The following is a 260,820-nucleotide window of genomic DNA, read 5'->3' as shown; positions in this document are numbered from 1 at the left end:
GCGGTCAGCACGGGCCTGTCTGGGACCCACGAGAGATGTGTGTCAGGGACAGAAAGGGGCAGGGGGTGCAGGCCGGAGCACAGAGGTGAATGTGCGTCTGGGACTGCGGAGGGGGGCGGGTGCAGGAGAAACCGTCATGACCTTGGACTTGTCCTAAGAACAAAGGGACATCACTGAAGGGTTTTAAGCCAGAGGGCACAGGGTCAGATCAGTACTTTGAAGAAATACTCCCATCGCAGTGAGGACGGTGGGTTTGAAAAACACAACCTGAGGGCAGACGATTTTAGTTAATAGGCTTTTAAAAGTGTTTAATTATATTTTTAGGCACTCCGGCAGAAAGAGATGGGGGCAAAGAAGATGAGGCCCCCGCAAGTGCGACCCCACAGTTCTGACCTGGGCTGGGGCTCGGGGCGGGGCGGGGTGGGGGGGCGAGCCAAACTGCTGTGGGCCTCAGCGCTCCCATCTGTAAAACTGGGGCGATATCCGTGCCCAGCTCACAGGGTTTGTGACAATTCAGTGAGACGGCTCCTACAAGGGGCTTGTCTCCGCACCTGGTACACAGTAGGCACTCACGACATGTCGGCCGTTAGTACTTCAAAGCAAAGGGGCTACAGCGGGGGTCAGTGAGAAGCCGGCAGGCTGGGGTGAGTGGATTGGAGGTGGAGCTGGGGGAGCCTTGACTTTCTCACGGGAACGCTGGACTCTCTTCTCTCAAGGCTCAAGAGGGCTGTTAGAGGGTCCAGGGAGAGACTTGAAGTTGACCCACAGGAGAGGAAGGGGTCCAGGACGTCCCCAGGGTTCATTGATCACACAGTGAAGAGTAGGAGGTGGGTAAGATGACACCTTAAAGTCAAAGGCCCTGAGCCAGAAGGGCTGAAGGGGTAGCTTCTGGAGATTTGGAAAGAGACTCAGCTGGAGATACTGCTTTGGGCATCATCAATACCAAGGGAGGAGTTGAGGCAAAGAGTGGAAGAGTGTGGAGAATGAGGGTCAAGGACAGAGATGTGGAAAACACGAATATTTAAGTGGCCAGTAGAAGAAGAGAGGTCCTGGAGAGAGGACACCGGGAGGAGGGACCAGAGAGGCGGGGATGGACCAGGAGAGAGCAGGAGCACAGAAGCCAGGAGACTGGCTCCAAAAGTAGAAATACATCAGACAACTCTGTGGCCGGTGAATGGGTGGATGGATGGCTGGGCGGATAGAAAGATGGGTGGGTAGATGGTTGGGTAGGGGGTGGGAGGAAGGAAGGAAGGAAGGAAGGGAGGGAGGAAGGGTGGGTGGAAGGACGAATGGGTAGATGGTTGGGTAGGTGGTGGAAGGAAGGAAGGAAGGAAGGAAGGAAGGAAGGAAGGGTGGAAGGATGAATGGGTAGATGGTTGGGTAGGTGGTAGAAGGAAGGAAGGAAGGGTGGGTGGAAGGACGAATGGGGAGATGGTTGGGTAGGTGGTGGAAGGAAGGAAGGAAGGGTGGGTGGAAGGACGGATGGGTAGATGGTTGGGTAGATGGTGGAAGGAAGGAAGGAAGGGTGGGTGGAAGGACGAATGGGTAGATGGTTGGGTAGGTGGTGGAAGGAAGGAAGGAAGGAAGGAAGGGAGGAAGGGTGGGTGGAAGGACGAATGGGTAGATGGTTGCGTAGGTGGTGCAAGGAAGGAAGGAAGGGTGGGTGGAAGGACGAATGGGTAGATGGTTGGGTAGGTGGTGCAAGGAAGGAAGGAAGGAAGGGTGGGTGGGTGGAAGGACGAATGGGTAGATGGTTGGGTAGGTGGTGCAAGGAAGGAAGGAAGGGTGGGTGGAAGGATGAATGGGTAGATGGTTGGGTAGGTGGTAGAAGGAAGGAAGGAAGGAAGGAAGGAAGGAAGGAAGGAAGGGTGGGTGGAAGGACGAATGGGGAGATGGTTGGGTAGGTGGTGGAAGGAAGGAAGGAAGGAAGGAAGGAAGGAAGGAAGGAAGGGTGGGTGGAAGGACGAATGGGGAGATGGTTGGGTAGGTGGTGGAAGGAAGGAAGGAAGGAAGGAAGGAAGGAAGGGTGGGTGGAAGGACGAATGGGTAGATGGTTGGGTAGGTGGTGCAAGGAAGGAAGGAAGGGTGGGTGGAAGGACGAATGGGTAGATGGTTGGGTAGGTGGTGGAAGGAAGGAAGGAAGGAAGGAAGGGAGGAAGGGTGGGTGGAAGGACGAATGGGTAGATGGTTGGGTAGGTGGTGCAAGGAAGGAAGGAAGGAAGGGTGGGTGGGTGGAAGGACGAATGGGTAGATGGTTGGGTAGGTGGTGCAAGGAAGGAAGGAAGGGTGGGTGGAAGGATGAATGGGTAGATGGTTGGGTAGGTGGTAGAAGGAAGGAAGGAAGGAAGGAAGGAAGGAAGGAAGGAAGGGTGGGTGGAAGGACGAATGGGGAGATGGTTGGGTAGGTGGTGGAAGGAAGGAAGGAAGGAAGGAAGGAAGGAAGGAAGGAAGGGTGGGTGGAAGGACGAATGGGTAGATGGTTGGGTAGGTGGTGGAAGGAAGGAAGGAAGGGTGGGTGGAAGGACGAATGGGTAGATGGTTGGGTAGGTGGTGCAAGGAAGGAAGGAAGGAAGGAAGGAAGGGTGGGTGGAAGAACGAATGGGTAGATGGTTGGGTAGGTGGTGCAAGGAAGGAAGGATGGATGGGTGGATGGACACCGAGATGGTCATTGTCAAAAACCATGTGGCAATCCCACGAAAAGGGGGCTAGCGTTGGCTATGTGGAGGTCACTGATGCCCTCAGAGCAGTGTCGGGACCCAGATGGCGGTTTTGTTGGGAAATGACTAGTGCCAGAGAGTGGAGACAGCAAGTGGAGACTGCTTGGCTATGGAGGGCAAAAAAGACAGGTGTTTAGGGGGGGCGTGTGGTGCAGGTTTTGGTTCTGCTGAAACATGGAGGAGCCTTGAGGGTGTTGATGTGCCCGTGGGGCACCTAGTAGGGAGGGGAGAGCAGAGGCCCAGGGAGAAAGGGGGGCTGCCTGATGGGGTGGGCAAGAAAGCAGGCGCAGGCTGATCTGGTAGCAAATGCACGGTGCGGGGAGGGGGGCAGGACGCCCCTAGCTGTCCCGAGGCCACTGGACGCTGACCTAGTCTCACACTCTCACGGCTCGCCATCAGCGGAGCCGTAAACCCCAAGCTTGGCGAGGCCGGGGCTGACGTCTTCGAAGAGGCGAACCCCGCTGGCTCAAAGGGGACTGGCGACACACATCACGAGTTTAAAACCCTGCCTCGGAGCCTGCAGGGGCAACATTTCCTCCCCAGAATTCACGCAGACCCCACTGTGGGATCCCCACTAAAAAGCTTCAGGGACGTTGCCAACTGCCACCTCTTTTCATGGAAAACAAGCCTGAAAAGAGGAAGGAAACGCGGAAAGAAAGCAGCATTTATGGCCCCGCAGCGCGATGGCAAAGCGAGACACTCCTGAGCTGCCCTCGGTGACGCGAGCCCCCGCGGACACCTTAGCCGGCTCTGGAGACCAGGGCAAGGGCGTTTCTGGACGGAGGCGGGTGTTTTAAGCCTGCGTCTGAAGGCGCGAACAGGGACATCCCGGGCCGGGGGGGCCTGGGTGTCAAGCCCGCGGAAGGCGTGAGGGCGCCCGCGGATGTGGGCCCCGGAAACTCACCTGAAAGTTCAAACAGCTCATCCCCCATCGAAGAACGGCTCCGCTCTGTCCCAGGGCACAGCGTGACGACAGCAACTTGGGGTGAGGGGTTGCGGAGCCCTCCCCTGGTGCCTGGGGTCTGGCCTCAGCTACCCCTGGGCCGGGAAGGACCAGCAAGGCCGGGCACGTGGGATCTTGAGAGGGGGCGTCTTCCGAGGACCCCGGGTGTCCCCGCGAAACTGAGGAAGGGCCAGGTGTGGTCACAGTCCCCGCCTGCGCGCCCTGGGCGCACGGTGTGTGGATGCCACTGGGCGGGGCCGACGCAAGGGACCGCAAGGGGCCGGGCCTCCGGAAGCGGCTCCGAGCGCCTGCCGTGTGAGGTACAGGAACTAAGTGCCAAGGGATGGGGCGGAGGAGCCGGGAGCCAGGCTGCCGGGCACTAGGGGAGGCCGCCTGCCAGCTGCTCACCGCCCGCCGGGTCCTCGCAAGGCCATCCGTGCAGGTGCGTGCCCTCGAGGGAAGTGGGTGACCCCGTGACACCGATCTAACCCCAGCCTCCAGGCGAGCCAGGGAATCCTCCCAGGTTCCCCGGGAGACGGAGAGGCACAGCGGAATCCGCCCCAGCCCCAGGTGGCCCCCAGCTCGTGGGTCAGGGTCTCCGTACCCCGAACGGCGGTTCGTCCTGCCCCGTCCCCCACCCCCCCATCTGCACATTGCTCCTCAAGCTTCCAGCATCTTCCGCCAAGAACGCCCGCTCCGTCCGGCTCTGGGATTCCAGACCCAACAGGGAAAAGCCCAGCAGCTGCATCTTGTTGGGGGCTCACCTGTGTCCCCAGCAAAATCTCCATGTCCCTGCTCCTCGTGTGACCTTGGCTGGTGTCCCTGTGAGGGGACGTGTGCAGACACACACGCGTGCAGGGGGTGTCGTGGGAGGGGACACCGCGAGTGGGCGGCCACACGGCGGCCCCGGGACAGGCCTGGAACACCATCGGCCGCAGCCTCTGGAGGACGCCCCCCCCCCAACCCCCCCCCCCCCCCGGATCCCACACCTCCCGCCTCCGCTCTGCGGGACACGAACCTCTGCCGTGCTGGCGGCTGCTCCAGAGCCCTGGCCGCCACCACGCGGAGGGGACCCCCCAAATGAGGGCCCCGAGACAGATATCGTGGGGGAGGCTGGGCCTGGAATCTGGGGGTGAATCCCGCTACGGAGCTCGCTGCCCCTGTGTCCCACCCTCTCCTGGACCAGGGGCCCTGTGTTGCTCCCCCGGGTCCCCCTCCCTGGACCAAGGCCCCTGTGTCGCTACCCCGGGTCCCCCTCCCTGGGCCAGGGCCCCCGTGTCGCTCCCCCGGGGCCCCCTCCCGCTGGAGCCCCTGCCCGGCCTCATCCTCTGGGTGCTGCAGAGGGGACGCAACGCACTGGAGGGCGGTGGCCAGGACAGAGCCCGTCTGCACGGCTGGCTCCTCACCTGCCGAGGCCCAGACCTTGGGGTCCGCACAGACCCCCGCCTCCCAGGAGCCGTGTCCGCCCTGTCCCGTGGTGACTGAGGCCACAGGGCTGACCCCGCAGGAGCCGCGGCTGCCCCCCTCACCGCCCCCAGGTGGCGCTGCAGGACCTCCGCCCGGGGAAACCAGGTTCCACAGCTTCCCTCCTGTGCCCCCAGGGCATCTCAGGTCCCGCCTGGAGGACACAGAGTGCCATCAGGTCTTGTCCGCACGGGCGCCGCCTCCAGGAGCCAAATAATGCACACGCAAGACTTGCCACACTCACTCCGTGTGCACACGCACATCCGCTGTTAACCCGGTGCCCGAGGTCGGGTTCCGCCTGCCAGCCCCCGGTCCTCAGTGGTGACCAGCGATTGTCCCCCCAAATGAGGACTGCTGGGACTCGCACAGCGATAAGTGTCGGCGACTGGGGCTCTGCCGCGGGTGGAGAGTCAAGGTGTCCGTCACCCTTGGCCGCGGGGACTCGTCCTGCACGCCCCCCCCCCCCCCACTGCACCCTGGGCAGGGACAATCTAGCTGCTACCTGATGCAGGTGGGGACAGGAGCCCTTAGAAGTCGGCTGCGGCGTGGCTGAGAAGCGCATTCCGCGTCCTCACATCCACGGGAGAGCCGCCTCTGCGACCTCCTGGAGCGCACCCCCGTGAGGCTCCTGATGCTCCCCCCCGTGGGCGGGGTGACCCGGGCGTGAGGGGCAGGGTGGCCCGGCAGCTTCTGCGGCACGGCGCCCGCCACCCTCGTGCCTCAAGTCGCCGGAGGGCGGAGGGCTGGGCTCCGTGGGCTGCACCGTCACGTGGAGGAGCAGACGTGTCCCCCCTCCCGGGGCAGGGCCTGGTGGCCCTTGATGGGGTGTACCCGGTCCCCCAAACACCCACACCTGCCCCCTGCTCGCTCCTTCTCCCGGCTCGGGGCTCGCTTGGGCCAACTTGGAGCCAAAGCGACTGCGCTGGTACCAGACCTTGAAAGAGGTTTCCACTCTGCCTGTGGGGATGCCCCCCCGACTCTGCAGCATCTGGGGACGCTGCTCCCCCCCCCCCCGCTCAGCAGCATCTGGGGACGCTGCCCCCCCTCTGCCCCAAGTGGTGAGAGTCCAGACAGAGGCCTCCACTCCACCCTTGCTGGCCACCACAACCCGGTCCCCGTCCTTGTCCCGCTGTCCCCCCGTCCCCCAGCCCGGTCCCCGTCCCACCCCACCGCAGCCGCCCAGCCCTGATGGAGAATCAGGAGCAGGGAGGGGGGCATCCAAGCGAGCTCACAGACCGGCCTTGATGGATGGAGCCCAGGCTTCCTGCCGGTCTCGTAAATACCCTGCCTGCTCCCCTCGGCCCCTTTGCCGGCACAGCTTTGCTGTGGGGCTGGCGTTTTGGGGGTCTTCCGGAGGGAGAAACGGGCATCTGGCAGCAGCCAGGGCAGCCCGATGGGGACACGACTGTGTGGGTCCCGTCGGCACAGTGAGACAGCTGCAGACATTACCTCATTTCCCCACACGGGTCTCAGGTCTCCAGTTCCGGAGAAAGTGACTCCTACCCTCCCTGTCCCCCCTGCCCCCCTCCCCCCACCGCTGCCTGTGAGGACCCGGGAGGGCAGATGGGCGCCCGTGTGCTGATGAGGGAAAGTGAGGCTCCCTGGACCCTGCCCCCTGGAGCCAGGTCCTGCTGCTGGGGAGGGGAGGTGGCCCTCAGGGCTGAGAGACTCTGGGACCCGCTTCTCCCTGCACCCTGGCCTTTGTGTTCTGCTTAGCTCTGTATCCACATGGTCCTCCCCACCCTGTGTCCCTGGTCCTTCCCGCCCTGTGTCCCTGGTCCTCCCCACCCTAGTCCTCCCTGCCCTGTGTCCCTGGTCCTCCCCACCCTAGTCCTCCCTGCCCTGTGTCCCTGGTCCTCCCCACCCTAGTCCTCCCTGCCCTGTGTCCCTGGTCCTCCCCACCCTAGTCCTCCCTGCTCTGTGTCCCTCCTCTTCCCTGCCCTGTGTCCTTGATCCTCCCCACCCTAGTCCTCCCCTCCCTGTGTCCCTGGTCCTCCCCACCCTAGTCCTCCCTGCCCTGTGTCCCTGGTCCTCCCCACCCTAGTCCTCCCTGCCCTGTGTCCCTCCTCTTCCCTGCCCTGTGTCCTTGATCCTCCCCACCCTAGTCCTCCCACCCTGTGTCCCTGGTCCTCCCCGCCCTGTGTCCCTGGTCCTCCCCACCCTAGTCCTCCCCGCCCTGTGTCCCTGGTCCTCCCCACCCTAGTCCTCCCTGCCCTGTGTCCCTGGTCCTCCCCACCCTAGTCCTCCCTGCCCTGTGTCCCTGGTCCTCCCCACCCTAGTCCTCCCTGCCCTGTGTCCCTCCTCTTCCCTGCCCTGTGTCCTTGATCCTCCCCACCCTAGTCCTCCCCGCCCTGTGTCCCTGATCCTCCCCACCCTAGTCCTCCCTGCCCTGTGTCCCTGGTCCTCCCCACCCTAGTCCTCCCTGCCCTGTGTCCCTCCTCTTCCCTGCCCTGTGTCCTTGATCCTCCCCACCCTAGTCCTCCCACCCTGTGTCCCTGGTCCTCCCCGCCCTGTGTCCCTCGTCTTCCCCGCCCTGTGTCCCTGGTCCTTCCTGCCCTACACACGTGGTCCTCCTCAGGACACAGACTCAGGGCCCCTCCCGTGGGGGAAGGTTTTGCACAATAGTAGCTCCGCAAGTGAGAAGTTAAATGAAATAAGAGTTGCTTTCGTGACGTGCAGATGTGGGGCAGGGTCTTGACCTCCGTGCCGGGCTGGAGGCCTTGTTCCCGCCAGCCCCTCGCCCGTGACCGTGGCGGGCAGACACCGCGTGAGGCCCGAGTGGGACAGAGGCCGTGAGGCGCCAGGACTGCGACCGCCCCCCGCCGGCCGCGCTGGGCGCTCGGGGTCCGTGCGTCGGTGCGAAGGGCCCGCGCCGCGACGTGGAAGGGAGGGGCTCCTGGGAGGGGGCCCGTCGGGCTGCAGCGGTGTCCACTTCCCGCCCGCGGGGGACGTGCTCCCTTTCTCGGGGGCTTTTGTGGGGCTTTCCCTCTCGTCTTCAAGAGGGCAAAGCAGCCGGGAGGCAGGAGGAGGGGGAGGGATGAGGGGAGCGCCGCCAGCCAACCGCTTCTGACAGCCGCCCGTCTCCACGTAGGGAGGCCGACTTTCCCGTTCGGACATCACATCAGGTAAGAGGAAGTGGAGACTCAAGGAACGATAATAGTCGCGCGCGCCCGGCTGTGGGCGGCTGGGGCTCCGGGAAGACTCGGCCAGGGAGGGGATCCCTCGGGGACGCCGGTGGGCCGAGGGGACCTGCAGGACTGGGGGGGGGGGGGGGGGCTCCCAGCCCCTGCCAGCTGGCGGGCCTTGGGCTCAGCGTCCTTGACGCTAAGAGGGAGAGAGCACCCAGCTCGCAGGTGCACGTGGCCCATCAGGCCCAGCCCGGAACACTCGAGTCGCTTTGAAGAGACAGAGAAGACAGTGGTTGCATCACCAAGGGACGAGGGACAGGAGAGGGGATTTCACAGGGCGATGTGCACGTGGCCCGGCTCCATCTCCTCGTGAGCTGACCCCCCCCCCCCCCCCCGGCGAAACCCTCGCCTCAGGTCTGCCTGGCACGGTGCCCGTCCTCAGGCAGCCCCGCGGCAGGCACAGCCGGACGGGTCAGCACCTGCCACCGGAACCCGGGGAGAATATGCGTGGTTCCGGGATCCGGCACGCCCGGGCCCCGCCCCGCCGCTCGGTGGGACAGAGGGACCCGTCAACGGAGGTTAGGTTGTGCGCCGGAGGGGATTCTCGCTGCACACCAGGGCCGCTTCCTGGGCGTCAGGGTCACGCACGGAGGTTTTGTGGGTGTGACTGCTGCGTCGAATTCTCTCGGGTGTTACAGCTCCAACCGCGTCTATGGAAGGGCTAACAAAGAGGGAGACTGAGGCACAGTGGCAGGAAGCGTGCGTCCCAAGCTCACACCGGGATTTTCAAATCTGGCCGGTGCCCAGTGGGTCTGGGTCCGTGTCTCCTGCCTGCCCACGGCGAGTACGTTGGTTCTGCAGGGCTGTCTTGTTTTTTCATCTGACGCTCGTTTTTATCTAACGGTGCCCGATGCCTTCACGAAAGGCCACTAAGACATCAAAACAGCGTTCACTCAACCCAACAGATCGTGAGCAAAAAATACACGCGTGTGAAGGCTAATTGTTGAACCATAAATCTTAAGAGGCTGCTGCTGCCTCTTAACGAGGATGTGCTGTGCTCACGGCAGAGGCACGAAGCGGGCACGCGCCTCCCGCTGCCAGCTGCCCGCAGACGCGCAGCACCCACACCCCGCCCCGCGGTACAGACGTGTCAGCGGGCCCTGCACGGCCCACGGCCACGTTGTCCCACGGCCACGTTGTCATTTGCTCCTTCCTGGGACTGCGGAAAACAAACTGCCTCTTTCTAAAGAAAGAAGTGACCAGCCAGAGGGTGTGGGGCCCTAGCCGCTCCTGGGGCTACGTGGTGTCCTTCCCCCCGGTCGTGGCCGCCCGGCCCCCCCCCCCCATCCGCCCACGCACACCAACCTCCCAGACCCAACGACCTCATTCAACACACCCGCGGCCCTTCCGAAGCCAGGAAGTTTGCTCTCTGTCCGCTTCTATTTCGGGAGCTTGGACTCGGCCCTGGAATTTTACAAGCCTGGGAGGAACTGGCCGGGCCTTGGCACTTTCCTCTGCCCCCCACAAGTCCCCGTCCCCTGCGTCCCCAGACTCCGCGAGGCTGGCTTTCCTGGCCAGGCTGGCCGCAGGGCAGCGCGGGGAGCCGCAGAGGCCCCGTGCAGGGAGCTAAGCCGCGGTCCCTCAACCGCAGGATCTCTTAGCTGATGTTAGGGCAAAATAAAGTGTCTGACTGTAAAGGTAAACTGCCCGTGACGCTCTGTGACCCGGCTCCCGGCGGGCGCGCGGTTTCCGAGGGCGCCAGTTCCCCCGCCGGCGTGTGGGACAGAGCCGGTGGCCCGGAGCAGGTGCTCGGGAAGGTGGAGGGAGCGAGGGAGGGAGGGGGCCACGTCGCAGCTGCCCGTCTTCAGACACAGAGGACACGGGGAGAGAATGGGTGGCTCCCAGCAAACCATCCCGTCCGCCAAGTCTTAGGGACAAAAGTCTGCCACCCGCTGACGGAGATAAGTGTGCCGTCCTCACGTTCCTCCCATTCCTGCTTTAATTCTGGAAGTCCCGACAAGGGAAAGACATGAGGGAGAACCTGTGTTCCCTCCCGGGACGCAGCTGCTGTGGGTGACCCACTCTCGTCGGGTCCCTGCAGCCAAGTCAGGGACGTCTAACGGCAGAGTCCCCGTGCACACTACACGAACAGAAACCATGCATTCGAGTGACCCCAGACTCACCTGACTGATCTGTGAATGGCAAGAATCATTGATTAGCAAAGCTCAGTAGAGTATTCTCGAATCCTTGTCTGGGTCCAGATACCCCTGGCCTGGGGGCAGATACCCCTCATCTGGGGGTCGATAACCTTCATCTGGGGCAGATACCCCTCATCTGGGGGCAGATACCCCCCGTCTGGAGGCAGATACCCCTCGTCTGGGGCAGATATCCCTCGTCTGGGGCAGATATCCTTCGTCTGGGGGCGGATACCCCTCGTCTGGGGCCGGATACCCCTCGTCTGGGGCAGATATCCCTCGTCTGGGGCAGATATCCTTCGTCTGGGGGCGGATACCCCCCGTCTGGGGCCGGATACCCCCCGTCTGGGGCAGATACCCCTCGTCTGGGGCAGATATCCCTCGTCTGGGGCAGATATCCTTCGTCTGGGGGCGGATACCCCTCGTCTGGGGCGGATACCCCTCGTCTGGGGCAGATATCCCTCGTCTGGGGCAGATACCCTTCATCTGGGGGCGGATACCCCCCGTCTGGGGGCGGATACCCCCCGTCTGGGGCAGATACCCCTCGTCTGGGGCAGATATCCCTCGTCTGGGGACAGATACCCCTCCTCTGGGGGCAGAAAGCCCTCATCTGGGGGCAGAAAGCCCTCGTCTGGGGGCAGATACCCCTTGTCTGGGGCAGATAACCGTCATCTGGAGCAGATAACCATCGTCTGGGTCAGATAACCGTCATCTGGGGGCAGATACCCCTTGTCTGGGGGCAGATACCCCTCGTCTGGGGCAGCTACCCCTCGTCTGGGGCAGATAACCGTCATCTGGGTCAGATAACCATCGTCTTGGGGCAGATACCCCCCGTCTGGAGGCAGATACCCCTCGTCTGGGGCAGATATCCCTCGTCTGGGGCAGATATCCCTCGTCTGGGGGCAGATACCCCTCGTCTGGGGCAGATACCCCTCGTCTGGGGGCAGATAACCATCATCTCAGGGCAGATACCCCTCGTCTGGGGGCAGATAACTGTCATCTGGGGCAGATAACCATTGTCTCGGGGCAGATACCCCCCATCTGGGGCAGATACCCCTCATCTGGGGCAGATATCCTTCGTCTGGGGGTGGATACCCCTCGTCTGGGGGTGGATACCCCTCGTCTGGGGCAGATACCCCTCGTCTGGGGCAGATACCCGTCGTCTGGGGCAGATAACCGTCGTCTGGGGCAGATACCCCTCGTCTGGGGGCAGATACCCCTCGTCTGGGGGCAGAAAACCCTCGTCTGGGGGCAGAAAACCCTCGTCTGGGGGCAGATACCCGTCGTCTGGGGCAGATACCCGTCATCTGGGGCAGGTACCCCTCGTCTGGGGCAGATACCCCTCGTCTGGGGCAGATAACCGTCGTCTGGGGCAGATAACCGTCGTCTGGGTCAGATAACCGTCGTCTGGGGGCAGATACCCCTCGTCTGGGGCAGATACCCCTCGTCTGGGGCAGATATCCCTCGTCTGGGGACAGATACCCCTCGTCTGGGGGCAGAAAGCCCTCGTCTGGGGGCAGATACCCCTCGTCTGGGGCAGATAACTGTCATCTGGGGCAGATACCCCTCATCTGGGGCAGATAACCATCATCTCGGGGCAGATACCTCCCATCTGGGGCAGATACCCCTCGTCTGGGGCAGATACCCCTCGTCTGGGGGCAGTTACCCCTCGTCTGGGGCAGATAACTGTCATCTGGGGCAGATACCCCTCATCTGGGGCAGATACCCCTCATCCGGGGCTTCTGTGTGTTGCAGGACACCGTCTCATCTTTGGCTTCTACTGACCAGAGGCCAGTAAAACGACCAAAACTGTCCAGACATTGCCAAACACCCCCTCGGGGGACAAAAGTGCCCCCAGCTAGAGACCACTGAGCTGGGGGCACCTGGGTGGCTCAGTCATTTGGGCGTCAGACTCTTGATCTCGGCTCAGGTCATGATCTCACAGTTCCTGAGTTCAAGCCCCGCATCAGGCTCTGTGCTGACAGTGTGATTCTCTCTGTCTCTCTTAGGATAAATCGACTCAAACCCACTGAGCTAGAGGGATTTACGGAAGAACTTTCACTGATGGGAAGGCAGGGCTTGGAGGGGCTGCTGTAGCACGAGGCCCCGGGCCAGAGTGCAGGAATCCAGAAGCATCTTTCCTGAAGGCGACAGTCCCTTCAGCAGATGCTGAAGAATGAGCGCTCACCAAATGCAGCGGTGCTCAGCAGCCCGCACGCCTTGTCCTCGGGGAGAAGAGGGGCACTTCTACTGCACGGGCCGCTGGCAACACGAACATCAGCTGTGTGTCAGAGCACCGAGCGTCAGCTGTATGTGGCTACAACCCCTGCATCGCTAGGCCCTCGGACAACACCGCCAGGGGGATCCAGGTGGTCTCGATGGGCCCAGAAGCCATCGGGCCACCGGTGAGGTGGCTGCGGGGCCTGGCGTGGAGCTTCCGCAGCTCCCGAGGCGGCTTCAGGTCCCACCTGGAGCGTGTGACCCTGAGCAGGACGCTTGCAGAGAAGGCGCTTACCGGTGCTGACAACCTCACCTTCAACCCGGACTCGCTTCTCCCAATTTACCCCTTCTTCCGGCGACCCTCGAGCCTCCGACCTTTTCAGTGTAAAATCCTCCCGTGGAGACGGAGAGCCTTTTGTCAGTGAACAGAAGCCACCGTCCAGGCCGCCGGGCTCGGCCTCGTTCATGTCACCCGTGCTTGTCCCCAGGGCAAGGAAGAGGCGCTCGAGACTCACACGCTGGTGTGACGCTGACCACAGCCAGGAATCGGTCACCCGGCCTCACCCTTCGGAGCCAGATACAGACCTTTTGTTTAAACTCTTCTTAACAAATTTTAAAGATGTTTTTTATTTATTTTAGAGAGAGAGAGAGCAAGCAGGGGAGGGGCAGTGAGAGACGGAGACACAGAGTCGGAAGCAGCTCCAGGCTCCGAGCTGTCCGCACAGAGCCCCACGCGGGGCTCGAACTCACAGACCGCGAGACCGAGACCTGAGCCGAAGTCGGACGCTTACCCGCCTGAGCCTCCCAGGCGCCCCGGGTGAAGACAATTTTAACGATTCTTAGGATACGCCTCTTTGCCTCTGCTTTCGAGGGCTCGGAAAACTGAGGCTCAATCTCAGAGCACCCAGCTGCTTGCTGAGGAAGACCTTCTAAGGGTCAGGAAGGACACATTCGCCTCTGAAAGCGTCACCTGCAGGAAGACGGGAGGCCCTCGCCTCTACTGGATGTGGTAGAGCCAGATGCCTGGCGAACGGGCCCAGCGGTGCCGGCCGGCAGCCGGGGAGTCCCGGCTTCTGGGCTCTGAGCGCCACATGGCTGAGCGTCAGTGGCGTGCGGGTTACACTTGTCACCCGGTGCGGGGCCGGCCCTGCCCACCTCGGCCACACCGCCCCCTTTCCAGCCATCTGGGTTGGGGGCAACCAGCCTTCTGTACCCCAACCACCAGCCCTCGTGATTCTACCATTTTCGGGGGCCACACGTACGGATGCTGAATGGCCCGGCCGGCCTACACGTCTCGCTCCAAGCTGTCCAGGGCTAATTTTCATGACCGCTCGAGACCTCTTCCTTACTGCCCTCCCTCTGTCTACACGCCCTTCCCCCACTTTGTCTATACGGCCCTCCCTAATCACTGCCAGGCCAGCGGTCCAGATCTGCATCGCCCTCTTGGGACATATTTGTTGATTCAACAAGAGTTTCTTGAGCGCCCACTGTGGGCTAAGCGCTAAGATGAAAAACAAATCAAGTGGCCCTACCTTCTTGGGGAGCCACCAAGCAGTACTCATAATCCAAGCTTTCCCTTCCTTCTGACCTAGCGTGATGCCATGAAACCTTCAAGGGCACATCCCTTGACTCTGCTTCCAAACTTAAAGACCACCTTACAATGATGATCACTTACCTTCCCACGTGGCCTAGCTACAGGGAGAGAACTCAGCAGACCCCTCCGTAGTTAAGGATTTAACTCTGGTCTGTACATCAGCCTCTGTGAGTTTGGTTAATATGAGTCTGCTCCAAGAAACAGAGCCATTCTGGCTGTGCCGACAGCACATTTCTGGGCTTATGAGACTGGGAGCCAGACGAGGGAACTGTCACAGTCATTGAGAGGAGTCCCCTGGGGGCCTTTCCTAAGCTCATTGCTCTTTGTCACTTGGTATCTCCATAAACTGGTCACAGTGGTGTCCTGACCGCGAGGAAAGAGGACACACGCCTACTGTGGGTAATACTCATGTGCGCAAACCCCGGGGCCTTCACCCTCTGATGGACTGGACCCGGTCAGACACCATCTGGCATCTACCCCGCGGGGACTCAGGCGGTTTTTGTTTATGAGCAAAGCCTCATAAATCCCGGCTTAGAGCTTTGAAAAAGCCCAGAAGGTTAATTAAAAGAGAAGCTTTCATTGACTTAAAAGCAGGGAAGACAAGACAATCAGGTTAATCGGTGTCACCGTTCGAGTCTCAATAAAAGTGTCTTAATTCAATTACTTCCAAACTCCATTAACTCAACAGAGAGAGGTTTCTACAACAAGTAACTTGCTCTGAGACATAAAATTTCAGCCGAAAGCCTGAGCCACAAACAGGTGAATCTGCGGACAGGCCGTGTGGCCCCGTTTCCCCCAAGTCCACCCGATCCGGCGAGTGTGGATTTCAGCTGGTGCCTGAGCCTTGGCCAGAATCTAGGGGTAAACGGTCTCTTAAGAAAACATCAGCACGGAGACTCCACCCCCTGCCTCCCCGGGACCCCATCCCCCTGCCTCCCTGGGACTCCATCCCCATCTCCCTGGAGCCCCATCCCCCACATCTCCAGAACACCTCCCCCCACCCCCAGAATCCCTCCCCAGGACCCTACCCCCTGCCTCCCTGGAACCCCACCCCCCTGCCTCCCTGGGACTCCATCCCCATCTCTCTGGAGCCCCATCCCCCACATCTCCAGAACACCTCCCCCCACCCCCAGAATCCTTCCCCGGGACCCCATCCCCCTGCCTCCCCGGGACCCCACCCCCCTCTCCCTGGAGCCCCACCCCCTGCCGACTGAGCCCACACTGCAGATGCTCATCTAGCAAGAGGTGAGTGGGGGGTCCTGCTTCTTTCCTCAGACGCTGGGCCCAGACAGGGCAGGACTGGAACGAGGCCGAGGGGCTCCTGCATCCACAGCTTGTCCCCAGCCTCAGAGGCCCCCAAGGAGGTGGCCCGGAAACCGGGAAGACGTGTCCCGTCCGCCGGGAGCACCGCACCGTGTGCCCCAGGACTGGGCCGTGCCCGTCCCGGACAAGCAGGTGCCTCTGCTGCCGGAACGGAGGTTCAGGTGGGGCGCGGGTGACCTTCGGTAGTGACTCGGAGAGCAGGAGTTTCGGTGCAGCACCCGAGAACTGACTCCTGTTCATTTCAGTGTTGAGAGTTGTAGGCAAGGGGTGACGGTCTGACCCTGGCAGCCAGCTGTGGAGACGAGCCGCAGGCAGTGGGTGGGGGCCGGGCAGGAGTCAGGACAAACCAGGCCCATTCGGGGCACTCGGTGGGACACGGGGCAGGAGGGGCACCGGCCTCGCCCACTGACTCACTGTCCAGGTCACAAGTGGCCCCAGGCCTGGGCCCCCGAGGACAAGCCAGGCCACAGTCCACACCTACGGCTGCTGGGGCGGCGGGGAGGGGAGAGCCACCCACCCTCCGGAGGCCCGAGGGTGTGTTCCCATCGTACTGGGAAGGTCGCTGCTCGCGCTCCTTACCTGTCGGGATTCTGAGCCTCGGAACCTCGGAGAACAGATATATTCATGCTGCCGTCACTCGGGACACGTTTATCGGGCACAGTAACGACACCAGCAGTAAAGGGATGAACGGCCTCCCAGGATTGGGCCGTCGGCCCGGTGTCCACACTGCAGAGTGTCTGCAAGGCTTAGGAATCCACATCTCCACTCAAAGGGGAGAAAATGGAGGGTCAAGGAGGCTCCAGGAAGCGGCCGGGCTCTCTGGGGGCGAGCGGAGACTGGCTTCAAACCAAACACGTTCGGCACTGAGACTCCACAAAGGAAGCCTCTGTCCAAGTCTGGGTGAAAGGCTGACGGGGGGCGGCTCTCCCAGGAGCGGGAGGGCAGATAGAGGGGCTGTGGCGTCTGAGGAGGCAGACGTCCCCCGGCCACTGGCCGCCCAGCCACCCGGCCCTTCGGGACAAAGCCAGGGGGCCGTGGCTGGTGCTGCCCTCTGCGGCGAGTCTAACCGGCCCGCCCAGGCGGGAGCCCCCCGGGCATCACCCCTTCTCCTCCTGTGTCCTGCACACAGTCCGCCCACATTCCGCAGCCCTGCCCCGACCGTGCCTGTCCCCGCTCGTGCATTCAGAGCTCAGGCCAGACTGCAGAGCTGCCGGGGACCTGCCACAGGGGCCACGTCGACCCCCCGTGGACTCTCGTCTGCTTCTACGTCTGCTTACGGGCGGGCGGCCCGAAAGACCGGTACCGCCTGGGAAACACCAACTGATCATTCAGTCCATCATTTACTCCCTCGGGGAAGATTTCTGGAGTGTGGTCTCCGTGGCAGGCCCTGAAGTCAGTGCTGAGGTGACAAAGGTGAGTGAGACACGACGACCTGTGATAAGGAGCCGAAGCCACAGCTATGACAAGACGCCGGGGCTTCCTCCCCCAGCGGAGCCGCGGTCTGCTGACCTTCCCGGGGTCTCGGGGCTCGGCTCTGCCTTCCCCCAGGACACCTGCCACCTCCTGTGTCCCCACCCAGGGCAGGACTGGGAACCGCCGGGGCCCGGACATCCCCACGACTGCCGGTCTGCTCATCGACACGTACGTCTCGGGCACCTGCCTTATGCCCTGCGCTGGACACAGAGTCCCAACCAGCAGGCGGGTCCCTGACCTCAAGGAGCGTGACGTCCGACGATCTACACAACAGACAAATACGAGCCCTGTGATGCGAGGGGCCGAACGGGGTGGTTCGAGGGGCCGCTTCAGCAAGGTGGTGGCTGATGTGATGTGGCGGGGGCTCTGGAGAAGGAGGAGGACCTGTTGGTGCCGGAGGCAGCACTCCAGGCAGGGGTGCGTGCTGGGGCGAGCAGGGCCAGCAGGGGCGCGGAGGTCAGCGCGGCAGGCGGCCCTGGGAGGGGAGGGCAGGCGGCACGCGGTCCTGGCAGAGTTACGGGGACAGGGAAGGTGGAGCCGGCGTTGGCAAGGCGAATGCTTGACCCTCTCTCCGTTTTCCAGAAAGGGACAAAAGTCACGCGCACAGGCCCAGCTTCCCTCAGGTCAGCAGCAGCCGTCATCACGAACGGGGCTGCTGGAGACGCTTGGGAACGACACCAACGATGCGATGTCTGATTTTTATCAAATCTCGTAAGCCAACTGTTAAAGAGTGCGCGCTATTCCAGCAGGAATGAGTTTCCTCCGTGCCCAGCCCAGGACCACCCAGAAGCCCTCAGCGGATCTGAGAAAATCACCGTGAACGCCCGGCCCCGACCTGAGGGCTCCAGCCTGCGACGGGGGTCCCGATCCTCCTGGGGCCACAGGAGAATCTCAAGTGTCACAAAACAGGACCGTTTCAACTCGGAAGTTCTGGTCACAAAACTGAACTTTTAGGCCCAAAGCCAAGCATAACGCCAGCCCCGTCCCGCCCACGTGGGGTCTCAGGGCAGCCTGGCCCAGGGGGCTGCACAGAGGGTGTCAGTTCTGGTCCCGGTTCCGTCGTCTCCCCATTTCTGCCGGGGTCATGGTGTCTGTCCTTTCCTTCCCGCCGGGAGCCCAAGGCCAACGCCGTGGAGACACCACTGCGGTGTTTGTAAGACCAATGTGGGCTCCGTGCTGGGGAGCTGGGCTGTGTGCACCCGGGAAGTACCCTCGTGGTCAAAGCACCTCTGGCCATTGCTGATGAAAACGAGGCAGGGATGCCAACTGTCACCGCTTCTATTTAACTTTGTCCCTGAAGAAGGAAGGGAGGGAGGGAGGGAGGGGGGAGAGATTGGACACAGAGTAAAGCTGTCGCCGTCAGTGGACGGTGTGACTGCGCATGCAGAAAGTCCGAAATACTCTATAAACAATTTGGATTAATAAGGTCATGGACGAAGGTCAACATACAAAAATTAAGTGTATTTCTACACGCGAGCAAAAGAGAATTAGGGAGAATCTCTCAGCGTCATTTACAACGACATCAGCAAGGATCGGGTGTCCAGGAAGCAGCCGGACGAAGGATGGGAGAGAGTCTGTGCTGAGTGTTCACGTGGCGGACAGACAGACGTACACGGTTCGTGAACAAGACTCGGCATTTAGAACTCGGATGCTCCCTAGAGAGATCTATCATCATTCTCAGAACCCCCACAGGTTTTTTGTTTTTTGTTTGAGAACAGTTTTTTGTTTGTGTGGAATCCCACTGGGCCTGGATTGATCAGACAAGTCTTGAAGGAGAGCCATGTGGGAGAGCGAGCGGAAGGACAGACACGGAGACCCAGGGCTCAGAGTGGCGTCGACTGCACGCGGTCCCAGGGCGGCGACTTGGGCAGGGAGAAGGTCTGGTCAGCTGGCCCCGCGTCCATGAGGAAACTCTGCACAAAAGTTAACTCCAGACCAACCCTAGACCTCATGTCAGGAAAAAAACAAAAAAGAATAACACGGCCAGAAAAAACCACGGCGGAATATCTCCGTGACCTTGGAGCAAGCAGAGATCTCTTGAATTAGACACAGACAGTTCAACCACAAAGGAAAGTTGGAGAAACGAGGCTTCGCTGAAGTCAAGAAATTCTGTTCCTCAAAAGACCCCACAAGAGCGTGAACAGACAAGCCTCCTTCCCCTCCCTCCCGTGGCAACAGGGTGGGGGTCTGGGCCAGCGCCCCCTTGTCCTAGGACGGAGAACGATGACCCCGTGACCCGAGGGGAAGCAGACTCCGTCTGACGCCTCGCAGGCGTTTGGCAGAAATCTGGCAGGAAAGGCTGGCCGGAGGTGGGACCTGGGGTGGCCTCTCCCTCCGGGGCCCCCGCTCCGTGCCGAGGAGCCTCATCTGTGATGCCCACCCTCGTCCTGGCCCCGTGCTCACGGTCGGCTGGACCCCCGGCCTGTGCGTCTCTGTGGGGTTAGCCACCGACGCCCCCAGGGCCTCCTGGGGTCAAAGCCCACACCCACCGCCGTAATAACTAGGTGGTAAGAGAGCCGGGGACAAGGGAGTCCCACGGGCAGGGCGGGACGGTGGCGGGTGCCTCCGCTGGCACTGACGTGTCGGGCCCTGAGCTGCGGGGAGGGCCAGACGGGGAGGCCGGCGGGTCAGCGACACGGGAGCCAGGGCGCCTGGGCTGCCCGCGGGAAGGGAGGGCGGGGAGACTGACTGGGGCCTTCTCGGGCGTCGGGCTCAGGAGCTGTGTTTGTGTTGACGCGGTCATAGATCAGCCCCACACGTAGGTGTTCCCAAGCGCCAACCCAGGAAAAACACTTGCATTTTCCCGGATGGAGTCAGTGTCCTGGAGGTTCCAGGCCCCGGGAGCCCTCCCTGTGCCACGCAGCCCCGCTGCCCGGAGCTGCCAGGCCCTGGACGGGATGGGCTGCGGCGGGAGTGCCTGTAAGCAGAGGGAGTGGGACCAGCCCCCCAGCCGGCAGGTCCCCCAGGCCACAGGCCCCCAGCCGGCAGGCCCCCAAGCCTGACAGGCCCCCCAGGCCACAGGCCCCCAGCCGGCAGGCCCCCAAGCCTGACAGGCCCCCCCAGGCCACAGGCCCCCAGCCGGCAGCCCCCCCCAAGCCTGACAGGACCCCAGGCCACAGGCCCCCAGCCTGCAGCCCCCCCCCGAGCCTGACAGGCCCCCCCAGACCACAGGCCCCCAGCCGGCAGGATCCCCAGCCAACAGGCCCCCAGCCGGCAGGCCCCCAAGCCTGACAGGCCCCCCAGGCCACAGGCCCCCCAGGCCACAGGCCCCCAGCCCGCAGCCCCCCCAAGCCTGACAGGCCCCCCCCAGGCCACAGGCCCCCAGCCCGCAGCCCCCCCCAATCCTGACAGGCCCCCCCCAGGCCACAGGCCCCCAGCCGGCAGGTCCCCCAGCCTGACAGACCCCCCAGCCCACAGCCCCCACCCCCAAGCCTGACAAGCCCCCCCCAGGCCGCAGCCCCCCTGCTGCGTCCCCTGCCTGTGCCCCCCGCCCTGCGTCCCACTGGACTCCACCGTGATCCCGTGTCCACTATCTCCAAACAGGGTCTGGTTCCGGGGGAGGGGGCGGGGAAGGACTTCAATTCCCTTCCGAGGGGACACAGTCTGTCCTGAAACGCTCCACGTCCATGGCGCGCCCACCCCTTCTCACAGGCCAAGAGGCTCACACCCCCCTTTAGCTTCTGGGAAACTGGCGACCCCAGCAGCAGGCGTGAGGTGTCCAAGGTGACCACAAACGACAGACACCTGCACCCCCACGTGCCACGCTCTGCTCCTGGCCAGAAACACCGGGAAACCCACCGGAGTCAGCCCCCCATCCCGCCCTGGCCCCGGATTCTGACCGGCCGTCCCTCTCCCGGCCCCACCGCCCGGGCACCTGCGTGGCCTCGGTTTAGCCCCGAGGACGGGAGGCGGGAGAGTCACCGCGTAAGCAGTGTGGCTTCGTGGCGTGAACACGAGATCACGTGTCTGTAAAGCGGGCATTTCTTCCCATTGTGTGTTTGCTTAAACATGGAAGCTCCGGGGACAAAAGAGAAAATCCAGCCAGCGGAACCTGGAGGGTGCCTGGAGCCTTCCCCACAGAACACCTGTCACCTACACGACTCGGTGACTGGTCTCCCCGCAGGCGCCGAAGGCCGAGCGAGGGCAGACTCTGTCCCAGGGCCGGCCCCGACGCCAGGCACGGATGTCCACCTGCCTCTCCCAGCAGCCTGTGTCCCCTCCGGCCTGGGCGCCTGGGCTGTTCCTTCCGGGGCGGCCGTGCGGCCATGGAGAGCTCTCCACACGTTGTAAGTTTCCGTGTGGATGTGGCGCAGTGCCTGCCTCCAGGACCAGGCTGACCCCGACCTCGTCCAGCTCTGTCAGATGCCAGGAAAGACTCTGGGAACCAGCGGCAAGAAGGCACCACCTCTGGGCCCAAAGCAGACGTGAGCCCTCCCCTGGGGAAGGGGTGTGTGGGGGGACCAAACCGCAGGTTATCTCAGGAAGGTCGCTCAGGAAAACCGCTAAGGAAACTTAAAAATCGTCATTTCGTGTGCAGATTCTCCAGTCCAGGTATTAGTGGCACTTGGATCTTCTCGAGGTCAGAGCTCTGTGTCCATGGACACAGGACAGGCACCTCTGTCCTGCCTGCTGCGTCCGACCCCTGCAGGGCTCTGCGTCCCCGGCCGTGCCATCCGCCCCTCCCGGCCTCGGTTCTCAGGTCCCCAGTGGCATCGATGTCCCACCGACAGCCGACAGTCTGCGACTGTCCCTCCCCAGACCCTCTGAGAGCTCCCCACAGACGCTCAGCCCCAAACCCAACTCGGCAGACCTTCCCCCGCCCCCCACCCCCTAAAAGCACGGCCGGTGCTCAGGAGTGGGGCAGCATTGGTGCACGAGCGTTTTCCAGGACGGGGACTCAGAGCCACCGTGGCCTCTCGCTGCCACGTCAGGACTGGGGTCTGCGCTGGTCTGGGCCGAGGCTCATCGGGGCTAGTGGCCTCACCCACCGTCCAGGCCACTTTTACCGAGAGGCCGCTCACTGGAGGGGAATCGTGTGCAGACCTCGTCACCTCCACCCGTGTTGAAGTCCCATGGCCACGTCTGAGCTTCACGGGGAGGAAATGAGAGACCGTCCTGCTGTCGGGAGAATCTTGTGAAGCCGTCCCCGCAGAGACTGGACAGGACACCCTGGTGGGGGGACATGGCCACAGGCCCGGGGTGTGGAAAGGCCTCCCTGCTGGGCTGCAGACAAGTGGTCAGTCAGGGACTGAGAAGGGTTCCGGTGGATTCCTGCCTGGTCTTTACTTGGTCACCTGGACAGGCCACCGCCCACCGACGCGGCCTCGCTGCTCCTGGGGCCTCCGCCGGGATCACGGGCCAACGAAGGTCATTCTGTGGGCGTCTGGTTGTCCAGCCAACTCTGGACAAAAAAGGACAGCGTCCTTTCTGTGGCTCCGAGATGATCATGCGCTGTTGGTTCAGAAGACCTAACCCTCTTCCTCCTGTGACCCAGACCTGCAGAGCCCAGACTGAGGGGCCTGTCCCCTCTGGGACGGGGACACTTCCCCCCCAACATCAAACTGCTGGTCTCTGTCTTTTTTTTGGTTTAATGAAAGAAAGTTTGCTCACCACATAAGGAAACACAACGCCGCCTCTAACTCCAAAGGGGGCGCAGATCCAGAGCAGCGTCTGCCCACGAGCTGGCCCCCCGGCGTGTTCAGGTCACCCCACCCCAGGCCCAGCCCTAACCTCCCAGCAGCCTGGCTGGGCGCTCCCTCCCGCCTCCTCCCTGCTGGACGGGAGTCTGTCTCCCTTCATGCACAACACCTGGAATGTTCTCTCCACGTCAGACCTCCGAGTCCACGCCATTACCCACGTGGACAGAGAGCCATCGAGGTCCGGCGACTTCTGCCCGATGGTGCTATTCCCCAGCTCTTGGGTTATCGGATCACCTTCCCTTAAGGAAATCGAAGGACTCGACACGTTTTCTGGTTCCTCCACGTGCCCTTGGGTCCGTGGCCCTCTTCTCCAGGTGGGCTGGCTCCCAGGGAAGCCACTGGGGGGTTGGGCACAGCCCCTGTCCACCCTGTCCAGTGCGCATTTTGGTGGAGCTGTTTGCACCGTTAGCTGGGAAAGTGGAAGTTTCAGAGGCTGTGAGGCCCAGACATGGTTACTAGAACATTTTAGAACAGTAGTTATAAATTGCGACTTCTGGGTAGAACCCCAAACCCCAGGGAAAATCCTAAACGTGGCAGGAAGTCGTGAAGACGAGGTCTTAGCCGAGGCACTGGTGTGCCTGCCTGTCCCTTGCTGCTTTCTCCATCCCTTCCCTGAGGCGGAGACTGTGACATTATAACGTCCCCGTCCCCGCAGGGTCCTCGTGTTGTGTTGAGCAAGGCTCTGAGCTGCAGAGGACAGAATCTATCGTAGTGGTGTTCACAGCACAGGATTCCTAGTGGGACATCAGGAAACTCACTGAAATGCCACTGGAGACTCGGGCTCTGAGCTTCCAGAACAACTCGGGCGCCTCACTGGAGTCACTCTGGTACAGGAGCTCCTGGCGTCCTCACACCCAGGAGCAGCTGCGTGGGCCCGTCCCTGCTGGCATGATCACCTTCACCCCGAGTCGGACGTGGGTCCACGGGGCTGGCAGAGCCGGTGCCGGCGGCCTCAAGGTAAGCAGGGCTTCTGGATGTGATGGCGGGAAAGCAGGTTCACCACGGTGAGAAGCTTTCCAACTAAGCTAACAGGCTGTTAAGTTTGGACAAAGCCCGGCTCACACAGATTCCCCTTTCTAGGCTCACGTCTGCATTTCCTGGTTCTGCAGAAGCCCCTGTTCAACCTTTCAGTTTAGGGCATCCGAAGAAGTCTGTAGAACAAAGGATTTTGATTTTGTTGTGACTTGTTGGTTCTGCCCCTTTTTTGCAGCCTTTCTGTATCGAGTAACGATTCTCAGCTGTTAACGGCCCCGAACTCTTGCTTTTGTTTTCCCCAGCTGCTGCCCCCAACACCTACCCAGATAGGTGCACTGGATCTGGGACCCCGAGGGACGCCCCGGCTCTGCTGCTGCATTTCCCAATCTTTCTTGCCCTCAGTTTGCACATTACAAAGTCAGGTCACGCTGCCGACTTCAACAGTTGTTAAGGGTTGGATGACTGGTGGGTGAAACAGGGCCACATGGGCGGACATCAACACTTAGGATTCCTCACCCCTTCCCTTCCTCTCTTCCACCTCGAGTAGAGCCTTTCTGCTGAACTGTGCTAAACGATTTAGTTTCTGCTAAACTGCTAAATTATTATTTAAATAATTTAAACAATATTTAAAACAAATAAAGTAAAAACCACCTATATTCCAGGCACATTGGGCAACTATGTAAGTAATGTAAAATCACTCCCTTGTTTGGTAGTCAGTCCCTCGCTGGACTCCACTACCCACAGGGAGCCTCTGCTACAAGTTTCATGTGTATCACTGTAAATATTTTATTCGAAACTCTTTTTTTCCCCCCCACTTAACAGGAAACCATGGGTATCTTCCCAGGTCAGCTTATAAATACTTGCATCACTATGTTAAGGGTGACACACAGTATCCCATAGTGTAACTGAACCATGGGTCCACTGGCAAACATCAGGTTGTTTTCAAGTTCTTGTCGCCACATCCCCACACATGTGTCCGACTCTCTCTCACTGGCATTTCCAGAGGAATGGGTCCTAAAACGGGACTCTTGTATCACAGACTATAAACGTTCACCGTGTTGTTAAAACTGCCATCTTGACATATTGTATTGATTTTCACTCATCCAAAACAACGCCTCTTTCCCTCATTGTCCCCAGTCTTCAGTTCTGGCCCATCTGTTAGGTTAAGATGGCATGTCACCTAGTGGGTAGATTGCCCTGTACTCCTTCTGCAAAGTGCCTGTTCATGTCATTTGCCCATTTTCTGACTGGGTGACCTTTTCTTTTAGCTTTGTATGGTAGAGGTACTAATCCCTTGTCTGTTGTAGGTGTAAAACTGGTTTTCTTGCAGGTAGTCATTTGTCCTTTGTGATGATCTAACTACTCTGGGCTCTTGGGAGGCAAGGCACCTCCACCTGCAGATGGTTCAGGGCCAAGCTCAGCAGTGTCTGCTGCATAAATAAGTGAATCTACACGTGGATGGCAGATCAATCAAGGGACAGTCAGTCTGCATTAGTGAAAACTCTACATTAGGAGACTAAAAAATGTTTAATGTTTATTTATTTTTGAGAGAGAGAGAGAGAGAGAGAGAGAGAGAGAGAGCATGAGCAGGGGAGGGGCAGAGAGAGAGGGAGACACAGAATCGGAAGCAGGCTCCAGGCTCTGAGCTGTCAGCACAGCGTCTGATGTGGGGCTTGAACTCACAAACAGCAAGATCATCACCTGAGCCAGAGTGGGACACTCAACCGACTGAGCCACCCGGGTGCCCCATGGAGATTTAAAAAATAAAATGTGTATTCTGGAAATCGTGTCCATTTTCTGAAAGATTCATCTTCAGTTCAGATCATTGCAGAAAAACCACTGTGGGCCATGGATGTTACTTTTCAATCCCTGGGCCTCCTGAGGCCCTCAGAATGAATACGACACACATACATCATGCAGCAATGCCCATATATGTAAATAGCACATAGGAAACTAGAAAACTGTGCATCTACCTTGACTAAGAACTAAACAAAGATTAACACGCTAATATGCAATTGTGTCATGAGGCATCCTACAGACTGCTGAACTCCACACAATATCAAGGGATCATTAACCATGTTTCTAACGACTTTATTTTGGGGGGTTTATGTCATAGAAAAAACTCTGGGCTCCTAGCTTGGCACCGGTCAACTGAGTGACCAGGTTAAGTCCCTCAACCTTGATTTCATCATCTGTGAACAGAGATTTCCGCCCAGCTTACGTCCACCACTCATCACCCAATCTGCACCTGGCAGACCTCTCACGGTACAGGTCATGTAATTTAAGCGAGGAGCACAGGGGCGCCTGGGGGGCTCAGTCAGTTGTGTCCGACTTGATTTCGGCTCGGGGCATGATCCTAGGGTCATGGGGTTGAGCCCCGTGTCGGGCTCCGTGCTGACAGTGTGGAGCCTGCTTGGGATTCTCTCTCTCTTTTCCTCTGCCCCCCTCCCTTGCTCACTCTGTCTCCAAAATGAAAGAAATAAAAATTTTTTAAAAATTAAATGAGGATCACGTACAGGTGACCCCAAGAGTATAGTGGATGGAACCATTGATGCAACTTCTAGAACATAAGCAAATGCAGCTTACTGAAAACACAGGGAGACTGACTGGAGAGGGATAAAGTCTTTGTTACTTTGAAGTGTTTGCTGAGATACCCACACCGGAGACACCGTGTGCGCACGTTCTCCACACCACGCGCACCTGCTACCACACCGGCACGTGCACAGACGGCGTCCGTGACACAGAGCCAGCTGACAGCCCGCAGACCGTGCTCCCGAGACGACAGAGTGACCACGGCTGGGGCGGCACCTGTGCAGGGAGTGTGCCTCGTCGAGTCCCTGCCGCCCTGAGGGGGGAGGGCGTCGCCGGCTTTAGTTTATAGATTCCGAAGGTGAATCTTCCCTCCATCTTTGGTTAAGGCCTTGCTCCTTCATCCCAGGCAATCCTAACATTCACGAGGCACTTGGACCCTCGTCCCAACCCCTTCGCGTCTCCACTTGAACAGGTGTCTTCTTGTTCAGTTATCTGCTTTGCAAATTTCTTTTTCTTGGGGGCGTCAGCTCTGCTCCTTACGGACTGAAGCTTTCCTAAAGGCAGGGCTCCCCCTCCTCGGACTCCCTCCCCGTGCCCTGCGCGCATGGCTTTCAGTGAGGCTCTTTTCCCGTGAGCTGCCGTAGGGGCTCCATCTCTCAAGGACTCGGTCTAGTGAGGGAGACAGAGCATCAGGCGGTTGTTAGCACCGGTGCCAGAGGGACCCGACGCCAACGACCAGGGCGGTTTCCTGTGGTCGCTCAGGACGCCACACTGTGTAAAGGACCATCGCCTGATTCTCCCAGGCCCAAATACGGCAGCACAACACAAAGAATTGGTCTTCCCTCCTGCCCCAAGGGGCTCCAGATTCAGGATGAGCTCTGCAGCCCGCGGGGTTTGTAGCTATCAACCCACAGATGAGAAAAATCAGTTTTTGTTTCCAGAGCAAGATCTGTCCCTACATGTTTTCTAAGTCACAGTGATTTAGAGGAGGGGCTGCATTCGGTCTCAAAGTTTGCTTCTCTAGCCTCCGCTTACCCTGGGACAGACAAGCAAGCGCTGTGTGGTCTGTCAGTCTGGCGGGGAAGGTCCCCTGCCTGACATTCGCCGCCTGGACCGTGTGATAGATCTGCAACCACACGAGAATGTTCCATAGTTTGCCCCCCACCCCCTCGGTACGAACCACTGAGAACACATCGCAGCTTAGCTGTTCTGCTTGATCTGAGCACAGGAAGCGCGGCCCCCACGTCACCGAAGTCACAGGGTGGGGCCGCTCACCACTGACAGAGCTCCTGCCACCACTTACCTTCTTACTCAGGTTAAAAGTTGACGGCTCTCAAGGTTACCAAAATCAAAGCCCTTGGAGAAAGTCCAGGCCGGAAGGGAAGAGCCCTTCTGAACGAAAGAGGTCACGGCTTTGCTGTCCGCCCTGCCCGAACCGTAAACCGCCCCAGGTCTCAGGAGGGCCAAGCTGATGTGCCATGGACGCCCGTCCCTGACAGCAAGCCACCGCCACTGCCTTCACGTGGATGGACCCGTGCTGCCCCCGGTCATTTGCTCGGCTGCTCCCGTGTGCACGTGCCCACGCTGTGCTCTCCAAACCTTATGAGAACACAAGTTACTCTCTTGGTTTTGTTTTTCTTCATGAAAACCCCAAAATTTGGGCAGTTAAAACACTGTTAAGGACAAAAGGCACAAGATTCTACTAATCAACCATGGATACTCATTCCTTTTTTTTCATATATTTAACGCAAAGATCTGAAACCTCATAGTGTACAAAACCAAACGCTAAAGAAAGTGGCTGTTTTACAAAAAGACATTGTAGATTAATATAAAATTGGAAATCAACTAAATGCCAGCGAACATTCTGGAAAGATCCATGATCCATAAAGCGTATTTGAACATTACAGTTTCTTCTGCATTAAAAAAAAAAAAAAAAAAAGATGGCCTCATGACTTCAACACATTTCTACGTTCATGGCTGTGTCTGAACCTTATGAAAAAAAATCCAATTGAATCTTCAGATGTTGTTTTTAACAGAGACTTAACTTTTTTCTTCTAAAATGACTCTCCTTGTTAAAGAGAAAAGACAATTGTGTTCGGTCATTGCTTGCTTGTCTCTCATTCAGAAAGTGTCGCAGCTGCTGGGGGGTGGGGAGGCGGTGTCCATGTGAGGCGAGTGAATCAGGACCCCTTCCTAACCTTCTGCAAGACCCCGCCTGTAACACTAGTCTTCAAATCACCCGTTGCAGTAGTTTCAAAGTTTAGAATGATTATGGCTGCAGCCCAGAGTACCACGATGAAACTTACTATCACAACAGCGAAGCGCAACTTCAGAGAATACCGTTTCGGGAGGCAGGACGTTTTATGGTGACTCACAGGAGAGAGGAACATACGCGGATGACGGGCGGCTTATTTCAATCAACGCAGCTCTTCTCTGAAAAACTTTGTGCTTTCGGCCCACTGCCCTTTCCAATCAAGTTGAGATTTAAGAAGCGAGCTCGGAGGGAAAATGTCAGGGACAAATTTGGGGACGTGGGCTCGCAGCTGAAGGTACGTGCTGTTGTGGTAACGGACGGTGTGCAAACACTTCCCAGGGAAAGGGCTCTTTTCCCCACGTGTGCTTTGACCTCTTCTCTGCACTGGACAGTGGATGAAATTTCTGTTGAGACAAAACTAGAAACAGGGGCCCTTCGCCGCCCAGTAACGACTTAAAAAAAAGCTTTCTAGTCCCAGCTAACAAATTCTTAAAGAAATTCCTTCATGAAAACATAGCTCAAAGCCCAGAGTCCGGAGGCGAACCCACCACACTCAGGGTTCAGGGCAATGAGGCGACGCGGCGGAAAGCTGGACCCGCAGCCCCGGGGCCCACGTGTGGCAGAGACTGTGCAGAGGCCACGACCGGGCAGCTGGTGTCTGGCAGGGGGCAGTGGAGGGATGTGTCCGTGGAGGACGTCTTTAGGGACACCGTGCGGCAGAAGGATCAGAGACTGTTCTCACTTCAGAGAGCAGAAGGAGGACCAGATGGGAGAAGAGCTACGGGACCAGACCTGGGGGCAGCCATGGGAGTCGGTAGTGAGCCCCTCGTCACGCAAGTGACGAAGGAGCTGGAAAGCTACTTAACGGACCCGTGCGCCGTGTACAGCGAACCATAGGTCCCTTCCGACTCCCGACGGCGTTTTTCAGGCCCTGGAATACCGTTCAGAGCCGATCTGGACAACCGTTCCCAGAAAGTGAGTGATACAGCTTCGGGAAAGAACGCGGTATTTAAGGCACCTCCCCGGGCTCTCTTCAGAGGACCCAGCTGGAGGCAGATGGGAGGGGGGCACTTCACGGGAGAAGCCCCCTCACCCTGAAAGCTTCGAGGGGCCGTGGTCCGTCTTACCCGCGTCAGTCAAATGCGCCCTGTCGTGTGCTCTCCGGGCCGGACACGTGGCCTGATGCGGACGCAGCCCCCACCCCCGGGTTATCAGGTGTAATAAGGGAACGATCGTACACTGTGGCTAGTGTGAAGTCCCCCATTTGGATGTAAACAAGCTATTGGCCTCGTGGAAAGTCTACTCGTGCAGACGGGCAGAATGCACCATTAATACGCCGGGCACATGATCTTTAAGTGAGGCCTCACTGTCGTGTAGTCCCTGGACCCCAGCCAAGGTGGCTCTAATAAAGTCTGGATTTACGCGGGGCAACCAAACGCCCAGATCAGGGTATCGGGGGGAACCTTGCTGCCGGGAGACCCGCGTTTCCGGGCACCTCAGACCCTCGCTCTGTGGCTCGCGGCTACGGGGCGGCAGAGACTCGGACGGGCGCTCGTCAGGCCGGGTATAAAGGTAAAAAACTTTATGAACTTTGTACTGTTTGAAAACATAAAATCCAATAATCAGACAACGCTCCTTAGAAATGTGAGTTTGTTGTTTCTCATAAAAAATATAAAAATATTCCATGACTTTTGACAAAGTGCAACTTGTTCCTGCCATTTTGGGGCTCCCTTTCCACACTTACGGGCTTTACCTCCATTTCAAAGGAACAACTGAAAGGCATCAGTTCTGAATTTAGCACTGTATTTATTAGAGTGTTTTTATCAACAAACTTTCACCAGAGAGCTCCGAGTGCGTGAACGCAGGGGGCTCACTGGCCTCACTGTCTGCAGAGTCGCCCTCTGGGCAGGACCCGGGCTGCGCGTCCCCCGTTAGACGGTTAAACACAAAGTGTGGCTCATTCTGACCGGGCTGTTCCAGATCCTGTGACAAGCACAGCCCTGCGTTCCCGTCTGTCTGGTCCGTCTGGCCCCCTGGACCCGAGCCCCGGTTCCTGGCCCCTCCGCCGCCCTCCGCGTGCCCGACGTCTCTGTTCCTAGCAAGCCCCCTTTGGCTGTTCTCAGGATCCCAACGCGCTTTTCGTGGGGACCCAGGGCTTCTGCAGACACAGGCCGACGGCCCCACCGTCGGGGGAACGTGCCCCACGCTCGGGAGACCGTGAGCGCGGGTCTTCTCCGGGGCCTGAATGTGCTGCACGGGGTGCAGGACCAAGCTCGTGGGCAGAGGATTCTGCGGTCCCGGTGGCCTCGCTCCGCCCTGCAGGCAGGGACAGTGATGGACGTGCGGGATGGTGCACATGAAGCCTTCGGGGGCCTGGTGTGCGCCCTTCTGCACGTGCACGAGGCTGCCGGCGGGGGCAGCGCACTGGGGACACAGGCCGTCGCCCGCCTGCTGGCCGGCATGCGGGCCAGGCGTCAGGTGTCTGTAGGCATCCGGACAAGTGCATGTCTGACTCAGAGAGAAGAAGTGACACACGGCGTGCTGCTCGAGAGGGGGCGGGAACGGGGCACCGCCGCCATCGCCCCCGGGGCCTCTGCCGTACGCGGCACGCACCGGCATCCCGAAGCTCCTCGCGGGGCCGTCGGAAAACTCGGAGCAGATGTGGGTCTCCTCGGAGGCGCTGCCGCTGCGGGACGCCAGGGGCTCTAACTCATAAAACTCACGCTCCATTTCGGATTTGGGGGCCCTGGGATCTAAATGGTACGCATTCACGGTGTGTGTTTTGCTTTGTCCCTTGTCCCCGGGGCTCGTGGACACGGCGTGGGAGAAGGCGCCACACTGGAGTCTCCCAGGTAAAGGAATCTGACCGCAGGCGCCCTGGGGCCCGAGGCAGCGGCACAGGCACTGGAAGAAGAAGGTGGCGAAAGCCCAGCTGACACACATGATGAGCATCATGAAGGTGCCCAGCTGGGTGTATGCCAGAACCGTGGACGGCATCATCATGGCCCCGGCCACAAAGGTGGTCAGGGCGGCCATGGCCATCGCGGAGCCCATGCGACTCAGGGAGAAGATCACCTTCCCCTCCCGGTCGGCATCCGGGGCCAGGCGGTAAGCGACCCCGTAGTGGACGGCGAAGTCCACAGACAGGCCGACCGCCACGGAGATGGTCACCGACTCCAGGACGTTCAGCTCCCAGCCCAGCAGGACGAGAGAGCCCACGGTGACAAATATGGTTCCCGTGATGGAGACGATGGCGAAGAGGCTGATGAAGACGTTCAAGGTGGTGAGCAGCATCACGCTGAACGCCACGGCCACGGAGAGCCCCATGGCGATGAGGGTGCCGTCCGAGAGGCTGTCCTGCAGGTCGTAGAACTCCAGGTTGCTGACGAACCAGCCGTTGCTGAGGCCCTCGGGAGCCGAGCTCAGCTCCCTGGAGATCCACGCGTCCACCTCCTGGTAAAACTGGTGCATCTTCTCGTAAGCCAGCGTGAACAGGTAGGTGCTCGGGAACTCGAGCACGACGGCCCTGATGGTGTCGTTGATGTCAAACCTCGGCCCCGGCGTCTTGCTGTCCAGGTGGTACCCCGTGCTCCGTTCCAGCTCCATGATGGCCCTCTTGATGCACAGCTCAAAAATCTCCTGCTTGTAGGGGAAACTCCAGCGCCTGCAGCAGAGGTACAGGGCCGGCTCGTCACAGTCCTGGTTTTCCATCCACTGCTTGAACGTCTCGATGAAGCAGCTCGTGAAATCCTGCTCATCCGTCTGGTGGAAGAAAGTCTGGTTTCTCAGCTTTTGACAGAAGTGCAAGATCCAGACCTGGGAAGCAGGGCTCGCGATGTTAAAGCTGCCATCCAGGGCCAGCTTCCCTTTGCTCTTGGGGTTCAGGGGGTCGCCGTTGTCCTCCGGGGACACGCCCCAGACCACCGTGATGGGCATGTGCAGCTCCTCCCCGCGGTGCACGCGCTCAAACATGAAGAGCTTTTTGTACTCGGCGTCGTAGCGCTCGAAGGGGTGCGAGGCCCTGAAGAGCTGGAACTCATTCAGCTCCAGGGAGGGGAGCTTCATCTTGGGGTTCACGCACACGACGTAGGCCCCGCCCACGGTCAGGGCCACGAACCAGAACAGCCAGACGTAGCGAAACTTGATGACCACGCACGGCAACACCTTCTCGAAGAAAACTCGCGAGGCTTCGGAGGCGGCGAACAGCAGCCGGCGGCACTTCCGGCGAGCCGCCGCCCAGCAGCTCTTGCCGACGGACTGCTGCTGCGGCTGTCGGAAGCCGCTGAAGAGGTGGACGAGGTACCGCTCGTGCAGGACGACGACGGCCGGAAGCCACGTGACCATCAGCACGTAGTTCACCAGCACCGCCGTGCCCGCGTACACGCCGAAGCAGCGGATGGCGGTGATGTTGCTCACGTAGTTGGCGTAGAAGGCCGCGGCCGTGGTGAAGCTGGTGACGAACATGGACAGCGCTGCGTGCTGCAGGGTGACGCCCACCGTCTCCGCCGTCCCCGCGTGGGGCCTGTCGCCCTTGGCGTGGCTCCAGACGTCACACAGGACGAACGCGTCGTCTGCGCCAATCCCGACCAAGATGACGAGCGCGGTGAGGTTCATGAACGGGAAGAACTCGAAGCTGAACACCACGCGGTAGAGGAAGTAGGAGACGATCAGGGAGCTGATGACGGCAAACACGGTCATGAGGGTGACGAACAGGGACCGCGTGTAGGCGCACATGACCAGCAGCACCAGCAGGACGGCGACGGCCGGGTACGCCGTGTCCGTCAGGAGGTGGTCCTGGAACAGGCTGTGCTTGAGGCCGAACTCGATGCCGGCCACGCTGGTGACGCCGTCGGAGCCGTTCCAGGCCACGAAGTTGTCCAGGTAGATGTCCATCATGCTCTCCCCTTTCTCCGTGGGGGAGAAGAGCATGCTGTACCTCAGCGCGGGCGCGGTGGGGTCGGCGGCCTTCGGGGCCGCGAAGTCCTTGTCCACCAGGTAGTGCAGGATCTGGTACACGGCGTTGTACTTGGTGCACTTGCGCGGCACGCCCGTGCACTTGAGCTGGCCCTTCCTCCTGGCCGCCGCGTCCCAGCAGTCGGGCCCGAGCGTGCCGTTGTGGTAGTGCCTGGCGCAGGCCCGCAGCAGCTTCAGGGTGTGAGCGACGTCTCGCTCCGCGATGTTCTGGCAGGACGACCGGTTGTTGAGGATGGCGACGTAGTTCCCCAGCGTCCAGCTGGGGCAGCAGGACGCGGCCGTGGTCCTCTGGCACAGGTCCCCGAACTGCGGGTGGGCTCTGATCTGCAGAGAGAGACGCGGAGACCGGCGTTTAAAACCGCTTCCCTCAAAGGTCCGAGTTAAGGCGGCCCGGAGGGGCGGGGGCGTCGTACGGGCTAGTTAACCTCCTCCTAGGACGAGGTGGGCGTCCCCCGGGCCTGCGCTGCGGTCGGAGGTGGGGGGGGGGGGGGGGGGGGGGGGGCAGCAAACTGCTCGGCGCACTGACACGCGAGCGCGAAACCACCAGCGGTTTGGTTTTAAGGAGACAAAGTCAGCGCCTTTTCAGGACGCAGGCCTTCGGAGTCTCTTTAGAAAGCAACAAAAAGGACGGGCCACGCGGCTTACGTATACACACCTGCAGGATTAATTCAGAGAACAGACAACAGCCGTCCAATTGACAGAGGGACAAATGGGTGGCTTTGCCTAAAGCTTCCGGTCGTCGGCATGAAACCTCTGGTGACAGGGAGCTAGATCTCAGCCAGCTTAGCTGGAAGCCAAGACGATATTCCCCAGAAAACCGTCCGCGAGCCCGGAAGTGACCCTGGTGACGTCAGGAGCAATGGTCCTCAGTTAAAATATCCCACGTTTCTGATTTTTTAAAATTATATGTGTACACTTAATGAGACAAATAAGCAGGCGTTGATTTCTTCCGCATCCTTAAAGGCTTATTCAAGTTGGATAAAACTCCTTTTGGGGTTTGGGGAAAGCACGGCAGTTCTGGATTTAGTGTGGACAGCGCCTCATTTAGAACACTGTCCCACCACCGCCCAAACCTGCAAATTACATGAGTGGCCCCCTCCCGAGAGCCAGTTTAGGAAATATCCCCCTTCTCTTGGGCCTGCCAGAGACTTCTCTTCGGAAGGTGGCCCACTCATCTCGGTTTATCAAAGGCTGTTCCAGGGAGGAAACTCCAAAGTTCAAGGAGGGTGTGACTGTTTCTTCTACTGGGATTAAATGACTCCACCTTTACGCTTAATCAATCATATGCTGAAGTATCTTTGCAAAGCAAAGGGAACGCGGGGACAGAGCGCGTCTTTGGTACTTAGACTCATCCAAGAACCGGCTTCCCACGCCCCTGGCTGTCGAGACCCCTGAGCGGGACCAGTCCTGGCAGGCGGGTGTAGAGGAAACACTGCACGTGTATCCCAAGCATCAGAGCCACGTGACCCACCATGGGGATTCATTGTCTGCTTCTGTATACATTTGAAATTTTCCATAATTAAAAAATTTTAAAGACTACTCTATTGAAGGTGAAGAAAAATGAGCCCAAAGGGTTATGATTCAGGCATACTAAAATGGTTATTTTAACAAAGGCTTAATTTTTAAGCTCATTTCCAGAGAGCAATAATTATCTGACATTTTATAAACCGGTATGATTAGTATTTAATTCTTTGTATGCCAACACAGGGGAAGCCCTGGGATCACGTCTCTCTGGTTTTCATGGCAGATAACCAGTTTTGCCCCACAGAGAAGTATCACACCAGCCCCTGGAGTCGGCCTGGTGACTCAGGAGAAAGGTAACGTAGCCCCGACGTCTGAGTTTCAGATGGAGGAAAATGCATCCGTTATGAAGCCCGCCGTCAGCTGAGAGGAACAGACGTGTAGTTGTTGAAATAACCGCACGCCAGAGAGAAAGGAAATAGAGTTGGCAGCTAAAACTAGGCAAAAAATAACCTTCAATAACCTTTTCAAGTAACAGCAGGGTTTGTGTGTGTGTGCCTGACCAGAGATTACAAAGTTAGACAACATAAATGCAGACTAAAGACAGTCGTATTTTGATGGCTGTTATCAAAAACACATGCCAGTGGGGCCCCTGGAGACCAGCCCTCAAATCCAAAGGTGGTGCTGGCTGATGTCCAACCTTCCACACAGTTTTCGAGGACCCTGACAGGGTTAGAAGGGACAGAGGAAAGATGTTGTGACTGATACTCTTTACCCCAAGTTGGATGCCAGCACCCTGAATCTAAAGGGTTGGAGTCCAAGAGAATGTTTAGGCTTTCGGGGAGTAAAGCCCTATGTTCCCCTCCATCTGTCCATCCACCTGTCTGTATGTCCATCCATCTACCCATCCACCCACCCGTCCGTCCACCCATCCGCCCACCCACCCATCTGTCCACCCATCTACCTACCCACCCATTTGTCCATCCACTCACCACCCATCCATCCGTCCATCCACCCACCCGCCCATCCATCCACCCATCTACCTACCCACCCATCCATCTGTCCATCCACCAAGCCACCCGTCCATCCACCCATCCACTCAAAAGAAAAACAACACTTATTGAGAACCCACACATGAAGAGTAAGGTACAGCGATCCTTGCCCTTGAGTTACGCACAGTGAGGCAGAGAAATAAAAAGCTCAAGTCGCTATAATTCAACAGGGGAAGCAGCAGGGATGTGTAAGGGTCTGTGTGAACCTGCAGAGGGGGCACCCACGTCTGAAGGGCTTGGTTGTTCATGACGGGGATGGCGAGACCCACAGGCGTTTGTCGTGCTGTGGGGCTTAAAGAGATCACAAGCAGGCGATCTTCACGCAGAAAGCAGGTTTTCAGAAAGAGATTCGCGGGAATGATTGCAAAATCTTTTAAGTCCTCAAACTGGGAACTTTCAGTGAAAGTAATTTCTTGTAATTTAAGAGCAGGTGGCCTTTCTGTTCTCGTCAGTCACAGACGGGACGTTTTAGGGAGTCATTTTGCTTCTACGGCTATAACAGGTCTGCGCACACACCCATTTCCAGAGAGCAGCAGGGGTGAGGCTGACTTAGAATGGGAGGAAGCAAGAGAAGAGAGAAAAAGAAGACACTGGCAGAGTTTTCAATGGTGCCTTAACTTGTAAAGCTATTGGCTAGGCCGGAGGCACTTTAAGAGGCTGAGAGAAGAAGGACGATCAGCACGGGGTCTCATCCACTCTTCTCCCACGTGACACCCCTCTTGTACTAAAAGCTCAGGGGACCCAGGGAGACGAGGCACAGCAGGGCCCCGCTGTCCTCTGTAACACAAGTACCACACATTTCTGGAGTCCACTCAGCTGCAGGGGGGCTCACGTGTCCACAAAACTTACCCGGTAAACAGGGTGTTAGGCGCTAAATCTCACATCTCTTTGACAAGCTGGTTGCTTGAGTGCTAAGTTCCATGATGGGCAAAGACTAAGAATCAGGGTAAAGGGTTTCCAGCAGAGTCAGGACCCGGGAAACACCCCGCCGGGTCTAATGGCCGTCCGCCAGCGCGTCCCTTGGGATGTCAAGGCAGAAAAGGGTAATGAAGATCCGGGGAGTCCGCTGAGCAAACCAGCATTGTGTCAGGCGGTACACGGCAGCATCAGAAACAGGAGCCACTCGCTTTGGAAACCAAAGCCCATCGGAATCCTGAGCACCAGGGGCACATAACTTCAAGGGAATCTGGGGTTTGAGCTCAGTGCGCTGCAAACACAAGCAGGTGACAAGGGACACGTGTGGCCTCGCTGAGCCTTCACCCCGATTACCAGCTATTTTCCGGTCATCGCACCCGCCGTTAAGCCCTCTTGCTCAGTACCCCTTGGTGTGGGTCCCATCCAGCTTGATGGCTGCTTGAGCGCAAGGGCGGGGGTGGGGGATGAGGGGAGGAGGAGGAGGGAGAGGCTGACACGCGGCGTGTGCACAGTTTGCGTGAATCACGACCAGGACAAATAACGCTCTGCAAAGGGTCTCGACCCGGGAGACCCGGAAAGGGTACGGTAGTCACCTGCAGACTGAGCTGCTAGGCGGCAGTTATTACGTCGGGTGTCAGGGAATGCACGATCTCTGCGAGGAAGGTTTACCGTTCCGTACTCACTGCAGAGGCTGTGTGTGCCACTGTTGAAAACAGCATTTAACAAGGAAAATTACAACCTGCTCTATGAGGTGGGAATTCTGGGGCCTCGACCCCCTATTTATGCATTTGTCGTTGTGATCTGTAACTGGCTTGACCATTCCTGCAGACGCACATCTTGGGCCTGCTCCTCAGATTTTCAGGAGACTGGATGCTTGCCACATTCTCGCAGGAATTGCAAACTCGAACTCACGGCCATCCGGTCCTGATAACCAGAGCACGCTGGGAAACAGACAAGAGGGCACACCGCTCCTTCAACAGTCTAAATGTTGCACATGCATCAGGCCAAACCACTGGGAAGCCACGTATTTAGATTTTACTGCTTTAATCCCCTGCAGAAATTGCTTTTGCCAGAACATTCTCCCGCTGCCAGCCTGAGGCACGGTTTAGAAATCCGCTCCAATTGAATACTGTGCGTCCCGTAAGCACGGTGGTACTTAACTTAAGGACTCTGATGGACGCCACACTTCTTCCACGGAGGCCACGGGGATGGTGCTCCCCGTATTAGTATGAGGGGAAGGGGAGCGTCTTCTAAAACACATTTGCTGCCCTGTTTACCTGACTTTTGTCACCAATTGCGAGTTCTGTTTTGCTCTGGCTGCCAGGGAGGGAGGAGGGAGGAGTGCGGCTCACGGCCGTGCCACCGCGTACTGATCGCACCGTTGCTGTCCCTTCAGTTCTGTTACCTTAGCCTTTTTGTGAGCTGCCTAGCCCTGCTGGCGTTCATCGTCTGAGAGAGTCTGACACACACCCACACGTACACGAGATAGCGTCCACTCCCGTGGTGCCACAGCACTGCGTACGGGCCTCGGGCCTCTGGGTCCGTTCAGAGCCCAGCAGTGCTCACAGGATCGGCTGTTGCTCTTGTAAAAAAAAAAACGTACTTTCTAGGCCACGAGGGCTCTGTGAGGATCGTTTCGGTGGGAGAGGGCGTGTGTGATAACACAAGACAAAACAGAAGAGGGGTGGTTGTCTTCTGCAGCGTGACGCATGGCGGGAAACAGACTAACGTCAGGCTGGGTTCAAATCCCACACCTGCCGCCGACCACCTGCACGGACTTTCCCCATCCACAAGACAGGCCAACAGTAGGATTTAATTCACGACATTATCACAAGGACTTAAGGAAACAGTCCAGTGTCTGGAACACATCCTGACAAATCCAACAAAACCCAGCAAACACCAGCTATGAATCAGCTGCGGGAATTCGGTCTCTTCAGAGTCTTTGGGGAGGGAAGGTTAAAAGGTCAACAGCAAAGGCGGGAAAGGAAGGACCGGAAGCCGTGGAGTCGCGGCACCGCTCTCCCGTGAGCGTGGTTACCACACAGCCATGTGTGAACAGGAGCCACGGGCGCCACGGTGGCGGGGCTGCTGGGGGTGGGGGGGCGATGTGTCGCACATGCTGAACAGGGCTGTGCGCGTTTACTCCTTGAGAGTTAACTTTCCATACGAGACGGGCTGTGACTCGTCCACAGTTTCCGAATAATGAACTGAGAGCTGTAGAAGAGAAGAAAATAAGGCAAACAAAGGCTGACCGCTGATTAAGACGCTTCGGTTTGTTTGTAGGTGGCCAGTGACTTTGGTCTGTTGGAGCCGGGCAGACAGAAGATGGCCCTCACAGAAAACCCTGGTGGCCCGACCAGCAGGAGATGCACAGTCTTTCAGGATGAGGAGAGTCATGAGGCCCAGAGGTGACCTGGGCGAGCCGCTCAGTTCGCAGAAGGTACGTGAGTCAGCGTGGTGGGCGCTGGCCCTGTGGCCCCCAAGAGCCCTGTCTGCTTCCCTGAGAAGCCCCGTGGGCGGGGTGCTGGGGCGTCAGGCTCGCTCTTAGGAGACACGTGATCAGGTTTCCAGCAAAGCAGGGACTTCGGGCTAAGTTAAGAGTTACGCTAGGAGACCGGTGAGCGCCTTCCCTGCTGCTGGGACGGGTGCACGAGTGGCCCCGAAGGCAGTCTTGACTCGGAGAATCTGCCTCTGAGCACACGGAGCTGACAGCCCTTCCAGAGCCCGGAGGCCGACCCCACGTTTTCTGGGGCTGACCTCTTTCGGCTCCAGAGACCCAAGAGCAGAGGGCTTCTTGTGTTGTATCCTCTGTCCTCGAGGGGTTTAGAGTTCAGGGCACCCTGGACTGGAGCGCTCGCCATCTACACACCCACAGGCCTCGATGTCCCCTTCCCTAGCCTGTGCCCTGAATCTGCCCCAAAGACCTGCTGGTTGACTGCCTGGTTAGGCCGCGGACAGCCGCCTCAGTAGGCAACAACAGAAGTGGCTCAGGAAAGACAGAGCACGACCACAGAAAGGAAACATGCTGTGAAATTAAGATAAAAGACTGGACAGAGAACAGGGGTAGGAAAGAAAGAGTTCTTTATTGAAGAACATGGGGGCGCAGAGGCACCTGCATCCGAGGAGGTAGGAGTGTGGGGCGCCGGCCTCTGGAGGGTGGTCCCCGGGACTCAGGCACCAGGAACACTTACGTTCCAGCGGTTACCACGTCAGCAGGGAAAGGACTTTCAAAAATCTAATCTTATTTGCTGCAAATGAATTTCAGTTTTGCTTTACATACCCTTGCATTGTCTATACTGCACATGGATTTAATCGCAGGTAAACTCCACAGGGTCTCCCCTCCAGCTGCTGTGAACACCACTCTGGAGTACCGGTCGCCTGGTGACATGAAAAAAGGAAAGAGAAAGGTTATAACTGCCCATCAGACTCCGCTTTCAGGAATAGCTCGAACGGGAAAACACAAGTCAGTAACAGCAGGGGATCCTTTCCCCATTTTCCAGGAGAAAAATGTAAAAAAAGAAAGCAAACAATGCCATAATCTTATTTTGGTTCAAAGCCTTTGTCTACTCACTACGTCTTAAAAATCGTAGGAGTCATAGAACAAACCTATTTCTGATCAGACTATGATTCGGATGAGCAATCTGTAAGAACCCTCCGCACGAAATTAATTGCACGCCTCCCTCTTAATTTCGAAACACGTCACCACAATGGCGTACAAATCCCAGGAAGGCTGTGCTGAACATCAAGCGTGGGTGTTCTCCAGGGCTTCGAACCAGGGATGACAGATGCCAGGCGATCAACTTAAGAGTGCTAAAAACAACTCAAGAGTGCAATCGGGTACCACGGGCTGCCCAGGATCGCCAACTACGCTGCGTTCCAGCTGGGTCCGCAGTCTCCCTGCTACACCAGAGTTGAGAATGAACACTGGGAACATCTCACGAACGCAGAGTGTGTTTCTGAATAGTCCGGCTGCGGGACGGACTGGACGGAGCACGGCCCTGGCAGCAGACCTGGTGTGACCAGGTCCCAGCTCTCCGGATGAGCAGCTTCTCTGAGCCTGGGCTCCTGATCTGTAAGCACGTCTCTCCCAGTTGCGAGAATTAAAGGAAAAACAGCACTCGGTAAGGGCTGTTCCTGCCTCCTCAGTCATTAGAACTTCATTCAGTAAAACAGAGTGGATTCACTACGTTATCTGAAATGTGTAACTGTGCTAAAAAAGAACACCAATCTGCAAATTTGTAAATAAAGCTTTACTACGTGAGCTTTTATTCATGATTATGAAGTTTTCTTTAGTAAACTCTTCATCAGATGGCCATTATCTTATGTTGATTGGTTTTGAAGAGCAAAATGAGCCCCTGGAAACAAACACCTCCTCCAGGGAGCCGGCCGGCTTTCCTCCAGGCGGGGCCGTACCGGGGGCACAAGTGTAGTGTGTGGGCTGCTGACACAGAGGGGCCACATCTCGTGAGTCTGCTGATGTCTGTCCTGATTAGTCAGAAACACATAGCACCACCTGACCTAGAGGAACCAGCCAGGACAGTCGACTGACCAGACTTCGGCTTTTCTAACAAGATGCAGAAAACGACACACGAGTTCCTCCCTGGGACCAGGACAGAAGCCTCCCTGGTCTCCTTCTTTCCATCTCTCGGTTACTGTGCTGTGAAACAGCTTCCAAAGTACAGACCCTCAGGCTGGACAAGATCAGCGAGGTCCTCTAGTTCTCTAACGAGACAGGAAAATACACGCTTTAGGGGGAGTGTCAACAGGGAAAAAAAGCCGAATTCGGAAGGGCTTTGGGGCCCGTGTTCACTGAAGGAGAGAGCGGAGCTCTGTGCTCACGCCCGCTCTCCAGGGCTGACCGGGCTCCTCCGGGCAGGCCCCTCGCTCTCGGGGAGAAGCTGTCAGTGAATCTGCTGCCTGCGTTCGAACACCTGGCGGTTCTACACGAACGTGTGGGTTCCTGACCTCAGGGAAGCTCTCACGTTTCTTCCAGGCCACGGTCTGTGCAGCCAAGTGGCTACGACCCGGACACGTCCCGTGCACACGTTATGGGTCGGCCCCGTGGGACGGTATTCCGCGCATCCTTCTATCTCTAGTGCCTAACAAGTCACAGAGAAGCTGTCGATAGACGCTTTCTCATGACGTAGAGCATTTCAGGGTTCAATCCAAAGATATGTACTTATTACTTGACTGAAAGTATTTTTTCAATAATATAAGAAATTTAAGAGGACTTGAAATTTGGGGCAACCAGGTCAAGAATTTTACTAGATGTTTTATCTTCCGTAAAACGGAATGGAATTATGCAATAATCTCTCATTGATTTTTACTGTAGGTGAATACGTTCAGGTTAGTGGTTGGCCGGCCCAGAGCAGGAAAACGGCTTCAGCTCCCCCACATCCTCCTCCCCGACTCGGTCTAACCACACTCATCTCGAACACCGGGAGGCCCGAGGGGCTGTTCACCTGCGAGGCCACTCACTCGGAACGTCGCAGAAAAAGCTGTCCCTGTGGAAGTCCCAGTCGACCTCTCTTTTCTCTCGTTCATAGTGATCATCGGACCACCTGTCGTCCCGGTGGCTGAAAGGGAAGGACAACGTGAGAGGCAGGGACGTGCTGGTGACCGTGCGGGGAAGGCGGTCGACCACGCTGGCACAACGCCGTGTGACGGCCAATGGAGGACTTGCGGTAATAAGAATGTGCAGGGGTGCCTGGGGGGCTCAGTTGGTTAGGCGGCCGACTTCGGCTCAGGTCGTGATCTTATGCTTTGTGGGTTCGACCCCCGTGTCGGGATCTGTGCTGACAGCTCAGAGGCCTGGAGCTGCTTCAGATTCTGTGTCTCCCTCTCTCTCTGCCCCTCCCCCACTCATGCTCTGTCTCTCCCTGTCTCAAAAATGAATAAATGTTAAAAAAAAAAAGAATTTACAAATAAAGGACTATTTCGAGGCCAGTAAGTGTACCGGTAACGGTGTATCCTGAGTCACAGCCTATGTAGCACTTGAAATTTAGCATTAATGTAAGCAAGCAACATTCACTTCCTCACTCCTGTAAAAGAAAAAACCCAAACCCTCACTTTCCACTCGAATGCAACAACATCTTAAAAGACAGTGAGAATGCCGACAAATCCAGTGGCAAAGATTTTGAGCCACACGTTTGCATCTAATCATTTTGCTCAGATACTGCTTAAAAGTGGAATTCGTTAAGCAATGTTCTGTGTAAAAGTTAACGAATAATTACCTCTTGGCTTGTTCATCTGCATACTTAAAAGGGTAGTTTGCTAATGTCGCTTTGTATCCTGTGTTTTTCACCATGTTATTCCACGTGACCAGTCTCTGGCCTATCGTAGTCCCTCTTGGTTCAAAGCCCTGAGACAAAATATCACAAACTCTCATTAGTGTACGTGACGTAGGCTCGGTGTAGTTCTAGGAGCGGGAGAGCCACGTCCACAGACGTGCAGGCCCTCCCCAGGCCCTCCCCACCGCTGCCCCGTGGCCGATGGCACCGAAAGGGTGGCCCGACGTGACGGCAGCCACTGCTCGCCACGACGAGGCAGTGGGGTTGGTTCTCTGCTGCGTTAGCCGTCTCGGCAACAAGGAAAACCCGTATCTGAAGGTTCTCTTTCCAGTTCATACCTAAGCATCCAGCAAACACTTTGATGTTATGAAAACTTACGGTCGCATCAGATTATGTCATGCACGTTAGTGTTTTACAGGAACGTTTACTTAAAAACAGACCCTGCTCTCTCTTAGTAATACTGAAGTTCCTCTAACTCCTTCTGGGTGGAAAGAAGAGACATTCAGTCCTAACGACTTCACAAAAACACTTTTATAGAATGCAGATTCTCCATTTTATTGATTTTTGGCTTAAATGTGGGAGCCAAGGAGTAAAATTTCCAGATTTGTAATGGTGAGTGGGTTCCTTGACCTTTTAAGAGCCTGTAACCACGATGGCACAAGTTTACTCTTCGGAAGGAGAGCTGCACCCCTACCGACAGCTCGAGAAGGTTTTAAAACGGGTCATAATTACATAATGTGACATGCATTAAAATACTGAATTTTCTGAGGTCATTTTGGGCAAAAGAGGTTCGAGTGGCCATTTTCCTTACCAGCAGTGGGTCGGAGAAGTCGGGCAGCTCGGGCACTAACACCCCGACCAGGGCACAGACGACGATGAACGCGGTACACATGCCCAGGACCACGACGGGCCAGTCGGCGATCAGGGACGCATAACTGCGGAGCAGAGAGGACACAGGAGGCCGCTTAGGAGCGGCAAGAGGGCTCCCTGCCGAAGATAGCGTCTGTGAAATCCTCCTGGTTCAGACCTGGTCCGGGAGTGTGTCAGGGACAGATGCAGTGGGAGAAGACACACGGCACTTCAGACGTCCATCTGCTCCTCGGGAGACCAGCTACGGTCCACACGCCTGCGTGGAAGGAGGTGGGGGGGGGGGGCAGAGGACCCAGCCCCCATCTCCTCAGACCCGTTTCTCTCTGTCCTGTGCTCTGTCAGCTCTTAGAAAAGAGCTCAGCCCACAAACAGGCTCACGTACCCATGTCTCAAGAATAACCAAGCCAGGGGCGCCTGGGGGGCTCAGTCGGTTGAGCATCCGACTTCGGCTCAGGTCATGATCTCATGGTCTGTGGGTTCGAGCCCCGCGTCGGGCTCTGTGCCGACAGCTCGGAGCCTGGAGCCTGGAGCCTAATTCGGATTCCATGTCTCCCTCTCTCTCTGCCCCTCCCCTGCTCATGCTCTGTGTCTCTCTGTCTCTCAAAAATAAATAAACGTTAAAAAAATAATAACCAACCCCAGACCTCCCCACACACCTGCTGCTGTCCTTCCGGCGAAAACTATAATGAGTGTGTCAGACTGAGCCCCACGAGGGCGAGATGTGCATTTTCTTCACTCAGTTAGTGTAGCATCAGTGCCCTCTCTTCACCGTGCAGCCGTGGCAGCCTGGCCTCCGTCTCCCCTCCTGTCACCAAACTGCCGCCAGAGCCATGTCCTCCAGGCGCCCCTCCCTTCCGTAGGACCCTGGACCTCCCTGACCTGACATCTGCAGGTCTCGTGTGAACTCTGTGCTCAACAGAAGTTGACTGAATGGCATTTTCTAAAATTCAAGACGTATCTTGCCAACTTGAGGTTGAACTTGAGGTTGGCAAGAGAGAAAAAAGAAGCATTTCACTTATGGACAGTTACCCTCAAATCCTCAACAATGTTAGCTCCCTTGGCCGTGCCGATGGCTATTTCTGGCTTCTTACTCAGGTATTTGTGGGATATTTCCTCAAAACCAGGCCAGTGGTTTCACGAAGCTGGCGGCTGCAAACGTCACTCTGAAGGAAGACGCCGTTGGCTCATGTTCACATTCCCATCACTCGACCCCATGGGTCTGGCCTTCTGGGGGGACTGACTTCAAATTACATTTTAACAAGGAAATCAAAATACAACATAATTACGCTTCAAGGGAGCACCGCCCCGGGCGATTCTCAGCCCTGCGGTCCTCAAGGTCACCACCTCCTTACGAGGAGCACCAGCTGTTCTCAGGCTCTACCTGTAGCACCTCACTTAAGTCTTCAGCTTTACGAGACGCAGTGAGGCACGAGCAACTTACACAACGGTCCAGAGTCACGACACCAGCCCAGCTACAAAGTACGTCAGCCCCGGGGGTGTGTCGCAGCACAGTGACCACGGTCAGTGACGCTGTGTGCGCAACTGGGAGCCGCTGTCAGAGCAGATCTTAAGAGACCTCATCACAAGAAAAGAAAGTCCTATAAGTCCGTGTGGTGGCGGATACCAGCCAGACCGACTACTGTCATCACCTCACAGTATCTACAAGTACTGGGTCATTACGTTGTGCACCTGACGCTAATATAATGTCATGTGTCACTTATAGTTCACAAAAAGATCACAAATGGGAGCCCCGGAGTCTGGTTTGAGTCGGGCCTCCTAACCACCATGGTGTCACCTCTCGCCCTGAGCACAAGGGAATAAGTCTACTTGGCAGAGTAGAATGTGGCTCCCCCAAATTCACATTTTAAATTAAATTCCCGAGTCACACGAACAGTTAATTTCATGATGCAAAACCACACAGGTCCACAGGCCTCTGATTCTGAACGCTGTTCTCGAGCCTCCAAATTCTGGATTTAAAAACTCACTGAAGTAAAATTAATGCGAGGTACCACGGAACGGGCTTGTGAACGTAATTCTGGATGTGATGAAGCCACCGAGTCACAGACGCGGACTGCGGCTGTCCGAGCGCGAACGCCGTTTCGAGAACACACCGGTGCTGAGGACCTGCACGTTTAACTCCAGCTCCACCAGATGCAAACTGAGATCTCCGGAACTGGGCCCTTTGTCAACAGCACATTTGAGACTTTCTGTTCATGGATTCAGACTTAAAAAGGGTCCTTTACATTTAGACCCTGGAAGTACCAGCCCTGGGAAGTGGGAAGAGCCCAGACTTGACTTGAAGTGGCTCATTCTTCTCTCAAATCACCAGCAGTTGTTCGCTGCCACCTACAAACACGCTGTCGACGCGGGTGGTGGGCGCCCCAAGTGCTTGGCGTCCACACTGTGGGCTAATTTACCCGTGGGCTGACTTTTTGTTTTGTGTTCTTGAAAACCCTGCACACACAGGCACCGCAGTCTTAAAACCCTCCTCAGCAACGGTTTCCCTTCCCCGTGACAACATCTGGTTCAGACCCCTCCCTATGAGAACATCTGGCTCAGACCCTTGCCCGCGACCACGTCTGGACTCTTCCCGTGAGAACATGTGGTCTGGACCCTTCCCGGTGGCGACGTCTGGTTCGGATCCCGCAGCACCGTCCCACACCAGGTATCGCGCTGACTGCGCGTGGACGCCACACGGCACCCGTGACTCCCACCTGCGCCCTCCCGGCGTCCCGGAGAGCTCCCCGCCGACACGGCACACGCTTCACGTGCCCACCCTGCCCAGGGACCACTGCTCATGTGCCGCGAGCTCCGTGGGGAGAAGACCCGACTCTTCTGGGGAAATTACACCCCGAAGAGCGTTTCTCCTTTATCCCACGTTGGTGTCAGGGTCTGTGCTGGAGTCCGAGGGGCTGTGGACACCACACGGGAAACAGAAGCTTCACGTACAGTAGGAAGCACAGACGGTGGTTGTAATGTTAAGATAAAAGCCTAACAAAGCAGGATAATTTCAGCAGGAAAGGAAATTAAATATGGCCCAGAAGTGTCACTGCTACATTTTCCACTAACTGCAGTCCTGGTGAGTCTGGGTTCAAGGTCTATGTTCTAACTACATTACAAGAACAAAGCACCCGCACGTTACGTTTCTGAAGGGTGAACCGCGTGCTCAGGAGAAGACCCGTCAAAGGACCCCTGGTGCCACTACAGTGCGTCCTCCTGCGTGGCACGGGATAGCGTCTCACGTCTGCCCGGATTCTGGGGCTCTGCATATGACACCCGCGTCTGTCCCCTGCCCAGCAGGCCCCGCGTGAGGCCGCGGCGATGCCCGGGTGCCGTGCGCAAGAGCTCACGGCACCTTCCCAGGAGGGCTGAGAGTCAGAGGGCACGCGCCCCTGCTACAGGACGGGAGGGGGATGCCGCAGGGCAGGGCCACCCACACGTGTCTGTGGCTGAACTGTGCCCTGGACAGACAGGCCTCCCTGCAGTCTTCACAAGCGACCCTCACCACACTCCCAGACATCAGCCACTGTGTTAGTGGGCTTCTCCGGGGAAGAGCAGGTATTTCCCATCGGTCCGAACAAATGAGCAAAAGCCTCACAGGGTAACTTATGCTGGTGACACCGTGGGGCCCGTCCTCCCATAATGGGGCCTCCGCTGCTCGGCAACACCACGGGGCCTGTCCTCCCCCAACAGGGCCTCGGATGCTGGCGACACCGTGGGGCCCGTCCTCCCACAACAGGGCCTCCAATGCTCGGCGACACCACGGGGCCTGTCCTCCCACAACAGGGCCTCCACAGGGCACTTTCCTCTCTCAGCTCACAAAGATGCCTTCCTCTGCCTGCCCCCCCACCGCCGGCTCTCTGGGAACAGTCTCTCCTTTCTCCCCTTACCCTGAGCAGAGAACATGAGCGCCCTGGACACAGGCCTCCCCCCGACGGAACACCCAACCCGAGTCCCTCAGCCTGGCTTTGTTCCCGTGACTCTTCTGAACCTGCCGAAACTGCGAACTAGTCCGGGTCCTTGGCCTCCCTGAACTGAGCAGTTACCCTTTCTTCCGGAAAATCTCTTTCTCCTTGGTTTCTCCCCTTCCGGTTCCCTTAGTAACTGCTCCGTATCCCTCTTGTCCTTGGGGTTAGGATCAAAATGTTATTAATCATAATTTTTCCCACGGCGTCAGCTATCAGTTTAGTGGGAAGAAAGACAGAAGCTTGAGAAACTTCCCCAAAGCAAAGAGGACACAGAACTCTTTCTTTGTTGGGAAGAAATAAATACAGTGCACAGGTAGCATCACAGATCAAGGGCACGGGCATCTGGGAATACACACGGCAGACACGAATCTCACCCTTAAGGAACTTGGAACCTGATACCGAACATCAGACAACTTGACAAATACAAAACCAGGTAGAGAAATACGTGTTTTTAGAGGGATACAGATGAACGTTTTGTGAATTCAGCAGAGATGACTTCCACCTACAGTGGGGAAGGGAATCAGGAAAGGCTTTTCTGAAAAAGTTGTATTTGTATGCGTATATGCTGAAAAGAAGAAATTAGGAGTTTTCAAAATACCAATCTAGTAACAGGAAAAATATGTATGAATCTTTTCAAAATGCAAAAATCCTTAGAAAGGGCTTTCTTATTTGTGGAAAACTGGAAATTCATTCTCCTGACCTGTCATATTTACTTGTATAACTTCTTTCCTTTATCTTCTGCCACAATTCTGTCTGCAAAGGGGAATAAACAAAAAGTGTATACGCATACAACGGAATATCACTCGGCCTTAGAAAGGAGGGAAATTCTGACACCTGTTCGCATCGGACAAACCTGGAGGGCAGCACCTTGAGCGAGGTCAGCCAGTCTCGGCAGGACGAACTCTGCGTGATTCCACTCACAGGAGGGGTCGGCTGGCCCGGTTCGCAGAGATGGAGACTAGAGCACTGGGGGAGGGCGGACGGGGAGCCACTGTTTCTGCCTCGCAGGACGGAAGAAGCTCTGGACGTGGCGGTGGCCACGGTGGCGCAATAACGCGGACTTTAATGCAACGAAGCCGTGCACTTAAACGTGGTTAAAATGGTAGATTTTATGCCGTGTATATTTTACCGCAATTTCAAAAAATAAATAATTTTTAAATGGAAAGGGAATTTGCTAATTAAAATTTATGTAGTAATTGCACTTGGAAGAGAGGATCAGGCCCCCTGACCAGGCTTCGGTTATCAGGGCCTCGGTTCCTCTCGCGGGTGCACTGCAGAGATCACTTGGTTTCCCACGATGCACCAGTCTGCCACGTGGGACCACCACGGCAAGCACGCCACTGAGGAGACAAGGCTTTGGCTTTTTTGCAGAAACAACGTTCCACCTAAAATTTTGCTTTTCTACTGAAAAGACAAACCTTCAGAGTTTCCTCAAATACCACCTCCATTTGAACACGGTGACATTTTTAGCAGGAAACACAGACAATCCGCCTGAACTCAAGCGCCACGAGCCCAGGGCCCGGCAGAACAGTCTTTCTCCAAGACAAGGAAGACCACGAAGGAATGAGAGGCACCTCGGCCAATATAAACGATTCACCACAAACGGAATCTAAACCTTGAGATCAACACCAGTTCTGGAGAGGGAGGATCGCTCCGGCAGCCAGCTCAGGGGAAATTTACTTTTCCTTCAGAAAAATATGAATGAGGGAGGCCGAAGCAGCGTGAAGAAAACACTGCAGGGAAGGGCATGCAATCACTTTACTACTTAATAAGATGATCAGATTACTTTACCTTTTTGGTAACTTGAAAGGTCTGCACGGTCTGAAAAAAAGCAAAGGAAAACCAATCAGAAACGTGGCATCGTAACAAAGGTGTGCTCGCGGCATCTCGACCGTTCGGGCTGCTGTGGGGGTGGCGGAGGTGGGGCGAGGGGAGGGTGACCCAGTGGCTGCCGGGGCCGGGGCCGGGATGGTCCGCACCCCGCGGGGGTCAGGGTCATGGCGCCCGTGCCCAGGGGTCCGAGCCTGCGCCCACACTGCCGCCCGGCTCTTCCAGGCCCCGGCACCTTCTCGTACCAGCAGCCCTCTACTCCCCCAGGACGGGAGCGGCTCCTCCGTCCGTCAGTTTCCCTGCATCCGCTTAGCACCTGTCGGCTCCTCCCTCTCAGCCTCTGCCACCCACTCCCTGCCCCGATGCGTGTGGACCAGGCGTCTGGAGAGCCCCAAACTGGACGTGGTCTCAACCCCCGCGCACTCTATTCCTCCCACACTGTTTCCACGGTAAGCGCTCAGTCAACATTCGGTGAGCCAACAAAATTCACCAGTGCTGTCGCACTCCCGCGCACAGCGGTTCTCACGGTGGGGGTTCCTGAGACCCTCCCCGGGCCCGAGGGGAGGCCCTGTTCCGACTGGATGAGGGAGGGCACACGGCCAGGTCTCTTGACTTCGCGGGTCTCACCAAACAGCACAGCGCACAGACTGCAGAGGCAGACGTGAGGGTCCCGTGTCTTCAGTTAGAAGACACCAGACAGATTTACTCGCCTCGTTAAATTGTTCTTTGGTTTGGAAACTGGAATGATTTTTCATAACAAATGTTGTATTAACATGTAAAGAGCTTATTACCGGTATTTTTAAATGAGCTAACAATATTTTATTATTTTAATGTTTATTTATTGAGAGTGGGGGGCGGGGCAGAGAGAGAGGGAGAGAGGGAGAGAGAGAGAGAGAGAGAGAGAGAGAGAGAGAGAATCCCAAGCAGGCTCCAAGCTGTCAGCACAGAGCCCGACGTGGGGCTCGAACCCACAAACTGTGAGCTCATGATCGGAGCCAAAATCAAGAGTTGGATCCTTAACCAACTGAGCCCCCAGGTGCCCCATCGATTAACATTTTAAAAGTTTTAATTCCAGTGTGGTCGTACCGGATATAACCTGAATAAATAAAAGCTCTTTGGGACCCTTGATGATTTCTGAAAGCATAAAGGGGTCATGACATCAGGACGTTCGATACCCGATATGCTAACTTAAGGTACGTACCTGTCTGTTGGATAAATGAGTGAATTTCCTGGCTGGGCACCCTCTCCTAGACCAAAATCTTTTGCGAGCTTCCTGTGCTTTGAGGAAACACAAACTCTGTCTCCCACCCTCTGGGCTCCTCCGGTCTGGGGATTCTGGCTTGTACGCACACACCTAAATTCTGATGATTTCCTCCCAAATCTTCTACAATTGTTTCTCTCATGCCCAGGTATTACATGCCCAAAACTACAAAAGGTAAATTTTGTAACAATTTACCTTTATCTGATCTTTTCCCATTTGCATTTCACAAAAACAAGCCTTTCTTTTTAGAACCTATATGTAAATGGATTCTTTAAAAATTGAATTAGAGGACACAAGGACAAAGACAGGCACAGCTCGGGTTTGGTCGGCGCACTCGTCAGCCGCGAGGCACAGAGGCGCGCGGACACTGTGGAGCATGGCCTCGGACCCCCTGCACACACGGCCGGGGGCCAGGAGCCACGCCACTGAGCTGGTAACTACTCGGGGCACCCGGGGGGCTCGATCAGTTAGGTGTCTGACTCCTGAGCTCAGCTCAGGTCTCCACGTCGGCATTGGGCCCCATGCTGGGCATGAAGCCTGCTTTAAAAAAAGTAAAATGGTTACTACCTAAGGAGGAATGAAGAACATTTAATTTTGGGGGTAAATCTACCCCAAACCCAAAATACTATATATTCAATATAATTATATATATTTTTTCTTTAAAAAAAATTTTTTTTAACGTTTATTTATTTTTGAGACAAAGAGAGACAGAGTGTGAGCGGGGGAGGGGCAGAGAGAGAGGGAGACACAGAATCTGAAGCAGGCTCCAGGCCCTGAGCTGTCAGCACAGAGCCCGACGCGGGGCTCGAACCCACGGACAGTGAGATCATGACCTGAGCCCAAGTCAGATGCCTAACCAACTGGGCCACCGAGACACCCCCTTATATATATATTTCAATGTAAGTTTTATTGAGATATAATCCCCAAACCATACATATGATCCATTTAAAGTGTACAAGTCAGGATTTCTCGTGCCTCCACAGACCGTCTTTAAAGAACGTGCTGCCTGAACACCAGCGATGAAGCTACTCATGACTCATGAGCTTGGAGAGAAAACCTAGAGACAGAGCGGGAGAGCAAGGTGCCAAACAAAGGAGCAAATCACATAACCTGTACTCAAAACCTTAACGTTTCACCCCGTTTTTAGGTCCTACACTGTCAAAACCACCTCCTGAATTTCCATGAGAACCAACTAGACTTCGTGTCTTTAGGTCTGAAGTGACCTCGGGGCCACAACCTGGCATTTTCTTAGGTATGTTTTGGGTTGTAACAAACGTAAATATTCTCTTTCCTCCTACTCACCCCACTAACTTTCTTTTAAACAGATAAATTCATGGGTCTGTGACTAGTTTATTCCTTAGGGGCTGAAACAACCAGACTCATCACTGTCTTTCTGCTTGCATAAAGACTTCATTTTATGTTAAATTTGGGAAAATAAGTGGAGACTGTCACATCTGTTGAAAAAGAAAACTTGGGGTTGCTACCAAGTGACCTCCTGGGAAGCCACAAAATCCCTCTGAACCTTTTATCTTAGGGGACACGACAGTCAGACGTCAGAAACGCCCGAAATACACCTACAGGTGGAGCCGGGACCCGTCGGAGCTGCACTGTGTGGTCGCGGAAGCGCCCGTGACACTTCATCCACCGGGGGCGATCTTACCCCCCTGGCGACATCTTCCCGATTTGCTGCTTTTAATCTCCAATAGAGCCTGCAGGACGATTTTTCACCTAAACTCGGCCTTGGGTTGATAAATAACAACTGCTAAAAACAAATCTAGTCTCTTTTACAGAGTGAAAGTCTTTTTCCAGAGTTCATTCACCTGCTAATACCACGTGGTCAAATGCACGCCCCAAACCAAACATAGTACCTCTGCCTGTTCTTTGGTTAGGTTTTCAGCCTTTTTCAACTGAGTAAAACCCCAAGGCAGGTGGCATTTGCTCGGTGACACGGTCACAAGGATGCACTGGGGGCCGGGCACAATTCCCAGCGGGCTAGCTGGGGTCCCTCCCTCTCCCGCGGGAGAAAGTGTTTCTGCACACAAGTGGGGGACAGTGACATTGCTACGGGACGAGGCTCCCATCTGCTTAAGAAGCACTTACAACTCGGGTCGGGTACCGGTAACGAGCCGTAAGCCGTCCCCGCACCTGACCCCTGAGAACAGGCACAGCCGCGAGAGCCTGGTCTCCAGGATCCCGGGGCCAGCGAATGGTGCTGTGTGCACAGCCCTCGGTCGAGGGCACAACGTTCCCACAAGGGAGGCCAAGGGGTGCAGAGCATGGTGATCACCACAATGGGGTTGAGGCGGAGAGGCAAGGGAAGTTTTTAAAAAAGGTAACAGAAAAAAAAGTATGAGAGAAAAGTTAACAAGAAACAGAAGAAACGGAAACAGAACAGAAACAGTTAACAGAAACAGAAGAAACAGAAGAAAATGTGGAGAGGCTACACATGGTGTTTCCTTGTTTCCCTCACCTTTTAGCTCTCTTAGTAATGTCTGAGGAGAGAGTGGGAGGCCGTAGGGAGGGGGAAACGAGCAGGAACCGTGAACGGTAGAACCTGCAGTGTGCACGTGATGCTGTGGTCACACGAGCGGAGCCGCCGTCGTCACCACTCGTCACTGCGACGGCACCGCTGGCCGTGCTCCCCGTGCTGTGACTGTCCTCCCCGGACCCCCTCTCCCTGCACCCCTCCCCTCCAGCAACCACGTGTGTTCTCCGGGTCGATGGATCGGTTTCTGCCCTGTTTCTGCCTTTGTTTGTTGTGTTTTAGAGTCCACAAAACCATACGGTATTTGTCTTTCTCTGATTTATTTCACTGAGCATAATACCCTCTGGTCCATCCACGTTGTTATAAATGGCAGGCTCTCACCCTTATTATGGCCGAGTGATATTCTAGTGTGCACGTGCACGTTTCTACATACCACATCTTTCTTTCTTTTTTTTTTAAACTGCAGTATCTTCTTTATTTAAATAATCTCCACGCCCAATGTGGGGCCTGAATACACGACCCCGCGATCAAGAGTCGCATGTTTGGGGCACCCGGCGAGGCTCGGTTGGAAGAACGTGTTGACTCTTGATCTCGGGGTTGTGACTTCAAGCCCCACGTTCACTGTAGAGACTACTTAAAAATTAAAAAAATCTTTAAAAAAAAAAAAAAAAAAGGCACGTGCTCTACTGACTGAGCCAGCCAGATGCCCCATTACCACTTCTTCATCCACTCGTCTGTCAGCGGTCACTCGGGCTGCTTCCAGACCCTGGCTACTGTAGATGACGCTGCCATAAACACAGGGGTCCACACATCCCTTCAAATGAGTGTTTTCATTTGCTCTGGGTAAATACCCAGTAGTGTGATTACTACTAGGGTAGTTCTATTTTTAACTTTTTGAGGAACCTCCACACTGTTTTCCACAGTGGCTGCACCAGTCTGCATTCCCACCAACCGTGCACGAGGGTTCCTTTCTCCCTGCATCCTTGCCAACACCTGTGGTTTCTTGTGTTGTTTCTGGCCATCCTGACAGGTGTGAGGTGGTATCTCATGGCGGTTTTGATCTGTGTTTCCCTGATGATCAGTGACATTGAGCATCTTTTCATGTGTCTGTTGGCCCTCTGGATGTGCTTCATGTATTTTGGACACTAACCCTTTATCAGAGGCCACATTTGTGAATATCTTCTCCCATTCAGTAAGTTGCCTTGTCATTCTGTTGACAGTTTCCTTCACTGTGCAAATGCTTTTTTATGGGGAGGGGCAGCAAAAAAAAAAAAAAAAAAGGCTTGTTATTTTGGTGTAATCCTAATAGTTTATTTTTGCTTTTGTATCCCTTGCCTCGGGGGGACGTATCTAAAAAAGTGTTGCTAAGGCAGATGTCAGAGAGTATACTGCTAATGTGTTCTTTCTGGATGTTTATGGTTTCAGGTCTCACTTTTAGGTCTTTAATTCATTTTGAGTCTATTTTTGCATACTGTGTGAGACAGTGGTTTCATTCTCATGTCGCTGACCAGTTTTCCCAACACGATCTGTCGAAGAGACTCTTCCCCGTTGTATACTCTCGCCGCCTCCTCTGTTGGAAATAGACCCTACAAGCCTGGGTTTATTTCTGGGCTTTCCATTCTGTTCCACTCCTTTTTTTTTTTTTTTTTTTTTAACTGAGGTAAAACTGACATAATATTATGTTAATTTCAGGAGCGCAACCTAATGATTCCATATTTGTATACATCAAAAATGACCACCAGAAATCTGGTTAACATTTATATAGCTTTGCACATTTCTGAACAATTAAAACCCTTGACGGAAATATACTTTCTGCTTCATGACAATAACCAAATGTCAGTAAGAAAGTGCCCTTTAAAGTAGCACATTTTGTCTCAATAGTCCCACTGGATTGTGCCTTTTTGTAAAAGGGCAGCGTGCAAATAACAACTTTTCAGTTCAGCGCTGAACTTTCATGCACCAGAGCTGATGTGTAAGGTCTGTGCCACGGGGTAACACCCACAGCTGCCTGGGTGATGGATCTCCTGAAGGCTCAGTGGACGTGACCAAGTGCACGTCCGTCCCACGCACCCTGGACTACACACAAGTACAAAATACACCAGGCGGGCGGCGAAAGGGCCGGCAGAGGAGGACTGACATTACAGAGCATCTAACAAACAGCAAGCACTTTGTACATGTTAAAGAGGATATATAGCATATTTTTCCCTTTTTTAAAAAAAAATATAATTTATTCTCATATTGGCTGACATACAGTGTGCTCTTGGTTTTGGGGTAGATTCCCATGGTTCATTGCCGCCATACAACACCCAGTGTTCACCCCAACAGGTGCCCTCCTCAATGCCCATCACCCACTTTCCCCTCCCCCACCCCCATCCACCCTCAGTTTGTTCTCAGTATTTAAGAGTCTCTTGTGGTTTGCCTCCCTCCCTCTCTGTTTGTAACTATTTTTTCCCCTTCCCCTCCCCCATGGTCTACTGTTACTCAAGTTCCACATGAGTGAAATCATATGATTATCTGTCCTTCTCTGCCTTATTTCACTCAGCATAATACCCTCCAGTTCTATCCATGTTGCTGCAAATGGCAAGATTTCATTCTTCCTCGTTGCCAAGTAGTATTCCATTGTATATATAAACCACATCTTCTTTATCCATTCGTCAGGTGATGGACATTTAGGCTCTTTCTATAGTTTGGCTGTTGTTGAAAGTGCCGCTATAAACATTGGGGTACAAGTGCCCCTATGCATCAGCACTTCTGGTATCCCTTGGGCAAATTCCTAGCAGTGCTGTTGCTGGGTCGTAGGGTAGTTCTATTTTTAATTTTTTGAGGAACCTCCACACTTTTCCGGGGCGTATTTTATTTTATTTATTTAAAAAAATTTTTTTTAATGTTTATTCATTTTTGAGACAGAGAGAGACAGAGCATGAACAGGGGAGGGTCAGAGAGAGGGAGACACAGAATCTGAAACAGGCTCCAGGCTCTGAGCTGTCAGCACAGAGCCCAACGCGGGGCTCGAACTCACAGACCACGAGATCATGACCTGAGCCGAAGTCGGCCACTCAACCGACTGAGCCACCCAGGCGCCCCTTCCGGGGCGTATTTTAAATAAATACTTGAGGATGAGGAAATTGTCTACAGCAAAGTAGGAAACCTGGTGGTAGAAAGATGTGAGGGAAATCTGGGACTGGAGATCGTCGGCTGGTGACCCTGGACGAGACCTTGCATTTCCCAGCATTTGTGAGAAACGAGAAAGAGCCACAGATGAGCTGGCAGGGTGGCAGGTTTCTGCAAACCGGGGAGCACTTGCCCAAAACAAGAACGGCACCCCCACCACTCACTCCCCGTTCATCTGCAGATGCTGTCAAACCTCATTTAAGAAGGCTGTCAGGAGACAAGGGCCCCATAATTCACAAGCGCTGCAAACCTTTCCGGGTCCCTTCAGAAGAGGCAAATGGCACTACCAGCTGAATATAATAAAAATAAATGGCATCACGCACGTAGGCCTAGGTAGAATGAGAGACTGTTAGGAACCCTGAACGTTATCTCATTTAATCTTTGTTTTCACGAGACAGAGAGGAAGGTCCAGGACCACAGAGCAAGTCAATGGAGAGGTCTCAAAGGCACATTTCCCGACTCAATCCTGCGTTTTCTGGCCACAATCGGGAGGGGTGGGTGTTGGTGCCACGAGATCCTGCTTGTAAACAGAAAGGAGGTGGAGTGGGAAGGCCTCATTTCAGAGCAAGAGAGCACAGGCCAGGATGCTTACGGAGGGATGGACTGAAGCCAGCTGACGGCAGCTGACGTGCGCACCTGCTAACAGAAGGTTGGGTAGACGCTGGTGCCCCATAGATGCAACCCCGTGCAGGGAGTGCACACACATGCGCACACACTGATACAGGAAGAACACCCAGGCAAACCAAGTGAGGACTTTCACAACAATTCACACTGTACTTACAGGAAAAACTAAATGCAAAATGTGTAAATGTGTTTTAAAAATGTGGAGGGGAACATGGCAAATCGATAGCCCTGTTTACTGCGGGGGAAAGAATCAAAGATGCGTTTTACTTTGCATTTTTGAATTCGTGAGAACGTATTCATGAATTAGCTGTATAATTAAAAAGAAGTGAAAGAATTTTTATAAAGGGAAATTGCATATGTACTCATGTAGGTATGTGTGACTCAAGTCAAGAAATTAAAAATTTCTCTCACTGATACAGAATCCTATCAACTAGATAAAAAGAAGTAACACTATCCACAGATCACCATTTTTATTCTATTTATTGAAAAAAAATTTTCTTTGCAGTTATTTATTTCTGAGAGAGAGGGACAAAGCACAAGTGGGGGAGGGGCAGAGAGAGAGAGAGAGAGAGGGAGACCCAGAATCCGAAGCAGGCTCCAGGCTCCAAGCCGTCAGCACAGAGCCCGACATGGGGCTCAAACCCAAACCATGAGATCGTGACCTGAGCCGAAGTGGGATGCTTAACCGACCGAGCCACCCAGGTGCCACTCTTTTTAAAGAACAAAATCCATTTCATCCAAAATCTATAGTTAATTCTGCTTGATTCAAATATTTACTGCACAGTTTAAGTGACTACAAGCAATTTCACCATCATTTTTGGAGTTGCTAGCTCTGGGCTCCTGACCAGGGATCAGGTTCAGGAGGCCTCAGAGCAGGACCTGTGGAGTCAGAGCCAGGGCCACTGCTCTGGGCAGTGTGCCAGGAAACTGTGACCCCCCCCCTCCCTGCCAGACAAAAATAATTAGAGAATAATACAAGAAAATAATCAGAACTTCAAGGCGTAGTGCAAACATTAAGTTGTCAGGGGACAGGGAGCGGATGTGAGGAGATAGCAGGCAGGGTTCAGACAGGCAGAGGCAGAGGGAGAGGAAACACACATCATACAAGACACCTTCCCGAGCAGACTAAGCAATGTCCCCAGGACAGGGGCTGCAGCATGGGGAAGCAGGATGTGGTAAAATGCAACCTCTATCCCAGGACATGGGATGTGGTAGGTGCAAACTGTATCCTAGGACATGGGACATGGTAGATGCAAATTCTATCCCAGGACACAGGCCGCAGTAGAGTGCAAACTCTATCCCAGGACACGGGACGTGGTAGGTGCAATCTCTATCCCGGGACACGGGATGAGTAGGGTGCAACCTCTATCCCAGGACACGGGACATGGTAGGTGCAATCTCTATCCTGGGACATGGGACGCAGTAGGGTGCAAACTGTATCCCAGGACACGGGACATGGTAGGTGCAACCTCTATCCCAGGGCATGGGACGCGGTAGGGTGCAAACTCTATCCCAGGACACGGGACGTGGTAGATGCAACCTCTATCCTGGGACACGGGACGCAGTAGGGTGCAAACTCTATCCCGGGACACGGGACGTGGTAGGTGCAACCTCTATCCCGGGACACGGGATGTGGTAGGGTGCAAACTCTATCCCAGGACACAGGACGCGGTAGGTGCAACCTCTATCCCGGGACATGGGACGCGGTAGGGTGCAAACTCTATCCCAGGACGTGGGACGTGGTAGGTGCAACTCCATCCCAGGACATGGGACGTAGCAGGGTGCAAACTCTATCCCAGGACAAGGGATGTGGTAGGGTGCAACCTCTATCCCAGGACACAGGACGTGGTAGTTGCAACCTCTATCCTAGGACAGGGGATGTGGTAGATACAAACTCTACCCCAGGACACGGGACGTGAAGATATAAACTCTATCCCAGGACATGGGACGTGGTAGGTGCAACCTCTATCCCAGGACACGGGACGTGGTAGGTGCAACCTCTATCCTAGGACAGGGGACGTGGTAGATACAAACTCTATCCCAGGACACGGGACGTGATAGATACAAACTCTATCCCAGGACACGGGACGTGATGATATAAACTCTATCCCAGGACATGGGACGTGGTAGGTGCAACCTCTATCCCAGGACACGGGACGTGGTAGGTGCAACCTCTATCCCAGGACACAGGACGTGGTAGATATAAACTCTATCCGAGGACGAATGGTCTGGTGGCAGGAGCAGGTGAGTGGATGGCAGCCCAGGTTGGGAGCCAGTGCAGGGGGCTTACACAAATGACGCTGAGGGGAAAACAGAATGACTTCGATGTTCCTTTAATGATTCAGAAAACCTCTGAGAATCTTATGAATATGGGAGCAAAAATTATTAGTATGTACTTTATAAATATATAGGGTATGACCAGAAAAATGGTCAAATACTGAATAAACCAGGTTGATATATCCTACGTACCTTATAACACATTTCCACACTCACTGTTGTTCAATATTTACGTATAGTGATGTACTCTAGGTACAATTAGAAACCCCTAAAACTACATTTCACGTATCTTTATATAATGATACCTTCAGCTGAGTGAAGTCAGTGATAATTTGGATGATATCACAGAGAGGCTGTCCAAAAGATCGGTCTGGAGGTTGGGGGCATAGCTTTAGAAGCACATTTTTGAGACTTACATTAAGACTGATTCAACAAATATATATTTCGTTACTGTCATTTAGATAAGAAAGACGTATAAACACTTCTCACTTTTTAAAAAATTTTTTTCCACTTCATTCACCTCTAAGTTAGTTAACATATAGTGTAATATGGCTTCAGGAGTAGAAGTCAGTGACTCATCTCCTACGTATAACACCCAGAGCTCGTCCCAACAAGCACCCTCCTCAATGCCCACCCCCACCCCCATCAACCCTCAGTTTGTTCGCTGTATTTAAGAGTCTCTTGCGGTCTGTCCCCCTCCCTGTGTTTATCTAATTTTTCCCTTTCGAAATTTTATAGATCTTATCTAAAAAAAAAAGGAAAAGCGTCTTGCATTTTTGCTACCGAGTATACAGATGATAGAAACAAGGGTATGTGTGTCCGCTGTAACCTCAGTGAAGCCACCCCTGCCGGGGTTACTGCTCGGGCGAGGCCCCCCTCGCACCAGAGAGCGAAGCAAACTCCTCCCTCACAGACGGGCTGGTCTCCTTCTCCTCCAAGCTCTTCCGCTTCCAGTGTTTAGTGACGTCCACATTCGGTTCAATGTCAAAACTGTTGTTTGAGCTCGAATGACAAGAAACCTCATGCACCTTTCTTAGATTCATTTCCCACCCATTTTCAATTATTTTGCCCTACAAAATTACTCAGTAGGGCACAAGTGTGAGGGTGTTACAGAAAAGCCCAAACCTTTGAGGGGAGTTCCAAAAACAGTAAAAGTCCCCAGTATCAAAAGGAATCACAACAGTGTAACCAACATCGTGCGGCTGCTGTCCAGGACAGGCTAGTCCCTCGACATCCACGGAAAGTCTTTAGTTCTGCTCTCAAGAACAACGTAGAGTGGGGGCGCCTGGGTGCCTCAGCTGGTGGGGCGGCCGACTTCGGCTCAGGTCATGGTCTCGCAGTTCGTGGGTTCGGGCCCCGCGTCGGGCTCTTTGCTGACAGCTCGGAGCCCGGAGCCTGCTTCGGATTCGGCGTCTCCCCCTCTCTCTGTCCCTCCCCTGCTCACGCTCTGTGTCTCTCTGTCTCTCAATAATGAATAAATGTTAAAAAATTTTAAAAAAATGCAGAGTGAACCTGAGTTTTCTTCCTTAACTAAATTTGCTCATAGTTATCCTTTAGCTGCTTAAAAATTAAGTTGATGTGGGGCACTTGGGTGGCTCAGTCGGTTGAGTCTCCGACTTCGGCTCAGGTCATGATCTCACGGTTCGTGGGTTCGAGCCCCAGGTTGGGCTCTGTGTTGACAGCTCAGAGCCTGGAGCCTGTTTCGGATTCTGTGTCTCCCTCTCTCTCTGCCCCTCCCCTGTTCATGCTCTGTCTCTGTCTCAAGAATAAACAAACATTAAAAAAAATTTTTTTTTTAATTAAATTGATGTAACTCAACTGCCAAAGACCTAATAAATAAAGATCAAAAGCAAAACTTGAACAAGCTCGGTTTTTATAACGATAATACTGACGAAAAGAGTCTTCTTCTCAGCCAAAAGTCCAAGGTTAAAAGAATCAACTAAGCTTAAAAGAATTCAACTGAGAACAAATGAGAAAAATTTTCTGAGGAAAAATGAGGAAAGCCCCAGCAAGGCGGGACCCACCTGCTCTCAGGCGGCAGCGAGGGCCACCAGCTCTGGCACCAGTGCCGCTACGTGGGTTCACGGTGATGTAGACTCTATGCCAAAGACACCCAAACACCACGGAACAGCTTATCCTGAGGACAATGTACCAAGACACCCAGGGCTAGAGGTTGAGAGAGCCTGCCAACAGCGTCAACCTTGGGCCCCGACACCTCGGCTGTAATGTCTTCATCTGTACAATAAAGAGAGTTGGGTTAAATGATTTCTTAGGTCCTTTCCAGCTGTGAAATTATACTGCACTCTGTGGAGTCTCAGATAATTCAAATCGCCACCTGCATGTTATGACGCCACGCCACGGCGACAGCCGAAAAGCCAGGCTCCCCTAATCAATACTCTGGGTGGAAATACATCATGCGAATCATCAATACAAATGAGCCTCCAAAGTGCGGGTAAGAACCAACGTTTTAAGACAATTTGGGGGCACCTGGGCGGCTCAGTCAGTTGAGTGCCCAAATCTTGATTTTGGCTCAGGTCACGATCTCACGAGTTCAAGCCCCGCGTCAGGCTCTGTGGGATTCTCTCTCTCTCTCTCTCTCTCTCTCTCTCTGCCCCCTGCACTCATTCTTTCTCTCTCTGCCCCCCCCTCATTCTCTCTGCCCCCCCACTCATTCTCTCTCTCTCTGCCCCCTGCACTCATTTTCTGTCTCTCTCTCTGCCCCCCACTCATTCTCTCTCTCTGCCCCCCACTCGTTCTCTCTCTCTGCCCCTCCCCACTCATTCTCTCTCTGCCCCCCCCACTCATTCTCTCTCTCTGCCCCCTGCACTCATTCTTTCTCTCTGCCCCCCTCATTCTCTCTCTCTCTGCCCCCTGCACTCATTCTCTGTCTCTCTCTCAGCCCCCCCCTCATTCTCTCTGCCCCCCACTCGTTCTCGTTCTCTCTCTGCCCCCCTCATTCTCTCTGCCCCCCCACTCATTCTCTCTCTGCCCCCTGCACTCATTCTCTGTCTCTCTCTGCCCCCCACTCATTCTCTCTCTCTGCCCCCCACTCATTCTCTCTCTCTGCCCCTCCCTACTCATTCTCTCTCTCTGCCCCTCCCCACTCATTCTCTCTCTCTGCCCCCCACTCGTTCTCTCTCTCTCTGCCCCTCCCTACTCATTCTCTCTCTCTGCCCCTCCCCACTCATTCTCTCTCTCTCTGCCCCCTGCACTCATTCTCTGTCTCTCAGCCTCCCACTCCTTCTCTCTCTCTGCCCCCCACTCGTTCTCTCTCTCTGCCCCTCCCCACTCATTCTCTTTCTCTGCTCCTCCCCGCTCATTCTCTCTGCTCCCCCCCACTCATTCTCTCTCTCTGCCCCCCCACTCATTCTCTCTCTCTGCCCCCCCACTCATTCTCTCTCTGCCCCCCCACTCTTTCTCTCTCTCTCTGCCCCTCCCCACTCATTCTCTCTGCCCCTCCCCACTCACTCTCTCTCTGCCCCCCCACTCATTCTCTCTCTCTGCCCCTCCCCACTCATTCTCTCTCTCTGCCCCCCACTCACTCTCTCTCTCTCTGCCCCTCCCCACTCATTCTCTCTCTCTGCCCCCCACTCATTCTCTCTCTCTCTGCCCCTCCCCACTCATTCTCTCTCTCTGCCCCCCACTCGTTCTCTCTCTCTGCCCCTCCCTACTCTCTCTCTCTCTGCCCCTCCCCACTCATTCTCTCTCTCTCTGCCCCCTGCACTCATTCTCTGTCTCTGCCCCCCACTCGTTCTCTCTCTCTGCCCCTCCCCACTCGTTCTCTTTCTCTGCTCCTCCCCGCTCATTCTCTCTGCTCCCCCCCACTCATTCTCTCTCTCTGCCCCCCCAATCATTCTCTCTCTCTCTGCCCCCCCACTCATTCTCTCTCTGCCCCCCCACTCTTTCTCTCTCTCTCTGCCCCTCCCCACTCATTCTCTCTGCCCCTCCCCACTCATTCTCTCTCTCTCTGCCCCCCCACTCATTCTCTCTCTCTCTGCCCCTCCCCACTCATTCTCTCTCTCTGCCCCCCACTCATTCTCTCTCTCTGCCCCTCCCCACTCATTCTCTCTCTCTGCCCCCCCAATCATTCTCTCTCTCTCTGCCCCTCCCCACTCATTCTCTGTCTGCCCCTCCCCACTCATTCTCTCTCTCTCTGCCCCCCCCACTCATTCTCTCTCTCTCTCTGCCCCTCCCCACTCATTCTCTCTCTCTGCCCCCCACTCATTCTCTCTCTCTCTCTGCCCCTCCCCACTCATTCTCTCTCTCTGCCCCCCCACTCATTCTCTCTCTCTCTGCCCCTCTCCACTCATTCTCTGTCTGCCCCTCCCCACTCATTCTCTCTCTGCCCCCCACTCATTCTCTCTCTCTCTGCCCCCCACTCATTCTCTCTCTCTCTGTCCCCCCAATCATTCTCTCTCCATCTCCCCCAATAATAGATAAACTTTAAAAATGCTTTGAACAATAATGCCAACCCTTCATGTTAATAGTGACAGAGACTTTTCTAATGGCTTAATAAATGGCTTAATGATAAAACTGCTACAGGGCTTGGGAGGAGTCTCCCCGCGTTGGCTTCGGAGGGGCGTGGAGACATGGCCCGTGTCACAGGGTGACTGCAGGCCACCAGCCTCACGGTGTCGCCAGAGCAGACACGCCGGACTGCTGCCCACCACCTCCCACCCACAGCCACGAGAGCTGCCTAAAACCTTCTTTTTTTTACCTAAAACATATAGCTTTGATGGGCTTTTTCACTTACTAAGTTTTGTCCAGTCCTACATAGGAACTTTAACTTTTGGAGGAGGAGCAAAGCTTTGAGGAGGAGACAGATTTTCTGTTTTCACGTCGTTTTTGTTTCCCGATGATAAAATGAACACGTCCGTCGGTTTCGAGCCTGAAAACGCAGAAAACTGTGCAGGACACACAATCATCCGCAGTCTCACCACGAAGATCTACCCTCCATATTCTTTTTGATCTGTTTCCTTCCAGTATTTTTCCCCTTTGTGTCTAAATCTGCACACTGGACGCATAAAGTGTCATCAGCGCGGGCCATGAGTTCGCTCCACATAACTCGAATCTTCTGAAAACGTGACTTTTAGCAGCCGTGTAAGGTACCGCCACATTCGTTCTAATTTAGTACACGCGCTCGTAATCGCACAACACACGGCTTTGTCTCTCGTGCGTTTGCGTGTGCTCACACTCCCTTATGAGAACCTGACTCCAGCTTTAAACGTCACATATTTCCCCGATTTGTGGTGTGGTTTTAACATGATTTTTCTGGACACACACCTTAGAACTTCTGTATTGTAACTTTCCTCTGTAATTTCTGTAACTACTTGTACCAACGACCCCGAGGTCGGTTTTCTTCCCGACTCCTCTGAGTGACCGAGGCCGGCCCTGTTACTTCGCGGCATCGTCTGCTGCAAAGCCGTTTTCAGGGGGAAACTCTGGTCTAAACGTTCACTTTCATAAAACGTGGCACCTGGCACCGTGGGGACGGCTGACGCGCCCGACCCCGTCCCGGAACAGGCTGTGACGGGCACCGTCAGCACAGCTGCTCACGTGGGTTGTCCGGGTGACACGCGTGGGCTCTGAGACCGGTCTTTCTAGGCCCAGGCAGGACAGCGGTGACGGAGCCTGGGCGAGCCGCGCCCACGCCGTTAGCCACGCACGGATGCTGGGCTGGGAGCACCTCCCAGTCCCTCTGGGTTTTTGTCAGAAGAAGCAGACATTTGGGCCCGTTTGAGAATGGGAGCCAGGTGGAGGTCAGGAGCCCACCGAATTATCAGCAGGTTCTAAGCTCTTAGTAAGCTCGGTTTCCTTTGTCCTGGTGGCTCCAGGATCCAATTCTTCCCACAGAATCACACTGTTTTGGTTGACTGGCCTTCAGGACAGACCAGTCCCGGGACGGAACGCACTTGGCAAATCCTATTACCTTTAAAGGACGAGGGGGCTCGCGGTGTTATTTCTGCACCGGCACCGAAAACAACCGCAACTTGGTGAAAGACAGGATATGAGAACCCGACACGAGGACCCCTCCCGATATGAGAACCTCAGCTCTGCAGGGACGTGCACGTCCTGGGTGACAAAGTTCCCGAGGGAGGTTGCAAAAGCTCTCCGGCTCATTCAGAGCAACTTCCCGACAGGACAGGAGCATGAGCCCCAAAGCCGGTGTCTCAGCAAGACTCCCACAGGCTTTCCTCGCGTGGGGGTGTTTCTTACAAAGCCAGCTCACGTTCCGTCCGAGTCAGCTGAGCACAGCATGTGGCCCAGAACCTGACCTCTGCCATCAGAGGAGGTATTCTGGGAGAAAAGGCTTACATATGCAGACTCTCTTGTGTCAGAAATGTCAAAAACACCCTCTCGGTTCCTTCTTCCTGGCCCCTGAATCCCGGCTCTTCCATACGGAAAACTTAAACCTTTTTATAATCTTGGCTTGCTTCTATCACGAGACCTTTGGCAGGCGGACAGACAAGGTGCACAGGACTGTCGGCCCAGGGACGGCCCTTCATTTCCTCAGCCTTAGTAAATCGTCTTTCGCCTTCTCCTCTCCACCCTAAAACCTCCAATTCACCACGTACTTGTTCAGCAGTAGGAAGCGGGAGGCCTGGCTTCTGCTCCCAAGCACCGAAGCAGGGGGACGGGAGGCTGACAGAGACGCCGGGGGGCAGAGCAGAAGTGGCAAGAAGGCGATCCCGTCACCAAAGCCTGTACGTTCCGGGCTCCAGGTTCCAAAGTGAAAATGCAGCGGCTGAGTAAGCGCTTTGGAAAACGCGGTTCTGCGCACACACAGCAAGGTGGTGCCTCAGGGAGGGGCGGACAGTTGACAAACTCTCCCGGCCCAGGAGCCCGCCGGCCCCACGCCGTCCTCCCGGCGCACAGCCCGGATCATAAAAACTCCTGAGTGGCGTCCCTGCCTTCCGGACGTACGTGGTCGAGCCACAGCCAGGGAAGGAGATTTCAGCTTCCCAAGTCCACGGCGTCATTCACGGACAGCACTGCGGTGCCAGCGGCATCTCCGTGAGAGGCACGCAGAGTAAGCTCTCCACCCGATGGGCTCTCACACGTGCGCGCAGTCAGGACACAGCGTGCTTCCGGCACCCCAGAGGGCTCGCCCGAGCCCGTCCCCATCAGTGACCGTATCCTGCCCCCGGAGGTAAACCACGATCGGGCTCTGTCGCCACAGGTTAAGTTGTGCCCAAGGGGCCGTCTTTTTCAAGACGGCCAAAGAGAGAAGTTAAAGGAGGAACTTAGAATAAGATTCAGATTGGCTCAAATTGAGGAAAACAGTGTAACATTTAAATGGCTGGCTCACAGATGAGCCTTCACTGGTCTTTTCTCCCAAAGTTTTAGAAGCATCTGTCCCAATGACTTACAGAGAGAGATCCTGTATTACCTATAAAAGGCCTCTGACGACCAACACAATCTCACTGACGAGGGTTATTCTTGGTTAGGTTTTCTGTCATCACGTCACTTTTGAGCAGGTCATTCAAAAAAATCCATACTGAGGGGCACCTGGGTGGCTCAGTCGGGAAAGCGTCCGACTTCGGCTCGGGTCATGATCTCCTGGTTTGTGAGTTCGAGCCCCACGTCGAGCTCTGTGCTGATGCCTTGGAGCCTGGAGCCTGCTTCGGATTCTGGGTCTCCCTCTCTCTCTGTCCATCCCGTGCTCGTGCTCTGTCTGTCTCTGTCTCTCAATAACAAATAAATGGTAAAAGAAAATTTTAAGTCCATATTGTTCTGCTTCCTCATGTTCGACCTCCTTCTAAAATTCACGATCTTGCCGGAGTCAGCAGTGTCTCGCTACTCAACAGCCATGTTTACTCGGGTACCGTGAACACAGGTGCACGGGCTCTGCTGAAGGCTTCAAAGTGCTCTCCTCTGATACTCTGTTTGGCACAATATTTACAGGCAGGTGTCCTGCTGCCGTGAACACAGGGACACCCATTACATGGGAAATACGGGCAGGAAGTGGGGATCTGAAGTTCTAAACAGTTGGGAGGGGTACGGAAAAAACAAGGTCTGGAGAGACAACGGTGCTGGGAAGGAGTGAAGACGGGCTGTCAACAGTGCGGGGGCAGAGCGGTCACAGGATACGGGGGGAAGGAAAGCAGAGGGCTGTGGACGCAGAAAGGACAAGGCCGGGTGGTGAACGGGGACCGTGAGCCACAGAGCTTAGGAGAAGAAATGAGACGAGCTTGTCAAGGAGGTCAGGGACCTGTGTGTCGCCAGGAAAGCGGGGGAGGGTAAGAGACTGCAGGTTGTGCAGACTGAAGGCATGAAGTGTGGATTAAAAATACTGCAAACAGCCGGGGCGCCCGGGGGGCTCAGTCGGTGAGCGTCCGACTTCGGCCCAGGTCACAATCTCACGGCTTGTGAGTTCGAGCCCCGCGTCGGCTCCGTCCTGACAGCCGGGAGTCTGGGTCCTGCTTCAGATTCTGTGTCTCCCTCTCTCTGTGTTCCTCCCCTGCTTATGCTCTGTCTCTCTGTGTCCCAAAAATAACTATTTAAAAAATAAAAAAAATACTACTAACAGTCAACATTTACTGTCCTAAGCACCTGCGATGTTAGCACATTTGCAATTCCGATGACCGTCCTGAGAGGCTCAGAAAGGCTAAGCGACCCTCTCCACGTGCCAGGTCACCGGGGGCAGCGGCCGGATTCAGATGCGGCCTCTGCACTGCAGGCGCCCAAAGCAGCAGGTGAGCCGCCCGCGTCCCGGGGGTGGAGCGAAGTCGCCTCTCGAGAACCGGAGAGCGAGGCGCACGTGCGGGAAGCGTGGGGAAGGCCCGCATCCCCCCGGGTCACGGCAGAGCCGGGCGCGGCCTGACCCCCGAAGCAGAAGATCCCATCAGGACGTTGCCCTGAAAACACGCGAGATCTCCTTCGCGGCACCGGCGCCTCCGGCCACACCGTAAATGCAGCGAGGACACGCGCAGACGGCGGGGCGATCGGGCGGGAACCCCTCAGGGTCCACGCTGCAGGCGTGAGGAGGCCGCCCGCAGCCCCATCGTCTGTGCGTCTCGGACCCCGGGTGTGACGTGTGCTGTCCAGGCTACGAGCCAGCTGCTGACACCAAGAGCGTCCTCTGAGGTCGGGGAAGCAGGGGCGTGAGGGGAAGCTCTGCTCCGGGACCAGCACCCAACCCCAGGCCCACCACTTGTAACCACCTGCTCTCGTAAAATCCGTGGTTTTCTCCACCTGTAAGTGGAGACAGGTGACAGCTCTGGATTCCCTGGGCTGTTTTCAAGATCAAATCAGAGAGCGCGTGTGAAATACAGCAGCACAACGTCTGGTACGTAGGAAGGGTTCGATAAAACCACTAATACTGCTGCTATAAACTTGAGACTTCACACCATTAAAACCCGTTTTCTTCACCAAAGACACAGGTACAGTGTGCAGCCGAGCCCCACTGTGTAGCTGTGAAGGAATCTGAATCATGCATTCATTTGTTACTATTCATTATTTTGGAATACCTGAGAATACTGTAGCAGTGATAAAACTTCCTATTAAAATTCTTAGAAAGGTCATTTTGTTACGAAATTACATAAAGGAGATATTCACGGGACAGCAGAGTGAAAAGTAACTTACACGTTATATAACCTAAACTGCGATGCTGACGGAACACCAAATATTCTTAACTGTGCTCACGAGCAGACATAGTCAAGTGCATCATGAACACGGAAGCCGTTAGCAGCTGATCCTATTTCTACTCAGAGCCCACATCTGCGAGCGAGACAGGGGCAGACACGTCACCCCTCTCCGTGTGCACACCTTGGGCCACACCCGTAAGTACACGAGTGTGCCCTACACTTCAGAGAATTAATTCACAACAATAAAGAAGTACTTTCCTTTTATATCGTGATTTTTAAACAGAAGGTCTTAGGCTAGTTATTTTAACTGATGAAAAATAAAATACTTAGCTTGCAAACTATGCGACACTAAAATCTTATTTAAAACCATGTTGAATTTACGTCTGGATGTATGTGGACACTGGATTATGACCAGCTCTACCCTCAGTTAGGAATGCCTCTGCTTTGAGCATACAAGTTTGTATTCCCTTTACAGCGGCAGGAAACGTCAGAAATAAAGCACGAAAACAAAGAGAAAATAAAGGATGCTTTTCGAAATGGACAGACTGCAGAACGTCTGTGGATTCTGGCAATTCTCTTGCTGAATCTCCTTTGCGGTCTTTCATTCCTGCCCACTTTTAAGCCCAGGGGAGCATCTGGTGGCGACTGATCAGCTGGGAAAATCCCTGCGCTGTTACGTATTTGCAGCTTTCCCCTGGAGATACTAAGAATTTTGCAGACATGGGGCGCCCGGGTGGCTCAGTCGGTTGAGCGTCCGACTTCGGCTCTTGTCATGATCTTGCAGTTCGTGAGTTCAAGCTCCGCGTCGGGCTCTGTGCTGACAGCTCAGAGCCTGGAGCTGCTTTGGATTCTGTCTCCCTCTCTCTCTGCCCCTCCCCTATTCATTCTCATTCCGTCTCTCTCTCTCTGTCTCTGTCTCTCTCTCAAAAGATGAATAAACACTAAAAAAATAAAGAATTTTGCAGAGATGGGAGTAAACGATGCAGGACACTAGGACAGAAATGTGCATTTTGAACGTATTTAAAAATCCTGACACCAACTTAACCAAAACTTGCTGGCGAAAGAAAAACACGACACCAGGACGTCTGTCGAGCGGGATGAGGAAGAGTGAAAACGGTGACCTCCATCAGCAAGCGAGCCTGGGGACCCAGGGAGGCATTTCTATGTGATGTTCCCAGAGAGATGTGTGTTTTGTGCACGATACTCGGGATTCTCTCTGTTCCACTCAGACTCAAAGCCCCGTAAAGCTGGAGCCAACCAGACTTTCACGTAACAGCTCATGTTCCAATTTAAACTAAAAAGAAGTTTCTCTTTTATTAGAAGAGCCTGGGCCTGAGAAGCAAGCAAGAAATGATGCTGTTTTCTCCCCAGTCATTTCAGTAAACAAGAAAGGAGCTGTGTTCTAAAAGCTGGGAGGGGCGCGTGGGTGGCTCGGTCAGTTAAGCGTCCGACCCCGGGTCAGGTCACGATCTCACGGTCCGTGAGTTCGAGCCCCGTGTCGGGCTCTGCGCAGACAGCTCAGAGCCTGGAGCCTGCTTCGGATTCCGTGTCTCCCTCTCTGCCCCTCCCCTGCTCATGCCCTGTCTCTCTCTCTGTCAAAAATAAATCAAAACAGGGGCGCCTGGGTGGCGCAGTCGGTTAAGCGTCCGACTTCAGCCAGGTCACGATCTCGCGGTCCGTGAGTTCGAGCCCCGCGTCGGGCTCTGGGCTGACGGCTCAGAGCCTGGAGCCTGTTTCCGATTCTGTGTCTCCCTCTCTCTCTGCCCCTCCCCCATTCGTGCTCTGTCTCTCTCTGTCCCAAAAATAAATAATAAACGTTGAAAAAAAAAATTAAAAAAAATAAATCAAAACATAAAAAAAAAAAATTAAAAACTGGGTGACGATGAAGAGGTGTGCTTCCTCTTCTGTTACGGATTGTCTCCTAAGGTGCTGCTAGTCACATAGTGAGAAGGGGGCTGCTCACCAAAAGGTAAGGGAAGCAGGGCGTGGGAAATTTCCTTTTCAAATCCATTTTCTCCCTGCCACTTGTACGGGGGAAGGGGAGGGGCAGTGACTAAGGTCACAGTACCACTCGCCTCTGGTCCCATGCAATGCACACCCCGAGAGAGGAATGCAGGAATGCTTTCTGTTTTCAAAGAGGACCTGACACCAGGCCACTGAAAAGGACAATCAGTTAATTAAAACTAGTTGGAAACAGCTGTTGGTTCAAAGAAAACAGTGTTCCTCAGCCCGTGAAGCTACATCTGCACGATTCAGTTGGAGGTTAGGAAGCAAACGGCCCCGCGTGTTACGTTTCAAGTCACACTAAATTATAAAGCACTTACCCTAAAACTCAAGCCTTTCCATGCAGACCATTGCCGGAAGCCCTGCCCCGAAGACCCTAAAGAGGAGGGTAGAATATTCTTTTCTTAGTAAGATGTGAATCAAAATCACTAATAAGAGATCCAAGGAAAGCTCACCGAAAGCCAGAAAACTATTAAACTTAACTAACTTAAGAGCATGGAATGCTGGAATGAGGTCTGAAATCCTCAAGCCAAAATACTCTTCAGGCACTAAAGCCGCTCACATAGAATGTGCCTTGGGAGCAGACAGAGAGGACAAGAAGTAAAACCAGAAAAAAGCCCCTTACAACGTGGAGCTCCATGTAGGGTTTAACGCTGTGTGAGAGGGGACGTTTTAACATCAAATAATACATTTGAATGCCTCTCTCCTAGGGGCTGCTTTGCAACAAAGCAGTTTTATTTTCTGGTGGTCATTTGGTGGCCAATGGCTGCAACTAAAATGTCCCAGGCAAATTCCTAAAAAAATAAAGACCCAGAATACTTAGCTGGGACCACAAAGATTATCTAAGTCTCAATTACACATAAGCGGAAACAAAGACACAGTCCATCATTAATCAGATGTCTATTGCAACTGCTGAACTGAACAACCCGTTACAGTAATCTCACTCAATGAGCTCTGTCACCCCATTCCTGTCGGGGCTGGGAGATTCTTCTTCCCTGAACTACCCTTCCTTCCCCCCAAAACACACTCCCTCCCTCACCGGGACCCCAACGCCAGGTCAAGGAGGGTGGGGACGGTGCACAGGAGCCCTGAGGCGGAGCGGAGGGGCATAACGAAAGCGGTGTCTCAAGGGGGGGGGGGGGGGGGTGGGCGGGGCCCAGGAGACCACAGACACACAAACAGGGTCTGAAGGAATGAATGTGCTAACTGTCCCCCCTTGCTTCTTACCAGACACACAACACAGCACTCAGAAACAGCAGACTGCTTGCAGCTCTGCAGCATCATGCCTGAAATCTCAAACTACTTGGCAGTGACCGAAGCCCTGTGCCATTCAAATGGACAAAGAAACTGACCTAGCGGAACCACCTAAGTCAACAAATCCACACAGAATAAGGTATCAAACCTGGCCTGGATTCGATTCTGCTTTCCAAACTCATGAAATGCACGTGAACAAAGAAAAGCCCCAACTCTTTTCCAGGATTTATGGTTCGCCCACCAGTTTTATAATCTGCTGATTGCTTATAAAGTCACTCTTACTAGGCGTGCAAATATCCTGGAGGTGGCCGGGGCTGAGCAAACAGGTTATTCCTGGCTGTCTCCCTGCCCCCCCACCCCCCTCAAGTAGGAAAGCAGCCTGGGCTCTACGGGAGGGGCTGGCCCTCTACAATCCCTGCCTTTGCTCTTCATGAAGGAGTCTGTGATTCGTTTTTTAAAGTCAGAAACCAATGCATTTGGGGGGAGATTTAAAGAACAGAAGGCAGTATCCCCCCAAATCACAGTAATAAGAGTGTTTTTAGGGAAATAAAACTTCCTGAGTCTTCTCCCACCATTTGGGAAATATCTTTACTGCATCAGACCAATGGCTCCTGGTTTTCATTATCAAATTATCACATCACAAAATTATGCTCTGCACGGAAGGACTTGGTGGGTCTCAATTACTTATTAGCTCATTGAACAATTAATTTCTGAGCATTTACTAAGGGCCAGGCACCTCGCTAGGCCCTGGAGATACACAGTCATGCCAAAAAATGGTTCAACAAGCCCATGGAAAGATCGATAGGTCAAAGGTGTGAGAAGAATGTAACTGCTGTGTATGCACCCCTGGATAGTAAGTTCTTTTGTGGTTACACAATGTTGGGCATCCAGCGCTTAACAACCACAGCGCGCAGGGTTCCAGAGCCCGTGAGACGCACGCACTGGACACAACGTGCTGTCACGCCTCCTCAGGGGCCTTTTCCAGACAAAGGAGGCTGCGTGCCGCCCCCACGCGCCCCCACTCCTACCTCCCCCAGGCCTCCCGCTCTCACATCCCCGGCCGCGAGCCCTGTGCGTCTGTGTCCCTCTCTGGGATTCGCGTGGCCCTCTAAACTCTGACCCTGCGCTCAGAGAGTGCGTGTTTTGGCACTCATCATCTCTATCCCATGACAAGGTGCAGTCGACAAACGATGGCGGTCTCCCTGAAAATGAGACAGAACTGATCTGTAACGACGCCTCTCGTCAGGGTCTGCTGTTGGCCGAATGACTTACCTTTCTTTATACGCTTTCTTTAGCCAAAAGGAAAAGGAGAAAATGTGATCTGTTTCTTTCCTGTTCTGCACTCTCTAGCATCTGCCAAGCAACTCATAGCGATATGGAAAGGAGGTGGGGAAGGAACATACTTGCTTCATTCCAAATGCCGTGCTGGGTCTACGGAACACAGAGAGAGCTTTGTTTGCTGACATTTACTGCGAAAGTAAAAGACGACCGAGGTCCAAATTCTGAAGTGTGCATTCCAGAGCACACAGCGCCCTGTGAGATCAGTTCATTTGTAAGACACACAAGTCCCCAAGGAAGTCTTGCTGGAAAGTAGGCCTTCACGCCACCTGACTGCCAAACTGACGGACGCTGGCAGCCGAGCTCGGAACATTTTAGACCTTACAAACGCTACCCTGTTTTAAAAGTTACTTCTGACTACTTTAAGGAACGCAAAAATAAACCTTGGTTTCGGTGAGGTCGAGATTAAATCGAACCAGACTTCTCAAGTTAACCAGGACTCCGATTCCACGCAAGTCAGGGGAGCGGCCCCGGGTCTCTGGGGCAGGACGGACCACCTATTCTCAACATCGTACCCTCGTCCAGACAGCAACTCAGTGACCATCTGCTGTTCTCGGGGTGGGGGTGGGGTCGGCGGGATGAAATGCTCGATTTACATACACCAGAGTGAAAAGGAACACAGCATGCATTTATTTCAACCCAGATTCACCCACAGCTTGATTTCTGAAATGATACTGACAGAGTGAACAACAACAGCTATACTGGGGAGAAAATAAAAGGAATGAACCAGAACAGGAAGACTGACTCCAGGTGCTGTGCGAAGGGCCACAGTTATTCCCACGTCTGCAGAGACGACGGAAACTACGGCTAAGGTCGATTTACCAGGGACACAAAGCCAGTATGTGGTGGCACCAGGACTTGGACGGGTGAGGACAGTGAGGACGGGTGTGGGGGGGTGAGGAGGGGTGAGGACGAGTGAGGAAGGGTGAGGAGGGGTGAGGAGGGGTGAGGACGGGTGTGGAGGGGTGAGGAGGGGTGAGGATGAGTGAGGAAGGGTGAAGAGGGGTGAGGACGGGTGTGAAGGAGTATGAAGGGGTGAGGACAGGTGTGGAGGGGTGAGGAGGGGTGAGGATGAGTGAGGAGGGGTGAGGAGGGGTGAGGACGAGGAGGGGTGAGGAGGGGTGAGGACGGGTGTGGAGGGGTGAGGACGAGTGAGGAGGGGTGAGGAAGGGTGAGGACGGGTGTGGAGGGGTGAGGAGGGGTGAGGACAGGTGTGGAGGAGTGTGAAGGGGTGAGGACAGGTGTGGAGGGGTGAGGACAGTGAGGACGGGTGTGGAAGGGTGAGGAGGGGTGAGGACGGGTGTGGAGGGGTGTGGAGGGGTGAGGACGGGTGTGGACGGGTGTGGACGGGTGAGGAAGTGTGAAGTGGGGTGAGGACAGTGAGGACGCGTGTGGCGGGGTGAGGAGGGGTGAGGAGGGGTGTGGAGGGGTGAGGAGGGGTGAGGAGGGTGTGGAGGGGTGAGGACGAGTGAGGAGGGGTGAGGAGGGGTGAGGACGGGTGTGGACAGGTGTGGAAGGGTGAGGACAGGTGTGGAGGGGTAAGGATGAGTGAGGAGGGGTGGGGACGGGTGTGGAGGGGTGAGGACGGGTGTGGAGGGGTGTGGAGGGGTGAGGACAGGTATGGAGGGGTGAGGATGAGTGAGGAGGGGTGGGGACGGGTGTGGAGGGGTGAGGACGAGTGAGGAGGGTGAGTACGGGTGTGGAGGGGGGTAGAGGGGTGAGGACAGGTGTGGAGGGGTGAGGAGGGGTGAGGAAGAGTGAGGAGGGGTGAGGACGGGTGTGGAGGGGTGTGGAGGGGTGAGGACAGGTGTGGAGGGGTGGGGATGAGTGAGGAGGGGTGGGGACGGGTGAGGAGGGGTCAGGACGAGTGAGGAGGGGTGAGGATGAATGAGGAGAGGTGAGGACGAGTGTGGAGGGCTGAGGATGGGTGTGGACGGGTGTGGAGGGGTGAGGACAGGTGTGGAGGGGTGAGGACGAGTGAGGACGGGTTTGGAGGGGTGTGGAGGGGTGAGGACAGGTGTGGACAGGTGAGGAGGGGTGAGGACCGGTGAGCACAGACAAGTGCAGTCCTAGGAAGCCGTGCTCGCCGTCGCAGACCTGCGCCGCACGAGACGGAGGCGGCAGGAAAATGCAGTCGTGAGGTCGAGTCAGTGGCACCTCCACAGGCCGCGTCCCCACGGCCGAGGGATACTCGGTGGCCGAGGGATACTCGGTGTTCGAGTCATTAGCTCTGCTAAGAAGAGAGCAGCAGCTACAGAGCAAATCCGCTGTCCACAGGTGTCCACAACGTGGCCGAGGCTTCTGCGGGACATAACGGGGGCCCCTGGAAGATACTGACCTGCCACGGGTCTTTACGGCTTTCGACCCTCAGGTCACCTTCTGACGTTTCTCTGCCACACAAGATACAAGCAGTCGGACCCCCCTGAGCTGGGATTACGTGGACAGAATGTCAACCACCGCCGTTCCTCTCGTCCCTGGAGCTCCAATTTGCTGCCGCGAAGAGACAGCCTTGTCAGGAAGTCTTGCTGCCAGGACGGACGTGGCCAGGGTGGGGGCCACTGGCACCCGTGGGTCCCGAGCCGTGAACGGTGCCCAGTGGACTGAAGAACCGTGCACAGCACACGCCTGAAGGATGCAGCGTGACCGCTCCTTCCTGCTGCCCGGCAGCCCCACAGTCTACATCCGTAAAGGTGGATATTCGTAAGCATCTGTAACTGTGAATATCCGTAAATCAAGACTATGCGACTGTTTGTAACGTTTGGTCGGCGAGAGAGAACAGGAGGGCACAACTTACAAACCTATAGTCTGGTTCCCCTTCTGTACTAACTCGTGAACAGATACATGATGTTTAACTTCCGTGCCTCAGAGAACACGGTGGACGACCCACCCAGAGTCTGCCCAGGGTCTCACCCTGTCCACACCTGTACAGCTTTTACCGTGTTCGGCACTTAACCCTGAGCACTCACAAATCCTTGCTGAATGCTAACTTCTCCACTCACTGCTCCAACATCTTAGAAGAGCCACGGGTTTGAGTCTAGTGATTTGAGCAAATCACAGACCCTGGGGTGTGTCAGTGCCAGATTCATGCCACATTGGACGAAGCGTTCCGGTGGTTTCTGTCCCAAATTTCCCAGCTGAGTCGAAATCACTCAATTGCCGGGGCTCAGGAAAGCAGAAAGGGTGGGTCACTGCTGGGCGCGCGCATCAAAGGAAGACAGTGGGGTGACAACGCTCACAGCTGTAATCCGACCCCCGGACGCCAAAATACACCGACACAAAGCAAGACTTCAGGTGGTGGAACCTCTTAACGTAACACGAGTTCTCGTTTCTTGCTTTTTGGAGAAAAAAGACTTGAAAAGAAGCAGTGGCTGAGGGGTCCATCTGAGAGGGACCAGAAGAGTCACGGGGGCTGCAGGAAGAGACACAGGTACAAACGTCACAGGGCACGTACAGGCAGGGACGGTCTCCTCCACGCTGAGACCCCTCTCCTGCCTCCGGGCCCGGGGGGCCCTCAGAGTCACCATCCGCCCACGAAACCAGGGAGGTGAGGCTGCATCTGGCCACGAACCTGAGTCTGTGGCAGGCCAGGCATCCGCACAGCCCTCCGCCACAGCAACGAACAGGCCTGTGCGAGGACCGAACCACAAGGCAAGCGTAGTTTGGACTAAGGATCTGTCTGCTCTTTGCGGGTGCGCAACTCGTTAATCGTGTCCTAACACCACCACCCTTCCAAGCGGCAAGAAGATCCCACACTTCCTTCAGGCCACGCAGTGTGACAGGCTCCCGAGAGGCAGGCATTTTCCAGACACCAGAGGAGGAAGAACAGACCGCCGGGCCGTGCTCAGAACGTCCCATCAGGAGCCGCCCTCACGTCACCATGCACACGACCCCTTTTCTCCTTCTCAAACACGCTTTCAGGTGTGCACGCACTCCCCTCGCCCCTTCCCTCCAGTCCCGACACCGCGGCCTGGATGGTCACCCTTCGAGGGCCGTGCAAGCCCTTGGCCCATCAACCCACAGGTCCCCTGCCCTCCTCTGATGGCCCAGAGTTCTGTAGTTTTCCCTAGTGCAAAGGGGACATCCTTATTATCTCATTTATTGTGATTCTGATGGCCAGCTGGGTGGAGGCCTTGTCTCTTGGTAGGAAGACCTTACTTCCTGCCTTGCTGAATTCCTGGGTGTTCCCCATCAGACACGAATTAATGGCCAGACCGTGGGTACGCCGGTGGGAACCCGCAAGTGAACTGGAAGCTTTCAAGTGAGTTCTATGTAAGCTACTTGACATCTGGTGATAAACGGGATTAAAATAGGGTACACTGTGATCCTGGCAGCGATTTTATCAATCAAGACGGTAACAGATAACGTCACAAAGCAACAAAGTTCATGCAGGTGACTGATACAATCGAATCTTCAGAAAGACGTGTTGGAGCCTAAAGCGCCAAGAAGGGAGAAAACCGAACCTACCTTTTTCCAGAAGGTAAGGAAAGGGACAGACGCCAACAGGGGGGCCAGGATAAAATTACAGTTTCTCCCTGACTGCGTGTTGAGAACGTTCTCTATGGCTTACATGTTTTATAAACAAATAAAACCTACAACACAGAACACACACCCACAGGCGGGCCCATCTGTGGCCTGGGTGCAGACAGCACGTGACTTCCCATCCGCACACGTGGCTACTGCAGGCCCGGCAGCCTCGAGGACCCCCTTCGAAGGCCTGTGGGCACGTCTGCCCTTACCAACTCACGGATACATGCACAACCCTAGCTGAGAACTCCGGAGTATTTGAGACAATCAATAAAAAAGCAACATGCATAAACCACAAAAGGAAACCGAAGAGATTCCGAGTGCAAGTTCACGGTACAGACTGGCGGCCAGAACCGCCGCTCCCACGGCTTTCCCACGCCGGGCAGGTTGTACCCTGCGGGCACAGAGCACCACGCGGCAGCCTCATTTTCAGAATTTCTCAGCGAGGACGTCCTGCGCACTGTCGCCGACACAGGAGCTACTGCCACGCCTCCGCTCGCTTCTGGGAGTCTCCCTGGTTTGAGAGACACGACGCCTCGCCTGGAGCACAGCTAGGCAAGTCAGGACGTGCCGGGCCCAGGCCAAGGGCTTCAGTCCTCCTCTGAAGACGACCCCCAGCAGTGCTGCTGCCTCATGGGGCAGGGAGGTCACACCCTGCGCCACGGCCAACGCCGCTCATCTCTGCTTCCTTCCAGCTGTTCCCGCTGGAGCGAATGGTCTCACCGCCCACCCACGCAGCTGCTCTGGCCATGAAACTGAACACCAGCCATGATTCTTCTTCCCTTCCTGCCTCCGTATCCAATCGTTCACCAAATCCTGTAGATTCTCCCTCGTAAACCCTTTTAGCATGAAACTTTCTCTAAATTCCACTTTTACCGGAAATACCGCAACAGGTATTCTGGTGGTCCTTCTGCCAACGACAGTGCCGACCCACGTCAGTCCATGCCGGTGGTGTCCCCATCCATGCCGGTGGTGTTCCCATCCACGACAGTGCTGACCCATGTCAGTCCATGCGGGTGGCGTTCCCGCGTCCATGACAGTGCTGACCCATATCAGTCCATGCCGGGGGTGTTCCCATCCATGCCGGTGATGTTCCCATCTATGCTGGTGGTGTTCCCATCCACAACAGTGCCGGCCCACATCAGTCCATGCCGGTGGTGTTCCCGTCCACAACAGTGCCGGCCTGAATCAGTCCATGCCGGTGGTGTTCCCATCTATGCTGGTGGTGTTCCCGTCCACAACAGTGCTGGCCCACATCAGTCCATGCCAGTGGTGTTCCCATCCACAACAGTGCCGGCCTGCATCAGTCCATGCCGGTGGTGTTCCCATCTATGCTGGTGGTGTTCCCGTCCACAACAGTGCCGGCCCATGTCAGTCCATACCTGTGGTGTCCCCATCCATGCCGGTGGTGTTCCCGTCCACGACAGTGCCGGCCCACGTCAGTCCACGCCGGTGGTGTTCCCGTCCACGACAGTGCCGGCCCACGTCAGTCCATGCCGGTGGTGTTCCCGTCCACGTCAGTCCACCCCCCACAATGCAGGCCATGGGCTTCTCTAAAATGCAAATGTGACTGTGTATCTTTTATGCTTAAGACCCCATAATATCACACCCGTTAGGATGGCTATTGTAAAATAACGTGTCGTCAAGAGTGTGCGCTGCTGGGGGGAACAGAACAGCACAGCAGCTGAGGGAGCAGTTTGGTGGTTCCTCGAAGTGTTAAGTACAGAATTACCACCTGATTCAGCAGCTCCACTTCTGGGAATGTGCCCCCGGGGAATTAAAAGCAGTAATTCAAATAGGTGTTTGTCCACCCAGGTTCACGGCAGCATCATCCGCAGGAGAAAAAAGGGGGAAGCAGGCCACGTGGCCGTCACCAGATGCGTGGGCACGCACAACGTGCGTGCATGCCGTGGGATGTCACCCAGCTCTGCAAAGGGAACTGTGACACCCGCTCCAACCTGGATGAACCCTGGGGGCACCACGTGGACTGAAAGCAGTCACGGAAGGACAAACAAATACCGTGTGACCGCATACAAGGTGCCAGCGGCTGCGTCCACGTCCAGGACGGGGAGCAGGACGGCGGCTGCCAGGCGCTGGGGGGGCGACCAGGGGAGCCAGCGTTCTGTGGGTACAGATTTTCAGTTTGGAAGATGAAGAATGTTCCGGAGGCGGATGGTGGTGGTGATTTCACAGCGGTGCGGGTGTACATGCTGCTACTGAGCGGTGCCCATTAAAGCGGCTACGGTGATCGACTGCACGCCGGGTATACTTTCTGCAACAGAAAGGTCTACACACACACACGAATCTATGATGCCCGCCCACGGGCCGCAGACGAAATCCAGAGATCGCCTTCCTGTGCCCTGCGAGGCCCCGGGGGTGGGGCTCAGGGCCCCGCCCCTCTCACTGCCGCGCTCCCCTCCTCCCGGCCCCAGGCACACCGAGCGGGGCGGCAGCTGGGCTCCCAGCTTTGGGCAAGTCGCCGGACAAACCGTGCCCGTGTCCACACGGCCGCCCACGCCTCGCAACGCCACGGCTGCCAGTTTGCTCTCCCGTGTCCCTTCCCACCGTCCTACGGCTCTGTGAGTTCTCGCCTTGTTCAGAACGACATCCTTGAGGCCCCGCACGGGGGAGCACTCCGGAAAAACTGCCAATGATACGTATTAGCAAGCGTACGGACGGAATAAGGAAGGAGCTCTGTCTGGCCGCACGGGTTTTACGATAAAGTATGTCACAGACAGACCTGGAAACAGACCCACCTTTACACGCATCTTTGAAGATGGTACGTCTGTTACAAACAGTTCACCAGGACGCTCAAACTCTCGAGAAGAAAATCCCAACTATGAGGTTTCTCCCGAAACAGTCCACGCTTTTTTCTGTAACTTGTCTCGATGGACAAATACCGCATCTTGATCTTTTTTTTTTTTTAGCGCCATTCTGCTTCAAGCTCCCTGCACACCGGAGTCTCTCTTTAAAAGTAAGTTTTTGAGGAATGTTCGGTCCTGACCATACTGGCACACCTGCCACAGGAAGAGAATCGGTTCCCTGCTCGTGGCTTTGACGTTCCCTGAAGTTTTTTAAAGGAGGGAGCAGCCTCAAAACGTACAACTGTGTCCCCTCACGCCTTGCAACCGCGTAACTGCTGATTCTAAAGCGTCAGTATCGACGGCCACAGGACTTGGAAGTCAACTACTTACACCGTTTAACTCAAAGCGGACAGCTGGTCACACCACGGGACGCTGGGAGGACACGCCCGGGACGTGGCTTCCGCGAGCCCCTCCCACCCCGGGCTCTGGCGAGCGCCAAAATGAATTAATTTGATATCTGTACACTCTGTGAAACCAGCACCCCAAAGAGTCTAGTTATCATCTGTCACCACATAGAGCCGTGGAAGTTTTTTCTTGCCGTGAGAATTTTTAAGATCTACTCTGCTAGCAACCGTCAAACAGGCAGTTCATGGGTGCCCGGCTGGTTCAGTCTGGGGAGCATGTGACTCTTGATCTTGGGGTTGTGAGTTTGAGCCCCACGGTGGGGGTAGAGATTACTTAAAAATAAAAACCTTAAAAAAACACACAAAAGTCAAACACACGATACGGTACCACCAGCTACAGTCTCCGTGCTGGGACTTGTAACTACAAGTCTGTACAGACTCTTTAAGCAAGAGCGAATGTGTCGCATTCAGACAGGGGGCAGCTGCTTCACAGCAAAAAGGGAAACCGGTGCACTTGGCCACTCGAGGAGCCTTAACAACACCGAGCGGGGCTCGAACTGCCCGATGTGAAGTCACACACCCTGCAGGGCTCCAGTCCCAAGAGCCCCCTGAGCCGGCAGAACCAACGCAGAGCGGGAGCCAGACGGCGGCAGGAGGGGCCTTCCCCGGTCGCCCCAGAAAGAAACGTTCCAAGCGGGCCGAGGTGTGGACCGCACGCGCGTCCGCGCTGGTCAAACTGCGCGCCAGACGGATGGTCCCCCCGCAGGTAAACGAGACGCGCGTCAGCCAAGGAGGGCGCTCTCCTGCTCCTGTAAAACTCATCACCTAAAACCGGGGCGGATACCTGGTCTCTGCACCCACTGGACATTCACCCAATACACTGACGTCGCTCGCCTGCGGTGCCCGCGCGACAAACCCGGCCGGGACTGGGGGAGCCGGCAAGGACACCAACGTGCCTGCGGCTTTCCAGTCCGCCGGACCCCGAATGCTTCCCAACGCGTAGCTTTCCAACTTCTGTGCTGCACACGTGTGGGTCCCACCCGCACGTGCGGGGAGGTCGGCTCTGCACACACCCCAAGCACACGAACGCAGGGAGCAGGAGGAAGCCGTTTCCTGCTTCTCTGTCATAAAGACTGGTCACCTTTGGGCAGCCACATCACAAACGTGTCCCCCACAAGGAGGCAGAAATGTCGAACAACACAAACTCGACTGACCTCTGGAGGCCAGGGCCACGGGGAATGGGGAACGGGGAACCGCCCGGCAGGCAGGAAGTAAGGGAGGGTCTGGGTGGGAACTGGGCAGACGGGATCGGTACAGCGTATCTCGGCTGCACTGGTCCCCCTTCTCTGACACACGTGTCCCCGCTTCTGGGGAGCCGGACACTCACCTGACGCTGGCCGTGTGCTGTGGCCCGGGCTGGTGTGGGAAGTGGCCGGGCCACGGGCGGTGCGGGCAGAAGCAGGCCGGCTGCAGGCGGCAGGCAGGCTGGTAGGCGGGCGTGCGGTGTGGACAGGGGGTTGCCGGGAAGTCAGAGTGCGGCCGTGGGCAGCAGGGGCCCAGGCCAGGGTCAGGCTGGGGCTCTGGGGTGGCCGGCGGGGGGCAGGGCGGGTGCGCGGGGCAGCGGCACATGGCAGGCGCTCGCTGCGGGACGTCGGCGGCCAGACGGGATGACTTCGCCGAGCCGTTGACCCGTGGGCATCCGTTCACGCACGCTTTTGTTCCGGGCGCTTCTGCGGAGAGCTGGTGGGCGGCGAGGTCCCCGTTGCAGGTCGTGAGGGCGCCGGGGCCACCACTGCTCAGGAGCATGACATCGCGGTTCCCGCTGCTCACGGCCATGCTCCAGCTTCTCCGCCCTATGACAGAAACGACACGACAATGTCCAGTGACGGCCGGGCGGGAGGCTATCTACAGGGTGGAGAGCGTGGGGGCAACGCGGTGGCAGCTGCGTGGGGACCGGGATGCTCCGTGTGTCCCGCCTGCACCTCCCACTTCCGTTTTTAGACCCGCTGCTCCCCCAGTCCTGTCCCCGTCCCCATCCAGTCCCCATCCCACCCAGTCCCCGTCCAGTCACTGTCCCCATCCCGTCCCTGTCCCATCCCCATCCCGGTCCAGTCCCCGTCCCCATTGCCGTCCCGTCCCAGTACCATCCCCGTCCCCAAGGGAAGTATGGGGGAGCAGTCAGAACCGTGCAGGAGGGGAGGGAGGGGCACCCACATCGCCCCTGAACCCTCCACCAGGCATCGGTGCGAGGATGCAGGTGTCACGGACAAAATGAAGGGCCACCCTGAGGGCAGCAAGTGGTGCAAGTTAGAATAATTTGAATAATCCTAAGAACACCTTATGTCAGGGTGCCCGGGAGGCTCAGCTGGTTAAGCTTTTGGCTCAATTCATGATCACAGGGCCTCACCCCAAGGCCACCTGGAGGCGGGGTCAAACCCCAAGGCCACCTGGAGGCGGGGTCTCACCCCGAGGCCACCACAGGGAGGTTCTGTCACCTCAGCTTCCTTTTGCTGAAGAACGTATCCCCCCTTTTGCTATAACAACAACCAAAAAGCTGACGCAGATATTCCAGAATCAGTAAGACCTACATCAGAGGACGTCGAAGGGGCGCTAGACTTTTTTCAAAGCCAACTGAACCCTCCGATGCTTGTGGGTCTGCCGGAGCGCACAGCGGCCTGGCTGTGTGAGATCCGTGCTCCCGGCACTGGACACTCTTGGGACAAACTCCACACGCAGTCACGGCCGCTCACCCTCCACCCAGGACGCTCACGTTCTCTACAGGACCCAGCACAGCAGCCCCCGTTCCTGGGGACCCAAGACCTCCCTCCCCTCCAGCCAGGGGATCAAAGGGGACACCTTCTCTGGTTTTTTGGGTTGTTTTTTTCCATCAGGTGTGTTACTATCCTCAGAGTCTATTTTTCCATCAATCCCACAGATGGTAATAATCACAGCTGGTGGGGGAAGTCATGCCACATCAACTATCTAACAACAACCCAAATCCTCGGTTCAACAAGAACCTGGGCTTCAGACAGAACGTCACGGCCTGTGACAGCCCTCCCTGTGGCCTGACGCCCCCGCGGACTCTCCGATTCCACCTGTTTCCCCATCTTCTAATCGGATGCTTCTCCCAAGACGGAGAACTTTGTGACCAGAATCACAATGATCATTTTCTCTTATTTTTGCTGCAAATGCTTCATGTGCTCCTTACATAAGAGCTAAAGAGATCTCTGAAGGGCAGCGGGGGCCTCATCGCCCTTGGAACACGTCCCCCACTTTGGTAAAATGCAGTCCAGTGCCAAATACCCGACTTACAAATGAAGTTTTGGAACATAACCTGTTCCTTAACTTGGAGACGTCTTCTGATGGTGGAAATAAAGAATAATTTGAACTCTGACTGGCTTGTATTTGAAGTAAGTCATGTGAACGTTCTATGATTCAGTCTCTTTAATCATAAAACAGGAACAATCAAATTGACCTTATAAATAAGTTGTGAATTTCAAGTAAAAAATAATTATGAGCAAAAACAGAAAAGAAATTATTCTAAGAAATGTCTATGAATTAAGTTTGGTAGATGCATTCGTATAGGAATTCAGGTGGTCGGGAAGACAGCAAAGTTTTGATCTTAAGTCAAAGCATGAACCTATGTCCACAGAGGGAAAGATCTTTCTTTAACACTGAGACAGATGTGGGGCGCCTGGGTGGCACAGTCGGTTAAGCGTCTGACTTCAGCCAGGTCACGATCTCGCGGTCCGTGAGTTCGAGCCCCGCGTCAGGCTCTGGGCGGATGGCTCAGAGCCTGGAGCCTGTTTCAGATTCTGTGTCTCCCTTTCTCTCTGCCCCTCCCCTGTTCATGCTCTGTCTCTCTCTGTCCCAAAAATAAATAAACGTTGAAAAAAAAATTTTTTTAAACAAAAAAACACTGAGACAGATGAGAAAAAAACTTGGTCTGAGCCGAAGACCAAGAGAGCTAACAGGAAAGCTGATGGGACAGAGGAAGAGCCAACATGGTAAGATGACACTATGGTGACAAATGTACACGCGATCGTAAAAGCATGAAGCAGTACTTCCGGTGAAGTTTAAAGCCAGTTTGGGGTCAAATACGGTGGGCGCCTGTGAACAACCACCCCGCGGTCACGGCCCATTCTCCTCGGGGCCACGGCACGCGGACCCAGCCAAGAGGAAGCCTGAGGCACTGGCGTGGGGTGCGATGGGGCCGCACGGCCAGAAGCTTCAGTGTATTTTCCTGTTGTTCATGAACATAACACGCCAGTTTCAATACATTCAAAGCCACCAGTCCCAAGCCCTCGGTTCACTTGTCTACCAGCATCGTTGTCTTGCGTGCGCTGGCACTTGGGGGGCCACGCGGCCTTTGGCCAAGGACTGTCTTCTGATTACTTTTTAAATTTAAATTTCTCTTTTCTTTGAGCCTCGGGTCTTCACATGTATTAATCAGGATAACAACCGATGCCCGTGTCTGTCCTAGGACCACGACGAGCAAATAAAAATGTTTTGAAAATCATTAAGGGCTAGAGGAGGAAGGACACGTCCACAGCCGTCTTACGAGGCCAGTGTTCTCCCGACAGCAAAACCAGACCAGGCACCGCAAGGAAAGAGAACTACAGGCCAACGTCCCTGACGAACGTGGATGCAAAAATCCTCAGTAAAATATTAGCAGACTGAATTCGACAACACGTTAAAAGGATCACACGTCGTGATCAAGTGGGATTTATTCCAGGGATACAAGAGGGTCCAACACTCACAAGTCAGACAACATGACCCACCACCACCACCTGCTGAAAGGTAAGAATCATACAGTCATCCCAGCAGGTGTAGAAAAGGCTTTTGACAAAATCCAACATCCACCTGGATAAAAACTCTCAAGAAAGCAGGTACAGAGGGAACACATCTCAACATAGAAGGCACATACGACAAGCCCACAGCCAACACCACACTCCGTGGTGAAAGGCTGAAAGCTTTTCCTTTATCAGGAACAAAAGGGGGGGGTCTAATGTCACCCCTTCTAACACAGTCTTGGAAGTCCCGGCCACAGCAGTTAGGCAAGAAAAAGAAAGAAAGGCGTCCAAATCAGAACGGAAGTAAAACTATCACTATGTACAGGTGACATGCCATATATAGGAAACTGAAAGATTCTACCAAAAAAAAAAAAATAGTAAGTTAGAATAAATGAATTCAGTATAGTTGCAGGATATAAAATCAATACACAAAACCATAAAGGGCTGTGTATAATGGAAGAATTATCATAATTGCTGGATTGAGCGTTAAGAATATAAAAAGATAAGGAATAACGCTTCCTGGCTTTAAAGCCAAAATTATGCTTTAAAACAACAGCTGAAGACATCTATGTAGCTTAGAAGAAACGGTGTGAGTGGATCTAAGTTTGAAAGCTGACCCTACCAGTTTCTACCCTGGAGAACCTGGGTCAAATGATTTACACTCTTACAGTCTATAAGCCTTGGTTCTTAGGGTTAAATTTGAAACGCTAAGAGAATTTTAAACACCCTCACCCTCTGACCCACAACAGTAGTAGGAAGTCCTCTTTTGGATACACTTGAACAATGTGTAAAGACAGACGTACAGGTAAGGTTGTCACAGACCGCACCACCGTCTGCCAGGAAAACTGGAAACACTCTAAAATATCCTCAGTAACAGACTCAGATTCTGTCGTGTCTATACCTTGGGCATTCTGCACGATTAAGAAAGAACGAGTTAGATCAGGGTATACGATGGAAAGAAGTCCAAAGTACATCTTGACACATAAATAAAGCCTACCCACAGAACAGCCTATACGTATGACTCTACCCATTTCGTTAAAAAAGGGGGGGGGGGGGGATACACATATGATTAGGATACACAGATAGTTTCCAGAAGGACCTAAGAAAAGGTCTTCCCGCTGGAGAGCTGGACTGCGAATTCTGAAAGGGTGGAGAAGACTTCATATCTCACTTTCTGTACCATGTACAACTTTTACTGTCAGCCTGTCTTCTTTATGGTGGTAAAATCCTAATAAAACAGCATATAAAGTCTCTAGCACAGTCACTAATAATGAACAAAAGATAGTTATCATTAAAATGTAAAAACAGAAGCAAAGTTATTTTACCTTAAATTTTTTTTTTCAACATTTATTTATTTTTTTTGAGACAGAGAGAGACAGAGCATGAACGGGGGAGGGGCAGAGAGAGAGGGAGACACAGAATCGGAAACAGGCTCCAGGCTCTGAGCCATCAGCCCAGAGCCCGACGCGGGGCTCGAACTCACGGACCGCGAGATCGTGACCTGGCTGAAGTCGGACGCTTAACCGACTGCGCCACCCAGGCGCCCCAAAGTTATTTTACCTTAAAAGACAACTAAACATCGATACACTGGATGCATTTTACCCATTTGATCTCATTTTACTTTTTTATCTAGAGGGAGGTAGTGCACGCGAGCAGGGGAGGGGCAGAAGGAGAGGGAGAGAGAGCCCCAAGCAGGCTCCATGCTGAGCGCAGAGCCCAACACGGGGCTCGAGGCGGGGCTGGGTCCCAGAACCCTGGGATCACGCACGACCTGAGCCGAAACCAAGAGTCGGGTGTGCCACCGGCTGAGCCGCCCAGGCATTTTCAATTGTTTACCTTCTGATGCGTACCTGCTGTCTCATGATAATACCCTGCACAATGCATTGAATAACTGGATGAAGAAATGAAAACGAGGCTAAGGAGTAAGAACAGGTGAGTACAAAGTATTGAGAGAAAGGTTTCAACGTATCTCATCATACCTCCCCCATTTCTGGAAACATACACACTTGTTGGGCCAAAGCCACCTAGGAACCAAGAGCGCGGTGCCCCAGGCAGACCCTTCTTCAGTCTGTGTTTCAACGCAGGGAGGAGAGGCATCGGAGTTTATGTGATTACAGGGATCACACAATTACCTCCTTAACCTGGTCTGGGACTCAGGAAACGTACACCTTTAAGTAACGTAAGACACAATCACACGACATGTATCATTAATGTAACTAAATACGATACATGCTTTACGTATTTTTATAGTAGGTATAAATGACCACGTTAAAAGACAAAACAGCAGCTCAGTGGATATACTACTGTGTAATCACAGTGATGCCAACAGATTAAACATCACGGCCATAAAGGATGCCATCGAGCTATCAGGTGGCCACCGGAGCACAAACGCACGGGAAGGGCCATTGTGAAAACCTCGCAGCAGCCACTCGCACCCGGGGGTGTGCTCCGTGGTCCCAAAGCTGCAAGCTAGAATCCGAACGTCATGCCAGGCACCCTGCACACCCCACCCCAATCACCGCAGGGACCACGTGGCCACTAACCAGGCGGGGCTGCCGCAGCTTTCCCCGAACTGTCACACACACGATCCCACTTGACTCGACGCTCAGAACGGCGTGGCAGGCGTCACCCCTCCGTTTTGCTCCAGCCACAACGGCACACACAGAGTCTGGGGGTTCGGCTAGGAAGCCCGACGTCAGGGGTTTGAGGGCTCTCTGTAAACGACACCCCACCAGCTCCCACAATGTGCTCTAGGACAACCCTTTGCTTCGTCAGGTTCAGGAGAGCAAACGTCCCAGCGGGTGGCGAGACGCGAACGCGAGCACGATCCCATGCTGTCCGCGGCCGGCTGTTTGGGAAGGGTGGTGCTCCCCAGAGCAGCCTCGCTAAGTGAAACACAAAACTCTACCCCAGTGCTTCTCACACAGAAGGATCACGGGCGGGACGTTGCTGACATGCGGACTCTGAACGCGCCCACCTGGAGTGAGGCCGCAGGTCTCCAACTCGTGCCCACACGCCGGCCGCTGGGACACCGTGCGTGCGGCAAACCAGGCGCGGAGGCTGCCGGAGAGCCAGGCCGCGGCTGGGGCAGCATACGCACAATTAAAGCAGCACGGAGCCAGCAAGCGGGGGAACGACAGCAGAGACGGAGAAAGGAAGGCCTGCCGTTCCGACTAAGGCGGAGGAAAGCGACACAGTTAACACGAGAGGCTCGAGCTGGTGACCAAGCATGGCTTGTCTCACAACCCGTAAACCGTTACGTGCACACAAATAGCCAATCAGCTTTTAACCGTTCTGGTGCGACTCCTGAATGTGGATTGAAGTCCTGGGCCCAGTTCAATGCGGGAGACGATCTTCTTCTCTCACGTGCTGGCAGGGTTAGCAGATGGGCGACAGACACGCCGGGGGCCCCTCTGCACACCAGGCCTTAGGCATCCAGTCTGGGGAGCACTTGTATCCGTTACTCATCAAATTTGCGTTCACACGAAACGGTTCCTCTCACGCTGCTCGATGCTTCCCCCAAATGATGGCCTCGTCCCTGAGCAGGGGCAGCAAGTCGACCCCTCAACCCTTAGAGCCGTGGCCAGGGAGCAAACAGTCACTGACGAGGAACGACTGCAGAGCTCGTCTGCAGCGGGTCCGTTTGGAAGGGTGTCGGCCAGGTTTTGTCTCCAGGGATATGTCCCCCCAAAGGGCTATTGTTAAAGCTGGTTTCCTCATCTCACTGTGTCAAGCACTTTCCTCACGATACCTGAGCAGATATCACAGAGAAAACTGAGGGCCAAAGTACTGAAGTACTAACTCACGTAAATCACACGACTGGGATCCAGCCTCAGACCAGACTGCCTTTGAAAGTGAGGTTCTCCCGCTACCTCAAGATGCCTCCGGGCCAGCGCCAAGTTCAACGAGCTGCTCCGGGACCGCCAGAGGCTGCTGGTACAAAATCCAGTGTGAAGGTCTGCGTGAAAACCAGCCTCTGAATTCACTATTTCCCAAGACGGTTTTGAAAGGTACAGTTCAGCATCCAAGAGCGTCAGAGGCCCCTTCCACTGAATTCAGAAGTGCCTTCCACTCGTGCATCACGTTATGCAAACCTGAGAAGCCAGCCAGGGGCCAATCTTTGTTGACATGGAGGGTTTGGACGATGAAAACAGAATTGTGACCTGACAGCAAAATCTGTATCTTTAATCAAAGAACCAGTGTTAAGGAACTGAAAAGAATGGTCTTACATAAGGGAATACGATCTTCTCTTCTTCTGAGACAAATTAAACTGTCTTATTTTTGTTTGAGTTCATGAACTTTCTACCGATAAACTCTCCTTCAATAAGACGGCTTAGCAGTGTCTGTACTTACTCCCCTGTGGGGACTTCACGAGTTACAAAGAATTCTCGGTATTGCTATCATTCCCCTTCCTCATAAACGGCAATACATTAGCAGTCATGTCCCGGACAATCCGGGGCAAACATCTGGGCACCTGTCTGCGTGCCCTGCCTCCACACACCATGAGGAAGCCAACAGACTGAGTCCCGGCAAATCTGAGAGTCGCAGATCACTATTCTTTTACCACGAAAGCTCAACTGTTGGTCTGTTAAATGTATATTATGAAGAAGGTGGTTTTGACTTATGTTAACAAACACCACCTCTGAAAATGAAATCTTTTTTATATGACCCCTTTCAATACACACAATCGACACTGATAAAGACACCAACGAACCGTAAATGTTAAGTGTTCCAGTTTTACAGAAGCCGTTCACGGTATTTACAAACAGCTTAACGATACGGGGGGAAAAAACGGCCTCATAATTTTCCCTCCCAGATTTACAACAAAGAGTATAAAAGTTAAATAACTCAAGGAAGATCTTAACAGTGCCCCAGCAAATCAGAAAACCCCGAATGTGGAAAGCAGTCCTGTTGTCAGATGCGAGCCCCGCACAGGTGGGCAGGTGACAGTCTTTCTAATCTCACTGTGCTCCTTTGTTCTGTGTGGAGTGTGCCTTTGGTAACAGACCTACCTGGGAGGAGAAGCGTAAAATGAAGCTTCTCTTTATAGTCTGGGATACGTGAGAGCTAAGAACACCTTATCACCATGAACACTTATGTTCCTAAATCTGTATGCCAAGAACACTACTGCTGTGCTGAAGTTATTAGGACACTCTTCAGACATCTGTCTTCCACATTCATCCACAAAAATTATCAGCCCACACAACACCCGCCACGTCTCCCCACACTCCCCATACAGCGCCGGCCCCACAAGCACTTACGGCCTGAAGAAAGAAAGGCTTCTTGTATCTTTGAGTTTCAATGTCAGATGAACCCACTGGTGTAACTAAGAACATGGAAAATAAACCCAGAGGGGTTTTCCATAATTATTAGTATCAGTCAATCGTCTTTCAAAAAAATTCTGGAAAGCCCTCCAATAAGCGGCCATCATAACCCAGGAGCCAGCCACGACATTCAGTTCACCTAGACTAAGCTACAAATCGTGAAGCGACTGTAATAAATACAACAAATGTTCACGAAGTTACGAGTCTATTCCAATGGTCTCCACCTCTTCTGTACATTAGAACCATTTCAGTAATATAAAACCCTTCAGACCCAGGGCCCTGGCCCAAAGGTTCTCTGATTTAATTCATGTTGTAATGGACTGCGGTCATCAGCGTTTTTTAAAAGCTCCTCAGATGATCCCAGTGTGTGGCTAGGACTGAGACCCACAGATTGAGAATTTGTACAACTGATGCCCATCAAGTTATAACAGCAGGCGACCGCCACTAAAGGGATCCATCTTTCAGAAAATACTGCTTAAGTATTTCTTAAGCAAAATGTTGCCGCATCGCAAACAGCATGCAGAACGGGTCCTTCACATGGGACGAGCTTCGGAGCGTTCTGATGGTCTTTATTTCTCTCTGTAACGATGAAAAGGGTATTTTTGAAGTTATAAGCGTGGGGGCAACAGTGCGGTAGGGAGAGAGCCTCGGTGAGACAGTCACATGGGCAGCGTTCACATGCCTCCAGGTGAGAAAGTGGAACCAGGCATCACAGTTACTTCCGGATCCCGTGACTGAGGTCAGGATCCAGCCAATCTGACTAATGAGTTTATTTAACCCAAAAGAAAAATTATGTCCCCTGACCCCTTGTCAATCTTTGAAATGAGGTCCCAAACCCCTGTATTAAAAGAGCATGTTCTCTGAAGTTCTGTGCCAGAAAGAAAGAAAGAAAGAAAGAAAGGAAGAAAGAAAGAAAGAAAGGAAGACAGAAAGGAAAAGATTTCTGATTGCATGTTAAGCCCTTTAATGCTCCAATCTGTGGCTCAGACACCCACAGACCCCGGGCCCGCATCTCCCCTCACTCCGGCCCAGTGAGAATTCCACAACGCTCTGGTGACAAGCAGGACCCTCCCCATGAGACAGGGCCGTGTTCAGGCCGTAAGATTTCCTCTGAAACCACTGCCTCAGGTAAGATCGCAAAACGGGCAACCTCACACCGGAGCAACCTGTCTGTGCCCCTGGCTCTTCCCAGGCAGAACAGGAGTCTGTCCCCGAGCCTTCCAGATGTGCCCAGCACATCACAAGGAAGCCTGAAGACACCAGGAGTGTTTAAACACCTCACACGTCTCAGAAACTCAAAACTCGGCAACCAGCCTCCAGGGGAAACACGTCTCTGAGATAAATCAAACCAAGAGAATTCTACTCCCACATCCCGGGAGGCGAAAGAATGTGAGGGGATGTGAAATGTCTTCCGTAACGTCAAAAACCGAGCTCGATCACCATCAAGGACTCGAGCTTGTTTGGTTTTGAAGGTGGCGTGTATGTTTTTTTCACGGAGCTCTTACCCTGACCCGCGCCTTCCCCACAAATCCCACACACCCAAGGGTCTGAGAGCGGGCTCCAGCCCCGCTGTTTTGTGAAGTTTGAGAAGCAGCAGATCTAACTTCCCAAGCCGCCCCCCAAACAGCTCTGCCTCATTGTCCAGCAAACAGCGTCTCCAGGGTACCCGTCAGTCTACGCAGCAACCCCTCCGCGTATCTGCACAAACACAACTGAAGACACCCTTTTGCTTAAAGGGCCCTGAGATCTACCTCGAGCTTAGGAAAACATCAACTTCACAAGCACTTTCTTCTTCCTTACACTGGACCCGCAGGTTCAGTCTTGGTGACAGCCTGGGTGCGAGTCTCATAAACCCTTTCTGTCTCTGCTCCCACCGTCACTGCGGATGCTCGTGACCCCTACCTGCCCACCCACATGTAGCAGACGACCTGAAACCACACCGACCGGCGGTGCGGGACCCTTGTCTGCCCGCAGAGGTCATCGAATTGTGTCTTCCAGTTGAACAGGCGAACGTCGTCCTTATTTAGCAAGCATGTATTAAGCGCCTCCTGTGTTCACCGTGACCGTTTTTCTCGGAGTCTGCATAGGTGCACCTGGACTGAGCCTGCTTACTGGGGATTAGAACAACAAAGGACAGAAGTAAGGCGCCCCTCTTCCGAGTCCTGCATCTCTAAGTCCTGCTTCAGATGCTTTGTTCTGTGTTTTTCCCAAGACGGCCGGCAGGCCAGGCAGCTCGTCCGTCCCGCCCTCGACGCCCACGTTTATTTCCCAGCTGGGATGTGATCGGGCCTTTCCATCTTGAACAACAGGCAGCATTCACAGAGCCTGTGTGCCAAGGCCGCAGGCCGCACTCGGGGTGACGGGCGAGCTGCCCCTCCCCACCCCCACCCCTGGGCCGGCCAACACGCTCACACACAGGACGGGTGTGCAAGGCCCTGGCACGCGGCTGCACGCGGTCGCCCACAGGGGTTGGTCGGCTCAGCATCAAGTCTGGACGTGGGATCAGGTTAAAACACTCGCAACATCAGTGCTGTGACACACAGCCTCTTCCGGGAGAGGCGAAGGTAACAAGTGTTCCCTAAGCTGCGCTGTGTGTCAGTCACGTCAGACACAAGCATTTTTCACCATCGGTGCAAACTTCATGCTCACGATCCTGTAATTCACATCTAAGATGTCAGCTACCACAGAAAATACACAAAAATACCCTGCCTATGTTTGTACGCTAAAACAAAAGTTACAGATAAAGTGTAATCTAATAAAATACTCCAATATGCAAGAGTAGCAACAAAAGCATTTAGTCTGTTAGAGACACAAAGTTCAAAAATAAATGACACGATGATAAAAGACTCTTTGCTGTAACACTTTAAGAAGCAGAAATGTGTCAGCAGACAGAAAGCCACAGACAGTAGTCAATGCACCAGCCACAACTGGAGATGATTTACATAGTCAGTGACTTCTGAGGCTTCAAAGAGAACTATAGCTTTCTTAATTATAAATACTATGAGCTACGGGGAGCCTGGGTGGCTCAGTCGGTTAAGTGTCGGACTTGGGTTCTGGTCATGATCTCGCGGTTTGTGAATTCGAGCCCCGCGTCGGGCTCTGTGCTGACGGCTCGGAACCTGGAGCTGCTTCAGATTCTGTGTCTCCCTTGCTTTCTGCCCCTCCCTGCTCATGCTCTCTCTCTCTCTGCTTCAAAAATAAATAAACAAGAAAGAAAGAAAGAAAGAAAGAAAGAGAGAGAGAGAGAGAGAGAGAGAGAGAGAAAGAAAGAAAGAAAGAAAGAAAGAAAGAAAGAAAGAAAGAAAGAAAGAGTGTTTGTTTGGTAAGGTCTGTGAGTTCGAGCCCCATGTCAGGCTCTGTGCTGAGCGCTCGGAGCCTGGAACCTGCTTCGAATTCTGTGTCTCCCTCACTTTCTGCCCCTCCCCTGCTCATGCTCTCTCTCTCTGAAAAATAAATAAACACTAAGAAGAAGAAGAAGAAGAAGAAGAAGAAGAAGAAGAAGAAGAAGAAAGAAGAAAGAAGACAAAAAAAGAAAGGTGTTTGGTAAGGTCTGTGAGTTCGAGCCCCACATCGGGCTCTGTGCTGACAGCTCAGAGCCTGGAGCCTGCTTGGGATTCTGTGTCTCCCTCTCTCTGCCCCTCCCCAGCTCACACTCTCTCTCAAAAATAAATAAACACTAAAAGAAGAAGAAGGAGGAGGAGGAGGAGGAGGAGAAGAAAGAAAGGTGTTTGTTTGGTAAGGTCTGTGAGTCCGAGCCCCGTGTCGGGCTCTGTGCTGACAGCTTGGAGCCTGGAACCTGCTTCGGATTCTGTGTCTCCCTCTCTCTCTGCCCCTCCCCTGCTCATGCTCTGTCTCTGTCTCAAAAATAAATAAATGTTAAAAAAAAAATTAAATACTATGACCTAAAAGACCCCTCTTGTGGGTAAAAAGGACGTATTTCATTCTCTTCCTTTCAACAAGAATACCTGTTAGAGGAAACGTTACCAAACTGTAAAAAGAGACCCCACTTTCTTGCATGATCACTGAGAGGCTCGTTTACAGTCAATGATTTACATGAAATACCTCAGTTTTCACAAAACTTTTCTGTGCCTAGTTTCTTCAAAATTTACCCTTTCCCACCAGACATACAACTATGTCACAGACTAAAACAGCCTGAATATTCCTGCCAGTGGCATATAAACTCTCCACCCTCATTTTAAGCAAAGGGGAAGGCCGCTGTTGATTCAGGGCACAAACCCGCCGGGGGCAAGACACCAGCCAGAGATCTAATGCCGTGTGACGCACGCAGTCCTCGAACCTGCTGAGTCACAAAGATCTAAGCACCCAACACTGAAAAGAAAGGGTAAGTATGTACTGTGATGGAAGCACTCAACACCAGGACGGTGTTCACGGCCGCAGCATATAAATGTGCCAAACTAACACACAGTGTTGTAGGTCAACTACATTCAACAGAAAAGGAAAAAAAGGTAAATTTGGCCAACACATGACGATTCCCACTTTGACCAGTAAGTCCAGTTACGACGTAGTGGCCACTGCCCCAATTAAAATGCATACAATGCAAAAAAAAAAATGTAATCGACTCAAAACAACTTGAAGGTGTACCCAGCCTGTGTATTTCAGATGAACACTGCTAAGAATTAATCTTGCTGTGGAAGCTTCGATCCCAAGTAGGTATGTTCACCAAACTTCTATTTTTATAGGCTGGAAGATGCTAAAACATTACCGTCTTTTTACACTACTCAATTCACAAAAGTGATTCAGGTAATTCCCAGGGTTCTATTTTCATACCAGCTAATAATGAGAGAAGCACGTATTTTCAAAATTCTCTCCTTTAGACGGAGCCTACGAAGACTCCCAAAGTATGAAAGCACACAAACTACTTTAAGTCCGAGGCTCCCTCCCCCCACACTTACTAAAGAAAGCACATTTTAATAAACCCAAGAAACGGCTAACCTTACCTTACAGCGCTAGACTCCAGTTCAAATAAACCTCCTAAGATTTTAATGCCTTAACGTGCCATTCAGGGTTTACACTGAAAAACAAACCTATGAGCCGAAGTTTTAATCCAATCCTAGAAGCACAGACCAAAAGTTCAGTTTTTAAATAAACTCTCAAAACAACAAATTCCCAGGAACGGAAGCAGGAGCAAATGCATTACCTTCACGGAAAGAAGAAACGTTCCCGGCTGAGCGTGGTCGCGGGCGGGTGAGCGCAGCAGCCGGCTCTGAACCCGGCTCTGAACCCGGCTCTGAACCCGGCTCTGGGCTCTGGACCCGGGGCGGCGCTGTGTCAGGGGTGCACTTGCAGCCCTGGCTTCCTACAGGGCCAGGGCGGGAGAGTTTTCTCGTCCTCGGCCCCTAGGGGCAGGGTCCCAGCACTGCTGACGGCTGGAGCACGGGGTCAGCGGGCCAGGATATGAGGTGACGTGTGATTTCTAGCCTTTTCCTGCTTCTACCGGGAAACTGTTAACAAGGGCTGTTTTTGGTTGTAACTTCCTTTGATCTTTCCGACTGAACGTTACTTAGTGGATTAAAGCCATGCTAGCTATACTATTTGCTTGCTGAGGCTGACTTCAGCTGCTACAGATTCAGTTTTCTGACTCCGAGGGCCGGCTACTTCATCTAAACTAACACAAATAAACACCAACAGTGTTTATTTCCAAGTTCTGGGATTCTTGCGTTCTTTCACAAATAGTTCTTGAGACCCAGCTTTTAGGGCGGAAAGTCCGTGGTTTTTAAAAGAGGCAGAATCTTCTTTAATAAATAGAGAAAGTCATGTTTCAAGCAGTGGTGTGTTTCCCTTCAATTTTCCTAAACAAAACAGCAGTTTGTTAAATGAATCGGACACTACTTTTTATAAATTTGTGGCCCTGACGATGCCATTATTTTAAATTCCACAACCACAATGTAAAAACCTTTTAAATATCTGGTATCTGCAAACAAATACTTTACATCCACTGGCAAACAAGTGATAACCCTACTGAAACGTGAACTCCAACTCTTCTTCAGACTTCTCCAATTAAAAATGTGTAAACGACGCTCTCAACAGGCTGTAGTGATTAATTATATAAATACGGCACTTTCAAAATTAAAGAAATTAACACCAAAAGCACAAGTAATCAAAGAAAAAAAGATAAAATTGGACTTCATTAAAATGATGAAACTTTAATGCCTCAAAGAACATTATCAAGAAAATGAAAAGACAACCCACAGAGGAGGGGAAAATACGTGCAAATCACGTATCTGAGAGGCTAGTAACCACAATGTAGAAAAACTTAGTAACAACAATAAAAAGGCAAGTAATATAATCTAGAAGTAGTCGCAATTTTGGAATAGGCATTTTCCAAAGAAAACGTATGAGTGGTTAACATGCACATGGGAAGTTGCTCCACATCACTAATAATTATGGAAGTGTGAAATAAAAGCATGACACACCATTTCGCATCCATTAAGATGGCTTAATGGGAAAGAAGGGAGGAGGGAAGGGAGGGAGGGAGGAAGGAAAGGAGGGGGAAGGAAGGGAGGAGGAAGGAGGGGAGGGGGAGGGAGGGAGGGAGGGAGGGGGAAGGGAGGGAGGAAGGAACGGAGGGGGAAGGAAGGGAGGGAGAAGGAGGAAGGGAAGAAGGGGGGAGGCAGGGGGGAAGGGAGGAAGGAACGGAGGGGGAAGGAAGGGAGGGAGAAGGAGGAAGGGAAGAAGGGGGGAGGCAGGGGGGAAGGGAGGAAGGAACGGAGGGGGAAGGAAGGGAGGGAGAAGGAGGAAGGGAAGAGGGGGGAGGCAGGGGGGAAGGAAGGAGGGAGGGAGGAGGAAGGGAAGAAGGGGGGAGGCAGGGGGGAAGGAAGGAGGGAGGGAGGAGGAAGGGAAGAAGGGGGGAGGCAGGGGGGAAGGAAGGAGGGAGGGAGGAGGGGGAAGGGGGAAGGGAGGGAGGATGGAGGGGGGAAGGAAGGAAGGGGACAGGAGGACGGGAGAAGGGGGAAGGCAGGGGGGAAGGCAGGGGGAGGGAGGAAGGGGGGAGGGAGGAAGGAAGGAAAGGGTCCCGCCATGGGCGCACAAACTAAGCAGAGTCACCACTGACAGCAGCAGCGTGCCAAGCACAGCGGGTCGTCCGTGTCCCTGGTCCCACATTTGCAAATTCGCCTCCTCTCTCAAGCTGACTTGTAACCGCATACGGTCCTGGCGGTGCTTTCACGGTACTTCCAACGACGCACAGAGTCCTGCAACATGCGTGTCCCCAGGTGAACCAAACAGGGGACGCCCGCCTTGCGTACTGTCACAAGCGTTCTTTTCTCTACTTAGCGCCACGCTGTTCACGTTTCTGTGCTTTTTGTTAGCAATGTCACCATTTAAAATTTTTTTTACGTTTATTTATTTTGAGAGATAAGAGCAGAGAAGGGGCAGAGAGAGGGAGAGAAAGAATCCCAGGCAGGCTCTGTGCTCTGCGTGGAGCCCGATGCGGGGCTTGAACTCACGGAGAGTCGGACGCTTAGCCGACGGAACCCCCGGGGGCCCCAGCAGTGCCACCGTCTAAAGCGGCCCCGGAGAGCAGCGCGCTGTGCTTTTCGGAGAAACGCAGACACGGGGCCGCTGCGTGTGAGCCCGACGTCAGTGAGTCAACGGTGTGGGTTAGATGAGGGGTCTTTCAACAGAAACACGCCCCACACAGCTCATGGACCGACTCGTTGCCCAAAACAGGGCCAAGGCTCAGAGGCGCCTGACCCCGCACTTCCCTGACTTGGTGTTTGTGTGGCCCTATGGAGCACAGGCACCTTTACAAGCAAGGGAACGAAACCCGCTTGGGGTCGTCCGCAGCAGCATCATTCACAACAGCGAGGGACAGACAGCTCAGGGGCCCGTCGAGTGGCGCACGGACGGGACGCACGCACGCGAGGGAGCGTCGCTCGGCTGTAAAAAGACGCAGCGCTAAGTGACGGCCCGACACGAAAGGTCACGCGCCATGTGGCTCCATGTCTGTGAAACGTCCCGGGCTCTCGATCTACAGGGACAGAAAGTGCGCGAGTGGCCGGGGCGACGACCACCGGGCAGAGTTTCTTCTTGGTGATAAACACGTCCTGGAGTTCAAGAGAGGTGATGGCGCACGGCCTTTCCCGTACTCCACAAACTGCTGACTCGTACACTTGAAATGGTGAATTTTATGGAATATGGATTTTATCTCAATAAAAGGAATTTCAGGGGAAGTAGGAAGCCGTGGCCATGAGACCAGCAGTCCTCAAAGTCGCCTGTGTCAGAGCCAGGAAGACTGGCGAGAGGGCGGCCGCTGCTTCCCCACCGTGGGTCTGGTCTGAGCTGGGGGCTGGAGCCTGAGAACCTACCCCAAGGGGTGTCCACGCTGCTGGTCTGAGACCCAGGTGCTGAGCCACCACAGCACAGACACTGGGCGACTGTCACTGCGTTGTACCTGTGAAACTCATACTGTATGTCAACGACACTTCAAAAATAAAATCATTGTAAACGCGGGAAAAAAATAAGACAGCGTATGAGCTCCTCAAGGTAGGAAGGTAACTTCTATGCTCATCTCTTCTAAATTTACACAGAAAACAACCCATCTTGGGGAGAAACAGGGAGAGAAGCATTAACTCAAGAAAACATGTTAAAACACTCATCTCGAAATCACAGGCCGGTGGGCTTCATGTCATAGGCAGGCCGAACACTGTAGTACCGAAAAATCTCCAAAAAAGAAATATAGAATTAAAAAGAAAATAAAGGTATTTTAAATTCCTGGATCATCTGAACAGGACCTCGATTTAGTTTATTAAAGCGGCCAATCCCACCTCATTGAGGTCGTGGCTGCAAGAAACACAAACAAAGGTTCTAGAGTTGTTGATCCCATAAATTACCCCGAGAAACCCATCCCTGCCCCTCCTTGGCGGGACGTCTGCGCCCTCCTTGGAGGGACGTCTGCCCCCTCCTTGGCGGGACGTCTGCCCCCTCCTTGGCAGGGACGTCTGCCCCCTCCTTGGCGGGACGTCTGCCCCCTCCTTGGCGGGACGTCTGCCCCCTCCTTGGCGGGACGTCTGCCCCCTCCTTGGCGGGACGTCTGCGCCCTCCTTGGCGGGACGTCTGCGCCCTCCTTGCCGGGCCACCCTTCTTGCTCCTTCTCAGGCTTACCCACCATCTAAAGAAACCGCTCCCTCAGAAATGGAAGCCGATAGTCCTACGTCAGTCAATATTCACTTTCTTCACCTTCTAAAGTCCCTGCAAGCCTCTTCTCTTGGCTCTGTCTCCGCTACTCTAATGTCCTCTGCCTTCTGGGGCCCCCGAGTCCATTTTTCTCGGGGCACCCTCGTAATTCTCTTATTCTAAAATTTGGCAACACCCCGGCTCCCGTCAGCCCTGTGTTCTGCCAGCAGCTCTGACTCAAGAAACTCAATACACTGGTCCCCCCCCGTCGGCGGGGGGCGCAGTTGAGACCCCCAGTGGCGTGGGAATCAGCAGACAGGAGGAACCCCAGTACTGTTCTTCCCGCACAGACACGCCCCCGAAGAGGCTCCTTTACGAAGGGGCACGAGGCGGGGGTGAACGGCAGGAACCAGGATGAGGCGGAGCGGAGGCCACAACCCCCAGTAACAAGCCCTCACACAGCCCCCTCTCCAAACGCCTCGCGGTCCCGCCTCCCTCCTCCCTGTACGGATGGGTGAGGGGGACAGGTGCCTGAGGACAGGGGCCAGGCTCCAGGGGACACGCCCACGCAGGGACAGGTGCCATGGGCCACGTGCCAGGGGACAGGCACCAGGTGCCCGGGGACAGGGGCCAGGCCGTGTGACCCTCCGGCCGCCCGTCAGTAGGAGCATCGCCTGCGACTGAGCGCGGGTAACTGAAACCGCAGAGAGCGAGGCGCAGGGGCGGGGCCTGCTGTACAATCATGTCTCAACCCCAAGCGACGTCTCGTTTCCCGTGTGTTTACCCTCTCAGTCACGTGAGCCCCAAAGTGCCCCGCATCTCCCCGGAAGCCCGCCACGCCGTCCACCCTCGGTCACCTGTCCTGGGGCCGCAGCCGCACCTTCCTCTCCCGCTGCGCCGTCTCAGCTCCATCGCCTCGTCCGCGGCCCCGCACGCGCCCTTGCGTCTCAGTGACCACCCTTCCTTCCCCGCAGCAGCCTCTGCCCAGCTTTCCGATGGCCTCGTCCCACCTATTCTCGACATCACATGACGACATCACATCACGTGACTCCGCCTCCACGGAGCCTTCCTGGATTACCCAGGCCAGAAGCCCCGGCCTCCTCCGCCAAGTCTCTCACAGCACTTAGCTCGTGTTGGGTTCTTATCTCAGTCGTTTCTGCACCTCTTTTACCCCCTTAACCTACACTTGACCCCACAGACTCTATTATCATCATTTTTATGCCCCTCAGGAAGGTCCAGTACCTAGCAAGCACCTGACAAATATCTGTTGGAAAAAAACTGGTGTTTTACAATTTGTCACTGTCGCATCATTACTTTGTTACATCACTATTTATTAAGTTGAATAAATGTGGTTTCAGTAAACACATCCTACTTTGTTGCTGATTTCCACGGGCCCCAAGGCCCACTTCCTCTGTGGTCGTGGGAAAGAAACCACGGCCAACACCCAGCACATTTTAAGTAGAACTGTGTGTGTGGACCTACTGTCCGCTTGTCAATTCTGGGTAGTAAACTCCTGAACAACGGGAAGTATCAGGACTGGCTTTTCACACTTTTATCCAAACCAGCAGAGGTCACTCCAGTAACGATACGCACGCAAGCTTATCTTCGGAGGTTCTTTAAAAGTTTATTTTTGTTTGGCTTCTGAGGGTAGGCTTTTCCTTGGCATTGGCACAAATATTCTTAAACAACGAACATAAATAAAAGTTTTCTCTCACGGTGAGCCATTAAATTTAATAGACAACAGACCTTCTGCCTAACTGCCGCCTTATGCTAGCATAGTAATAGAGTCCTGGAAAGGAGTGGATCTGGGAAATCTTAGATTTTATTCATTACATCCTTTGCTTGATTTGATTAAAAACTAGTAAACTATATCCACTTTACCAATAATCCAGAAAGCAATTTGGTCATCAGGAATAAAATTTACTTATTAATCTAAACACTTCTAAAAATTTTACTGAAGATCAGAAGCTGTATTTTTAAGTTCGTTTATTCATTTTGAGAGATGGGGGGAGGGGGCGCAGAAAGAGAGAGAGAGAGAATACTAAGCAGGCTCCACACAGAGCCCAACACGGGACTCGAACTCACAAACCGTGAGATCATGACCTGAGCGGAAATCAAGAGTCGGATGCTTAACCGATGAGCCACCCAGGCGCCCCAGAAGCTATTTTAAAGCAAAACACACAGAGATTAGCAACTTGCAGAGAAAAGGTAGCCTCCTATTTTCCTGTGGACAAAAAAAAAAAAAAAAAAAAGAAAGAAAAGAAAAGAAAATCTGACAACACAATACTCAACATAGACAAAAATTTGAGCCTTCCTTAACCTAACCAAAAGTTACAGCGCCTTCTTCAATGTAAAACCCAAGTCCAGGAGGTTAGTCTGTTACGGGCTTCGGGTGGGAACCCTGGCAAACATTCTGTCTGGTCGCGAGCCGCAGGAGAGCCCTCGACCGCTCAGAGCAGGGAGAATGCGTTATGTCAGAGCAGGACAGGAGGCCCAGATGTGCTAGTTTTCTATCTAAAGAAGCTGGAACATTTCAGCCGTGACACAATAACTAGGCTGTAGATCATGTAAGAATACAGTCTCGTCCCACGTGATGATTTAAAGGAAAGCGTAATGCGGCCCTGGGCTCTGGAGAGCAAATGTTTCTGATTTGCAACACAGGATTTCACAATAAGAGATTTTATTTTACAGGAGATGCTCCCGTTACGAGATGGGCTCCTAGAACGAAGACCCCCACTCTGAACCTCATCAGAGTAAGACTGGGGCACTGGTACCAAACCTTAAACGCATCTAAACGGATGCGCCGTGCATACGCTAAGAGCGGGATTATGACTAATAAGCTGAAATCTTCTCGAAGTCAGACCTCTGATATTTATGGAGAAAGTTACACGTACTTTCCTTATGTCATGAAATAAAATACACGCAAGTTAATTTTCCAAAAGTCAGACTTTGTGGGAAAATACACGTGTCACCTGCATACAAACACCTGTCACCACTGCTCCAGGCTTCGATGGAGTGACGTGATGACACATCGCTGTCTCTGATGTAAAATGAAGTTCCACGGAAGACAGTAAGCAAACATTCCAGTCCTATTTATTTACACTTTTTGTAATATGTGCTAATGTTATTTTTGGCAAGAAAAGACTCTTACGCTACCCAAACCCTAAGAAGGAAGACATCGTTAGCGTTTGGTATTTCACGAATGTAGTGGGAGTAGTTTTCTATGTGGAAAACACGCTCATTAGTTATTTAGAAGTTCAAAGAGTCCCAAATCGTGAAACTCCTACCACGTCTGGCCTCAGAACGTAGTAATTGTGAAACAGAGATGTGAGATGGCCCTAGATTTGAGAAACGAGGTGATAACAAGTGAAAAAGCAAGGATATTTATTCGTGTCAGAATGCAAGATATGCGATACACCGGAATATTTTACTCAGGCTTCTCTTAAAATGCTGTGTTGTCAGACTCCAAACAGAGGTCTGGCTGGAAGAACGCATCTGTAACTGGGATACATCAGAAACCAGGGCCAGCGGAAGGCAGAGGGTATCTTAACACAGCAAATACCGCATGTCCCTAAGCTCGGCAATGGCCAGCCACCCCAAAAACACCGAAACGTCACCCGTCGCGGCTGGGGGGCTCCACCACGAGGGTCCCGAAGAACAAGCCATCCTTCGTTGCAAGCCTCACAGGTGGAGTGGAAGCAGGCTCCAGTGGCCATTACTGTCCCTGAAGGGGGACCCATCTGAGCTGTCACCCAGAACGGACCTCCTGCGTATGGGCTGTAAGAGCGAGGCCCTGGGGCTGAGGAGGTGCGGGCGCCACAAGGCAGGTGTCTCGATGCCCACCTCAAGCCGCCACGTGCATGCCGTGACGGAGGCATCCACGCGAGGCTCGGAGTGCGGTGACTGGGGGACAGAGGAACCTCGCAGCGGCCTGAACCTGAAGCCTCTTTACAGAAGCGAGACCCACCACCCTCTAAACCTGTCCCAGGCTCTCAGGCCACAAAACTTTTGACAAAAATGTGGTGGGGAAAATACTTAAAGCGGATATAAGCATTTCTATTCCTTGACAACAAAAGTCACGAGCTAATGGTATAAGGAAAATTACCAGGACAGACATGTGACAAGCCTGGGTTCAAATACCGTATCTGCAAAGAAACACCAGAGACAGGCAGTCGGTCACTTTGATTGCAAAGCAGCCACAACGGAGTAAGGGACACGCTTTATTTACTGTACCAGAGTTGTGACTTATGTTAACAACCGGCTACCACAACAGGATCTCGGCCTTAAAAGGAAACAGAAAAGAAGTACCCTCACGAAGTCATTAGTAATACCCAGTATTCAGATTTGCAAACAGCTGTCAGAGGAGAATGAAAAGAAAAAGAAAAAATTCGGGAACTGGGGAAATGAAACCAGGGGTGATTTCCTTCGCTCCTGAGTTAGGCGTCTGCCTTGTTCGGTCCCTGAACAGTCCTCACCTCCCCGGATAGCTTGTCACGACCAGGAATTCCTCAGTACCCCCCACCATATCCCCAAGCCACATTCCCATACACAGCCGTCACAGAGCCCCTCCCCGTCGCCACCCCTGTGGGATACGAGGCCGAGCAGGGGCTCTGTCCTTCCTGGGCCGGTGGAATGTCTGAGTAACAGCATCCACACCCTGCCGGCCTGGCAAGGAGTCCAACCCAGCACCAAGGATCAAGCTCAGAACCCCCCACAGAAACAAGTGGAAATGTGTCGCAGCTCTGTACAACAACCCCTCATTTTGCTTAAAGCTAAAACGTACTTTTCAGTTGGGTCAGAGAGGACTAACTTTTGAGAGTAACTGCTTTTCCTAATCTCTGGCTATATTTGCAACGATGGCTACCGCGGGCACTGACATTTGGTGACCGGGGCTCCGAGACAGTGGCCAGGTGGGCTCAGATCCTACGAAGCCAGGAGGACACGGACAACGCTCGGTCTTGAGGTGCGTGCGACTCTTGATCTAGAGGTCATGAGTTCGAGCCCCATGCTGGGTGTAGAGATTGCTTAAAAAAAAAAAAAAAAAAGAAAAAGATGCTGAGCCTTTGCTATTACGATCTTAAGTTCCTCGCATTTTTGACATTGTCCAAGACTAAATTTCACAAGCTCTCTCAGCATTCTCTCTTGGGGGAGGTGGCATTTACAGAGCTTATTATTCTCCGTGACAAGCATGTGTCCTTCTCAAGACAGCAAGGGAGGACGAAGCAGAGGGGAGAAAACAGAACCAGGAGGTCCTGGCACTCACGCCTTGTCTCTGCAGCAAAGCCCCTCAAGCTGGTCTGACGACACCTGGATCTGAAATAATAATAATGCACGGACTTCACGGGGACACAAGAAAACTTTTCTTCTGATCCCAGCTTCAAAGAATGAAACTAATACGCCGTTGGTGTAGCAGATTTCAAAAGGCAAGTAAATCTGTACCTAGCAGCAGCACACCTGCATTTTGGGGTCCCGGCACTGTATTTGAGAAGCTCAACGTGCACGTGCACAAGTCTCCCTCAACAGCTTCTATTTTTTAAAAAGTTCCTGTTAAAAACCCAAGTCCTAGTGCCTTTGATCGAGACTAACTTCAAACACGGCAAAGCCTGAAGATTTTAACGACTTTCTTTGGGTCTCTGGCCTGGCTGAGGGGAGCACGAGGTGGCATCGGTGATACAAGCAGACCTTGACCTGACCAGCATGTTGCTTAGCTCACTCTTTTTAAAAATGAAGCACAAAGGTAGGAACAAGACACGTTCTCCCCACTTGGCTCAGCAGCGGACAGCAGTGTATGTATAAATCTCAAGTTTATGAAAGTTATCTCAAGGACAAGTGCTCGTAACAGATTCCTATTTTATTCCTCATGTACCCTTTCGCTGTTTAATGCTAGTATCTGTGACTTCTTTTTTAAGACAAAAGGTTAAATAACAAAAGCAAAGGAAAAGAGAAAAAAAAGCCTCCAGGGTAAAATCATATTGCTGAGCAGATAAAAAATATACTTGGAAGGACCCCTGCCTGGGTGGCTCAGTCGGTCGAGCGTCTGACTTCGGCTCAAGGTCATGATCTTGCCGTCTGTGAGTTCGAGCCCCGCCTTGGGTTCTGCACTGACAGCTCGGAGCCCGGAACCTGCTTCGGATTCTGTGTCTCCCTCTCTCTCTGCCCCTTCCCCGCTCATGCTCTGTCTCCGTCTCTCAAAAATGAATAAACATTAAAAAAAAATTTTTTTAAATATACTTGGAGTAGTTTCAATATTTTGTGAACGAGCTACCTTTTCCAATAAGCTAACTTAGAAGTTCACACTGGACGCTAGGGGTCTGACAGTAACACCTCCAGTTGAAATTTCATATATCAGAAATTTCACATATCAGAAATTTCATATATCAGAGCTTTCATGATATATGAAAGCTCATTGTTTTATTCATGAAAAATAAACTTAATCCGTTACCTGTTTAGTTCTTTAACATTTTATAAAATGATCTAGGCTCAATTTTATATTTTAGTTCTGACCTTTTCTTAGGTAACCCTTCTAAGAGAATACCGGTTTCTACCAAGGAGATGGGGGGGGGGGGGGGAGGGGCAGCACTTTTCACAGCATGGAAATAAATCTCTGCGATGCACTAAGTAAGTTCCAATCACCACTTTCTACTTTATTCCGCAACTTTAAAGTACAGTTGCAAGTCTGAAGCACAGTACTTTTCAGCATTCCTGCTTTAAACATCCAGTCGCGCGGGCTGAGTCCTGCAGACGTCAGAGTCCAAGGTCACGGCTGCATCCGGCTTGTCCCCGTCCCGGCACACGTCAGTCCTCGCGAACCCGCGTCCCCGTGCCTCGGCTGTCTTTCTGGCTCACACGCTCGGGCGAACCCTCAAGTTACCAGGCAGGTGCGACAAGAGTGTACTGGACTTTAGGCACCTGGCTTTGCTCCCCTGCGGTCTCTTGAGCCTGGGGACACAGTTCAGAAGAAAGGCTGGGCCAACACGGCAGGCCGCCCTAGACGGTACCAGGAACGTGGGGGGCGCCAGCGGCCACGGTACGAAGGCAGGAAGTCTGGGCCGGGCAGAGAGGCCGCAGGCCGGAGCTCAGGCTTCGGGGGGCAGCAGGAGCGCAAGTGGGGGGACGGCACAGGGAGGCAGAAGGGACTCTGCGGTTTCCACGCCGTAATCTGACGGAGCGGTCAGCTCGGCTTCCACAACTTACTGGACAAGAAACGCGAGTGGGAAACTCCGTGACACTGGGCGGACCTAAGAGTCCCCGCAGAGGTGCGACAAAGGGCCCTCGGCACCGTGGTCTCGAGATTCCCACCAGGTTGTTTCCTCACAGCCCCATCAGGTCTGCTATAATCCGGGACCCACGGGGGCTGCGGGAGGTCCCGCCCCTGCCGTCCTCAGGGGACAGTGCCTTCCACCTGCAGGAGAGACACCCCCTCGGCCCTTGCTCTACCGGTGCCGCGTCTGCACGGACTGCCCGCAAACCACCTCCCTCCCTTTGCTCCTTGGTGCAGACACACCTTCTGGACAACCCCAGGAGAAACGGCAGCAGCCTTGGGTTTGGGGAAGACGCCCGTGCCCTTCGGTTATACTAATCCCTAGGCAGTCCAAGGTCACCTGATGGGCAACGGGGAAACTGGTTCTACCCCTAAGTTAAGATAACACAGAGAGACGGAGGCTTTCAAACTACCCGATCACGAGGAAAGAAGAAAACACAACTTGGGAACACGGAATTAAAGAAAAGCCAGAAACAAGCTCCTGAGCCAGTCACTCTTGACTTTTAAAGAAAGGTATATACCGCGCTCATTTACAGCAGACAAATCGCTAGGATCCGCCTGGAAAAAAGTCCGCTAAGAAGGTGCCATCGCACTTCTCTTGGTACAGAGGCTCTCGCACGCCGTGAGAAGGGCTCCAAACAACCCCAAGAGCCCCCACGGCCGAACCACCCTCAGCGCGAGTCCCGAGTTTCACCACTGCCGTGGAGCGGAGCGGGACGCCAGCGGAGCTGGGCGCGGCCGAATCTCCTCCCCTCTCTCCCCAGGCGACCGACTCGCAGCCTCGTCCCCTTTCTCCGCCCAGCGCCGAGCATCCACACCTGCTCTGGCCAAGCGCCATGCTGCGAGAGCTGGGGCTTTTATGCTGGAGCGATTCGACTCACGCCTCCTGTCCACACGCTTCGGAGACCAGGAGGGAGTCCCGCGCTCTGACCGACTTCATCCACCCCGGTATTACTTCCTAATCCGCCCACGTAATCCTCTGCGGGATAACCTTTCTTCTTGTTGATTCCATTTTTTACTATCTCCTCTGGGGGGTTGTGGGCACGGTGAACACTCTTATTTCACAGGCTGTAAATTTTCTTAATTTTGTTCTCACCCTGGAGTAACAGCTCAGGAGGGCACAAACTCTACGCACCGTTCTTCCTCCTCAGTGCCGCCCGGTTATCACTTCCCCGTCTCCTGGCATCCGTGCTGCCGATGACCAGTCCGTTCACGGCCTCCCCTCTCAGCGAGGGCTCTTCCCCCCCGGGTCGCCGTAAGATCTGCCCCTCAGGTCTGGCGCAGTCCTACAGAGTTCCAAGACGCGAGTGCGCCTGTATTTACCACTTGCACCTGGAATGCACCGCTGACCCGCTGGCTCCCGTCTTGCATCAGTTCTGGAAGACACGCGGGGGGTGCTATCCCAGACTTTCTCTTGCAATCTCGAGAGCGCGGCTGGGGGACATGCTCCTTAATGCGAGCTTTGGCCATCAGCTTTGCAGGGCCACTTTCATGGGAGGGACTGTTGTTTTGGCCTGGCTTCCTTCCTTCCTTCCTCCCCCCTGCGTGTGCTCACATGGTTGTCCTTGTTTCCTTCCTTCCTTCCTCCCCCTACGTGTGCTCACACGGTCGCCTGCACGTATCTCCTCTGCCAGCCTGATACCGCTCACGTATTTGCCCTGCAGCAGATAACAGCACGGGTAAGGCTCCAGTTCTGTGGGGGCGTCAGGCACAGTGCAGCCAGCGGACCATGGGCCTCGTCTCTGGTCACTCAACTCTGTGTTCACCCCCACGTTCTTCCCCTGGTTCGCAACTTCCAACACCATGTGCCCAACACATGGGCAGAACCACTCAGCGTCCGGGGGGGGGGGGGGAGTGGGGGCGGGGGAGGACTCTTGCTTCCACTCGTTCCTGCGAGCAGTGAGCCCGGCCCAGCCTGGCCCCCGTGCAGCAGCCAAGGAGCAGTCTAGCACCTTCCTGCTTCTGGCCGGGAGACTGGCGAGCTCACAGTTCCAGTCCCACTCACGACTTCCCATCGCTGATCACCTTACGGTCTTTGAGGTGTCTGTCTTGATTTTGAGGCTGGCCGGGTCATTTCGGTTTTCTCTTTTGCGCTCTGTCATTGGCACGTGGAGGACGGTGCCCAAAACAAGGCCTATTGTGCCTGCTGGTCTGAGCTCTCCGGTCCACCGGCACGGGGCCTACTACAGAATGGGGTTTCGATAAATAGCTTTCACAAGGTAAGCACAAGTAAATGTGCTTGTGTCCAAATATGTCCATGGAATCTCGAATCCTAATAGGAGAGCATTAACACAATCCTGTGGCATACACTTTTTACTCGCTTGATTAAAACCAGCCATGTCTATGCCAGCCGAACGAACAGAACAACACCCTGTATAATTCATAGTGAGCTTGAAACAGTTACAAGTTCTAAGAACAGGAGCAAACTGACGGGTGTAAAACACTAAGCACAGTTCCTGACCCGTCTCCTCCTGACTTCTTCCTTCTCTACACGTAAGGGGTCACTGGAGACACAGTCCTAAGGAAAATCCATCTTGGATTGGAAACTGAAATTAACAGGAATCGACTCAAACTGGTTTAGCCCACATCATTCTCAGATGTAACGCAGCCCAAGAACCTTTTTGCAGGAGGGGAATACTATGAGGGAAAACAGGGTTTCCAACCAATGTGAGGCCATCGAGACGCAGTGTATCTGCAACGTGTGGTATATTAACACCACAAAAAGAAGAGTAATAATCCCCGGGAATCCTCAAAAAAAAAAAAAAAAAAAAAAAAAAAGGAAAAAGAAAGAAAAGAGAGAAAGAAAAAAGGTCAAAGAATAAAAACTCTTCAGAGGTCTTTAGCACCGAGAAAACGGTCTTTGATTTTGGAAAAGGCTTCCATTTATTTTACATTGAAATATTTTTGGTATCGAGAAATTAATTTATTAGATTACTGATTTCAAAATAAATAATGCTTTAGGATATCCCACTGGCATCCATTTAACTCTCTGGGCATCACACAACACTTCTGATGTGGAGATGTTTGGGTTTGGAGCAAACAGTCAAGAAAGAATTCTTGAGAAGGGCGCCTGGTGGCTCAGTCAGTTAAGCGTCCAAATCTCGGTTTCAGCTCAGGTCATGATCTCACAGTTCGTGAGTTTGAGCCCTGCGTTGGGCTCTGAGCTGACAGCGTGGAGCCTGCTTGGGATTCTCTCTCCCTCACTTTCCATCTTGCCCCTCCCCTCCTTGGGCTGTCTCTCTCTCTGTCTCTCAAAATAAATAAATAAACAAACAAACTTAAAAAAAAAAAAAAGAATTCCTGATCCTCGGCTGTTCCCTAATGAGCCTACCGATCCCATAATCCCTGGATGACCCGTTTGGAACACAGGCTTCTACTCCTCACCAGGAGAGTGTGATTTAGGGATGTGTGTTTCTAACAGGCTTCTGGTTAGCTTCTGGTCATCTGTTCCAAACTCCTCTCTTTCCCAACCAGGCAAACCCTTTTACACTCTGGCCACCTCGGCTCTCACTCTGCTAGAAGGTTCCCTGATGTGCCAATGAATAGTCAATATTTTATCAACCCTTATTTATTCACTAAGTCAATAAATATTTAGAGGTACCTGGGATATGTTAGTCACCATGCTTAGTGCTGTGAAAAATACTGAGGTCAAAACCTTCCATAACTAACCTCACGCCATCCATCTTAGAAGTTAAATTGTTTACACAAGCAAGAAATAAGTTCTCCCAAAGCATTCTGAATGGGTTTTCCAGGAGTGGAAATAGATACATAGTGTATCTGCTAGAGTCTCTTTCCTGGCCTTCTTATAACTTAGTATCCATTTTAAAGAGTTTTTGAAAGAGTTGAGGGAATAATAAAGATTCCACCATGTACAGGCTAAACAGATCTGTAGTCTCACTAGCAGGCTTCAGTAATTACAAATGGATGCTGGGTTTTCTCTCCAGATAGAAGGAAACGAAAATATTCGAGCACGGAAAATAAGCCTCCCATCTTGGTATTTCTGGAGTTTCACGGCACAAAACAGCTCAAAAGTTAGACAAAAGGATGAAACCACTCACTGCCTGTTAAATTCTCCAGATGATGTATTTTTACAGATAATAACACAGCGATACATATTCAGTGGGAACAATTTACTCTTTTGAATTCACAAAGTCCTATGAGCACATTTTTAAATTTGCTTTTACTCGTGCTTAATTTTTAAATAATATTCATATTCTAGGGCAAATCTTAATGAAGTCATTCAAGTTATCCAAAACTAATAAGTCCGTGGAATAAATGGAATTATTAACGATAAAGGAAGCTTTCACAGAGACCCAAGTAAGTCAATTTTGTAATTTTATTAAAGCATGACAGAAGAGCCCATGTGAATGCAATAAAGTTTAATGGAAACTCAGTCTGGTCCTAAGAGCAGGCACAGTATGCAATGAAAGCATAAAGTGTAAATAAATAGTCTTACAGAAGGTCTCTATTTCCTCAGGAGTCAGCCAACATCTACTCATGACCAAATTTATGTAGTCAGAGCTTGTGGATAGCTAAAGTGACGCTGTATGTTGTTTATATAGTCTGCATTTGAAACATGAAGTTATTCTTTAATTAGCATTGCTACGCCAGAGTTAACGGCTGCATGAAAATGAGGCTCATTACATGATTCTGTAAGTGTGCCCCGTAATAAGTGACATTACCACACAGCTGTGTAAACATATTTACCATGCCGTGTTCTTTTACCACAGGTGTAGACTTTCTACTCCGAGCATCAGGAATACGTATCCCAGACTAGCCTGGTTTAGCATTACCAGCGAAGGGAAAAAATATTTCTTAGACGATTTAACTATCTGTACAATATAAAATATTGACCCAACAGAACATTTCATGTCGTAATACAACTTTTTTTTAATTAAAAAATTTTTTAATATTTATTTTTGACAGGGAGAGACAGAGCATGAGCGAGGGAGGGGCAGAGAGAAAGGGAGACACAGAATCGGAAGCAGGCTCCAAGGCTCCGAGCTGTCAGCACAGAGCCCGACAGGGGGCTCGAATTCATGAACCGTGAGATCACTACCTGAGCCGAAGTCTGATCTTAACCGATGAGTCACCCAGGTGCCCCAATACAACTTATTTTTGTATTTTTATGCCCCAACTTATCCCTAAAAGGGTTTATGGTAGCTACTTAATTCCTTTATTTTAGATATATTAACAATTAAATCTTCATCTAAACAGTCAGTAACATGAGTCTTAAATAATCTGATTTGCATTACCAGCACGCATCACTCGCAACATGAGTATATTTTGTTTTGCTAGTAAAATATCATTATAAAGAGGTGAAATGTTCCAATAATATAATCAACTAGGAATCACTGTATTAGGTACAACTAAGTCCCTGAATAACCAAAAATAAACGACCCTTTCTAAATGCAATACGAAGTGTCTAAGAAGGAAACTTGTAGCCTTTTGCACATCAAGAAGGGTAACGCATCACCTGATAAACTCTACAAGCTAGGGTACACACAGCGTGCTCGGTACGTTCAGAACAAAACGGCTCGGTGAGGCACGACTTCTTACAAAGATCTCTCAAAAGCACGGCTTTTGGGGAGCTCCAAAAAAACTGTAGTTTCTACCTAAAAATTCAGCAACTTCCGTCTTGGAGATTATTTTTCACTTTCGGATTGCAACCCTCCCCCCCCCCCCCCCCCACTGTACCTTCTACGTTTCACGTGATTTCTACAGATGTGCAACCCTCAATAAAGGGCATGAGAGCCCTTTCCAGCTGGGGCCCAACACCCGTCGGCCTCACCCTTCCTGACCAGGGGAAGAAAAGAGGCAGACCTTCCGTTTCCGTGGAAGGACCTGAACCATACACATAGCAGTGCGCATGCCAGGTTGTGCTTGATCTGAACACACACAGCGGAGGGGACAAGGCCAACGAGAGCTGCATTCAAGCACAAACTCGATGTTTATTCACACTGCGGTCTGGCCCGCGGGGCGCCCGGACACGGGTTTTCCGAGGCGCGGGAGCGGCTCCCTCCCCAGCCTCTGAGCAAACGTCCCAGCCTGGGAACGTCTCTGGCACCTGATGAGTCTAACATTTAGAGGATTAATGTTGAGAATACTGGGAAGGTAATGCCAAATGTCTCTGGCGCCTTCTAACTTCACACAGTGCAGCTAAGGTCACACCACACCTAAGATGTCCCCACACTGACCAACCGCCAAGGCCGCCGAAGGGACAGGAGCTCACCGGGCTTGCGTGCCCTCGCTCGTCCCGGAAGGACCGCGCCGGAACTTAAGCAGCTTGTTCTGTTAACACACGTGCTCCAAATTCTTCCCTTATTAGTAGATACGCTTAAGGGCACAATGTTACATTTCCATATTTACTTGTTACAACGAACGCTAATTTAAATAGACCAAGATATTCGCCCATTTCTTGGCCCGTGTTGACGCTCACCTCTGGTATTTGCATCCGGGCTCACTTCCCTGCCCGCGGAAGCGAATGGTTCTGGGGCTCTTTTGGCACAAATCTCGGGACAGCACACGTGCTCGGCGTCTGCAGGTCTCCGAAGGTCTCACGTCTGCTGTTCAGTGATCTCGCTCCGTGCTCTGGAGGAACGGTTCTCCCACAGCCCTCGGCGTCTGTTGGCAAGTGTCTGCTGTCGGTCTCAGGAAGGACACCTACTTTGTCTCTCGTCATTGTTGGCATCTCCTTCTTTTCTTCCGGAGCCCGGGCTCTTCAAACCTCGCACAAACCCTCCCCCACCCTCACGGTGGGTCCCCAGCCTCGGTTTCTAGTTTACTGGGAATAACGAGCAATCGGCAGCGACATCGCGGCCCCCGCCCCCCGCCCCCCCCCCCCGGCGCCTGTGTGCAGGTCAGCTCTCTGACGTCCCCCCTGCTTCTACAGATAAACTGTCCTCATGCCTAAAACTAACCGGACGCTTGCGTGCGAGCTACCTTCCTCTCACCAGCACGGAGCGCTGCCGAAGACCCTCGGGAACTTCTCCCTCTCTGCTGGGTCGTTCCCACTCGTTCACAAATACGCTGTTACTTTCTCCATTTTAAACATAACAAGACAAATATAAAACCTCCCTTGAGCGAATGCTCTGATTCCCAGACAAAACCCCCAACTTCAGCTTGGCTCGGATCACAGGTGAGATCCCACTTGAGACCATGGCTCACTACTTCCATACCGATCTAACTCTTCAAGTGAGTTATTACCCTGCCTTAAAAGCCTCTTCTGGAAGGAACCAAGATGTGTTTCAGTAGATGGATGGATTGATGACATGCGTGCGGCCCCTGCAGACAAGGGGACGTTGTTCGGCACTAAAAAGAAACGACCTTTCGGGCCACGAAAAGGCATGGAAGGCGCTGCGTCGAAGCAGCCAGGCTGAAAAGCTACACACTGTAGACTTCCAACCGTAGGACGTTTGGAAAAGGAAACACGATGGAGACAGTAAAAAGATCAGCGGTCGAGGAGGCAGGGGGTGAAGCACAGAGGTCTTGGGGGGCAGTGAGAACACTCTGTGACACTCTAATGACGGACATGCGCGTGTCCAACTCCAAGAACGGGCCCCAGCGTACACGACCGTGGCCTCTAGGTGATGATGTGTCAGTGCGGGTGCGTCCACTGTCCCATCTGGGGAGGAGTGTCCACAGTCAGGGAGGCTGTGCCCGGTCGGGGTGGGGGCACACGGGAGGTCTCTGTACCTCCCTCTCAAGTTTGCTAGGAAACTAAAACTGCTAGAACAAACTGTATTTTTTTTACATGAAGTTCTGGGTCATTTGGGTCATTGTTTTCATCTGAAGTGTAACTACAGTCAAGTTTCAGTTTTCCACACAGACTACGCAGTTACCTGCCATCCAGTTTGCAAACCTGGTGAAGGACACCACTTTCCATGTTCCGGTTAGTTCATTACTCAGTAGGGTCTCCAACAGAAGAAAGAAAACAGAAACCAAGAAAGACAACACATGAAGGGTCTGGCGGAAGTGAAGACAACTCTCCAACCAGACTTTCTCTTTATGTCTCATCTACTCACGTGCACAGCCAAACGACCCGCGTCATGTGACCGTGTATGGATGACGTCAGTAACGGTTCAATAAATAGGGCCTTGTTTACTCCTCACGCTTCCCGGAAGAAGTCCCATGATTACCTTCATGTCACGAACGCGAGAAGAAGTTTACAAAACTCATCCCCCAGGTGCACAATGACAACGCAGCAGAATTGACTTTTTTTTAATTTATTTTTTATTTTTATTTTTTTTAGAATCGACTTTTAAACGCAGGCACGTGAGCCCAGAGTCCAGACCCAACCACTGTGGAGTCTGTGTCCACCCTGCGGGTTAGCGTTTGCAAGGTGACGTACGCTATCTAACACGTGGGCCCTGTTGGGGTCTTAGGAACCACACTGCCTAAATTTTACTTGCTTTAGTCTTACTAATTTACCTAACGAGACAGCATATATTGTACTTGTTATGAAACTTCATAGTAAAATTATCCGAACTCTTCAAGTCAGAAACCTTTCAGGTATGAAAAATTGAACTAAGGCAACAGACAAGCTCTATGTAGTACCTACATTAAATGTATTCTCGGGGCGCCTGGGTGGCGCAGTCGGTTAAGCGTCCGACTTCAGCCAGGTCACGATCTCGCGGTCCGTGAGTTTGAGCCCCGCGTCGGGCTCTGGGCTGATGGCTCAGAACCTGGAGCCTGTTTCCGATTCTGTGTCTCCCTCTCTTTCTGCCCCTCCCCCGTTCATGCTCTGTCTCTCTCTGTCCCAAAAATAAATAAACGTTGAAAAAAAAAAATTAAAAAAAAAATGTATTCTTGCTCTAGTTAAATAATCTTACTCCTTTAAACCAGATAATATAAAATAAGGCCCTCACCCTTTGTGATGAGGACATAAGTAAAATGGAGATTTTATCACTGAAAATTTGATCAACATAGAAATTGGATTGAATGCCCACAATGCAGAAATCACAGATGATAATTCATCAGCTAAGAAGACACGGTCTGATTTTCTCAGGCAGATACTGAAAGAAAACAAGTAACTTTTAAAACGGTTTTAAATATCCTCTGGCCGTTAGAATCTGAGACTCTGTTTTCTTGATTTTCTCCCTAAATCAACAGGTTGAAAATTTCAGGAGACAGCACAACGACGTGGAAAGACTGTATTAAACATAATTTCTGGGGCACCTGGGTGGCTCAGTCAGTTAAGCATCTGACTCTTGACTTCAGCTCAGGTCATGGTCTCACGGTTTGTGGGTTTGAGCCCCGTGTCGGGATCTGTGCCGACAGCTCGGAGCCTGGAGCCTGTTTCGGATTCTGTGTCTCCCTCTCTCTCTGCCCCTCCCCTGCTCCCCCTCAAAAATAAACATTAAAAAAAAAAAAGAACTATAAACTAGCTAATAATTGGCATTTGTTTTTCAACAAAATCACTTTTCCTCTTTCAAGAACAATCTATGCCACATAAACACAAAGTTGATACTTCAGTAATGGTGTCCCTCCCTCAACTGCCCTGTGAGCTCGGTCTTTTAAAAATAACGTCCCTCCTGGGGGGCTCAGTCTGTTGAGTGTCTGACTCTTGATTTCAGCTCAGGTCATGATCCCAGGGCTGTGGGATCGAGCCCTGCATCAGGCTCTGTGCTGAAAGCATGCAGCCTGCTTGGGATTCTCTTTCCCTCTGCCCCTCTCCCCCACTCGCCCTCTCTCTCTAAAATAATAAATAAATAAAAATAATGCCCCTTAGAACCTCCAAAAAAGACATTTTAATACCAGCTTAAACTTTTAATACGTCAACTACTGAAGACTTTCTCCATTCAAAACAATGCTGATATCCCTGCAGTTAAATTTCCTCCATGAACCCTAAGCGATAACCAACCCCCAAGAAAGTGAGCAGGACTTTACAAGAAGGACCATTTAATAAGAAAGCTTATGTTTCCTCCCCAAAGTACTAGGCTAGTGAAAATCAGATGTCAACAATCCATGTGCAAGACATCCAGACACAGAGCAGAAGAGAAACATGACAGTAACCGTGCACCGTGGAGTGAAGACACACAGGGAAGGTTTGCTCTCGGGACTCAGATGAGACAGGAAATACTTTCTGGAACATAAATCCAAAATGAGCACGTTCATGTTTTTTAAGGCATGTGCATGTAGTTTAAGACACCAAGCACTTCAGCCTCTGAAAACACAGAAAAGTAATATAAGAATAAAACTGGTCCATGTGTTAAATACAGAAACCAGTCTGCTGAAAGCGAAGGCCGCAAATGTCGGGAAGTGTTTCCCGGAGAGAACGGGGCAGCCCTCAATTTCTGTGTCTCACCAGAACTATCAGGTGCGAAGTTAAACTATTCAGTGAACTGCCTCCTTGAAGGTTTAATACAACACCCTAGAAATACAGGCCAACTCCTCATAAATTTAACCAAATTCTTCTTAACAAATACATAAAACTAGACGCTACCAATAGTTTAATTATTTAAAACACAATTTCATGTTCTTAGTTCTAAACAACTTTATTGAAGTATAATTTACACTCAATAAAATGTATAAATTTCAAGCATAAAATTCAATGGGTTCTGACAAACGGGTGGACATGTCTTCGTAACTACTATCAAGATCAAGCTACAGACTATTATTTCTTACACCCTTTATAGCCAATCCCCCGACTCTATTCCACTCCAGGCAGCCACTGATGTAATTCCTTCATTCACAGATTACTCTTCCCTGTTCTAGAACTTGGCAAATGGATCCATAGAAAACATCCTCTGTGCTGAGTCTCCTTCATTCAATGGACATCTGGAGATCTGTCCGCACTCAACTGTCACTGCTGAGGAGGGCTGTGCTGCACGACTACTCACAATGTGTTCATTCTCCTCCTGACAGACATTTCCATTGTTGCCAGCTTTTGTCTCTCACAAATAACGCTGATAGCAACATCCATGAACAAGTCTTTCTGTGGACACACGTTTTCACCTCTTTTGGGTAAATGTGTAGGGATGGAACCACGTGTGTTTACTAAGGAACTGCCTATTTGCAAGTGGTTATGCTGTGTGTACTCTCCCATCGAAAACGTCCCCCCTGTTCTGCTTTCTCTCCAGTCTTTTTAACGTCAGCCATTCTGGAGCCTATATCTTGCTGTGAATTTTATTTTATTTTTTAGATTTCATTTTTAAGTAATCTCCATACCCAACGTGGGGCTCGAACTTACAACCCCAAGATCAAGAGTCACACACTACAGGGAGCCAGGCTCCCCCTCATTGTGAACTTTAAATAACTGAAGTGTCTTTTCCAGTCTGCCCATTTTTTTTAATTGTCTTATTATTGTATTATTAACGTTCTTTAAATATTCTAGATACAAGCAGACGTTGCCTCACTTTATGCCCTGTTTTTTTCATTTTTTGAATAACTTTTGAAGGCAGAAACGTATACAGTCTTAAGTCCAAATTATCAAAACCTTTTTTTTTATCACATGAATAGTGGTTTTCTTTGTCCTAGGAAGTTGTTATGGTCTGAATGTTTGTGTCCGCTCCCCCCAAATTCATATGTTAAATCCTAATGTAATGATACCAGGAGGTGGGCCCTTAGGAGGTGATCAGGTCATGTGGACAAGGCCCTCGTGAATGGGATCAGTGCCCTTACACAAGCGAGCCCAGAGAGAACACTGGTCCCTTCTGCCACATAAGGACACAATGAAAATTTCATCACCAGAAGACAGCTCGACCCCACCTGCACCCTGACCTTGGTCTTCCAGCTTCCAGGACGGTGAGAAAATCTGTTGATAAGCCACTTCAATCTGCCCTGCTTTGTTACAGAAGCTTGAATGGACTAAGACAAAAATCTTTGCCTACTCTAAGTTCACAAAGACTATGTTTCGTTCTGTAAGTTTTGGTTTTAGGTTTTATAACATTTAGGTCTACGATCTACTTTCAAAAAACGGTATTTGCTGTGAGGCAGAGGTCAAGGGTTGTCCAACCCCCCCCCCCCCCCCAAGAGATCCACTTAGTCCAGCATCGCAAGAGGTTGAAAAGACTGATCTTTCTCCATGGAACAACTCTGGCGCTTTTGTTGAAAAATCAGCTGGCCACATATGTTTGTGGATCTATTTCTGGACTCTGTATTCTATTCTATTTATCTGTTTGTCTCCATCAGTCGTGCTCTTTTAAAGAGGCGAACTGCACATGATTTCCTCCGTCTTGGTCTAAGGAGTCAGAACGAGGGCTACTGCTGGTAGTAAGGGATAGTAACAGACTGAGAAAAATGGCAAGAGTGTGTATTTCAGTATTTAAAAATGATCACTTACTTTTAAAATAATAATATAAGCCAAGGGGACTCACTCTGTGAAGGCTCATCATTAACCCTTTCACAATTTCCCCGAAGTGCTTCCCCTGGCCTTCAACTGGACCGCGCTCCCTCAGGCTCCTCCGTGGTCGGCCGTCTCCAACCATAGCACGCCTGGCCCGTCACAATCCAGAGTGCCCGTGGGGGAGGGGCAGAGAGAGGGGAAACACAGAAGCAGAAGCAGGCTCCAGGCTTGAGCTGTCAGCTCACAAACCGTGAGATCATGACCTGAGCTTAACTGACCTCATGAGCCACCCAGGTGCCCATTTTTTCAAGTCATTTTTTTTTAATGAAAATTTCAAAATACACAAAACCGTGACGGCCTTGACCTTTGTTTCATGACAAATGATCCAGATATAGAAATATTCCCTTCATTTTGCACACATGGTGTAATCTCTAAGTCGGGCATTTGGGTACATTTTGCTTCATTTAAACCCGTTTCCTTTTTTGTTTTCTTAAAATGTCAGGTAGCTGACATACGGTGTAATACTAGGTTTGGACGTACCACACAGTGATCCAAACACGTCCACACGTCAACCCGTGCTCCTCACAACAGGTGCACGCCCTCACTCCCGTCCCCCCACCCCCTCCCCTGTGGTGACCAGCAGTGTGTTCTCTATGGTTAAGAGTCTGTTTCTGGGGCGCCTGGGTGGGTCGGTTAAGTGTCCGACTTCGGCTCAGGTCATGATCTCCTGGTCTGTGAGTTCGAGCCCGCGTCGGGCTCTGTGCTGACAGCTCGGAGTCTGGAGCCTGCTTCGGATTCTGTGTCTCCCTCTCTCCCTGCCTCTCCCCTGCTCGTGTGCTCTCTCTCAAAAATAAACAAAAGACAGTTTCTTGGATTACTTTTTGTTGTTGTTGTTGTTCACTTGTTTTGTTTCTTAAATTCCACATCCGTTTCCTTTTTTAACAGTGAAATTATTTTGTCTGCTTGCCCTGGTTGTGGCCTTGCCGGTAAGGTCGACCTTGCTTTGCTAACTGACTCTGTAGATCGGATTCCATGCCCCGTCGGAGTGTTCCACAGCCACACGCACACCTTCCTGCATCTGTTCCCCGAGAGCATTTACAGTAATCAAGTCACAGTAATCGGAGCCTGTAGCCAGTGCCAAGCCCTGGAAACCCGCAGCACGCACACTCAGGTGGTGTTCAATAACGTAACGTTTGAATCTGCTAGAGAGAGAACGGCACGTCCAGACTGTCCGCTTGCGAACGCACTTGGCTGCGAACATTTGTTCCCTCCTGGAACCCCCCTCACTGGACTCAGGCCAAGTCCACTATGCGAGCGCGCTTGTTACCCGTGTTTGCTCCGCCGACAACAGCCGCGGCTGACCACACGTGGGAACGCGCGCCCCCGCCGCACGACCGCGCGCCCCCGCCGCACGACCGCGCGCCCCCGCCGCACGACCGCGCGCCCCCGCCGCGAGCGCGCGCCGCCGCAGACCGCGCGCCCCCGCCGCACGACCGCGCGCCCCCGCCGCACGGACCGCGCGCGCCCCCGCCGCACGGATCCCGCGCGCCCCCGCGCACGACCGCGCGCCCCCGCACGCACGACTACGCGCCCCCGCTCGCTGCGCGCTCCCGTCCGCGTCCCGGGAACACGCCCCGGGCGCGCCGCCGGGGCCCACGTTTCCTGCTCCGGTTCGGGGCCTGCGGTCAGCGGGACCCGTGGCACCGGCGCCTCGGCCCGGCTGCCAACCCGCCGGCGGAGGGTGAGAGTGTTGTCCGTTCTCCCGATTTCTCCACCCGGGGAAGCGGGAAGCGACGACCGCCTCTGTTCCGCGTCTCCACCTCCCAGCACCGCCCATCTGCTCGCCTTCCCACAGCACCGTCTGGCCTCGCGGGTCCGTGCCCCTGCCCCCCCCCCCCGCAGGCCGCAATATTTCTCTGTGCAAGTGTGCAAATGTGCACTTTACACACACACTCACTTGTACTCCTTCCGCCTCGCCATCTTCTCTTCCGTCCCCAACACACAAAAGCCTGGTTTCCACTCTCACCTCCTACACGGGCGGGTCTTTGACCTCAAATCTCTTCTCAGCTGCCCGACTCGACCTCCGCCTGGCATCTGACCCCATCGGCCCGTCCCTCCTTCCCGGCACACCTCGAACTCGGTTTTCTGACCAGCGTTCCATCCAGGTATTTCTTTTTTTCTAAGTTTAAGTATTTATTTGAGAGAGAGAGAGAGAGAGAGAGAGAGAGAATCACAAGCAGGATCCGCGCTGTCGGCAGAGAGCCCGATGTGCGTCGAACCCACAAACCATGAGATCGTGACCTGAGCCAAAACCAAGCGTCAGACGCCCCTGCAACCAGGTGTTTCTACCTCATGTCGCTCTCTGCCATTTCGTGGGCTTCTTGTTCCGACACCTTCCTCACACGGGCTCTCCTCACGTGCCATCCCAGCCCTCCCGTCGGAGACACTGTTCCTGAGTGAGTTTAGCCAAGTCTGACCCCGAATGCCCTGAGCCCAGGTCCTTCTCTGGAGCCTCAGCCTCTCTCCTGGTCGACACGCACAAACTTCTGTCTACTGGATGTTGCCACCTGGAAATTTTCCTTCAGGCCATGCCCCGGGCCCACGTGGCCTCCATACCTGTCCCACCTTCAGAATGTTCTGGGGCCACCTCACTGCATGTGCTCCCCAGTCCGTCCTTAAGTGAGCCACGCTTCTTTCCAACACAAGACCCTCACGTGCTGTCCTTCCTTCCTGACAAAAAGGTTTCCCCTCCCTCTTCATTCTGCAAACTCCTGGTGCTGTGGTTTAAACCGTGTCCCCCAAATGTATATACTGAAGCCCTAACCCGCAACGCCCCAGAATGTGACTTCATTTGGAAACAGGGCCAATACAGAGTAATTTCTCAGGATGAGGTCATACGACTGGTATCCTTATAAAAGGGGAAGCTTGGACACAGAACACGCACAGGGAGAATGCCCGTGTAAGGATGAAGGTGGAGATAGGGTGACGAGTGTACAAGCCAGAAACCCTAAGGACTGCCAACAAATCACTAGAAGCTGGAGAAGAGGACCCTCATCCCAGACTTACAGTCTCCAGACTGTAAGGCAACAATTCCGTATTGTTTACGCCACCCGGTCTGTGGCCTTGATATGGCGGCCCCTGGAGACCAGCACACCCAGCCAACATTCAAATCCGAGCTCAAATGTGACCTCCCCCAGGAATCTCTCCCGTCTCCCTGGAATGGACTGGTCCCCACCTCCTCACTGACACGGTCTCACAGGACTCTACTTTTCCTGCTCGGCATTTATCATATTTATGTGTGTGATTAGTCGTACTAGCATCTTCTAGAACGCAGAGCAGCCTAAAAGATCTAACAGATTAGCCCTCCCCATCTGTGAAGCACTGATCCCTCTCTGCAATTAGCTTAAGCACCCATTATTTACTGACTGCTTCTTCCTCCACGGACCACGACCCCAGCCTGCAGAACAGCGCCAGGTGCACGGCTGGTGTTCAAGAATTATCTGTTAAATGAACAGGTGATAAACAGTAAGAGATGTGTGTTCCACTCGCTTCTGATTGTGTCTCCAGCGCAAAATGTAACAAAAAGTCGGTCACAAAGAACGAAGTGGACAATTACATAGGCTGAATAAATGAGCCTGTTTAACAATGATGGGCAGTTCCTTATAAGGAAGCTATAATCAGTTAAAAATGGCTAAAGTCTGCAGATTGTAATCTTCTACATACTAAAGGAAATCTCTCTTAGTAATAATACACTATTCATCCTTCACTTCTGTTTTCCAGCTGATATTTAATATTTAAGAAGATTTGCCAACAGGGGACCTGGGTGGTTCAGTCGGTTAAGCGCCCGACTTCGGCTCAGGTCATGATCTCGGAGTTCACGAGTCCAGCGCTGACAGCTCGGAGCCTGGAGCCTGCTTTGGATTCTGTGTCTCCCTTTCTCTCTCTCTCTCTGCCCCTCCCCTGCTTGAGCTCTCTCTCTCTCTCTCTCTCTCTCTCTCTCTCTCAAAAATAAACATTAAAAAATAAAAAAAGAGTTCTTCTCAACAAAAGAACTCAAAACGCACAGCTCTCGGTTATGACTGATTTCAAAATGAGTTAGATTCGCAGGTACGAAACTTCTCAATAGATTGTTCCTTAAGGTTTCTGCTCTGAAACAGCAAAATAGAGGTTAAGAATTTTTTTTCAAGATTGTCAACAGTGAAAACTGTCTTCCTTTGAACGTTACATATTGCTGAGGTAACGCTGGCAACATTAAGAAAAACCTTTTTAGGGGAGCCTGGGTGGCTCAGCTGGCTGACTTTGGCCCAGGTCACGATCTCACGGTTCGTGGGTTCCAGCCCCGCGTCGGGCTCTGCGCCGACAGCTCGGAGCCTGGAGCTGCTTCGGATTCGGTGTCTCCCTCTCTCTCTGCCCCTCCCCCGCTCTGTCTCTCAAGAAAGACGCCGCGTACTCTTGAGAAGACGGTGTGTTCCACACACGTGTGCATACGGTGCACGTCCACGGAGACAATGGCTCCGTCTCGCTCACACGACGTAGCGGCCGGCACGTCACGTGTGAGGCTCACCCTAAAGCAGACACTGCCGGCGGCCTCCCTCCGCGGCGCACGCGTCTCTTCTCTTCGCAGCGGGTCGCTGCCTGGGGTCAGTCCAGAAAGCTGAGCCTTTACTGGGGATGGGCTCGAATGAAACGACGGGTATGAAAGGCCGGCTTGCTGCTGACCCTCAGGCAGACCGGACCCACTCGGACCCACTTTGCTGACCCTCCCCTCCCACAGCTGTGAGTTCCATCACCGACCTTTCAAAGACCAAGCAGCCCAGCCCCCCGGAGAGTCCCTGCGGAAGCCCCAATCTGAAGAAGGGCCAGAGCAGGGTCACTCCTGCCCTACAGTGACCTCTGAGCCCCACTCCCACCTGCTAAGGTAGGAAAATGCTGTTTCCATCCTCAGAGACATCATTATTTTGAGCATGAAAACATTAAACACAAGGGCAACGTGGTGTTTTTAAGTAATAAAGCAAAGGGAACCATCCACAGAACGAAATGGCAGCCTACTGAGTGGGAGAAGATATTTGCAGACCATGCATCTGCTAAGGGCCTAATATTCAAAATATGGAAAGAACGCACACAATTCAACAGAAAAAAAAAATGTGGTTTTAAAATGGGCAGACAAGCCGAATAGGCATGTTTCCACACAGGACACGCAGATGGCAACAGACACACGAAAAGATGCTCAATGTCACTCATCACGAGGGAGACGCCAATCAGAGCCACGATGAGGGAGATACCACCTCACGCCCGCCAGGATGGCCAAGATCAACGACCCGGGAAACAACAGGTGCTGGCGAGGCTGCGGAGAAAGGGGACCCCCCGTGCACCGTTGGTGGGAATGCACACGGGCGCGGCCGCTCTGGAAAACAGTGTGGAGGGTCCTCAGAAAGTTAACAACAGAACTACCCTACGACCCAGCAATCCCACTTCTGGGTACTCATCTGAAGAAAATGAGAAGGCTAACTTGAAAAGATATCTGCCCCCCCCATGTTCACTGTAGCACTATTTACGACCGCCCACGTGTCCACTGACAGACGACTGGATAGAGATCTGGCGTGCGTGCGTGCGTGCGTGTGTGTGTGTGTGTACATGTAATAACGGAATATTACTCAGCCATAAAAAAGTATGAAACCTTGTGATCTGCAACAACATGGATGGGCTGTGAGGGCGTTATGCTAAATGAAATAAGTCAGACAGAGAAACAGAAACACCGTATGATCTCTCTTATTGTAGAATCTAAAACAGACACCCCAAGCTCAAAGGTACACAAGAATAGATTGGTAGGGGCCAGGGGTGGCGGGGTGGGGAGAGGGAGTAGAGGGTAGGAGAAACATAGTTGTTGTTTTTAGTTTAAATAAAAAAAAAAAAAAAAAGATTAAAGTTTTTTTGTTTTTGTTTTTTAAATTTTTTAAATGTTTTTATTAATTAATTAATTTATTTTTTTGAGACAGAGAGAGACAGAGCATGAACAGGGGAGGGGCAGAGACAGAGGGAGACACAGAATCCGAAGCAGGCTCCAGGCTCTGAGCTGACAGCACAGAGCCCGACACGGGGCTTGAACCCACAAGTGGTGAGATCATGACCTGAGCTGAAGTCGGACACTCAACCGACTGAGCCACCCAGGTGCCCCTAAAGTTTTTTTAAAAAAAGCAGTGTGAGGGGCGCCTGGGTGGCGCAGTCGGTTAAGCGTCCGACTTCAGCCAGGTCACGATCTCGAGGTCCGTGAGTTCGAGCCCCGCGTCGGGCTCTGGGCTGATGGCTCAGAGCCTGGAGCCTGTTTCCGACTCTGTGTCTCCCTCTCTCTCTGCCCCTCCCCCGTTCATGCTCTGTCTCTCTCTGTCCCAAAAATAAATAAACGTTGAAAAAAAAAATTAAAAAAAAAAAAAAAAAGCAGTGTGATATTTATAAATACTTAGTTTAAGAAACTATCATGCCTGAAACCAGAAAGTACCCGGGCCTGCGGACGTAAGAGCAAAGGGAGAAGAAAACACTTTGACCAGCTTCTTTTAATCCCAACTGGTTGAGAAGTGTCCAGATGCTGTGTTACCAGAACAACCATTCAGAAGGGTGACAAGCTGGCAGGAAAATAAGGCTTATAATTCAGGTATTCAAACAAGTATTTTAAAAATGTGCCTGTCCTGACAAGCAACGTTTTAAGGTGTAGGAGGGTAACACAAACCAGCTCTGGGTTTCCAATTTCCCATTAACTTGACATCAGGGAAAAGAAACCTGGTAACTCCGTATCTCTGAACTGAACCTTCAGCCTCTGTGTTTATTTTTTCCGACTCAAAACCCTTTATTTAAAACACTCCGTGTTTATGCAGTTGTGCACCCAACCCTAAACAGGCCCCTCCCAGAAATATCTGCAAGTCGGATCTGCCGGAGCCCAGAGAATTCCAAGGGACGCACCACAACCAATCGTTAACTTCCCACAAGAAATCATTCTGAACAACTAATCTCGTGCTTTTAGGGAAACTAGATTAACTCCAAATAATCTCTCTCAAAACTCTTTAAGTAAACATGATATTTCAAATAACCTGTAGCTATTTTCAACTCCCTTTCTTCGGCAAAGGCCTTTTCTTTCTAGGCTCTTCTAGGTCAACTGATTGGCCCTACGTGCGCAGAGGTCGCCTAGAATCACGGTGCTTCAAAGAAAACGCAACCTAAGATGGTCTGAAATCAGCTCTGACATCAAAGTACACCGGCTTCCTCCACCTCTGGGCTGCCGGCCGGGCCTGTGCAAGTCCAGCAGCTTCAAAGAGCAGCCTCCTGGCTACTTAATCCTCCCGGAGGAAGAAAGGCAGGTTTTATTTACCAGGGAGATGCAAACACGGTCTTCTCACAGTCGGTGCAGCTTCCTCAAAACACCAGCTTTATAGTGTGTGGATTTCTTCGACGTGATTCTAAAGCACACGGTAGGTCCGCACACATTTCCTGAACGCGCCGGGGGCCTGAATCGTCAGCCAACGAAACAAGTGCTAACGGTCAGCTGTGGCAGCTGTCCCCGCCGCTGGGCTCCCCGTCTCCCGGCACCCAATACTCAGGGTCCCTGCCCCCGCCCCGTCTGCCATCAGCATCAGGAAACCATGAAGGAGAGACACGGGAGGAGCCTGAGTGTCAGCCCCATCAGCGGGCCGGGGAGGGATCGCCGAGTCTCTGCCCCGTGTCCCCACGGCCGCGATGACGGGGGCTCCGGGTGCTACATCACACGCAGCAGCTCGGGCCTAAACAGCGCCTCCCTGGTCACCCTCTGTAGGGTTTTCAAACCTCTTCACTGGGCAGAACACCAGAACATCACGGTACTCTATGAAATACCAGGCGGACTCCACGTGACGTGGCATAAAACGGGATATATTTAATTCTGCAACATATTAGGAGTAATTTCATTGCAGAAGATATTACCATGTATATATATCTTTAACAAAACTCAACCAAGGGCCTATATATCACAACAAAAAACAAGCGTATCGGGGCGCCTGGGTGGCGCAGTCGGTTAAGCGTCCGACTTCAGCCAGGTCACGATCTCGCGGTCCGTGAGTTCGAGCCCCGCGTCAGGCTCTGGGCTGATGGCTCGGAGCCTGGAGCCTGTTTCCGATTCTGTGTCTCCCTCTCTCTCTGCCCCTCCCCCGTTCATGCTCTGTCTCTCTCTGTCCCAAAAAAAAAAAAAAAAAAAAAAAAAAAAAGTTGAAAAAAAATTAAAAAAAAAAAAGCGTATCAATTTTGTATGATCATTTCAAGGTCTTGCATTAATAATAAAACTTTCATTCGTCTTTCCAGCTAATGTTGACTAACAAAAAGAACAGATACGAATAATTTATAAGAGGAAAACTAGAAACTGAGCAAATTCTATCCATTTAATTGATTTCTCAGTGAACCTGGAATAGGTTCGTCCAGAAGAGTTTACTGGACTCAGCAGATACACACCCAGGCGGCTTGTGGGCTATCAGAGCGCCACGAAGCTTGATCTGAGACCTGTAACGGCCCGGGAGACCGAAACAGGACATGGGGCACCCAGAAGGCACCCCTAGCCAAGCCCCCGCCAACTCCCCACCGAGCCTCTCCAGAGAGGCAGACCCAGCCCCTGGCCCTGTGCTGGCCACAAACAGCCACAGCAACTCCCTCCTTAGCCCAGGATGAAGGGAAACCCTGGGTTCCCACAGGCCCCTCCAGGGTGCCAGCAAGGTCAGGTCTACGTGATGTCGGTCCCCTCTTCATGGGTCATGAGTGTCCAACAGAGTTTTCCAGAAGCTACACGATGCGCCATATTGTGACAGAGGGAGTGGAATGAGTGTAAAAGCAGAGAGAAAACTCCACTGTCTTCTAGTGAACCAGACATTAAAGAGATTTGTAAACAATGTACAATAATGCCACTCTTCTAATTTTTCTTTTGGGAAATACAGTTATTTTTCATGAAATATGTTATTTATGTTGACATGCAATAGTTTTATCTTTTTAATGAATTAATGAATATTTTAAAATTCTGTTTTAATTCCTGCTGTGGTTAACGACTGATGGCTGTAACTCATATAAACAGAAGTTCCTTGAGATCCTCCACCAATTTTAAGAGTGTCAAAGGTGCCACGGAGCGCAAAGTCTGGGCACTCGGGCTCAAAGACCGAGAAAAGCGGGGCCCCAAGCGGGCAGGCTAATCCATGTACACTCACCTATAACAACTGCTTTCTTCCGAAGACTCTTAGAACCCTCATGAACCGGGACTAGGTCAACTCCATTTAGTTAATGTAACAGACTAGCTGGTCACCTCAATTCTAGGGTCCCTCGCCCTCTGTTTCGGGGAGGGGAGGGACGCTGTGTCACCACAAACATTTACTTCCAAGTGAAGGGCCCCCAATTCCAGCTACACTACATCAAGGGAATCACAGTCTCTCCGTGTCAGATACCCTGCAAACACCCTAAGGAGAGCTTCATTTAGTCCTAGTGGCAAACCATCAACATCTGCCCTCAATGTTTTTTCAAAAGAAAGCCATTTTTTCTCTGCTCCGTAGCAGTGAAATCTAAACTTTCTTCTTCCACCCTCTATGGGTAAAGTACCCTTGAGCACATACCCTCGATTTACAATATAAATTACAGAAATGTACTTCTATATCAAAAAATTAATTAAGAAAAAACAAATCAGAAAATTTAACAGGATAATGTAAATAATACATTATTCTCTTTCATTTATTGGTAGTTCGAAAACTGTTCCACTAAAACATTTTTTATTTATTATTTATACATGAATATAGTGAGAGCAGTGTTAACATACGTATATATTTTTTAAAACTTCTGGTCCTGGGGCACCTGGCCGGCTCGGTCAGTAGAGCGGGCAATTCTTGCTGTCAGGTCGTGAGTTCAAGCCCCACGTTGGGCTTAGAGCTTACTTAAAAAAACAAAACGGGGGCGCCTGGGTGGCGCAGTCGGTTAAGCGTCCGACTTCAGCCAGGTCACGATCTCACGGTCCGTGAGTTCGAGCCCCGCGTCGGGCTCTGGGCTGACGGCTCAGAGCCTGGAGCCTGTTTCCGATTCTGTGTCTCCCTCTCTCTCTGCCCCTCCCCCGTTCATGCTCTCTCTCTGTCCCAAAAATAAATAAACGTTGAAAAAAACAAAACAAAACAAAACTCTGGTCCTAATTTTCGTTTATTTAGGTATCCGTGTCAGTGGCTGTCACAATGGGGGCGGGGGGGGGGGGGGGCTCACAGATAAAATGTAGATCAAATGGAAGAAGGACATCCTTAGCTGCAACACCAAATTATGACACTCGTCTGTCGATTCTACCAATTAGTTGTTGGAGGCTTGTCTTCACGTTGTTAATTTAAAATGTTAATTGTTACCTGTGTTGAGTTCGATAGCTAATAACATCATACAACATGCAGAGTGAAATTAACCACTCCTAACAGGCGCCTGTCTAGTAAGTACAAGAACTAGGACCGAAAGCCAGAAAATACAATTTCAAAGTTGTGCAATAACTCTCATGACTCAACGTGGGACCCACGGCCAACTACATCTGCTGGGAGCTTGGTATAAGTGCAGATTCCCAGGCCCCCGTCCACATCTACTGACTCTGATTCTGCTTTTTAACTAAATCCCCAGATGATCTGTACACATAATGAAATTGAAAAGCACTCATTAAAAAATCACTTGAATGCCTGGTATCTAAGAACGCTAAACATCGGACTACAGACACTCACTACAGAATTCAACTTCACTCAAATGGCCTGGTATCTAGACATCCTTAGAAGCCTGGAATGTCTTCTATCTGACAGAGTCTGAGACACATACTACCTGTGTCTCTAGATTGTTGTTTCTTACCACGATAGCTCACCAGACAAGTGCACACACAGTCTGCACCAGTGAGGCTTTCTAGGGACAAGCTTCCATAAAATCATGATTTATTACTATCCTAGTCTCTTATACCGCACATCAATGTAGGAAATGGCCATTGTACCTTCTGCAAAACCGCCAAGAACCTCCCTAGAAGGTGAACTACTCAAAGGCACGAACAGCGTCTTCGTTATTCGGCCTCATGAGGAAGCAGTATGGGGCCTCAGGACACAGCAGCAACACAACTTGCTTGTTAAATGGATACGTGAAAGAACGAGATCAGCTCTCACCTGGGTGCCGTGTGCAGGCATTGTGACGAGCACTGCATGTATGTTTTCATATCGTCACAACAACCCTTGGAAGTACAGGCTCAGAGGTTGAAAGGGACCTACCTGACATTACATACCTGGTAAGAGACTGGGTTTAAATTCAGGTCTGACTTCAAAGCCCATAAGCTACACCGTCGGTTCTGAACAGGTGAGTATTGGAATCATCTGGGGACCTTGTGAAAACAGATTCCCACCTTGGGAGCGGATCTTTGTGTACCGCTCTATTTTATTTTATTTTATTTTATTTTATTTTTTTATTTTATTTTATTTTATTTTATTTTATTTTATTTTATTTTATTTTATTTTATTTTATTTTATTTTATTTTTAACGTTTATTTATTTTTGAGACAGAGAGAGACAGAGCATGAACGGGGGAGGGTCAGAGAGAGAGAGGGAGACACAGAATCTGAAACAGGCTCCAGGCTCTGAGCGGTCAGCACAGAGCCCAACGCGGGGCTTGAACTCACGGACTGTGAGATCGTGACCTGAGCTGAAGTCGGCCGCTTAACCGACTGAGCCACCCAGACGCCCTGGGCTCTTTTAGAACCGTGATGTTTCACATATTCAATCAGTCAAACCCCAACTGAGTACAAACAGTAACCGTGACCCTAACTGTATCCTAAGTGAGTAACAACCATACTAAAGGAAGTGGGGGAAGGAACGAACCTTAGTAAACGCTGGATGACACTGTTTTGAATAAATGCTGTAAGACTAAAGAAAAAAATAACTACACCAATATTATATGCCACTTAGTATATTCATTTTTATGTGTTTTTTTTTTTGTTTGTTTTTTGTGTTTTTGTTTTGAGAGGGAGAGAGAAAGCATGCACATGAGCAGGGAAAGGCAGAGAGAGAGAGAGAAAGGGAGGGAGAGGGAGAGAGAGAGAGAAAGGGAGGGAGAGGGAGAGAGAGAGAATCCCAAGCAAGCTCTGCACTGTCAACACAGAGCCCCACGTGTGGCTGAACCTCACGAACCGTGAGATCATGACCTGAGCCGAAACCAACGTCAGAAAGAAGCTTAACCAACGGAGTCCCCCAGGCGCCCCAGGAAATTTATTTTTCACAGGGGTAAACGACCATTCCGAAACTACTGGACATTCAAGGTTTCTCAACATCGGCACTGCTGGCATTGTGGTCCATTTCATTCTTCGTCCTGTCCTGCGCGTACAGGCGGTCCCCTACTCACTAGACGCCATTAGACTCCCCCACCTGAGTTGTGAAGACTGAAAATGTCTCTATACATTGCCAAATGGCCCTCTGGGGACAAAACTGCCTCCAGGTAGAGTCACTGCTCTTTGTGTACACACGGTGTGAACAAGTAAAATATATTGCAGACAGTGGGAGCCAAGTTTCTCGCTGCCGGAGAAAACGGTCACAGGTAAGAGAAGGGGGAAGGTTAGGAAGAACCGTGTCCTACTGGATCCGAGTCAGAGATAAGAACTCACAAACTCACGGTTGTGTGTGTGTAAATATACACAGAGAGAGATACGTGTATCTCAACAGGTACAGAAACAGATGTGTGCACGCAGACGTGCTGGCACACGCACGTGTGCTTACTAGCCCTGTGCACGCCAAGGGCCTCCAAGCACTAACACCCCAGCAGCAAGGAGCACGTTCAGCCCCCGACCTTGGTTTCTAACACCACCTTCTGGTAAAAGAAACCCGGGACCCTTGGAACTTGAGAGCCATTGCAGGTAAAACTAAGACGAGCCTGGAGCCTGGGATATCTTGTGATGATTCAAAGCACGTACGTGCTAGAAAACAAAGGAAATGTGGAGGGGCGCCTGGGTGGCTCAGTCGGTTAAGCGGCCGACTTCGGCTCAGGTCACGATCTCACGGTTCGTGAGTTCGAGCCCCGCGTCAGGCTCTGTGCTGACGGCTCAGAGCCTGGAGCCTGCTTCGGATTCCGTGTCTCCCTCTCTCTCTCTGCCCCTCCCCCGTTCATGCTCTGTCTCTCTCTGCCTCAAAAATAAATAAATAAATGTTAAAAAAAAATTTTTTTTAAGGAAATACGGAAAGAAGACAGAAGCTAACTCAGAGGAGCTCCCGACGGCCAAGGCTGCAACGACTGCAGCAGGAAAGTGAGCAAGTGACGGTGACGGACGGAAACCCGCGCAACAAATACTCACGGGGACACAGGAATATAAACAAGTAAGTGAGGGAAAGGGGCAGTTCTTACGGTGGCTTCCCAACTACTGAAAGTAGACGGAGCAGTCAAAATAGAAAATCAAGCCAATTCCATAGTGACACTTGTTGCACGGAAGAGTCCCAACCCCGATGAGGAAAGCAGGGTATTTGAAAGCCGAATCACTGATGCTCCTGAATGCAGCAAGTGTTACTATGGTCCTTCCGCCTCGAGGTAATTTTTGTTGAGAAACAGGGTATTTGCAAAGATCTCCTCACGAGATGCTGAATAACAAAGGAAAAAAGAGTTACTTTACAGAGTAAAAACGCTGTGCAGAAACATTAACTAAGTAATCAAAGTTAGTACCATCGGTAACAAGACTTACTGACATCATACACCCCCTGATGTGATGTACTGGCACGTGCACAGCTCTCTCCTGTGGCATAAGCGCAATACAGTCATGAGAAAACACCACACGTGCCCAAATTGAGGGACACTGACCAGAAACTAAAGCTCGCTCTTCAAAACTACCAAGGTTGCGGAAGAAAGAAACTGAAGAGCTATGAGCACATGTTGCGAGAGACCCGGAGAGCAAGACCATTCAGTGCAGCGTGGGATCCTAGATCGGATCCTGGGCCACAGAAAGGATATAAATGGGAAAACTGGCAGAATTCAAACAAGGCTCACAGATCAGTTAATAGTATCTTGATAGTGTTCGTTTCCTCGTTTGAACAGTTGGGCTACAGTCTCATCGGGTTACAGGAAGAAAAGCTGGGTGAAGAGTCAAGGGGAACTCTCTGAGTTTTCTGAAGGTTTAAAATTATTTTGAAATAAAAACTTGGAGAAATAAAGGCCCACACGAAGGAATAAGAATTCCAGGGAACGGAGACCTAGGAAGTTGTTATTTAAAAAAAAAATTTTTTTTAATTTTTTAATGTTTATTTATTTTTGAGAGAGAGACAGAGCGTGACCAGGGGAGGAGCAGAGAGAGAAGGAGACACAGAATCGGAAGCAGGGTCCAGGATCCGAGCTGTCAGCACAGAGCCCGACGCGGGGCTCGAACTCACGGACCGTGAGATCGTGACCTGAGCCGAAGTCGGACGCTTAACCGACTGAGCCACCCAGGCGCCCCCACATGAGTACTTTAAAAAAAATTTTTATTTATTTTGAGAGAGAGAGAGAGAGAGAGAGAGAGCGCGCACAAGTGGGGAGGGGCAGAGAAAAGGAGAGACAGAATCCCAAGCGGGCTCCACACCATCAGCGCCTGATGCAGCGCTCCAACTTACTAACAGTGAGATCATGATCTGAGCCGAAATCAAGAGTTGGATGCTCAACCGACTGAGCCACCCAGGTGCCCCAGAATTGGGCTCGAGTGATTCTGATGCGGTCACCTAACAGGGGTTTAGAAGCCCGAATCAGCAACCAGAATTTAGAGAAAAGGGTACCAGACGAAACACTGATCATTTGCTGAGAGCAGGTCCTCGACGGCAACGCCGAGACGCGCAGGGCAGGACGGGTCCCCGCCTCCACAGAGCTCCACTCTGGAGGCTTCCCCCACGGTCAGAGTCCCCCCTCTCCACACAAAGTGGGACTGACTCCACGGCTGTGCCATTCACGTACTCTGTGTCTGCCGACTTGTAAGTGAAACCAGCAGACTGCCCAGTCTCCTCGTGTGAACACAGAACCGAAACCCTCCAGGGCGCACGTTTCCGGAGCCTTGACTGCCCCTCGCAAGCAGATGTACAACTACCCGTGCACAATTAACAGACCCGTGCACGCGTACGGCTGAGCAGCCACGGCACGGGACTCTGGTGATCGTCCGTCTCTGTGCCACGAACACAGGGTCTTTATTCTGGAAAATGTAACGTTTCTATAAAAAGCTCTGTACGTATGTACACCCTTGGTTTCTGCTGCAACTGTATTTAAGTCTTTTAAATTATTTTCTTATCATAAATGTTTATGCTTCGAACGACCGGGTCGGAGGGTAGGAATGTACTTAAGGTACGTTTACAAGTGTACTTTTAGAATTACACGATCAAGCTGCGCTCTGCACCCCTCAACCTGACAAGTACCGGGCCTTATCTTCTTCAGAAAACAACGTGAAATTACTCTCCTGTCCTATTTTAACTTGCCTTTCTTTACTTCATGGCACTATCCCACAAGTCTTTTTGCTACACGGATACACAGACCTTTCCTAAAGGCTGGTCCAATCATAATCTTACTGAAGTCTTTACACGTGACAGACCTCAACATTCTTTCTGAAAAAGTCTTGTGAAAAGTGTATCCTTTTCCTCTTCTCTAATAACATTTTTAACTTCTCCCCATGTATTAACTTCTGAATATTTACAGATACCCTACGCTGGCGTCTAACACGTTCTCAGTTGTGGCATCGTTTGTTTGCGGCAGGTGTGACCTCTCACAGCAAGGTAAGTTTATATGATTCCACAAAATGTCTTCTCTGTTGTCAAATTCCACACAAAACCAAATCAGACAAGTGGGAAACGGCCTAAAAGTGAAATATTTAGGAAGTTTTAAAACTAGAAGAAAGGAAACATACAGAGAATATTCTTCTCCATTCACAAAGTTACAAAGAGAAGACTTTAGCCCCATTACATTAACCTGCAAATCTGCAGTATTTCTTCTTCCCTCTCCGGACAAAGATACTTTTAAATGTAATGCAGGCAAGACAAAACCCCACGAAACTCAAATCTCCTCCTTCTGCCTCTGTTGCAGGGTTCTTCCAAATCCCTGCCGTTCCCAGGATACGACACTAGAGAGAGAAAAAGCTCCTTTGTGGTGCAGGCGACTGGAAGAGCCATCTAGTAGTAAAGGAAAATTCACATGCCTGCAAGGAGGAATTAAATTGAGAGGCTAAATCGTAAAAGATGAGGAAAATAACGTTGTAATATTTATTTGCAATCTTATGTGATTTGCAATGTACAACTTTTTTTTTTTTTTAATTTTTTTTTCAACGTTTATTTGTGGGACAGAGAGAGACAGAGCATGAACATGAGGGGCAGAGAGAGAGGGAGACACAGAATCGGAAACAGGCTCCAGGCTCCGAGCCATCAGCCCAGAGCCTGAGGCGGGGCTCGAACTCACGGACCGCGAGATCGTGACCTGGCTGAAGTCGGACGCCCAACCGACTGCGCCACCCAGGCGCCCCTGCAATGTACAAGTTTTTTATCTCACAACATGAACACATATGGTAAAGAGATCATAATGGAAAACATTAAGAAATCCTGAAACTTCTCCACATCAGTCTCAGAAAGAAATCAGACAGGTTCCTCGTATGTTCATGTAGCAAAGCTCCTTTAAAGATTTGCCAAGATTCTAATTCTATAGAAAAGAATGTATTTGCTGTTTTTCTAAATGCTAATTGTTAAAGTCCTCACCTCAAAATTTCTTTTTTCTTCTTTTAGGATTTTATTTTTAAGCAATCTCTATACACAATGTGGCACTTGAACTCACAGCCCCACGATCAAGAGTCCCATGCTCTGCTGACAGGACCAGCCAAGCACCTTCTTTTTTTAACTGCCTTCTTTTTTTTTTTCTTTTTTTAATGTTTATTTTATTTTTGAGAGACAGAGACAGTATGTGAGTGGGGCAGGGGCAGAGAGAGAGGGAGACACAGAATCCAAAGCAGGCTCCAGGCTCCGAGCTGTCAGCACAGAGCCCGACATGGGGCTCGAACCCACGAACCGAGTTAACTGCCTTCTTAAATGTTTTAATTTGGCCAAACATTCTCATTCCATGTGCACATGCTGAATACACAAACACACATAAGCATTTATGAAGGTGCTCACTCAAAAATCTATTCCAGGGGCACCTGGGTGGCTCAGTCAGTTACGAGTCTGACTTCGGCTCAGGTCATGATCTCGCGGTTTGTGAGTTCGAGCCCTGCGTCGGGTTCTGTGCTGACAGCTCAGAGCCCGGGGCCTGCTTCGGATGCTGTGTCTCCCTCTTTCTCTGCCCCTCCCCCACTTACACTTTGTCTCACTCTCTCTCTCAAAACAAAAAAAAAAAAAATGAATAAACATTAAAAAAAATTTTTTCAGGGGCACCTGGGTGGCTCAGTCAGTTGAGCGTCCAACTTCAGCTCAGGTCATGATCTCACACCCTGTGAGTTCGAGCCCCGCGTCGGGCTCTGTGCTGACAGCTCAGAGCCTGGAGCCTGTTTCGGATTCTGTGTCTCCTTCTCTCTCTGACCCTCCCCCATTCATGCTCTGTCTCTCTCCGTCTCAAAAACAAATAAACGTTAAAAAAAAAAAACTTAGGAAAAGGAAAAAACAAGTTTTTAAAAAGAACATTTAATTAAAGGTTTTTGCTTTCAAAAGTAAGTAAGCTTATAAGAAGTATAACCTTGTATTTCCACATGACTGTAGAGTCTACAAAAACACTTTATCTGTAACGTGCTGTAGCGCTCATTATAAACCCCATCTCTCCTCTGGGGTTTCTGTGCTGAAAAGATCGGGGCACACCATATAGCCAGCTCCTGCCCGAGACCTTCCTGTAACACCCACTGTGCCTCCTTGTGAAGCCACATGTCCATAAGTATAATGGAAGCCCAGTGCACCTTGGACCAACCAAAGCATTAAATTTAAAGACTCCTGATTAGAAATGAATAAAAAGCATTAGCCAAAAAATATGAAGTTAAAAAAAATTAATACAAATTAATTTACTCAAAACTAAATTACATTCAGATCACAGCACTCTGATGCTGCTTCAACCTTCACCTAGGCTAGCTTTAAGACTGCAACACCCCTGGGGCGCCTGGGTGGCTCAGTTGGATGAGTGTCCGACTTCGGCTCAGGTCACGATCTCACGGTTGACGAGTTCAAGCCCTGCGTCGGGCTCTGTGCTGACAGCCTGGAGCCTGCTTCAGTTTCTGTGTCTTCCTCTCGATCTGCCCCTCCCCCACTCATGCTCTGTCTCTGTCTCAAAAATAAATATAAACATTAAAAAAAAAGACAAAGAGATATTTTTATTTATATTTATATAAAAGTGTGTGGGGTGACAAGGTGGGGTGACCTTTCCAGAGGACAACACGGTGGGGTTTATTAATATCTTTACTACACCTTTAAAAATACCTTCTAACCCAGAAGTCCCATTGCCACAGTTTACCCTGTGACTAACCTAAAGTTCATCAAAATAACAGAAACAAGTACCGTCTGTGGATTCAAGGAGGAGGAGGAAGAGAAGGAGAAAACAGAAACAAATTCTCCATCAACAGGGAACCAGTTATATAAAGGTCCATTCCCATAACAGAATTTTACGGTAAACGTTTATTTAAAAATGTTGCTCTTTGTACTTCTCTGGTTGTTGTCTTGTCTTTTTTTTAACTTACACTTGAAGTCCTTGGTTCTTTCCTTTCCCCCTGGTTTTCAGACTGAGTTGGTTCCTTAGCACCCTTTAAATGGGACCGATGAGGCATGAGATTGACTTCTCTTACTAACCAGTGTCTGAAGCCCAGGCCCCCCACCTTCTCTCCTTCTGCTCTATTTCTGGCCGCCCCTTCGTTGCTGGAAGAGACCCCTGAAATGCCCCAGAAACCAAGGGGAGCAGGTCCACCGCACCAACGAAGTCATTTACTGATCACCCACCACGGGACGCACGGCGTGTAGCTTTGGGCAGACTAGTAAACCCTCAACAGGTGTCCGTTTAACTCATTAATGTGTGGAAAACACTTAAAACATTAATGTATTAAACATTTCGTCTGGCGGTGAGAACGGGTGGGCCTATCACCGGTTATTTGGGCAACGGTGGTTGTACCTAAAGGAATCCATTCAAAATACTGTCAAGTTCCTTGGTATTTTTCACCATCCATTTTAGGCTTTAACGTCGTGTCTGCAGAACAGCGTAAACTGAAGAATCTATGCGGCAAAGCACTCTTACTGGGTTCAAAGATGGTGACCTTCCAGGTGAACAGCTACTGGCAAAAAGCACTGACAGAGGACCAGAACTCTTTTCCGATCACGTGGATGATGAGAAAGACTACCCACTGGTTTGTGGATGCAGCTTCTGCCTCTCAATTCTCGTCTCGTTTGAAGCAACGACCTAAACGGACTCTTCTGGGCCACCCAGCTACCAACTTGTAGGACTTCCTAACAACGTCCCATGTTTACAGCTGCTTCCGAACCGTCCTCCCAGAGCTTCTTCTGCTCACCCTGATGTTAAGGGACTCCGGTCTACCAGTGTCCTCCACTGACTGCCCTCCTCACACCCCAAGTTACCCGGCGGAGCGTTCAGAGAGCTGCAGACCCGGCCGTGCCTGGTCTTCAGTGCTGTTGGGCACCGGCCCTTCCCCTGGGACTTCCACTCCACCCCCGGCCTCCTCGGCCTCCTCTCGGGAACTCCTACTGGCCTGGCGCCCTCCTGCAGCACTTCCGGGCTGTTCCTTCGGGCTGGACCCCTCTACCCCATCTTCTGCACTGAGCTCCTGCTTTTTCTTCAAAGCCCAGCCCTCAGGCATGTCTCAGGGAAGAAGGGAATCACAGTGCCTTGCTCTTGTCCTTAAGACACAGATTACAGGTGTCACTTACACGTGTCTGACTGATAGCTGACCCTCTGTCTCCCCCACTAGACTCTAAAGTTATGTGAGGGCACGGACAACGTCCGCTGTTGCTCAGACAGTATTTATTCCCAGCTCTTGGAACTTCTGCACCAACAGCTATAAAAGGCACTTTAGGTAAGCTCTTAATTCCTAACAAAGTGTCATAGAGATATTACTACCCCTATTTAATCTTTTTTAGTGTTTACGTATTTATTTTGAGGGGGGAGGGGCAGGGGCGGGGAGCGACAGGGAGACAGAATCCCAAGCAGGCTCTGTGCTGTCAGCACAGAGTCCGACCTGGGGCTCAAAGTCATGAACCGTGAGATCATGACCTGGGCCAAAACCAAGAGTGAGACGCTTAAGCGACGGAGTCACCGAGGCGCCCCGTCCCTATTTTAGAGATGAGGTCACGAGCTCGGAGAGGTAAAGCCACCAGCACAGAGAGGAAAAACCAGCGTCTCAGCCTCCAGAGGCCACACTCTCTCTCCCTCTCCTGCTTTTACAGGATCTCCACATACTTACCTCATTTGTGTGCATGGGAAACGTTTCAAAGCAAGGAGAGAGAGAGACTAACACGGCGAGTGGCCCTGCCCTCGCCTCCCAGCTTTATGAAAATGTCTGAATGTTGTCTTCCTGCCCGTTTTTCTTCATGAACCATTACAGGCAGTGGGTTCCCCTGCGGAACAGAACAGACTGGGACCCCATTCCCTTTCTTCGCTCCGAAGAGGTGACCGCTCTCCTGAACCAGGGTTTTCATTTCCAAGCACGTCTTACGCCAGGCCTCCACGTGCGTCCATACACAACGGGTGAGCTGTTCTGCACTCCCTCAGACCTCCTGCAAGTGCCGTCCCATCACGTCCGCCGGTCCGAAACGTCCGCGGGCTGCTGCTTCTGAGACCCAGCTCACACACAGCTCTGCTGGACAGTTAGGAGTTTTGGTGTTTTACAACTACGACCGCGCCCTAATGGACTTCCTTGCGTCTGTCTCCTCAACACGCGGAGACGATTCTCCAGCGTACAGCTGACCTTGACCGACACGGGTCTGAACTGCACGGGTCCGATACACAGGTGCCTTACGGGGCAGCACCGTGAGGATATTTCCTGTTCCTTACGATTTTCTCATAGTTTCTTCTCTCTAGCTTACTTTATTGTAAGAGTATAGTATACAACACATATACAAAATATGTGTTAATTGACAAGTTACTGGTAAGGCTTCCGGTCAACTATTAGTAGTTAAGTTTTTTGTTGTCGCAAGTTACACACAAACTTCCGACTGTGTGGGAAGTCGGCGCCCCCAACTCTTGCACTACTAAGAAGTGAGATCGCCGGCAAGAAGGGTCCGTGGGCAAAACTGCTCACCAACGTGCGGGAACCTGCTTGACTCTGACTCTATTAAAGATGAAACATCTACATCACATTATCTACTCCACTCTTGCCCCATCATCACCGATCGACCTCCCCACAGACACGGAGCAAGTGATAAAGGTTTATGAAATAAAGCAAGTATCTAAACCAGGAAATTTATTAAACGTTTGTTCTGTTTCAGACACTATCCTAAGAATTTTAAGTAAAAAATACCTTTTCATTCTCACGACAACCTAAGAGGTCATTATCCCCTTCTGCTCTCTGACAGACCACGTCAGATGGACAGGTGACTTTCCTTTTCAGAATTCTCCTGGCTATGTTCACATATTTTTTTTCTTCCAGGCAACTTCAGCATCATGAACGTATCTTAAAATGCAACATCAAGAGCCCTTCATTTTAATTCACAATAACAAGCATCTAACAACTGTTTTCTGACGCTATTTCCTGCTTAAATAGTCTTTGGCCCTTTAAGAAGCCACACGAAACTCATACTGTTTTTAGGCTCCACGGATATGGAGGGGGTGGGGGCGTCAAAAGAGACTTAGAGTAACGTATATTCTATATTTTAATATTTTCAACACAGAGACAAAAAAAACATACATCTACACAGACACCCTTAGTTGGAGATCATGCAAAAAAGGTAAATTTAAGGCCCTCCATGAGTGCAAGACCCAAAGCTAAATAAATGCCCCAGCAGCCCACCCCATAAAAAGCCCAGGATTCTCTCCCCCCCTTCTATTTCCACCGCACCCTCCACAAAACCAGGAAACCACAGTGATGGTTTCCTCTGGCCTGGTGACGGTCGAGCCCTCACTCAGAGCTGTGTTCACCGCGGGCAGCAGCGGGATGAAGGGCTCTTGTAACAACTTCATCTGAAAAGCTACTGTGTGAATTTAGTTACTTGCATCTCAAAAGGTACAAAGACCAAGGAGAAGATGAGACCTCTGTGTTTTTCTCTGTAGTAGTTCCACCCTGTGTAATTTATTTGGTTCTTTTATAGCCAAAGTCAACTAACCCTCAAAGTTATGAGCTTCTAGATCAGCCGGTCACAGTTTCCACAGGCTTTACTAGCTCCTTGGAGAGAAAGAACCCCTGTTGACATCCTTGCTTGAATCAGGTCTTGGTTACACTCTCATGGTCTTCTAAGATACTAATTTTGTGCTACTTTAATGAAAAAATGAAAGTCTGCCACGAGACCAACTGATGATAGCACACAGACCTCAGCCAAGAAAAGCATTAGTATTTTGTTTTCTCTGTCCCAAATACACTCAAATTGTTCCTGGTATTTTTCTCGGGAGTTTTAAAATTGACTAGTTTTTAAGTTTTATGTCAATAATGGCTTTGTTAGTACTACATAAAACCTATGACTAACAAACGTCCAGAAAATATTTACATTCAAAAATATTTTTCTTTTATTAGTAACTGTGATTTAAAACAAACATCTTAGGACCTGAGGCGTCCCTGGTGTTGGAAAATTACAAGGGTATCTGCACTTAGAAGAGGTGTTGAAGACTCAGGGTCTTAGAATTTAAGGAAATCTGCAAAATGCAAACAGTTTATTTTGTTCTCTTTCTAAATAAAAATTGCAATTCCATCACGCAATTCGTTTCTTGACAAAAGGAAGGTTTGAGTCTTAATTGAATCATGGGTGTTAGAATTTATTAGCCTTGGTTTCACATGGAAACAATATTCATCTTTCATTAGTAAATATACTATAGTAATCAGCTCATTGCTAAATACAACAGATTATGAAGTAAAATAAGACGAAAATGCTTAGAATCAAGAATATAAGCATTTGGAAACTTTGATCGTAGGGGAAAGCACATCTGAAAATTATCCTCACGATGTTCCTTTCTGAATATGCTGTTACTGAAGAATTTTAGTGCATTAGAAACCATCCAAGTCAGCCAGTCAGGAGTCAGGTAATCTGGGTATTTCTTCGATGGGAAAGTCCACTAGCTGACTTCGATTAAAAAAAAAAAAAAAAACAAACCAAAAACCCACTACCAACAACAACTTTGCTCCAGCAGCTCATACGCTAAACTTAGGACAACACAGAAAAGATTCCATGGCCCCTGCATACAGACAGCATACAAATTCATGAAGTATCCCATATTTTAAAGCATCATAAATATACCAATGCTATCGGCTGATTTTAATCTGTATTTGTTAGGTATTGTGAATAGCAAAAGTAATAGACGCTTCTCGTAATGAAGTAAGCAACATAACCATAAACAAAGAAACAGTTAACAATGTTTCCAAATCCCACTCCCCGAGACAATCAGTGCTCACAGCCCGACTACCCCTCCGGGCTCGTTCACATCACCTATAGAAACATCTCACACACAGCCCACTATGCGTGCCTGTAAGCCCACATTCCTCATACATAGAGACGTGTTCCATGTAACGTATAACACACATAAGCAGGGTCCTCTCTCATTTTTGGGAACATGACACATACTGCTCTGCACCGCACATACTCACTGCCGTCCCGGTGATGCCTTTCATCCGCAGACGCAGAGCTCACGCCATCTCTCTAAGGCCGGCGGAACTGCTCGGTGTGGACGCAGCCTCCTTTATGCCCCGCACTTTTCACTCGCCCTTCTCTTGATGGGTACGTCCCCCTCCTCAAGTGTCCACCAACCCCCAACCCTTTCCCCGTAGGCTCCCTCTCATCAACCCTCTGCGACAGACACACACCGTGAGCACGAGCAGGGAGAGAAAAGCTGCTTTGCTAAACCACTTTTACGTGTACGGCTGCCCCTCAACGTCTCATATTCTGACACATCCAATGCACCGCCCAGGTAAGCTGCACGTCAAGACACTAGCTTAGGTCACCTGGTAGTTAGAGGTCTAGGGTTTACAAGAAAGGCACACGGGACAGGGAACCACAGCCCCCAGGCTCTAGCTGCAGTTCCGACGTGAAGCACCTACAGGACCCTGAGAAGTTACATCACCACTTGGATGTGTTTCCTCCTCTAAATAAGGAACTGCTTGAGCTGGACAATGTCTAGTCTGTTCACACTGAATCAACGATTCTATATTGCTCAATGAATGCAGACTTTATGACAGTCCAGAGAGGATAACTTACTAAAAGGACTTTTGAATAACTTCCACAAAAGGGTTTACTAACAAATTAAACAGTGCAGAAATAGTGAAAGAAAAAATATTGTAACCACTCAAGAAAGCAAAATGTTTAAGTACTTCCATAATATCATTATAATTACCTATTTATAAATAATATGCTAATCACAACTATAATGGTCATTTTATGGAAGCAGTGTAACTAAACATCACATAGTATACATATTTGGCTCAGTTCCAATTACTACAGATCTTGAAAATAATAAAACGAATGTTTTAAAAAGTGTAGTAAGTGGCTGAGCCTGGGTGGCTCAGTTGGTTAAGCATCCAACTCTTGATTTCAGCTCAGGTCATGATCTCATGGTTCGTGAGTTCGGTCCCCACATCAGGCTCTGCACTGACAGTGTGGAGCCTGCTTGGGATTCTCTCTTTCCCTCTCTCTCTGCCCCACCCCCCTCTCAAAATAAATAAACTTTGTTTTAAAAGTATATCTCACCGTGGTTTTGACTGGTATTTCCTTGATGATGAGTGATGTTGAGCATCTTTTCATGTGTCAGAATGGCTAAAATTAACAACTCACGCAACACTAGATATTGGCGAGGATGCGGAGAAAGGGGAACCCTCGTGCGCTGCTGGTGGGAATGCAAACTGGTGCAGCTGCTCTGGAAAACAGTGTGGAGGTTCCTCAGGAAATTAAAAATAGAACTACCCTACAACCCAGCAATTGCACTACTAGGTATTTATCCAGAGCATACAAAAATGCTAATTTGAAGGGCCACATGCACCCCAATGTTTATAGCAGCATTATCGCCATAGCCAAATTATGGAAGGAGCCCAAATGTCCATCAACTAATGAATGGATAAACATGTGGGGTGTGTGTGTGTGTGTGTGTGTGTGTGTGTGTGTAATGGAATACTACTTGGCGATGAAAAAGAATGAAATTTTGTTATTTGCAACAATGTAGATGGAACTAGAGTATATGATACCAAGCGAAATAAGTTGGAGAAAGACAAATACATGACTTCACTCATGTGGAATTTGAGAAACACAACAGATGAACACAGGGGCAGGGAAAGTAAAATAAGATGAAAACAGAAAAGGAGGCAAACCATGAGACTTAAACACAGAGAACAAACTGAGGGTTGCCACAAGGGAGGTGGGTGGGGGATGGGCTGCATGGGGGATGGGCACCAAGGGGGGCATGTGTTGGGACCGGCACTGGTGTCATCTGTAAGTGATGAACCACCGGGTTCTACTCCTGAAACCAACACTACACTGTATGGTCACTAACTAGAACTTAAATTTAAAAAAAAGTGTACTAACTGTTGAAAGGCTATGGAGAAACGTGGCCCCATTTCCACCTCAGCCATTCCATTTCTAGATTAAGGTTCTTAATTTATAAAAAGGAACCCCAAAGCTTTAGGGTCACTCATTTATTAAACGATCTTTATCAAACGTGAACAGAGTGCCAGGTGGGCCCTGTGCTGTCCCTAGGTTACAGATGCAGGAGCGACGCCCCTGAGGCCCAGGCTCCCCGCCCCCCCGCAACCCAGTGCTGGGACCGGCAGCACCCCCCCCCCGCCCCCGCCACCACCCTGTGGCCACACTGCCTCGGCCTACAGTTCTGCACCCCAGATGGTTTTCTGATTCAAACCGGCCTGCCCCATAATCGGACTTAATTAAGTTACATTTTAATGTATTTGTTAAAAGATTCATGTGTCATTTTCAGGAACACCCTGCTGCGTTCTGCAAGACAGAAAAGGATACTAGTGTTTACGGAACCGCAGAAGCAGGGCCCTGCGGCTGGTCTACAGGGGAGGTGACAAGAAGTTAGTTCCTTCCCAGCCACAAGTCACCGTGCAGTCCCGTGAACATGCACAAGTCACCGTGCAGTGATGTGAACATGTACCTGCATTTTAATCTGCTTGATCTCGGGCTCCAAAACATGCACAACATAAGGAAATACAGAACGATCCCCAAATACGTGCACGGACCCCACACCTCGGGGGCCACACAACCCTATGAAAGAAAGGAGTGAAGACAGAAGCCACCACCGCTAGGATGGAAGTGCGTCTGCAGAGAGTGAGGGGAGAACACGGCCCAGTGTCCCACCCTGCAAACTGCCAACCTGGACCAAGACCGCACTGGCCCCTCTGCTCAGCCCTCCCCCCACTCCTCCGCCCCTCTGCTCAATCCTCCCTCCAATCCTCCCCACCTATGCTTAGTCCTCCCCCCCGCCCTGTCCTCTGCCTCTCTGCTCAGTCCTCCCTCCAGTCCTCACCCCCTCTGGTCAATCTTGTCAATCTTCCCCCTCAGTCCTCCGCCTCTCTGCTCGATCCCCCCTCTAGTCCTCCACCCCTCTGGTCAGTCCTCCCTCCAGTCCTCCCCCGCTCTGGTCAATCTTCCCCCCCAGTCCTCCACCCCTCTGCTCATCCCTCCCTCCAGTCTTCTGTCCCTCTGCTCATCCCCTCCCATCCTCCCCACCTCTGTTTAGTCCTCCCTCAAGTCCTCAGCCCCTCTGCTCAGCCATCCCTCCAGTCCTCAGCCCCTCTGCTCGGTCCTCCCTCCAGTCCTCCACTTTCAAGACACGGAGGAGCTGGGCAGGTGGAGCCGGACACAGATTCACTGGGGTGAGCCCAGCTCCTCCGTGTCTTGAAAGTGGAGGACTGGAGGGAGGACCGAGCAGAGGGGCTGAGGACTGGAGGGATGGCTGAGCAGAGGGGCTGAGGACTGGAGGGATGGTTGAGCAGAGGGGCTGAGGACTGGAGGGAGGATGGAACAGGGGCGGAGGACTGGCAGGGAGGACTGAGCAGAGGGACGGGGGACTGGTGGGAGGGCCGAGCAGAAGGGCTGAGGACTGGAAGGAGGACTGTATGGGGGGGGGGGGAGGACTAGAGGGAGGACTGCGCAGAGGGGCAGAGGGCTTGAGGGAGGACTTCCCTGCACTAACCCCGCCCAGGGACATGTGGCTCTGGCTCCTGGTCTGCTCCTTGGAGGAGAGAAGGCATTACCATAAATCCAGCAGGGGGCCCCCAGGTGCAAATTCAAAGAGAAAACAAAAAAGTAACTTTGGCTAAAAGTGCAAAGGCATGTTTGGAAATTCGCCAGGTGTACCTGCCTCTAATAGTGAGTAGTTCCTGTGTGCATCAGTACTGCGGGCTGATGCCTAGGTGATTTCTTTTATATATTTAATTTTTTTTTAATGTTTATTTTTGAGAGAGAGAGAGACAGACAGACAGAGCATGAGCTGGGGAAGGGCAGGGAGAAAGGGAGATACAGAATCTGAAGCAGGCTCCAGGCTCCAAGCTGTTAGCACAGAGCCTGATTCGGGGCTGGAACCCAGGAACAGTGAGATCCTGACCTGAGCCCAAGCCGGAAGCTTAACCTACTGAGCCCCCAGGCGCCCCTATGCTTTAGCAATTTCTATTTATAGAGACCAACCAGAACAGGCTCCGGAGAGCCCTCACCACCCACTAAGTATTTTCTAAGCAACAATTTTGGGATTTTGGCTTTGTATGTCTATACTTAAAAGACAGAAAACCATAAAACTTTACCTTCAAAATTTAATCTCAGAAAAGACTATGTAAACTGCGATTTCGTTTTTCTTCAAACAGGAAGGGCTTTCAAGACTGAGCTGTTTAACTGTCTCGATTTTTCTTAGTTTTAGAAGATGCAGACTCCCAGCACTCCTGATCAGCGTGGAAAACTTAAATAAATGTGTAAACATGTAACAAACAAAAAACTTAAATGTTTCTATAAAGGGTTAAAGAAAATGTTGGAAGAAAACTTTTTTTTTAATTAAAAAAAATTTTTTTTACTGTTTATTTATTTTTGAGAGAGAGAGACAGAGTGAGAGCAGGGAAGGAACAGAGAGAGAGGGAGACACAGAATCCGAAGCAGGCTCCAGGCTCTGAGCTGTCAGCACAGAGCCTGACGCGGGGCTCAAACCCACGAACCGTGTGATCATGACCTGAGCTGAAGTCGGACTCTTAACCGACTGAGCCACCCAGGTACCCCGGAAGAAAACTTCTTTAAAACAAAAAAAATAATCAACTCCCAGGCAAGTGTATGGAAGAGACTTCCTGACATAAAACTCACCCCCTTGTTTCTTTCCTACTTTCTGGTATTACGACTCATTAGAAATTCCACAGTCAATTCAATCCTAGAACTTACAATGCACATGCCACATTTAATATAGTTTGGGTAAACAGAAAACTCAAACACAGAAAAGGATGAAGCAGTTTTCAAAACAAGTTTCAAGGGATAAAATATGAACTTATGAGCAAGGAATTATTAGTTTTAATCATATGGAGAGAAAAGCAGACCATATTTCCTGAGGTTTAAGGGAAAAAAATGCACCTCAAAAGGGAACGTCATTAACGGCTGTCTGAAATTGTACATCTATAACCTTTGAGGGCATAGGTGAATGAGACTGCTTTTCCCCCCAGATTACTCACAGTTAATGTAATTTGGCAACAATCTGAAGGTTACCAGAAATCTCTAATCACTTACTCATAAGTTATCGTCAAGCATCCTTTTTTATAGCAGCTCAGTAACAAGCAGCAGTGACATGGAAATTCTTTTTGTCTGACAGCAGCGGCATAGGAAGAGAATTCAGACGAAGAACACATTTCATGTCGCCAGAGCTGACAAATGTGAAAACTGTGCCAAACTCTGAAAGCCACAATTTCTATTAATTAGACAAATGGAAACCTTTTCAATTGATGCTGCCCAAATCTCAGGTTTTTCAAACAAAAGAACTGTGTGTCTCAAAGAAAAAATTTAACAGTTATTCATTTTTGAGACAGAGAGACACGCAGAGCGTGAGCAACGGAGGGGCAGAGAGAGAGGGAGACACAGAATCCGAAGCAGGCTCCGGGCTCCGAGCTGTCAGCGCAGAGCCGGACGCGGGGCTCGAACTCACGAACCGCAAGACTGTGACCTGAGCCAAAGTCGGATGCTCAACCAACCGAGCCACCCAGGCGTCCCAAAAGAACTGTTTTTCTTCCAGAGCCATTTTATTTTTATTTATGACTTTTTCTTATTGGAAAAAGACTGCTCATATTCACTGAATAATTTATCTGGGTTCAAGCTTTAAATGGTAAAAAAACAAGAACACTTACATGGAGTCCTATTCTCACGTGGTTTGAAAATAAAACATGAAGATACTGGAGGGGAAAGAACCACTTGAACCACTTGTTCAACACAGTTTTATTGAACGTGCACCTCACGCCAAACGTTGGCCCAGCAGTGAGGACATATCTAGAGGTAACACCGTAACTATTTTATTGACTCATTCATTCATCCAAATCCTTAAAACATGGATTTACCACCTATGCCAAGGCTTTGACAAGATACTAGGGACTCAAAACATTGTCTTGAGCCATGTTTCCCACTGCTGGAGACTAGAATGAAGCCTGGGCTGCTGAATGTGAAGTGTAGGGATGTGAATCCTTCACTTACACGTAGAGCTTGAACTCAGACGGAGACGGGGGCATAGACACATACACATTATTTCCTGGCTCAGTCTGAGAGATCTGAGACCTAACAGGGTCTACAACAAACAACACATTAGTAGCAATGTGCACACCCGGATCTTGGTTTCAAAATACCATTCTCCACGAAAAGGAACCAAAGCACCCTAGGAAAGGCTGTGTCCGGGGCTGGTGCAAAGAAGTACATGAAGAACTTACAACATCTTGTTCCACCGAAAGTTAAGAAATCTTTGAAGAATTATGGAAACATATCCAAAGGACAGAGGGGCAGTTTGTAGCTGGGGCCCCCACAGCCCAAAGCTGGAATAATTCAACCATCAAAATAATTAAGGACAGTAAGGAATATAATTCCTTGAATACAGTAAGAATCTATGAGTTTGAACTAATATAAATTTTAAAAAGGAAGAAAAGGAAGCTCTTTCTTAGAGCATAATACCAACTAATAAATATGGAAGTCTAGAAGGAGGGAGTGAAAGTCTGAGGAGGAAGAAGATACTAAGAACTTCAAACTATCTCTCCACAAATTACGTATTAACTACAATAGGAAAACGGTAAGTTTACAGTGGAGAAACTTGGTGGGTAAGTCAGTAACACTCGTACCGACATTGCCCGCCTACTGACAGGATGTAGAAGGCACGACACCATCCCTTGGCTTTCCCCCCAAAATGACGACACTTCAATCTCATCATGAGAACACATTAGACAAACCCAAATCGAGGTCAATTCTACAGAATAATTGACCTCTCCTCCTCAAAATATGTAAACTAAGGTCAAGAAAGTGAAGAAAGACTCCAGAACTGTTCCAGATTTGATTCAAGGAGACAGGAAACTGCCATGCAATGTGTGACCCTGGACTGGATGTCGTACTCGAGACAGAGGGCAAATCTGGATGTGGACCGCAGATGACCAAACAGTATTATATCCAGGTTAGATTTCCAGATTTTGGTATGTGTGCTGTGTTTTATGAGAGAATGTGTCCTTAGGAACTACATATGGAAGGACACAGGGGTAAAGGGGCATGATGTTGGCAACTTATCCTCAAATGGTTCAGAAAACGTTATGCACATATAAATAAGTAAACCGTGCTAAATAATTGGTAAATCTAGAAAATAAAATATAAATAAATAAATAAATAAAAACAAAAAAAAACAAAAAGAAAGAGAAAACAAATAACTGGTAAATCTAGGTAAACAGTATATGGCATTTCCTTGTACTAATTTTGTGATTCTTCTTTTTTTTTTAAAGGTTTTTTTTTTAATTTTTTTTAACATTTATTCATTTTTGAAAGGCAGAGAGAGACAGAGCGCGAACGGGGGAGGGGCAGAGAGAGAGGGAGACACAGAAACAGAAGCAGGCTCCAGGCTCCGAGCTGTCAGCACAGAGTCCGACGTGGGGCTCGAACTCACGGACTGCGAGATCACGACCTGAGCCGAAGTCGGCCACTCAACCGACTGAGCCACCCAGGCGCCCCTGTGATTCTTCTTAAAGTTCAAAATTATATCAAAATAAAAAGTTATAAACAAAACACTACAGTTAATCCACTCAAGAATGTGATCACTCAGGTAACACTTAGGACTTTACTAAACGTCAGTGGACAAAGATACATAGAACACAGATTCCTACCTTTGAGGACATCTCAGTCTTGAAAGGGTTGCTCAACCTTTCAGAAAAACAAATTATAACATTATCTTATTACCACTCTCTTTTAATGCAGTCAAAAGACCTCATAGGGAAAATGCATTGTGAAGGACGTGAACATTTTCCCACTGTACTAGAAGTTAAATAACAAACATTCCTAAAATAAATAAATCTATCACCCAAGAAGCAGAATTTTTGCTTTAAAAATATTTCTGTTGTAACGTGATCTATATTACAATATTACTAGAGATTCAGGGCGTATGGCTTTATTAACACTGTGTATTATTCTTTTTAAGATTTTAAGTAAGCTCTATACCCGACGTGGGGCTCGAACTCACCACCCTAAGATCCTGAGCCGCACACCCCTCTGAGCGAGCCACGCGTCCCACCAGACAAATATTACTTTTAAATGCCACATTACTCATTCAGCGTGGTGAACGGACTTTGAAAGAACAGTGTGACGAAGCCCAGGAACAACAGACGGTGAGACGGAGAAACGTGTGTTAACTGGCATCGACTGGAGGCCAAGAGTGAGAACACGTCCAAAGACGGGAGCTGAAGAAGCGCACTCGAGTCGTGGGCCCACAGGGCCGACTCCTACTTCATAAGCAGGGGGGGCGGTGGAAGGACGGAGCACGGGGCCGCGGCAGCCCCACGATCAGGCAGACACGCACCGTGGACAGTCTCTGGCACGGGTCCCTGCCCCACACAGACAAGGACACCAGCTCTAGAAGGAGGCTGAGCCACCAGCCAGGAGGGCCAGGGATGGGATTCAAGCCCAGGCTGACCTAATTCAGAAGCCACGCTCTCAAACACCACGTAATCTGCTCTTCCTGACACATGCACCTGAGGGTCTACGATGGGCACGTTTGTGACAGAGCCAAACAGTAAACAAAACAACCCACCCCTGAAGTTGCAGGATTTCGAGCCTAGAATACGTAAATGGCCGGAACGACAGACCGTCTGCAGGCTTCTCTATAGTGGAAGGTGTTACCAGCAATTGGGGTAACGATAAAATAGCCATCGTTGGCTTCAAAGTCGGTGGTGACAGGGTCCCTCGGGATTAAAATGCAAAGTCACCACAAAACACACCAAGAACGTAGACGCAGAACCTTCCCAGCCACTCGGCTGTGACTTGACCAGCTGTACTAACATCTCTGAAGAAACGTGTTAATTCAGAAAACAGGACGTCAACAACGGGCCGAGAAAAAAGAGATGGGCTGTCCCACAGGGCAGGCCCATTGGCCCAGGGACAGCCACACTCTGGTGACCAATGTGGCCTTACTGCAGAAAAGGATGTAGCCGGGTTCCTTTAAATATCTGAAATTTAGGGGCGCCTGGGTGGCTCAGTCGGTTGAGCGTCCGACTTGGGCTCAGGTCGTGATCTCACGGTCTGTGAGTTCGAGCCCCTCGTTGGGCTCTGTGCTGACAGCTCGGAGCCTGAAGCCTGCTTCCGGTTCTGTGTCTCCCTCTCTCTCTGCCCCTCCCCCGCTCATGCTCTGTCTTTGTTTCTCTGTCAAAAAGAAACATTAAAAAAAAAATAAATCAAAATAAATATCTGAAATTTAATCTTTATTTTTATCAAAACAACCTATTTACAGTCTTAAAAGTAGCTCTACAAGGCACTAAATGGGGAGAAAAGTGGCCCCCGCCCCTCCTTTCTTCAGCTACACCGTCTCTGTCGCTGTTTGCAGATCACATGCTCATTACTGCTTTCTACATTTTTTTAAGTAGGCTCCACACCCATCGTGGGGCTGGAGCCCACAACCCTGAGATCAAGAGTCGCACGCTCCCCCCACTGAGCCAGCCGGGCGCCCTGTGCTTTCTACGTTTTTCTATTTCAAGCATGAACTTTCAAGTTGCACGCGACAACGCGGACGTAGGCATCCGAGGCGTCCCGCCCTGCTCGGGACACTTACATCACACCTCACTAGCACTGAGTGCCTGGTTGTTAGGACTAAATAGCCCCTAACCATCATTCCCAGGGGCATCCCTTCCAGAATGGCCATCACATTCCTTTCCTGAAACCATGTTTCCTTCTAATTTGCAGCCTCTTTTCTATGCATCTTCTCAACCCGAGGATGATTCAATGAAAACACCTCCAGGTGGTACGTGTACACGCTGGACGGTGAACAACTCCCAACCTTGTCGACTTGGAGTCTAGACATCAGTCCCCGCCCCCCCCCCCCAGCTGCCCTGGGCCCCCGCCTGCCCCGCAAATGCCAGGCCAGGTTCCTGTAGCTACACCTGCTGCTCCCGCCATTCCCATTTGATTGCCCGCCTCCCCTTGGACTGACCCCTACGTTATGTCCCACCCTGTCCCAGCCTGTCCACGGAACTGAGAATCTTTCAACACCCAAGAGCACCTGCTGTTCCCCAGGTACAGTGTCTGCTCTTATCTCTGAGGATTTTAACTACAGTTTCTTTGAAAGGGCTATTGCTCCTTTATTGTTTCTGTCCCTCTGACATGCTTTTCGTAATCCCGTCTGTTTTGGCTTCTTTCCTGGGAGAGACCCTCCTCCCCCTCCCCTGTGTCCTCTGTGTGCGTTAAGGGTGAGACAGCAGAGACCAACAACGTCCATGCGGGGACGGCAGAACTTCCTGACGAGCGGATTTCCACTGGGGACCCTGCTCTCTCTCCAGCTGCTTCTGTCCCCTAGAGAGAGAGCCCCGTTCTGCTGTGTGTCCGCCTGGTGGGTGGGGGTGGAGGGAGAGGGGTGGGAATGACCTGGCAGCCGGCTGTGGGCCGAGTACTTTAACTCAGCGTGCTCGCTCCGACCCGATTCTGTTAGAGCAAGTCAGACCCTGGTACTCAAACTCGTTCTGAGAAAAAGCAAGTCCTTAGGACAGTCGGCAAGGCCCCACGTCATCGCCACTGCCTGTCACGTGTCCCCTCGGTATGCCTGACCTCCTAGCTCACTCTCCTCCGGACGACTCACCTCCTCGCTACTTCAGCCTCCCTTCCGTCTCAGGGCCTTTGTGACGCCTGTTCCTCCGCCTGGGACAGCGCGCCCTGCCGTCCCCACAGTTGCCTGCCCCTCCCTGGTCCTCGAGGGACCCTTGTCTTGAACTACAGCCCTCCCCCCCCCCCCCCAGCACTCACGACTTCCTATTATCACTTCACTGCATTACTGTTTATTGTCCGACTCCTCCCACAGGAACAGAGATGTTCTGGTCTGTTTAGATCACTAATCCACACCCAGCACCTGTAACAGCATTCACCCCTGCCCTTAACTGTGTCCGCAACTGAAGGTTCTAGAAAACACACCTCCAGTCCTCTGCTAGCGTGGGGAACGGCAGTCACCTGGCCGCAGGAGCAGAGACGGGAGCCCAGGAACCCTACCCCTGCTCCTCCGGTTTTCAAATACTTCTGTTCTCGGCTCCCACAGCACGTCTGCGCTTCACGTCTGTGCCTTCCCAGGCTCTGCTCTTCAACTGCTTGCTTACCTGCTTCCACCCTGTTCCGTCTTCTCCGCTCTGCTGAGTCGGCCAGCGCTGGTCCCTCCGTGGTCCCGGCCTCCAAAGCCCCGCTCGAGTTTCTTCTACGGTTGTCACCTCTCCGCCCCGTTACAGTCAACTCCCTGAGATCTCAGTCCAGGCAGAAAACAGAGCACGTGGCCAGTCTACCACATTCACCTGTGTTGCTAAATATCCGATTCCCACGACTATCTCGTTTCTCACACTCCCTTGCTCACCAAGAAAAGCCCTGATGATGACGGCTTCTCAGCTCCCATGTTGGCTACTTCGAAGGCTCATCCACCACAGATCGCCGTCCACAGGCGGTGACCGTACATACACGGGTCTGTGACCTGGATAAAGTCTCCGCAGGAGAGATACCTGCTCTTAGGAGGCTGAAGCACCAGCAGGCTGAAAGTCACACTGAGATAATGTAATCTTAGAAGTCTCTTGGGAGACCACCAGCGAACCTTTTTTTGTTTCCATACATTTATCCATCATGTGGAGTATTTTCATATTTTAAATTTCAGCAAAATATGGCTGGATTAACAAAAAAGGGGAAGCCCGAAAAAGGTCTAGAAGATAAATATAAATACACAGATAGGCAAGTAGGTGGGCAAGTGGATGGGTGGGCCGTAGAGATAGAGAATCCCTAACAGACATACAACGTACCCTTTGTCGGGTACCAACATGCTCGAGGCCTACGTAGGCCCTCCATACCTACGACAGTGTTAACCCTCACACCAACTCTGTAATCTGCTCTCCTAGCTTATACGTAAGACCAAGACTCGGAGGTCATACGTCACTGGCGTAAGGGCACAGGGCCAGCTGAGATAAAGCCAGAACTGTCCACTTCCAAATTCTGTGATTTTTATCCTATACATACTGCTTTTAAGTGTTCATTAAAACAGTTTAAAATGCAAAATGAATACATTTTGACCTGCTTCTCATAGGATGTTAAGTGCTGATGACATTTTGAATGCTTCCCAAAGTACTGTTATTTTTTTTTTTTTTTTACAAGACCTATACAACAAACATTAAAACCTACTGTCCATCCAATTCAGCATCCTGTTCCCAAATGGCAAGTGGCATCAACAGATACCCTGTGTAGGAAACAGCTGCTTTCCATGACACCAACTTCAGAAACTCAGAGGCAGGTCCCTGATACAGTCCTGCTTTTCTTGAAGACCCTACCATGAGCCGGTCGCGCATGGTTTTGTGTCTAGCAGCAAGCTCACGTCCGTCAGCCCCACGACAAAGGCCAGCTACGTCCGTCTAGAAAAGCCACCACCTCCGGGGGCTGGAATTCCAGGCACATCACCGCCGCCTTCTCATGGGAAACGCAAGCCAGCAGTGCCTTTGGGTTCAGAAAAAAGAAAATTAAACACGGCAAGCAGCCATACCTGGATTAGTGATGAATGACAGCAACCCAGCCGGGAATTATCAGTTTCATCTGGGCCGGAAGGAATCTCAGTGGAGGAATTCCTGGCTGCAGCTCTGCTATTTGCCGAGAATTTTGAAAATTAAACACTGATGCACTCGGAGTGGAATGTGCCCGTGCAGATCACAGGAGCGCAGGCAGCTGCAGCCGGAGGTCTACACGCCATCGAGCGAAAGGCTACGCGTCTGAATACGGTTTTCAATTTTTCCATTTGAACCCAATAAAAAATAAATGACAGCAACGGCGCTCAAAATATTCACACCCTGCAGCTGCCCAGCTAAATAATTCAGTATCTTTCTGAACAGAAAGTCTTTTCCCCCAGGACACATTTTTCAAAATATTAAATGTTCTGCTAGCTCAGCCCTCCTGCAGCCAGCTGCATTCTGTTTTGGCAACCGGGGAACGATGGTCTCCCTGTCCCATAATTGGAGAAAAATTCCAGTCCCATTAGGTAGGAAGCATTCAAATCACACATGCTTATAGCTTATAAATTCTGCTATTCTTAATATTATGCAAAATCTGAATGAATCAAAATATCTTAAAAGTAAGGAGAAAAGCACGTTTCGAAATTTTAAAAGGAAGCGTTTCACACTGCAAAAGCAAGCTAGTCAACTCTTTGTGTCATGAGGCATGAAAAGCACTTAGCAACCTAGGAAGATGAACTGCAAAACTCTGAACGCCTGGAGTGACGAGGACTTGGCCCCTGACCGAAGGGCATGTGACCCGCGTTTCTCTGCTGGCGCCCACTAACCATTTCCATGTGCTGATCTCGTAAAGGTTAAGACTCATTACTGGCTAAAACATGCGGCTTTCCAAGTAGTTCGGCGTGTTGTGGCTTCTATCTACAATGAAGATAATGCGGTTTTTCCTTTGGTCAGAAAACTGAAGAACGTCTTTCGAACGGTAATGAGCTGCTTCAACCCAGCATTTCCAACAGGTCTTACGTCGCCCCCACCGTGTGGACCTCACGGTTCCGCTTCCTTTCCCTGCTTTCCACAGACGGGCGTGAGTGAGAAGGGCCCAGGAGCGTTGGCAGGGCAGAACGGAACACGGAAACCCGGGTGGGAAGGTCGCCCACAAGGGACTCTTGAGCTGGCACTCACGCTCTGACTCAGGAAGGGTCCGTGACAAGCGAGAATTTGCTGTTTTCAGGTTCTCTGTGTGGCTCTGCAGGCTCCCTGGTGAAGGGGTTTGCCTTTGCAAACCGACCCCCACAGGCACCCCCAGGGCCCTCCGAAGGGCCCCCAAGCCCCCCGGACCAATCTGAAAATGACTGAGACTGAACCGCCTCGGTCCCCGGGACACAGATTTGCTACTGATCTGGAGAAGCCACTCTCCTGCTCCCCAAAATCCTGTCCGGTGAAAGCAGTTCCGCATCCGTATTTACCCGCTAATGCTCAGGCTTCAAAGCACAGCCTTCTGGGTAGGCGAAGTATGAGCTGAATACAAAGAAAAGAGGAATGGGCAGGGCAGGGCAGGAAAAACAGTGAATCGGAAAACTTTGGCTGGACAACAGGAGCCCCCATTTCATCACCAGAACTCAGGCTAGACTGGCCATGTCCGCACGGTGCCAAGGGACCAGGTTCGGGGACCAGGTTCAGGCTCCGCAGGGACGGCCTCTGGGACCCCAGCCGCCGGGGCCTCAGTCAGGGAAATGGGGGCCCGAGAAGCACACGGTCACGGCCTCGCCCCTGCAGGGCGTACGCATCTGCAGATTTTCACCTCCAGGGAAAGTTTTCTGTTTCGAGGCACAAATATTGTTGGACGACTAAGACTCTTTTCCGAACAGCCACAGATCATGGCCCGCCACCAACTTTATTTTATTAAAACGCAGAAAACACATTAATCATCAAGACCAGACGAAGGACTCTACTTTTTCTGCCAAATGGCTAACTGTAGATGGCGTTTTAAGGCCAAAATTCCCCTCTCCTCAGGCCCCATTCACTTTACAGCACTGCACACTGTTTGTATACGGACACATGTAGGACACGCACACACACATACACATATACATATATGTGTGTATGTTTCTCAAGGGCAAGGACCTTCAGTGCCGTGTTCACTATCACATCCCAGAGCTAGCACGTGCCACACTCGGTTAATTTGACTTTGTTAAGCGTGAATCTCGCACTCTGTTAGCTGAGCCAGGATTGATCACCAGTATTTTCTAAAAAGGGGGGTTGGGGAGATTTGTGTTTATTAATCTGGTCTGACTACTCGCCAGCAGAATTAGGATCCTTGAAAATGGCCATTTTATTTTTGAGGTCAGAATTATCCACGCAGAGATGAAAGGAGCATTTTCCTTCTCTAGACTCTTGACGCACGGTAAGCTGTGTGAAGGCTGTGTTAGTTGGGGATCTCCTTCTCCTGAAGGAGTCCAACTTTTCCACGCTATCATTACGATTCATGTGAATGACAATTTTAGTCCAGAAGACAACTTTGGGTCTTTGGCCAACTAGAAAAGAATATACTAGAAGTCTACGTTACTGTTTTCTTATAGTTGACATGCTTGCCTTCAAAGGCTTAATTAGAAACCCAAAATGCTGTCAATCTGAATTTTTTTTCTAATGAATTTATAAGTGATTCCAAATACACTGTTCTTCCACTGCACCATTAGTTTCTAAAACAACGAATGCTTTGTTTCCGAGTTGGAAAAGATACCACTAAAATGAGAGGCATCTATTTTGTTTTAACTTGAGCTGGCCACCTGTTAGGAATATTTGAAATGGGGAAAATAACACGGAACGCATGTTGTATCCCTAAAACCACTAAAATTTTTAAAAGCAAATCTGTCGCATCAGGTATTGAAGCACACACGGGAACGTAACAGTCAACGTGCTACCAGGGAACCCTGAAGTTCCTTCTACGACTCTATGGTGCAGGTGTCCCAGCCCTCTGAGCGCAGAGAACAGAGTGGCGGGCACCGTCTGGGTCCAGAGACGTCCTCTGACGCCTGAGGGGCAGATGGAAAGGGGCCCAACAGTCAGCGGGGAAGGGAGAGCCCCTGGAGTCCTCAGAAACGCTGGGAAAGAACGGTGGAAACCCTCCCTTAAAAGACGCATCTTCACAGCATCTCGTGTGCAAGTCCAGGGTCCTCCCTCCCCCAAGGCACCAAAGAGCCGCCAGGAGCCGTGAGGCAGAGACACAGGCCCACAGAAGGAGGACCAGGGCTCGGCCCGGCGGCCACCGGACAAGGGAAGGGGAGAAAACAGAAGAGCAGGAAAGCAGGAGGCCGGAGGCGACGAACACGGAGGGAGCGCCCGAGGGAGGGGTCTGCTGACCTGCAAAGCCCACATCTCTCTCCCGTGCCCACCACCTCGGTGTCACCACCAGTGCGGGAGACCCTCTTGTACACATTGCGGCTCCACCCGCAGGGCGCGGCTCTTACTCTCTCTGTAACTCCTACTGGCTGGCAGAAGGCAACACTTCCCCCAAAACAGGCTCAAGAAACAACAGAAAATTACAGAAGTATCACTCGGGTGATCACAAAAATTATTCAAACTGGGGCGCCTGGGTCAGTCGGTTGTGTATGTGACTCTGGATTTCCGCTCAGGTCATGATCCCAGGCTCGTGGCATCGAGCCCCATGTCGGGCTCTGCACGGAGCGTGGTGCCTGCTTGGGATTCTCTCTCCCTCTGCCCCCCACCCCCACTCTCTTTCTCTCTCTGTAAAATTAAAAAAAAAAAAAAAAAGAATTACTCAAACCTATTTGGAGTTAATGACATTTTATTCTGTATGAACAACATTCTACAATGTGGATCCGGAACAAAATAATAAGCCAAAAAACAAGTTAATAAACTAAAAACTTTAATTTTATTTTTAATTGAATCCAATTGTTTCAAAATCACTATCATCAATACAAATCCCACCGTAACCGTTCCATTCTACTTCCTTGCCACATGGCGCAGTGCCACATACTTTATTTTTTGCATTCTAAAAACTCAATGTCTTACTTAGAAACAGCTTTGAAACTTGGCTCATGGCCCGTTTGTAATTGATACTTCAGCTTAAATACCTTTCCAGCAAACTTACACTAACTTCAAAATGCTCTGGGATCAACCATTAAAATGTTTTTGTTTCGGTTACAACACTAATGAGCACCAAATGTTAGAATTTGTTTTAACGACCTAATACATCAAGGATTTTCTTAAAAGGCCAGATCGGCTATCCGTTATATAACGACAGGCAGATTAGTCAGTGTGATACAGACAATACTTGAAAGACTTAATACTTAAGTGGAGAATCAAACATAAGAAAGTTAAACTCAGAAAGCCTGCTCAATCAGTGATCCTATTTTCCCTGTAAAAACACCAAACTCCCGCTCTTGAAAGCCTCCTTCCCTCACTCTTTGTGTAAGCCACTCAACCTTCACCTGGATTTCCCTCTTCATATCAAAGACATGCTTCACTATGCTTTCTTACCCTACAGAGGAAAATAAACTACCCAAGATGTAAAACGCAGTTAAAGGACATCTCAACATACCAGGTTTCTTAAAGCCTGGTAAGAACCACTGATATGACAAGATTTTAGAAACAAACGTGTAAATGCTATTTTATCCATATTCATCAGGGATACTGGCCTGTAATTCTCTTTTTTTACTGGGTCTCTGTCTGGTTTAGGGATCAAAGTAATACTGGCTTCACAGAATGAGTCTGGAAGTCTTCCTTCCCTTTCTATTTTTTGGAATAGCCTGAGAAGGATAGGTATTATGTCTGCTTTAAACGTCTGGTAGAACTCCCCTGGGAAGCCATCTGGTCCTGGACTCTTATTTGTTGGGAGATTTTTGATAACTGATTCCATTTCCTCACTGGTTATGGGTCTGTTCAAGCTTTCTGTTTCCTCCTGATTGAGTTTTGGAAGTGTGTGGGTGCTGAGGAATTTGTCCATTTCTTCCAGGTTGTCCCGTTTGTTGGCATATAATTGTTCATAGTATTCCCTGATAATTGCTTGTATTTCTGAGGGGTTGGTTGTAATAATTCCATTTTCATTCATGATTTTATCTATTTGGGTCATGTCCCTTGTCTTTTTGAGAAGCCTGGCTAGCGGTTTATCAATTTTGTTTATTTTTTCAAAAAACCAACTCTTGGTTTCATTGATCTGCTCTACCGTTTTTTTAGATTCTATATTGTTTATTTCTGCTCTGATCTTTATTATTTCTCTTCTTCTGCTGGCTTTGGGGTGTCTTTGCTGCTCTGCTTCTGTTTCCTTTAGGTGTGCTGTTAGATTTTGCATTTGGGATTTTTCTTGTTTCTGGAGATAGGCCTGGATTGCAATGTATTTTCCTCGCAGGACTGCCTTCGCTGCGTCCCAAAGCGTTTGGCTTGTTGTATTTTCATTTTCGTTTGTTTCCATACATTTTTTGATTTCTTCTCTAATTGCCTGGTTGACCCATGTAAATGCTATTTTAAAATTACAGAAACAAAGAACAGAGAACTGACTACTCTGGAATATTCCAGAGATGAACACCTTGCACTTTAGGGACGACTGCCAGTCCACACGTGTCTCCTGAAGCCTCCGCACACACTTCAACAGCGTGTGACCCACCGGCATGTGGAGTGGCCATCATGATGGTGACACACGTGTCTGCCTTGTTTCTGCTTCTGTATCTCTCGATGCTGAGTCTTCTTGGCAGGGCCCCTGCTTTCAGACCTCCTTCACATCCTACCATCATGGTTGCTACAACCTCCATAAATAATTTCAGCATCTTTTCATTTTTCTTTTTCTCGTTTTTTCGTTCTGTTGTGACTTTAATACTTCTTGCCATTCAGTCTGGACTTTTACAGAACTGGACAGATGCCTTTCTTTTTGACTTAGCAATTACTAATCATTCCTTTTAGCTGGAACAGTCAAGTCTTGGGTTCTTGTTTATTTTATTTTATTTTATTTTATTTTTTTAATGTTTAGTTTTTGGGAGAGACAGCGTGTGAGTGGGGGAGGGGCAGAGAGAGAGGGAGACACAGAATCCAAAGCGGGCTCTAGGCTCCGAGCCGTCAGCACAGAACCCGACGCGGGGCTCAAACTCACAAACCGTGAGATCATGACCTGAGCCGAAGTCAGACGCTTAATTGACTGAGCCACCCAGGTGCCCCTTTGTTATTTTTATCACTGCTCAAAATTTTCCCTTCTTCATCATTAAGTACGACCTCTCTTTTGCCTTATTTCCATGTTTCACTCTACTCTCAATTAGGATACAGCTCACTAAATAACTAAAATTTTATGAGATATGCCATATTAAGAATTTGTAACAGATCAATCTACAAAGAAAGGATTCAGCAAGCAAATAGCATACGTAAGACTCATGTAATAAAAGCTAAAGCTTTTGAAAGAAATGTGCTAAAATAATCTCAAGTATTTTGGAAGTATCTATATATTTGCACCTGAACTAATTATCAATCACTGTTATTTATGCTTTAAAGAATTTCCGGGGCACCTGGGTGGCTCAGTCGGTTAAGCATCCAATGTCGGCTCGGGTCATGATCTCGTGGTCCGTGGGTTCGAGCCCCACATCAGACTCTGTGCTGACAGCTCAGAGCCTGGAGCCTGCTTCAGATTCTGTGTCTCCCTCTCTCTCTGCCCCTCCCCTACTCGCACTGTGTGTGTGTGTGTGTGTGTGTGTGTGTGTGTGTGTGAGTGTGTCTCAAAAGTAAATAAACATTGGGGCGCCTGGGTGGCGCAGTCGGTTAAGCGTCCGACTTCAGCTCAGGTCACGATCTCGCGGTCCGGGAGCTCGAGCCCCGCGTCGGGCTCTGGGCTGATGGCTCAGAGCCTGGAGCCTGTTTCCGATTCTGTGTCTCCCTCTCTCTCTGCCCCTCCCCCGTTCATGCTCTGTCTCTCTCTGTCCCAAAAATAAATAAACGTTGGAAAAAAAAAAAAATAAATAAAAAAAAAAGTAAATAAACATTAAAAAAAAATTTTTTTTAAAGAATTTCCACCCAGAATCTTCCATTTGGGAATATCCTGTTAATATAGTTTGAGATAAAGTATTTACAGTGATAAACCACAATTACTTAAAAAACATTCTATATATTTTTTTTACATTATCTTGGATTTGCATAAATTCCCCCAATAGTTGGAATTAATGGGGTTAATCATTCTGTCACTATTAATCAAGTAGAGAGATTGTCTTTTGTAAATCACATGTCTACCAATGCAAGGAACTACAGTATATAAATTCAAAGAAAATTCATTACGTCTTAAATTTCTACAATTTCTAAGTGTTATTCTCTGAAATTGATTTATTAACTAGGGATGAAACAATAATGGCAGATTTTCGATTGGACCATTCTTCTGAAACCTCATCAAAATAACATATGGCTACACTGCTATACGGTGCCGCGTTATTTCAGTCTGTGAACCATGAGGGGCACGAGACAACCAACGGATATTTGGTGGAAAAGGGTTCTGTGTTCAAACAAATGTGGGAAATGCGGAGTCCAGAAAAGCTAAGCCATTCTCACTACAGGCCTTCTCAGCATCATTAACTTATTAATATATACCGTGGCTCCTCAAAACATGCATTGACCCATGCGTCTGTGTACATTGGCAGGGACGGCATTTACGCAACTCTTCCCCAGTTCGGGAGTACATACCACATCGCAGAAGGGCATCTCCCAAAATCAGAGTCCCTCAGAACACTCTGGCAAATACTGAGATTTACAGACAACAGTCACTCTTGGTTGCTGTTTTCAATCTCTAACATAATGCAATTTCTGCAAGGTACTGTCTTTGTAAAGGTACTGGTTATGTGGGGAAAGAGGGAAGGCATAAAGTTTAAACAAGATACACAGTGGGGCATGTGGGTGGCTCAGTCAGTTGAGCACCCAAGTCTTGCTTTTGGCCCCAGGATCGCAGGATCGAGCCCCGCTTCAGGGTCTGCACTGAGCGTGAAGCCTGCTTAAGATGCTCTCTCCCTCTGCCCCTCCCCTGCTCGTGCACGCTCTCTCTTTCAAATAAAAAAACATAGTTATGACTCTTCCCCTAAAACAGTAACACCTGAAAAGACAAACGATGCTCTGTCCACATCAAGCCTTGTGCTGTACCTACAGCTTGAACCCTTCTGCTGTACCTACAGCTACAGATGAGTCCTTCTTTTTCTTTTAATGACAGGTTGTGTTTAATAGATGCCACAGTGAATTAGACATTTCACTAAAAATTCAGGCTAATGGGGACTTTAAACAACTAAAATACTAATATCGCCAAGGGCTTTTAAGGAAGGGCTGCCTATAACCATAAACAGAAGGTGCATGGAGCGCCTTGATTTGTGTGACATCACACTCCGGCCAGACTAGAGCGCACGTCTTCAGGGGGGCTCTCCCAGACCACGGAATTGGTCGGGGGCGCACAGACAGTCCAATTCCTCAGGTCCCTGGGCTATAGCAGGCCAAGGGCGTTCCTAGGTTCAAAATTCATCAGGTAACCAGCACAGATGTCACAAGAGCAGCCAGAGGTCTACAAATCCAGTCCTTCCGATCCGACGACTGTCGTGCCTTCTGACACCTCAGACGTGCTGCGGACAGAAGGAACACCTTACCAGCAGAAAGGCAAAGCACCCCAGAAGCTGCATATACCCCTCTTCGTTTGGAAGTTATGCCCATTCACCACTATCGATACACGGCCTGTGGTGACAATAAACATAACCTTTTAAATAACAACATATTCATCACATAGCTTGACAGTAAAAGAGAGTGAATGTCACCATTAGAAAATTTCTATCTTAACAAAATTTTACCGTAAATAAGATAAGCCCCCCTAGTATGGGCGGTCTTCTGGGGAGATGGAAATGGTTTTTAGAGCTGGTATTTGTGAGAAACAGCGTGCCCCGTGTGGTGGTGAAGCACAGACTCTGGAACTCAGACTTGGTGCAAATCCTGCTGAGACACTTACTAGCTGGCAACTCTGAGCAAGTCACCTAACTTGTCTGTGCCTCAGTTTCCCCATGCGAGTGGAGGAATATCAACAGCCACCTCATAAGGTTTTCACGAGAAGAACATGACGAATGAACAAGAGTACCAGGCACACAGTAAGCACTATATAAATGTTTGTTAAGTATGGTTTTATTTATTTGTGATTGAGTCCTATTATAAGAGAATATTACTTGAAATAAAGCTTACTAATCTTTTAAAAAGAAGGAGTCGAACACCCAGGGAAAGCAAAGGAAACATTATATCCAGAACAGAAGGATTTATAGATGAAAAGACGTATACCAATCTACAGACTGGTACATACCCATTAATTTACTCGTTCATTCATTCAAACATGTATTAATAGCTTCTCATATGCCCAGCAGTGTGGGAGGTGCCAGAGTCACAAAGACAGACGGATCAAATCTTTAGCCCGAGATTCCTCGGGCACTCTGCTCACTCTCACTCTGGCTTGTATCAAAACTTTGAAGATAACAAGCTATACGTATACAGTATCTAGCTAAATGGTATAACTATACACAGATATGTGGTTTTGTTGTAACTGTCCATTAAGAACTTTCTAGACGTGTCACAAATGAAAGTTGACAGCTGGTGATCTGGATGGACAAGCACATGTAACCACTTCTCTTCACTTCTGCTCCGGACTCGGTAGTTAATTAAATAAAGCACATCGGAAACGACAGCCCGGCTTTGACAGCTAAACTGAAAGGTTCTCTTTTCTGTTATCAAACAATTTGATTGAGGGGTGCCTGGGTGGCTCAGTCGGTTAAGCAACTGACTTGGGCTCAGGTCATGATCTCACGGTTCCTGAGTTCAAGCCCCACGTCGGGCTCTGTGCTGACAGCTTGGAGCCTGGAGCCTGCTTCGGATTCTGTGCCTCCCTCTCCTGCCCCCCCCCCCACCTCGTGCTCTGTCTCTCTCTCTCTCAAAATAAATAAACATCAAAAATTTTTTAAAAAGTAATTTGCTCACACTGAGAAAAATTAGTACGGATAATTTGAAGGGTGCGACTTGCCTCTTTTCTGAGGCAGATGTACACCTCCTTACCCCCTCCCGTTTCTGCGGTGGGTCAGCTGACATGTAACATTATGATGCACGTCCATCATTCTAACTTGGCCACGTGGATCTCCCTCACCTTATAATCTCTACATTAGATTATTCAAGTATGCACCAAGCACACAAAACTTCAGCCAACACAAATAAAGGGTGAGCTGGTTTTTAAAAGAAAACTTTTATACAGAAATTTTAAAAAGCTTGACGTCCATAACCCTTTCCTGAGCAGACAGCAATTACCCAAACACTTCTCTCCCTCTGCACCTGTCTCAGCAGTTGAAATCAGCACTATGTTTACAAATATTTAGGAAATCAGATAGTACGTTCTTAGGAGAAGTCCCTCAGACTTCTAGACTTCTCCATTCCCTGCTAAACCACTCCACTGGACAAATTTAGTTGCATACGTTTACCTTTCAATGGATTTTTAAAAATTTTTAATTGTGGAAAAGTACATATATAAAATTTACATCATTAGCCATTTTAAGTGTACAGTTCAAAGCGTTAAATAAATTCACTCTGTGTACAACCAACGTTCATCTTGCAACTGAATCTCTGCACCCAGTAAACAGCACCTCCCTCCCCCCCCCCACCTCCAGCCCCTCACAGCCACCACTCACTCTACTTTCCGTGACTCTGACCACTCTAGACACCTCCTACTTCCCTGTTCGGGACTGGCTTATTTCACTTAGCGTCTCACTTAGCATTTCATGTCCTCAAGGCTCAAGGTTCATCCTTGCTGAAGCAGGCGTCAGAGTTTCCTTCCTCTTTAAAGCTGAATAATATTCCACTGTATGCTTACACATTTCGATCATCCGTCATCCTTCCATGGACACCCATGAGTAGCCCCCACCTTCTGACTACGGCAAATAATGCCGTGGTTGAACGTGAGCGTAAATTAAACGATTCGTCAAAAGTGCACACGACCAGAATCATTCAACGATGCATACGAAAGGTAAGAAAAATACAAAACGTCAAGGAAAATAAGCTTATCACTTGGCTTTCTAATAAAGTATATGCTACTTTCCACTCAGTGGAATGGCAGAAAAACAGCAAAAACCCCATTTATTGACTTGAATTATCACTAAGTTCTATTTCTTTCACAATTAGTTTTGAAAGTCAACCAGGTCAATTAAACATAACTAATTATGATATTTAAAAAATATCAAGGGGAGCTTGGGCGGCTCAGTCGGTTAGGCATCCGACTTCGGCTCAGACCATGATCTCCCGGTTTGTGAGTTCGAGCCCTGCGTTGGGCTGTGTGCTGACAGCTCGGATTCTGTGTCTCCCTCTCCCTTTGCCCCTCCCCCGCTCACACTATATCTCTCTCTCAAAAATAAACATTAAAAAAGAAGAAAAAAAAAAGTCGGTACACATCAGCATGGGAGACAGACTCAACACTGTGGTTTCAAAACTCAGTTTTTCTCTGTATATTTATAATGGTCCTGTATTTATTGCTCAGCTCCAAAAGTTTCTATTCCATTTCAAATCCCTCTAAAGACAATTTCTGTAAATAACAATCAAAGATCTAAAAGAACAAAACAAAACATTAAAAAAAAAAAGGGGGGGGCTGCCTGGGTGGCTCAGTCGGTTAAGCATCCAACTTCAGCTCAGGTCATGATCTCCCAGTTCTGAGTTCGAGCCCCACGTGGGGCTCTGTGCTGACAGCTCAGAGCCTGGAGCCTGCTTCGGATTCCATGTCTCCCTCTCTCTCTGCCCCTTCCCCGCTTGTGCTCTCTCTTTCTCTCTCTCAAAAATAAATATTTTTTAAATGTTTTAAAAATTAATACATACCAAGAATTTATCATGCAGAAATCTCCAGAAGTACTTTTCCATGGCAAATATTCTGATAATTTTATGCAAAAGCTTAAAGTAATGCCTGATTTTTTTCATAAAACATCCTTACAACTTCCTAGACTGAGGTATATTTTTTTTCAAGCTCCATATTTCAAAAATATAACATATCTGTTTTTGACACGCATTTAATCACATGATCAATGGAAGCTTCTTAAAAGTTTAAAATGCCAGGAATGAGGAACTACTGTTGAATATTAGTAAAAGTTTTTCTACCGAGACAAAGGTATTCACGAAATGAACACAGTACATGTTTACATGTCAGAGCACTGTCTTCATCTTCTAGCTAACAGTATGTTATTATGTGTCCAATAACCCTCACATCTTAAATTACATGCTGTGACATTCAGTAGCCACACCAGCCTCAGTGCCAAGCCAGACATGCCACCTTACGGCCTCCTTCTTGGACACCATCGCTAACAGGTGCGCGGGACCAGCTCCTCAGTCACCCACAATCCCTTTCTTTTTTTTTTTTTTTTCGTTTTTTTTTTTTTTTTTTTTTTTTTTTGGGACAGACAGAGACAGAGCATGAACGGGGGAGGGGCAGAGAGAGAGGGAGACACAGAATCGGAAACAGGCTCCAGGCTCCGAGCCATCAGCCCAGAGCCTGACGCGGGGCTCGAACTCACGGACCGTGAGATCGTGACCTGGCTGAAGTCGGACGCTTAACCGACTGCGCCACCCAGGCGCCCCCACAATCCCTTTCTTTAAGCGGTTTCAAGAGTGTTTACACTGCTGCCGCTGGAAAATATGAGGTATCCACCTGTATCGTATGGGCAAGATCAAAAATTCATTGTTTCATTGTGTCACTGAAACACACAAGAAAATATCAACAATAGTTTCTTAGAGTCACACTGGGAAGGAAGGTAAGAAAAAGGACTTATTTCCATTTAACATTATTCCACAGGGGATTTTTATTTTTTTTAAATTTTTTTTTCAACGTTTATTTATTTTTGGGACAGAGAGAGACAGAGCATGAACGGGGGAGGGGCAGAGAGAGAGGGAGACACAGAATCGGAAACAGGCTCCAGGCTCTGAGCCATCAGCCCAGAGCCCGACGCGGGGCTCGAACTCACGGACCGCAAGATCGTGACCTGGCTGAAGTCGGACGCTTAACCGACTGCGCCACCCAGGCGCCCCTACAGGGGATTTTTAAAGCAGCAAAACTATCTTTCACAAAGTCATGAACTGTAATGGTGGATATTTGATAATCGTGGGTACGACCTACATTTGTCACAATTGAAAACTGTACGATATAAAGAATGAGTCCTAATGTACACCTGGACATTAGTTAATAGCAACTTATCAACATTCATTAACCATAATAAACATATACACTAATGGAAGATGTTAATAAAAGGAGGACGGGGTTATATCAAAATTCTCCATGCTTTCCGCTCAATTACTCTGTAAACCTAAAACTGCTCTAAACAGTACGTCTATTAAATAGAAAGGGAAAGGGGCGCCTGGGTGGCGCAGTCGGTTAAGCGTCCGACTTCAGCCAGGTCACGATCTCGCGGTGCGTGAGTTCGAGCCCCGTGTCGGGCTCTGGGCTGACGGCTCGGAGCCTGGAGCCTGTTTCCGATTCTGTGTCTCCCTCTCTCTCTGCCCCTCCCCCGTTCATGCTCTGTCTCTCTCTGTCCCAAAAATAAATAAACGTTGAAAAAAAAAAAAATTTAAATAGAAAGGGAAAAAAATCTGTAGTGATTTTTAATTGACAAGTAGAGTAGGTATCTTATAAAACAGAAAAACAAATTTTAAGACTGTTGAGAACTAAATATTTTAATCACACAATTAATGCAGACTTAGGGGATGGAATCTATATATGCCATGCAAATTAAACTGCAGTGTTTTCCACTCAATAGCAAATATGTTGCCATGTAAAGTAGGTTCCCATCCAGAATACAAAAATGCACAGGAACTAAAAGATAATGGTTATTCCAAAGAGATGAGTCCATATATACGAGACACAACACTAGACGGGTCTGCACTCCAGATCACTGTTTCTCTACGTTTTGTTATCATCTAAGATATCTTTTTAGACATTTTTCCCTAGTCAGGCTCACTCGTTATTACCCAGTAATACACTCAGTATTCCCAGCAATACACTGGGATTCCCCGTAATCCCAGCAATACACTCAGTATCCTTTCATATTATGAATAGTCACCCTCCTATGTAGATTAAATTGTTTCTTGTTTCTGTATCTTACAGGCAAAAAAGATGTACTCAACTCTAACTAGACCTTCCAAAATTTTAACCGAAGATGCTCCAAGCTGTACATTTTTAAATCCAATGTATCTAAAACACACATGATTTATTTCGGCGGGAAAAAGGGAAGACATCAATTATAATTTTTTTAAGTTTTTGGCAAAAACATTTACTTAGCCTAGAAAAGGTTAAAAGAGGAACAGAAGTGCCTACCAGCCTTTCCAATGAAATACTTATCAGAAAATGTTCACAGGAGGGTAAAAAACAGAGGCACAGAACTGCATTCCAAAATTCCAGAGAAGGGGTTTCCTTAAGAAAATATTACTGAATATTAGAACAGCCACAAGTATGCCAGGAAACCTGCTGAACATAAGCACAAGTACGAAGGAAAAGCGTGACTTGTATTCGGGGGGGAAGAGAGGAGGGAAAGAGAAGGTCTTCATGGCACATGCACGCCAAGGGGCAATAATGCTCTGACTCTGGAAGGGACCAGTAAGAATAGGACATGTGCTCTGCACGCAACAGCCCAGGTCAGAAGCCTGCTTCTCAACGTTTATTTATTTTTGGGACAGAGAGAGACAGAGCATGAACGGGGGAGGGGCAGAGAGAGAGGGAGACACAGAATCGGAAACAGGCTCCAGGCTCCGAGCCATCAGCCCAGAGCCTGACGCGGGGCTCGAACTCACGGACCGCGAGATCGTGATCTGGCTGAAGTCGGACGCTTAACCGACTGCGCCACCCAGGCACCCCTAGAAGCCTGCTTCTCATGCAGACCTCTGCCTCCGGGTGGCTCGTCCCCAAAGAGCCACAGGTTACCTGAATTAACAAGAAACTACATTAACATGTGCTCTTTCCTGACATCATATTTAAAGGTAAACCAAGTTTTACTTTTGGTATTTCACATGTACACAGTACAGTTTTTTTTTTTAATGTTTATTTATTTATTTTTGAGAGGGAGAGAGGGAGGCAGAGCATGAGTGGGGGAGGGGCGTAGAGAGAGAGGGAGAGAGAGAGAGAGAGAGAGAGGGAGACACAGAATCGGAAGCAGGCTCCAGGCTCCGAGCTGTCAGCACAGAGCCCAACATGAGGCTTGAACCCACGAGCTGTGAGATCATGACCTGAGCCGAAGTCGGAAGCTCAACTGACTGAGCCCCCCAGGTGCCCCCACACGGTACCATTCGTAGGAAGGTACCATTCCTTCTACATATTTGCTGACATTTAAAATTTCTTGTTTTTTAAAGTTTATTTATTTATTTTTGAGAGAGAGAGTGCGAACATGAGCAGGGGAAGGGCAGAGAGAGAGGGAAAGGGACAGAATCCCAAGCAGGCTCCACGATGTAAGCACAGAGCCCAAGCGGGACTTGAACTCGCAAACCATGAGATCATGACCTGAGCCAAAACCAAGAGTTGGATGCTCAACCGAGCCCCCCCCCCCACCAGGTGCCCCTAAAATTTCTTTAGGATGGTAATTACTTTCATATGATAATTAGGGATAAAAAGCATTTAAAAATGAAAATTAAAAGTTAAAGGAAAAAACTATACTAATAGGTTTAAAGCTTTTTTCCCCTTTGCTTACAGTGAAAGTACTACTTTTGCAATGGAGAAAATTTGTAATAAACTGTTTTTCAATGGCTTAATCAAGCATTTGCTTTCAAATTTTCTTACTAAAATACAATTAATCAACTCTTATAAATGACTTGTATCAATTCATCATTCTATCAAAATTGAAAAGACAAGACCAGCGGCAAGATAAGGATCATCACTAAGCAGAAAGAGCACAAGAACGGAAGGAAAGACCAAGTTCACCAAAGACAATTAAAGATGATGACTAGGAATGCGGGAAGACAGAGAGGCAGCACAGCATTAAGAGCGCAGGTTTCAGTACCAGAATGTTAACGTATGGGTTCAAATCCCAGCTCTGTCTTTTCTCAGTTAGACACCTTAGGGTTTTTTTCTGAGGGACAGAGAGCATGCGTGCGTGAGCGGTATCTTAAGAAGGCTCCACGCTTATGTGGAGCCTGATGCCAGACTCGATCTCCCCACCACAAGATTATGAGCTGAGCCAGAATCAAGAGTCAGACACTTAACCCACCGAACCACCAAGACACCCCTAATATAGGGTATCTTAAGAGAAGCATCTTAACTTGTCAAAGCCTCAACTGTTTCATCTGAAAACGACGATACTAAAAGTTGCTATCGCACAGGTTGTTTTAAGGTTCAAATGAGATAATGCCTTCAGCGTAGAGGCTGGTACATAATAAACACCCAACAGACGTCGGCTCATAAAAAAGACAGACACGAGGCACGTGGGTGACTCAGTCGGTTAAGTGTCCAACTCTTTATCTGCGCTCAGGTCTTGATCTCGGGGCCTTGAGTTCAAGCCCCGCGCTGGGGGTCTGCGCTGGTACGAAGCTCACTTTAAAAAAAGACAGACGGACGACGCTACCACTCTGTGGCTCTTTAGGTACAATGTTAAGTAGGAACACTGCTGTGGAGCTGTAGGGCACCCAGCTACACTTCCACAGACTTTCGTGAAGATGTCATCTGAGTCACGACCAACGCATTGCACTGCTCTGTTTCCAACGTCGGGTTAGCACTAATCTTACAGGGTATAAAAGAGTACTCAGGAAGCAGCCACCTAGAACTGCACGAACACTGAGGAGCATACGTGTGAGTCTGAGTGCCACTCGGTGGTCCTGACCAGCCACTCACTGTCCGGGCTTCACTTTCCTCGTCTCTATGATGGGGTGGCAGCACTCACCTGACAGGACTGCTAGGCTGATAAGGAGTAATTCACGTTGCACGCTTAGCACGGCGCCCAACATACCGTGAGCCGTCAAAAAGCAGCACGAAGATAGTAACTATGGTGATGATGGGCATGGCACTTCTCTTACAGCCAAACAGTAGAAGACAGGGGCCACGCAATTCGATTTCTCTAAGAAAAAACACTGGGCTATTGCTTTTTAAAGTCAAAAACACCACCTGCTGGAAGCCAGTCCTTCCTGAGAGCACGGTGAGATACACGTTGTCTCATTCCCATCAGTCCACGAAGTGAATTCGAACGGATGAGTGAATGAATGAATCAGCGAATAAATTAAACAAACCACTGAAACAACTTCACCAACCTACTGAAATGCAGCGACCTCAGTGCTATACTATGGTTGCGACCGAGAACTAGAAACTCCTCACCTAGCCCCAGCTGACAGAGCCCCAGTGGCACCAAGTAGGTAGACATGGTTTTGGAAGTCTCAGCTTTGTTCTGCAGCGTTCTGAGTCTCCCTTATCGTAAGAAAGAGAATTAGTCCGAATCTTAACGTAGACTGGAATGAAAACATACTAGCTTTGACTGAAAGAAACCAGTCACAAAAGGCCTCATACTGCATGATTCCACGGATGTGAAATGTCCTGAACGGGCAAATCCACAAAGAAAGCAGGTCAGTAGTTGCCAAGTGCAGAGGCAGGAGGGAAGGGTAGGAGCAGTGACTCCTAATGGGCACGGGGTTTCTCTTGGGGGGATGTCAAAACTTTCTAACATTAGATGTGATGCTTGCACAACCATCTGTGAATATACTTAAAATCACTGAACTATATACTTACAAGATGTGCATGGCTATGGTATGTGAAATAGATCTCAATAAAACTTTAGAAAGTTAGAGATTTTTTTTTAATGTTTTTTTTTTGAGACACACACACACACACACACACACACACACACACACACACACAGTGTGAGTGGGGGAAGGGCAGAGAGAGAGGGAGACACAGAGTCAGAAGCAGGTTCCAGGCTCTGAGCTGCCAGCACAGAGCCGGATGCGGGGCTCGAACCCACGGACCGCGAGATCGTGACCTGAGCCGAACTTGGACACTTAACCAACTGAGCCACCCAGTCACCCCAAAAAATTAGAGAGATCTATTAGCTTTGAGTATGTGTTCTTTTTCATGAATGTCAGCATTTTAAGCTGCAGGACTTGGCTCTTCAAGTTTTGTTCGTTTTGTTTTGTTTTTTATGAGTTGGCAATCTGACACCCTATTATAAAACTTCCTAAAAGTAGAAATTACATCACCATCACCAAAAAGTGCATCTATCCTTTAAAGCAACAAATCCATAATGCCTAGGTTTATCTCAAAATCACCCCCCATTTCAGTGAAACGATTAATGACTTACACACTTCTTTGAAAATGAAAGTCCTGGCTAAAATGAGAACTGAATGACTTCCAGAAACCACATCCGAACGTGCCATGTATCAGGAAGGAGTCCACGTAAGAACTTCTGTCGTCCGTGCTCTAGCTGGCCTTTCTTTCTGGCCGTGCTGTGCACCAGGGCACCTGAGGCCCTTCTGCAGGGGGTGCTGTGGGTCCACTGCTGGATCCGCGGCCCCCGAGGACTAACCCCCAGCGGCCGGAAACGTCAGCCACCCTTGGCTCCCAGCCAGAAGTCGGTCCGGGAGCTGCTCTCACCCCAAGCCCCCCTTCACTAGGGGGAGATGCAGCACCATCAGCCCCACGCAGGCTGTAGGACACTTGCTAACGCTTTCACCTGCGGTGATGTGGGCCGAAAGGCCAGACGAAGGGGCGTGCAGACACATCTCCGGCCTGAGACGTCAGGAAAGCGGTCACTGCAAGGACTCTGGAATCGCACGGCTCTTGCCGGGAGCCAAGATGGCACAAGGCTGCGTGTGATGGATCACCAGCTGAGGGTGAAGCGCAAAGTCAAAGGGCCTCCTTGGCGGCACAGGCAGACCTGTCATCTCTGACAACCGACAACTGAAGCTGGGGCCAGGGACAAACCACAGAGCGGCTGAGCCGCCTCAAGTCAAGACTCTGACGAGGCAGGCATGCAACCGAGACTCGGACAAAGACATGTGGGGGCTACACTTGTCTCCAGACGCCCAGGAGCTCTCGATCCTGCAGAATTAGCACCTTGCCTGCCTGAGGATGACGCAGAGCATTTTACCTTAGCGGACAAACCGTGGCCTCCGGGACACTGTACTCCTCCTGGCCTCCAAGCCGATCGCAAAGACCAGCGCTCAGGAAGCACTGAGCCTGCCAGGAGGGAAGGCCCGCGGGCCGAAGGAGCTGCAGGGGCCAGAGGAGTATGTGCAGCACGGAGACGGACTCAGCCGTCGGGCTGAGCTCATCTAGCCGGGGGCACTGCCCCCGACACAGGAGGTAACCCCGAGGAGGACCCTGGAAACATTAGGACACTACCGACACAGTCTCGAAAGGTGGGGAAGTGGAGACCCTCAACACGTGAAGGAGAAATGCCAGAGCTGCTGTGGCAGACAGTGAATGAGGGAAGGGCAGGGCCAGGGAGCAGGTAGCAGGGGACGCTGCACAAGCTGCTGGCCACCGCAGGGCCCAGAGGGCGCCGCACTTCCCGGAGCTGCGGGGAAGGTACACACAAGAAGGGGATCGGTACAGGCGAGCAGCTCAGTGGGGGCTGACCGTCGGGAACACCGTTAGGGAGCTGGGTTCCCAGAGCTACGAAGACCTGGCCCGAACCAGCGTGCACATAATCCCTAGGTCTAGAAGCTGCCCAAGGGACCGGCTCAAGTAAGGGCTGCAGCTGCACTACGGTTAACTCCTCCCTCTCCCCATTAGCTCCTCCCTCCCCCACTAGCTCCTCCCTCTCCCCATTAGCTCCTCCCTCTCCCCACTAGCTCCTCCCCCCATTAGCTCCACCCACTCCCCATTAGCTCCTCCCTCTCCCTATTAGCTCTTCCCCCATTAGCTCTTCCATCCATCCCATCTCGCCTCACAAGCCCTCACCTCCCTACAAGCATGTTGCCAACAGAAATGTCCAAAACACCCCCTGCGTGCAAATCTCTGCCTCAAATCTCTATTCCCTGGAGAATCAGACCTAAGACGAACTTAAACATTCAAAAGTGCTGGATGAAATAAAGTCAACATTCCTCAAATGCACAGTAAGAAATTAAAACCGAGAGGCCCAAACCAGGCAGGAACGGGAAACCACAGCAGCAAGCATGAGCTCGTGGTTGGGGCAGGGGTTCACCAGTTTCAATAACCAAGAGGCTTGAATTTTAACACCTATCAAGTAGCTGGAAAGGAGCACTTAACCCTGGGAGGCAGGGAATCAGAATAAAATGCCGTCATAAAACCAATTTCCCCATCAAGGAAACTTAGCTACCTTGGCCCGGGTTCTAGGTGAACAAAAAACAAAACAAAACCCAAAATCTACACTGAGATAGCCTTCACAAAGACTTGAAGTTCAAATTTACACTACCTGCATGACCCAAGAAATCCAAGGCTCAGAAACTTCTCAAGAGTGATCTCTGACTGACCTGGCAGAGACAAATGTATAACTACTCAGGACCTGCAGAATTCCAACAATTAAAGCCTTACTGAAGATGAGCTCACAACCCAAAGTTGCAAAGCACATGAAGAAATAATCCACCATGAGGGAAAGAGCAGAAGTAAAAAATAACAATTAGACAACAAAACATTTCAGATAATAGTAGAGATAGAAATTATAAAGCATGCTTAAATTTATTAAGAACAAAAGTCATTATAAAACTTTGAGGGCCAACAAAAAGACAATACCAAAAAGGCCAGGTGAACATTAGGGCATGGAGAGGAAGAATTTCATAAGCACTGAAATATTTTTTAAATGCACACAGTGGGTTAAACTGCAGATTAGAAAAAAAAAAAATTGTAAGGAAAAGCCTGAAGGATAAAGACAATGATGGTTTGTTAACACATAAGATCAATGGAACCTGAATGAGGGGAGAACAACTTATTTTTTTTTTTTAATATTTTTTTTTTCAACGTTTATTTATTTTTGGGACAGAGAGAGACAGAGCATGAACGGGGGAGGGGCAGAGAGAGAGGGAGACACAGAATCGGAAACAGGCTCCAGGCTCTGAGCCATCAGCCCAGAGCCCGACGCGGGGCTCGAACTCCCGGACCGCGAGATCGTGACCTGGCTGAAGTCGGACGCTTAACCGACTGCGCCACCCAGGCGCCCCGAGAACAACTTATAAAAAGTGTAAGGATGTAAATATAAAGACAGTTATGTCCTTGGTGATCAAAGCAGAGATATTAAAAACAAGCACAGTAATGGATATCGTGATAGCCTTCCCAACATCCACGCCCCCTATTCTGATATTATGAGTATTACTCCTGCCTCACATAACCTGTATGTTTTGGGGGAGTATAACCACCCTCATTCTAGAAATGGGGTGTGATGCGAGATAAATTGGTATAATTCCTGCCCCCTGTCCCCACCCCGAGGTGTGGAGATGTCTTCTGGTAACTTCTGGGAAAGAACCTTTCTCTTCCTCTGCATGGTGTGTATGAAACATGACACCTGGAGCTGTCGCAGCCATTCTGTAACCATGAGGGGAGCCAGCCTAAAAGTCAACATGCAGATCAGAGCAGAGCTGAGAGAAATGCAGAGAAAGAGAGTAAGAGTCTTGACCAAGTAGCAATGAAGACTGACCTATCTCTAAACTTTCCAGTTAAGTAAACAGAATAAACCCCCTTTGGTTTTTTGTTTGTTTTTTTTTTTAAGTTTACTTATGTATTTTGAGAGAGAGTGTGTGTGCGTGTGTAAGTGGAGGAGGGGCAGAGAGAGAAAGAGAGAGAGAATCCAAGCAGGCTCTGTACCGTCACCACAGAACCCGACGTGGGGTTCAAACTCATGAACTGTGATTCACGACCCGAGCCGAAACCAAGAGTTGGACGCTTAACCCGAATGAGCCACCCAGGAGCCCCAAACTCTCCAACCCCTTCAGCTAGCTGGGCTTTCTGTTATTTGCAGCTAGAAGCATTCTGATAGACATGGTGAAAGCCAACGTTCTAGGTGATTCATTACTAAAATTCCACTGATTTAGACTGAATACAAGTTTTGAACTAGAAATTATTAGGGTATCTTTCAGAAATGGTGTAGGAAGCAAAACAAGGGTATGGCTGACATGGGAGATTTTCAGGGGTCGTAGGACTGCCATCTCCGGGAGCAGGAAAAGTGAGTGTTCCCACCATCGGAGGCCCTGTATCTGCCACAAACGGCGGAAAAGAGAGAAGACCCTGGAGGCACAGGGAGAACGGGACACTTGTAAATGAGGTCTGCCTCCGCAGATGGTCCACTGAGCATCAAACCACCTCATCTTAACGGTCCTGTTTTCATGCAAGTCTAAAGTTTACTCTTGTGAAAACTCAAAGATTTCTGGTTAAAATAGTGACTTGAATACATGCATTTATTTCCACTTACTCCCCAAACTCCACTCAAATGACAATAAAGACATTTTTTTTTTTTAAGTATGAAACACTAAGGATAAAGACTAGAAGTGGTTATAGACCAAAGACATTAAGAAAATTTTGGAAGATGGAAAGAGAGGTGAGTGAGTAGTTTCTGCCGTAGCAGAACAGCGACAGCTGAACCCTAACTGTGTAGTTAAGGGGAGGCAGCACGAAGGCGGCACTCAGAAAGGCTCAGGAACATGGGCAGCTGCGGGTGGGGCTAAAGGAGGAGGACCGCGAAGTCTGCATGAGACAGGCGCTCCATGCGGCCTCCAACTCTCCAACTGACTCTTGCTCAGGCAGGAGAAAGAGCAGTCTACTCTCTGGGGAAAAAGACGGAGCGTGCCAGACTCTGCATTGAGGCACTGCGGGCACAGGGCGTGAGGGTAAGATCGCAGTGAGAGCGAATGCAAGTGATATACTCAGACGTGAGTCTCCCTCCCCCCAGCTCTCTCCCCTACTCAACTGCCAGAAACAGGTGCACTCCCTCAGCAGGAGGCAGAGGGGTTCCTCTTTGCGAAGAAAAATCAGAAAAGACTACAGACGTTAAGAGTCAGAGCTGTGTCATCATCAGGGAAATGCAAATCAAAACCACCATGAGATAGCACCTCACACCGGTCAGAATGGCTAAAATCAGCAACTCGGGCAACAACAGATGTTGGCGAGGATGCGGAGAGAGAGGATCTCTTTTGCGCTGCTGGTGGGAATGCAAACTGGTGCAGCCACTCTGGAAAACAGTGTGGAGGTTCCTCAAAAAACTAAAAAGAGAACTACCCTACGACCCAGCAATTGCACTACTAGATATTCACACAAATAACACAAAAATACAGATTCAAAGGGGCACGTGCACCCCGACGTTTATAGTGGTGTTATCAACGACAGCCAAACTATGGAAAGAACCCAAACGTTCATCAACAGATGATGGATAAGGAAGATGCGGTATATACATACAATGGAATGCTACTTGGTGATGAAAAAGAATGAAACCTTGCCATTTGCAACTATGTGGACAGAACTAGAGTGTATTCTGCTAAGCGAAATCTGTCAGTCAGAGAAAGAGAAGTGCCGTATGACTTCATTCATATGTGGAATTTAAGAAATAGAACAGATGAACGTATGTAAAAGGAGGAAAAAGAGAGAGGGGGGAAAGAAACCATAAGAGACTCTTTTTTTTTTTTTTTTAATTTTTTTTTTCAACGTTTATTTATTTTTGGGACAGAGAGAGACAGAGCATGAACGGGGGAGGGGCAGAGAGAGAGAGGGAGACACAGAATCAGAAACAGGCTCCGAGCCATCAGCCCAGAGCCTGACGCGGGGCTCGAACTCACGGAGTGCGAGATCGTGACCTGGCTGAAGTCGGACGCTTAACCGACTGCGCCACCCAGGCGCCCCTAGAGACTCTTTACAAATAGAGAACAAACTGAGGGCTGATGGAGGGAGGTGGGTGGGGGATGGGCATTAAGGAGGGCACTTGTCGGGATGAACACTCGGTGTTATGTGTAAGTGATGAAACACTGAATTCGACTCCTGAAAACAGTATTACACTATATTTTAGCTAACTAGAATTTCAGTAAAAACTTGAAGGAAAAAAAAGTCAGAGATGTGTCAATAAAATAAATCTGGTCTTCAACTAAACAGCCCTAGAGTGAAACCCGTGCACAGAGCTTCTGCTAAGACTGTTAATATTAGCTAAGCATTTGAGGAACCAGTGAAGAATTCTTCCACATGAAATAAAGAAACCAAATGAAATGGAAAAACAAATGAAAAAGAAGTAATCACTACCCAAAGAAATTGTTGGGTTGTTATTTTTAACTGAAATCTGCATCTTCAGAGAGTTGAAAGTGTATCCATAAAACAGTAATGGGGCCTATTGAAAGGGATGTTTACTCAATAAGAAAAAGCTTTTAGAATTTTAAAATGGGAGCAGGAAATTAAATATATATACAATAGTAAGACTGGAAGATAAAGCAGAGGGAATCTCCCAGACACCAGAAAGAGAGAAAGACGGAAAAAAGAAAATTAGAAGATCAAAATCCAGGAGATCCAATATCAGACTACAGAAATTCTAGAAAAGAGAAAGGGGAGAATAAATCATTAAAAAGACAGCACAGGAAAATTAAACGCCAAGAAAAAACAAGTTATGGGGAAAAGTGAATATAATCACAATCACTTTGTGTCTCAGCTACAGATAATACGCAATTATAATAATGAAGTCACTGACCAACGAAAAATCGTGTACCTGTTACAGGGGAGCAATGTTGAGGGGAAGAGGGAAATAATTGAGAAGCGAGGTATAAAAGAGCAAATCTTCATTCACCTCATTAAAAAGTGAAGAGACAAGTAAAAAAAATAAGAAATGGCATCATAAATAATATTGAGGGGCGCCTGGGGGGCTCAGGGGGTTAAGCATCCCACTCTTGATTTCAGCTCAGGTCATGATTTCAGCTCAGGTTTGTGGGTTTGAGCCCAGAGCCTGCTTGGGATTCTCTCTTCCTCTTTCTCTGCCCCACCCCTACTTGTGCGCATACACACACGCCTGTGAACACTCTCTAGACAGACAAGAAAGAGAAGAGATAAAAAATACAGAGGTAAGTATCAGAAGAAACCGCTGAAAGAATTCAAACCAGCCACCTCTGCAGATACCAACCTAGTGGCGAGAAAGGGTAGGCGAAGACCCACATCTATTTTACAGGCTTGACTTCATTGTTTGACCTTTTAACATTAAACCTCTAAACCTTTGTGAGAAACCTTTTATAACATTAAGTAACACAAAATATCTCTCCACACATTTCTACAGTCTTTTATGTCTTAAACTGTAAGTTTTTCTCATATGGGTCCTCTTGCCCATGTCTTATTGTTTCATTCCAGATAAAGTATATTTCTGTTACGATTATGAACGTTATAAGTTTTGTTCTCTCACTAGTTGCTATTAGCTATTTTACATACATTTTTAATTGAAATAATCCTTGCTCTTAATATTCTTAAATCCACTAACAACAGAAACCATTTTTATGACCTTTGATTTAGCACTGCACCCCACCCACAACAGGTAGAAAGTAACTATTTAACAGTAGGAAACACTAACAGAGCACTTGCTATGTGTTATATACTAAACCAGGACATTTCTCATCTCTAGTTTTCACAAGTGTTTCTTCTACTGAAGTATACCTGGTATTAGTTTCAGGTGAACGACACAATGATGTGATACTTGTATATACTGCAAAATGATCACCACGGCAATTAAGTCCAGTCAACTTCCAATACCCCAGAGTGACAAAATTCTTTTTTTTTTTTTTTTAATTTTTTTTTTCAATGTTTATTTATTTTTGGGACAGCGAGAGACAGAGCATGAACGGGGGAGGGGCAGAGAGAGAGGGAGACACAGAATCGGAAACAGGCTCCAGGCTCTGAGCCATCAGCCCAGAGCCTGACGCGGGGCTCGAACTCCCGGACCGCGAGATCGTGACCTGGCTGAAGTCGGACGCTTAACCGACTGCGCCACCCAGGCGCCCCTAAAATTCTTTTTTTAAGAGGACCAACCCACTCTCCTAAGTACTTTCCAATACACAACGCAGGGATCATTAGCTATCATCACCATGCCCCACATTACATCCCATGACTTACTAATATCTGGAAATTTATATCTTTTGACCCCCTTCACCCATTTTGCCCACCCTCACCCCCGGCCTCAGACAACCACCGATGTGGTCCCTATATCCATGAGCTCAGGTTTTCATTTTTAGATTCCACATGTGAGATCATATGGTATTTGTCTTTTTCTGTCAGACTTATTCCACTTAGCACGATGCTCTCAGCATCTATTAGTGTTGTTGCAAATGGCAAGATTTCATTTCTGTGGCTGAGCAGTTTTTATACGCACACGCACACAGAATCGTATTTTCTTTACTTATGCATCGATGGACACTTAGGTTGCTTCTACATCTTGGCCACTATAAATAACGCTGCGACGAACATGGGGGTACAGATACCTTTTGAATTAGTGCTTTCATTTTCTTCAGATAAATACCCAGAAGTGGAATTGCTGGATTGTACAGCAGCTCTATTTTCAATCTTTTGAGGAACTTCCTTACTTTTTCACACTTTTCCACAGCGGCAGCACAAATTTACAGCCTCCCCCCAATAATACATTAAAAAAAAAAGTAACACTTATGTGTAGAAACATGAAAAAACCTACAGTCCCACCAACAGCGCATGAGGGTTCCCTTTTCTCCACATCCTCACCAACTTACCGCTTGTCTCCTGGAGGACGGCCATGCTAACAGGTGTGAGGTGGTACCTCACTGTGGTTTTGATTTGCATCCCTGATGATGAGTGACGTTGAGCATCTTTTCAAGCACCTGTGGGCCATCTGGATGATGTCTTCTTTGGAAAAATGTCTTTTCAGCCCCTCTGCCCATTTTTCAATCACACTGCTTTTTGCCATTGGGTTGCAGAAGTTCTTTATATATTTGGATATTAGTCCCTTATCACGCATATGATTTGCAAATATTTTCTGACATTCAGTAGGTACCCTACGACTCTTTAAGGTGGTGTTTTGTTAGGGCCACCAGGCGGAATGCAAGGACCTGTAACAAAGACATGTAGAAATGCAGGGGCTTAAATAAGACAGGTTTCTTTCTCTCTCACGTAACGGTTCAAAAGCGAAGGAGTGAGCAGCTCTGCTCCAAGGAGCCTGGGGCAGACAGCCGGTTCCGTTGTCTTCCTCCGTCGTACCTGTCGCTGGATCCAAGACTGCTGCTTCAATTCTTGCCATTTCCCAGCCAAAGAGAAACAGGAAATGAGGGCATCCAGGGCAAATAAGTCCTTAAGAGAACCCAAAAGTTGCCCACAATTCTGCCTTCCAAATCCCAATGCCCCAAACCTAGTCACAGGGCCCTATCCAGGTGCGACTCGCAGGGGAAGGCAGCTAGAGCTGGGTGCCCGTGGGCTAGCTAACACCGGACTGAGAAGTCTATTCTCAAAGGGGAGAACAACGGCTACTGAGGTTCACTTAGCAATCATGGTCACAGGTAGGGGTTATCATAGCTACGCTTTAAACGAGGGAATTGAGAGAGCTATCTGCCAAAGGCCCCACGGCTAATAAGTATGCAGCTCGGGCTCAACTGTATATTCTGTCTCTAGTTCCTAATTCTACTATATCATGCTAAGTGACAAGAGGAATACATACATACTTTAACATTTCTTGCAAAATACAGCACAACTGGATCGGATCTAACCAGTCTTGGGTGTCCGAAGTAGTGGCTTCCCCACCCACAGCAGTGTGGACCTTCCCACCTCCGTGTGACGAGATTAACTCATCGCCTAATCCCCAGAGGCAGCTGTCATGCAAGACAATGCTGATTCTCCTCGGGATTCACCATCACCACCTCTTTGTTTCTAGACCTACAACTAGACTCCAGTCCCAACAGATCCCTAAAGGTGAGGTACAAAGTATGACTCAAGAGGAAGTGTGCCACATTTTAAAACAACTACTTGGGTTTTCTCATTTATACAAACAGAAATCCAGGGAACATGTGTGAAAATGGAAATTTAAGAAACAGAGGGTTGGATCAGGCTGAATTTATTGATACGGGCTCACAAAGAAATTCTGCTTTTAATGTTGCAGCTCAGGGAGTCAGAAAGGCTCCAAGGGCTGGTTGACCTGAAAGGTGGATCAAAAGATAACCTGCTGTGAGCAGACTGGAAATGCCCAACCTCCCTTGGTTTAATGCCAAGGAAGGGATTCAAAGGCTTAAGGAGACTGGAATGTTAGAGTGGGAATGTCATTTAAGATTGGGGCGCCTGGGTGGCGCAGTCGGTTAAGCGTCCGACTTCAGCCAGGTCACGATCTCGCGGTCCGGGAGTTCGAGCCCCGCGTCAGGCCCTGGGCTGATGGCTCGGAGCCTGGAGCCTGTTTCCGATTCTGTGTCTCCCTTTCTCTCTGCCCCTCCCCCATTCATGCTCTGTCTCTCTCTGTCCCAAAAATAAATAAACGTTGAAAAAAAAAAAAAAAATTTAAAGATAGCTCACTCAGCGTGGGTGGATCCAGAAGGCATAATTTTCACCAATACTTGGAGAAATAAGTTCGTGAGGGAGGGCCCCAGCATCCTTGAAGAGCTCCATTAATTGCTCTCCTCGTCTGGCCAGTCCTTCCTTGCACCGGGAACCACAACCACCTCAACTGGAAAACCTAAACGCAATGGAAGTAATTGGATCCCGGAGAGGCAGCTGCCGTGGTAGCTCTCACTCAGCAGCCAAAGGCAAGGGGGTGTGGCTGGTGTAGGTACCACAAGGGACAGCAGCCAAACGGCCAACAGAACGGCAAGATCCACACAGACCCAGGGCACCGGCCACTTAAGTATGGGGTGCTACAAGTGAAATACATACAAATTCTACCTGATCTGTTTAAGCCAAAAAGATCTAGGTCGAGTGAACAAAAGTCTAAGTCAAAACACGAAAACAGAGCCACGGTCGATCAAACAGAATGAAATCTTGCTATTTTCAGCAACGTGGATGCAACTAGAGTATGTTGTGCTAAGTGAAGTCAGTCAGAAAGACAAATATCCTAGGACTTCACTCACATGTGGAATTTAAGACACAAGACAGATGAACATAGAGGAAGGGAAGCAAAAATAAGATAAAAACAGGGAGGGGGACAAACTGTAAGAGACTCTTAAACACAGAGAACAAACTGAGGGTTGCTGGTGGGGTGGGAAGGGCTAAATGGGGGATGGGCATTAAGGAGGACACTTGGGATGAGCACTGGGTGTTGTATGTAAGTGATGAATCACTAAATTCTATTCCTGAAACCATCATTACACCATATGTTAACTAACTTGGATTTAAATTTAAAAAAAAAAAAAAAACAGTAGAGGAGTTTTTTCACCAAAAATAAAAATAAAAAATAAAATTTGCTGACAATCATTTAAAAAAAAAAAAGGAGGTTTCTATTAGTAAAGGGAGAATGGAAAGTGGATGTTGGAGAATAAATAGCACCCTCTGACTCAGCACAGAAAAAATTTTTACAACATATTAAATAAGAAAAGCAGGAAATAAAGCAGAATCAATTTTACATGTCTCTGTGTACCCATACACACAATTCTTTTTTCCTCTATATAAACAGTGGTTATCTTTGAAAAACTAACAAACAGAGCCACGGTCCCCCAGTCGATTCCCGGACTGACGCCAGTTTACAAATCCACGCCCTCCTGGGATAAACACCCTGGATACTGACTTGCCCTCCTTAAACACAACGCTTCTGCCAAAACTACCATCTGTGGACTTATAAAATACCTTATCCATTGTCATGGTATTCCACACAGCATTGCTTTTGATCAGGGAACTCACGTCATGGCAAAAGAAATGCCACCGATGGGCCCACGTTCTTGGAATTCACAGGTCTTCCCAAGTTCCACACCACCCTGAAGGCGCTAGCTTTCCGCTACAACAGTGGAATGGCGTTTTGAAGACTTGGTTACAGGGCCAGCTAGGTACTGGCAACACCGTGCAGGGTGCTGACAAGGGTCACCAGAAGACTGTCCACATTCTGAATCAGCATCGAATAAACGGGATCCCTTCCCTGATACCAGGATTCATGGGTGCGGGGGTCCAGGAATCCACAGGTAGAAATGGACACAATACCACTATTACCCCTACTGACTTACTAGCATACATTTTGTTTCCTGTTCTCATGACTTTATGCTCTGCTGACGTAGAGGACCTAGTTCTAAAGGGAGAAATACCATGCACCCGTAGACACGGTTCTGTTGAACTGGGAATTAAGACTGCCACTTGGCCACTCTGGGTCCCTTTCCTTGGGCAAGGAAGGGAGCTGTGGTGTTGGCTGGGGTGACTGATCCACACTCTCTAGGAGAAAAGGGACTACTACCCGCAATGGAGGTAAAAGCACGTCTGGCATACAGGACATCCCCTAGGCTATCCCTAGTGCCGTAATTAAGATCAATGGAAAACTACAATGCAATCCAGGTGGCACTACTAACACTCCAGATCCTTCAGGAATGAAGGTTTGGGCCACTCCATTAGGTAAAGAACCACAACGAGCTGAGGCACTTGCTGAAGGGTACACAGAACGGGCAAGAGAAGAAGGGTATAAATATCAGCCACGTGACCAAGTACAGAAATAAGTCTGCAATGGTCATGAGTATTTCCTGATCTTGTTATAATTGTGTTTACATGTCTACATACATACATTAAGCAAATGTCCATATGAAGCGAAATTCTTTGCTCACATGTATTAATACGCACAAACACAGCAACACCAAATATCTCTGAGGAGATGTGTACAAGTGCCAAGTTGACAAGGGGTGGACTTGTGATGGCTAATTTTATGTGTCAGGTTCAGGGGACTAAGAGATGTCCAGACAGCTGGTAAAACCTTATTTCTGGGCATGTCAGTGACGGCATTTCTGGAAGAGCATTTGAATTGGTGAACTGAGTAAAACAAGACTGTGGTCTTTTCTGTTTTCTTTTTGCCAATGTGGGTGGGCATTATCCAATCCTTTGAGAGGCTGAACAGAACAGAAAGGCAGAGGAAGGGTGAATTCACCCTGTGTTTGATCTAGGTCATCCATCTGCCTGCCTTCAGACGCTGGCGCTCCCGGTCCCCAGGCCTCTGGACTCCTATGAGGACTTAACCATCAACATCCTCCCTGATCCCCAGGCCTTCAGACCTAGACTTGAGGACACTATCAACGGCCCTGGTTACGGTTTACAGACGGCAGCTTGTGGGACTTCTCAACCTGTATAACCGCGTGAGCCAATCCCTGTAATAAACATCTATCCACATCTATCTAGGTATGGAAGGCGCTCTCAGTATTTAATTCCAAATCCCTCATTTTACACTAATAATAACAAAAACTCAGAAATCAAAAGTGTTGCTTTTAAGGTCCTCCAGCCAGTTAGTGAAAACAAGGGCAAGTAGAGGTCGTACACTGGTTTCCATCCTGGGCTCTTTCCACTATGCTGTTCCATCTTCCAGGGAAGGCAAGCTTTGTCTTGTAATTAGTCATTCCCATGTGTTAAATGGTTTAAGAAATTTTTCCCTCCACATGAGAACAAAGTTCTGGTCCCAAGTGGATCTGAAAGTCTGCTCAGACATTACCACTTCAGTACATTTACTGAAAATGAAACAGATTTTTGAAGTACAGAACAAGTTTTTAAATGTTTGCAAGGCAACAACTTATTCCCACCGTCCATTTCATAGAGCGCAGTAGTGGTGATCAGAGCTGGAAAGCTCACTTCAGTTGTATTACCAATGGTGGAGGGAGGAGACGACGACTCTGGTACAGAGAGAAGACATCACGACCGGTGTATCTCATGGTCCTGATGACTCCAACTTGGTTTGAGAAGATTATTCATTACCTTGGTCAAGGATCCAAATATAACCCAAGTAAAATTAAAGAATAAGTGACCCTTTCAAAATCTGAAATCACCTTTTGTTCAGTGAAGCTGGTTCTGACAACGGGTGTACAACCCAGCAGAATGCAGTGTCTGCACTCTCAGAAATCTATCTGTGAAAGAGCATAACAGATATTCAGCCTAAAAGCAAACACTGAAACCCACAAGATGGGAATGTGGAATGCTCACACCAAAGGAACTTATTCTCAATGACACACAAATAGTTACACATGAACACTTTTACCTAGATAAAAATTAATTAGATAAAATTAACCTAGATAAAAATTAACCACCATTAACTGGTTCCTGTTAATGCTGCCACTGTACCCAGCACTTTTTTTAATTTTTTTTAATGTTTATTAATTTTTGAGAGACAGAGAGAGACAGAGCATGAGTGGAGGAGGGGAAGAGAGAGAGAGAGAGAGACAGAGAGAGAGAGAGAGAGACAGAGAGAGAGACAGAGACAGGGAAGCAGCCTCCGAGCTGTCAGCACAGAGCTCGACGCGGGGCTCAAACCCATGGACGATGAGATCATAACCTGAGCTGATGTCGGGCGCTCAACCGACTGAGCCACCCAGGCGCCCCAGTACCCAGTACTTTTAACATGATTTTTCATCTCAACAACCCCGCAACATTTTATTTTTGCCGCTGATAAAAAAACAGTGAACATTCACCAGAAGTTGAGTAACTCGGGGGCACCTGGGTGGCTCAGTCAGGGAGCGTCTGACTCTTGATTTCAGCTTGGGTCATGAGCTCACAGTTTATGAGTTCGAGCCCCTGCATCACGCTTTGCGTTGACAGCACAGAGCCTGCTTGGGATTCTCTCTCTCCCTCTTCCTGTCCCTCCCCTGCTTATGCTCTCTCTCCCAAAATAAATAAACTTAAAAAAAAGGGGGGGGGGGGAATTGAGTAACTTGCCCAGTATCAGTAACTCTTATGTAATCTTACCAAAGATTACATAAAGATTATGTAATTACAGAAGATTATAATATGTAATATGTAATATGTAATTAAAGATTATGATTACAGAAGAGTCAAATACTTTCAGAAAAATGAACTGAAGGATATATTTTGCTTATTAAAGAGAAGGATATGGGCATCATCTTCAACCATAAAGTCCTAACTACCATCTCTGCGTATATGAATGTGGACTTACGTACGCGACACAAACAGCGTAGCATCTGGAAAGCAGGCGGCCTGCAGGACACGTTAGGGGTACGCTACCTGGCTCTGATAAGACGTCTCAACGGAGAGGCCCACGCACCCCATCACGTCTACGTTATCTTTCCTCGGACCCAGACCAAACTCCTTTTCTGAATTCGCCATTCAACCGCCAAGTCTGCATTCCTGTTTGCCCAACTGCTACCCCCACATCCCTCGTTTCCGCATCTGCGTCCTCCAGATTCCCATCTATTACCTCATTCCTTTTCATTGGAGGCAGATAGAGAACTCAGAGAGCCCAGAGCGAGCCTCCGGCCTCTTCCTGCAGCGATGAGCCCCCGAGAGTGAGCCTATCCATCCCGCTACAGGGTAGGGTGCCATGCTTTGTTCACAGTCTTTTCTCAGATGGAGAAGAAATACCCCAACTTCCGAGGACAAGGGTTGAACAGCAAGAAAATGATTAAAAGTTCTTAAACTCCGAAACGAACAAAAGGAGATAAGCGCGTGTGACAAGAGGTCCCGCTCAGGACCGGCGTTAAGGGCACCGCGGCACACCGCCCACCTCCGAGCCTCGCGCCGGCCACGCACAGCTCTGTGGCTCCCTCGGCCTCGCCTTCAGGCCTCGCTGCGACAGCCACCGGCAGGAGGAATCCCTTCACTAAGACTGAGAACTATTTCTTCACTAAGATTGAGGAAGACTGAGAACTACTCGCTCAGAGGGCCACAAATCAGAGGACAGGCCAAGAGTCAGGCCCACGTCGTCCGGCTCCACTTCCACCGCACCCACGGTCGCGGAGGAAACACGAACCTGGATGCCAGCAGGTGGATTCAGAGCCCACCTGGGGCACGTGAAGTGAACTCCATGCTTCGTACCGTAGTGTGGGTCGTGGCAGAGCCGTGTCCGCCCGAGGAAAGCAGGGGGCAGCGAAAGGGGCGTCAGCTCTCCAGAACAAGGCCCAGCAAGGCCCCAGCCTGAGCCCGTCCTCCAACCCCTCCTCGGGCCAATCCTTCCCCTCCCCCCGGGCCCCGCTCACAGTTTGCAAATGTAGAAAAATGGTCCTACAACCTAGTGGGGGGGGGGGGGACACCCCACTATTCAATACTGTTAACCCAGGACCAGAGTCCGTGAAATGTCCCTCAACAAAAAGGTAGACAGTCCAGAAGGACTTACTTAATGTTCATCCTTTTGGGGTCGCCTGGGTGGCTCACTCAGTTCAACATACGATTCTTGGTTTCAGCTCAGCTCATGATCTCATGATTTCATGGGATTGAGCCCCGTGTCGGGCTCCACGCTGACAGTGTGGGGCCTGCTTAGGTTTCCCTCTCTCTCCTCTCTCTCTCTCTCTGCCCCTCCTCCCTTCAAAATAAATAAATGTTAAAAAGAAATCTGTTTTCAGACTTTTCTTTCTTCCTCAAAAGTATAGTCAAAGTGAGCCTCCAGACAGAATGCAAACTGGGGTAGCCACTCTGGAAAACAGTACGGAGGTTCCACAAAAAATTAAAAATAGAACTACCCTATGACCCAGCAACTGCACTACTAGGTATTTATCCAAGGGATACAGGGACACATGCACCCCAATGTTTATAGCAGCACTATCAACAACAGCCAAAGTATGGAAAGAGCCCAAATGTCCATCAACAGATGAATGGATAAAGACAATGTGGTACATATATACAAATGGAGTATTACTCGGCAGTCAAAAAGAATGAAATCTTGCCATTTGCAACTACGTGGATGGAACTGGAGGGTATTATGCTAAGTGAAATTAGTCAGAGAAAGACAAAAATAATATGACTTCACTCACATGAGGACTTTAAGAGACAAAACAGGTGAACATAAGGGAAGGGAAACAAAAATAATATAAAAACAGGGAGGGGGACAAAACAGAAGAGGCTCATAAATATGGAGAACAAACTGAGGGTTGCTGGAGGGGTTGTGGGGGGGGATGGGCTAAATGGGTAAGGGGCACTAAGGAATCGACTCCTGAAATCATTGTTGCACCATATGCTAACTAACTTGGATGTAAAATAAACAATAAATAAATTAAAAAAGGGCGGGGGGGGGGGGCGCCTGCGTGGCTCAGTCGGCTGAGCGTCTGACTTCGGCTCAGGTCATGATCTCGTGGCTCGTGAGTTCCAGCCCCGTGTCGGGCTCTGTGTTGACAGCTCAGAGCCTGGAGTCTGCTTCGGATTCTGTGTCCCTCTCTTTCTCTGTCCCTCCCTCGCTCATGCTCTGTCTCTCTCTCTCAAGAGTAAATAAAACATTTAAAAAAATTAAAAAAAAAAAAAAAACCTCCAGAAAGGGGAGTATTCAAAAGTTTTTTTGGAAGTCATCTGGTGGTTCTTATAGGGGAGAAAATCCATTTCCCTTCTACCTTTCTAAGTTCTCACACGGGTCTCTATAAGAAAAGACAAATTCACGAAAGAAAGCATACAAATTTACTTCATACAAACTTTACGTGATACAGGAAGCTTCATAAGGAAATGAAGACCAAAGAAATAGTTATACTAAATTCTTATACTAGGTTTGATCAAAAGTAAAGAGAAAATGAAAAAAAATGCAATAGGACAAAAAGGAATGTGAGCTGAGAGGGGTAAGTGGGGAAACAGTCTTCTCGGTGTCCCTCCTCTTTGGAGACAAGGGTACTCCTTTCCTCCGGCACAGGGAGGGCACCTCCCATTTGAGGGTCTAGACCCACTTCAGGGAAGGTCAAACAGTCCTCCCTGCACGTGCCATTTCTCGAATTCCTTCCGTTTATAAAATTCAACGTGCCAAAGGGCCATATTCTGGGGTAGCACGTCCTGAACCCTGTCATTCTCCCGTGTGAAACTTTCCCAGCAGGTTTCACGCTCCACACACCGAGCTGGTGGACTGTCCTCTAACCTAGTGACCCAGTGAACAGCGTCTCGTTTCAGGAGGTGGTAGTGGTGTGAGTAGGCACCCCCCCCCCCCATTAGGTCTCTGTATGGTGTGAACAATCAGGCCTTTAAGAAGGGACGTTTCCCTAGAAGCAGGAGGAAAACAAAGATGGTTAGAACAAACTATAAACTCAGTTTCTGAGTCCAGAAGGCAGTCAGGTAAGATTCTACCTGCTCGGCTCAAAGCATCTTTCAGACGGTGGAGTGAGGACAGGGGCGACATTGCAACAGATTCTCCGGCTTTGCAGTTCGAACGTCTGTGTGAGGCCATCGGGTGACCCCATGAACTTCCCGAGTGGCCCACACAGCTACAGGCAGGAAGGGAGCTCACACGTGACCTGCTGGGTCACATCAGGTCAGCTAGCCTCAGCTTGCACGGTTCAAGAAAAGGACAGTTTTAGTTCTGAATGGTCCCAAAGCGAAAGGGTAGGGAAAAAATTAGAAATGTTAATTTGGAGTCTTACAGCCAGGTACTGAGAAAACAGGAAGAACTCACGATCCAGCCCACTCTATAGACAGATACTTTAAGAAAGTTTACAATTTCCTAATGAAAACCTTCAACTCAATCGACTACAGTTAGCTCCTGAAATACTATTTTTCTCTCTTTAGTCACTCCCATTTCTATCAAAGATAAGAAAGTATTTGTTTGCAAAATAAGCCTAGCCTCAATAAGTGGCCTGATTATTTACACAAGTGCAGCTACAACATTTGTGTTCTGTGGCCAAAGTGACTGAAATTTTTAAGTTTGCTTTGCTGCAATTTTTTTTTTAATTTTTTTTTTTAACATTTATTTATTTTTGAGACAGAGACAGAGCATGAACGGGGGAGGGTCAGAGACAGAGGGAGACAGAGAATCTGAAACAGGCTCCAGGCTCTGAGCTGTCAGCACAGAGCCCGACGTGGGGTTCGAACTCACGGACCACGAGATCATGACCTGAGCCGAAGTCGGACGCTTAACTGACTGAGCCACGCAGGTGCCCCATGCTTTGCTGCAATTTTTAAGGACTCTCAGCTTCCAAAGTTTCTCATGGCTGGGAAGCCAAGCCAGGAAACTGCCACTATATTTTGCCTTCAGCACCTATAGATTTGGCTGAATTCCTCTCTTCCTAAGGGTCCCAAAATATTTTAAGGTTCCTGGGCCTCCCAGCAAGCGACATTCCTTACCCACTTACAAGGCTGGGAAACCTGTAAGCCAGATACCAGGCCAGTTTTTCCCCCAAGAGAGTTTCATTACCACCACTCTATAAAGACCATCTTAGTTCCTTGAAACCGTCTGGTCACATCTAATTGTATACATCATTCCCAAATATGACAGTCGAGTCAACATCGGTAATATAACCAAAGCTTTCAATGACATCCTATTACAAGGAAAAGAGATTCTTGTAGGACCTATGGAAATAACGATATTGCCATGAAAATAAAAAGGCAGTAAGAGTCTCGGGGTTCTGGAAGGACCAGGGAGGGAGAAAAAGTCATTGTTTCATCTCCGTTCACAACACTATACTTTACCAAACTGCTGTAAGTAACAGACAGTTTAAGAGAAAAACCAAACATTAAAGAATGAGCAATGTTTCAAACAACAAGTTGTCAAAAAAATTATAACTCTCCTCAGCAGTTCAGTCTCATGTAATTAATTCTTTTTCTGGCTGATCTTTGATCAGCAGTTTTAGGAACCCGCAAACTTCATCAGTTTGGAAAATTACTCAGACCACTGGCATGGTCTCAAAGTCATTCATGGGAGGGCATCACTGGGCACTGTGGCCTGTAGCTGACTGTAAACACTTTCAGACAAGGATCAGGAGTTAAACACCACCACCACCACCACCACCACCAGTCCGTACACGACACAAGACCGTAAAATGGCCCTGGTTAAAGGTCTGATGAGGTCACTCCGACGTTAACTGACAAGGCACGGTACTTCAGTGACATAATAACCAGAAGTATGACTGATAACCTGATGCTGAACACCTCATAAACATCAAAAGTGCTGATGAATTTCCATGAACTTCATACAATTCGGAAATGTTTATATTTATATTAATAGCACATATCCATACATTATAACCTAAAGAAAGCTTATCGTCACTTGATTTGACAATACTTGCAACACAGTTTAATACACCAAATAAGCCCAATTAGTTTAACATCTCTCTCTTTTACAAAGTGAGAAACAAATCCTTTGAGATTTTCCAGGGACTTTCTTTAAAAGCTCAAGTCAGTTTAAGTCACCAAGACTTTATTTAGAATTGGATTTTGGAAAACTGGTCAAAACCGTCAACAGATTTGAATGCTTGATCAAATAGCACCATAGATCATTCTAATACTTAATTATCTATTTAACCAAAATGACAAAAAGTTCCTAAAGGCAGATACAGAAGGTAACATAGTTGTGAAAAAACCCTTAGCTGTTTTAATATTGAGAAGATTTGGTTTTCTTAAGTAACCAAAGACCTGATACGCACAACATGAAGCCCAGGAAATCATTCTGATAACAAAATTTTGGTTCCCCAGGAAAATTACTTAAAAAGTCTTTTTACAATTTCTTAATGAAAGCACACCAATAAGCCAAGAAAATTCATCATTCTAGTTTTACATCAGTATACTTCTGATATTAAGGTTCATCTTTTACTTTACAAATAAAGCTATTCAATCTTGGCAGCTTGACAACACAATAAAATCCCTTTTCCTCAACCCTTCTACAAACTTTTAAAAAATGTATCTACCTAGTTTTCATTTTTCATCTACCTACTCTTTTCATTTTTCTATTCTAGAACAGCCAGCCATATCCTATATTAGGACAAATTACTTTCTCTCCTAACAAAAATATATCCTTTACACCTTATATACTTTTTCTTATCATAAACACATTTTCCTTGCATAGTTTGCATACTTTTCTTCTTTGCCTTTATTATTTCTAGTAGTTTCATTTACACAATCTATAAGAATGTTTAACCCTCAGTAACCCTAATTTTCAGTGAAAACTAGGAAGCAGGCAATTATGAGCTGTCTGCCACATGCTAACATCCTGTAGTAAACTAGCGAATCTATGAATTCATTACTTCAGTTTCTAGAGGCATATGCTTCTTCTAAGTACAACTTTTGGATGTGACAAAGGACATGTTTGCTAAATAGATGCACATAAATATCTTTTGTCTCTCTATAAAATTTAAGAAGCAAAACGTACATAAATTTATGTTCTGCAGTTAGTATTCCAGTGCTTTATCTTATATGGAAATGGTGTAGATACTCAGTGAATATCCATCATTTAACTTAGGATAGCTTTAATGTTTCAAGTTATCAAAAAATTTTTGGAAACTCTGTTTAAGTGGACAGGGGAGCCTGGGTGGTTCAGTCGGTTAAGCATCCGACTTCAGCTCAGGTCATGATCTCCCAGCTCCTGAGTTCAAGCCCCACGTCGGGCTCTGTGCTGACAGCTCAGAGCCTGGAGCCTACTTTCGATTCTGTGTCTTCCTCTCTCTCTGCCCCTTCCCCACTTGTGCTCTGCCTCTCTCTCTCTCAAAAATAAACATTAAAAAAAATTTTTTTAAAGTACACATATTATACAACAAGATTGTTTTTAAGAAGCTCATAAAGGGGCGCCTGGGTGGCGCAGTCGGTTAAGCGTCCGACTTCAGCCAGGTCACGATCTCGCGGTCCGTGAGCTCGAGCCCCGCGTCGGGCTCTGGGCTGATGGCTCAGAGCCTGGAGACTGTTTCCGATTCTGTGTCTCCCTCTCTCTCTGCCCCTCCCCCGTTCATGCTGTGTCTCTCTCTGTCCCAAAAATAAATAAAAAACCTTGAAAAAAAAAAATTTTAAAAAAGAAGCTCATAAACTTTTACCTCTCTTACATTAATTCACTTGTTCTTAACAAGTATGCCTGAATTAATCATGAAAATTTTGTGAGATATTAAAGAAAACTATCCATCATTTTAAATGATTTTTCTTGTGGACAAATCAGGCAGGCATGAAAAATACTTGATGTCTCCCGTCTTTCTTTCTTTCTTTCTTTTTTTTTTTTTTTTTTTTTACTGTTGTCCTTGACATATATCAATTTATTTTGATTGTACCTTTTGCTCTTAGGTTGGATTTACATTTCCATAACCTTATGCATTTACTAGAGATAACATAAGCTCATGTGACCAGTAAACCCAGGTAGGAAAAAACTGTATGGCTGCATTATATTTAAGGCTGACAACCTTAAAAATTTATCTGTTTTGATTTTATTAACAATCTTAAAGCTAGCTTTATTTACCAGAGGTTAACCCAGATCATGTGAACTTTAAAATAAAAGGCTTGGGTCAGTTTCTATATTCCTTAGAGTTGTAGCAGAGTTGTAGCAATACTTGAATTTATGTAAGTGCTCATTTATCTCCAAGCCAACTTGAAAAGACCTCCTTTAAGGGATTGTATAAATGAACCTGGTAATACTTTCCCGAGATAGAAAAATATCACATACACATAACCTACAGATGCATACAAACACAAAGATTTCACAGCTTCCACTCTAGAATTTTAGCGGTGGGGTACCTGGGTGGCTCAGTCAGGTAAGCATCTGACTCTTGATTTCGGCTCAGGTCATGATCCCAGGGTCATGGGATAGAGCCCTGCATCGGCTCAGCCTGGGGCCTGCTTAAGATTCTCTCTCTCTCCCGGGGCGCCTGGGTGGCTCAGTCGGTTGAACATCCGACTTCAGCTCAGGTCATGATGTCACCGTTCATGAGTTTGAGCCCTGCGTCGGGCTCTGTGCTGACAGCTCGGAGCCTGGAGCCTGCTTCTGATTCTGTGTCTCGCTCTCTCTCTGCCCCTCCCCTGCTCATGCTCTGTCTCTCTCTGTCTCAAAAATAAATTTAAAAAAAATTTTTTTTAATTAAAAAAAAAGATTCTCTCTCTCTCTCCCTCTGCCCCTCTCCCCTGCTCACATACACTCTCTCTCCAAAATTTAAAAAAATAAAATTTTAGCGATGTGTCCATAAAACATAATAAAACAAACTCACTGGTTTTTATCCACTTTATATTTTTATCTGAATTGTGTTTGTGACAAAGAGGGTAAATTGGGGGTTACCTCCTCACGATGAGGGCTAATGCTTTGACTAATATTTTTGGAGAAGGCTTAGAGGAGTTTCATTTGCCCTGACTCGTAATCTTATGAGGGTTGTAAGCTATATTTTACACAAGTGACTGAAGAGACATTTAGTGCAGTCTCCACTGCGCATCTGAGCAGATAAAATATTAAATCAGTTTCCAATTGGCCTTTTTTCTTCTCAGCCTGATAATGCTAGGAAGTCTGAAGTTCAAGTGTCTGTGGAGCTGGAGTGGAAAGAGGTCTGGCAGCATGGACAGAAGGACGGATGAGATAGGGGCTGGGGGGGGTGGTTACCTGTTGAGGGACCCAGGGGACTGAATGGAGGATCAAGGGAGCAAGAGGAAGACAGAGGAGGAGAAGCCACAGGCAGACAGATGTCTCAGAGGAGCAGTTTGCCATTCTAAGTGTCCTAAAGAAGCCAACGACATTCCAAATTATCCTCGGCAAAACCGCGCCGACACAAAGGGACATAGAGGGAGCTGGTGACACACAGTGGGCAGGAGCTGGAGAAGGGTTAGAAGCTCCCACGGGAGGAGCAGGATCAGAGAGAAGGGCCGACTTAAATAAAAAAAAAAAAAAAAAATCAGCTTCCAAGGAGGGCAACTTCTGACCATGTATTTTTTTTTAAAGACCTCCTTTAAAATATCTTACCAGGTTTCAGACAGGACAGACAACAAATACCCCTGACAGTCATGAACTGCCCCCACCCCGACTTTTTTTTTTTTTTAAACCAAAGCTGCACCTGTTTCAAGTGATTCCAAACTGATAATAAGCCTTTTATGACTTAAAACCAATGAGCCTTTTACGGCTCAGACACGGATACAACCAGCTTCCCAACGAGGGTGCAGAGGAATCCTCCCACCATCCAGAGCCAGAAACAGCCAAGAAGAGACTCTGACAACACGGCTGACAGGTGGCACCAGTTTGGGGGAGGGGTGGGATTAGCCACAAATGGGGTGCAACTCACAGTTGTGTCCAGCCACGCTCCTGGGGACCCCAGCCTGACAACTGAGCCCTACACACACAAGTGTATAACCTGCACGCCCCGTGGTGAAAAGCCACGCCAAGCTTTCAGGGAGAGAGATGAGACACACAGGAGGACCAGGACAGCAAGAGTGTGGGGGAGTCCCTGGAGGGAAAGGGTCAACAAATGGCTGCCCAAAATCAAATCCACAAGAGTCACAATTCAACCATCTAGTTTCTACAACCGTTTCCCCCCTGCTAGTCTGAATTTGGAACAGAAGGGACAAAGATAAGCGCTTACCGTTTTCTCTCTGGCGTAGACCAGGCACTACACGAAGATGTGAGACAGCTGGCCGCGGCGAGAATTCCAGCCTTTCATGGACTTTGGCCAGTTCTCCCAAGATCCCGTCTGCAGACTCTGGAGTGAGCAGGGTCCCAGCCAGCCCCTCATGGTCACCAGAAACTGCAAGGGAGGAAAAATACCTTTTCTCTCTACTCTTCTAAATTTTTGGCTGGGTCTCTGTGACAAAAGACAGATCAACAAAGAAAGGCATATTATTTGTTTTAAACGTAAGTTTATGTGACAGAGGAGCCTTTGTAAGGAAATTAAGACCAAAGAAATGGTTAAACCTAACTTTTCATACTGGGTATGACGAAAACAATCATGGGAAAACACGATAAGATAAAGGAAGATAAAAGCTAGGAATAGTAAACTGGGGAACCTTAGCAAAGACTGTTCATTCAATTCCCCGTGGCATCCCTCACCCTCAGAGAGAAGGGTGCTCCTCTCCTCTGGGCACAGGGAGGGCACCCCTCGCATGAGGGTCTGTGACCTGTTTCGGGGGAAGGTCAGAAAGTCCTGCCTGCACCTGCCATTCCTCAAATTCCTTCAGCTTAAAATATCCAACATGCCAAGGTGCCGTACTTTGGGGTAGCGCGTCCTAAACCCCATCATTCTCCTTCAAACCAGTCATTTCCGGGGTGCGTGGCTGGCTCACAAGTTATTTCCTATGATTCTCAATGAAAGAGCTTTGCTAGTTAGTAAGAATGGGTATGCAAGTCCTCCCCCGCCCCCAGGTTCGGTGCAAAACACTCCAGCCAGGCACAACGACAAGGCGGACTCCTAGTTCTGGCAGTAGAAACCTGATGGCTGGAGAGCGCCCAGAGATGCTGTCTTACAGATTTCAAAATTCTTTTTAAAACGTAGGGCAGAGCTAGCTGTAAAGCAAGAGAAATGTTCCAAGGCGGAAATGGTAAGAAAGCACAAACCTAGAGGCGAGTTAGTTCTGAAACCAGCATGTCCTATGCGCATCCGCACACAACTTGAAGAGGGGAGCTAGAACTTGAAGAGGGGAGAGGAGAAGCTAGAGGAAAAGGTCACAGGAGGCAAACCGGTGGGTGTACGCCAGGTGCAGAGCAGAAACCCTCCCACATAAAGCCCTAAAGGGGAGAAGCGTTAAAAAACAATTCATCGTACTGTTGATACACACGAAGGAATGGTCAGAAGGAAAACAAAAAAACAAAAAAAAAAAAAAAAAGAAAAAGAAAAAAAAAGATAAACGCATATGGGTAAATCTAAACACTATGTCATTTTCTGGGGTTAAAAGATCAAGTCCCAGAACTGTAATGCCAATAAAGCAGTGCGTATCAGAAAGAGGCTGATCCTACTGTCCTTAACTTCCTTAGGATAACCAGTAAAAGAAAAGAAACGGAATGAAAGCCTTCCAGCAGAGGTCAAAGCGTGAAAATGGAACGAAGAGAGAAGACAGCCCAGGACAGGACAGAGCATCCGGGCCTCGGAGTCAGAGCCCCAGGTGGGGGGCCCAGGGTGGAACCCTAGCTCTGCACCTGGCAGTTCTCTCCACAAACACAAGCCATCCGCTTCTCAAATTCCAGTTTCTTCATCTTTAAAAAGAGAAAATAATACAAAGCTTCCAGCCCAGGATCTGAGTTAACATTGGAGTACCTGATACCCGGCCCCAAGCCGGTTCCCTTCCTGCTTTTCATGACCCTCGAGTGTGTTCACCACCAAGCAGGTCACTGTTGCAGGCGGCTAGATCAGATCATTTTTATCATGAATACCACAGCTGGTACAGTCAACTGTACTCCTTCCTTATTCAGCTGAAAAGATTCCAAATAAAACTGTAGCATATACAGTAGCTCAAGCTGTTTACTGTTCCAAAAGTGTGCTTACATGTATAGGTTTTCGCAAGAAAGATGAAGTTCAAGCTGAAGCGAATGCCCCTTTCGTAGCAAAATGCAAAGGCTAATAACACTTCGTATATGATAAAGAAAACCCAGTAGCTGCTTTCTGAGATACCTACCGACCTGTCCAACCCCCACCTTTCTGGAATTTAAAAAAAAAAAAAATTTTTTTTTTTTTAATTATATCACCTCAAAGATATAAAAACTCATTTCAGCGAGTTAAAATTTGTTAAAATTCAGTATGAGCATATAATCCCAAAATACAATAACATCTTGTTGTATAAAGGTTATTTTGTGAATTTAGAAACTGTGCTCCAAAAATCAGAGTGTTCAGAAAAAGATAAGTAAGTCAAGTATTTCTCAATAATAGTGTTATAAAGGTTGACTCTAGGACAAAATAACGTGAGACTCCTTGAGTTCAACAGCCCACATATGGATTATCCCTGCTCTCTCCACACCCCCTTTTTAAACTGTCCATGGCCAATTTTATTTATTTTTTAATTTTTTAACATTTATTTTTGAGAGAGAAACAGAACACGAGCAGGGGAGGGGCAGAGAGAGAGAGACACATAGAATCGGAAGCAGGCTCCAGGCTCCAGGCTGTCAGCACAGAGCCCGATGAGGGGCTCGAGCCCGTGAACCCTGAGATCATGACCTGAGCCGAAGCTGGACACTCAACTGACTGAGACACCCAGGTGCCACCCAGGCGCCCCCTCCATGGCCAATTTTAAATTCTGAGTGGATTTTTTCTCTTCTTCACAGGATGCTTCCAGAACTTCCCCGTCTGTACATTTTAAAGAACAGAAATTAATTTCCATAACTGTCTAAGATAAACTTCAAGGCAATTCTGCCCCCCAAATTATAACATGACCCAAAATAAAGTATGAATGCTTTAAGGTTTTTGTTTCTACCAGTATAAAGGTCTGACTACCCCCGACTTTGAAGCACACATGGCAGTCAGCAAAGTGACCCAATCCTCTCACCTGAATAAAAATGCTAAGAGCTGGGGGCGCCTGGGTGGCTCCGTCAGTTAAGCGTCCAACTTCAGCTCGGGTCCAACTTCGGCTCGGGTCATGATCTCACGGTTCGTGGGTTCGAGCCCCGTGTCGGGCTCTGTGCCGACAGCTCAGCCTGGAGCCTGCTTCCGATTCTGTGTCTGCCCCTCTCTCTGTTCCTCCCCTGCTCTCACTGTCTGTCTCTCACTCTCTCAAAAATAAATAAAGATTACAAAAAAATCTTTTTTAAATGCTAAAAGCCGAAAATGTTTTGCAAGAAACCAACTGGCAACCACTAAAACTAAAGATGAAAGTTTCATTAGAACAGAAATGGAAAACCCTGCATGTATACACACGCTCCAACAGGAAATGACGTACGTGGTGGACCTCAGGAGTGAAGCCCTCAAGAGAGCTGTATGCCACACACAGCAAGGCCTCCGGGCTTGATGCGCGGCACAGCAGCCAAGGGCTATGGTCAGGGTAGCCCTCAAGCCAAGGGCTTGAGGTCAGGGTGCCCAGGTCCAAATCCCAGGTCCAGTTACTGTGCAACACGGGCAGTCTACGTCCCTTCCACAGACCTCAGTGCCCCTAACTGTGGGGCTGGCATGATAGCCCTTAACAGGCCTGCAGAAAGGGTTAAACTCGAAAGAACAGACACAAAGTCCTGAGCACGAGAATCGGCATATAATAAACATTTAATGATTCTAGCTAGCCACGGAATCCCGTTTCTCTTATTTTACAATACGGCACGACTAGAAGCATCAAAAAGCACCCTGCGCAGTCGTTAATTAAAGAAATTGTATTTTAGTTACTCACTCCCTGATAGGAGGAGGTAATCCTAATGCCCATCATACAGCATTCAGCCAACACAACCACATCCAATACCAAACAGCCACAAATGAAATCATTAATAATTATTAAAGCATACCAGTGACCACTGACCTGCTCACCTGAGCCCAGAGATCTTATTACTAACAATCAGGTTACAGTATTAAGGGACTAATGAAATTTTTCTGTAATATACTGCCGCAGTGATCTTGAGAGGCAACCATAAAAAACGGTAATAAAGTCTGGGGCGCCTGGGTGGCTCAGTCGGTTAAGCGTCCGACTTCGGCTCAGGTCATGATCTCGCGGTCTGTGAGTTCGAGCCCCGCGTCGGGCTGTGTGCTGACAGCTCGGAGCCTGGAGCCTGTTTCAGATTCTGTGTCTCCCTCTCTCTCTGACCTTCCCCCATTCACGCTCTGTCTCTCTCTGTCTCAAAAATAAATAAACGTTTGGGGTGCCTGGGTGGCGCAGTCGGTTGGGCGTCCGACTTCAGCCAGGTCACGATCTCGCGGTCCGGGAGTTCGAGCCCCGTGTCAGGCTCTGGGCTGATGGCTCAGAGCCTGGAGCCTGTTTCCGATTCTGTGTCTCCCTCTCTCTCTGCCCCTCCCCCGTCCATGCTCTGTCTCTCTCTGTCCCAAAAATAAATAAATGTTGAAAAAAAAATTTTTTTTTAAATAAATAAATAAACGTTAAAAAAAATTTAAAAAAAAACATAAAAAAGTCAAAAATAATCAAGAACCACCAATTACTCTGCAACCACAATTCAATATGCCCCCCTCACAGCCTTAGCAGCTGGGGGTGGGAATCGGAGATGCGAGCCTACTCAAAACAGTTTCGTTCGTTTGTGTAATACGTTCCAGGGGCATGAGGACCCACGGCAGATAATTCCAAAAGTCTGGTTTGCATTTGACCTTGATGGCCTAAGAAACCCTAAGCAGTCTCAGGGAAAGTAACACCTAGATCTAAAACCTACAACTCGGGGATGGAAAGAAAAGACCTTTAAGAACCCTGGAATTCTCCCATCACCCCCCACCCCCCACCCCCAGGGCAGAAACTACCTGAGACGGAATTGTGACCTGGCAGCGATGACCGATGACCACGGGCAGCACCACCTGAGGTGACGTCTGGAGCAGGAATCTGATAACCACTTACTTGGTAGCCATTAATTTACTCTTTGTTTCAAAGCGGCCTTTTTATCTCGGTTTAAAATGAGTGAAACTGTCTAAAATTTTCTTTGCAGCAAATGGAAATGCATTCATCATCGCTCCCCATCATCCTTTTCAGCTGGCAGTAGCTTGTGGTTGTAAAGCTAAACAAAAAAGAGCGTGGGTGATGTTAATCAAAGCCTGGATTCCGGCCCTGCCTTGCAGCATGCTGTAATGGGAGGAAAGTTCCTGCTTCACATTCCAAAGGAAATGAATTCTTCTGTGAATAGCCCCCCACGCTAATGCCACCTCTCGGTCTGTCACTGTTTTCATCCATGCAGCAAATATTTTGTAAGCACTTACTACTTTGTGCTAGAAGCTACGATAATGACAGCACCACCCTCGTCCATAATACACTGACTGCATCTCAGGGAAGTTTAAAGCGGAACGTGTGGATCCCAAACACTACTACGAGTGCGTGAATATTAAAAAGAGCTCTAGAACCAACATGCTGTTCACACTCTCATAGAAAGTGCTTTAGGGCAGACCCGGAATTTAAGGCGCTTTGAAAACATAGAGGAAAACTGTACAATCCAAAGCAGACAGGCTTTAGAATTCGCTTCACCGTTTCTAAGTGTTACAAACTTAAACAAATTACTTAATCTCTGCAAACTTTGGTTTCCTCATCTATACAAAGGAAATATAAGCATCTACCATAAATAAGGTTGTCGTGAGGCCTGAATACAATGTACAGTAAACGGCTGGGACAGTGCCTGGCATACAGTATACGATCAATAAATAGAAGCCAGTATTAGTAGAGACATTCTCAACAAGAGGAACGCATTTAGTGGTGACCTTCACCCCTTGATGGAAAAAGTTAACTGTGTCAACAGAACTCAGCAGCATGGTTCTAAAAAGCAAAGTGAGAGCCTACGCTCTATGGGAGAGGGTGTGAGTTGATAACATGGAAAGCAGGAGAACCCACCTCAGGGCAAGGTGAAGACAGGAACCTGCGAAACGAGATGCAGTGAGATTACAGAGGAAGCACCTGCAGAAGAAAGTCAAGGAGCAACTCCACCGATCCGTCAAGTTGGAAAAGGTCTGTCTCCCCCCATGATTCTGTCTCCTCTCCTCCACCCCTCCGGGGAACAAGTGTGTTTTCTCTGAGAAACTGGGAATCCAAAAAAAGGAAGTCTGAAGAAACAAGGTAAAGAAGCCGTCTCTATGTATTAAGCCACTTACTAACACTTTGGATTGACAGGTTTTTGTTTGGTTCTACAAATTCCAGTTTAAAACACACGGTTTGGGGCGCCTGGGTGGCGCAGTCGGTTAAGCGTCCGACTTCAGCCAGGTCACGATCTCGCGGTCCGTGAGTTCGAGCCCCGCATCAGGCTCTGGGCTGATGGCTCAGAGCCTGGAGCCTGTTTCCGATTCTGTGTCTCCCTCTCTCTCTGCCCCTCCCCCGTTCATGCTCTGTCTCTCTCTGTCCCAAAAAAAATAAATAAACGTTGAAAAAAAAAAATTAAAAAAAAAAAAATAAATAAAAAATAAAACACACGGTTTATACAATTGCATATAATAAGTAGACCGATCAGTCATTCCACACTTTCCTCTGAATTAACGTCATCAAATAATTACAGATGAGCTGCCGGTTACGAGGGAAACGGAGGTCTGGGGGAGAGGTTAAGGGACACAATTAGAGCAACGGGGTGACGCTGACACGTGCGGCGCCTGTGAGAGGGGATGCACCACAAGGGAGGGGACGACGGAGCAGGGAGAGGAGGGGACAGCAGGACAGTGCCCACCAGCGGCCCTGGAGCAAACACGATGGTCCACAAACCGCTCCGGCTTTTTAGGGCGAGAATTACCAGCGCATCTCACTGAAAATCAAGTGCCACTAGAGACTACAACACCTAACTACCCTAGGACTTTGACACCGGACACCACATAAGCTGAAACACTGGGGCCTGAAAATACAAAACTGTTCAACCTTACGATCAAACTACAGAACATCCGTCATTAAAAAATTAATGTTCATTTAATTGCGTCGTTTTTTAAAAAAGCAGTTAGAGGTTGCTAAAAAGAAACTTTTTTCAAGTTTATTCATTTATTTGGAGAGAGAGGGAGGGTATGAGCAGGGGACGGCCAGAGAGAGAGGGAGGGAGGGAGGGAGGGAGAGAGAGAGAGGGAAGGGGGGAAGAGAGACAGAAAAAAAGAAAGAGAGACAGAGAGAGAGGGAGAGGGAGAGAGAGAATCCCAAGCAGGCTCTGCACTGACAGCATGGAGTCTGATGCAGGGCTCGAACTCACAAACCATGAGATCGTGACCTGAACGGAAACCAAGAGTCAGACACTTAACCAACTGAGCCACCCAGGAGCCCCCAAAGAAACTTTTTCAACTGTACTTCCCTCCCCTAAGGATCTCTTTCAACTTTTCCAAACTTTTTTTTTTTTTAATGTTTTATGTATTTTTGAAAGAAAGAGAGACAGAGAATGAGCGGGGGAGAGGCAGACAGAGAGGGAGACACAGAATCCGAAGCAGGCTCCAGACTCCGAGCTGTCAGCACAGAGCCCAACACAGGGCTCGAACTCACGAACTGCAAGATCATGACCTGAGCCGAAGTCAGACACTTAACCGACTGAGCCACCCAGGCGCCCCCCAACTCTTTTTGCTTGTGAATGTAGACACACACAAATTTCTCAACTTAAATTTAAACCCAGCCTACAAACCTGTGCTGAGAGCTCTCTTCCAGCCCCACGGGTTGCAGAGAGAGCCCTTATCAACAGATCTTCAAATGTCACAAAGGCTGCTTGAAATTATATCTAAACACATTAAGTTACTCGGAGTCAAAAGCATATCCTACCAATGTTCTGAATACAGTGAAATGTTCCCAGGTCCAGTTCAGAAATAATTACGCAATAAAGTTGGGGCAGAAACTCTATGCCTCAGATCTAGTAATCTCATATTTGATCCCATACAATGAAAAAAATCTGTTATTTAATTACTGCTGAGTCTATATCCTGAAGTGCTTTTGTATCTTAAGAAGCAAATACCACAGAAAATGTCTTTTAAGTCCCTTCTCTTTGGAGTTGGCATCCATTGAAATATTCCATTTTGGGGCGCCTGGGTGGCTCAGTCGGTTAAGCGTCCGACTTCGGCTCAGGTCACGATCTCACGGTTCGTGAGCTTGAGCCCCGCGTCGGGCTCTGTGCTGACGGCTCAGAGCCCGGAGCCTGCTTGCGATTCTGTGTCTCCCTCTCTCTCTGCCCCTAACCCACTCACATTCTGTCTCTGTCTCTCTCAAAAATAAATAAACATTAAAAAATATACATTTTTCATTTTGTTTTTTACTTACAACCTGAAGGAAATGACCCTTTGAAGAGGAAAGGGAGAAGTTACTTCAAAATCCTGGACTTTCGTTCCCCTTTCCAACTGTTATCTTTGTAGTTATATTCCAAAGTGCAAAAAAAAAAAAAAAAAGTAAAATTAATTGGAAGTAGTGCCATATTTAAGTACATCTTTTCAATTTGATGAAATTAAATTTGCAACTGAAATACAACCCCCCCACAAAGTGCCTAAGAGTGCGGCAGCGGTAAGAAAGTACTCCACGTAGTCAGGGACGTGCACCTGCCTGAAGAAAGAACCCACACTGCACAACTGCAGGGTGGCACAGAGTAGCTAGAACAAGCGACAGGGGAATTAAAAAGAGGATCTCACTCCTGCAACACCTCCTGGTAAGACCCTCAGGCAGCTGCCATGAGGTAGTATAAAAAAGCTATCACTTTTGAGTCCTACGTGCCGGGCATTATGCTAATAAGCACTACATACATCATCTCCTTCACTCCCTCTAACGACTTAGCGCACTGGGAATCATTATGCTCATTTTGCAGGTAAGGAAGTAAACTCAGGTTATGCCTCAAACCTGGCAACCTTCTCAAGAATCCATTTACACCCTCCAACGTCTTCTCTACGCCCCGTGGAACCCTTCAAACTCCCTTCCAGGGGACTTCCAAGTCCCTGCCCTGCGCCCCTTACAGAGAGGAGCAGGGTCCCCACAGCTCCCTGTTCCTCTCTGACGGTCCTCGCGAAGGAAAGCTCCCTCACTGAGGTCTTTCAGGCCACATGTTCTCTCTACTGCAAGGTCCTCTGGAATAGCCCCTGTGAACCAACCGATGGCTAGCTTGTACTTGTAAAACCTCTCCGAGCCTCACGGGTCGCACAGTGCCCTTCGTGAATGTGGGGCCCGCCTGTACACCCCTTATGCTACACCCCCTTCTCTCCACCCACCCTCCCCCCAGGGCCCGAGAACGGCCTGAGTGTCGCCTCCGTTCTGGTAACTATCAGTTCATACTCAGTCCCTGAAGTACACACTCAAAATCACCCCCTCTTCAGAAAACCCCTTAACTAGCGTCACTTCAACTGTAATCGCTCTCAGCAGAAAGGGCACTGTATTGGAAACCAGATCTGGCTTCTAAAGATGGTTCTTTTATTCACCGTGTTACCTGGGCAAAATCACTCCATCTTCCTGGGACCAGTTTCCCAACCACAAATGACGAGAATTTGACTAAAAAGCTCAAAACCAATTCCCAACTCTAAGATTTTTTTTATACAAAAGAGTTAGCAACAACATTAACTTATTAAAAAACAAAAAAAAAAATTGCTATAACATTTTTAAATTATTCAAGGCACCCTACATTTAAATACACAACATACAAAAACCACACACACACAAAAGAGAACTTTCAAATTTCAAAGGTTGATTAAATTGTCCATTTGTTAGTCTTTATTTGACACACGAATGAAGACCGAGGTAGTCCCTTAGAGACTACTGGTCTACAAATATAGACACTTCCTTAATTAGTACTCACTATGTAATACTTTATACACCACAAATTTTAAAATACCAAAATGTGTTTGTAGTGCTGATAGCTGGTCTTATGGGTCAACTTGGTTGGGATACAGCTAAGTTAATCAAACATGAATCTAGGGTTGCAGTTCAAGTATTTTGTAGATGTGACTAATTTGACTAAATTGACTTTAAATAAAGGAGACTACCCTGGATTGTGTGGGTGGGACTCATGTAAGCAGTTGTAGGCTCTAAGAACAAAAACAGGTTTCTCAGAGAAAAAAGAATTCTGCCTCAAAACTTTAGCACCAACTCCTGCCCGACCTTCCAGCCTGTTGGTATGCCCTACAAATTTTGGATTTACTAATCCCCACAATTTCACGAGCCAATTCCTTAAAATAAATCTCTTTTAAAACACACACACACATACACCATATTGGCTGTTTCTCTGGAGAACCCTAATATATACCAACATACCAAAAGACTCAAACAGGTATTTATTTTTCTTTCTTGCTTGGTTTTTTAATGTTTATTTTTGAGAGAGAGACAGAATGTGAGCGGGGAGGGGCAGAGAGAGAGGGAGACACAGAATCAGAAGCAGGCTCCAGGCTCCGAGCTGGCAGCACAGAGCCCGACGCGGGGATCGAACCCGTGAACCACGAGATCACGACCTGAGCCATACTCGGACACTCAATCGACTAAGCCACCCAGGTGCTCTTTTTTTGTCTTTTTTAAGTTAGGATTAACAGATGTCTGTTTCTTGTAACCTCTTTAAAATATTAAAGCATTTTAATATTTTAAGTGCTCAGAAGGTTATTTCGTTAGTACCTTCTGCATGATGCCAACTTTTCTTTATTAAAATCCATAGGAGGGGAAAGAACAGTGACGTTCCCTACATGGAATTTCTAAGCTCCAGAGCTGATTTCACAAGATTGTGAGATGCAATTTTTTTCTCATTGTCCTGGCTTTGAAAGTATTTCCTAACTACCAGTTCATATATCACCATTGTGAGGAAATCAACGATCAGCCCAATCCCAAAGCTGAAGAGCCACACGAAATTGGCACAGACCTTGGACTACTTAGTGACATCTGCAAATTCAAGCCCAGAATTCTGCTCCAAGTTTTACTGTTGATCTGTCTCGTGGCTAGTCTTCAGTGCTACAGGGACACAGAAAAGACTTCAGAATCACTACACACAGAAAACTACTAAAGATCTAAGAATCACATACTTAGTAATCAATTCACACACTGGTGTCCTTCAAAAAACATTCCTGATACGTGGTATATCTAGAAACTTTTCCTGTAAAGAGGCCAGCAGTATTCGGGCTTTGCAGGCCAAAACATCACCATGGCAACTACCTGACTCTGCCACTGTAGCCCCAAAGCAGCCAATGACAATATATAAATGAATGAGCAGAACTGTGTTCTAATAAAACTTTATTTACTACAACAGGACATATTTAGCCTGAGGGGTGCAGTCTCCTGACCCCTGACTTAACTCAGGCAATCACAGAGCCAGAAAAAACCCTGAAGACCATATGGTACCATACCCCACTCAATGTCAAGATACCCATAACAATATCCCCAACAAAGAGAGATGTGGTCTCTGTTTAAGTCCCAGTGACCATCCTGCGCAGAACGGTTACCATAATCAGACTCTTCTCCAAGCTGGACAGTGTTCCTCAATGAGGACAGCAAGATTTTTGGACGGGATATTTTCCCATTGTGTACAGCTGTCCAAAGCATCCCTGGTTCCCAAATCTTAAGTGCTAACTACACACACCTACACCCATCACTATGACAACCAAAACCCTCTCCAGCATCTTTCCAAAGCCCCTGGGGGGGAGGTGTCAGGATCCACTGAACAGAGGCGGAATACACGGCAAGTCCTACCCAGACGTCCTCATTCTATCTATGGCAGGTATGACTAATAAATCACAATATTCTTTAATACTGACGCTGGACTTTGTCTTTTTTTTTTTTTTTTTTTTAAGAGAGAGCATGTGCAAGTGGGGGACAGGGACAGAGGAAGAGAGAGAGAATCCCAGCACAAAGCCCGACTCAGGATTCAATCCTATGACCCCAGGGTCATGACCTGAGCCAAAATCAAGAGTCGGACGCTCAACCGACTCAGCCACCCAGGCGTCCCTCTGCGTTTTTAATAACCCACCAGAAATACATGTGGATGGAAAGCATGTCTAAATTACCTAAGCCTCGAGTGTAACACCACGTAACATAAAAATACAAGTTATCTTGGGGTGCCTGGGTGGCTCAGTCAGTTACACGTCCGACTTCAGCTCAGGTCATGATCTCACAGTCCGTGGGTTCGAGCCCCCCATCAGACTCTGTGCTGACAGCTCAGAGCCTAGAGCCTGCTTCAGATTCTGTGTCTCCCTCTCTCCACTGCTCATGCTCTGTCTCTGTCTCAAAAATAAATGAAAACATTAAAAAAAAATACAAATTATCTTTTTCACACTTTTAATGATCACCAAATTTTCCCAAAATAAAACTGCTTTGAAGCCAAGGCAAGACCATACCTAACTATTCTCTGCATTTTACCAAATTATTCGCCATTTTGGAAAATCACTTCAATGGCAGCACATACGTTAAGTACAACCCACCTGCACAAGTGTGCATTTGTAACCGTCTCATCCACAGTAATTCCAGACACAGACACAAAACGCTGACCATCTGGAATCTATCGAACACACACATATTAAAAATATTTTAAATCATTTTTTAATGATTTTATTTTTATTCCTCCTTTATATCGTAGTTAGAAATTGTGTTCATTTCTTTGCCATCAGATTTGTAAGTAGTTACAGTATGCCTATGAATTCATTTCAGGATGGTAAAGGAGGAACTGTAAAATACCTGTTATAAAAATAGTGTTGGATCTGACAGGTTAAAAATCACTGGTCTAAAGATAACCTGTTTAGCCAAATTCCCCTAACACAGACACTACTCTTGTCCACACTCTGGACACAGATGTAATGCATTTGTTCAAAAGCAGCTGTCACTGGCCCTCCGAAGCCATTTCACAGAAACAGAGATCTCACAACAGAGGGTCAGTTCCCGTGTCCCCTGTCCTCTGTGGTATGACAGATACAAGAAAGGGCTGTGCAAACCAAGTGCGTAGGACGTCTAAACCCTCCAGCACACTGGGTCTGTCTGTGCAACTACTCGCACCTGCTGGTGAAGGCACCCGGCAGTGATTACGTGTCAATGAAAGAACCCAGCCGTCACTGAGGCAACTGCCCTTGTGCACCAGACACAGACTCTCCTAATGAGCCCATTTCCCACATTAAATTGTGCTACTGGGATCTGTCCCTGGCTTTACACAGGGCAGGCTCTAGAACAGCGTCCACCAGGACACTTACCCACACCCTCTGGTGTGATAACCACGGCCACATGTGGCATCTGGGCACGTGCAGTGAGGTTCCGTGTGGCCACCTGTGACTGGTCACGACTGGACCGGACAGCTCCAGAATATCAGAGCTAGAAAGGGGCCCGGAGGCCACAGATCACAGCCACGTCTAGCTTCAGAAAAGGACTTACCACAGTAGGAATTAAGCAACGGAGGCTGAGAGGGATGTACCTACTCCGTTACCAGAACAGGCCCCTCGCCCGGCCACAGCGCATGAGCAGCACAGCCACTTCTAGAAGCCACGCATCCTGAGCCACTCCTCTGCCGTCCTGTTGCTGACTCAATAAAAACTCAGTTATTTCATGTCTCACTCCCCATATGCCATCAAATACATACAGAATTAATCTCACAACTGACAGACTTTCCTCAAATCTAGACTGAGCTATAAGCCACCATAATGTTAAAAGTATGGAGATAAAAAACTAAGATTTGAACTAAAGCTTAAAAATGCTGTCTATGAGAGATTACTAGTTTGGGATTTAAAGGTTTCACACTGACTAAAAATGAAAATAATCTCTACATACAATCTATGTCGATCTCCACATAACCCAAAGGTATAACCGTATATCTCGATTACAATAATGGACTGAGGCCACTGGCAAGTGTAGTTTCCAAGAACATTTATTATCATTTCCCTCTATAAATCTTTTTTTTAAATCTTTTTTATAGCTCATGGCAGCTGGGTAAGAGTTCATACATAGTTGAAAGATGAACTTCGAGCAAAATCATTAACATAAGAAACGGCAGGTCCCAGAGGCTTTCTTTGAATCAAGGTTTCGACTATTCTAGGTTTAAGTGGTAACATCCAGTCTGGAGGGGTAGGTAGGAGAGAGCCAGGTGCCGAGGAACACAATTCCAGCAGTTGGTCTTCTCTATTCTTTGGAGACATGCGTGTGACAGTGAGTGGTAGGGAGCGGAAAATCCGACACAACTCTGGGTTGGCCTATAAGTAATTCTTGGGTCTTCCAGGGAATAAGGGTACCAGATCCAGAGAAGTATCACTTGTCACCCTTCTCCACGGAAAACCTGGTATAAAATTACCCGTAGGTGATCTGCCGCAAAGCCTCACAAGGAGCATTAGCTACTTAGCTATAATGAAAGCCAGCCCTGACTCAACCAAGCTTTAAGGGATAAGCATTATAAACACAAAAGCTGAAAAGGATAAGTGTGTTAGAAAACGGAACAAAAACAGATCATTACAAGCTGAAATGTTGAGCTTCTGAAACCCAGCCAGGATCAAAGTTAACAGGAATAAACGTAAAGTCTTGTAGAGGAGTTCAAAAACCAGCTGTACAGGTAGAGGGAGCAGATTAACAGATTTCCCATATAATTTTGGGAGCTGTGGTTTACCAAACGCTTAATATAAGAGCTAGATGTGTCTGCTTAAACGTTAATGTAATTTTAAACTTCAACGGTATTGAATGTGCAATAATATGACAGTAGGTGTCCACCCTACAGGAAGGAAAAGCCCCCATATTTGCTGCCTTGATCAGACATCTAAAATAGTGTGGACAGGGGCCCCTGGATGGCTCGGTCAGTTAAGTGTCTGACTCTGGGTCAGGTCATGATCTCACAGTTCGTGGGTTCGAGCCCCGCATCGAGCTCTGAGCTGGCAGTTCAGAGCATGGAGCCTGCTTCAGATTCCGTGCCTCCCTCTCTCTCTGTCCCTCCCCCACTTGTTCTCTTTCTCTCTCTCTCTCTCTCTCTCAAAACTAAGTAAACATTTTAAAAATAAAATAAAATAGTGTAGACAATTAGGGAAGCCATATCTTCAAGATACTGACAACCTAGTGGAGCCAGAATAAGACGATCGGGACAGTAGCACACGTAGGTGTTGGCATTATTTAACCTGGAGAAGAGACAGTTATCCTTAAATATATGACAAAATTTTACACTGCAAAGAGAAAACAGATTTTCAGTGTTGCTCTGGATGCTATAACTAAAACATAAAAACCACAACAGGCGGGCGCCTGGGTGGCTTGGTCGGTTAAGTTCGAGCCCCGAGTCGGGCTCTGTGCTGACGGCTCGGAGCCTGGAGCCTGTTTCGGATTCTGTGTCTCCCTCTCTCTCTGCTCCTCCCCTGTTCATGCTCTGGCTCTCTCTGTCTCAAAAAAATAAATAAACGTTAAAAAAAATTTTTTTTAATTAATTAAAACAATAAAATAAACACCACAACAGGCAATTTGGACCTGTTATACGGAAAAGAATAACCCAACAACGAACCAAGGCTGCACCAGAAAGTGAACACCTTGTCACTCTAAGTATTCCTGCAAGGGCCGTAGATACTCTGGGAAGGAAAGGGTCATGAGAGTACCCAGATCAGGCAGAAGACCGCATTACATGGCCGCTACAGGTTCACGCTAATCCCTCGACGACAGTACTGTAATTGCAGAAGAGAACAATTAAGCTGAGTCAGCAACTTATCTCCCTGGAGACAAGTTAGTTTGGTGACAAGGGAGAAGAAATGAGAAAGCCAAAGGGGCTCCAAGATACATTTAAAAATACCTGATGTATAAGGGCCCAAGAGTTGAGACGCAATTGAACAGGTGAGTCCAGATAAAGAGCTGGGATTGCACCCCAGGTCCAGCACCTCGTTCCAGAAGACATCACCGGGCTGGTCACCTAACCTTCCTGAAGCTCAGGGTTTCTGTCCCTGACATTCGATCCTGCCTAAGGACCAAATGACGATATAAGAAAAGCACTCTGTAAATATTTATACATAAATCACCAGTTATTATTCTACATTAGTCAGACTCTTCTAAGCTTTGCTCACCCCCTTAAAAAAGGGTTATGAAAAACCTAGACTCTTGAAACATCAACCAACACAAAGCTGCGTGAACAGACCAGGGAGGAAGTCCTTTTCAAGCAGGGATCCTAAACGGAAAGTACAGGGATCCTAAAAGTACAAAGACAGTCTTACCCGAGGGGTTAACAAGGCATTTATTACAGAACAGGTTAAGTGTTCCTAAAAAGGATGCTGTTCTGCTTTTTTTGATAACTAAAGACTACAGATTAAGAGTTGACTTGATAAAGGCCCTTGGAAATGCTGGCCGGATACCTTGCTTACAGAGTTCCCAGCAGTAAAGAAGGTCACTTCCTGGCAGGTGCAGGAACCTCAGGATATCTTGGGGACCTTGTGAAGAGGAATTCACCCAGTTCCACAGGTATTGCAGGCCCGTCTGATGGCAAGTGTTTGGCTTGGCTTCTGGCCTGGAGAGGCTACTAAAAGTTCAATCTGGAGATTCCTTATAAAAGGTTCCAGGAAAGCAAACTTTAACAGATCCTCAGGATCAATCGCTATTCTTGCTGAGCTTTTGTAAATAATTAGGCCAGGTTTCTTAAGACGTGACTTGTTCTACAAATGCATTGGTCTTGATTTGGCCATCTCTGGAAATGAGGGTTTTTAGAGAGAAAAACTATGTTTCAACAGCGCACAGTTATGGATGTTAAATTCTAGCTCCGACTGCCTTTAAATGTTTGTTGTGTGCCTAACCTACACAACTTGAGGTAAACTTCAGAAAAATTGTCACAGTATTTCATGTACAGACAATCTTCTGTGCTTGTTATTCTGTGGGGATAATAAGACCCCGTGGGCATATGATTATTTAAACAACTAGAAAATGGGATGGATTCCCCCCAACCATTGTATGCCAAGACTTCTCACTGTAGACCCATCAACAGATAAAGACTTTCGTGCTTTATTATGTACTTGAGGCCTGGCTAATTCATCAATCTCTAAATACGCAAACCATATCCTCCCTAAACCTGGTCTGACGGTTACCAGAAACCCACCCCTTTCCAAGACTTGGAGGTGGACTTGACAGATATAAAACCAAGCAAAGGATTCAGGTACCTCCTCGTGATAATCTGCGCGTACTGAGGATGGGTCAGGGCCTTCCCGACCAGGACGGAACGAAGTCGTGAGGTGGCCAAAGCTCTTCTACGTGAAATGATGCCTCGGTTTGGTCTGCCCTTAACCATACACAGTGACAACGGGCCTGCATATGTGGCGGACGTTATACAAACCCTGACCAGGTCCCTCAACATTACCTGGAACTGCAACACGCATCTTAGCCCTCCGAGAGTACCAACCCCTAGAGCTAAAGGATGATGCCTACTAAAAAGATGTTTTTAAAAAAGCATCCAAGGGGGGAATGTTGGGAAAATTAAGTAAAGTTCTGCACCATAAGAGGACGGGACTAACAGGACTCTAGTTCCTAGCTTAGACACTCCTCTTCCGGGCTCTTCCTTCTGCCCTGCTTGCCTTGGGCGCCAAATTACTAGTAGTGCGGAATGCGGAAGTAATGCAGGATAAACTGTCCCCCATGCTGTGCTCAGGGCTCAGATCTCTGGAGAAGGATCTCCTCTGAGCCTGCAGGTGTGAAAAGAAAACTCCGATCCACCAAGAGAAAAAAAAAAAGAAGAGGTGACTTGAATGGACGCAAGCTGACCGCTTATTCTGAGATCAAATGAAAACGTGTTAAGTCACAAGCACAGGCTGACACAGGCATTACAACCCCTGTCAGGATGATAAGAGCCTGCAGAGGCTACAGAGGTCTGGAAGTTGAAGCCCACCCATCGTGGCTGGTCAACATTCGCCACGCTCCAAGGCTCCAAGGAGTGCCGTCAGAGTATCTCCCAAGGTACTTTCCAGCTGGAGCACCGAGCAAACTGGAACCAGTAACTGTTTGTCAGGAAAGAAAGACCAAGTCAGTCAACAGTCACTGCCTAGGTCTAAATGTTCGGTGTTGACTCCGATACTTCTTATCTGTGTGGTCACTAGTTCTTGTGGGAAAGTCTAGAACCTGACAATGCATCACTTCCCGGGTCGGCCCTATCGTCTCTGCTTTAACTAAGACGAGGTCACTCGTACACGGTGCTTGGTCTTCTCGTATGCGCCGTGTTCCCGTCAATGTCCACGAAAAATACCAATGCTAAAATAAACCTCAATGTTTGTTTCTTTATTCACATTTCAATCCTTCCCTCAAGCCTCTCCACGATTCCCAATGACCACGTAAACTTTCCAACTTCAAGAGCCTTTGCCAGGTCGTCTCTCGCAGGCAGGTGGGAGCGGCAGGAGGAATTTCTCTCTCTACGCCCCGCAGGCAATAAAGGAGAGCACTGTCTGTAAGGTATTTTAAAACAATGATAAAGCCAACTACGTCTTTCTTCTTTTTATTACCACCAAGCACTGATAACTGTAAACAACGTGAGATACAACCACTGCAGAAAGCCCCCACCATCACCTCCTAACATCCCCTCCCCCCCATCTCCTACTGAACAGTTTTTCTTTTCATGAGGATCTCAAACTAAAACAAACCAACAAACAAAACTCATAACAAGAACAAAGACTAATGACGATCAGTGTATTTTCTGTAGTATTTGCAACTGTATCACTTCAATAGAATGGTTCCTGTAGAATTTAATGTGATGCCTTGCTCCAAGCAAAAGTAAGTGTAGTCCAGTTATATAATCCAATCATGATTCAGTATTTAAACTGTTTTTCAAACAATAACAACGTAAACAAATGGTTCACAGCCATAACTGCATGTCAGGAGGGCAAAAAATTTGCCAAGATTTATGGGATCAAGGTCAGCAGAACGAACTAGGCTATACTGACAGCCCTTTTGGCTGAGGCCAACGTCATCTCAGTCACTGAGAGAAAAGGTCTAACTCAGCAGCACAGAAAGGGCAGAAAGTCCTACTAAAAGAAGAGGCTGACGATGCCTCAGCTAATCTTGGTGACAGCCAGCATGCGTCACAGGCCCTGCAGCTGGACAGTAGGTCTGCAGATCAACACTGTCCTTTCATCAATACCATCAAACGACAGGGGGTGCCCTTCTAAAGGGGTATACGGGTAACAGAGAGCGGACTATGTAATTATAAGGTTGACAGTCAGGGAGCAAAGAGCCCAAAATCCCAATATAGCAAATTACTGCACATATTACAAACAGGTGACTATGGAAAGCAATGTGTAAATACGTGAATATAAAAACAGCCCGGGCCATCGCTGTCTTAGTAGTTCTCCCATCGCACAGCTACGCATTTTGCCATCGCAGAAACAAAAGTAAGTAATAAATCCGTTAAGAATAACTAGTAATTTGCCCAGCCCTATTAAAATTTCCACTATTGGTTAAAGTGTAAAATGTATCTAAATCCTACAGAACACTTGGGTTCATCTACAGAAAACTTAAAATTTTACTCAACGATTAGAACAAAGAAAAATCCCAGAGATTATCCAGAACACACAGCAATCCAATTTCAAATATATCATTCAGACATATAACTAGACAGTTGCCAGAGAGGGCGGGCTCTTGTGTTTCAAAAACAAGCACTTCCTCAGCCGCAAACTAAAGTCTAAAGATCTGCATACTTTCCCAACTGTTTTATCTCCCAAAAACCAAGCGAAAGGGGGAGGAATACATTTCTTTTTTTTTTTTGGGGGGGGGGGGAGGAATACATTTCTTAAACCAAGATTTTATGGACAATTCAGAACAAGCCTTATCAGAAAAGGAACACTGTCTAACTTAAAGAAACAGATTAAATGAAGATATATAGAGAAATCCACACAACAATCAACACAATAACTATAAAGGTCAGGCCATTTTACCATTTTCTAGTTGAGAAATTACCCACTATACTTAATTACATGTTGAAGCACTGTTTATTTCTAGACACTGCTCTCCACCTGTAAATATCAGCTATGTCCTTAAATATAAGGAGATTACACCCAGCTCAAGTACAAATTTTCAAGTCCATCAAGAGTTCATAAGCGTTACTAACACTGTGATCTGAGATCTGGACGAGGTAGATCTTAAGACGGTTAGGTACTGGTGACGTGTCATCAGCTTCATTGTGACCATCATGTCACAATGTACATCAAAATGCGTACCACACGGTGCGCCTAGAATACACACAGTTCTTGTCTGTCAATTACACCTGATAAAGCCGGGGGGCGGTGAGGGATTTACAAGTCAGCAATACACTGAGGCACCAACAAACACAGAACGTTCTAGTTCACTTAGTGCAAGTCAGACCCCCGAACCTGGTCTCTGGGCGACCTGCACCGACGCAGTCTAGCACCCAAGAGGAGGAAGGCGCTAGGCAGCTGTCCCCTCCAACAGTGACAGCACGAGGACTGCCCTGCTGGGTGCCCAGTTTGTGGCAAAACCCAATTCGCCTTTTCAGGTCGGAGTCTCTAATTACACCTAAGTGAGAGGCTGTACGATGTCCTCAGGAAGCGCAGCCAATAAAAATCACATGCAGTGTAGACAATGAGGAGAATACTCAGCATGAGCTGCAGTAATGACAAAGTAAGCCGACACGCCCCTCCCTGGCCACTAGAGAAACCACCTGTGTTTACTGTGAGTGAGACACCATGGTTCCGGGAACACTCAACACAGTCTGTGGCCTTGTGGTAGCCAACCCTAGGGACTGGGTGTAATCGGCCGCACCCACACCTAGACTGTCCTCACTGGATAAACCGAGTCACTAACCCATATCCTAGGAACTGGGTGTAATCGGCTGCACCCACACCTAGACTGTCCTCACTGGGTAAACCGAGTCACTAACCCGAACCCTAGGGTCTGGGTGAAGTCCACTCCACCCGCATCTGGAGGGTCCTCACTGGGTAAACCGAGTCACTAACCCAAACCCTAGGGACTGAGTATAACTGGCTGCACCCACACCTAGACTGTCCTCACTGGGTAAACTAAGTCACTAAACCCATATCCTAGGGACTGGGTATAATCCACTGCACGCACACCTAGACTGTCCTCACGGGGTAAACTGAGTCACTCACCCAAACCCTAGGGTCTGGGTGTAATCCACTCCACCCGCATCTGGAGGGTCCTCACTGGGTAAACTGAGTCACTAACCCGAACCCTAGGGACTGGGTATAATCCACTGCACCCACACCTAGACTGTCCTCACTGGGTAAACCGAGTCACAAACCTACATCCTAGGGACTGGGTGTAATCCACTCCACCCGCATCTGCAGGGTAAACCGAGTCACTAACCCAAACCCTAGGGACTGGGTGTAATCGGCTGCACCCACACCTAGACTGTCCTCACTGGGTAAACCGAGTCACTAACCCGTATCCTAGGGACTGGGTGTAATCGGCTGCACCCGCACCTGGAGCGTCCTCACTGAGTAAACGGAGTCACTAACCCGTATCCTAGGGAGTGGGTGTAATCCGCTGAAACCGCACCTAGACTGTCCTCACTGGGTAAACCGAGTCACTAACGCATAGGGGCTCCAGTACAAGCGCAGGCACAGCTCCCTGCGATCCTCTCCGCAGCTCCAAGCGTGCTGACGAGGTCGCTCGGGGCAGTGGAAGCAGCACAAGCTAAACTCTGGCGCCACGGAGGGTTCCAGAACGAGAACTGCGGGTCAGCCTGACAGCACTACGGTCCGCGGGCGCCTGCTGGCTCAGTCGGGGGCGTGGGCGACTGTACGTGCGGCCTGGGGTCCGAGCCCCCGACCGGAGGAAGGGCTGCTAAATTCCTGTGACAAAGAAGTGCAGCCCGAAGGGGACTCGGCTGAAGGGAGACCTCGAGTGTCCCCGGAGCGTCCGATGTCCCTCCAACCCGCACACACATCCGGAAGCCAGCACGGACCCGCGGCGAGGCTACGCGGCTGGGCGCCCCGACCCCTCCCACCCGCGCCCCCCGCCCCTCACGGCACCCCTCCCGCGGCCCCGACCATGCTCGGTCGCCCTCAGCCCGCGCGGGGCGCCCCGGTCCCCCCGGTCCCCCCGGCCCTACCCGGTCTCCCCGTCGCGCGGCGGCGGCGGCGGCGGCGGCGTGGCCAAGACGCGTCCACTGAGGAGACCGGCGTCCGGGACGCTCCGGCCCCAACGCGGACCCGGAGCCGGCTTCCGCCTGGCGCCGGAAGGCGTAGGAGCGCGGGACCGGAAGTTCCGCCCCCAGGCCGCGGGCAGGGGCGCGGGGTTCTCGGGGCGGCCGGCTGGTGGGCTGGTGGGCTGGTGGCGGCGGTGGGGCGTCGCGGGGCCCAGACGCGGAGCTCCGCTTTGCGGGGTGGAAGGTGACGCGAGCGGGCGGGGAGAGGGACCGGCGCTGCGGGACGGGAGGTGCAAGTCCCCCGCCCCCCTTCTCGGAGAGACGGTCGGGAGCGACGAGCGCGCGCTGGAGATCGGAGGAGGCGGGAGGGCCTGCGGGAGAGAGGGGCGTCGGAGAGAGCCCGGCCGCACGGGGGAGCCGGGGGGCTGCATCGGGGACGCCAAGACAGTGATCGAGGCCTTTAAGGGGGGACCAGCAGGGCTCTTACCCCTCCTATCACCGCATTGGGCGGGTCGCCCCAACCAACCGAAATGCCCGCTGGAACTACTGAGCCCTTAGAAGGGTAATGAGGCTTCGTTACCAGCCACAGGGAGGAGGACGGTTACCTCTATGGCTGTTTTGCTTGCTGCTAGTGTCTAATCAATACTTTCTTGCGCGCCAAGTCCCCCCTTTCCTCTTTAGGAAGAAAAGGTATGACAACTTTTTTCTCTCGCTCTCAGGTTATGTTGTGAGACGTACAGACAGGATTGTCAACAGCAGAGAAGGAAGAATGGACAACATGTAGACAGTCTGCCTACAGGGCACGACATCAGCCCCGCACCCAGCAGCAGGGTGCAGCTTCCCGCTTGCCCACGTTGGGGAGGTTAGCAGTCGCTTTGTGGTGGTGCGTGACATCACCAAATCATGTAGTGGAGAGGTGTGGCCTTGAGAGACTGGGAAGAGCGTGTGTGCGCGCGTGTGTTTGTGTACACACATGCGTGCACCACCCCCCCCCCCCATCAAGAAGTAGAATGTAACAGGCACTCCGCGAAATGTCATGAAATGTTTCCATATAGCTCACCACGATTGTTTGCTTGTGGTAGAAATGCCTCTAATAAATAGAGAGGTCCCCTCAAAGGACCATATACCTCGTACAAGTGACCATGTTCTTAGGTGACCAAGTGTCCTGGTTTGCCCAGGACTGAGGGGGATCCCAGGACACTAGAATTTTGGCACTTAAAACACTGGGATGGTCCTAGGAAAAGTGGGACAGGTTGGTCATGTCCCTGTAAAACAGATGAGTCCAGAAATGGACACATCCTCAACCAGGCCCTTCGTGGTCTTCCCCCACCTCCAGGAATTTAACATATGGCACAGGAAAACACAGAAGGTAACCCTTAGAACAGTCACATAAATGGCTGTGCTCGAAAGAAAAGGTCTGTTAACACCGTTTGCTGAGGACCAGGACCTGCCCTGCCTCCTTTGATTACAGGTGATAATCCCTGTGTATTTCCAAAACATTCTTTTGCTTGACGAGCCAGGGAAGGCTTCTGCTTGCAACCGAAGTAAGCTTGAGGAGTGTATGCATAGCACGTCCTTGTTCAAGGGCATCTGCTCCCAGAGCCCCTGCTGAGTGGGCACTGAGCCACATGCTCCAGACTCACTGGCATGGCAAACTGAAGTCGACCTGTCTCAAACCCAAACAGCTGAGAGTCTCTGCAGCATGGGTTTTGGTCACCAATGGAGCTGCAGTTGGTCTCTTTCGTGTTGAGATAGAAATGCCCTGTAAACCTGGGATTAGGTTCTAGGTATGAGCAGGGTGTTGGAGCTGGTGGAACAAAAGCAGGAGATACTAGAGGAAAGAGGGGAGAAGGGAAGACCGAGTTATCGGAGCGGTGTTCCATCTTTGTGCCCAGCTTTCCAGCGTTGGATTTCCAGTCCCTTGTGAGGTCCAGCTCAACTTCCTGTCCTTAAATTCTGAAAATTCTGTGTCCTTCCAGTAAAGTCCCCGTGTTACTCGGGTTAGTTGTAGTGGGTTCCTGTTCCCAGTGAAACGACACCACCCCCTAAGACACTGGTCCCCTGCTCACTCTACAGCATCCATCTCTTGTCACCAGAGCTCTGGAGTCAGCATGTCCTTCCAGGCCAAGGACAGGAGGGCCACTGCTGCCTGGTCCCATCAGGAAAACTGCCTCAGTTATCATGGGGCTGGCGGGTGGGGCAAATTGTATAATCAGCATATAAATCTGGAAGGAGACTTGGGAAATGGTCTATTCCAAATTCCTTGTTACGCACAGGAGAGGAAGAGAGTCCACCCGGATGGAGTTCAGTGGTCCCAGAGACAGGACTATTGATCTCCCTCCCAGCGGGCTCCCCAATTTTTCTGGTGTGGAGGGAGTGCGGTACCCCCCCCCAGACCCCTGTGAGACCCCCTAGTGTGCTGCTGAGCTCCCTCCCACCCGCCACCTGGCCTTCGGCATCAGCCTTTGCAAAATCATGACCGCTGCGTAGTTGTATTCAGAACTGGGAGAAAACGTTTTAAGGAAAAATATCTTTTTGTTCCCTCCTTACTCACCACCTGGCTCTGACAGATAAGTGGGTTAATTAGCAGAGCTAATAAGGTTAGTTTAAAAGTTTATTTACACTTTCCACACTCCCATTCATACCTGGGTGTTTTCTTTATCCTTATTTGTTCATAAACATAAATGGAAACAACCGGCCTCCCCAAGGGCCGCGGCAGCCGCAGGTCCACAAGTGTGCCTTCCACCGTTTGGACACACTAATGCAGTCACGTGGCACAGTGAACCGGCCTGCTTGGAGGCAGTCACGGCAGCGTGTTCCTTGGAACGCTAGCCACTTAGTGTAGAGTTATATTAATTAAAGATTATGTACTGAGTGGTAGTTAAGGTCAGCCAGGGCTCTCCAATTAATAATTCCCAACTGCTGCAAGGCCCCGTAGGCAAGGTACTTTTGTGAAGATCTCAATCTCCTATGATCCAACCGTATCACTGAACGTGAAAGAGGACTCCTAACTACGGTTAAGGTGGTGCTTTCTTCCTAAAAGGGTGGCCGCCCCAGAAATGTTTCAGGTTACCCAGAATATTTAAAAATGTAACTTTTGGTATTCTGGTCTAATTCGTTATTGTGGTAAAATATATAAAACATAAAATTTGCCATTTTGGCTACGTCCAAACGCGCACTGCGGTGGCATTGCTGCATATGCAACGTGTATACCCATCACTCCCTTCCCTCCCCAGAACTTTCTCATCTCCCCAGACTGAAACTCAACACCCGTGAAACAGCATCTCTCCATTTCCCCCACCTCCCCTAAATCCACTTTCAGGGTAGGTTTGTCCGTGTTGCATCCCATGGAAATATGTTCAACATGGGTTCATATCCTCTGCAAGTAAACACTTGCGAGTAGAAATAACATAGGGTTTGTTCACCTCTTTTCTCTTGTGGAATTCAAGTGAAATGTGATTTCCACAGGGACACGTCGTATAATAATCAGATACTTCTATTTCAGGCCCCTTTAAGGCCTACACCAGTGAAATTCCACCTGTAAAACGACAGGGAAACTTGGCGTAGTACTCATTAACTGAACAGTTTGTGTGGGTGTGTTCTTTTTTTTTTTTTAATTTTTTTTCAACGTTTATTTATTTTGGGGACAGAGAGAGACAGAGCATGAACGGGGGAGGGGCAGAGAGAGAGGGAGACACAGAATCGGAAACAGGCTCCAGGCTCTGAGCCATCAGCCCAGAGCCCGATGCGGGGCTCGAACTCACGGACCGCGAGATCGTGACCTGGCTGAAGTCGGACGCTTAACCGACTGCGCCACCCAGGCGCCCCTTTGTGTGTGGGTGTGTTCTGAAGGGCTTGTATACAAGTTCGTAACTGCAAATGCCAAACCTTGTTTGTCTTTCTGCAAAACCAGCGAGCAATCCACACACCTGATGGGTGCGCGAGCCTCCCCGTGTTTTCCTCCTAACATCACAGCTAAGCAGAAATGCTCAAGCCAGAGAAAGCTTCACCTGCCAAACCTCGACAGGGGCCGGAAAGCAAGCCTTTCCTCTTGAATACAGGTTTCACTCAAGGTTGGGTAACCGAAATAGAGACACACAGCACTGCTCCCGACTTGCAAATCTAACCACCAGGTAAACAATAAAATGAATTTTCAGCTCTGAGTCTCGGTGATACAAACTTAATTTCCTATGAAGAAATTAACTACAGGCTGGGAAGGTCAAGGCAAAACTTAACCTGTAAAAACAGTGGATATAAGCCTTAAAGAGAAGGAATACGCCTTCTCTGTACCAGGATCCTGATTAGTTAGTAAGAAGTCACTTCCTGTGCAGGTAGCCCACTCTTCAAAACATTTGAAGTCAAGCACGGTACAGGGTGGTTATATCTGCCTTGAGGAGACGTGGCAGAGCCTAGAGTTTTTTCTGATTCTTCTGTGTTTCTATCCCGCGACAGACCACGTTGCAAATACTGAGTTGCCAGATAAAACGCAGGATGCCCAGTCAACTTGGGACGTCCTATTATCTTCAGTACAAAGAAGGTAGGGAAGCTGAACAACGGGCTCCATCTGTTTCTCTGCGAGGCCCCACTCACTCATGCGCCATGTTTCACCTGGTATCCGAGTAAACCGAGAAAGCTATGTTCCCACCCCAAGGGGGGAGGGGGGAGAACTTCATCGTTCTCTGTGTTTCGTCCTAGGCCCCCGACACCTGATAACGTAAGAGACCGCCCCCAAGCCTGTTTCCAGCTCTGTGTCTGTCAAACTCGGCTGACACTGGCATCAATACCCCGCCCCCCCCCCCCCGGCTTCAGTGATTTATAACACCTGCTGTTCACCTGCCACTTGCTTTCAATTGGACCCCACCCTGGATTCCTGAAAGAACATTTACCCTGGACCCCTTTCCAGTATAAACCCCCAACCCCAAGTGGTGGGGGGACTCCCTTCCATCTGAGTCTCCCAGACGCTCTGCCCACTATACTCACACCACTTGGCGTTATTCGGTAGATTCTGCCCTCACTGCCTCCTGGCTGGCATCTGATTTCCATCCCGCATGCAGCCACGGACCCTCTTGGCTGGTTCTGTGGGGTCCCCTCTGGGTCCTGGGACCTGGCCCACCTACATCACGAGTACATCCCAAACATTGCATGGGACGTAGTTCTAGTAAGAAAGTATTTACTGTTGATCTGAAGTTCAAATTTAACTGAGCATCCTGTACTTTTATTTACTAAATCTGGCAACCCCGTTGCACATAAGCAACATTCCGTAAACATTTCTAAAAGAAAGATTCCTTAAATACAGCAATACAACTTTTTCCTCCTACAGAAGTATGCATAGAACTTTGGACTATCAATATACTGTGTCGACGCTATGCGTCTTTGTACACTTTCCTTGACGTGTTACAATGAGAAACAGAAACAGGAAGCAAGACCACAGATGTGCCAAGGGTATTGTTAAAAGTTAAATGGAGGGGCGCCTGGGGGGCTCAGCCGGTTGAGCGTCCGACTTCAGCTCAGGTCATGATCTCACCATTCATGGGTTCGAGCCCCGCGTCGGGCTCTGTGCTGACAGCTCAGAGCCCGGAGCCTGCTTCGGATTCTGTGTCTCCCTCTCTCTCTGCCCCTCCCCTGCTCACGCTCTGTCTCTGTCTCAAAAATAAATGAAAACATTTAAAAAAATTAAATGGACAGTGCGTAGGACTGAATCAGAGAGGCTGAGATGATGTCCACATGGTTGTGGGGAATAACTTACAGGTGCAGGGGTCTGGGATTTTACCTGAGAACAAAGCAGGAGATGCCGTTGAGCCACACTGCTCGCTTCACCGCAGGTACTTTCAAAGTACTTTTCTGTAGTGGGTTGTTGTTTTTTTTCTTTTCTTTTCTTTTTTTTTTTTTTTTTTTTTGAGTCGTGTTCTGTATCTTTTACTCTTTTTTCCTCGTGGCAGTCCGGTAGAATTTTCATATTAGCGGAGTGTGGCCCAAAGAATGTTGGAAGGATCTCTGGCGAACGGAACACTGGCTCTGCATTTACAAAGAGGGGCGGCCTCCGCTGAGCCCTCCCCCTTCACACCTTCTTCATCGTTCACTCCAACAAACCCAAGCGCACACGGTTTATGAGACCGTGCCGCTGGCCTGGCCAGAAACCTGTGTACCTACAATGTCCGAGGCCTCGATGTGGAGTCGCTGGCCGGTGTCCTGTCCCCAGCCCTGATCCCGCTTTGGCACCTGGGCTCACCTTGTAGATACTGTTTGCGACACACCTGCTGCATTTTCTTCCTGCAGCTGCTCCTTCCTACGTGGGAGAGCGATCAGGTATCTCGACAGACACAGCACTTTCCTTATGAGTCTTTTCTTACTAGTCTTATTAGCCTTTTGCCCCACACAACCTTCTTATTCTTCCTCAACTAAGCATCCCTCATTCCCGTGTTCGTTCTACAGCTATCCGGATGGCATCGACTGCTCTCGGCCCGTGGGGAAACAAGAGACAACAATTCCCACCCAGGAGGATTTTGTGTTCCAAAGTGGGGGGGGGGGGCAAAAAATAAACAAGAAAGCAATAAATGAATATGTGAAATTGTAACATGATGACAAACGTTTATTTGTTATAACGTGACATGTTTATTTTCCACCATGATAAATATTCTAGGGAAAAAATAAGGCAGGATAAAAGAATGGGGGCAGTGGTAGGGTTTCGATTACAATCATCAAGATGGGACTTTGGGGCAGAGGCTTAAAAAAAGTGAAAACAAAAGGGCTGGGGAAAAGTGTTCCAAGACAGAAGGAACCCCCCGGGCAAAGGCCCCAAGGCGGGTGCAAGAGAGTCAAATTCTGGGCGTTCCAACTCGGAGGCCTGCAGCTCAGGCATGTCTCGGTTCCAGCTCAGACCCAGACTGGACTCTCTTCCAGAATGACTGATTTGCTGGCCTTGCTGTCTCCCCGCCTGAGCCCTGCAGACTCTTCCCCTCTGCACACTGCCCCCCGCCCCCACTGGGGGCATCGGAGGGGTCATGAGGGAAGACTGCAGCCTGGAGGCTGACAGGACTTGCCTCCTCCTCTGTCGCATCACCTGGGGTGACCCTTCGCCTTGGGAATGGCTGTTGGGACGGGTTCCCAGGTTCGACCCTGCTCCCCGGCCTCGTGCTTCACTCGTGTTGCCTGGATTCCCAGCCATGCCTCCCTTGCCTCCCCAGATGCCCATCGCCCAGGAAACCAACCCCCTGCACAAATTCCTCTTCGTTAGGATAACTGGTGTTGCTTCTTATTCCTGGCTGGAGCTTGACTGATAAAGGGGCCAGAGAGAACTTTCCTGAACTCACCAACCACGTTTTATTTGGCTCTGATTGCAAGCACTCAGCACAATCCCAGCAGGTGACAGTGCCCAAACAAGGTTTGTTGAACGAATAAGGCAAAAATATCCTGTCTATGCACCAGCTAAGTAAATTGAGACCAGTGCCTGAAGGCGTGACATCCAACCCCAACTTGCTCATTAAGCTCTCAGAAAGCCACCTTCTTCGGCAGAGCAAATGCAAGGTCTCCTTGTGAGCAGCACCCCCTGCCTGAACCCCTATAAAAGAACATCTTTTCTTTTATATTCATTCACTAAGGAAATACCACACCCCACTTTATTTTTTTATTTTATTATTTTATTTTTTTAGAGTGTGTGCGAGCCAGGGAGTGGGGCTGCGGGGGGGGGGGGGGGGAGAGAGAGAGAGAGAGAGAGAGAGGATCTCGAGCAGGGTCCACGCTCAGCAAGGAGCCCAATTCGGGGCTCCATCCCATGACCCTGGGATCATGACCTGAGCCAAAACCAAGAGTCAATGCTCACCCAGGTTCAGTCGACATTCTTTATCAAAGCTTTAATCTATGATGAAGTCATCCTGGAAAACTCAGACTGCTTTGGATCCGGTAACAAGCAGATGAGAGACAGGATTTTGACACAGAATACTTTTTTTAAATATTTATTTATTTTTGAGAGAGAGAGAGAGAGAGCACAACAGGAGAGGGGCAGAGAGAGAGAGGGGGCAGGCTCCAGTCTTCGAGCTGTCCGCACAGAGCCTGACGTGAGGCTCCATCCATGAACCGCAAGACTATGACCTGAGCCAAAGTCGAGTGCTAACCTACTGAGCCCAAGGTGCCCCCACACAGAATACTTTTGATGCACTTTTACATCTTAGCTCTGTCTCAACACAAGATCCCTTTTTTGGATTGCTATAACATCCTCCAGACTGGATTCCTTGCCACTAGCTTGGGACACACAGCACATTACTCTCCAGTATTTGTCCAAATCTCTCTTAACTAATTCACACAGCTTCATCACTTACTAGCTGTGTGGCCCTCGTAATTTGGTTAACCTCTCTGTGCTTTCGTTTCATTATCTTAAAATGGGGACAACGATAGTACCTATCTCATAAAATTGGTATAAGGTCTAAATAAGTTAATGTAGACAAGTACTTAGGACAAAATGAAACATGTGATGGCTATCATTGCTACACTTGAAAACGCTGTTATCCTCATGTTGTGTTCCAAAGTGGGGGGGGGGGGCAAAAAATAAACAAGAAAGCAATAAATGAATATGTGAAATTGTAACATGATGACAAACGTTTGGGGATAAAATGCAATTCTGTAGCAGATATGGGTTTTCCTACTAGGAACCTCCAGCTATCTTTGTAGACTCACCCTCCACTTTTTCCCTCTCCACTTCTACCCATCATTACCTGTCTCCTCACCCCTCTGACAAAATCTACTTCCTTGCTAGAAGGTTCCGAGGGCTGGACTTTCTAGCACCACTGTCTTCCCAGTCTTTTCTTATTGAGTGTCTTCATGTGTTTTTCTCGGCACTGGAATGTTCTCCTTCTGCCTCTCCCTCCACCACACATCCCTACTCGACCCTCAAGCCCCTCCCAGATGTGACTTCATAGAGAGGAAACGACTCATGTCCTCTAGGCCAACGGGAGACTTCATACCTGATGAGTCAATAGCCCCCCTGTGCACCACCTCACACAGTTACATACTTGTCTCTCCTTACAAGAATCTTCCATCCTTGGAAGGCAGGAATATACCCCAAAAAGAGGACTCCGGTGCCTACTATGTGTTCAGTTAATGAACAAGTAAATGAAGTGATCGAGTAAGAGCAACTCAGAATGGACAGAGGCGTAGAGACCTTCACCTGCTGCCTTGTTCACCTGCCGCCTTCACCACCTGCTGCCTTCACCTGCCGCCGTTGCCTACTGCTCGCTTGACAGTAGGTGAGCCTTTGGGCCAGGTCACTTCTGATGCAAATAAACTCTAATTGGACCCCAATGTTGTCAGTTCATCCTACTACTTTTTAAAAAATTATGCTAAAAAGGTGTATAAATACACAGCACGTACTACAAGTTGGTCCTCAAGATGATTAGTTTTGTACAAGTTGACAGCAGGGAAGCTCAATACACTAGTGTTTCACACAAGGGTCGTTCCTCCAAAGGGGTCTGAAAAATGCAAATGTAACCTATTCCCCTTACTACAAAAGTCAAACGCGGAGGAAGAAGGATAAGGTGGTGGGAGAAGAGAGGCGAGTGCTCCAAGTTCAGGGCTACAAAAATGCCAGGAGAACCAGAAACAAGAGATAATCAGCAGTGAGGCGCTAGGGGGAGGTGAGTGCAGGGGGAGGTGAACAGGGGGAGGTGAATCCAGGGGGAGGTGAGTCGAAGGGGAGGTGAGTCCAGGGGGAGGTGAAACCAGGGGGAGGTGAGTCCGGGGGGAGGTGAATCTAGGGGGAGGTGAATCCAGGGGGAGGTGAGTCCAAGGGGAGGTGAGTCCAGGGGGAGGTGAAACCAGGGGGAGGTGAGTCCAGGGGGAGGGAATCTAGGGGGAGGTGAGTTCAGGGGGAGGTGAATCTAGGGAGAGGTGAGTCCAGGGGGAGGTGAATCTAGGGGGAGGTGAGTCCAGGGGGTGGTGAATCCAGGGGGAGGTGAAACCAGGGGGAGGTGAGTCCAGGGGGAGGTGAATCTAGGGGGAGGTGAGTCCAAGGGGAGGTGAGTCCAGGGGGAGGTGAAACCAGGGGGAGGTGAGTCCAGGGGGAGGGAATCTAGGGGGAGGTGAGTTCAGGGGGAGGTGAATCTAGGGGGAGGTGAGTCCAGGGGGAGGTGAAACCAGGGGGAGGTGAGTCCAGGGGGAGGTGAATCTAGGGGGAGGTGAGTCCAGGGGGTGGTGAATCCAGGGGGAGGTGAAACCAGGGGGAGGTGAGTCCAGGGGGAGGTGAATCTAGGGGGAGGTGAGTTCAGGGGGAGGTGAATCTAGGGGGAGGTGAGTCCAGGGGGTGGTGAATCTAGGGGGAGGTGAAACCAGGGGGAGGTGAGTCCAGGGGGAGGTGAATCTAGGGGGAGGTGAGTTCAGGGGGAGGTGAATCTAGGGGGAGGTGAGTCCAGGGGGAGGTGAAACCAGGGGGAGGTGAGTCCAGGGGGAGGGAATCTAGGGGGAGGTGAGTTCAGGGGGAGGTGAATCTAGGGGGAGGTGAGTCCAAGGGGAGGTGAGTCCAAGGGGAGGTGAGTCCAGGGGGAGGTGAGTCCAGGGGGAGGTGAAACCAGGGGGAGGTGAGCCCAGGGGGAGGTGAGTCCAGGGGGAGGTGAATCTAGGGGGAGGTGAGTCCAGGGGGTGGTGAATCCAGGGGGAGGTGAAACCAGGGGGAGGTGAGTCCAGGGGGAGGTGAAACCAGGGGGAGGTGAGTCCAGGGGGAGGGAATCTAGGGGGAGGTGAGTTCAGGGGGAGGTGAATCTAGGGGGAGGTGAGTCCAAGGGGAGGTGAGTCCAGGGGGAGGTGAAACCAGGGGGAGGTGAGCCCAGGGGGAGGTGAATCTAGGGGGAGGTGAGCCCAGGGGGAGGTGAGTCCAGGGGGAGGTGAAACCAGGGGGAGGTGAGTCCAGGGGGAGGTGAATCTAGGGGGAGGTGAGTTCAGGGGGAGGTGAAACCAGGGGGAGGTGAGTCCAGGGGGAGGTGAATCTAGGGGGAGGTGAGTTCAGGGGGAGGTGAATCTAGGGGGAGGGGAGTCCAGGGGTGGTGAGTCCAGGGGGAGGTGAAACCAGGGGGAGGTGAGTCCAGGGGGAGGTGAATCTAGGGGGAGGTGAGTCCAGGGGGAGGTGAAACCAGGGGGAGGTGAGTCCAGGGGGAGGTGAAACCAGGGGGAGGTGAGCCCAGGGGGAGGTGAATCTAGGGGGAGGTGAGTCCAAGGGGAGGTGAGTCCAGGGGGAGGTGAAACCAGGGGGAGGTGAGTCCAGGGGGAGGGAATCTAGGGGGAGGTGAGTTCAGGGGGAGGTGAATCTAGGGAGAGGTGAGTCCAGGGGGAGGTGAATCTAGGGGGAGGTGAGTTCAGGGGGAGGTGAATCTAGGGGGAGGTGAGTCCAGGGGGAGGTAAAACCAGGGGGAGGTGAGTCCAGGGGGAGGTGAAACCAGGGGGAGGTGAGTCCAGGGGGAGGTGAAACCAGGGGGAGGTGAGTCCAGGGGGAGGTGAATCTAGGGGGAGGTGAGTCCAGGGGGAGGTGAAACCAGGGGGAGGTGAGTCCAGGGGGAGGTGAATCTAGGGGGAGGTGAGTTCAGGGGGAGGTGAATCTAGGGGGAGGGGAGTCCAGGGGTGGTGAGTCCAGGGGGAGGTGAAACCAGGGGGAGGTGAGCCCAGGGGGAGGTGAGTCCAGGGGGAGGTGAGTCCAAGGGGAGGTGAGTCCAGGGGGAGGTGAGTCCAGGGGGAGGTGAAACCAGGGGGAGGTGAGCCCAGGGGGAGGTGAGTCCAGGGGGAGGTGAATCTAGGGGGAGGTGAGTCCAGGGGGTGGTGAATCCAGGGGGAGGTGAAACCAGGGGGAGGTGAGTCCAGGGGGAGGTGAAACCAGGGGGAGGTGAGTCCAGGGGGTGGTGAATCCAGGGGGAGGTGAGCCCAGGGGGAGGTGAATCTAGGGGAGATGAGTCCAGGGGGAGGTGAAACCAGGGGGAGGTGAGTCCAGGGGGAGGTGAATCTAGGGGGAGGTGAGTTCAGGGGGAGGTGAATCTAGGGGGAGGGGAGTCCAGGGGTGGTGAGTCCAGGGGGTGGTGAATCCAGGGGGAGGTGAGTCCAAGGGGAGGTGAGTCCAGGGGGAGGTGAAACCAGGGGGAGGTGAGCCCAGGGGGAGGTGAATCTAGGGGAGATGAGTCCGGGGGGGAGGTGAATCCAGGGCGGTGGGGGGTGAATCTAGGGGGAGGTGAGTCCAGGGGGAGGTGAGCCCAGGGGGAGGTGAATCCTTCTCCTCCCCTTCCCCCTCCAGGCTCCTGAGACCCATCCCTCAAGAAAAGGTGCCACTTGGGAAGGACGGCCTCTAGGCACACCACAAACAAACGGAAAAGGCTTGAAATGATCCGTCTAAACAATGGGTGCCCTGTCTCATGCCTCCATAAGGTTTAAGCCCAGCATTGTTCCAGGCCTCGTCCCCCCAGCAACCTTTCCCTCCTGGCTGGACTGTTTCCCCACCTGCGGTCCACGCGGGCTTTCTCCCTTTCTCCAAGGGCTTGGGAGGACAGTCTTGACCCGAATGATTTGTGAGCCTGACTCGAAAAAATCAATTCTGGCAAACCGAGCTCAGAGCATCCACAATATGCAAACCCTGTCTGGTGGGGACTGACGGCTCTCTCTGCTTCTGCACAGCTATTTGCTAGTTTAATGCTTCAGCACCTTTATTGTGTGGTCCCCTCCACCCACCCTGTGACTGTCTTTGTGTGAACTGTGGGCTTTGCTCTTAGGCTCTCCGGGTTTGTTTTGGTTTGGTTTGTCTTGTTTCTCTGAACCTCACCCGGAGGTCAGTGATTCTTAACCTTATTTCAGTTGTGGCTCCTTTTGAGAACGTGATGAAGGATATACATCCGTCCCCACAAGACAAAGCGCGCACATGCATGTACACACACGATTTTGCATACAATTTTAGTATGCTCGTGGAAATCTCTCCGTTTGGGTCTTATCATACAAAACCATAACTATATAGACAAAGTTGACCCAATATATCAGAGACAAAGTATACCCTATGTTTTTAAAGTCTTTGTGATGAATGGCTCAGGAGTTCACTGGGGTCGGGTTTTGTGAGACGGCTTCTCAGAAGCACACACTGTCGGAGCCAACCCAATGCGTCCCCTCACCCTAGCGATTTTCGTGTTTGGCGGAGTGAAAGATCGAGGCTTCCCCTATTTATCTAGAGGAACGCCAACCAGTCCGCAAGTTTTGCCTAAGCGTCCCCTTTTCTACTACCAAAACATAATTTGAATTAGTTCTTTCTTTTGAAAAAATGCGTGAATAGTTTATACTCGATCCTCTGTGCTCATGCCTTTCCTGCATCATACTTCTTTTATCTGGGGGTGAGGAAGAAGGAAACACAATCAGGGTGAGAACCTCAAATAGCATCTGTGCAACTGTGTGATGAGCCACGCTGTTGAAACCCTCATTCTCATGTAGAACAAGTCTTGAGGCGTGAAGAACTTAATGGTGCCGTTATAATTACAGAGGGTTATAATTACTTTTTCATTATGATTGTCCATTAATTTGAGAATGATAGTTTATAAGTGCAGTGGGGCACTTTATGGAGACATTTTTACATTTATATATGGAAAGATAAATCTAAAGAAAATAGTACTTTAAAAACCAGTATCAAAGCCTTCTTGATAACATCTGCTATCAACTCCCAAGCCACTCTTTAAGTCTCTTGGGATCAGAAACTTCCTGAGTAAAAGGAGAGTAGGCGGGAAAGAGCAGCAGGTAGAAACGAATGTTCCAACGTTTTGAAACAAATTCAACACTCCTGAGCATGTGTGCATTCTTCCTGGAGAACACGAAGCGAGGCTGGAGCGTGAAGGCATGGAAGACTGAGTGGGCAGATGCCTCAGGAAAATACGGGAGCAGAGGCCCAGGGCCCTTCCTGAATCTTAAGAGGGAGGGATCTGGTTGGAACAGGCTGGGGGGCGTTTCCTGGAGCTGTTTCCAAAGCAAGGATGTGGCTTTCTGAAGCTATAACAAGCGCCGGCCCTAGATTTTACTTATTCGGGGCGTGGGTGTCCCCGAAATCCCTCTCTGGAGCTTCTGCTACAAGCTTTCCTGCTCCTTCCGTCCCACTCCTCTCAGAAGTAACTTGCTACCACCCCCGTCCCACCCCTTGCCTGAGCCGTGCGATGGGTCCTGTTGTTCTCCCAACCCCTCTGCCTCCTGCCCTTCCGGGAGCCCGTTTCCCCGCTGACATCACCTCTGCCTGCAAGAGCCGAGCTCCTCAGTGAGGCTCCTGTGCGGTTCTCCCACGGGGTTACCTTCAGGCTCCTCATTGGGACCATTGAACGTGCACCGTTCATTTCAGAGGGGTTTCACTGAACGTCTCTCATTCTAACAAAAGTGGCTCACACTTATGGACTGATTTCCAGTCGTTTACTTTTCCGAGGACTTTACGTGAATCTGCTCATGTAAACCTCACCGTCACGGGAGATTCCCTTTGCCCATTCTCGAACTTGGTAACAATGAAATAGTTACCAAGGTCGGACTCTGTGAGCAGCTTCTTGCGTTCGACGTTAGGTCCGTGAGATTCGCTGACACCGTCGGTCGTAACTGTGGTTCACGTTTTCACTGTGCGGCAGAATTCCCACGAGTTGACGAGCACAGGGTCTCCCAGCTTCAGTTTACACGAAGACGACTGTGTTACGAGCACAATAGAGCAATACAGCCTCTGTTCCTATTGAACTCCAGGATTACTCATGCTTGAGTTCTCGACATTTCTGAGAGATATTTTAATTACAGTTTTAAAATAAAGGTCTAGCTAGCAGGGGAGAAGAGGAGAACGTTTACGGGTGAAACCACTTGTTTGTGATTGAGAATGAGGGGGGGAATTCTGAAGCTGTTCTCTGGGCTCCCTCGGGTTTGAAGGTGAAGGCAGACCTCGGGAAAAGGGGAAAATCACCTCCGGAAGAGAGGCCGCATTTCCAGAGGGCAGAAAATGTTAGACTTGTAGTTAGGGGTTCCCATTCAGCCCCTCCGGGTTCGCTCCTCAGTACTTAGATCCTATAGGTTTGCTCGCGGCCAGTGTGCCTGTTTCATCCAAATCTCATCTAGATCCATATAAACCACATTTGAAGACTCAGAAAGGTTGGAGTCTTCAGTCTCCTGATTATCCCCATTAAACCTAAAGCCCTACTTCTGTAAATTGAAAACCTATGGCTTTAGGGCCCCTGGGTGGCTCAGTTAGACGTCTGAGTTTTGATTTCAGCTGAGGTCATGATCCCAGGGTCGTGGGTTCAAGCCCCATGTTGGGCTCTGCACTGGGGGTGGAGTATGCTTATGATTCTCTCTCTCCTTCTCTCTCTCTCTCTCTCTGTCTCTGTCCCTCCTCAGCTCGTGCTCTCTCTCAAAAACAAACAAAATAAAAGCTCACAGCTTTGACTGCCAAGATGTGGCCAAATACTTTGTTCACAGGAGAGGAAACATTGGCAATCTGATGAAGCTGCAAAATCATGAGGGGGCTGAGTCAGGACGTCAAGAGAACAGAAAAGAACCCAGTAGCTTTTGCCTTTGTTTTACAGGAAAGAAGGAACAACCGTATTCTCCTTAAAAGTTCAGGTAAGGGGTGCCAGGGTGGCTCAGTCGGTTGAGCGTCCGACTTCGGCTCAGGTCGTGATCTCACAGCTCGTGAGTTCGAGCCCCGCGTCGGGCTCTGTGCTGACAGCTTGGAGCCTGGAGCCTGCTTCGGATTCTGTGTCTCACCCTCTCTCTGCCCCTCCCCCGCTCATGCTCGCTCGCTCTCTCTCTCTCTCTCTCTCTCTCTCTCCCCGTCAAAACTAAATAAACATTCAACAAGAATTTAAAAATGATTGGCTTCCTTTATTCTAGCAGAGTTTCCCCCTTGCTCCAGTTAGATACATATTTACTGAGCATCTTCTGTGTGTTAAGTCCCGGTAACAGGTGCCATGAGGGACATGAAGGTAAGTGAGAGACATTTCCGTACATCAAAGCATTTATAATTGGGAAGAGTTGGCCAAACTACAGAGATACAGAAATAAATATGAGGGGGATGAGGACTACAGGAAAGGCACCTGGAAAATGGTACAGGAGCAAAAAGGAGAGACAAGTGAAATCAAGTTCAGAACAGAGCAAAGACTGTGGTGACATTGTCCTTGGCCTCGACGGTGAACGCTGGCGGCAGCGGTGGAGCAGGAAGGAGACTGTACAAGGGACGAAACAGAGCAGAGCCACGGATACTGGAGAAAACTGGACATATTAGGAGAACGATGAGGAAGAATGCAGCCCTGGGCTTACAGAAGAGAGAGAGTTGACCACTCCTTGTGTGGTCCCCATATACAGGCGAGCGCCCTTCCTCCAAAGATTTTTTGTATTTACTTATTGTCTTAGTTTGCTAGGTCAGGTGTCATAAAATTCCACAGACGGGGTTGCTTAAGCAACAGACATTTATTTCAGCACAGTTCTGGAGACTCGGAAGCCTGGGGTCAAGGTGCTGGCAGGGTCAGTTCCTTCCGAGGCTGCTCTCCCTGGTGTCACCCCCTCTTCCTCGAAGGACAGCAGTCATACCGGATTAGGGCCCCCCCATATGACCTCATTTTACCTTCCTTACCTATTTAAAGACTCTTCCTGTCTGTCCCCACGCTGAAAGCCCCGGAGATGGCTTCCCCGAAGCTCACCTGCCTCTCTGTACTCACCTTGAGCACTTTCACCTTCTAAGGAACCACGGGTTAGGGCTTCAACATGTGAATTTGTGGGAGAGGGGCACGATTCAGTCTATGACAGGTATTTTATAACCTGCTTATCCTGAGAGAAGGGGTCCGGTCTTGCTCATGTCTGTAGCCCATGTGCCTCAGCCAATGCCTGGCACAGAAATATTTCTTTACCCACTTTTTGTTAATTTAGAAGTAGGATGCAGGTTATGTAGCTTGGAGTCTGGTGACAGAGAAAAGTTTTAGATGCTAGGGAGAGGTTTAAATATTCTAGAATAAAGAATCGAGGTGGGGTCACATGGTGGTGAGCACCCTTCACAAGAAGCACTCTGTCACTAGGGCAAGGCATTTGTAGGAGAGAAGAAATGGAGGCAGGAAAGCCAGTTTGGGGTCTCTCACCACGGCCCAGGCCGAGGGCACTGATGACCTGACTGTTGGTGGTTGCTTTGGGGGTGGAGATAAGGGCAAGACCCAGTGCAAAGCTCGGGTGTGGCCCCCGGTTGGCAGAGGGGAGGAAGGAGGGGGTCCGGGAAGTGCCGGTTGAGAGCTTGATGACTTGAGAGAGCTCCATTCAAGTCAAGAGCCAGTGCTCAAGGTGAATACAGAGAGGCAGGTGAACTTCAGGGAAGCCACCTCTGGGGCTTTCAGCGTGAGGACAGACAGAAAGGTTTTGTTAGTCCCCTTCCCAACAGACACTTGGAAATGGGGGCTGTTGTCTGAGGACAAGCATCAGAGCGAGCTGTGTGGCAGATGCTGCTTGGTCTGTTCTCTCTGGTGTCTGCAGTCCAGTTCCTGGCCCGTATATGATGCTCAACAAACGTTGGCTGAAGGAAGGAAATAGTGACTGGGGAGTGAACTGCACTGCAGGGAGGTGGGTGATTGTTAAAGTCAGGGGCACCGGAGGAAGGAAAACAGAAGCGAAGTCTCAGGAAATATAGTCTCCTTTACTGACTATGTATACATTATGGGAAACACAAGGTAATTCTCAAAATCAAATAGAGAAAAAACCCCGCCTCCGTATCTACAAGAAATACAGGCTTTCTGGAGTCACGGGAGAAAATTAACAATATGTTATCCCAACAAATAGCAACACCTAGTGACCAGTCCTGAAACAACATGGGGTCTTTTCGGGTGAAGTTCCTTAGGATTTTCACAGCACTCGTGGGAGGAAGGAAAGTGATGAGAACTGGCCAGTTCTGCTGGTGGCAGTGATATTTGTACAGCACTTAATAATTTTTTTATTTAAAAAATTTTTTTAATGTTCATTTATTATTGAGAGACAGAGAGACAGCATGAGCAGGGGAGGGACCGAGAGATGGAGAGACACAGAATCCGAAGCAGGCTCCAGGCCCCAAGCTGTTGGCACAGAGCCCGACGCGGGGCTCGAACTCACAGACGGCGAGATCGTGACCTGAGCCGAAGTCAGACGCTTAACCGACGGAGCCACCCAGGCGTCCCTAATAATTTACTGAACAGTCTCCTCTGCCCTATTTCACCTGGTGACTGAGACAGATATGGTTGAATAAAGTCGAGACTGACATGGCAAAGAGGGTTGGGGTCTGGGCCGCCTGCCTTTGCTCTCGGTCACACAAATGGTGTGTGACAGGAATGGGCATTCCCCTCAGCAATGTTTCTTTCTTTCGTTTAAAAAAAAATATTATTATTTGTTTGTTTGTTTGTTTGTTTGTTTTACATCCAAGTTAGTTAGCATCTAGTACAATAATGATTTCAGGAGTAACTCTAGTGGTTCATCCCCTACGTATAACACCCAGCGCTCATCCCAGCAAGTGTCCATCCCCCACTTAGCCCATCCCCCCACCCACAGCCCCTCCAGCAACCCTCAGTTTGTTCTCTGTATTTAAAAGCCTCTTCTGTTTTGTCCCCCTCCCTGTTTTTATATTATTTTTGCTTCCCTTCCCCTATGTTCATCTGTTTTGTGTCTTAAATTCCACATGTGAGTGAAGCCATAGGATAATTATCTTTCTCTGACATATCTGCATAATACACTCTAGTTCCATCCACATTGTTGCAAATGGCTCCAACTCACAAACCGCAAGATCATGATCTGAGCCAAAGTCGGATGCTCAACCAACTGAGCCACCCAGGCGCCCCAGGTCCTCTATAGATTTTGGATACTAAACCTTTATCTGATATATCTTTTGCAAACATCTTCTCCCATTCCATCAGTTGCCTTTTAGTTTTGCTGATTGTTTCCTTTGCCGTGCAGAAGCTTTTTATCCTGATGAGGTCCCAATATTTGTATTTGTTTCCCTTGCCTCTGGAGACATGTTGAGTAAGAAGTTACCGTGGCTGAGGTCAAGGAGGTTTTGGCCTGCTGTCTTCCCTAGGATTTTGATGGCTTCCTGTCTTGGTTTAGGTCTTTCATCCACTTTGAGTTTATTTTCGTGTATGGTGTCAGAGAATGGTCCAGATTCATTCTGCATGTTGCTGTCCAGTTTTCCCAACACTATTTGCTGAAGAGACTGTCTTTATTCCATTGGATATTCTTTCCTGTCTTGCCAAAGATTAATTGGCCATACATTTATGGGTCCATTTCTGGGTTCTCTCTTCTGTTCCATTGATCTATGTGTCTGTTTTTTGTGCCAGTACCGTACTGTCTTGATGATTACAGCTTTGTAATACATCTTGAAGTTCGGAATTGTGATGCCTTTAGGCTTGGTTTTCTTTTTCAGAATTGCGTTGGCTCTTTGGGGTCTTTTCTGGTTCCATACACATTTTAGGGTTGTTTGTTCTAGCTCTATGAAGAGTGCTGGTGTTATGTTGACAGGGATTGCATTGAATATGCAGATTGCTTTGAGTAGTATTGACATTTTAACAATATTTGCTCTTCCAGTCATGAGCAAGGAATATTTTTCCTTTTTTGTGTGTGTGTGTCTTCTTCAATTTCTTTCATAAGTCTTCTATAATTTTCAGTGTATAGGTTTTTCACCTCTTTGGTTAAGTTTATTCCTAGGTATTTTATGGTTTTTGGTGCAATTGTAAATGGGATCGATTCCTTGATTTCTCTTCCTGCTGCTTCATGATTGGTGTATAGAAATGCAACAGATTTCTGTGCGTTGATTTTATATTCTGTGACTTTGCTGAATTCACGGATCAGTTCTAGCAGGTTTTTGGTGGAATCTTTTGGGTTTTCCACATAGAGTATCATGTTGTCTGCAAAGAGTGAAAGTTTCACTTCCTCCTTGCCGCTTTGTATGCCTTTCATTTCTTTGTGTTGTTTGATTGCAGCCCAAACTGCTGTCTTTGTCCTGTTACTTCTATGGAGAAATGGACTGTACTGTCCTTTGTTACACATACCATTTAAGCCTGAGCTTCTCCCATGGATACATGAGACACACGTTACTGTTATTAAACTCGTGTTTTTCTCTTGCTAATCAGTCTTCATTACTGAGCCCCAGCCAAGAACCTGAGATGGGTGGAAGGAAATGTTTTCCTCTCTTACAGTATTTAAAGCAGGTCGTATTAGGGGACACAGGCTGACTGTCACTTTCATGCTTCTGAGCTGTCCCCAACCTTTGGGCAACCTCAAAAGTTAGGAGCAGCAACAGAATCCATTTACTAGAACTAAGGATAGAGTGAGGAGTAGGATTCGGGTTTCAGGAATAGGACAGAAACCTTGGTGTCAAAGGCAGAAGAATCCTGAGGCTGGGCTCTCAGGGTCTCTCCCAGACAGACTCAGCTTTCAAAAACCCTGATTGTGCAATTTCCTTGCTCAGAAACATTGTGTGGCCCATGGTGCCAGCCATGGTCTTGTCCTCAAAGCTGCACCATTGCACTCACTCGACTTGTGCTGCAGGACCCTGGACTTTGCAAACTGCTTTTCTTTGTTTGCCAGGTGGCTCTGAGCTTGGCTCTGCTGAGCGGGCAAAGCGGTGAGAGGCTGGATGGCCAGAAGAAAGAAGGGATTTCCCCTCTCCCTCTGCATCCTGTCCTGCTAGTATGGCTCTAACGGCCTTTCCTCCTCAGCTCCCAGCCCCAGAACATCCCTGTAACTCAGGGACACCAGCGCCCAGGGTCTGAGTCTCAATTCTGCCAGACTCCTCTTCCAAAACTCTGGTTTTTCTTTAACTGCTAAAATACACACAACACGGAATTTACCATTGTAACCATTTTTTGTTGTTGTTGTTGTTGTTGTTGTTTTTGTTTAAAGGTGATGCTGTTGACCTCTGGTCTAATTCTTTTTTTTTTTTTTTAATTTTTTTTAATGTTTACTTATTTTTGAGAGAGAGAGAGGGAGACACAGAATCTGAAGCAGGCTCCAGGCTCTGAGCTGCCAGCGCAGAGCCCGATATGGGGCTCGAACTCATGAACCGTGAGATCATGACCTGAGCCGAAGTCGGACGCTCAACTGACTGAGCGTTACATTAAAAATGTAACCATTTTTAAGGGTATAGTTTAATATTGTTAACAGCATTCACATTGTTGGTGCGACCAATTTCCAGAACTCTTTTCATCTTGTACAACTGGAGCTTTATCCCCATTAAACGGTAGTCCCTAACTGTTCCCCTCCCCAGCCCCTGGGGCTCCCACCATTTTACTTTGTATCTATGAGTTTGACCCCTCTGGGTACTTCCTATAAGTAGCATCGTACAGTAGTTACCCTTTTGTAACAAACTCATTTCCCTCGGTGTCATACCCTGAAGGTTCACGTGGGGTTGAAGTGTGTGCCAGAGTTTTGTTTCTTCTTAACCCTGATACATCCCATCGCGTGTACACACCATGCCTTCTTCATCCAGTCGTCCGTCAATGGACACCTGGGCTGCTTCCACCTTTGGCTCCTGCAAATAACGCTGCTGTGAGCACAGGTGTACAAATATCTCTTTGAGGCCCTGCTCTCAGTTCTTCTGGGCGCTTACCCAGAAGCTGAATTGCGGTATCATATAGTAATTCCAGTGTTAATTTTTTGAGGAACTTCTAAGTTTCAATAACTCCAAGCTTCCCCTTGTTCCCATTGTCAGAGGGGCAGTAGCTTCTCCCTTGTGTTGCTTCAGTTATTTTTAATTCCTTAACAATTCTTTCTATTAAGTCGTTGATAATTTTGGTGGAGATTAATTTTTGGAAGATAAACTTCACAACTTAATTTTTAGTTGCAGGATGCTCAGACTGGGTTGGGATTGGACCTGAGCAATTCACAGGGTCGTGACTGGGTCCTGAGACTAAGCCCACCCCACCTGGTGAAGGAAGGACAGATATATATGGGTAACATGTGTGTGACATGTGAAGGACACCCAGCACCTCATCCAAGGGTTTCTCACGCCCTGGGTTTCTCTTCCTTAGGTCCAGAACTGCTTTCCAGCCATGGTCTCCACTCATTCCGCCTTTCTTTCAAATGGGACTATTTCCCATTCTCCCCCAAAGTTCAGCTCACTCCCCTCATTTCCTCCTCCGATGCAGGTCAGCGGAATGGGTGGTGAAGGCAACCTGTTCGATGCTGGACGCTTTGCTGGGTGCTCTCATGCACATCATTTCAGCTTTTGCCCACAACAACCTTGTGCCATCATTTTCCTAATTTAATAATGAGGAAAATGAAAACTTAGGTTAGGTGGCTTACTCAAGGTCACACACGAACTGATCACAGAGCCAAGGTTCCAGTGGCCTTAATGTCTTTTCCCGCCTGTTTACCTGCCAAGTCTTTCCCATTTTTCACTGCCCAGGGTAAGTTCCACTCACTCCACTAAGTATATTCGTCTCTTTTTCTGTTAACCAAGAGCACAGTGTCTGAACCTTTATTGGAGTTGTTAGCTTATCATCTTGCTTATGTGTCATACTCTGAGATAAGTTATCTCTTTACTGTATTTTTCCTGACAGAAGGCAGGCACTGGTACTTACTCATCATTGCAGTCCACTGCCAGGGTTGAACATCGTGCCTTGTACGCCATAGGTGCCCAATAAATGCTGGTGGTCTTAAACATCTGGGGAACATGCAGGGAGCTTTGCACCCCTGGGATGCTTGTTTGGAAGTTAGTTGGTTTCCCTGTGTCTTAATCCCTCCTGGCTGCTGTGAAAAAAACACCATAGACTAATCTATAAACAGTGGGAATTGACTTACCAGTCCTGGCATCTGGGGAGTCCAAGATCGGGATGTCAGCACACTTGATATCTGGTGAGGGCTTCCTGGTTCATAGAGCCTGTCTTGTTGCTGTGTCCTCAGGTGGCGGAAGGCATGAGGGAGGTCCCCGAGGTCTCCGAGGTCTCTTTTGTACAGGCACCGATGCCATTCCTGAGGCCTCCACCTCCTAACCTGGTCACCTCCAGAAGGCCCCACTTCCTCATAGCACCGCACTGGGGTAAGGTTTCAACACATGCGTTGAGGGCGGGGGTGCAAATATTTTGCCTATGGCGCCCTGTGACTCAAGTTTGACACCTGGGACCTCACTGAAGTTCATGTCAGCCCAAATTCTTCTTTTCAGTGCCGCAGACGTGTGCTGCCCCCGAAGCTAATTGGAGGGTCTCACAGCCAGCCAGCATAGTCTCCCTCGGCTGGGTGGCCATAGCCTGGGGTTTGGCTACCTCCAAGTGGAAGGTGTAAGGCAAGTAATAGTGCTTGACTCATTTGTTTTGTGTGGTTTCCATGTGTGTTGGGATTCACTTGAAAGCCAAATGTTCTTGGGATGCTGAGATACCCTGTCATGACCTCCCATGTGCAGCAATAGAACACTTTGAAGAGATGTAAACAAGGTGCTTACATGCTATTTTCCGGTGCATCCAAACAAGGCAATGATCAATATCGAAGAGTCATGCTCTATCCTTGAATTTTTAGCCTTTGCACGTTCACACGAGAATCCCTTACCTCGCATAAATTGGAACGTGGTATGACACTGCTTGGTTCAACACCCTTCGAAGTCTTCCTCCCCAGTGCACTTAGAATAAAACCCCAGCTCTTTCGCATGGGCTGTGGGCCTGTGTAATGTGGCCCCAAATTACCAGGCACCACTCTGCTAGCTGTTTATGTGCTTCCCAGTTTTCCCCGGGACAGTCCTTACTTACAGGTACTGTCCTGGAATAACTGTCCATAGCACACACGTTCGTGCTCAGAAGCGTCCCTAGCTGGACGCTAGGTTGTGTGGTCACCCCACACACTGCCCCCAGCTCCAGCCATACTTTCCAGGTCCTGCTCTACAGCAGTTTGCAATGCTGTTCCCTCCACCTGGAAAGATGTCCTCCTCCTCCTCCTCCTCCTCCTCCTCTTCACTTCTGTAGGTAAACACCACTGCGGTATCAGATACTTACACATTGTTTTCATCAGGTAATGGTCCTGCTTAAAATCCTTCAAAGACTCCCTATTACTTGTGTTGACTTCACCCCACCTTCTCCACTCAGTGTGCACTCTGCGACGTTGCTCCTGGACTCACGGGGACCAGTTGCCACGTCAGCTTATACAGTCGTGTCCTCTGCAGGCATCCAGCCAAGCGTCAAGCGGAAGCAGGTGGGCAGCCCAGCCTCACGCCAGGCCACACACCTGGGGTGGTATCTTTCTAGGGGGTGCCTTTGTCTCACTCACATAAAGGCACCAAAGGATCTGGTGGGGAGGTCCTGTCTGTGACCACGCCATCTTAAGAAGGTTTAGCCCTTAACTGCCAGTGGATCCTAAAGGCCAGCCCATCGTCCAGCCCCTCAGAATCTCCTGGGCCACTTACATCGAGAGATCCGTGGGCCTTCTCAGCGTGGAGACCAGGAATGTGCGTTTTTAGCAAGTCCCTTTGGATGCTTCTGGTCTGGAATGCACCTGAATCAACCATTTCCTACCCAGTTTTGTTGGGTTATTGTTTGGCCTTTTGTGCATCTCAGACTTGCTTCCCTAGCTCCCTGAGGATGCAGATTTCATCTTATAGTACTTGTCACCCACTGAGCACCTGGAACGAGCCAGGGTGTGAAGGAAGGCAAACTGCAGGGGCCCTAATTCCTCGGCTAGGAGAGTTGACTCACCATGCAACGAATCTGTTCAGTAAAGACCGGCTGAGCGCTTGCTCCTGGCTGGTCCGCAGCAGGACTGAAGAGACCCAGCTCGGCCCACAGCATGTAGTTGTGAGCCCACAGCCAAGCACATCAGTGTGTGGCTCAGGGTGCCCTGAGCGGCTCAGTCAGTTAAGCATCTGACTTCTCAGGTTATGATCTCGCGGTTCGTGGGCTCAAGCCCCGTCAAGAGCTCTGTGCTGACAGCTCAGAACCTGGAGCCTGCTTCAGATTCTGTCTCTCTCTCCTCTCTCTCTCTGCCCCTTCCCTGTGTGTGTGCTCTCTCTCTCTCTCTCTCAAAAGTAATAAACATTAAAAAAGGAAAGGAGAAGGAACACCCTACAGGGGCTGAGAAGGGCAGCTTACTCAGACCTGGGGGAGCTCAGAGGAGATGGGGGGACAAAGTGGGCAGAAGGGACATATGCAATGGCCACATGGCAGGGGGAGCTTCATCTGTGGGGAGGCCGGACGGGCAGGTTGTCAGGAGGCCAGGGGATGAGGCTGGAGAGGTAAACAGAAGCCAGTTCAGGAGGGCCTTGAATGCCTTACTAGGCAGGGTGGATTACTGCCTTACTAGGATCCTTACTAGGCCAGGATTCAGATGCCAGCGCCCCTCAGGTACACTAGACCTTTAATGTTGGGAAGAAAAGCAATCCCACACCTCAGTGCCCCCACTCGTCCTCACAGGGTTTCCCCTCCAGCCCAGCACGAGTCCCTCCGCTGTGTTGACCATGTTCCTCCTGTCCCTCCATGCTGATGTGGTTGTGCTGTCGAGCATTTGTGTGTTGTGTGGGCCTGGGGGCTTGGGACCGCCCGTGGGTAAGGAAGATGCACCGTGGGTTGAAGGGCTGTGCTTTCTCTGGGACTTGGAAGCGGCACCGAATCAAGATCACCAGGGGCTGGGGCGGCTGGGCTCAGTCACAGGAGACACTATGGATTCAGTGGGAAGCACTGGGTTCTACAGGACGGTGTTCCTGCTCTTTGCAGGCAGTTGCTGAAGCATTTGGGGGGGTTGTTATGATGTCTGCAACTTACTTGGGACCTCTCTCTCTCTCTGTGTCTATTATCTATGTATATGAGAAAGAAAGTATGGCAAAATGTTAACGATTGGTGAAATAAGATACATGGAGACTATACAGATCTTTGTTGTGCTATTTTTTCAATGTTTCTATAGATTTGGTATATTTTTAAAATAAAAGTTTGGAGAAGAAGAAAAAAAAAAAGGACTATCAGGTACGTGCCCAAGTCAGTTCTCTGATGGCAGGACCTTCCACTCTCTTTACTGATGGCCTCCCCTCAGCTTCCTGGGGGTTCCAGAGTATGTAAGATCTTGACAATATGTTTGGAAGTTGCAAAAGTACTGCTCCTCAAAATCAGAAGGCACATGTCCAAAGACTAAGAAGTTGTTCTGCACATTCTGGAAGATTCTGTTGCTTCCCCGTCTTAGAAAATGATTTATATAAACAACCTGGTCAGCACTGTATTTGAAAATGCCACGTACATGGGGTGCCTGGGTGGCTCAGTCGGTTAAGCGGCCGACTTCGGCTCAGGTCATGATCTCGCGGTCCGTGAGTTCGAGCCCCGCGTCGGGCTCTGTGCTGACAGCTCAGAGCCTGGAGCCTGTTTCAGATTCTGTGTCTCCCTCTCTCTGACCCTCCCCTGTTCATCCTCTCTCTCTGTCTCAAAATAAATAAACGTTAAAAAAAGTTAAAAAAAAAAAAAGAAAATGCCACGTACAGGAATTGTCTCATTCCTTGTGTTTTATTTTTCTTGGGATTTCAGGTGTCAACTATCAACTGAATTCTCTTTTCAGGCATTTGCAATGCCTTAAATACTTCATAACCCAACTCTGGTCTCTGCTACCACTGCACTCCTCACTACAGACATTTATATATGTACTTTCAGATGATTGTATGTGGGCGTAAGAGATACAGCGACGGTGTGTTTTGAGAAGAGAGGAGGAAAATGATTTGCAACCAGTGAACATGACAAATGGCACAAGTTCGGGGCCTGATTAGTGAAGGAAAGTATGTGCTTGAACAGGGAACTCTGAGAAACGGGCACACAATGGGCACTGTCCAGGGAAGCGATCATTCTGGAAAACTCAGTCTGATCAGGGCCCCTTTGCTCAACTTATTGTCTACCATCGATGTGTTCTGGGAGCATGTTTGACAATATCCCTAAAGAAATGTAGCAAATGATCCCTTCTTTTAACAAGACTTTATCACACACAATTCACTCTTGATACGTCCACTGGGTGGAAACCATTGTATGCTTCCGTGCAATGAAATAGATCATGTTCTTCAACTTTTTAACCTTGATCCATAGGGAAAAATATATTTCCCACGGAGATCTGGTATGTACACATATCTATAAAAACTAAAAAAAAAATTTCATGAAACTACCTATCTTTCCCACCTGCTTTCTGATAATTTTTTTTTTAGTCCACTTCATTTTGTAACAAGATGTTGCTTGACATTTGTTTAATCAATCTGACAAGTTGTTGGTTCTTGACCCTGATGCTGAGAAGCTCTGACAGAGATGCCCATCCTTTCAGATGCATTTTAAATTTTAAAAAAAAATTTATTTATTTTGAGACAGAGAGAGACAGAGCATGGGCAGGGGAAGGGCAGAGAGAGAGGGAGGCACAGAACCCAAGCAGGCTCCAGGCTCTGAGCTGTCAGCACAGACCTCGACTTGGGGCTCAAACTCATGAACCTTGAGATCATGACCTGAACCAAAGTCAGATGAGTAACTGACAGAGCCACCCAGGTGCCCAAAAGATTTTTCCATTTTAATAAACACGGATAACCCTAATTTTTTCTTTTCTTTTTTTTTTATTTTAATGTTTTATTTTTGAGAGAGAGAGAGAGAGAGAGAGAGAGAGCCTGAGCAGGGGAGGGGCAGAGAGATAGAGAGAGGAGAGAGACAGAACCCAAGCAGGATCCAGGCTTCCAGCTGTCAGCACACAGCCCCAATGTGGGGCTCGAACTCACAAACCATGAGATCATGACCTGAGCTGGGTTAGGGTTAGGGTTAGGGTTAGGGTTAGGGTTAGGGTTAGGGTTAGTGTTAGTGTTAGGGTTAGGGTTAGTTTTAGGTTTAGGGTTGGGGGTTAGGGTTTGCGTTAGGGTTAGTATTATTGTTAGGCTTAACTTTAGGTTCAGTTCTCAGCAGCCTCCTGGCTGTGAACCCACAGCAGTGCAGTTGTCTCCCTGATAGACTGAGTTGAGAGTACAACGGAGCGTGACGTTCAGGATTAATCTTTGAATTTCAAGGATAGAAAATTTGTGGGCCACTGTTCAGGTAGACTTCAGGTATCCTCTTGGCAGCTGCACCCTCGCCATGGAATTGTCATGGTGATGTATCAGGTTGTATCCCGATTTCTGCACCGCTTTGGACCCCAGGCAATTGGTGCTCTCAATCTTTGGTAGTGGTCCTCACAGGGAGAGAGCTTTAGCTAGGGTTTGGGTTCAGTTCAGGGGCGAAATGACTATAGTCTCTTGATTTCCCTCTTTGACCGAAATGAGGTCCCATGTGACCGTGCGGGTGAAGTGTAGTATTCAGGTTCGAGATAGGGTTAAGATTCATTAAGGGTTCTGGTTAGGATTAATGTTAAGGTTAGGGTTAGGTCCCATGAGTCTCCAGGCACTGACCCCACAGTAGAGGAGTTGTCTCCCCCAAGGTCTCAGTGTTGTACAGTTATTGTGAAAGTTTGCCTTAGGTTTTGGTTAGGGTTAGGGTTACAGTTCTGTTTTGGGTTAAGATTAGTTTCCAGGAGTTTCTAGGTCCTGAACATATAGCAGTGCAGTTGTCTCCCTGAGTGTAGAGGGAGGGTACTTGTCAGCATTAGTCTTTGCATTCCAAGGCCAGTCATCTATATCCGCACTCTTTGGTAGGCCTCAGGATTCCTCCTGTTAATCGGAAGCCGTGATTTGGAAATGACATGGTGATGTTCCACGTTTCACACAGAATTATCTTGCATCGCCTCTCAACCCATTGTGCATGCTGTTGTCAGACTATGGTATTCGGTCCCCATGAGGTGTATGTTTCGGGATATGGTTAGAGTTACAGTTAGGGTTGGGTTAAGTCCCAGGAAGCTGCACGCACTGAACCCACAGCAGAGCAGATGTCTCCGTGAAAGACTGAGTGGAGTACATGAGGCAGTGTCCCAATCAGGAGGAGTCTTTGAGTTCCAAGTCCAGCTAAATGTGTGGGCCACCCTTCAGGTAGACCTCAGGAATCCTCTCATGCAGAGGCAGTTGCGCTTTGGAAATAACATGGTGATGTTCCAGGTTGCATGCCGAGTATCTCTGCACTGATTCTCGAACCCATGTGCATGCTGTTGTCACACCTTTGGAATTGGGTCCCACGGGGAGAGAGCCATAGCTAGGGTTAGGGTCGGTGCAGGGATGTCGCCGGGGCTGAAGCGAACCAATGTTATAAATTCCATGGAAGGCTGAAGTGAGGTCACATGTGCGGCCATGGTCTGGTGTAGACTTAGTGAAATAGATAGGTTAGGTGTAGGTTGAGGGTTATGGTTATGTTTAGGGTTAGGGTTAGGGTTAGGTCCCAGGAGGCTCTAGGCACTGACCTCACAGCAGAGCAGTTGTCTCCCCGAAGGGTTGAGTGGAGTGCAAAAGGGAGTGTGCTGGTCAGGGTTAGTCTTTGGGTTCCAAGGCCAGACAAATGTATGGGACACCCTTTGGGTAGGCCTCAGGAATCCTCTCGTGCAGCTGCCATCGCGCTTGGAAACGACATGGTTATGTTCCAGCTTCCATGCCGACTATCTCTGCACCGATTCTCGAACCCGTGTGTGTGCTCTTGTCAGACTTTGGAATTGGGTCCCCAAGGTGACAGAGCCTTAGCTAGGGTTAAGCTTCCATCCAGGGACGTCTCCAGGACCGATGCAACTCGAGTTTCGTGATCTCCCTCCAGGGCTGAATTGAGGGCCTATGGGAAGGTGCAGGTCAAATGTAGGGTTAGGTTTAGAGAGATAGTTAGGTGTACATTGTGGGTTATGGTTAGGGTTATGGCTAGGGTTAGGTTTAGGTCTCAGGAGGTTCCAGGCACTGAACCACAACAGTGCAGTTGTGTCCCCTAAGGGCTGAGTTAAGCACACAAGGGAGGGTGCCAGTTCAGATTAGTCTTTGGGTTCTACACAAGACAAATGTATGGGTCACCCTTCGTGTAGGCCTCAGGAATCTTCTCATGCAGCTGTATTCGTGTCTTGGAAATGACTGGTGATGTTCCATGTTCCAATGCCCAGTATTTCTGCACTGATTTCCAACCCATGTGCATGTTGTTGTCACACTGTGGAATTGGGTCCCCGTGGGGAGAGAGCCTAGCTAGGTTTAGGGTTCAGTCCAGGGAAGTTGCCAGGGCTGAAGTTGACACCAGTGTTGTGAATTCCATCGAGGGCTGAAGTGAGGACTCATGCGCGGCTGTGGGTCTGGTGTAGACTTAGTGAGATAGATAGGGTTAGGTGTAGGTTGAGGGTTATACTTTAGGGTTATGGAGTCCAGGAGACTCCAGGACCTGAACCCACAGCGGAGCAAGTGGTCTCCCCCAACAGCTGAGTGGAGTACACATGGGAGGGTGCCAGTCAGGATTAGTCTTTGGGTTCCAAGGCCCGACAAATATATGGGCCACTCTTCGTTTAGGCCTCAGGAATCCTCTAGTGCAGCTGCAGTCTTGCTTTGCAAGTGACATGGTGATGTTCCAGGTTCATGCTGAGTATTCTGCACCGATTCTCAAATCTATGTGCGTGCTATTGTCACACTTTGAAATTGGGTCTTAATGGGGAGAGAGTCTTCGCTAGGGTAAGGGTTTGTTCCAAAGACGTCCCATGTCTAAAGCCACACTTTGTGAATTCCATGGAGGGCTTAAGTGAGGGCATATGGGCAGCCATTGGTCTAGTGTAGACTTAGTGAGATAGATAGGGTTAGGTGTAGGTTGAGGGTATAGATAGGGTTACGGTTAGGGTTATGTCCCAGGTGGCTCCAGACACTGACCCCACAGCTGAGCAGTTGTCTTCCCGAAGGGCTGAGTGGAGTACACAAGGGAGGTTTCCAGTCAGGATTACTCTTTGCGTTCCAAGGCTAGACAAAATTTATGGGCCACACTTTGGGTAGGTCTCAGGAATCCTCTCGTGCACCTGCAGTCACGCTGTGGAAATGACATGGTGATGTTCCAGCTTCTATGCCGAATACTTCTGCACCGATTCTGGAACCTGCGTGCATGCTGTTGTCACACTTTGGAATTGGTCTTGGGGGAGAGGGCCTTACTAGTGTTAGGGATCAGTCCAGGGAAGGCTCCAGTGTTGAAATGACACCAGTGTTATAAATTCCATTAGGGCTAAAGTGAGGGCACATGCGCGGCTGTGGGTCTGGTGTAGACTTAGTGAGATAGATAGGGTTATGTGTAGGTTGAGGGTTATGGTTAGCGTTAGGGTTAGGTCCCAGGGGGCCCAGGCACTGACCCTACTTGTCTCTGCAAAGGGCTGAGTTGAGTACACAAGTGACGGTGCCGGTCAGGATTAGTCTTTGGGTTCCAAGGCAAGACAAATGTATGGGCCACCCTTCGGGTAGACCTCAGGAATCCTCTTGTGCAGCTGCAGTCGTGCTTTGGAAATGACATGGTGATGTTCCACATTCCATGCCGAGTATTTCTGCACCGATTCTCGAACCCGTGTGCGTGCTGTTGTCAGACTTTGGAATTGGGTCCCCATGGGGAGAGAGCCTTAGCTAGGGTTAAGATTCAGTTCAGGGATGTCGCCAGGGCCTAATTGACTCCAGTTTCGTGATCTCCCTCGAGGGCTGAATTGAGGGCCCATGTGAGGGGTGCATGGTCAAGTGTAGGGTTATGGTTTGAGTTATGGTTAGGTGTATGTTGAGGGTAATGGACAGGGTTAAGGTTAGGGTTAGGGTTAGGTTCAGGCTTCAGGACCTGAACTCACAACAGTTCAATTGTCTCCACAAAGGGCTGAATGGAGTGCATAAGGAAGGGTGCCATTCAGGATTAGTCCTTGGGTTCCAAGGCCAGACAACTTTATGGTATGCTCTTCAATTAGGTCTCAGAAATCCTCTCTTTTAGCTGCAGTCACACGTTCGAAATGACATGGTAATATTCCATGTTCCATGCTGATATTCTGCAAGGATTCTCGAACTCCTGTGTGTGCTGTTGTCAGACTTTGGGATTGTGTCCCCACGGGGAGAGAGCCTTAGCTAGGGCTTGGGTTCGGTCCAGGGACTTTGCCAGGGCCTATGGGACACCAGTTTTGTGAATTCCATGGAGGGCTTAAGATTGGGCACATGTGCAGCTGTGGGTCTGGTGTAGAGTTAGTGCGATAGATAGGGTTAGGTGTAGGGTGAGGGGTATGGTTAGGTTATGGGTAGGGTTAGGATTAGGTCTCAGGAGGCTCCAGGCACTGACCCCACAGAAGAGCATTTGTCTCCATGAAGGTCTCAGTGGAGTACACAAGGGAGGGTGCCAGTCAGGATTATACTCTGGGTTCCAAGGCCAGACACTCTATGGGCCACCCTTCGGGTAGACCTCAGAAATCCTCTCCTGTAGCTGCTTTCACGCTTTGGAAATGACATGGTGATGTTTCACTTTCCTTGCCGAGTAATTCTGCACTGATTCTCAAATAGGTGTTCGTGCTGTTGTCAGACTTTGGAATTGTTCCCCAACTGGAGAGAGCCTTAGCTAGGGTTTGGGTTCGGTGCAGGGAAGTCACCTAGGCTGATGTGACTCCAGTCCCATGATATCCCTCAAGGGTTCTGTTGAGGGCCCATGCGAGGGTGGGAGTCAAGTGTAGGGTTAGATTAGAGATAGGGGTTATGTGTAGGTTCAGGGTTATGGTTAGGGTTATGGTTAGGGTTAGGGTTTCTTCCCAGGAGGCTCCAGGCACTGAACTCACAACAATTCATTTGTCTCCATGAAGGGATGAGGGGAGTGCACAAGGGAGGGGTCCAGTCAGGAATGGTCTTTGGTTCCAAGGCCAGGCAAGTGTATCGTATGCTCTTTGGCTAGGCCTCAGAAATCCTCTCTTTTAGCTTCAATCGGCTTTGCAAATGACATGGTGATGTTCCAGGCTCCATTGCCAAGTATTTCTACACCAATTCTCCAACCTGTGGTCGTGCTATTGTCACAGTTGGCTTTGGGTCTTCATGGCGAGAGAGCCTTAGTAGTGTTAGGTTCGGTCCAGGGACTTCGCCAGGGCTGACGCGCCACCAGTATTGTGAATTCCATGGAGGGCTGACATGAGGGCACATGGGCGACTGTGGGTCTCATGTAGAGTTACTGTGATAGATGGGTTAGTGTAGGTTGAGGGTTATGGTTAGGGTTACAGTTAGGGTTAGGGTTAGGTCACAGGAGGCTCTATGCACGGAACACAGCAGTGCAGTTTTCTCCACAAAGGGCTGAGTGGAATGCACAAGGTAGGTTGACAGTCAGGATTAGTCTATGGGTTCCAAGGCGTCCACCATAGGGACGCTCTTTGGGTAGGCCTCAGAAATCCTCTCTTGTAGCTGCAGTCAAGTGTTGGAAATGACATGGTAATGTTCCATCTTCCATGCCGAGTATTTCTGCACCGATTTTTGAACCCGTGTGCGTGCTGTTGTCAGACGTTGGAATTGGGTCCCCATGAGGAGAGGGCCTTAGCTAGGTTTATGGTTGGGTCCAGGGACATCGCCAGGGTCAAAGCGACATCAGTGTTCCGAATTGCATGGAAGGCTGAAGTGAGGGCACATGCTCGGATGTGGATCTGTTGTAAAGTTAGTGTGATATATAGGGTTACGTGTAGGGTGAGGGTTCTGGTTAGGGTTACCGTTAGGTTTAGGGTTAGGTCCCAGGAGGCTCCAGGCAGTTACCCCAGAGCAGATCAGTTGTCTCCCCAAATGGCTGAGTGGAGTACACAAGGGTGGGTGTCAGTCAGGATTATTCTCTGGCTTCCAAGTCTAGACAAATGTATGTGCCACCCTTTGGGTAGGCCTCAGGAATCCTCTCGTGCAGCTGCAGGCGTTCTTTGGAAATGACATGGTGATATCCCACATTCCATGTCGAGTATTTCTTCACCGATTCTCGAACCCATGTGCATGCTGTTGTTAGAAAATATACAAATGTATATTTTCTGTGGAATGATATCACCATTGATGTCATTGGGGTGTTAAAGTGCCCTACTATGTTTGTATGAGTATCAATTCTTTAGGTTTTTACTGTTTTGTGTTCGATGCTCTCAGGTTAAGTGCATATTTGTTTACATTTGGTCTTTTTGTTGTATTATACCTTTTATTATTATAATGTCCTTGTCTCTTGTTACAGTTTTATTTTGAAATCTATTTGTCTGATATAGGTATGGCGACTGCAGTTTTCTTTTGATACTTTAGTTCTATAATTAGTCTCTTTTAGGTAGAAGATAGATGGGTCATATATTTTATTCATCCTATCACCCAGTGCCTTTTATTATGAGGAGAGAGAGCACAGGCACGGGAGGGGGGGGTGGGGGGAATGGGGGAAGATAGAGAGTGAGAAAGAGAGAGAATGATAATGAGGATGTATGTTAGGCAAGTTCCATGCTCAGTGCAGAGCCCAACCAGGGCTCAATACCGTGATCCTGGCATCATATCCTGAGCTGAAATCAAGAGTGGAAATCTCAAGCGATTGAGCCATCCAGGTGCCCCTATCTGTCACCCAGTGCCTTTGATTTGAGTGATATAGTGATATAGTGAATACTTTGGCTGATGTTTTACAGATATACTCATTTTCATTGCTTTTGCGTTTCTCACTTTAATACTGTCACTTTAGGTGTTTCTTTTCCACTTAAAGAGTCCCTTTAACATTCTTGCAGGGGGTGGTTTGTTGGTTTTGAGCTCACTTGGTATTTATTTGGGAACCTCTTCATCTCTCCTTCCATCTGAATGATAGTGTTCTGGATAGACTCTTTGGCTGCAGATGTTTTTCATTCATTCACTGATGAAAGAAACTGAAGGTGATGGAAAGAAAGAGAAAGACATCCGATGCTCATAGATGGGAAGAATACTTATTTTGAAAGTGTCTGCACTACCCAAAGCCATCTACAGATGTCATGCAATCCCTGTCAACATACCAACAACATTTGTCACAGAGCTAGACAAACAACCCTAAACGTTGTATAGAACCACAAAGACCTTGAATGGCCAAAGCAGTATTGCGAAAGAGGAAAACTGGAGGTATCGCAGTCTCAGATTTCAAGTTTTCTTCCAAAGCTGTAGTAATCCAAACAGGATGGTGGGTACTGGCGTACAAAATAGACTCATAGCTCTTGGAATAGAACCGAAAACCCAGACATAAATCCACCACTGTATGGGCAGTTCATCTTCCACAAACAGGAAAGACTATGCAGTGGGGAAAAGGCCGTCTCTTCACCAAATGGTGTTGGGAAGAGTGGACAAGCCACATGCAAAGAATGAACGTGGACCAATTTCTTTACCATACACACAAATAAACTCAAAATGAATTAAAGACCTAAGTGTGAGACCTGAAACCATAAAAAATCCTTGAAGAGAGCACAGGCAGTCATTTCTCTCACTGTGGCTGTAGCAACATTTTACTAGTTTTGTCTCCTGAGCCAATGGAAATAAAGCAAGAATAACTATGGGGACTACATCAAACTACAAAGATTTGTATAGTGAAGGAAACCGTAAAACTAAAAGGCAACCTCTGGGATGGGAGAACATATTTGCAAATGTTTTGCAAATCCAGTAAAGGGTTAGTATCCACAATGTATAAAAAATTGATACAAGTCAACATCCCCCCCTCCAAAAAAGCCCAGTTTAAAAATGAGCAGAAGACATAACCAGACCTTCTTCCAAAGACAACATACAGATGGTCAACAGACACATGAAAAGATGCTCCCCAAAACTACAACGAGATACCACATCACACCTGTCAGAATGGCTAAACTCCAGGACACAAGAAGCAAGTGTTTGCGAGGATGTGGAGACAAGGGAACCCTCTTGCACTGTTGGTGGAAATGCAAATGGGTGCAGCCCCTGTGGAAAACAGTATGGAGGTTCCTCAAAAAATTAAAAACAGAACTCTCCTATGATCCAGTAATTGCACTACTGGATACTACCCAAAAGAATACAAAAACACGAATTCCATGGGACACACGCACCCCTGTGTTTATTGCAGCATTATTTCCAATAGCCAGCGCAAGCGTCCATTGACAAATGAGTGAACGAAGAAGTCTTATATTTATGTTTATGTGTATATGTATATCCACACACACAAACACACTGGAATATTACTGAAGCATAAAAAATTGAAATCTTGCCATTTGCAATGACCTGGATGGAGCCTGAGAGTAGTAGGTTAAGAAAATTCAGGGAAAGAGAAATACCATATGATTTTACTCGTGTAGCACTTAAGAAACGAATGAGCAAAGGGAGAAAAAAAGGAGAGACAAACCAAGAAATAGGCTCTTAACTGCAGAGAACAAAGAGATGGTTCCCAGAGAGGAGGTGAATGGTGGGAGGGGTGAAAGAGGTGATGGGGATGAAGGAGTGTCCTTGTCATGATGAGCATGGGGTGAGTATGGAGTTGGTGAATCACTATATTGTACAACTTAAACTAATAAGACACTGGATGTTACTATTACTGGAATTAAAATAAAAAATGAAAAAACCAGAGGCCAACTTTTAATTATACCAAGAAACTTCGTTGAATAAACAGATAGCTGACCTTTCCCTTAATTTTTGAAATTTTGTTTTTAAATAAATTAACATGTTTTTGTTGTATATTTTTGCTCTAAAGACTTTCCGACCAACCTGGTCCTGATGATTCATGGCCTACATCACCTAGCCAAGGCTTAGATTTCGGTACCAAGGTAAAGTACCCTCCTGTGAAACTCACTTTCCTGCTCTGAATTTAGTTTTCTCCCTTACTTACTCTTAAAATTTAACTGTAGCCTGTGTATCATCATTTTATGTGTGTAATGGAAAGTTAGCCAGAACAAACCATTTAACAAATACAGGTCACGTTGAATTTTTTGTTTTGTTTTGTTTTGTTTTGTTTTACTTTGGTAAACCCTACAGGTGGAGGCTGATAAAAGAATGGGCTGGAAAATATATAATGACCGTCAAATTATATTGGGAAAAGCTTTCCCATAATGGAAGAAATATGACATTTGGTTAAGGATAAGGATTCTTACTGTGATACTAACATGACTGATAATACTCATGCCTAAATGAAATTTTATTGGATCCAATTATCTATTGTAGGTTGCCCCCCGCCCCGGGCAGTTTTTATTTTGGTGAGATACAGGATTTTCCTTTGTCTCTATCTTTTGTTCTACATTGAGACTAAAATAATATGAGAAAATGTAGAAATTTAGAAGTTTACATTATTTCTCAACATTTACCTTACAAAGGTGTTTCCCTGTATTTTTCAAATAACTCCATGAAGAGTAAGTTAAAATTGTGCATCTCCCTGAAGAATACGTATTTTGCTGAAAAGAATAGCCCTATGAGCAGGGGCTCTTCTTAGCCAAGTTGTCAGAAATCTGACATAGCCTAATTTCAGAAATCTTTCATATTCTAGCTTTTAAAAATATCTCCTCCTAATCCTTGTGTCAGATTCTAAAATTTAAAGTTTCAGACATCTGATATTTATTTAAATATTCATTTCAAAGCCCCTAAATCATTATAAGCTACTGGAGGTTACTTGTTTGACTTCTGGAGCTCCTAGAATAAAGTCTTGCTTGGAAGAAGCAATGTCATAGTTGTTGAATGTGAAAAAATGAGTAGGGAAATGGAATTCCATAGAATGGAATTTGAAAAGTAATGAAATAGGCATGATATATCACAATTAAATATGTGAATTTAAAAAGTAAGGCTTCAGTTTATATTCCGTTTAGTGTTTAATACGTATAAACGCAAATGAATTATATTGAGGAAATCAGGAGTTACATACGAAAGAAGGTTACCATATATTGTGAGCTTAGAATTGCAGAGAAAAACTCCTCAGCCTTTGTTTTTTCAACCCCATCTGTGTCCCATTATATGCATCCTTTGAAGGTTCACATTTCTTCCTAGAATTCTCATTCCCAATTCTTTCTCCATAGTGAAAGTTGATGTGTTAGGAACCTCTCTTTTTCTGTTCTTTTGTTAGTCTAGTAAGAATTCATAGCTTTTAGGAAGCGATCGATGCCAGTAATTGAACAATTTATTTTATAGTGAAAAAACTTAAATTCTTTATTACAGTATATATAACCAGATAACTTAGAGTGATAAAAGTCAGTATTATTAGGGATATACTGTGAATCAAAACCTCTGTTTTACGTATAGATTATATATGTACGTTTAAAAGGTTTAAAAGAGACTATTGTTCATAGTATATTCCCAATCCTACTTATGTTACCTGTTGAAAAATGTATGTTGTTTCCACTTACCTTCTTTTGCTCACATTTTTCCTTTTCTTTTTTGTCTTAAGCTCATGCTTGATTGATTGGTCATGTCTTATTTTTTTTTTTCCTTTTTTTTCTTCTCCCCCCATGCTTTTTAAGGTATTTTTTTTAAGTTTATTTATTTTGGAGAGAGAGACAGACAGACAGAGTGCAAGTGGGGTAGAGGCAGAGGCAGAGGGAGACACAGAATCCAAAGCAGGCTCCAGGCTCCGAGCTGTCAACACAGAACTCAATGAAGTTCTCAAACCCACAAACCATGAGATCATGACTCATGAGCTGAAGTTGGAGGCTGAACTGACTGAGCCACCGATGTGTATCCCCCACCCCACCATGCTCTTTTTAATGGTTTACCCCTACCCTAATTTTTCTTTGCAGAAAACATTTCTTTAGTGTCTGTTCTTTTAGTACATCACTTTCTGTCAACTCCATTGTCAACATATTTGATTATGGAATTCTACTGTCTGTGTGTGGTTTCCATCCAGGACTCATTGCCCCACAAGGTTTATTAGTGTTGTTTTTCTCTTTCTTGGAAGGAGCTGAGCTAAATGTTTTTGTAATGTTTGTATTTCTCTTGGAAAGGGAGGGAGAGAGAGAAAGAATGAGCAAGTGCTCGTTGTTGTGATCTGAAAATATGCAAGGTATGATCTCAGTCCTTTTATATTTGTGGAGGGCTGTTTTGTGACCCAGGATGTCACTTGGAGACATTGGAAAATGTTCTATGTGCACTTAAGAAGAATGTGCATTCTACTGCTGTTGGATGAAAAGATCTCAATATATCGGTATTCATATCCAGGTATATAAATGTATATATGAAGGCCAATATGTATCTATGTATATCTGAATACATCTGGTCCAATGACACATTGGATCTGTGTTTCCTTACTGATTTTCTGCCTTGACGATCTGCCTATTGCCATGCATGGAGTCTTAAAATCGTCTACAATCACGGTATTTGTATGTATACATTTATTCATGTTTGTGATTATTCGATTCATATGTGTGGGCGTTTCACTTTGGGGCCATAAACATTTGCAAGTGTTAGCTCCTCTTGATGGATAGACCCCTTAATTGTGATCCAATGCCCTTCTGAATCTGTTACTACGGTCTCTGGTTTAAAATCTAGTCTTTCTGGTGGAAATGTGGCGACTCCAGCTTTCTTTTGACTTCTAGTAGCATGATAGGTGGTTCCCCATACCTTCACTTTGAATCTGGAGGTGTCCTGGGGTCTAAAATCAGTGTCTTGTTGACAGCATATGGATAGATCTTGTTCTTTGGTTTTGCTTTGTGTTTTACCCATTCGGATTCCCTGTGTCTTTTGATTGGGGCATTGAGTCCATTCACATTCAGAGTGATTAAAGATATGGATTTAGTGTCATTGTGTTATCTGAAGGTTTCATGCTTTTGGTGAGGCCTCTGGTCCTTTGTAGTCTCTGCTGCTTTCCACTCACAGAGTCGCCCCTTAGGATCTCCTGCAGGGCTGGTTTAGTGGTCATGAACTCCATTAGGTTTGTTTGTCTGGGAAAGCCTTTCTCTCTCTTTCTATTCATATGACAGCCTTGCTGGGGAAAGGATTCTTTGCTGCATATGTTCCCATTCAGCACATTGACCGTTTCCTACCCCTCCCTTCTGCCCTGACAAGTTTCTTTGGACAGGTCTGCTGATACCCTTATGTGTCTTCCCTTGCAGATTAAGACCCGTTTGTCCCTAGCTGCTTTCAGAATTCTCTCTTGATCTTTGTATTTTTCTGGTTTCACTTTGACATGTTGTGTTGACCTGGTTTTGTTGATTTGGAAGGGAATTCTCTGTGCTGCCAGGACTTGGATGCCTGTTTCCTCCCCCAGATGAGGGAAGCTCTCAGCTATAAGTTGTTCAAATAA

At 49.7% G+C, this 260,820-nt stretch overlaps 2 protein-coding genes, 2 long non-coding RNA genes and 1 other non-coding gene across 8 annotated transcripts; 4 read left to right on the top strand and 1 right to left on the bottom strand.

Annotated features, from left to right (window-relative positions):
• Nucleotides 1-30,303: 30,303 nt before the first annotated feature.
• Nucleotides 30,304-220,897, bottom strand: DISP1 (dispatched RND transporter family member 1). Of its 4 annotated transcripts, none has more exons than XM_030301992.1 (9): nucleotides 220,805-220,897; nucleotides 198,897-199,058; nucleotides 82,998-83,463; nucleotides 49,839-49,868; nucleotides 44,021-44,144; nucleotides 43,153-43,280; nucleotides 42,398-42,495; nucleotides 40,200-40,297; nucleotides 30,304-33,815 (listed from the first exon to the last, which is right to left on the bottom strand). In XM_030301992.1, exons 3-9 carry the CDS (start codon nucleotides 83,444-83,446, stop codon nucleotides 30,327-30,329), a joined length of 4,416 nt encoding a protein of 1,471 aa, XP_030157852.1. In that variant the 5' UTR covers nucleotides 83,447-83,463; nucleotides 198,897-199,058; nucleotides 220,805-220,897; the 3' UTR covers nucleotides 30,304-30,326. The 4 variants fall into 4 exon arrangements, with proteins under 4 accessions (XP_030157852.1, XP_032447776.1, XP_030157855.1 ...); XM_032591885.1 differs by lacking the exon at nucleotides 220,805-220,897 and adding an exon at nucleotides 203,679-204,418; XM_030301995.1 differs by lacking the exons at nucleotides 82,998-83,463; nucleotides 198,897-199,058; nucleotides 220,805-220,897 and adding an exon at nucleotides 71,607-71,694.
• On the top strand, nucleotides 121,718-125,299 carry LOC116737859 (early nodulin-75-like). The gene is made up of 2 exons (XM_032591864.1): nucleotides 121,718-122,150; nucleotides 125,184-125,299. The coding sequence occupies exons 1-2, from the start codon at nucleotides 121,718-121,720 to the stop codon at nucleotides 125,297-125,299; spliced, it is 549 nt and encodes a 182-aa protein (XP_032447755.1).
• LOC115505737 lies at nucleotides 143,663-143,764 on the top strand. The gene has a single exon (XR_003966104.1). It is a non-coding gene; the product is annotated as a U6 spliceosomal RNA (small nuclear RNA).
• A 3,747-nt stretch (nucleotides 220,898-224,644) lies between the features above and the next one.
• LOC116737843 lies at nucleotides 224,645-226,272 on the top strand. Its single transcript, XR_004343101.1, has 2 exons — nucleotides 224,645-224,973; nucleotides 225,293-226,272. It is a non-coding gene; the product is annotated as an uncharacterized LOC116737843 (long non-coding RNA).
• Nucleotides 226,273-226,472: 200 nt separating this feature from the next.
• Nucleotides 226,473-227,380, top strand: LOC115504804. Its single transcript, XR_004343123.1, has 3 exons — nucleotides 226,473-226,662; nucleotides 226,780-227,146; nucleotides 227,273-227,380. It is a non-coding gene; the product is annotated as an uncharacterized LOC115504804 (long non-coding RNA).
• Nucleotides 227,381-260,820: the final 33,440 nt, after the last annotated feature.

This window comes from Lynx canadensis, chromosome F1 (genome assembly GCF_007474595.2).
Source record: "Lynx canadensis isolate LIC74 chromosome F1, mLynCan4.pri.v2, whole genome shotgun sequence".
Lineage (NCBI taxonomy): Eukaryota > Metazoa > Chordata > Mammalia > Carnivora > Felidae > Lynx > Lynx canadensis.
Note: the sequence above shows the minus strand (reverse complement) of the source record. Positions and strands in the feature narration are given on the sequence as shown.

What these genes read in the sequence shown, in the direction of transcription:
- LOC116737859 (XM_032591864.1), top strand. Translation starts at nt 121,718, where the DNA reads ATGCGAGCGCGCTTGTTACCCGTGTTTGCTCCGCCGACAACAGCCGCG. An exon ending in TGCCAACCCGCCGGCGGAGG is followed by an intron (nt 122,151 to 125,183) that starts GTGAGAGTGTTG and finishes CCCCTCCCACAG; the next exon opens with CTGTGAGTTCCATCACCGAC.
- DISP1 (XM_030301992.1), bottom strand. Translation starts at nt 83,446, where the DNA reads ATGGCCGTGAGCAGCGGGAACCGCGATGTCATGCTCCTGAGCAGTGGT. An exon ending in CCTTTCAAGTTACCAAAAAG is followed by an intron (nt 44,145 to 49,838) that starts GTAAAGTAATCT and finishes TCTGCTCCGCAG; the next exon opens with TTATGCGTCCCTGATCGCCG. An exon ending in ACTTCTCCGACCCACTGCTG is followed by an intron (nt 43,281 to 44,020) that starts GTAAGGAAAATG and finishes ATTTTGTCTCAG; the next exon opens with GGCTTTGAACCAAGAGGGAC.